The 262,778-nt window shown below is 50.0% G+C and overlaps 2 protein-coding genes across 2 annotated transcripts; one reads left to right on the top strand and one right to left on the bottom strand.

Moving 5' to 3' along the window:
* Positions 1 to 29,417: 29,417 nt before the first annotated feature.
* Positions 29,418 to 208,484, bottom strand: GALNT2 (polypeptide N-acetylgalactosaminyltransferase 2). The gene is made up of 16 exons (XM_059899691.1): positions 208,251 to 208,484; positions 112,747 to 112,840; positions 93,643 to 93,796; positions 65,598 to 65,696; positions 65,293 to 65,360; positions 64,961 to 65,026; positions 59,227 to 59,348; positions 57,062 to 57,149; positions 53,577 to 53,664; positions 52,400 to 52,503; positions 47,814 to 47,940; positions 42,913 to 43,005; positions 42,479 to 42,562; positions 40,449 to 40,575; positions 36,316 to 36,435; positions 29,418 to 31,999 (listed from the first exon to the last, which is right to left on the bottom strand). The coding sequence occupies exons 1-16, from the start codon at positions 208,374 to 208,376 to the stop codon at positions 31,844 to 31,846; spliced, it is 1,716 nt and encodes a 571-aa protein (XP_059755674.1). The 5' UTR covers positions 208,377 to 208,484; the 3' UTR covers positions 29,418 to 31,843.
* A 3,740-nt stretch (positions 208,485 to 212,224) lies between these two features.
* LOC132350574 (actin-related protein 2/3 complex subunit 1A-like) lies at positions 212,225 to 213,439 on the top strand. Its single transcript, XM_059899837.1, is given in 2 exon segments — positions 212,225 to 212,593; positions 212,595 to 213,439. Coding segments are annotated over 2 exon segments (1,071 nt in total). The 5' UTR covers positions 212,225 to 212,285; the 3' UTR covers positions 213,358 to 213,439.
* Positions 213,440 to 262,778: the final 49,339 nt, after the last annotated feature.

Genomic DNA, 262,778 nt, shown 5'->3' with positions numbered 1-262,778 from the left:
CCAGAGAACATCTGTTAGACCAAACGCAGGTTAACCTGTTTGATTCCACCGTTTGTGATGTAGTCACATGACCTCAGCTGTCTCTGGAAGTAGGTAAGGTAATTCTTAGGAGAATATAACTTGAATGAATTGCTGATTGTATCTGGTGCCTTCTTTCTCAGGGTCTATATTTCAGACGCATTGTCTTTTTCCCCCCACACTCTGCTTCCCCAAAAGTCTCAGATTTGAGTAATATCTCACTTTGGTCATGGGAACATTACATGAGTATTTCAAAACTCAGGTGAGTGACAGGAAAATCTTGGTGTCTGGATCATTCTGGGCAAAGGTATCCAGTTTATTGACTAAATTAGACAAGGCCTGGCCACCAAAATCGAAGTAACTCTGCAGCTGTGGCCGATGCGAGAAGGTCACAGAGCCCGACCGGGGCGGGGAGGTCCTGGGTCACAGTGTGTGACCGGGCACCGCTGTCACCCTCCGGAACCCCGCCCCGGCATCTGCAGCGAGGGGGGGTGAGGCAGGCTCGCCATCACCAGTGAGTGATGCCCCCTCCAGCCTGCGGTTAAGGGAGAAAGCATCCCCCCCCCATAGCAGGTCCTGGAGGTCCAGGAGAGCAACTCAGCGACAGGCTGATGGGAGAGGGAAAGGGCGTGCCATCCACCACGAGGCGACCATGGGCGACCACGGGCAGACAGCCAGGGCCACGTCCGTGCAGCACAGAGAGCTCCCTGTGCCCCAGCTCTTCTCCTTCCGGGCTCCCTGCTCCCTCCTCCCGTCACCATCCCCAGCTTGCAGGGGGTGTTGGACAGCTTTCCCAGGTGAGCCAGCAGACCTGACACCGAGGCCACGTTCTAGCCACTGCACACACTGGCTGCCCAGATCCACCATGAGGGTCGGCAGCTTTAGCCCTGGTTTACGTAATGCCTTTATAGGGCGTCCTCTCCTGTCTGGGGCTTTACAGAAAGGAGAGATGAAACCTCTCTTCTGATCTCAAATACTGCAGACAGTCGAGGTGCACAGCCTCCCTGCATCGTTCTCACTCACTTGTGTTCCCTTCTTGCCCTGGACCAGGTGGGTGTTTTCGGCTGAAGGCCTGATGCAGCCCAACTTGACCTGGTGGTGAGCTGTGGTCTGGGGGGCGTTCGGCCAGAGAAAGGCCCTAGGCTGCAGCCGGCCCTGGGCTGGGCCAGCTGGCCTCTCCTCACCAGGCAGCACGAGGGGAGGGGAGGGGAGGGCCAGCCTGGAACCTCTCCCCAGGTGGCCAGGTGCCTGCCGTCCTGTGGGTCGTGGGCTGGGGTAGGGGGGTGCGTCTCCAGAATGGTCTCGATCCCTCCTCCTCAGGTGCCGCCCACTGGCCAACTTGTGTCGTGTTGTCCCCATGGTGGGTAAAGGCTCGTCAACAGTCTTGGGTATAGAAAGCCAAGGGTACCAAAGGAAAGGGAACCCCCAGAAGATCACAGCACGGTTCCCAGGAAGTGACCCCAGCCCTGCCCCAGGGACTCCACAGCCCCTTCTGGAAAAGAGCGATGTTGAATAGCCCCTGTATTTCTGTAGCCTCCACTGTCACACCCAAACACCTTCTATCTTTTTTTTTTTTTGATAGGTCTTTATTGGAGTATAATTGCTTTACAATGTTGTGTTAGTTTCTGCTGTATAACAAAGTGAATCAGCTATACATATACATATATCCCCATATCCCCTCCCTCTTGCGTCTCCCTCCCACCTTCCCTATCCCACCCCTCTAGGTGGTCACAAAGCACAGAGCTGATCTCCCTGTGCTATGCGGCTACTTCCCACTAGCTATCTGTTTTACATTTGGTAGTGTACTTATGTCAAGGCTACTCTCTCACTTCGTCCCAGCTTACCCTTCCCCCTCCCCGTGTCCTCAAGTCCATTCTCTACGTCTGCGTCTTTATTCCTGTCCTGCCCCTGGGTTCTTCAGAACCTTTTTTTCTAGATTCCATATATATGTGTTAGCATACGGTATTTGTTTTTCTCTTTCTGACTTACTTCACTCTGTATGACAGACTCTAGGTCACACTGTTTACAATAGCCAGGACATGACACCAACCTAAACGTCCATCGACAGATGAATGGATAAAGAAGATGTAACACCTTCTATCGTGATTAGGAAGAGTGCTGAGACCTCCCACTTTGCACTCCATTGTTTAAGCTTTTATTCCATGTGGCTTCCCTGTATGTCTCATCTTTGATAGTATTTCTAAACCTCCTTTCTGAGTGTGTCATTCTCTTCCATTAAGAGATGAAAGAGGGTACCGGTACCACGCTGGCACTTGGAGCCGTTGCTCCAACATGTGAGCAGGAAGTGAGGCGGTGTCACGTGGGCTGGGCCTGTGTCCCCGCACCGCCCACCCCGTGCCTGGTCCACGCCCCTTTTCTCCACCGTCCAGACCCTCCCAGCCATGACCTCTGTTGGAGACGCTCTGGCAGCTTCCCGTGCAGGTGCAGGCTCTGCCCGGGGGTGAAGTACATTCCTGCGCCAGTGCACAGCCATGACTGGGTCTCCTTAAAGGAGAGCTGCCCGTATGATGCTTGGCTGGGCCTTCTCTTCTTCATCAGCTACTGTGCAAACAGATGAAGGGCTTTTTTTCCTAAGCTACTTGGAAGCATGACCTTTTGTGTCCATATCTGGAGATGAAGGCTGAAGAGGAGAGGGCCCCTGGCGTCTATGGAGACCTGCAAGGGGGCAGGAGGCGATGGGGGGTGGTGCTCTGCTCCCGTTCAGGTGTGAGAGCCCAGGTGTCCTTCGGGCAGGGGCATACTGTGGCCCAGGATGAAAGTGGATAGCCCAGCACATCTGAGATGCTGCTTCTCCCCACCAGGAGACCACCTGGGTAGAGCACCCCCCTTTTGGATCTCTCTCTTTAATCTTTCATTCATTCTCTTACGCATCCCTCGGACAGGTCTCTATCAAAGCCGAACTATAATCAAAAGTGAGTATGGAGTGTCCATTCCTGGCCCAGACCTGGTTGTTGGCTTGGCCTGGTGGTTTCATTTAATCCTCAGGACTGCCTGTGAGCCGGGACCATCAGTACAGTAAGTCCCTTACATACAAACGAGTTCCATGCTGAGAGCGCGTCCGTAAGTCCAATGTATTCATAAGTCCAACAGAGTTAGCCTAGGTACCCAACTAACACAGTCGGCTATATAGTGCTGTACTGTCATAGGTTTATAATACTTTTCACACAAATAATACATACCTAAAAAATAAACACAAAAAATAAAGAAAACATTTTTAATCTTACAGTGCAGTCCCTGGAAAAGTGCAGTAGTCCAGGACAACACCTGGCATCCAGGGGCTGGCATCGAGTGAACAGGCAAGAAGAGGTACTGACTGGAGTGGGGGGAGAGGAGGTGGGAGATGGTAGAGCTGAAGGATCGTTACCAATAGGAGACGGAGGGCAAGCTGCAATTTCACGCACACCTGACATTGATGGAATGCACGTTCGCATCTTTGAAAGCTTGCAACTTGAAGGTTCGTATGTAGGGGACTTCCTGTATCCCTATTTCTCGAGGGAGGAAGGTGATGCCTCACGGCCGTAGGGACTCCAGGGGGCAGAGGCGCGGGGTGGACGTCAGTCACTCCCACCAACGCCCAGGCGGCTTAGCTTTCCCGGCAGGTGCGGTACCAAGAGCCAAACTGCACGGTCTCTGCCTCGAGGGCGCTGGGATGCAAGTACGTCGGGGCTCAACGGAGGCTGAGATCTGCCCAGAGGAAAGGTTTCCATGAGGGGCGAGCCCCCCGCGTGGTAGGGGTGGCAGTCGGCGTTGCTGCTGGGTGTATGGCACAGCCCCCCTCCGAAATGTGGGGTGTTTCACCTCCGCAGGCACCAGACGCGCCTGCTTACACAGCCCCGGAAAGGTGGGACCTGAGCATCTCGGAAGGCTGGGACGAGGCTGCCTCTGACCAGGACTTGCCGGTTTATACAAAAGTGTCTTTGGAAAGCGTGGCATCCTGTGGAGCAGCAAGGCAAAAACGTGGTCTCAGCTATTCAAGAGGTCATCACCAAGCACAAAGAAAGTTTCTCATCTCATCAGTACTCATACGCAGTTACGAAACTTTTCTTCCTTTCATTCCCCCAGCAACTTGTACCCGGTTCTGTTTTCTCCCAGGAAGCGTGGCGCTCACCTCTTTCCCCACCTTCCTCCACTAAGAAAGGGCCGCAGCTTAGGCAGAAAAGTGGTGGAAAAAAATGATTAATTGGGCAAATGAGATTTTTAGCTTTTTTAATTAGCTCTTTCCCTAGACTCAGCTGTTTAAAAAGAAAAACATGCATCTAGCTTCGCAGTTGGGAGCTCCCTTCCTGTGAGTAGAACACAGAAGGAAGGAGGGGAAGGGGTTTCTATGATTTCAGTAGATTAAAAAGGTGGACTCAGAACAGTTGTATACATTTTTAGGTGTAAATTTAAGATCTGGAGTTGTGGGATCGTGGGATTCTTGATTGAGGCATTTTGGGGTAACTTTCATCCATTTCAGCATAATGGCAGAGTACGATGTGACTCAAAAGTGTTGTCCCCTTGTCACTACTCATCACTAGAAGTACAGTATCCAAAGTGGGACGGATGCTCTGCCAGCTCCTGTACCAGTCAAGCCACGTGTCCAGCCCTGGCCCCTCCCTACAGCAGGAGACATCGACCAGTCACGGGTCCAGGAGGCAAGGACAGTGGGTCCACATCAAAAGCGAATGCTACGAGGGGCAGTTGGGAAAACGGGGTGATGGGTGTGGTGCAGCACTGACTCGGGCCGGGGGTGCACAGCAGGGGTCCCTGGTCCTCCTAGTCTCTCTTGGGATACAGCGGACCTCACCAGCAGGCAGGCTTCAGCTCAGTGGGGAAGCGCTTTCCAGCACTTAGAGCTGCCCCACGTGGGCACAGGACGCCTCCGAAAGCAGGGGGACACCCTGCCTGTTGCTAAACATCCCGCACCAGAGGCAGCGTTCTTGGTGGGCAGGAGGCGGGACCGGGTGGGACACCCCTGCTGGCAGCTCTGATCTTGACTAAGGAGGGGCAGAAAGTGGCCGGGAAACAAGGCCCTGGCCCCTGCCAGAGGCTGTAGCTGGGGTGAAGGCGCCGCCCATCTCCAGGGGATGGCCTCACCCTCCCAAGCCTCTCAGCCCCCTTCCTCTTCCTCATGGAGGTTCCCACTTGGAGTTCAGGGGTAGCAACCATTAGTGACAGGAACATTTATGTCAAAGAATCTGGAAAAAGTGCTATTTCATTTGAGAATTTTTTTGCCACCATTACCTTGTTTTTCCTGTGATTTTCAGTTACGAATCTTTAGGAGAAAATTTTTAATCTTGCCGGGAACTGCACATACATAGCCCTCGGGTGACGTCACACAACTACGTCCCCAACCCCTTTGTGACAATAAAGCAGACCCTTTGGTCAAGATTTTGATTTTACACCAAGGCACACTTGCCATGCGTTTTTTACAAATTTTGTATTCCCTGAGCTAAATTCTGAGTTCTAAAATGTGAAGTATGCCCCCCCAAAATTATGATTTAATTCTGATATCTCATGTGTTTTTTATTTCTTCAATAAAGTTTGTTTACACTCAGCAACTTTGAAATACAGTCAAATATGTTGCATTTGCTTCTCTCTTGTGCTTTCTTCTGCGGGGAGGGCTGGTGCCGGGGGGAGAGGGAAAGTAGGATAAAGGAAGTCACGGACTACATCATGGGACCTGTTGCCAGAAGTAAATAATAGCAGAGGTTAGGCAAAGCCTGGGGAACACCCCAGGGACTCTCTTGAAGGTGAAGAGGGATGGCAGGCAGGTAAGGGGACCCCGGGTGCTGCAGGCACGTTCTACCACCTGAGCCTTCTCAACTGCCTCGGGTCCTGGGGGAGTCAGGGGCCCCCAGGGGTCCTCCCTCCCCTCCCATCTTCTCCATGTGGAGCGCACAGGGGCCCCCACCACCAGAGGCCAGACTGTGCACCCTTCGGGTCCCGCCACAGCTGCCATTTCCTCTGCCGTGTCCTCCTCCCACTCCTCCGAAGGGTCTGGAATCGGGTGCGCACCTGGGATGAGCAGTCACCGTCAGAAGGCAGGTCCTGTGAGCAAAGTGAGAGATGGGCGGGAAAGCGCCCACAAGTGGAGCTGGTATGCGTGGGACGTCAACAAAACTAACTTTGGCTGGGGGGGGGGGGGTAAGCTCCCAGGAGGCCACAGAGCAGGGACTGTTTTCATTAACAGAAACTCTGTATCTAATGAGGTGCTGGATGCCACTTTCCAGGGTTCTTTTTACACTTCATTACAGGCGAATCAAAAGATTTTGAGAAGTGTGTACTCTTCAACCAAAAAGAAGAATTAAAACTTTTTACAGCACATCCTGGCAATATTTTAAGTTCTTCTGTAAGCAAAAAAAATAATTTTTGAACACCCTTTTAAAGTTTTAAAGACATCAAATCTTTGCTTGCCAAACCTGTCAGTAAGTGCTGGATTTACCTTTGCTGCATTGCTTTGCTGACCTCGGCTGTGCTCGTTCCCTATAATCAGTGACTCCCTCCCCATCCGCTTTATATCTTCCTTCCAGTTTCCCTCTACACCTCTCCCTCTTGACTCCTCCCTCTGCAAGTACCCCCCCTTCTTCCCCTCCCTTTCTCCCACCCTCCCCCTTCCTGACATCCCACACTCCAGGGCTTTGGTGAGCCCTGGAGTCACCCCCTGGCTGCCCTCTGTGGATGCAGGAGGCCAGCACGGTCCCTTCCTCCTGTATCTGGCATCCAGGTCCTCGAGCCTCACCTCCCCACGGGGACCCTTACCTTTCAATGGCAGTGGGGGTGGGAGATGTGATCCTTCGTATCAAAGACATTGTGAGGGCAGAGACACCCCAGAAAGAGGTGAGACTTCAACAAGGAGGAGACAAAAGACCCTTTCTAGTTGGGAATGGATGTCAGGACTTAATGAGTAATTCTAGGGGCCCAGCCTTCCATGCCATATTTACGGAACTTTCATCACGTCTCCTGGCAGTGTGGGTTTCTTTGGGGGCTCAAAGGAATACTCAGAAAGTCAAACAGCCACTCTCTGGTTTGAGAGAGAGAGGCAAGCAGAGGGAAAGTGGACTAAAAGTCATTCATTAAATAAACTTTTATTGAGCTCTTCTGAACCACTAGACCCTGGGGATGTAAGCAAGGGCAGTCTTTTCCATCAGGAACTCTCAAGCCATGGGAGAGACACACAGATATCTCGTGTGACCAGAGTAATAATAGTATGTTAAAAAATAAGGAACAGTGACCATATTTTCTCACCCACAAATGGGGCAGAATATTTCTGAAGGAACTCTTAGCAGGGTTCACAAAACGAATTCACAAAACGAATGGGCTTGCTTCTTGGAACAGACCTATGTGACATGGGCCCATCTTGGGCCAAAGGCTCTGGGATTTGCCACTGGGAGAGTCTTGGGTCAACAGGTCAAAGTCCAACAGTTCTGCCTCAGTTTAACCACCCTGACACTATAGGGCAGGAGAAAGTGAGGTGTATCCACATTAAAGTTTGTGCTCCAAGGAGAGACAGTCCATCTGGAGGAAGGAACCTGCTCCTGAGCAAGCCAGGCAGCTGGACACAGGGTATCTGCCAGGCAGATCCTGGCTGGGGGCAGCGACTGACCCACCTTCCCTGTCGCTCTCCCCCCATGCCAGGAACTGGAAAAAGGTGGGGTGAGATCTGTCCTCTCTCGTGGCTGCCCCAGCCCTTAGCAGCAGCCTGACCTTGGCCAGCCTGCATCAAGCCAGGTGGTAGCAGTGGCTTTTTATCCACAGTCACCATCCTCCAAGGCAGAAAGTCTAGAGACCACAAGTAAGCAAAGCCCCCAAATTGAGACGGCCAGCCAGATAAGTGTATTCATGAAGATAACAGGATGGAATATTTTAAAACCTGGAAGGATTGTTGTCCTGCTGTAGACTGTACAAGCGCTGGGAAGGTGTAGGCAGCTTTGTTTGTTTTCAAGAGTGTTAGAATGAAAAACGATGTTTTCACACCTGGTCTTTGGTCCAGCCCCTGCCTTCCCAGAATCCGCCCGCCTTCCATGAGCCTCTCCACGTCCGCCCAGCAGAGGGCGGCAGAGGACAACTCGTGCGCCTCTCGCGGCTGCAGACACAGCGCGTTCCTTCCATAGCGGCGCTGAGTTAGGGTCTCGCAGGGTTCTAGGCACCGTGGATGCCAAGGTAAGAAAGACACACGCGGTCTCTATTGCTCCAGAGCGAGGAGAGAGAACCATAAGCAAGTCATAGACCTCCAACCGTGCTGTCACGGGGCAGGAGTGGGAAGGGAACTCGGTGCTGAATTCCACGTTCATTCCTCCCGCAGATGTGTGCTGGGTGCTTCCTAAGTCCAGGCCCTTGTGGGTACAAGACAAAGACCCCTGCCCTCCTGAAGGGCAGAGAGGACACAGCAAACCAAAAAGTGCCTGTATAGTATTTGTAAAGAGATCCAGTTCTGCAGAAGACGGGAAGGTTCAGGTTTGGGGAGCGCTGAGGCAGCAGGTGGTCAGGTTAGGCTGAGAGGGTCTGTTCGGGGCAAGTCCCAAGGGGAGAGTCGGTCCAGCAGCTCCAGGGACCCACGACAGCCCCGTCTTCAGCCGGGCTGTGCTGGGGCGCGAGGGCTGCTGGGCCCACCGCAGGCCGAGGTTGGGCGCTGCGGGTCTAGAGCAGCAGCGCCTGGTGCCCTTGGGGAAGAGCAGGACCTCAGGCCGGACAGGCTGCGGTGGGGGAGATGACCAGCCCAGCAGGACAGGGAAGGCTCACTCAGGGAAACCGGTGGGTGTTGGAGCAGAAACTAGCGTCATGGTTTGCATGTAGTAGGCATTCAATGAATGTTAATAAAATATAAATACACTCTTGCATTTGGGTTAGAAAAAACAACTGCACAGGATGGAGGAAACCGACTCTAACAGTTTCAGGGCTTACTTGACTGCTGATGCAATATCAAGAGGAAGTGGTTCCTGGATGTGGGGAGGGGAGGGAAGGAGGGAGCGAGAGAGGAGGAGGGTGGGGAGGGAAGGGAGGGAGGGAGGGAGAGACGAGGAGGGTGGGGAGGGGAGGGAGGGAGGGAGGGAGAGACGAGGAGGGTGGAGAGGGGAGGGAGGGAGAGAGGAGGGTGGGGAGGGGAGGGAGGGAGAGGGGAGGAGGGTGGGGAGGGAGGGAGTCGGAGGGAGGGCTGCGGGCCGGGCCCCCTCGACCAAGCTGCCGTGGTCTCACTGGTGGTCTCATCTTGCAGAACCGTCCCCTCCTCTGGGGTCCCCCTGGGCGAGCCAGGTGAGCCTTGACTTCTGACTGGAAGTCTCCCTGCTTCCATTTTGGCCACAGCCCCAAAAGGCCAAGGAGAACATAGAGTCTGACCCCGCAGAGTTGGTGGGTTCAGCATGGGGCCCCAACCCCTTTGGAAGTTTCCAGAGGGCTGCCCAGAGCTCTCTGCGTGTCCCCTGTGTGTCCCTGCTGCCTCAGAGGGGCAGCCTGGAGCATCTCAGGAAGCTTCCCCCCACCATCGTGACAGTGGCTGAGCAGGAACAGAGCACAGGATGCTGCAGGGCCTGGCTGTCCGGGGCGGAGAGAACTGGACCACAGGGAGGAGCGGGAGGGAAGGTGTCTCCTGTGAACCCCAGGTCCTGCCCGCCCGTACAGCCCGGCCCTGCCACGGGGGTCCCGGGGATCCCGTGCTGGATGGTCCCCTGCAGGGGGGATGCTCTCTGAGGCTTCGGAGCTTCCAGCCGAGCACAGGCTCCGCCCCAAACGCGCCCACTGCCTCTCTGGGCCTCGGTTTCTGGGGATAAAATACCTGCCTGGCTTCCTTCCCAAGGTCCCCCTGATGATGTGAGGGGTGTAGACACCCAAGCGCTGTTGCCCCCATTAACGACCCCGAGCTCGGCCGGCTGAGTGACAAACCCGGTGACACTGGAGGTCAGCTGTGACCCAGGCCTCCTGCTCTCAGGCCCTCCGGGGGCCTGGTGTGCAGCAACGCACAGCCCCCATTCCCCCACCTCCCCACCCCCCGGTGACGGAAGGCCAAGTAAAGGGTGGAACACGCAGGGCATGTTCCAGGAAGAGGCCGATCTTTCCAGCGTGAAAAGTTAGACCCCTTGAAAGACGAGATCCCGGCGGGGGTGTCATGGGGGCCCCATGTTCCCTTTTTCTTCCAAGCCACGCGCCACACCTCCAAGCACCAGCAGAACCCAGTGGAGACACAGTCCGGCTCAAACTGGGGTCAGGGGAGCCAAGGGACCCCACGGGTCCAAGGGATGTGGGGAGCGGGATGACGGCAATGGGCAGGGCGCCGTAGGGGGCGCTCCCTGTCTAGATCTTAGGAGCTAGGAGGCCAGAACAGATTTCGGAAGCCTCCTAGGTCCCTCCACCCCCAGCCCTGTAGGGGTTCCTTTCTTCTAAATGTGTTTCACCAGCCGCCCCTGCTTGCAGAGTGCCCACCCTTCCTTTTGGTAACAGGGGACATTTGCTACTAAAAGGTTCACTAATGTGTACACATCTCAGGGCACAAGAGATGGTGCTCAAAACATGGGGATGCATAGAGGACACCCAGGGGCCCAAAGCTGACTGTGGATGTCCAGGTGCTTTCAGAAGAGGGTCTGCCTCCAAGTCAAATCAAAAGGCTTTAATTAGGTATTAGGACTGCGCTCTCTTGACCAACTACCACCAGAGTCCAAAGTAGAAAACAGAAGAGGCTCCAGGCTGGCTTCTGCAGCCACTGCAAGGTTTCAATTTCTCCACATCCTTGACAACACTTGCTGTCTTTGTCTTTTTGATAGTAGCCAGTCTAACAGGTGTGAGGTCTCATTGTGGTTTTGCTTTGCATTTTGCTGATGACTGCAATGTTAGCTTCCTCCCCCCTCCCCCCCCACCCCCGCGTCGCCGGTGTACCTGTTGGCTATTTGTATGTCTTCTTTGGAGAAATTAAAAATAGAACTGCCACATGATCCAGCAATTCCATTTCCGGGTACTTATCCAACAGAATTGAAATCAGGGTCTTGAAAAGACATTAGCACTCCCATGATGATTGCAGCACCATCCGCAACAGCCAAGATGTGGAAACAACCTGACGTCCACTGACAGATGAATGGATAAAGAAAATGTGGAACATACATTGTTGATGAAAAGTTAATCAATGGTTGAGCTAAGAAAGAAGTGGAAAGTTTTATTCAAGCCAACATGAGGATTATAACCCAGGAGACAGTCATTCAGAAAGCTCTGAGGACAAAGCACGGTTGTATACATTTTTGAGACAAAGTATCCCACATCACGGTAACATATGGACAGAGTACCTAGTCCAGCAAGGTGAGGAGCGGGTCACTGTGACCCCTTACAGGATTGAGAAAGGAATGTTATCTCCTGAACACTTACTTTGCTGGCGCCAGGAGGAAATTGCCTGGTTTTTTTTTTGGCGAGCAGGCTTTCCTGTGTCGTCTAAGGGACGTGGTTAACATGTAATGCAGATGCACCACGCACACTAAAGAAGGGTAGGGCCCAAACGGACAGAGAGAGAGTTTTATGTTTAAAACTTCCGCTTGTCCTGCCTTCAAAATAATTTTTATTTCATCCACATAAGATGGAATGTTAGTCTTTGAAAAGAAGGATATTCTGCAAGAGTGACGATGTGGATGAACCTTGAGGACCTTAGGCTTAGTGACAGAAGCCAGACACAGCAAGACAAATATGGCAGGACTCTACTTACATAAGGTCCCTAAAATAGCCAAATTCACAGAATCAGGGAGGGGAATGGTGGCTGCTGGGGCTGGCGGGTGGGATCGAGTCGCAGTCAGTGGGCATAAAGTCCCAGGGGGGCGGTGGGGGGTGGGCACCAGGATCTGCCGTACAACGTCCTGTGTCACGTTGGCCGTGGTCAACAGCACCGTGTTGGACGCGTACAAACCCATCAGCTAGTGGGCTCGCGCTCCCGCTGTGCTCCTACCACAATAAGATAAAATGTAAAAACAGAACACGCAGCAGCCAGATGCCCAGCAGGGAGAAGCTAGGCTCCCCACCCGTCTCCACTGTGTGCTGCACTCCGGCAGCTGAACCAGCGGGGCTTCCCTACCCTCCAGGGGGGCTGCGGCCTCAGGGATGTTGCAGGAAGGGCTGGGTGCCTTTCTTTCGGGGTGTCTTTTGGGACAAGGGTAAGCACACAGCGAGAATCAACAGCGCAGACACAGGGTCCTCGAGGGTCTCTGATCGCCTGAGGATTGGCTCACTCAGCAGGAGCGCGTTACAATAAACAAGTTCTCCCTCTGCTCCTGCAGACAGCGCCTGAGGGACAGTCACAGCTGACGCCACGCTCTATGCAAGGAGCCCGGCAGTGGGCAGGGTGGGCCTCACCCCTGTGAGCTCATAGACACTGCACTGCCCCCTGCCCACCTCACTGCCCATCGTCTCTCATTTAAGATAAAAAGTCCCGGGCTTCCCTGGTGGCGCAGTGGTTAAGAATCCACCTGCCAATGCAGGGGACACGGGTTCGAGCCCTGGTCCGGGAAGATCCCACATGCCGCCGAGCAACTAAGCCCGTGCGCCACAACTACTGAGCCTGCGCTCTAGAGCCCGCGAGCCACAACTACTGAGCCCGCGTGCCACAACTACTGAAGCCCACGCACCTGGAGCCCGTGCTCCGCAACAAGAGAAGCCACCGCCATGAGAAGCCTACGCACCGCGATGAAGTGTAGCCCCCTCTCGCCGCAACTAGAGAAGCCCGTGCGCAGCAACGAAGACCCAACGCAGCCAAAAAAATAAAATAAAGAAAGAAAATTTTAAAAAAAGAACAGCATATTAAAAAAATAAAGTAAAAGAAAAATAATGTCTTCCATTAACTGTTTAATGTGAATTAGTTCATTGCTATCATTCATTCAATACATGCAACCAGTCATTCAAGGAAGAACCTTGCACAAATAAAGGATTTTAACTATTTCCTAAATGCCAGCGACAACCCTCGGTGAGACCCAGATCCTCCACAGCAGCGGTCCTGCCAGGAGGGGACCTCCTGATGCAGAAACGGTGAGCGCTCGCACACTCAGGTGAGAGTTCCGTGCAAAGTGCCTGGAAACCTGAAAGCCTGCCCCAGGGACAGCAGGTGACTGAGAGGAAGCCGGGGCTTGAGGGGAGTCCGCTGCGCCCGGGAGAGATGTTCACTGGACAGCCGTTGTGGCGTGAGGCAGCGCTGAGAAAAGGGACCTGGCGGTGACGGCAGGGGCCGGGAAGGGTTTGTTTCGCTCACCTGTAGGGCAGGAGTAGGGGCTCCAAGGGTAAAGGAAAATAGTGTTTTGTGTATGCATATGTGTGTTTTTGTTTTCTGGAAAGAAGGTTGTAGGGTCGATCAGATCTGCAAAGGAATCTGTAAGCACCTCTGCCTTGTGTGAGGGCAAGACTTTGGGAGCTTTTGAGTAGCGGTGTGTCCGTACAGAAACACACTGCGCTCTAGAAGGCTCGGCAGACAGCTGCGTGGCCGGAGCAGGACGGTGGCGGGACCACGAGTATCCCGGCACAGACAGGCCTTTCCTCCTGGACCTCGGGACCCCTGGGCCCTGTGTGAGGGGAGGGCAACACCGACCTGGGTTGTTATGAAGTTGCTGCTGCTACAGCATCAGTGGAACCAGCGCTTTTGTTTTTATTTGTTTCTTGTTGATCGATTTTATTTGTTTGTTGTTAATCGATTCTTGCTCAGAGGCCCGAACACCAATTTTTTTAAATGTAACTTTAAAAATTTTTTATACAATTTTTAAAGATTGCTTCCCACATACAGGAACCAGCTCCTTTGTAAGGAGAGGCACTCGTTCTCTCCTCGTGTCCTTGTCTGTGCGCCTTCGGTGTAGCTTACCGTACCGGGCCTGGGCTACAGGGCAAGCAGGCGTGGGCTGGGCCTGTCTGGGGCTCTCGGGTCCTGGAGGAGAGACGCGGGGCGCACACACACAAGCAGGGCCATCGTGGGAAGGGGGAGGGACCGGAGAGCCACCAGGAAGGGCTCCCCTGTGGGTGGGGGGAAGGAGGCAGGTACTAAGACCTTGGCAAAGAGCGTCCTCAGCGGAGGGAAGGCTAAGCAGGGTGACGGCAGGGAGCACGGCCAGTGGCGGGTGGTCAGGATGCGGCCAGGAGGGACCCTGAGCAGGAGGGAGGGTTGCAGACTAACAGTATTTCGAAGCCATCGGAGGGCTTTCTTTTTGTTTTTCAAAGTGTGTGATCTGGTGTCTTTTTAAAAATCATTTTTTTATTCTGAAATGGTTCAAGACTCTCAGGAAGTTGCAGGACTAGGGCCAAGATTTCCCACGTACCCTTCACTCGTGGCCCAGTGAGAAGAGCAAACACGGTCCACCGTCTAAAGCACGAAGCTGGCGTTGGTACAGGGCTGCTAACTCAGGCACAGCCCTGATTTGGATTCTCTCTCCGTGTAGAAATTGTGCGTACAGCTCTGTGACGCCACATCACGTGTGCAGCCCCCAGATGCCACCACCACTAGCAGGATAGTTCCCTCTCCACAAAGAAATTGCTCATTTTTTTCTTCTTTTTTCTCAAGATAGAAAACATGTATGGTGAGTTGTGTCAGTTGCACTAATCTTAAGCGTATAAGCTGTCAAATAAAAAAATAAATGGCTACAAAAATTCACTTTTAGTGTATAGCTGTATTAAGATGTAATTTAGATACCCCAAATTCCCCCATTTGAAGTATACAGTTCAGTGGTTTTTAGTATATTTATAGGGTTGTGCAGTCATCACTGTAATCTACTTTTAGAATGCTGTCATAATCGCCAAAAGAAACCCCCTACCCATTAGCAAGCACTCCCCTCTCCCACCCCCGTCTCACCCTCTAACCCTGGGCAACCACTAATCTATTTTCTGTCTCTATAGATTTGCTTATCTTGGACATTTCATGTGAATGGGATCAGACAATACAAGGTCTCTTGTGACTGGCTTCTTTCACACAGCATAATGTTAGCAAGGTTCATCCATGTATCCGCACTTCATTCCTTTTTATGGCTGTGTACTATTCTCATGTATGTATATACCACACTTTATTTATCTGTTCATCAGTTGATGGACATTTGGCTTATTTTCACTTTGACTATTTGAATAGTGCTGCTATGAACATCTGTGTACAAGTTTTTATGTAGGCATATATTTTCATTTCTTTTGGGAAGATGCCTTGGAGTGGAATTGTTGGGTCATACGGTAACTCTATAGCTAACATTTGAGGACCTGCCGGACTGTTTTCCAAAGCAACTTTGCCACTTTACGTTTCCACCAGCAATGTGTGAGGGTTCCAATTTCTCCACATCTTTGCCAACACTTATTATTATTGTCTTTTATATTATAGCCACCCTAGTGGGTATGAAGTGGTGTCTTCTTATGGTTTCAGTTTGTACTTCCCCAATGGTTATTGAGGTCGAGAATCTTTTCGCTTGTGATCTCTTTCTAACAAATCACTTTAGATGTTGGGGAAAGACAGTATTGAAGAAAGGCAAGCATGGATGCAAAGAGGCCCATCTCGGGGCTGCTGGCCAGCAAGAGAAGGTAGGGGCTTGGTCTGGGGTAGCTGAGGAAGATAAGCACCACCCCTGGATTGGGGTATGTTTTGGAGGAAAGAATGATGAAGGCTGACTCCCAGGCCTTGGGGAGCATGTGTGGACTGGGGGTCAGAAGCAGAGCCTCTGTTTCTGGAGGTACATGAGCCTGGCTGAGGGGCCTTGAGTATGTCGCTTAACTTCTAGCTAAACCACTCATTCTTGACTTGTGACTTGGAGCACCATTGTGGACCCTTGAAGAGTTCCTAGTTGTCAAGTATTTGAAGTGCTGTCAGATCAAGAGTAAATGGACTGATTCAGTAAGCTTAGTGGTCAGAGTTAAGGGCAAAGTTGGGCTCCGTGTAAGAGAACTTCTTCTGATAATGTGAAGATCTGCTGTGAGTTGTGCCACCCTGGCAGCTGGGAATCTGTTCACTGAATGGTGAGCTGCTGGCATGGTTCGAAAGGGCTTCTCTCAAAGAAAGTGAGGGTAGACTTGAGGGAGGGTGAGGTCCACTATGACCCCAAGCTCTGGACTCTTCCTAGACCCCAGTTTCACCATCCATAGACGGAGAATTGAGACCAGATGCTATGTAAAGTTATGCAGGTGCTTTCACACAAGTGTTCTTTCTGAATCATTAATAATTACTGAGTGGAGGCACTGGGTGCCTAGTATATTTCTGGGTGCTGCAGGGCTTATAGAAAAGTTTAATGATAACAGCTGACATTGTTTTAATACCACTTATGAAGTACCACACACTATATTAAGTGCTGTACATAAATTAGTTCTTTTTAATACTAACAACAGCCCCAGCAGCAGGCACTGTCATGATCACTAATCTATAGATGAAGACACTGAAGCACAGAGAGGTTATGTACTCGGCCAAAAATCACACAGCCAGTCAGTGATGAAGCCAGGGCGTGAACTCAGGCAGCCTGACCTCACCCTCAGCTATCACACGGCATCACTAAGATGTGTGAGTCAGTTTTAGCCAGTTTGGGAAAATCAGATTTCACCATATGAGACCATTTAGAAAACACACAAGGCAACACAAAATCCAGGTTGGTTGTTGTGGCTTCTTAAAAATGCAATTTAGAGACTTCCCTGGTGGTCTAGTGGGTAAGACTCGGTGCCCCGGGTTCCATCCCTCGTCGGGGAACTAGATCCCTCCTCATTCACGCCCCAACTAAGAAAGATCCTGACTGCGGCAACTAAGGCCCAGTGCAGCCAAAGTAAAAACAACTAAATGAAAATGCAATTCACGTTTAGAGAAGCGAATGTTCAGAGTAAGAGCCCCTGCCCCACATAGCGAGGGGTAAGGGGGCCTGGGAAGCTGCTTCCCTAAAGGAGGGGCGCTGGGGGAGCCCTGGCTCAGCTCCGGGGGGCGGGAGGGCTCCGGAAGGGCATGGAGACAGGACCCCAGCCCCACACCCCGGTCAGCTGGCTCGCGCTGGGCATCTCAGGACAGGGGCCCAGCGGGTCTGACCGCGCCACCTGACCCTGCGTCCCGAGCAGCCCGGGAGCCAAGGAACCTCCGAGAGGCGCCTGCAAGGCCTCCGCCCCGCGCGACAGCGCCCTTGGCCCCGGGGGTCGCGCCCGGGACACAGCAGCGCCCAGCACCCTTGCTCCCGCCGAGCAGTGACCTGCACACGCGATTCTGTCACCAACCGGTGATGCTAAAGGTTCGCACAGAGCAAAACCCCAGCTGTTATTTTTCTTTTCTTTTCTTTTCTTTTTCTGGTGGAAGTTCAGAGGGTGGAAGGGGGGGCTTTGACCCCTGACTCTCCTGGGAGGTCAGCCACCGGCCAGCGCCTCCCTCTCCCCAGGCTCTGCGAGGGGAGGAGGTCTGCGGGGCTTCCTGACCCCGGAGAGGGGGATGGGGGTGGGGAGATGCGAGAGGTCTGGCAACACAGCCCCAGGAGGCCGGAGCTGATGCTTTTTCTTCCACAACAACTAATTTGAGAACACCCTCACCTGCACCTTTCTCGGGGCGGCTCTAAGCAGGGGTGTCCCAGATCCTCCCCACACCACAGCTTCCCTCATGCAGGAATCCGATCTCTCCACACCCAGAGGCTTCATTTCTCTTCCTAAAGTTGCAGGGATTTGTGAGCACAAATTTCTGCGTCTGTCTTCACATTGCCTTCTCTTCCTTGGTGGCAACTCTCCCCTGCCTCTCTTTCATAAGGACATTTGTTATTGGACTTAGGGCCCTCTTGCACAATCTAGGGTCATCTCCCCGTATCAAGATCCTTAAATTAATCACAACTGCAGAGACCCTTTTTCTTTATAAGGTAACATTTACAGGCTCCAGGAATTAGGAATTAGGACCTAATATCTTTGGGTGGCCATTATTCAGACAACCTACAGCAGCCCGTCCTCTGGCCCCTAAAGTTCATGTCCATTCCAATTACAAAATATATTCACCTCCTCCCAACATCCCCCAAAGTCTCAACACATTACAGCATCAATTCAAGTTGAAAGTCTCATCTAAATGTCATCAGCTCAAAAGCCTCAAATCACAGCATCTAAATCAGGTAAGACTCTGGATGTGAACCATCTTGGGGGAAAATTCCTCTCCACCTCTGGACCTATGAAACTAGAAAATAAATTATTTATTCCCCAAATACAAATGGTGGGACAGGCCTAGAATAACAGCTATAGAAATTCTCATTCCAAAAGGGGGAAAATGAAAGGGGAAAGGGGGCCACCAGTCCCAAGCCCTTTGGAAACCCTGCAGGGCAGATTCCGTTAGGTTCAAGGTCTGGGAGTCTTCCTCTGGGGCTTGAGGCTCCATCCTCTGGTCCGGCGGCTCAGGCACCAGGGATTAGGACCTATTATCTTTGGGTGGTTATTTCTTGACTCTGCTGCTAGCACTATGCTGGTGTCAGTTGATATTATTGTGTCAAAGAGTATCTTTATTAAGAGTATGTTAGAATACATTTTAGCACAATTGTATCTTAGTTAGTAATAGACAAGCCTGACTGATGATCATCATGCAGGCCGCCCGGCCCTCAGTGAACGAAACTTTCCAGCCCCTTTTTCCTTGTGGCCTGTGGGTCAGCTCTGTGGGTAGCCGTCCACAGCTGTTTCTCTCCCTTCTGGGCAAGGCCCTTGGCAAATGTGGCCACCCCAGCCCTCCGCAGGCCCCCTTGGACGCTGAGGAGGAGGACAGGGACAGGGGCGCCCGCCTCTCCTCAAGTGGCCACCTGTTTGCTCACAACAACCTCTGAGGCAAATCACTTTGCAGAGGGACGTGACCGCTGAGCTGGGCACCCAGCCCTGCCGGGCCAAGTCTGAGCTCTTCCGTCACCCTGGCCCCCAAATTTCCCAGGAGGAGCCCCATAGATTCCTATGTGAACGACAGCCTCTTGTGAGGCCCCGTCCACAGTCTCTCCCCGCACATGGTGCCTTGGAAGGACCCAAATGTCACGTGCTCTGAGGAAGCCAGCCGAGTCCGTGCAGGGCAGGAAGGAGGCAAGCTGGGACGGGGCCTCGTGGTGTGAACATTCCTGGGAACAATGGGCCCAATCACAGATCCATCTCCTATTCAGCCACCACGAGATCAGGATGTCCCGAGTCCGTGGGGGTGACCAGGGCTCTGCCCTGCAACACTGTCCCCGTTGCCCTCTGCCTAGCGTCTCACCTCTCCCTAGATTTCTCTCCAGGTGTCTTCATGCTGCCCAGCGTCCCCGCAGCCTCTTCTGGGTGCCTCCTCAGAACTCACCTGTCTGTGTCCTCAGAGCCCACAGGCTAGTCTGGATGCCGGCATGGCATCTGGCTTAGCCTTGCGTGCAGTGAGAATCCGTGTGCCTTCTTAACAGGAAAATGCCTTAATATAAAATGTCTTAGGAAGAAGCTTTTATGAGCCTCCTGGAAGTGAGGGATCTTCATTTCCATGATGACGGGTGACTCAGAGAAAGAGCCCCGGGCCAGGCATCGGGGCACAGGCAGCGTGTCAGGACCCCCACTGCCCCATCTTGTGATTTAACGGGGGTTCTGGCTCTCCTGCAGATGTCTGCCCACTCTCGCTGCCTGTGAGGCTCTCATCTGGGTATCAGGGGAACTCGGTGTGTGAGTAGTTGATGGTCAAGTTAAAAAGCACCGTGGTCCTCCCTTCTGTAAGACTCTTATATCCATTGAGGGACAACTGATTTTAATGATAATACTGCTGGTGGTGTGACAGATTGACAGGTAATGATAGTTTGAGGTCAGGGGATCTTTTAAAATCCCATCACCCAGGCAACCTCTCCATTCAGAGCTAGCTTTAGACACTGGCCACTGGAATGCAGACACGGACCTTGCCATCTGGTCCTCCTGCAGTGGTGTGACCACGGGCATGTCGGAGACCCTCGCTGCCACAGTGGGCTCCTAACTATTGGAGACATCCCTCACAATCTGGATCCTCTGTCTCTTGGGTTGACTTGGCTAATATAAAAGGATGCAGCAGTGAAAGACTGTGTTGGGAGGGAAAGTCTGAGTTTTCATTGAGTGAGAGAGAGAGATGCAGCTAATAAAATTCAGGTCCGGTATGTGAGACTCAAGCTGATGGTCTGAGTAGCTCTTTCCCCAAAACTATCGTCATGAAAAGAGACTTGACAGACAAGAGCATTTATCACTTTGGCAGCTCTGTTCCCGGCCCTCCCTGGGTGGGAGCCATCGGCCCTCTCAGGAGCCCTGCTGTCCCAGGAAGGCAAGGACATGGTGGATGCTTCTTGGAGGGAGGAGTCGGCTCGGCCAACATGCCCAGGGCCTCAGGAATGCATCTCCTCCCCTTCCCCACGTGCTCCTTGCAGCCGAGAGCACGGGGTAAAGGCCAACCTTTATTACAGGGACAGAGGGACACGTGGTGAGTTCTGGCTGCAGGGCTTGTGAGAGGAGCCACCCAGAAAGAGGACCCGTGACCCAGTCGGATCCTCACTGCTTCCCCTAAAGAACTGGCCTGAAGTCCATATGCTTCCTTAAGGAGTTGATACCAAAAAAAAAAAAACCGATTCAGCTATCAGCATAGACCAAAGGAAGAACTTACACTAATGTGCTTCCTTTAAACACATTTCTCAGTTCCACTTCCTCCCCCTTTGAGGGAGGTGATGGAAGTGGGCCTGTCTATGTTAGTTTATTTATCACCTAAGTCCCCGATCCAGCAGGGCTGGTTAGAGGTGTCAGAGATACACACAGACCTTCTCCCAGAGTCCAGGAATGAGCCGTCGGCCTCAGGCCTGAGCCCAGGAGCCACATGGAACTGGATTCTCTGGTCCCTGCTCCGATCAAGCCGTTCTTTTCCCCTAAGAAGCTCTCACTGTCTATATTTGAATGCTTTCTGCAACCCTTATTCATTTTACTGCCTACTTTATCTTTATGATAAGTTCTGTCACTCAAAACCCTCTGGATACTGGATACTGGATACTAGCTTGCAGGATCTTAGTTCCCCAGTCAGGGATTGAACCCGCGCTCTCAGAGCTCATCATGGGCTATGAGCTTAGAGGCCCTGTCCAGTGCTGAGGGCTGTCCCTGCAGATGTGTGCACCCTGTGGACATCTGGTTTGGAGCTGGCAGGAGGCCAAGCTGAGCTGTGCATGTGGCTTTGGGGATTCATGAGGGCAACAGCCTGTATTAGCCAGTCAGGACTGCTATAACAGAGTATAGTGGTGGGGCAGGCACAGGATAGACATTCCCATTCCAAAAGGGAGAAATTGGAAGGAAGAAAGGGGTGACAGTCCAAAGGAAGTCTGAAACCTACCAGGGCAAATTCCATTAGATTTTAAGTTTTAAGAATAATCCTCTTTGATACTGCAAAGAAAGAAGATTGCAGGTCAATATCTTTGATCAATATAGATGCAAAAATCCTCAACAAAATATTAGCAAACAAATTCACCAATATATAAAAGGGATCATACAACACGATCAAGTGGGATTTATTCCAGAGATGCAAGGATGGTTCAATATCCTCAAATCAATCAACGTGATACACCACATTAACAAAAGCAAGGATAAAAATCACATGATTATCTCAATAGACACAGAAAAAACATTTGACAAAATTCAACATCCATTCATGATAAAAACTCTCATCAAAGTTGGTATAGAAGGAACCTATCTCAACATAATAAAAGTCCTCTATGAAAAACCCACAGCTAACATCATACTCAACAGTGAAAAGCTGAAAGCCTTTTCTCTCAAATCAGGAAAAGAAAAGGATGCCCACTCTCGCCACTTCTCTTGAACATAGTATTGGAAGTCCTAGCCATAGCAATGAGACCAGAAAAAGAAATAAAATGTATCCAAATTGGAAGGGAAGAAGAAAAACTGTCCCTATTTGCAGATGATATGATATTATATAGAGAAAACCCTAAAGCTTTCACAAAAAAATTTTTGAGCTAATAAGTGAATTTAGTAAAGTTGCAGGATACAAGATTAATATACAGAAATCTGTTGCTTTCCTATACATTATAATGAACTATCAGAAAGAGAATTCAAGAAAACAATCCCATTTACAATTGCAGCAAAAAGAATAAAATACCTAGGAATAAACTTAACCAAAGAGGTGAAAGATCTATACTCTAAAAACTATAAGATATTGATGAAGGAAACTGAATGATACAAAGAAATGGAAAAATATCCCATGTCCATGGATTGAAATAATTAATATGGTTAAAATGTCCATACTACCCAAAGCAATCTACAGATTTAATGCAGTCCCTGTCAAAGTACCTCTGACATTTTTCACAGAACTAGAATGAATAATCCTAAAGTATATATGGAAACTTAAAGACCCTGAATAGCCAAAGCAATCTTGAGAAAGAAAAACAGAGCTGGAGAAATCAGGCTCCCTGACTTCAGACTATACTACAAAGCTACAGTAATCAAGACAGTATGGTACTGGCACAAAAACAGAAATAGAGATCAATGCAACAGGATAGAAAGCCCAGAAATAAACCCATGCACCTATGGTCAATTAATCTATGACAAAGGAGGCAAGACTATATAATGGAGGAAAGACAGTCTCTTCAGTAAGTGGTGCTGGGAAAACTGGACAGCTACATCTAAAAGAATGAAATTAGAACATTTTTCTCACACCATATACAAAACAAAAACAAAAACAAAAAACCCTCAAAATGGGTTAAAGACCTAAATGTAAGACTGGAAACCATAAAACTCCTAGAAGAAAACATAAGCAGAACACTCTTTGAGAGATACTGTAGCAATATTTTTAAGGATCTGTCTCCTCAGGCAAAGGAGACAAAAGCAAAAATAAACAAATGTGACCTAATTAAACCTAAAAGCTTTTGCCCAGCAAAGGAAACCATGGACAAAATGAAAAGACAACCTACTGAATGGGAGAAGATATTTGCAAATGATATGATAAGGGGTTAATATCCAAAATATATAAACAGCTCATACAACTCAGTATCAGAAAAACAAACAACCTGATTAAACAAATGGGCAGAAGACCTGAATAGACATTTTTCCAGAAAAGATATACAGATGGCCAACAGGCACATGAAAAGATGCTCAACATCACTAATCATCAGAGAACTACAAATCAAAACCACCATGAGATATCACCTCATACTTGTCAGAATGGCTATTGTCAAAAAGTTAAAAAATAACACATGTTGGCGAGGATGTGGAGAAAAGGGAACCCTAGTACACTGTTGGGGGGAATGTAAATTGATGCAGCCGCTATGGAAAACAGTATGGAGGTTCCGCAAAAAACTAAAAATTGAACTACCATATAATGTAGCAATCCCATTCCTGGGTATATATCTGAAAAAAATGAAAACAGTAATTTGAAAAGATACAAGCACCCAATGTTCATAGCAGAATTATTTACAATTACCAAGATATGGAACCAACCTAACTGTCCATGAATAGATGAATGGATACATAAAATGTGGTATATATATGTATATGTGGTATATATATGGGGGTGTGTGTGTGTGTGTACAGAATAGAATACTACTCAGCCTTAAAAGAAAGAATAAAATTTTGCCATTTACAACAACATGGATGGACCTAGAGGGTATTATGTTTAGTGAAATTAAGTCAGACAAAGACAAATACTGCATGCTATCACTTATATGTAGAATCTAAAAATATAAAACAAATGAATATAACAAAACAGAAACAGACCCGCAGATGTAGAGAACAAACTAGTGGTTACCAGTGGAGAGAGGGAAGGAAGAAGGGGCAAGATAGGGGGAGGGGATTAAAAGATACAAACTGCTATGTATAAAATAAATAAGCTACAAGGAAATATTGTATAGCACAGGGAAATATAGCCATTATTTTATAATAACTTTATTTATTTATTTATTTTTAAAAATTTACTTATTTATGGCTGTGTTGGGTCTTCGTTTCTGTGCGAGGGCTTTCTCTAGTTGTGGCGAGCGAGGGCCACTCTTCATCGCGGTGCGCGGGCCTCTCACTATCGCGGCCTCTCTTGTTGCGGAGCACAGGCTCCAGACGCGCAGGCTCAGTAATTGTGTGATTCTCAACACTGCCCAGCACCACTCTTAGCGCTCTCTCCAGAGCACAAGCTTTCTCATTTTTTTATAGTGTGGATCGGTTGGGAATTTTCCAAATCTACACGTTCTGGTTCCCTCTTCAATTTACCTCCTTCCTCTTGAATTTTACCATAGGCAGCAAGGAGAAAATAGGCTGCACCTTCAACACTTTGCTTGGAAACCTCCTCAGCAGGACTTCCCTGGTGGTGCAGTGGTTAAGAATCCACCTGCCAATGCAGGGGACACTGGTTGGAGCCCTGGTCTGGGAAGATCCCACATGCCACGGAACAACTAGGCCCGTGTGCCACAACTACTGAGCCTGCGAGCCACAACTACTGAAGCCCACACGCCTAGAGCCTGTGCTCCGCAACAAGAGAAGCCACCACAATGAGAAGCCCACACACTGCAATGAAGAGTAGCCCCCGCTCGCCACAACTAGAGAAAGCCCGCGTGCAGCAACGAAGACCCAACGCAGCCAAAAATAAATAAAATTAAAAAAAAAAAAGAAAGAAAAAGAAACCTCCTCAGCTGTCCATCCACGCTGGTCACTTGCAGGTTCTGCTTCCACAAAACACTGGAACACGTGGTACAGCTGAGATCTCTGCCACTCTGACGGGGAGCGCCTTCCTCCAGCTTCCCTTCCCCTTCCCATCTCTTGCTCCTCGTCTCCTTCTAAGACCTCACGGGGGCACCTTCAACGTTCATGTTTGTACCACATCCTGTCTGTGATCATGCATGTGCCCCTCCAAGGCAAGGGAGGCAATCTCTGCAGGCCCCCTCTTCCCTCTGGATCACCTTTCACACCCCCAGTTTCTTCAAGGCGACCCAGGCTTTACCTAACACGCTCCTCGAAACTCTTCCCGTTCTGCCCACTGTTAGGTCCAAAGCCCCTTCCATACTTCTTCAGTATTTGTTACAGTAGCACCTCACTGCCTGGTACCACGGTTGGCATTAGTTTGTTAGGGCTGCCAAACCAAAGTACCACAGGCTGGGTGGCTTCGTCAACAGGAATTTATCTTCTCATGATTCTGGAGGCTAAAAGTCCGAGATCAAAGGGTTGGCAGGTTGGTCCCTTCCAAGTCCTCCCTCCTTGGCTATTAGACGACCATCTTCTCCCCGTGTCCTCCTGTTGGTCCTCCCTCTGTGCTTGTCTGCGTCCTAATCCCCTCTTCTTATAAGGACACCAGTCATATTGGATTAGGGCCACCCTGATGGCCTCATTTTAACTCCCGTCTTTCAAGACTGTCTCCAAATAGAGTCACGTTCTGAGGTCCTGGGGGTTAGGATGTTGAGGTCCTAACTTCAACATATGGATTTGGGGGAGGACACAGTTCAGTCCCTAACAAGCCTCCATACACTTTCTACCTCCGAAAAGCTGGCCCAGTAGTTTCGTGTCGTCACTCGGCAGCTGTGTCCCCCGTCCCCCCTCCCCCAGCCCTTCAGGCCCCTGTTGTCCCCGATGGGAGACACGTGGGCCACGTTCTCGCTGTGGTCGGTGGCGCGTGGCCATGGGGAGGGGAGCCCTGGAAACCCAGAGGCGCTTAGCCGCCCTGAGCCCCGGCGGCCGTCCTGTCGGAGGGGCTGGAGGGCAGTGGGGTCCATCCTCCCTCCCTCCCTTCTTCTTCTGCAAACCCCCAGGGCCTCCAGCCTGGCCCACAGACCCCAGCCTGACTGCGTGCGCGGCCTCTGTCCACCCACCCCACGCACCGTCACCAGCTGCCCGCTGGTTGTCGGCCCTAGTGGCGAACACATGCGCTTGTCCCTGTGCCCACGCTCGCTCGGCCTTCGTCGGGGTCTCTCCTTCCCTGGCCGGGACGCAGCCTCCCCATCGGGGCCCGTGCCTCCGGCCTCCTCTTCTGCGGTCGCTTGGGGGCGACGCGACAGCAGGCCAACACGTCCCCCAGCCAGGCAGTGACATGTCGCGGGCAACTCAGCACCTGTAACAAGCCTCCCCCCTGGCCCCTGTCCAGGCCCCGCCCTGTACGACCGCACGCGCCCACCGCCCGCCTGCCGTGAGGACCGCCCCGCCGGGGATGCTCTCACGTCTCACGTGCCGCATCTCACCATGACCGTGACCCTGTGAGGCGAGCAAGCTGCCCCCTCTCTCAGACCCGGTGAAGCGACTTTCCTGTGGTGACCCGGGGGCTGCGAGGAAGGAACGGTGTTGAGGGCCCCTCGGCGCTCACCCTGCACCCCAAGCCTCCCTCCCCCCGCCGCCACCCCCACCAGCTTTCCCTGGCGCCAGCCTCCCCCCACTCACCCCCGAAAGCGTCCTGCCCGGGCTCCTTGCCCTCCCGCTGGACCAGGAGGAGGACAGTCTCACTGTGGGTAACCTGGGCAACAGGCTTGTCCCACTTGGCCCTCAGAAAGAAAGCTGGAGGCAGGCCCAGGGTCAAGGTCAGCTCGGGCCCTGCGCAGCTCCCGACTGTCCTGCGGTTCTCCCCTGCTTCGCGCTGCCCCATCTCCTTCTGTCCCACAGGGAGAAGATGCCCCGCCGAGGCACAGAGCTGGTCCCAGAGCACAGCTGTGGGTCACAGGTGTCCTCTACTCCGAGATTCTTAGAGTCTAGGGGGTCCAGAAGCTTTGTTTTGTTTTACCTCCGACTGAACGTGCGTAGCCAATTAACTGGAAGCTTGGTCACACACACGCACATCACAGATATCTTCACATCACATTCATTGTAGACTTTTCAAACTACTGCTTACACTCATCACTACTTTGAAATTATGGCAGCTACCAGACATGAGGCCTCGTTATTTAAGGCATTAAGAAACACATAAACATATTTTGATAAATGTCTTAGTTATCTTTCGTCTTTGTGACCCCAAGCCATACATCTCACTCACTTGAAAAAGAAGAGGCCCCACGTGGCCAGCAGACGCCAGAGGACCAGGGTGAAGCCGCCTTCCACGGAGGACGCGGGAACCTGTGACCGCGTGGCCGCTCCGCCCGTCCGGCCGCTTCCAGCCGGCTTGCAGGGACGGCGAATGCGGCAGGTGCTGCGCCCACCCGAGCGGCTGTCCTTCCCTGTCCTCCCCGCCGGCAGACCCCACCCCATGACCCAGGACGGTGGCGATGGGAGGGGACTGCTGTCCCCTGCCCTGGCACCTGAGCGCCGGGTTCTGGGCAGTGGGGCCTGAGAGGTTCTCGGCAGGTGGGGTGATCACTGGGAAAGGGGCGTCTGCGCTGGCGGGAAGGCAGGAAAGAAGGAGAAAGACGCACAGGGCAGCAGGAAACGCTTCCTTCTCGCTGAGGGTTTTCCCCGTCTAGGGGGGACGGGGGAGGGCGCCATCGGGCAGATGAAGGCAGTTGCTCACGATGAAGTCACGTCCCAGGACCAACCCAGAACCTGTCACCTTGGGCCTTCCTGTCACATGAGATAAAAAATGTCTCTCAATTTATACTCCGTTCACTTGGATTTCTGACACTCTTCACTGAAAGTGCTTCAATAGAGAATTCTGCACACTTCAAGAGCACTGTGGACAGTTAATTTCTGGAAGTTCTTCAGCGAGCCTGCACCACCACTCTGAGTTCTCACATCTTGGCCCTCGACGGTGAACCAAACCGCTGCCCCTCAACACACCCCCTGCCCCCGGCAACCCCGAGGATTCCTTCCATGACCTTCAGGAGGCCAGCACCTTGCTGTGACTCAGTCTATCTTCCTGTGTTCAAGGTCTGGTTCAAAGTCGGACTCCCCTGGGGGTGTAACCTGTGGCGGGGACCATGACGGTCTTTTCCACAGCCCCTGCCCAGCACCCAGGGCCAGGCCCGCAGGTGCTCAGGCAGGAACTGCTGGGGGAATATTTCTCATTACTTCTTTGGGACCCCACAGATGCAAAGGCTTTTGGAAACATGATGTTTATCATGTGCAGGCACACATAATACATAAAATCAAATACATATATGTTGTATTATTAGTAAGTTGCTCAGGAATACGTAAGAACATCTAGGAAGAAGATTTTCTTTTTTCTTTTAGGTAAGTCCATGGACAGAAGAGGGCGTGCAAACATCTTATTTTTCTGGCTGAATATTTTTTAAAACGTGAAATATACTGCAGAATCGAAGAGCCGAGGTGGGTTAAGTATTTTACTCTAAATATATTTTTTAAAATATTTATTTATTTATTTCGGCCGCGCCGGGTCTTAGTTGTGGCGTGTGGGATCTTTAGTTGCAGCATGCGGGCTTCTTAGTTGCGGCATGCATGCCGGATCTTAGTTCCCCGACCAGGGATCGAAGTCAGGCCCCCTGCACTGGGAGTGTGGGGTCTTACCCACTGGACCGCCAGGGAGGTCCCTTACTCTAAATATTTTTGCAAATCTGAACCTCCCTGCTCTAGTGCAAGGCTCATATAGCTCCCCTCCCCACCAGAATCGGCCCAAAGTCTTTCCTCAGCGTGCGGGACCCCACCCCTGGCCAGACTGACCCAATCCTGTCTCCAAACGCCCCACCCTGAGCCTGCGAGACACGCTGCTCTTCCTCTTCTTCCGGCATTTAACACGTTCCCCCTGCTCTCAGGTCTCCAGGGCATCAGGGCAACATAGAGAGTTTCTCAGAAAATCCCTGTTGTCAAAGCAGGAAACACACACACACACACGTGCACAATTCCTAAAGGCCTCTGATGGGTACTGCACAATTATGCTAAGAGCTCTTCCTGTTTCTCAGATGGCAGCGGAGCAAATTTTGGTTGTCTCAAATAATGGAGAAAGAGGATGCAGAAACAGGGCCTCCAGAAGGTTCAAGACACTCATCGGGGCCATCTTTTCAGCCTCCCCAGTTGCAACCCAAACTGCTAAAGAATTGGTCGGTATTGTGTTTCCTTGACACACCTGTGGGGTTGTCCAAAGGAAGGTATTTTTAAAGGCCCAGGAAGAGGGGCAAGGACTCAAGTTTGCCTGGGATGGAACTGGAGAGCCCGGGTAACTGGTAAATAGTATAAGGATTTAAAATACTCTAAAAGCTGTGATGATATTGGCCCTTCAGCCTCTCGCCTGCCCTGGTTTGGAGGGCAGGCTTTGGCTCTCAGCGCCTGGGGCTGGCCAGGGGAGTACTTAGGAGTGGCGTGACCTTGGGCAGGCCAGCAGCTTCAAGCACCAGCTTCCCCAGCCAACTGTAAAATGCAGCCCGTTAAGCTACCTCCCAGGTTACTGTGAGAAGACAAGAAAGATGTATTTAAGCGCTTGGAGTGGGGCCTGGCACATCATAAACACTCCACAGATGATAACGGTTATTATTACAAATAAGAATAAACATCAAAAGGTGCAGCAGTAAAAGGTGAACGCATTTTAAAAGTGTGATAAGATATGGTAACTGGGCAGCACCCCTCTCCCAACACAGACCATAATCAGTCCCCAAACACCGGTCACGTCCATCCTATAAAGACCAAGAGTGACTGCAGCCGCCAGCAGAGCGTATCTATAAAGTATCTCCTCTTTATTTAAGTTAAACAATTTTCAAGGATGGTTTCCATCTATAAAATGGACGAAGTACAAGCTCTGTACAGCAGTTCTTTTTAAAAATCAACTGGAAAAAAAAAATTACCAAACTATATTTTGAATTTGCAAAACATACTCACAGATACCATCATTTTAGCTTTTATGAAGACATAAGAAAGACCAGCACAGAGAAGACAACTAACTTCGCCAGGCTTTGCTCCAAGGGCTTTTAGGAAAGAATCTTTACTTGTAAAAACAAGAGTGGGAGAGGGGGACAGTCCCGATGACTAAAAAGTAATGCAGCCACAGTTAAGTCACTTTGGCACACTGTGTCATGTAAACATAGCTCACCCAAGGGAGCACTCCCAGCCCACCTCAGCTCACAACGCCCACACCATCCAAGGCCGCCAACCCTACCACCTCAGGGATGGGGAGCTGCCCCCCAAGGGCCCAGGGGGACCCATCTCAATGGTACAAAGGTTGGTAAGACTTCTGGGTGGGGTGGAGGTGTGTGGGCAAGAAAGAATTTGTCAAGAACCTGATTAAAATTTGTGTTACTTTAAAGCCAAATTTGTTTTCCATCCATGGGATTTTCTTCCTAACAGTAGAAGTAGCCTGACACCGGAACCCAGGGGCTGGGTGACTGCTTCCTGCCCCACCTGTGTTCAGCAGCCTTGCACAGGTTCCCAGGACTCTCCCTAAGAGCTTACTGGTGGCCACGATCAGCCTCTGAAGATAGAGCTGTGCCGAGTTAATCCAGCTACGGCCTCCTGGTCCACTGAAAATACACCTGGTTGGTCGGCAGGGGGCAAAAAGATGCAGGACAAAGTCACCCAGCCACGCCTCCAGGCCCGAGCCCACTGTCATAAAGCAAACACATGGGGGGCTTCTGCAGTGGAGGAAGAAAGACCAACGTCCCCTTTCCTAGAAGAAATAGGCAGGAGAGAGCTGCACTTGGCCAAGTGTCAACCTGGCAGAACCTTCTGGGGCCACTTCTCTGTGACCTGCCAGGCCCTCCCAGAGGGGCCTGAAGGTGTGCCCGTGTGACGCCTCTTGGACACTGGGCATCTGTGTGACAAAGGGCTGGGTGAGGGGGACGCAGGAAGGCAGGAGGGCAGTGACCACGAGAGTGACCGGGGTGCCCCGTGGGGTCTTCGGCTGGGCTACCCCTGCGTGTGGGCACCTCGGAGGCAAGAAGGGCTCTGCGGGGACACGCCTGGGTGTCAGGGCAGCGCCCAGGCCACTCTTCCTGCTTTACTTTCAGTTCACGACCGTCTTGTGGTTTATACTGACATAAGCCTCCTAAGCCACAAAGCTCCTGTTTTGTGCCCTGAATCCTCAGCGTCATTGAGCAGGTGTTGTTTTTCACTTTTCCTAATTCTTGACCCAAAGCCCCTGAGGCAGGCAGGACTGGGCCCAGGTGACCTTGACAGTGGTGCTAGCACACCAGGGTCCTCACCGTGAACCCAATGCTGCCTGTGACAGCGTCCCACCATCACCGGGAGCTGGCAGATTCTTTTTTATTCATTTTATCCTTAGAGAAAAGAAATTTAATTTACAAAGACCCAAAGCAGTAATTTGTCAAATTAAGTAACCCATTCAGGGTTTATAGACACCAAGGGCACGAAAAGTGGATTCCGACACAGAGCATGACACGACTCCCAGCTGAAGCCAAACCGAGATGCCGCCGGGGTCCGGGCCTCGGGGCAGGGCTACCCTCCCGGGGTGGCGGCCACAGCAGGACCTACCCACCTATAAGGCTCCGGGGGCAAAGGAGGCGCTTCCTCCCTCCGGCCCCGAAGGGCTCGGCCCCTCCTCCTCACGCTGTGATCTGCTTTGTGGACAACTTACAGGATGAGGGTGACCTACAGAAACCATAGGAACTGACCGTACATTCTTTCTTCATATATGTCTGTGTGCAGTGTCCCACCACAGCAAAGTTCATATCCAAAGAGAGCAGGTACGCCACGTGGAAGGGGGTCTGCGCCGAGAAGACAGTTGGGAGGGTGGGGCGGGGCAGGGCAAACGCCGTGACCGTGACCGTGACCGTGACCGGGATGGAAACCGGACGTGCCGTCGGCGGATCCAAGTGGAGGCTGGAGAGCTCCGCTCGCTGTGCTGCGGCCGCCGCCCCTTCCCTCCGGATCCTGCTGCCCGCCGGCGTGGGGCTCCGCATCCATCCGCGTGGCGCTGGGCGGGCAGGGACGGCGGGGCCCGGGATCGGGGTGGGCCAGCTCCCCCTCCTCGCCGCTCCGGTGCCGCCCGCCCCGCGCCGAGGTCCTCCGACCTTCAGACCGTGATGGAATACTGAGGTATATAGTTTCTCGGAAAGTTTAAGAAACAGAATCAATAACGTCGGGCTCGTCGTGGGGCCCGACGGCGCGGGAGGACGCGGGCGGCTCCCTACTGCTGCAGGTTGAGCGAGAACTTCCACTGCTGGGACAGCGCCGGGCCGCACACCTCCACGCTCAGGCCGCCGTTCTGGGCCCCGCGGCTGTCCAGGCACAGGTTGCTGCCCACGTGCCGCAGCTTGGAATTGCCCTCGATCTGCTCCCATTTCTGCAAAAGACAGGAGAGCACCTCACAGCAGGGGCGCCGCCAGGAGAGGGCGCAGCGGGGCTGCCCGCAGGGTCTGCCGGCTGCCCTCACAACAAGGTCTCGGACCAGGACGGACGGGCATCCGCAGCAGCCCGGGTGAAACCACGCACCTCAGACCGGGACGCGAACCCACGTGGCCGGGACTCGAACCCGGCCAAGACCCTGACCGGGACCTGAACCCGTGCGGCTGGAACTCCAACCCGGCCAAAACCCACGGTCTTCCAACTGAGATCACACGCCTGGTTTCAGGACTTAAGGAAGCCCAGGTTCTTGGTGTCTCATCGCAGAAAGGATTCAGCGAGAGACAAAGTGATAGGTAAGAAGTGGATTTACTTAGAGACAAATACACTCCACAGACAGAGTGCGGGCCATCTCAGAAGGCGGAAGTGGCACCAGGGTTTGGGGTTGTCCGTTCTTACAGGGGTGGGTAATTTCACAGGCTAAGGAGTGGGAGGGATATTCCAGCTGTTTTGGGGAAGGGGCGGGGATTTCCAGGAATTGGGCCGCCGCCCTCTCTTTGACCCTTGTGGTCGCTCTTGGAACTGTCCTGGCACCTGTGGGTGTGTCATTTAGCTTGCTGATGTGTTACTGTGAGTGTATACTGGGGCTCAAGGTCTAGTGGAAGTCGACTTGTCCACCATCTTGGACCCATTTGGTTCTAATCCGTTTATGTTGTGTCCTCGGGCTGTGTCATTCTTTCAGAGGTTGTGCCCTGCCCCCTTCCCTCCTGTTTCACGGGGACAAAAGGGGACAAAACAGCGTCTGCTGAGGGCCCAGGAAGAAACCAGCACTCTCCGCTTGGTTTGCAGCCCCAGACCTCCTCTCCGGGCCCTGCTGGAGACCGCTTCCCTGCCCCATCCTTCCCCCTCTTCGGGCATCTCCTCGTCCAAGCCCCATGCTTGGGCCCCCGCCCCTCCTCAGTCTTAAGGACTCGACACATGGGGGAATTTCCTGCAGGGACTTGGCATTCTTTCACAAGAAGGCCTCATCTGAGGATACTTCCCCTCGAGGAAGCAGCCACAGGAACCAGGCCAGCTCCAGGAGGGCCCAGGCTGCCTGCCCCTGGCTGTGGAAGGCAGCCCCGCTGAGGCCGGTGCCGGGGCCAGGCCCCTCAGCGTGCCCGCTTACACGTAGGGCCTCGTGCTGCGCCGAGGGGTGGGGTGAGGCCAATGGGAGGGAAAGGGATGCTCGTGTGGACAGAATGCCCTTCTGCGGAACCCACCTCTCTCCACTGTCTGTCTCTCCACCCGCTCCACCTTGGTGGGTGTGGAAGCCCGTCTCAGCTACCCTGAGTCCCCGGGCGCTACCTGCCGAGTCCTGCGTGGGCCACCTGTACAGTCCAGGGCGTAGCGCCTTCGTACTCCCGTGGGTATGCACTTGTGCCCCACTAAACCCAAACCAGCCAGGCAAACCAGCCAACAAGCCCACAGCCCAGCCGTGGGAAACCTGAGGGCCTCTCACGCTGTTGTTTATCCCCACGTAAAAATCTCTAATGTTCGTTCTTTCCAAAAAAAAAAAAAAAAGTGACATGCTTTTTTCTTACAAAAGCTCTCCCTTCATTAATGCAGTCTGTGATTCTAGTTAATTTTTTACACTGTATGCACAGAAGCTCCTTCCCGTTGGTATTTTTGCAAATCATTTGGACATCGTGGAATTACATTTTCTTACTCTTGCTTTCCTTTCGCCCTTGACTCTGCAAACGCACACCTAACACAAACACACAGACGTGCTTGGAAACCCAGTGTTCCAACTGGCAAGAGGAGTGCAGCTTCGAGGCAGAACTAGCTGAGGAGCCCCCTCTCAAAGGGCAAGTGAATGGGGTGGGAAGGAGGCAGAGCAAGGCAGGGCGGGGCGCTGCAAGGATGCTCCCGTGGGAACCCGGGGACGCTTGCTAAGCCAGCCTGCCGGCCGGCCTGGAGCTTTCGCCAACAGTGAAACGCAGTGCAATCTGATGGGCACGGGGAGAGGGACCGCCCATCACCTCCTCCTTCATTCCTGTGCCGTCTTTGCTGTCATTCCTCCTGCTCTGTCATGTGAAGTGTGTCTGTGCTGCCGACATCCGCGTGTCACTGAGTGGCCAGGGCTTGTTTGACAAAGAATCTGGAATGGGTGGACTTTGACTCCGTTCCCTGGGGAGCTCTGCCTGTGTCACAGCATCAGCCAGATGGAGGGCCTCAGAAACGCCCAAACCCCAGCTCCGTCCGTGGGAGGCGGCCTCGGCAGCCTGGAGCCCAGGGCCCAGAGGGCTGTGGTGGGGTGGGCGGATTCCCAAATGCAGAGGCTCTACTGAAAGGGCCACACCTTCTCTACCAGGCAAGGAAGGGCTCGGGGTTGACAGTTTAAGAGATCCCCACTTATGTACGCCACACATCCAGAAGAGCTCGTTGTTTGCAGGCCTTTCTCCCTCTTATGACGTGAGCCTTTCAGGGTGAGAACTGGACGGCGGCAGGAACATGTCAGCCCTTGACGTACAGCAAGCTGTCACTAAAGGAGACCACTCCAGAGATGCAGCGTCTGTCTGTTCTTAACAAAGGTTTGGAGCCAGATAAAGTCATCACTTTATCCCTCCTTTACCCTAGATGCCCCGGCCCTTACACCCGGGGCAGGGCACCTGGCCTAGCGCCATGCTCACCCAACACGGGTCCCAGGAGGTTGGGGCCGGGGACAGTGGCCTCCGTGTTTACCAGCCCCTCCTTCTCACTTGGGTGCCACAGCTGTCAACACAGATGGGCATTTAGGGACCTGCTGGGGTTCCGCAGAACAGGGTGGGGGGCACCCGGAACCAGGCGGGGGGGACAGAGGAGAGACGGCCCTTTGCAAGTGTTTCCTGACAACTGGGCCCCAAGCAAGGGACCTCGGTGTGGGCCTCGGTGCTCCTGGGGGACCCTGGAGAGGACCCCAGGCTCTGGGCCTCAGCTTCCCTTCTGTGAAAGGAGTGGTGGGTGGGACGCCCACGTGGGCTCCTGGCTCCAGCCAGCCCCGGGCCTCAGTTTCCCCAGACGCGTGTGTCTCGTGAGGAGGGACAGAAGAGGACAAGCCCGGCTCCCGTGTGGGCACGTGGGAAGGTCCTTTGGGGGTTGCACTAGCCACTCCCCCTGGGCCCAAGAAAGGCTCTGCCCCCAAGGTACCCCCAGGGCGCAGGTCAGAGAAAAGCAGCCAAAGAGGTAAACATACGTTCTGAACCGTTTGGAAAAAAGTAACACGAGTGTGCGTGTAATGTCTCATCCAGTTGCACCTTAATCGTTTACAGTTTTGTAAACTTAAAAAGGAAAAATACTTAATGAATAAACAAAAACACGAGGAATTTCTCTTTAAAACGGCCAGTGGTGTGGGGAGGAGAATGAGAACGTAATCGGAAATAAGCCACAGCAGGCCTCTGGCTTCAGAAATAAAGGCCTCTTGATGTATATTTTTATAAATACAGGTCTTCCTTTCGGGCTTGGGGGTTCATCAGCCATGGAAGTGAACCGGGGTGAAGCACCCCCTCTGGAGACATTATCATGAACCTCAATACCTTTTCTAGGCTGGTTTGTAGGTCAGTGTTCCATTAACTTCTCGTGAGGACAGTCATACGTTTTCATCTCTAAAGCAGAGCTGAACTTTGGCTGGTTCGGGCCAGCACCGCTCCTGGCAGGGTGCATTGGCTGGGCTCCTCCAGCTACGGAGAAGCCAGGGGCCAGGGACACCGCTGGGCCCCCCCGCTCCTGGACCGGGGGTCTGTGCCTCCACGCGGGGGTCGGTGGCCTGCTGACCCACGCACACTGGCCACCAGCATCCCCGTCCCTTGGGTGCTCTCGGGCATCACCAGACAGAGCCTTTCTGGGCGCAGTACCCACGCCTGGGCACGAGGGCCGCGTCTGAGGAAGGGCCCCGCCCGGCTCAGCTGGCCGCCAGGGTGAGGGGAGCCGCCTCTGGTGTCGGGACCCCCCCCTGCCCCAGTGCCCAGCCCGGGGAGGCCCTTACAGACCCGCGCAGGAGCTGAACACGCAGCCTCAAAGCACAGCCCTGCCTCTGCAGCCTGTTAGAGGACAGACCAAACATAAACAGACGGATGCAGAGGGGGAGGAATAACCAGGACGGTGACCTCCTGGCAGAAGCACCAGCCCGTGCGCCACGCCCCTCAGGCATCCCAGCGCTCGCCAGGGGCTCCACGCGGGGACGCGGAACAGCGCGAGTCAAAAGGTGCCGCCTGTGAACACCCAGCCCCACTGCTGTGATCCAGGCCCTGGGGGCGGACAGGGGAGCTGGGCCTGGGCTGGTCCCCGGCCGGCACCTACCTGCCGGCTGTCGTTCTCCCGGCAGCCCTGCAGCTTTATGAGGGAGCCGGGCGCCCGGTCCACCACGGTCAGGCACAAGTCCATGTGCTTCACCGACTTCTCCTTTGTCAGGGCCCACTCCTGCAACACAAAGCCAAGGTCAGGGCTCGGCCCGCGGGGCTGTGGGGTGAAGGATGCAGCAAGGAAGGGCCCCAGAGGGGACGGCACGCGGGGAACAGGCTTCAGAAGCCCTGACCAGCTCAGGGCCAACAAAGGACTTTGCGCCTAAGAGCAAGTCTCCAACCGGGGTGCCGGGGAACCTCGTAACTAACTGAGCACCAGGCCAGCAGTAGTAAGAACTTCAGCCCAAACGCAGGTTAGAGCTCCACACCCCATCTTCCATCGTTAGCTGTGGGCTGTGAACGCTGCAGCTCCAGCCTGGTTACCCGCAAGGTGGACAGTTCAGGGTCAACATTTCCTTGGAATGACTCTGCCCCGACACAGGTGTGGTTTGGAAACAGCATTTGTGACTGCGGCCTGTCACGTGTGAAATTACAAACCACGTGCGGCACCTTTAGCCTCGTCACTGAGCACTAAGCTGGCCTACCGACGCTCGGGAAGCTCTGCGAGGTCCCCGGGAATGGATCCAGGTATTTGTACCCTGGGTGCCTATGATGTGCCTGGCACTGTTTTAAGCCCTTTCAATGACAGCCCTGTGAGAAGCTATTATTATTCCCATTTTACAGATGAGAAAACTGAGCCACAGAGTGCTGAAATAACTTGCCTATGATCTTAAAAAACAGACACACATCCCTTAAGAGCTGAGAGCAGAACTACTTACTCTGAACACTAAACAAGAGCATCTGAAAGGGCAGGAGGCTGGGGAGGGGACACGATGGGTGAGTGGGATCACAGGGTAGAAGGCGGGAGAGGAGGGAGGGAGCCTGCTCTGGGCAGGGCTACGGCGGAGACAGGAGGGTGAGGCTTCTGACCGTCACTCGAGGACTGAACCCTTGCAAAGGGACAAAACCCACGTGAGCCCTCAGGATCTAGAAGAAGCGAGGCCTCTTCCAACTCAGAATCCCACAGGGGGTGCCCTCCCCATGCGCCGCTTCTGCTGTACGCCCAGGAAAGCTGCTGCAAGTCATCTGTCCATCCGTCTGTCCGTTCATCCACCCAGTTGACTGTCCGCTGAGCGCCTGCAATGACTCAGACTCCTGGCAGCGAACACACAGGCCAGGCCCTGCCCTCTGGAGGCTTCCTCCCCCGTGGGAGAGCGGGTATCACACTCGTGCTTGTGTCATGTAATGTTAGGCACGATTACGTGCTAGGGAGAGGTTTTCCTTTTTTCTGTCCTCAGGGGACAGAGCTAAGGGAAGGAATACAGAACGTTCTGAGAAGCCTCACTGCTCAGCACCTGAATCACCTTGGAGCAGATGCTCTGGTATCAAGAAAGCATTAACTGCAGGTTCTTATTAGTCATCAATTTTATACACATCAGTGTATACATGTCAAAAAAACAACTAATATAAACTTTCTTTCGGTTATTTGTATGGAAATATGTTAATATAAATGTTTCAGACATTACATGAAATTTCTAAAAATCTTATATGTTCTGGTATAATGTTAGAAGTGATAATTCTAGTTATTACTTTAAAATGTATATCTCAGAAATAACTAAATTTCCTTGTCAATTGCATTATTATGAACTTTCATCAAATCTTAAAAAAAAAAAAAAAAAAAGAAAGCATTAACACCTGGAGGCCACACGCGCACCCCTCCCCCAGCCAGCGGTGAGACACAGGTCCAGCTGGGAGGTGTGGGCTCAGGCCACCGTCCAGGAGAGGAAGGGCAAGCCCCTTGGCCTGTGGGCGGGCTTCCTTGTCCCCTAACAGGGAGTCAGACTGGGCAGTCCCCTCAGCTTCAACTTTCTCACCTTTTAATTAGGGTTTCTCCAAGTGTACTCTGTGAGGAATTCTATGAAAAGCTGGTTCTAGGTCAAGTAAATTTGGGAAACACTGCATTTGGACCCCGTGTCTCTCTTGCAGATTCACTAGCAGTCTACCAAAGGCTCGGAAAGGTCCTGGAGTAGAAGAACCTGCCTGGTCTGTTTTCCACCGTTGCCCAAACTTGGAAGCCCTGTGCACACCTGTGCCCGCCTGTCCCTGGGGGGCTCTTGGCTCTGAGTCTGCAGAGCCTTCTCAGAAGGGCCACATGCCGGACCCTGAGGGTTGGTTCCAGTCTTCCACGATGTTGTCCTTCCACAGCGGGGTGGGGCGGAATGGGGTGCTTTCAAAGCACCACAGGGTACCACAGAGGTCCCAGGAAGGAGCAGACCATCTGTGTGAACCAGTGACAAAAAGACCCCGTCCCCACTTGGGTAAGACGAGTGGTGGGTGGGACTCTGTACGGAGACGGGTTTTCGGTTGTTCTTGGAAGCGGGTGTTGGAAGGCATTGGGGGCTTTGCTGATCCCCAGTGAAAGCGCACGTCTGAATGTTTCTACAACCTTCTTGCTACGGCGTGCTTCATTATTTTAAAGCAGGCTGTACACTGAATTCTAGGAAAACTAACTCAGCTCTGCAAACAGCAGAGATAGCTGTCACTTTCTTCTTCTGGCGCATTTCAGTGATCTGAATTTGCAAAATAAAGTGCATGAATATTTAAGAAACGCTTTTTTGAGCTGCCACTCTTAAATTTCTCCATTTCCTGTGTGTCTGCTGAGGCCCAGCGAGAAACCACATGACACACCTTATTCTTCCGGAGCACGGGCCCGATTTTCTGTAAGAAAATGCCGTTTACCCCTCGCTTCTCATCCCCGGGGCCCACTTGCCCTCGGTTCAGACGGGACTCGCTCTGGAAGGTTCGCGAGGGGGCCACCTGGAGCAACCGCTGCGGCCCTGGCTGGCTTCCTACCTCCACAGGATGCTTCCCCGGGGCCCCAGCCGCGCGTGGCTAAGCAAATTACAGTTAAACAAAGTGAGAACTGTACATCCTGTCACACTCACCACCCACAGGGGGCTGGTGGCCACTGTGCTGGGTGGTGCAGATCTAGAACATTCTTGTCGGCACACAAAGGACTACCGGGCGGCCTGATCTCGGAAGCGGCTCGCTGGCCCAGACCGGTCCTCGGGGGAAGGCGGGGCCGGAAGCGGCACACCACCTCGCTGTGACCTGCCCCTGCATCCTTCCGGCTGGGAAGCCCTCCCTGCCCAGCCCTCATGTGGGGTCACCCACCCTGGGGGCTTTCAAATACCCTGATGCTCTCTGACCCCAGACTCATGAAATTAGGCTTTCCGGGCAGGGGACCTGGGACTTGTGTTTCCCAGAAGAGCCGAGAGCCAGGGAGGTCATCTGCCTGGGACAGCGGCCAGAGCCGGATGGGGGCTGCCCCCTCCCCGTGCCGCGCTTGTCTAATCTACCAGGCCTGGGCCACGCCGGGCAGCTGCGAAGACAGCACCACCAAGAAGAGACAGGGGGCCAAGAGTCCGGGGCTGCCGTCTGCCCAGACGCTCCTCGGGAGGATGGGGAACAGCCAACTTCACACAAAGGCAGGCGCCCTCTTTAGAAACAGTTCTATTTACAGGAGGCTCTGGGATACACCGAGTTAAAGTGCCTTTGTGTAAAACGGCAGGCCCCCCGAGAGTAGGAGATGAGCGTACCCAGCATCGCCCGGCCATTTCTGTGTACGAGGCCCTCATTTTACCAAACACCTGTCACTGTCTCAGGGGAAAAGCGCCTTCTAGAGCCCTGTTCTTCTGGGACACGCAGGCCACGGCTGGGCCCTGTCAAGCCCTCACTTACCTCCCTCCTTTTCTACGAGGACCAAGGAGGTGGGCGTTTCAGATCTAAGCTTCTGTCATCTAACAGGCAGCCCTGGCGGCCGTGGTTAAGCGTCTGTGAGCAGGGACACGGGCAGGTGCCGACGCAGACAGGGGCCCCGGGGTGAGCACACGGCCGGGCAGGACGGCGATGGGGAGGGGAGGCCACGTGGCCCTGCAGCCGCAGCCCAGCCCGCCCAAGGCGGAAGGCAGCTCCAGGAGGATGTCCCCTCTGGCCCCGAGGCTGGCTGTGATGGGGCAGTCATCGCAGGAGGAGGGTGGCGGCGGGACACGCGGCCTCGGGCCCCCTTCCCTGGTGCCCCCGTGCACATACCTGGTTCCCCCCAGCGTTGTGACACTCATAAACTCCGACGACGCCGTCAGCAAAGTGTCCCAAAGTGTCCAGGCAGTTGGTCCCCTGCTGCAAGGCCCCAAAAGCTATATCCTGGTGGTCGGGAACCCTGGAGCCAAGGAGAGAGTCACTCGCTGGGCTCGGGGGGCCGCGGGATCCGTGCCTGCCCCCCACCCCCCGTGCTCAGAGCCCGTGTCTCACGACGGGGCCGGGCGGCAAGAAGGCTGCCACCAGGCTACGTGCCCCCAGCGCAGGCCTGGCCGTGCCCCCGAGACAGCACGGCTCTGAGCCTCTCGACTCCTAACCCTAAGTGCAGGTTTTAAGTCTAAGCATTCTTTCTATCTCGTACCAGGGACAGTTATCGGGAAAGATAAAGCCCCTTGTCTCTTCAGCGTTAGTTGTTGACAGTCATTTAGGAAAGCAGTTAACGTGGTCAGATCCTGCTGCCTGGAACTTTCCAGTAGACTTAGGATTGGCCTTTACCTAATAGAGGGGAGACCACAGGTGGGTCTGTCAGGCGGCCTGGTACAAACAGAGCAAGGCAGCACAACGGGGGGCGGGGCAGGCTTCGACCCCAAGCCCCGCCTTGGCTGCGGACCAGCCGTGCGACAGTCAGACTCGTCCTCTCCGGCCCCGTGCCCTCTTCGCACGGTCCTTCCCCGCAGGGCCGCCGCGAGAGCCGTGGAGCACCGCACCCTGGCACTCAGCCGGGCCCACAGGAAGCAGGCGGTGGACGGCAGCAAGTGTCACTGACGCACGCGAACATCAGGCTGGCGTCCCCCTTGCCCGGCCCGGACAGGGCAGCAGGTCCACCCACTGCCGTGGTGTGAACGCTTGAGATGTGGTCTCAGGTGGTGCAGGGCCCAAAGTCGCCCCAAATCACAGGGGAACCTCAGGGCCAAACTGTGCTTTAACGTCACTGCATCGGGCGTCTCGTCAGCAAGTCACAGGCCACGGTGACAGCAAAAGCGAAGTGGGCGCCATGAGGGGCTACAGCCCACTGCGGTGAAGCCTCTGGTCGACCAGGGGAGAGGCAATGACCAGGGGCGTCCCACTGGTGACGTCCTTCCCAGGGCAGGGGGGTCGCGGCTTCCCTTTAAAAGCAGAGGGAGCCGAAGAGCGATGGGCGTGAACAGCAGGGGACAGGCCGCGGGACCTGACTCTCAAACAAATCTCTGCGACAAGGGCTCTGAAGGGCCCGTCAGCGCACAAGAGGATGGTGGTGACTCCTGCAGTCACAGCCCCCGTGCTCGAGATTCGTGACCTGCTATAAAGTGCGCTGGAGTATTCGGAAAAAGGAATGTGCCACTTCGAGGCAAAACCCGTCTGGCCAGCCCCTTAAGTAGATGAAGTTCAGGTGCAGCCTGAAGCCCGCAGACCGGCAGGTCCTCTGATGGGCACCAGCGCTCCCTCAGGCCTCGAGCGGGCGGGCAGTCATTTAAAAGGACAGGCCAGGTGTAGAGGGCAGCTCAGGAGTATTGCTGTGTCATCAGTCCTCGTGGAGGGAAGCAGGGGGCCAGCGTGGTTATTCCCGTGACACATGAGGTCACAACCAGCCTGGGGGAGGGGGCACCCTGGGCAGGCCATCCTCCGGGCCTCTGCTGGGCATTGTCGCCCGCTGGCCCACAGGCGGGGAGGGGATGGAGCTGGTTTAGCCTGGGGTCTCCAGGGCAAGAGGAGCCGGGAGGGTGAGGCCCGGGCAGGGAGGGCCTGAGGGCTGGAGGCACAGGGCACCCCCTTGGGAGGCACAGGGCAACCCCCCTCTGGCCACTCACGGAGCCCCGTCATCTCACCAGGGGGACGAGCTGCAAGAGGTGACACCTGGGAGGGTTTCCAGGTCTGTGAGGAACGGGAGGGGGGGCCCCGGAGAGCGGCAGTTCAGGGAGCCCGTGCTCGGGGGGCCTGGGGACAGCGCTGGGGCCCCGCTTCCAGCCTCTCGCCCCGAGCATGGTCTGCACTCCACCTCCTCCAGGCCCCGCGCCCGCTGGCAGAGCCCGGCCCCGGGGCCTCACCTTAGCTCTGGGTAGACATTTTCCAGGTACCATTTGAAAGGCTTGCAGCTAAGTTTCTTCCTGAGCTCCAGTCGGCTCTGAATACTGCAGAAGGGAACAAGATTTCTTTATAAATGGAAAGAACAGACGGGCTCTACGTCAAAGCTGGAAATCTGCCGATGAGACAGGAGCTGGGGCAGGCGGTGGAGACCGGACCGTCCACACTTCTGTCCCCAGGACCCCGTTGTCTCCCACGCGCCTCCCGAGAGGGCCCTCGCCAGCCTTGGGCAGGGTCCCCCTTTAACAACTGGTGGCTCTTCTCAACTCCGGCCACAGAACGCTGCTTGGGGTGTGGGCTGACCACCCCGCCGACACACACACACACACACACACATGCACACACACACACACGGATCCCAGGCAAAGCAGCAAGAGAGGGCGCGAGTCACACTTACTTTCCATACGGGACGTTTCTGGCAGAAGGCACTGCTGCGTAATAGAAGTTTTTGTATTCGTCCATCCAGACCTCTGCCGCCCGGCGGGTATTACTAGAAACAAAACACATCTCCTTGAGCTGTGCGTCGCCATCTTTCCGCCAGCGGCGTCCCGTCTACACCAAGGAAGCACTGCTGAGGTGCTTCGGCGGGGAGCGGGGCCTGGTGGCCCGGCCGTGGGGCTCGCGTGGAGCAGACAGCAGGCCGCTCCCCAGCCCCCGGGCTGTATCAGTGTAGCAGGCGCTCCGCAGGCGCTCACTGAACCACAGAACCCGCGTCCTCGTCTTTCACAGAAGGCAGACTGTCACGGAGCACAGGTCCAAGTCAGAATTACAGCACAGGCAGGTATTTTAGAGCAGGGACTGCGGCTGCACCATCGAGGAGGACAAAAGTGAATCGCTCTGCAATAACTCTTACTGTGCATCCCCGGAAGGCTGGTGCCAGGGAGCACGGCCAAGAAATCCTTGGTCTTTTCTCTCCAGCCTTCCTCACGCGGCTGCGATAGAGAGCTACCACTAGACAGCTCTGGGGAGAAGCTAAGAGCACATCAGTGTTACTCCTAAGATTACTTTTGGCAGAGCTGAGCTGAGAGTGTGTCCTGTTTGGACCAGGAATAGTGGGGGACAGTAGTGTGCGCCCCACGTCTGGGGTTCTGACTGCCCTGCGCCGGAAGGGGAAAGACGGGACAGCCTCCTGTAGAAGGCCAGAAGCATCCGTGCCTACATCTCGCAACTGTGGAGAGTACCAAGACCCACGATCAATAAGGCCGCCGGGACAAGCTGCCTTCGAACGTAGGACATGTATTAAAGGCTGCCACACACACGGCATCAGTATCTTCTCCTGCCGGAGTTCTCTTTAGAGCACCTGTGAAGCAGCGTTACGACAGTGAGTCTCTGTGCTCCGCACCCCTGGACTCTGGTCCAAAGGAGACTCACACCTTAGGTTTAGAGCCAATGCTCTTTCAGAACCCGCAGAGAAGGCGCTTTGTTCTGTTCTTCCAAGATGAACACATTAGGGAGGCAACGTTCTCCTTTTACAAGAATACCTTCCCTCTATTAGAAAGGTCTCTTTTAAATGGTGAGCCTTTCGAATCATCTGAGCTACAATTACTAAAATAATTTGTTTGGGGCATATATCCTTTGTATAAAGTGACATATGTACCTAGATGGATTGCTGTTTAGAAAGCCCTGTAAGAGGCAGACAATTTGAGAGCACCTGTCCTCTGATGCAGCAGTTCCCACTTCTAGAAATGTACCTCAAGGAAATAATCAAGCAGGAATGAAAATACGCTCAATTTAGCACAGTTTATAATGGCAAAAAAAATAGAAACTATATGACCGTTAACAGTAAAGTGGTCAAACACATGGACGCCTCCGTGGCCATGAAAGATACTGGTGTACATGTTGCCTGTTGCCATGGACTGATGGCCCTGACTTGATGGGTGAAATTACAATAGATAACAGAACAGTACATAGTCGATACGCGTGTGGAGGGAAAAGAAGGGTGGGGCGGAGGGGGATGGAGGGAGAGGGAGATTGAAGGATGTTTCCACCAAATTATAAGGTTTTATGAATTGCAATCACACAGTGGTTTTAAATCACCCAAGTCATTAAGTGATTAAGTCATTTCTCAACTCCTAAATGCAAAACCACCTTTTCTCTGTCTACTTAATAAAAAAGATACGTAGGTAGCTTCAGAGAATGAGCTTCATGTGCCGCTCAGCACTAGTTTCAAGTCATTTATTCAAATGTTTCTTAGGCGCCTCCTATACGCTACGCGGTCTTCCAGGGGCTTCAGGTACTGGGCGCCTGGGCCCACTCTTGTCTATCCGGGTTCTTCCCGCCTTTGCTCCCTTCCTGCCTCCACTAGGTGCAGGTAAGGTAGCTCTAGCGGGAAGCAAGCAGGAGACAGAGAGGGTGGGACTGGCCAGTTACACTGACTGGTGGTAATAACAGAAAAAAGTCTGGTAAGAGAGTAAGTTTAAACCGCTGTTTCCTGTATTTAATTTATTCGTAGTTTGCCTCGCCATGAATTAGTCTCACCATTAACTACTCAACATGAACCCAGATATCCTTCTAAGGCACCTGCCCCACGGCTATTCTGACTGGGAGCTCCCCTGCCCTTTGGGTAAACTCTAATCCACATGCACACGCAAGCACACACGCGACCCTCTCCAAACAGTCTCTGTAAGAGGCTTGTAAGGGGCTAACTGGAAACGCAGCTGTGTAAAAAACTGAGGCAGGAACCGCCCAGTGGTTCTCTCTCAACTGGTCTCCAGGGACGTGAGGTGATGTAAGAGCCTGCAGGTGTGTCATCACCTGGGTCTCCCTAAAGCAACAGGCGCCCAGGGCACACCCAGGGTTGGGGGGGCAGACAAGGCAGGACCCCACGAGGCCACTTCTCCATTCATTCATCCTTCCCTGCTTCTTGTACACAATGACCCTACACAAATGAGATGGTCCTCTACCTGTCATGCTAGGATGCATTTTAGAACCTTTAGATCCCTGAATTCCAGCAGCCTCAGGCACTAACTGTGCTTAGGGATCCAGATAAAACCTAACATGGACTCCAGAGCCAAGGGGCCGGAGATCAATCTCACTCTCCATCTGAGTGAACTTAGACAAAGGAGCCGAACCTTCTTGTGCCTCAGTCTCCCTTGCCCCTAAAGTGCAAATTAATAATAGTACTTAATTCATAAGGTTTTATAAGGAGTACGTAAGTGAGTATTTGTAAAGCACTCAACAGCCTGGCACACATGAAACACTCTATAAATATTAGCTATTGCTATTAAGTCCCAATTTTTAGTGGCGAAATATTTATACATTGAATGCCACATATTAGAGGAAATTAAAGAGAACTGGAAAGGGACCTCAGAAATAACACATGCCACCTCTTTATCTTTTAGGTGAGTCAACCGAGATAGAGACAGAGAGACAGAGAGAGAGAGAGAGGGGCGGGGGGCCGCGATGGCCTGGCTGAAGGCCTAACAGACCCACGCTGCCCCCTAGTTCTGAACCCTGGGTCCCTTTCCTCCCCATATCTCCAGTGTATGGGACTTCCGGGCTGTAAAATACACGGAAAAGTTTTCTTTCTAAAAACGAGTGCTTCTTTTTCCCTTTAAAAAAAAAGTGCATAAAGCAATGTTTTGTGTATTTTAACGGACTGTTCTCTGAAATCCCACACTTTGCTGGTAGATATCAGTGCTTTGATTTCAAGTATTTTTGATATGTCTCTACGAGAGGTTTCTGGGAAGCATCTCATGCTGCCCCGGGGGAAAACGTACATTATCACCGTTTGTTTGATTTTGTAGAATTCATCGTATAAGAGCATATTTTTGTTTCTAACAGAGCAGAAATGATGTTTAGACAACATTCAGGAAAGGATACACTTTTGGGGAGAAGGTAATTTGGTCAGAAGCATCATTTGATATTTGGCTTCTATTAAAGTTCCCTAGAAAGTTGATACACTACACTAAGAATCCAGCTTCTGTACAAGACAGGTATACTTATAATCTGTACTTAATAGAAGTTTTCAAATGCCACATAAGAGATAAGCTGGCCATCCTCCCCCCCGTGCACGCCCACCCTGCTCTGGGGTTTCCCTGTGTCCATAGGGGCATCCCGTTAGCAAAGTGTGTGACCGGCAGCCTGGGGGTCACTCACCCTTGAGTCCCCCCTGGCACCCTCCCGTCCATTAGTAAACACGCCTGCCTGGGGCCGCAGCTGGCACGTGGCCCTGGCCACCCGGCTCTGCCCGGCCCCCGGCCCTGCAGTGGAGGGGTGGACACGTCACTCACACCATCGTTTCCTCCTGGTATCATCCGCGCGGCCCTCTGCCCAGGGGCCAGAAGGACCCCCTTAAAGTTCAAAACAGAGAAGTCGAGTATCTGCGTAAAACCCACAGGAGCTCCCCCTCCTCCTGCATCGAAACACGCCCAGTTTCCCTCAACGCACAGGGTGCGGACCCGGCTGGTCTAGTCTCCCGCGGTGCCTACTGTCCCCTCGTTGTCTGGGCTCCAGCTATACCGGTCAGCCTTCTGTTCTGCAGGTTCACCTCGGCGCTGAGGACCTGCTCCCCACGGGCTCCTTTGGCTCTGGGACAAGCGCCCGCCCACCCTGCGAACCTGTCCTCCTGCCCCAGCATGTTGACCGCGTGACCACATGCTGCCTAGTTCACAGCACCTCTCGGAGTCTGAAGCCATCTTTTCAGCTGAATGCTCCCGTCTCCCTGGGTCAGGCTGGCCGGCCTGTGCACGGTTCTGTCTTTCGCATCTGAAAGAACTCGTGAGGAAAAAACTTCGTCCCCCGCACTGGTAATTCGCTGTTTTTCTTCAGAAAACTCTTCATTTGGTGTCTTCATGTTTGCAAAAATCGACCTATTATCTATTGTGTATTATCTGCCTCTATAGCACAATGAGTCTTGGGCTTGAATTTGTGTGGCTTGCCTTTTACGTTGTTCATATATTGCACCTTGAATGATAATATGTAATTTAAAAAGTCCAAGCGCTCCTCCTTCCTATCTCCCCGTAACACGTTTTCGGCACATGGTTCGGTGACCAGTCCCGCTGGCCCTACCCCGTCCTGCTGCCCCACCCTGACCCCCGGCCACCCCTGTTTGCTCTCCATCAGGACAGCTGTGTGTCTCTGAGGCTGTCCTGCACGTGACCTCGTGCCCCATGGAACCTGCTGAGACCAGCATCTGTCACTCGGCAGAACGCCACTGTCCTCAGTCCCCACAGCTGCCCTGGTCACTGCCGAGCGGCGGCCCCTCGGAGGACACGTTTCCACACAGCCCACGGTCAGCCCTGTGTGCGGGGCCGGTCAGCGGTGCTCTGGGCCCTGCTCGGCCTCTCGGCCACTTACCGGGCAAAGACGGTGCCACTGCCGCCGGGGAAGGTGTAGGGGTGCTGCTTCCGGAACACGTGTCCCACGCGGCTGCAGGGGATGATCTCCAGGCTGCCGCCGCACTGCCACACGCGGAACGAGATCTCTGAGGTGGTGAACGACACGGGGTGACCGAGAGCCTGGGCCACCCCCAGGGGGTGCGGACGCCCACCCCACCCCCGTGGCCTGAGGCGATGACACCCGGGGGCACTCCCTCTCCAGAGGCTCCTGAACGCCCCCCGTGGGGGCCTCTGACACCACGTCTCCAGGCTCCAGGGCACAGTCAAGAAAGTATGTGCGAGGGGTGTGGGGTGGGGCGTGCCTAGGCACGTCAAACCATCCAGCTGTACACCGGAAGTATGTACGATTTTAAGTTGTCACTGAAACCTCGATAAAGGTGGAGGGGAAAAAAAAGACTGAATGAAAGATCCTACTTCAGTTCACTAAGAGGGTGTCTGCACAGCACAGTGTCGCTTTATAGACAACGTAAAGTAGTGTAGACAAAAAGAAATAATTCATGCCAAACAAACTACCCACACTGGGACATGTACTCCCTTAGACTTTAGCACTGATCAGAATTACAGATGCCAGCTCTATCTGTGTCACCAAATCCCATGTTTTCATGAAAGAATTCTATTTGAAATTGAAAAAGAGGTAAGAGTGAGCCTACGGAAACATTTTTCAAATTCGGACTAGAAGCCCTGAGACAAGAGTGATTCCCTGGTCTGCTGAGAACAGAAAGACTCCTGGCATCAGACCACGCGTCCCTGTAATGTCACAGACACCGTGCACGAGACATGGCCCGGAACTCCTCTCTGGCCGGTTCTCCGTCATGGAGCATTACATGTGTCTTCTGGGGATCAGCACTGAGTTAGAAAAGGCAACGGACAGTGCACGAATGGCCATGCGTCAAAAGGCATGAAATGCCCACAATCAGCCCTAAGGTCGATGTAACAGGCAATCATATACGCCATCTTCCTCTAAAACTTACTTTAAGGGCCCCGAGCACCAGGACGCACCTGGGCTTTCTCCATCCAGGACAAAATCCACCTCTTCCCTTAAACTGCAAAACTTACGTCATCCCTGCGCACCAGCAGGCGTCCAGCCAGCCGGCCAGGTCCAGCGACCAAGGGTACTCGAGGGACTGCCAGACCTCACAGCCACCCCGGCTCTCACCAGCTGGTAACCAGCAGGCTGGCAAAGGCTGCTCTTCACCTGCGTCAACACAGATTCTACCCGCCGAGTCGGGACACGCGCAGAGCAGGCGCTGGCCACGGCGACATGCATACACACGCGGCCCAGAGCATCCACGCTCGGGAGAAGCCTACACAGGCAGGCACCCAACCAGGCTCCTGTCCTGATTGCCAGCCATTCCGAGCCGCTGCAGCCTGAGCCAGAGGCCCGACTGAAGGCGAGAAACAGGTTAAATAGGAAAGTCAAGATAGAATATTCTGGAGGGTTAGATGTCTTTTTTTTTCTGAAAGACTTCACGAGGTTGGTATGGAAGGGCCTTTCCTCTACACCACCCTGCCTCCCTGACAACGTGCTGGGGAGTGAGACAGAACGGCAGAATCAGCAGTCACGGCAGCGAGTGTAGACGAAGCGGAATCAGGCGCGATTCGTGTGGACCACAAGGCCTCGTGTGGCGGCAGGCGCCGGGCTGCGGCAGAAGCCACGTGACACCCGCGCAGGCGTCGAACAGCATGAACTTCTACTTGCATCTGGTGAGCTAAAGCCAGGAACACCTCCCCCACTAGGAATGGGTAAGACATGCAGCAGTTCTGGGACTTCAATGGCCATTTCCCTTGTCGTATTGAAAACGCGTGGTCCTAAGCACCAAGGCTAAGCAGAGTGTCGAACAGAACTTGACTAGGAGGCTCTCTGTATCTAAGGAAATAAGATTCAAAGATACAGTGGCCTACCTGGAAAATTCAGAATCGGGGCCCACGAAGGCCCCCTGGCTTCTGTATGGGGAGCCAATTAAACCAGTAGGAAGCCATTCAGAGACTTGGTGGAAGAGTTTTAAGGCCAAGGACAACTACGGTTATATTCAACTGATTTCACTGAGCCCTACAACATGGGGATGATTACTCAGGACAACTTGGTGGCTTTTTTTTTTTTTTTAATGTATTATTTTTTAAATATTTATTTATTTTGGCTGCGCTGGGTCTTAGTTGCGGCATGTGGGATCTTCAGTTGCGGCATGCAGACTTCTTAGTTGCAGCATGCAGGTTTCTTAGTTGTGGCATGCATGCGGGATCTAGTTCCCTGACCAGGGATCAAATCCGGGCTCCCTGCATTGGGAGCGGGGAGTCTTACCCACTGGACCACCAGGGAAGTCCCCAGCTTGGTGGCTTTTTAATTAGGCCGTTTGTGTTTGCATTTGGCTCTGCTAACAACCAGCTCTGAGACCTCAGTCCTTCCAGAAAGCATGAAATGAGATGATGCAATGGGGGCAGTCAGCATCCTTCCTAACGCTGCAGGGACGTGCTGAAAAGGACAAATAATGTTCCCAAGTAGCCTAACCCCCCGCATCTCACAAGGGCCAGGGATCGGGTTCTTCGTCCTTTTAAAATTTTTATTTATTTATTTATGTATTTTATTTTCTGGCCGCGCTGCGCACCTTGCGGGCTCTTAGTTCCCCGACCAGGGATTGAACCCGGGGCCAAGGCAGTGAAAGCGCCGAGTCCTAACCGCTGGACCACCAGGGCTCTTTGTCCTTTTTAATTGCTTCTATTAGACTTACACTGTTGGTCAGGAAGTCTGGGAGCACTAGTGGGTTTGGTGGGGCACGCCTGGAGGGGGTGTTTGGATCTGACTCGGACATCCCTGTCCCCTGCCTCTCCTACCTCGGGCCCACACAAGCCCTCAGGCTGGACAGCTGCTGGGGGTGTGCATGCAGCACCCAGAACATCAAGTCTGAGCAGTACCAAGAAGAGAGAAGGACTCACATCACGGACTTTTCCTGCTGAAACCCTTGTGCCTGTTTAACCCTGATGACAGAAGACCCTCCGGAGTGGCCGCGTCAGAGCCTGTCACGGGAGGAGGTGCCAGGATGCTCAGGCCGGGTGGCCCCAGCCCTTCCTCCCCGCCCACCGTGTGTCACCCTGCCTGAGCCCCTTGAGCCCTTCCAGGGAACCTCGCACAGGGCACAGCTACGTAAAAATACAAACCAAACCAACAATAAACTAGGCAACAGAAAAGATTATTTCCCCTCCCGCTGGTCTCTGGGTGCAAGGTCTCCTTTGATATTTAAATCAACGCTCTCTCTACACCCTGACACAAAAGGCCACCTGCCCTCCAACCACGGAAGCCTAATGGCACACACTGCTGCAAACACCACCGCGCTTCGGTCCCCCCCCACCCCGAGTGGTGGTCCTGGCTGGCTGGGCTTCTCCAGCGATGTCTGCGGGGCAAGGGTGACTCAGAATTCCCTTCAGAAGGTTAACAATCCTTCTGAAGCCTTACGTGCTCCAAAGCCTTCAATCAAGCCCTGCCTAACTGTCAGTGTACTGTTAAAAAAACCAAAAGCCATCTAACTCTGATCCTTTGTCCTGGTGTAGTTACTGAGTCTAAAGAAGCTTTCAGAATCAACCAAGGCAACAACCTCTCTCCACAGATGAGATGCTACCACTAACATTAATGTCATAAAATGAGAGAAAAATAATGGGCTTGTCTAGTCTCTTAAACTTAAAAAAAAAAAAAAATCAAAGTCTCCGTTACAAGTAAAAACTACTAAAAGTGACAGTGGCATCTTTTTTACCTCCTTCCCTCGCCCCCCTCCCCTCCTCCCACGGTATGTCTACCCAGGGGAGAATGTAATTTAACAGCATCCAATAGCCAAGGAGACTCAGCTCAAAAGCTTCAAGTGAAACAAACAAAAACCCCTAAACAAACAAATAAATTAAGAGTCTTTTTATCTTTATGGAGTAAATACAATGCAGCTACCAATAAAGACCAAAGTCTATAAAATTTCAATGTCACTAAACATAGGTAAAATGATTTGTATGCATTATTACAAAAAACAAAACAAAACAACACGAAAACAAATTAGAACCATTCACAAAGTAGTCAAGAAGGGACGAAGCGCCACGGCCTCTCCACCCCATCTGATTCCCATGACTACAATTCAGCCAGTCCGACAGGCTTCCCCAGGGCTCACTTTCCACCCTATGTGGCTAAAAATGAATCCTAGAACCTGAAATACTCCCCCCATTTTTGTCAGCTTGCTTTCCAGACCTTGGATTCAGATGACATTAAAAAGTGTGCATTTTCCTTCAAAGACTTAATATGTATCTAGCATAACGCCCAACCCAAGACACTTTTAAGAATAAAAAGGGTGCTATTTATACCTTATGGGGGACTAATTATGTTCAGTAAATGGTCACTTTAATGTCTTTACAAACCCTTTCCAACTGGCACCCTGCATACCACAAACTCTTGCTTAACAGTCTTTCCAAAGCTTCCACTTTTCATTTCTACCCCTCTTGGTGGGCAGGAAAAGACCACGGTTCCAGCAGAATTGGAAATGGTTTGGTGTCCGAAGACACAAGGCTCATACATACCCAGGTTTTCTCCTCCCCACACATCCATCATCATGTCATATTTCCCCAGTTCTTCAAAATAGAACTTATCCATCACGAACAGCCCTCCAGCAATCATAGGGGTTCTAAAGAGGCAGAGAGGGTAGAAGGGAAGAGAGGGAGAGATCGAAGGTCAAGGTTAGATGGCCAGCATTCTAATGCCAAGGTCAAGCCTACAGGCCGACCTTAAAAACAATAGCACGGCTGTGGTCTTTGGCTCAGAGCTCTGGATGTCCCTCTCTGCTTGACCCCTGCTGTCTTCACGTGCCCCCCACTCGCCCTGCTCAGATGTTCCCAAGTGCGAGGGGCTGCGCGGAGCGTCCCTACGAGAGAGCAGCCGCTGGGGCTGGGACGCTCGCTGACAGCGCCCTAGGCCGGTGCTCGGCTTCTCTGTGCCGCGGTCTCCTTGGAGGATTACAGACGGTAAGGGGCTAACGCGCCCAGCGCACGTAGGGAACGCTCGATGATGCCAGCTGCCCGTGTCCTCATCCTCATCCCGGGGCAGCTTCCTCCTCTGCTGGACGGGATCGTCATCTTCTCGCGTCCCCATCAGCCTGGGGACAGGCCAGCGACAGGACCCCAGCCCTGTGCCTGCGGAGTCGCTGTGAGAAGTCAGGGCCCCGGTCCGCACGGCTGGAGCTCACTGCTGACGGGGGACAATCGCCGCAGTGCAGACGGCGCCGGCGTCCGCAGGGCTCCGCCGTAACCACGCATCCCTGGGGAGGCGCCCTCACCCCACCCGGCGCGGCTCAAAGCCAGCTGGTAGTGATGCAAGTGCTTCCTCTGGGGAAAGGAGGGCGGAGCCCACCGAGGCGGCGGAGCCCACCGGGGGCGGGCAGGAGGCTCCCACTCGCTGCCCACCGCCTCCCCAGTCCCCGAGGGCAGCCCCAGACCCCACCCTGTGCGGGAAAACGCTCTACGCCACCAAGACAAGAAGGACGTGGAACTGGCAGATTTGATACACGTACACAGAAAAAAAATCTCGAAATACTTTACCCTATAATCTGGAGGCAGAGACTCTCCCCTGAGCTAGGACGAGGGGAAATGGGGGTGTGGCTGGAAGGTGAGAGCTCAACTAGGTTCCCAGGGAACATGGGGCCTGCTGTCTCATCTTCCACCCCAGAGAAGGACACCCGAAGGACGCCTGCCTGGCACTTACTTTATGGGGGCGACCGGGTTCCCCTGCCGGGACCGTCTCTGCTCAGGTGTCATGTAATCCCATTTGAACACCAAGTTCCAGTCAAAGCCTGCTGGTCACAGAAGAGAGAAGAAACACAGGATGCTGTGAGAACAGGCTGTCTGCTCCCAGCACCGGTCCCTCACAGCTTAAAAATATTTGGTATTTGGAATGGACTCACTGTAACCCAAACAAAGGAAAAACAAACAAACAAACCAAAACGACGCAGAGGGAAGAGAGAGTGACTGGGAGGGTCAGGGAGACCAGCGGGGGGGACGCACATTGAAATCTTCTTTCCCCAAGAAGCTTACCCAAAACAGAAGATGTGGGTCAGGCTTTTCTAAAACCAAAATGCAAAAGAATAAATCTGAAATAAGACAACTGGAGTCTGTGAGGGCATATCCAAGGGCTGTAAGGAGGCGGGAAAGAAGAAGGATGGATTTAAGAAAAAATCTGCCAGGTGCTCCCAACATGGTCCCAGGGAAGGGATGGCAGGGAGGGGCAAGAGTGTGGGCAAGAGTAGGTGGAAACGAGCTGACAGAAGCAGCGAAGGGGCAAGCGAGCTTCATTTCTGATAACATGGCACCGGCCCCAGGTCACTTCTAGAATCCACAGGCCGTGCAGGGTGGCAGAGCCCGGGCCTGGCCCCTGGACATGGTTTGTGGCTTTCGCAGGCCCCTGGTCCACAGCTGTCGGGTCTTGTCCTTACTCAGAAGGTACCCGGCACACCCGACCTGCGGACGCTCTCCAGAGCATGGGCTGCGTGGCCCAGGGTCTGACAGCCAAGCCTCACTGCTCCAGGGCCATCCATCCCTTAGCCCTCTGCCATCAGGCTTTCTGTCCGCAGGGCTGGTGCAATGCCTAAGTTCAGACTTTCCGTCTGTGTGTTCCGAATCCAGCATTTATCTGCCCTGACAGCCCCGGTGCCTGCAGCCTGAACAGGGTAGGATGGCACAGGGGCTCGGGGGCTCCTGGGCCGGTGTGGCACACATTATGGCTCCATCAGAGGACAGAAAGGTGCCCCAGCTGTCCCTGTAGAGCGCAGCGGGCTGGCAAATGGGAGCGAGGGGCTGGAGGGCCAGACAACAGTAATGCACGGAGAGGAAACAGACACAGACTGATTGTCTGAGGAGCCCGGCTCTCCGCAGACACGGCCTGCTGCGCACACAAGCACCGCCAGCCAGGGAAAAGCAGACGTCCCGGCTACACTGCTGACGGAACACAAAGGCCTCGACTGGCCAGCTGATGTAACATTACCTGCATTCTGGGGGGAACGTTCATTATTATTTCGTGTATCAATCTGGTCCGAAGAGCCAAGCGATATTACATTTTAAAAAATCTGCTAAAAACATCATGCTTGATTTTTTTTTTTTCCTAAAAGGGGTTTGGTAAAATGCTCTTCGAGTGAACCCGGCCTGGCCCTGGGGCAGCGGGAGGCCGCTCCCACGCAGGGCGCCTCACCGTCTGCACCAGCTCCGCCGTAAGCGGCTGCCACGGGAGAAGGAGAGCCGTCACATCTCAGCTCCTGCAGATGCTCGGGGCGGTGGGGGGGACACACTGTGGACACTAACGCTTTCTTGACAGCCAAGGCTCCCAACTCCTTACAGCCCCAGAGTGCTCACCATCTTCTAAGACTCTCCTGACTCTTGTTTCCCAACCTAAGTGCGTCCTCCCAGCATGACAGCCGGCCAGAGGCCCCTGGGGAGCTGCCTGGTCACAGCACTGCCCTCTTCCGGCCGCCCTGTGCGGCTGCACTATTATCGACCTGTTTCCCAGACAGGGACGCCGGGCGGCGGAGGGAAAGCAGCTCCCGTGGCGACACGGCCTGAAAGAGGCACCAGAGCCCAGGCCTCCCTGGCTGGTCCCAGCGTTCTGCTTTCGGAGGTTCCGTCCAAGGTTACGGTTCTACTGTCTTTTTTTTGATGTCTGTTGACCCTCAGTCTGTGTGTCTGTCTGGAACAGTCCGTCTCCTAATCAGCTCAAAATGTTGGAGATGGGAAAAGAAGCCCCTCATTTTACAGAAAGAAACAGGGATACTAGGATGCTGGAAAAAGAGTTCACTCATCTCAGGTGTGAAAAATCAATAGTGAATAAATTACACACAGAAAGCAAAGGCTCTGACATCTCTTTTATATTTCTTTCTACAGCAGGCTTTGCTGAATTCTTGGCTCTCAGCCGAGGTCTGAGAGGCAAGGCTGCCGGCCAGCTGAGATTCAGAGCATGAAGCATTTACTGGGCTGTGTGGGAGCCCTGGGGCCACAGGTCACCCCCATACACACATAGTTCCTGGGACACGGGTCACCCCCATGTACACACAGTCCCCGGGACACAGGTCACCCCCATGTACACAAAGTCCCGGGGACACAGGTCACCCCATGTACACACAGTCCCGGGGACACAGGGGAGCCTGGGGCTACAGGTCACCCCCATACACACACAGTCCCTGGGACACAGGTCACCCCCATGTACACACAGTCCCAGGGACACAGGTCACCCCCATGTACACACGGTCCCGGGGACACAGGTCACCCCCGTGCACACACGGTCCTGGGGACACAGGGACAATAGGAGCCCGCTCCTCAGGTGGGGCTAGCGTCACTCCCGTGCACCCATCAGCTTCGTGAAGCTCCTCACGAGAACAGTTTCCCCAGGTGGGGTCCAGGAGCCCCTGGGGGTCCTCAGGCCCTTTCAGGGTGTGTGTGACGTTAAAACTGCTTTCAGATTTATGCTAAGGCCCTACAGGCCCCTTTCAATCTCATTTTTCCAAAGTGCAGGGAGTGTTCCGGAAGCTGCAGGACGGGCAGCGCCCACGTGGCTGCATCGCCTGGTGTTCTCACCGTTTCTCAGCCTTACCTTCTAACACAGCAAACGCTGATCGGTATGGCCTATGTGAACAAAGCTCTCTGGGGCCTTCACTATGAATTTTTAAGAAGGTCAAGAGAGTATCAGACAAATCACTGTGGGAGCCCGCGGAGGGAGGGTTCGAGGGGTCACACTTGAGCCGCGAGGACCCCAGGAAACCGGCGGGGTCATTCAGATAAAGGTTCCCCAGAAAGGCTCCACCACGGTGGGACATGGGCGGCCAGTGGGCAGGAGAGGCTGACAGCCAGGCGGCGGGAGGGCTGCGCTCCGCAGGCCTTGGGGTCCAGGAGTCACGGGTGAGCGGGGCGGACGGGCTTCCAGCAGGAGACGGACGCTGCGGCGAGGGGGAGGGTGAAGAGGGCGGACCCCCGTCGGCCTGGCGCCTCCACACCGGCTCCCACGGGGCCAGCTCTGTACGCCAAGCCGGTGCCAGGGACGCGAACTACGCCTACCGTCCAGGGGAGGCGAGGCCGCTTCTGTCCCCTGGTGAGCCCCGCCAGCTGAACGCAGGGGCGCCCTTGGCCGCGGCCCCGCTTGGCCGCGTGCAGGCGCCGTCGCCGTCCCCGGGCCCCGCGCGGACAGGCTGGGCCCCACGCAGCACCTACCGCCTTTTAGGTCCGCAGATGCGCCCACGTACTGAAAGTTGTCCATGTTGATGACGTCGATGATGGGGGACACGACGCGGGTCCTGTCCTGCAACGCACGAAGGCAACAGCAGGTGTCAGAGGCAGCCGGGACCCGCACAGGCGGGGGCCTGAGTGTCAGCGCTCACGGGGAGACCGCCGCGCCGGTCCCCCGCCACCCCACGCCCTGGGGCGCCCGGCTGGGCACCTGCAGCCCTGCGCTGCGCTGGGTATCGGGGGCGCAGGGGACGCTGTCCCCCCGGAGGCGCCCGGGCGCACGGGGCTGCCCCACGGGTGTTCACTGGCTGAGGGCAAGCCTCTCCCGGGACCGCTCCTGAGTTGTTTTTTTTTTCCCCTAACAGCCAGGAGCAAATGTCAATTTTTATTAATTCCAAAGAAGGAGTTCTCAGAGCGCACCAGCGTGAGACTACAGTGTTTTATTTAGTGTTTTCCCAAATGTCAAACCTCAACCGTGGAGTAACTTTCATTCTAACAGGATCTAAGCTCCGCTGTACTTAAACATCGGTAATCTGCGAGCTGCAGGAAACCTCAGGCAAGAACTCACGGCTGAGACGCCCACACAGATGCGTCCACGGGCCTGGGAGCCGAGTGTGGCGTAGAGGTTGCAACCTCATCACAGCGGATGGTGACCGAACTGACTAGAGAACCCGGAGCCCGAGTCTGTCTTACCCGCGATCCCACCAAACACAAAACATTCCCTTAGGCTGAGGCCTCTCTTTATGCCACACTGTCACTGCTCTGGTTAGAGTTTGGGAACACAAGGTCTTTGAACTCTCCTGCCCTCTTTAAACCGGGCTAGTTGGTGCTGGGGAGGAACTCTGCCCCACGCCGACAGGGAACACAAGGGTGACGCTTCCCTGAGCCATGGCAAGAACCTGAATCAGCCAGAGAAAGACTTCGAAAAACAAATTAGTAACAGGGCAAGCAGAGCTAAGCACATAACACGTCAGAGGACCACGCTCAGAGAATAGCGGGAAGTTCCACCACCACCAGGTGTACAGTGTGGAGCCCCAAGTGCAAAGGGTGACGTCCTCCATGCCTGGCTCAGCCCGGGGACGGCGCCACAGATCGTAAGCTGCCCCACGTCCAAGTCCACTCCCTTTATTTTGATTTCTTTTGATAGGACTAGAGTGAGGGAGAATGACCATTCTCAACTCTTCCCATTCTTTCTTCAGGAGGTGGGGGGCTGTTTAAATAACCCTGACAGTCTGACCACGAAGCACACGGCCTCCATGTGCCCGGGTATCGTGTGCAGCTTTCATTTTGCCTCTGCGTCCCTGGGACACACAGCCTGGTGGAGTGAGCAGCCGGGGACGGGGCCCCCAGGATGGGCATGCGTGTGTGTGTGAGAGGACTCAGGGAGGGACTCAGTGAAACCCGCTTTGCAGCCTGGGCTCTGCCCCCTGTATGAGTTTTGGTTAAGTGATTAAAGTTCCCTGAACCCCAGTGCCCTCAACTGTCAAATGGGGGTGAAACCCTGGATTAAGGTAACGTGTAAAGCATCCAACACGTAGTTAGCGCTCAGTTAACGGCAGTGAACATGAGGGTCACAGCACTAGTAGTTTGTCTTATTTCATGTCTCAGGACTCGCTGCCCATCCGCGATCCCTGCTATGGTGCAAAAAGAATGACTTTACTATTTTTCTAGTACTTTCATTACATCTACTTTACTGTCTCAAGGAAGTGCTTTCTTAGCAGGGAGGAAAGAAAGTCAATAAAACAGGCTGAAGGCGAGAGAGATATCACAAGAGGCCAAAGGTAATACTAGTGATGTTTCTAGAAGGCGAAGGTGCACGATCCCGGGTCAACTGACAGCCTCACGCGTCCCTGTGTGGTTGGGACTGCGCCCCTCCCCACGAGCCGCAGCCTGGGTCTCAGGGCAGCACGGCCGGGCCGGGGACCCTGCGGCCTCTGTCCTCAGCTCTCTGCCCCCTCTGAGCTCAGAGAGTCACTGCAAAGCTTCAGGCAGGGAAGGAAGACCCCCCCCAGGGGAAGGGCGGTCTTAGCCTCTGCTGACCCTGGCCTCCTACCTGACAAATGAATTTCCCCTATTGATAGATTCCTGCGGTGGATAAAATCCTCGTAGGACAGTGTCGCAGAGGCCCTTCCCCCGGCCCGCACCCTCACCTCGGCCACCCTCTCCAGGAGGGGCTCCAGCCAGTGGTCGTTGCACTCGCAGTGGCTGTCCAGGAACGTCAGGACCTTGGCCTGGGCCGCGTCGGCCCCCCGCACCCGCGAGCGCATCAGGCCTGTGGAGTGAGTCCAAAAACACGTCAGGGGAGAACGCCCAGGGAACGCGAGAAAAAAGAAACAAGAACTGTACCCCCAGCACCTGCACCGACACTGACACCTCCCCACGCAGTCCTCTTGCTGGGCACGGAGTTTATCACCAACACGCGTGGAGGGATCAATACCGCCTTGCGGTTACCCAGGTAAGAGTTCTGTCAGGACCTTTTTTTTTAAGTTAATTGTGTGACTGAGAAAACAACTTGGAACTAGTGCCTTATGAGGAAGGCTTTTACATAACTGAAGTCTCCTTTATCAAGCCATTGAGATGTGGAACTTCTAAAACTAATCTCCTTTGACACAGCAACAGAGTTTTCTAATTAACTGGGCTAAGGCACGTGTCACCCAGACACTTCAAGTGCTAATGGGGCCAAATTTAATGGTGATAATTTAATGATAACAGTGTTGTGAATATCTGTGTGTTCTAAGACTCATCACGAGCCAAATTTACATAAATGATAAAGCCCAGTTGTTTGGCTTTTACACAAAATTAGTTACACTGTTGGTCAAATTACACAATTTATATAGCTGTGATCTGTTAGTAATATCGTTTTTTATTATCATACATAGTAATATTCATCACTAGATGGTGTGGTCATAAGTGGCTTCCGCTATGTACACTGGGCTTTATCTATCCATGGAGATGTGAGATTATTCACAACCGGTAAGGTCAGTGGTGTGAGTTCTTTATGCAGCACAGTGGTCAGAAAGGATTTTCCATGATTCTTAAAGAGCTGCATGCTAGAGTAGGAAAAAGGCCAATGATTTCTAGTTCTGGTATTATGGAGCAGCTTGTAATAGGCAAACCCTCTCTCAGAGAACAAGTATAAACTGAGCAAAATAGAAAATGCAACTATAGGAAAGGGCTAGAGTAGCCAAGGGCAGGCAGAAACTAGAGGGCATTCAACCCTTAAAAGAAGAAAATCACACAGAGTGAAATCCCTGTAAACATGGTATTTGCCCCCGATGTTACTCTCCAATCCACTGCAGTGCAGCCTTTTTTGGCTTGAGGTGTCAGAGGGTAGAGTTTGGGGTTGGAGAGTGGCTGGAAACAGAAGGAGGAGATCCTGGGAAGGAGCTAAGTCCCAAATCTGGTGATAACTGCCCTTAAATCCTTGGCGGACACCTGAACCTGCAGGCACAGGGGAGACCCCAAGGAGTCCATGAAGAGAAACAATTAGAAGACAGAAAGAACTAAGATTTCAGCTGGAATCAGGGACACAATTTTTGGCAATTGAGTTGTGCCTAGAAGGACTTGGCAAACACCTCATTTCTACAGAAACTCCAGAGGGAACACATTTAGGAATACGGACTATGTCTCAGGAATAAGGGATTCATCCAAGACACACTTATGCTAGCAAAGTACAAAGACAAGCCTACACAAGTTCAAAGTCATGAGCTAGTAATTTAATTGCCCAGTATAAGAAAGATCAACACCCTAGAGAAAGATAACGGAATCCAGTGTCTCTACAACATACCATTCATAATATCCAATATAAAATTTAAAAAATTAGTAGACAAGAGAAGAGAAAAATGTGATCCATATCCAAGAGAAAAAAAGTCAATAGAAACCCACTCTGAGATGACTCAGATGTTGAAATTAACAGATGAGGATTTTAAAGCAGCTATTATGATAACTACACCCAAGAACTCCAAGGAAATGATCATTGGAATGAGCAAACATGGGCAATTCTCAGCAGAGAAATGAAAACCACAAGAATGAAATGGATATTCCAAAACTGAAAACTGCAATTTTCTGAAATGAAAGAATTCACTGACTGCGCGTAACAGCAGATTAGGGATGTCAGAAGGACCAGTGAACTTGAAGATGGATCAATAGAGATTGATCTATCTGGTGAACAGAGAAAAAATACTGAAAGAGAAAAAAAGCCTGAGTAACCTATGGACAATATCAAGTGGTGTATCATAGGTGTGCCTAGAGTCCAAGAATGAGGCATAAAAAAATATATGAAGAAATAAAAGGCCAAAAATTTCCCAAATTTGGTGAAAACTTCAACTTACATATTCAAAGGGATCAGCAAACCTGGAGCAGGATAAATAAAAAGCAAATCAAATCTAGGCAAGTCACAGTCAAACTGCTAAAAACCAAAGATAAAGAGACAATCTGGAAATCAGCGAGAGGAAACAACCCATAACATACAAGGAATCAACAATAAGCTGACAGCTACATTCTAAACAGAAAAACAGAGGCCAGAAGACACTGGAATGACATTTTCAGAGTGCTGAAAGAAAAACTAATGGTCAACTCAGAATTCTATTCAGAGAAAATACTCTTCAGCAATAAAGGAGAAAGAAAGATTTTTCAGATAAACAGAAATTGAGAGATTTTATTGCCTACAAGAAAAAATAAAGTTCTAAAGGTTCTCTGGGCTGAAGGGAAATGACACTAGATGGAAACCTGAAGCTGTGGAAAAAAATGAAGATACTAGAAACGAAAAATACGAGGATAAATTTTAGAGTCCATTTATACATTTGAATTTCTTTATAACTGATTATTTAAAGCAAACATTTTAACACTGCACTGTGGGGTTTAAAACATCATAACAACATATGAAGGAAACCACATGACAACAGCAGTACACAGGACAGGGAACAGAAATGGAATTAAACTGTTGCAAGGTTCTTACATTTAATGTAAAATTGTATGGACTCTAAATAGACTGTTATAAGTTAAAGATGCATGTTGTAATCCTCATAGAAACCACTAAAAGAAATGTATAGCTAAAAAGCTATGAGAAAAATTAAAATGGAACACTTAAAAAAAAAAGACCAAAAAAACACAAAACATCACTTCAAACTACATTACAAAGCTATAGTAATCAAAACAGTATGGCCTTGGCATAAAAACAGGCACATAGATCAATGGGATAAATGGAGAGCCCAGAAATAAACACACACACATATGGCCATTAATTTACAACAAAGGAACCAAGAATACACAATGGGGAAAGGATAGTCTCTTCAATAAATGGTGATGGGAAACTGGACACATGCAAAAAAATGAAACTGGACCCCTATCTTACAACACACACAAAAATCAACTCAAAATGGATTAGAGACTTGAACATTAAGACCTGAAACCATAAAACTCCTAGAAGAAAATATAGGTAAGCTCCTTGACATCAGTGGTGGCAATAATTTTTTTAATTTGACACCAAAGCAAAGGCAGCAAAAGCAAAAGTAAACAAACGGGATTACATCAAACTAAAAAGCTTCTGCAGAGCAAAAAAAAGTATTCACAATATGAAAAGGCAACCTATGGAACGGGAGAAAGTATTTGCAAATCATATAACTGATAAGGGATTAATATCCAAAATATATAAAGAACTCATACAACTCAACAGCAAAAACAAAAGCAAAAGCAAAATAATCGGTTTAAAAATGGGCAGAGGAATTTAAAGACTTTTTTTCCAAAGAAGACATATAAATGGACAACAGGTCCATGAAAAGGTGCTCAACATCACTAATCATCAGGGGCTTCAAACCAAAACTACAATAAGGTATCACCTCACACTTGTCAGAATGGCTGTCATCAAAAAGACAAGCGATATCCAGTGTTGGTGAGGATGTGGAGAAAGGGGAACCCTTGTGCACTGTTGGTGGGAATGTAAATTGGTGCAGCCACTGTGGAGAACAGTATGGAGGGTCTTCAAAAATTAAAAGTAAAACTACCATATGATCCAGCAATTCCAAGGAAATAAAACCACTATCTTGAAGAGATGTCTGCACACCCCTGTTCACTGCAGCATTATTTACAATAGCCAAAACACAGAAGTGTATTCAAAAGCTGCTAAGAGAGTAGATCTTAAAAAGTTCTCATCACAAGAAAAAATATTTGTCACTGTGTGAGGTGATGGGCGTTAACTAAACTTAGTGTGGTGATCACTTCACAATATATACATCTAGCAAATCATTATGTTGTAGATCTCACACAGTGTTATATGTCAATTATATCTCAATAAACTGGAAAAAAATAAATTAATCAGGCAGGACAGTGGGAACGGAGGAATAAAAAGCACACAGGACAAATAGAGAACTTGGCCTATGAACACGGTTTTGGCTCCGCTACCATTATTAAATAGCTGGATGACCTTGAAAAAGACACTTAACCTCTTTCAACTTTAATATTTCCATCTGCACAATGAGAAGGACTAGGTTTTCAGCCTTCAAAGTACATCAGTATTATTGAAATGCAGATGTCCAGGCCCCACCCCTAGAAAAACAAAAATCTTTATTCAGTTGTGGGTCGGGTCAAGGCATGGTCTTCTTTTAAATTCCCCAAGTGATTGTAATGAATAGCCAGATTAAGAATCGCTGGCACAATTAAATCCCCAGCACTAAATGAACCCAAGGCCATGATTTTATGCAACTGATTTTCTCTGTCACCTAGTAGCATTGCTATGAGCATTTGTGTATATGTTTAACTGTTTGGGATACACACACACAAGCACACATATATTTGAGTGGGTGCATTTTCTACTCGACTGTCACATTCCTCACTTGTTCCATATAGTTCTACCATAATCTGGCTTCCCGCAGCTGCCCCTCTTCATTCCTTCCCAAAACAATGCCTCAGTGTGGGTTCTTACCCACGTGAACAGCCTAATGTAAAGCAAATGCATAGTGTATATTTAGAAGGACTGCTTTTGATTTCTAAGCAGGTTAAAGGCTCTCTCTGATAAAGCTAGCCCGTGGTTTGTCAGTTATAAAATGCCCACATGAAAGCTAATTTCTTTCTTTTATTCCCTCCTCCCGCCTCATCTTCTTTTTTCCCCTGTGCCAGCAGACACTTTGGGTTTGAATTCAACAAGTTATCATGTAGTTTCTTTAGGGGCAAATACAATGCAAGATTCTGGTTTAATCTCAGCTTGGGGGGCAGATGTAAGTCCAGCAAACAGCTTGCTTAGGGGCAAGGGTGACCCCATTGTTTATGCATCTTGAACATCTGGATTGATGACCTTAGTTGGTTAAAATATGGTGTTGATGACATCGCCCTAACAGGCTCACCCACTGCCAATAAAGTGGACTCGATCAGCCCAGCTCCAGCAAAGACAGGACTGACAGCAGGTTTCGAGGCTGGCATTTGCAAAATCCAATAAGCACGTAACGCCGGTGCTCTTTCCCTTGTTTTGGATGGTTCACCTTGGGCAGGCTGTCAAACTGGAACCCCAGTTATTTTACCAGATGCCTGCAGCGTGGAGTCATTAAAGTTCTCATTGCTAAATCTCTGTTTTTCTTCTAAATTCTAGTACTCAAGGGACTGATAAGACTTCCTAGGTTGTGAAAGAAAAGAGAGAAGCCAGTTTTCTAAATACGTAAATAAAAGCGTAAGTTGAACTCTTGCCCTGGTGCACAAACAATTTCAATTAGTTAAGCTTTCGATATTCTTCCTAGGTTTGCTGGGAGAGGCTCCCAAGAGGCTCTATTGGAGGAAGGCAGACAAAACACGAGACAGTTCATTGTTCTTGGAGCTGAAACGCTTCTTCACATTATTACTGGGCTCAGGAAAAGTCAGAATTCAACTGTCTTGGTACTGAATTGAGAAAAGTCTTACCTTCTCGCCGATCATTTCTGAGAACCCGCACTTTCTCAATTTTCCCCAAGAGTGCCCCGTCTTCCGCTAGGAAAAGAAAAGAAGCAAAGCTTTTGAACCTCAAGTTAACTAACGGAGGGCTCGGTGGGCAGGGACGGTGATTCTCCATCACCTTCGGGCTGGTGAGCCCCTCGGGGCATCAGAGAGGCACCCTCTTTCTGTGGCCCCTACTTCCGACCTTTTCTCGAAACTCGTGCTTAGCACCCACAGCCCAGGAAGGCTGGCACCCAGGAGAAGGGCCAGACGGAGGGGGATGCTGGCGGGGAGGGGGGAGGAAATCCGTCTCTACTTACGGTCATTGCTGTAGTCATCCACCAAAATGATTTCTTTTATCAGGCGGGGTGGGCTTTTCTTAAGCACGCTGAGGAAAGGCAGAAAGATAAAGCTGCAGGCCTTTCAGGCTACGACTGGGCTGTGCAATTCTCATCCCTCGGCCCCTCTGGGGCTGCACAGTCAGGTGACCTGTCTGCACCCCCAAAGACAGCCCCGGCCCGGCTGCGCTGGGGACCCGGCCCTTGTTCAGCATCCCTGCTGGGGGACGTCCCCTGCCCGCAGAAGCGGCAACGGGTGGGCAACGGATGGCAGCTGCTGGCCTCACCTGACCACCGTCCTCAGCAAGGCCGACCTGGCTTCGTTGTGAAACGTGATCACCACGCTGGTGGCCGGCAGATCTACCCGCCACTGCTTCCGCTGACACCTGAAGGAGGAGGAAGAGCGACCTGAAAGACGAGCCCGGACCAGCCCCGGCCAGGCGCGCCCCAGACAGTGCGGGCAGGTGGCCCTGCAGGACGGGCGCTCGGGGTGGACCTGTCGTCTGCAGGGGGCCCTGGCCTATTCCGAGATACAGCGACAACGGGACATAAGGACACAGAAAAACACAACCAGAGCAACATTTTAAAAGATGAGAGATTTCAGTGAAAAGTAACATATTGAGAACATCTTTCTAACATGTTGAAAAAAAAAAGGGTGTTTCAAAACAGTGAAATCCCATTTAGTCTCACATGCAGATACACCTCTATAGACGTGCTTTTCACGGTTCACAGTGGTTATTTCTGAGGGGCGGAACCAACTGTGCATTGCTGCTCTTTTCCCGTTTCCTACTTTGCCTGCGGCAAGCACGTGAACTGCTGGGATTCTTCCCAAAGTTGGGTGTGGCACCTGGCACTACCCCACTGATGGCTCCGCCGATCCCGGAATGCAGGACACACGCCCCTCACCTCGCCAGACCGCGTCCACACGACGTAGGTGACAGCGGTGCAGGCTGCTGCGAGCGAGGGAAGGATGGGTGGGCACCTGAGCCCGTCGGCTCCCCCTTCCACTTGCAGCAGTACTGAAAGAACCCAGGACCGCTCTGAAGAAAGTCGATTCAGGCCTGCAAAACTACGGGCAGGTTACAACAGGCACTTGTCACGGCTGGTCCCTGCAGACAGACACAAGGCTGCCAGGGCCCTGAATGGCTGCTTGAAAACACAGGACGCTATAGCCCTAGGCTGAAGATAATGAGGCATCACCCACTAGGCGACAGAAAGGACCAGTAAAGGGAGACTGGGCTCTGCAGAACCCATCATTAAGGGACCCTTCAATCCCTTGAAGGCTCCATGAACTTGAAGAACATGCCAGTGTAGAGGTGACACTCCAGAGAACCATGAGAGAACAAGACCCCTGGGCGGGCTTACAGCTCGCGAGGACGTCTGTGAACAGTCAAATCGTGGCGTGAGTGCATTCAGGGAGTTACCAGGCTGGTGGTACTACTGAAGCCGGGAGGGGGAAGGGGTGGGACAGACAGCTAAAGTATCTTTGGCCTCTGGAAGCAGTTCTCAACCAGTCATTTTGTACCCAAGGTGGAGAGGGTGACGGCCTTGCCTGCAGTAGGGTAGGGACCACCAGCCGGCGCCCAGGACGTGGTCCCTCCAGGCTGCGCTCACCATCTGGGGGTCCCTGCACTGGTATCACTTCAGTGGTTTCCACTGGAGAAGCTGGAAAACCTTCCATGGGGCCAATACATTTTCAAGAACTTGTTTTACTGCTTAGCTCTTAATGGAATTGACCACAGCTGTAAGTGATCTGCTCCCAGAATGAAAGGTATCTATCTTAAATGGGAAATCAGTAGGAAAAGGAGAAAGATTAAAAAAAAAAATCTTTGATGCTCAGCTGCGCCTCAGAGGAAAACAGTCAACAGACACTGATTTTCCCTCGTGACTGGTAAAACTACTTCAGAGAGCAAATTTTGAAAATGAGCCAGAAAAGCAGCAAAATTAAAAAGCAATGAGGTCAGATCACAAAATGGGCTTCTTTTGTTTATGTTAGTCATATGGATAGCTGGATTTTAATTAACCATGAGAAAACAACATAATATACCAGTCGCTGTTGTTTGGGAAAAGAACGCATTCGGGAATTACTGTTGTTGATCATTATAGCTCCTGATGGCTAAGTATTTAATCACAAGTAGATGGATAAGGCTGGGGTTTTTTTTTGTTGTTGTTGTTGTTTTTTAATTTCAAGAATTCGCCAATTGTTAGATTAAGGAAGTAATAAGGAAGACTCTGCAAGGTTCAACTGTAAACAAACTACCAACGAATGTCATTCCCAAGAACCCAATCTGTAATGCTAATGAAATAAGAACCCCAGGATAGGACGCCCTCTGCAATCAGGCCCCAACCCACCCAGTGGCGAGGGCTGAGCTGAGCAGACAGCGCTGAAATGACTTGCTGAGCTCGGGCTGGAGCAGCCACGTGAGAATCAAAAGGAGACAAGGAAGCATTTTTCAGGCTCAAATCATAGTAAACTCAGCCGATCCAATCAGGTCCTATTCTCTCATTTTCTGTTTCTCTGCAGGAAGCCTCGTCTCCCACGAGCACTTGGAATTCTCAAGGGGCTCTGGAAACATTTTTCAGAACACACAGGGCTGCTGCATTCACATCGTTTTATTAAAATTCCGTAACATAGCGCATCAGGCACCTAGTTTTGCTAGGAACTGGCAATCAGGAAATTTCAGAGGTATATCCCATTTCTAAGGTAAAGACGGATGACAAGTAAAGACTGAAGAGTATCTTATACCCCGTGGGTCTGAGTGCTATAGGTTAGTATATGAATTCAGATCCTAAGTCCATACACTGTGCCAAGATAAAAGGGGGGGGGGGTGGTATTTGAAGAATTTCTTTAAAAAGAAACAGAATAAATCTTGCATGTAAAGAGCGCTGTCCCTGCCAAGCAGAATTCTCTGCTCCGGAGCTGGGGGAAGAACACCCGCCTGATACAGAAACCTGCCAGGGGAGCTGGCTGCCGGGGGCGCCTTCATCCTTGAACTTCTTTGGGAACTGATAGAAGCTGGGGTTTATTTGGAGTCAGCGTCAAGGAGAGTCTGCAGTCAGTTCTGTTCTCCCTCCCGGACGATGCAGCTGAAGCAGCGTGATGCTGAAGATGGGCTTTGGGTCAAGTTCACTTGGGTTTCCAAGGGTCATTCTGGTAACTCCCTGTCCAGTAAAATGGGGACTTGAAAAAACTGGACACAGTGATTTTTAAAAAAATCTCTAATTTAGCTTTAAATTTCTCTGAGACTAGATGGCCATCAAATCTGAATTCTGCATCAGCTGACGTCAAGTGCAGGGAGCTCCTGAGCCCTCGGGGTGCAGAACGAACCCGGGGAGGCTTGTCTCTGACGCAGATGCTACACTTGCGGTTGGTCAAGACACTGGTGACACAATCAAACACACGTCCTCAGACTGGGAAGCTAGAGGCTCTGTTTAATACGGTGGAAGGCTGCTCCGTGGTGTGGAGAGGGGCACAGAAACACACCCTCTACCCCACGCCCCCAGGGTGCCTCCCAACCCCACCCCAGCTCGTCTGGCCTGTGGTAACCTTGGTAACTGAGTGATCTGAGGCACTTCATCCCTGTAAATCTTTTCGTCTTAATATGTTATTATTCTTTTTTTTTTTAATTAAAAAAAATTTTTTTTTTGACCTCACTGTGTGGCATGTGGAATCTTAGTTCCCCGACCAGGGATCGAACCCACGCCCCCTGCAGTGGAAGCGCGGAGTCTTAACCACTGGACCACCGGGGAAGCCTGGCCCTTCCAATCTTGCCTGGTTGTTGGGACAATCAAATAGCGAAGAAGGACTCTGAATACTGGAAAGGTCCCTGTCATCCTCATGAGGGTTACCATATGCATGTGGCAGCTGTGTGCCGACGGTGCCTGTGGGGATTACCTAGGCATCTTTCCCACCCCTCTGAAGCCAGCAGGGTCCCCAGAGAGGGATGTGCAGACCCCACGACCCTAAGCATTCAATACCCAGCCCGTGTTCTGAACATGCTCTGGAGTCCCCCGTAGGAGGAAACCTCTGGCAAATGGGGACCCCGAGTGTCAGTCTCCACGGCAGCGACTGATTACTGTGCACCCACAGCAGGTCTTCCCACCTTGTCTCAGCTCCCCCGGGAGACACCTCAAGGGGAGACACCAGGATCAGTCACGGTGTTTCAAGGTTCCGGTTGCTGTCATATGCATTTCTCTTTACCAATTATTAAACAGGCATGCTGGATTCATTCAGCCTGATTTTAGTTTGAGTCTGCCCCTGAGAGAAAATTTACCTTTGATTTGCTGACAACAAAACAAAGCAAAGCAAAGCGTGGGGAAAAAAAATAAATAAGCAAAAAAAAAAAAAAAAAATGTATTTCCCTGGGTTCACAAAGCTAAGGATCAAGTCTTGGATCGTGGTCAACTCAGTGTGGTAACGAATGTCCTGTGGCCTGTTGGGGAGAGAGGTAGCTGGCCTGTTTTTCTCAGGTCATCACCCCCATCATCGTGGTTACGTGTGCAAGATATTTCAAACATAAAACCTAGAAGCTGTTATACAAGGGCCCATGCACCCTCCACTCAGCTTTTTCAAATCTTAATATTTTGCAACCTTGGCATTTGATGCAGATTTTTTTTTTTAGCATGTTTCAAAGTTTTATTTTACTGTTATTGAGAGTGCCACAAAGAACTGTGTTTTTTTTTGGCTGCGCTGGGTCTTCGTTGCGGCACGTGGAGCTCTTCATTGCGGTCTTCTCTGTAGTTGAGGCACGTGGGCTCAGTAGTCGTGGCACGTGGGCTCAGTTGCCCTGCGGCATGGGGGATCTTAGTTCCCTGACTAGGGATCGAACCCGCGCCCCCTGCATTGGAAGGCAGATTCTTAACCACTGGACCACCAGGGAAGTCCCTGATTCAGATTTTAAAATGAAACAAAACCTGACGTGTAATAGCTGTAGTCCTGGTATGTCCTTCCCACCTCAAATCCCATCTTCACCAGCGGTAACCACTACCCTAAATTTGGTACATCAGTATTCCTATGTATGTCTTCAACGAACTACATGTGTACATCTTCACAAATAACGTAGAGTGGTGTTCTGCGTATATTCAAAACGTGTATGGGTGACACTGCACTGTGGTTTGCCTTCTCCGCCTTTGGGAACGTACCTGTTCTGACACGCACGGCTCTATTTCATTCACACCCACTGCTGCACAGCCGTCCCTTGTAGGAACACACCACATCCAATCCCTTTCTGCGGATGGCCAATTTCTCTCTGTTAGGAGCAATGCAGCCATGGACACTGTCTTTTTACGTATGTGAGAAAGTTTCTCTGCGTCACTTGCCCACAGGTAGGACTACTAGAATTTACTTGATTCAGCAAGCTGATCTCCGAAGGCTCTTCCCAGCTTCCTCTCATCCACAGGGGTTCACACTGTTCCATACTCTCAGCATCTCCTGACAGCATCAGATTTTTACATTTTGCCCACCAGGTTGGTATGAAATAGCCTCTTATTGTTCTAATTTTCATTTCCCTGATTACTAGCGAGGGCACACATCTTTTCATGTGTTTACGAGCTGATTAGATAGTTTCTTCTGTTAATTGCCTGCTCATATTCTTGTCTACTTTCTGTTAGGTTTTTACCTCGTTATTATTTGATGATACGAATTTATATATTCTGGATAGTATCCTTTGTCAGCCATATGCACTGCAAAAATCTTCAAGTCTGTGGCAGATCCTGTAATTCTGTTTAAGATGTCTTCCATCAAACATATTTTTAAATTTTGATTTCTCAAACTGTGGCCCTGGGGTAATGTTCAGAAAAAGGGTTTCTAACCTAAGGTCTCTAATATAATTTAGTAGATTTTCTTCCAAATACTTTCACTTTTACAAATGCTTTTAACATTTAGGTTACCCATCTACCTGCCTAGACATATTTGTATGAATGGTATGACTAAGTGATCTCATTTTTCCCTGTACGGTTAGTCTGTGGTCCCAGCGTCATTTAACGGTTTACTACGTCATTGCCGACGTGTGCTGTCACTGCTGTCACACCACATTTTATGTGTGTACACTGACCCCTGGTCCACTTCCGCTCTGTGCATCTCTCTGTACTCATCCCCCAGTGCTCTGGCTGTGGCTCTGAAGAACGCCTTCACATCTGACAGGCAAGCTGCTTCACTGGCTATTTGTGGCCATCTGCTTTTCCTTATGAATTTAAGGATCAGGTCTTTAAGCACTGCATGATACTGCACTGAATTGACAGATTAATTTGAAGGGAATTATTATAATAATTTCTCTATACTATTGAGTGTTTTTTTTTAACGTCCTTCAGTTATGTTTTGTAATTATCTCATTTTCTCCATAAAAGCCTTACACATCTTGTGTTGCATTTGCTCTTAAGAACCTCACAGTTCTGTTGCTACGGGGCACGGGGTCTCTCCTCTTACATTTGCTCACAGGCCACTGCTGGCCCTGGCTTGCGTCTGTGGACCCTGCACTCAGCAACCTCACTGAGCTCTCTTAGTTCTGAGAATTTGTACGTTCTCTTGGATTTTTCCACTCATCAATTCATCCACATTTTGTCCTTTTCTTTACACTTCTTCTACATCTGCGGTTCTTGTCTTCATAAGGCACTGCTCATGGCCTGCAACACACCATGCAATAAAAAAGGTGGTAGAGAACACCCTTGCCCTGGTCCCATCTTCAAGGTGAATGCAATTAGATTTTCATGAAGTGTAATGTTTGCCATAGATGTTTTACAGACACCTTTAATCAGGTTAAGGAAATTCCCTTACAAGTGCTAAATTTTATGATTTTTTTTCCCCTTGCATCTATGAGGGGGATCATATAGCTTTTCTCCTTTAATCCGTTGAGAAAGAGTAGTGTTTTAATATATCTCCTGCTGTTCTATCATTCTTGCATTCCTAAAATAAACTCTACTTGGCTATGTTTTTTTTTTAAAAAATAGAGCTATGTTAGACATGCTAGTATTTGGCTTCGAATTTTTTCAATCTATAACCATAACAGTAATCGATCTACAATTTTCTGTTCTTCTACTTTCTTTTTCCAGTTTCACAGCAAGGTACTCCTGCTCTCAAGAAGCAAACAGGGCAGCTTTCCCTCTTTTTCTAGAAATTCTCTAAAATAGTCTGTGCTCTATGCAAACCCACTTGAGCCTTGTGAATCCGGGGAAGGCAAACTTTTTATTGCTGAAAAGGTCTTTCATGGCTTGTATGTATTCATATTTTTCTATTTCTTGAATGACTCTGGTAATTTTCATGTTCCTAGAAAATTAAGCATTCCATATAAGTTTTTAAATGTATTATATTTGCATAAAAGTGTGCTTACAATTTTCTTACGATCTTTACAAACTCAATCTATAGTTGTATTTGCTCTTTTATTCCTGATATTATTTATAATTGATTAATTAATTAATTTTTGGCTGCGTTGGGTCTTTGTTGCTGCGCGCGGGCTTTCTCTAGTTGCGGCGAGTGGGGCTGCTCTTCGTTGCGGTGAGTGGGCTTCTCATTGTGGTGGCTTCTCTTGCTGCAGAGCATGGGCTCTAGGCGAGTGGGCTTCAGTAGTTGTGGCACGTGGGCTCAGTAGTTGTGGCTCACGGGCTCTAGAGCGCAGGCTCAGTAGTTATGGTGCACGGGCTCAGTTGCTCTGCGGCATGTGGGATCTTCCCGGACAAGGGCTCGAACCTATGTCCCCTGCATTGGCAGGTGGATTCTTAACCACTGAGCCACCAGGGAAGCCTTCCTGATATTTTTCAATTGTAGTTTTTATTTTTATCAGTATTCTTAGAGATTTCTAATTTTTGAAAATCAAGCTTTATATTATCCTCTTATTGTTTCTTATTTTTCTAGTTCATTAATCTTTTCTTTTTCCTTCATTATTTCCTTCCTTCTATTTTGAGGTTTACCCTGGTTTTTTGTTTTTTTTTGTAACTTCTTGATTCACAGAGCTGCCCTACGGCTTTAAATCCAACTGAATTCGATCACTGGAGAAACAAAGGCAGTTCTGTGCTCAGCAGAGAGGAGGGTAGGGTGAACCGGGGAGAGGTGCCAGTAGGTGTAATGAGTAGCTTTAACTCTGGGAAGGAGCCACGTGGCACCTGCCTCTGCCCTGCACCAAGGTACACACGTAGGGCGGTGCCCGGGCAGATGGACGGCAAACAGAGCTCTGGGCTGCTCTGCCCTCGGTCTCCCCAGCAGACCCAGCACCTGAGAAGGTGCCAGTCTCCACGTGCACCCTCAGTCCAGGGGAGACAAACCAAAAGGGCTCGTGTGGGGGTCAAGCTCACACGGCAGGGCCAGGAGCGTTCAAAAGCCAGAAGAGGGCTTCCCGGGTGGTGCAGTGGTTAGGAATCCGCCTGCCAGTGCAGGGGACACGGGTTTGAGCCCTGGTCCGGGAAGATCCCACATGCCGTGGAGCAACTAAGCCCGTGCACCACAACTACTGAGCCTGCGCTCTAGAGCCCGCGAGCCACAACTACTGAGCCCGTGTGCCACAACTACTGAGCCCGCATGCCACAACTACTGATCCTGCATGCCACAACTACTGAGCCCGTGTGCCACAACTGAGCCCGCATGCCGCAACTACTGAGCCCTCACGCCTGGAGCCCGTGCTCCGCAACAAGAGAAACCACCGCAATGAGAAGCCCGCGCACCACAACGAAGAGTAGCCCCCGCTCGCCGCAACTAGAGAAAGCCCGCATGCAGCAACAAAGACCCAATGCAGCCAAAAATAAATAAATAAAATAAATTAAAATTAAAAAAAAGAACCGACCAAAGTAGACTGTGACTTCTCAGGCCCTCTGCCCCCTGATTGTGCATGGAGGTGTGTGTGTAGGGGTGCTACCAAACAGGGACCCTGGGATGCAGGCTCTGAACAGCAGGTGACCCAGATGAGGCCTTGAATGTATCTTCTGCTCCCTTGTCCTCACCCCCGGGGAGTGCTGCCATGAGTTCCTTTTCAGAGGAAGAAAGGGGCAGGTCTGCTGTCTGAGTGACCATGTCCTGGTAGCCGGACACAGCTGTCCCCACAGGAGGTGGAACTTCCCGTACAAGCTGCGCAGCCGGGGCACCCCCCGTCTGGAGCCAATCGTGGGCTGGGCACACTCCTCACCAGGGAACGCCCTGCTGTGGCAGCTGCCCTGGCATAGACTCACGGTCACCACAAAGCTCGGACAGTTAGTGAGTGCCAGGCTCTCCCAAGAGCATACTATTAACATGCAGACGCCTGGGCTCTGCCCACGTAAGCAGGTCTGGGTGATGCCTGGGGATCTGAGTTTTAGAAGCTCCCTCCCTGTGCTGCACCCCTCAAGCCCTCCCCCCTAGAGAGTCGGGCCTAAGGCCTTTGAATAAGGCCCCAGCACTCAGGGCCCTTTGGAAGAAGATCAAGCCATAGCTGGAGGCTGGATTCACAGCAAAGGGGAGCCGTGCACCTGAAACGGGGCATCCCTCCCTGCTCTTCCGAGCAGGAAGAATCCTCAGAGCCTCAATCTCAGGTACCTCTGCTCCGACACAAGGAAAACAAGGGGTCAGTTTCACACCGCCATCTCCACGGGGCGTTTGCTCTGGAGGGTCTGGGGAGGATGGGCGGGCCGGGGGATAAAATGGGGGTTGGAAATGGAATTAAAATTTTAAAAAAGCAGGAAGGAAAAAAAAGAAGGCTAACAGCTGTTGTATAATGTTCATTTAATTAAAATACACTCTTAATAATCCTTCAAACAGTGATAATGACATAATATTCCACCTAATCAACTAATTTCTGATCAGTCCTAAATAGCTAAAGAGCTTATTCTACAGAGGTCTTTTAAAATGGAAGAGAACCAAATCCTAAGAGATTTTAAAACCTCTGCGGGACCCATCTGCAATTAAGCTTCTTAAAAATCCAGTTGGCAGGAGATTTGAGTAAGCCCCAGGAATCGCGGCAGGTCTGTCTCACTCTGAGATTCTCGGTCTGAAGCCGCGTTCTGGTGCCCTGCGCTGTGTCTGACACAGGAGTGTCTTCTTAAACCAAGGACCTACCCTTCGCGAGACACCAGAAACGGGAGCCTGTCGTATTTTCTGCTCTCCCTTTGAAGTCCTCCGATCCCCTGGAAAAGCCAAGGGCTCCAGAGGCGAAAAGGGCAGCGGACAGTCACTGCAGCACCAACCACGGAAAACACACACCGCCCTGAACACACAGGGTCCTCCCCCCGCCCCGAGGGGGCGGATGGCAGGTTTCCACTTGCTGCTTTCAGCCAGCACCTTCTGGTGAAAGAGAGCTGTTTTCTCCTTCAACAAGCATCACCTGCCCTTTTGCCTCCAGTTTTGCAGACACTAAATTTTAACTGAAAACTTTTTCAAGAGTCAGGGGCTGTTGAAAGTTGTGAAAATAACAGCCGTGGATGAGGCCATCTGAACTTCCTAATCCCTCCAAGCTCACTTCAGGCAGGACCTCTGGCTCATGGCCGGGGGTGGGGTCAGTACAGAGAGAGGCCACCTGGTGCTTGAGCCTCTCATCCCGCCTGATGCCGGGAGCCGCCCTCTCGGGACGGTGAGAGCCGCGGGTCCCTGCCCCCGCCCACAGACCCGGGGCATCTCCCGGAGTCTCAGTCTCCCTTCTGGGCCGCGCACTCGGGTTTCCAAGCTGCTCTCTGCACTGCTCTGTGAAGAGACATGCTCCCTGCTGTCTCAACAGAGCCCCTCTCGGGCTTAGTCTCAGGGGCTTTCTTCTCTGCCCTGTGTCCTTCTCTTTCAGTCCTCCCTGCAAATTCGAGTCAAATAACTGACTTTGGCCACTTAGCAGTGGTTCTGACTTTTAAGGACATGATGTACTGCCAAGGATGATGCTTTCGGGTACTTTTCAAAGACAGTTAACTGCACTATGTTGTTTTTTTTTTTAATAAATTTATTTTATTTTTATTTATTTTTGGCTGTGTTGGGTCTTTGTTGGTACGCCCGCGCTTTCTCTAGTTGTGGCGAGCGGGGGCTCAGTAGTTGTGGCTCACGGGCCTAGTTGCTCCGCGGCATGTGGGATCTTCCCGGACCAGGGCTCGAACCCGTGTCCCCTGCATTGGCAGGCAGATTCTCAACCACTGCGCCACCAGGGAAGCCCCTGCTCTATGTTTTTGCTTGTTGTACAAAGATCAACTTTTCACTCAATGACATTGTTATTAGTAATCAAAGGTTGCATTGGACCCATTTCCTCACAAGGATGAAAGGCAAACAGATTGTCCTGTCACTGGATAAGTATTGATACAAGGATGTAAACTGGAAGCAAAAGAGTCACTACTTTAACCCCCCTCCTTGGCCCCAGCCTATCGGTTCCATAGAAAGAAACGAACAAACACCCAGCACTTGGCTTGGCATGGCATGATCCCATCCACTCCAACAAAAGCCAGGATGATGTTTGGTTCCTTTAGACTTTGCCCATGTCAAGTGTAACTGCATCCTTCTGGACTCTCGGGAAAAAAGAAATTAACTTCTAGTTAATGACAGAATGATAAAGTTATTTGATATATGCTCCCTGACACTGACAGTTACCGATTTATGTTCGGTGCTTCTGACTCTATAACATCGTGGAATTTCTTCTGTACACACCTGAAGAAGAGTACACCTATCTTGGTAACACAAAAATCATTCCCCTCTTGCTCCTTTCTTACAGACGTTGTTTTGGGTGAATTGCAGAGCCCCAGAGGTGAGTCCTGCTTGGCCAAAGACAAACTCCTTTCCCTAGCCCCTGTCATGGTCACAAATAACCACGACTTAGTTCTGGCCAATGAACAGTAACAGAAAGACTGCAGGGGACGTCCAGAAAAGATGGATTTTGCTGATAAAAGCAGAGAGTCACTAAAGAAAAGGCCATTTCTGACCCCTTTGCTTCCTGCCTTGAAAGTGATCATGATGCACGGAGCTATGGCAGCCTTCTTGCAACCATACGAGGCAAAAAGGATGAGGCAGAGAACCCCAAATGCGGAAGAGGGTGGTAAGGGAACCAGAAAGAGCTCCCAGTCCAGTTGCAGCAGCCTTAGAGGACGACCTCCAGACTTCATGTTAAACAATTTAATAAAATGTCTTTTTTGCTTTAAGTATCCTAACTGATAGAATAAAATAAACAAACAAAATCAGAATGGCTTCAGGCTTCTCAGTGACAACACTTAAACAGAAAACAGTGGAACAACGAATACAGAGTTTCAAAGGAAAAACAGACCCGCCGCAACAATTCTATGCGCTGTGAATTTACCATTCTTGTATGAAGGGAATGGAAAGTAGTTCTCAGGTAAGCAAGCCAGGAAAGTATTTCAATTATCTGAGCCATCTGAAAAACCACGTGAAGATCTACTCTCAAAATAAATAACTAAATAAACAAACCCAAGAACTCAACTTATGACATAAAATGTTAGGATGCATTAAAACTATTTCAGCAGTATAGTCTAGTAGACTTGTGTAAATATGGTTATACCAATGAAAAATTTATTAAAAGAAGATACTTATATAAAATATAATTTTGTTAAATAATTACATAAAATATAATTTTAACAATAAACGGTATCTAAGTCCAGATAAATCAACAAAACCAAAAAGTGGGTGGGAGAAAGTATAAACATATTCATTCTTTATCTTAAAATATATATTGTTTTATTCTTGGTATTTATCCTTAGCATTAAACCAACATTTCTCTAATTTTCAATGTTTTTGTTGAATTTCTGTAAACATGAAAAATAGCAACTGGTTGAATTAAATGTAGGAAACAAACTTTCTTTAACCCCTGGAGAAAAAAAAAACTAACAAAACTAAGGACCAACAAAGTAGAGCACATTTTCCATGTAAGAGAAGAATGAAAATGGTAGAAAAAGCAAGGAAGCAGGAAAAAGTAGAATGACATAAAAAAATAGATAAAAGACCAAACACGAAAATGGTTTTGTCCTATTAAACTTCAGACTGTCATGTTGGTCTAAAAATAAAAATACAACACTAGGTTGCTTACAAGAGGCAAACCTAAATCAAAATGACACCCAAAAAATGAAAACTCATAGAAGACAAAAACGGGACTTCCCTGGTGGTCCAGCGAGTAAGACTCTGTGCTCCCAATGCAGGGGGCGCGGGTTTGATCCCTGGTCAGGGAACTAAGATCCCACATGCTGTGTGGTGTGGAAAAAAAAATTTTTTTTTTTTAAAGTAAAACATATAGAGAAAAGGAAAACACTAGATGCAATGCCAGAGAGTCATTCTATGCTAATAAAGGTACACAATATAATTTCTATTCCCCAAATCACTGTATTCAAACATATCCAGCAAACACTCAGAAATAAGCAGAACAAGCAGAAATAAGCAGAAGTCACTTCAAACTCTCCTATCGGGCTTCCCTGGTGGCGCAGTGGTTGAGAATCTGCCTGCCAATGCAGGGGACACGGGTTCGAGCCCTGGTCTGGGAAGATCCCACATGCCGCGGAGCAACTGGGCCCGTGAGCCACAATTACTGAGCCTGCGCGTCTGGAGCCTGTGCTCCACAACAAGAGAGGCCGCGATAGTGAGAGGCCTGTGCACCGCGATGAAGAGTAGCCCCCGCTTGCCACAACTGGAGAAAGCCCTCGCACAGAAACGAAGACCCAACACAGCTATAAATTAAATAAATAAATAAATAAATAAATAAATAAATTACTTTAAAAAAAAAAAAACAAAACTCTCCTATCAAGTGGACAGTAATAAGAATCAAGAGGTTTTGAAGGCAGTTAATCAGGTTGGTTTAATGTGTAAATTCTGAATTTTTGAAACAATGACAGACACTACTAGCCTTTAAAAAAATCACCCATGAAATATCGATTGACCCACGGACAACAAGAGAAGCCACCGCAATGAGAAGCCCACGCACCACAACAAAGAGTAGCCCCCGCTCGCCGCAACTAGAGAAAGCCAGTGTGCAGCAACGAAAGACCCAACACAGCCAAAAATAAATAATAAATAAATAAATTAAAAAAAAAATGAAAGCTAGATTTAAAATGTTTCCTATGTAGTACTGAGTGAAAAAAGTAGGCTGCCCAACAGCAACTGCAGTATCGTGTTGTTTATATAAAACGACATGCATCTAACTACTGGAGGATATAGGAGACAGTTCAGGAAGGATCTACTCTCTTAGCAATTTTCAAATATACCACATGGCAGTGTTAACTACATCACATCCCCAGAACTTGTTTATCTTATAACTGGAAGTTTGTACCTTGTGATTACCTTTATCCAATTCCTCTGCCTTCTACCCCTGCCTCTGGTAACCAAATCTCATCTTTCTCTGTGAGTTTTTTTTTTTTAAGAGTCCACATATAAGTGAGATCATACAATATTTGTTTTTCTCTGTCTGAATTATGTCACTTAGCATAATGCCCTCAAGGTCCATCCATGCAGTCACGAATAGCAGGATTTCCTTCTTTTTATGGCTGAATAACATCCCATATTGTGTGTGTGTGTGTGTGTATGTGTGTGTGTGTGTGTGTGTGTGTGATGCTTTCTTTATCATTTCATCCATCAATGGACATTTAGGTTGCGTCCATGTCTTGGCTATTATAAATAATGCTGCAATGAACACGGGGGTTCAGATTATCTCTTTTGAGACAGTGATTTCGTTTCCTTTGGATGTATACCCAGGAGTGGAATTGCTGGGTTCTACGGTAGTTCCATTTTTAATTTTTAGAGGGAACTCCATACGTTTTTCAGAGTGGCTGCACCAGTCTACATTCCCACCAACAGTGCACAAGGGTTCCCTTTTCTCCGCATCCTCACCAACACTTGTTATCTCTTGTCTTTTCGATGAAAGCCAGTCTGAGGTGTGAGGTGTCTCACTGTGGTTTTGATTTGGATTTCCCTGATGATTAGTGATGTTGAGCATCCTTTCATGTACCTGTTGGTCATTTGTATGTCTTCCTTGGAAAGATGTCTATTCAGGTCCTTTGCCCATTTTTTAATAGGATTATTATTATTATTATTTTTGCTATTGAGTTACATGAGCTCTTCATATATTTTGGGTATTAACCCCTTATCAGATATATGATTTGCAATTATTTCCCGTCGGTTGTTCTTTCATTTTGCTGGTTGTTCCTTTTGCTGTGCTAACCACCTGTTTATTATTGGACCCTCGACCTTGACCCACACACTCCCTGACCTCCATCCTTATTTTCTCTCTATTGCATTTAACATTGTCTTATTCCATATAATTTGATCATTTATTTTATTCTCTTCTACTTTCACTCCCTCACTGTAAGCTCTATAAAGGCAGAGTTTTTTTTATCAGTTTTGTTCACTGCTGTTTCCCCAGTGACCAGAAAAATACCGGTCACATGGCAAGCACTCAAATCCTTGGCTGAATGAATAAAGGAATGCCAAGAATCAAAAGAAATCAACACTGAATAATATAAAATTTTGAATCCAAGTGCAATATTCCTATTGGGATATTTCCTTTTTTAATAGACTTGAATTTCCAAAGACATGAATTTTCTGTCTTCTTCTCTCATCATCGTCAGATGGAGGAAATCATGGTTGATCCAATATAGTTAAGATGAATGTTGATGGTGGTGGGATTGGCATATATATACTAATATGTATAAAATAGATAACTAATAAGAACCTGCTGTATAAAAAATAAAAAAAAAGATGAGTGTTATTTAAAGTCTGTACTTTTAATTTTACAGATTGAAATGGGGATTTGGGTTCTTGCAGATTCCATCACTGGCACTTAACACCTCAGAGTACGTGTGGACGGGTCAGTTCCACGAGTGCGCAGGCAGATGTTCCGGGGTAAGACTGTGGGTACGTCCACTGACAACACTGCTGCTTTCAAGCTCAACAGAAAAGTTAAAAGGAATCCCTGAAACCATACTGTTTCAGAAAAAGTGAAATGTGCAGCCTACATGACTGACGAAGTTGAAACACATTTTATACTGTTTTGGCTATTTCCTAAAATATACAGAAGATTTTTTTTTTAATGGTTCCATGGTTCCACAGTGATGGTGAAGCAACCCATTTAAAAGTGTGGCTGAAACAGGATGGTTTGTTCAGACCCACAGAACAAAGCAATACTCTGCTGACCCCATTTTAATTGCTTTGATTTCTTCTGAAATAGGCGGGATTGCTGTTTCAAAGTTGTTTCTCCAACTGCTTTTGGTCAATAATGAAAGCCTCCAATGTCGCACTGCAGTGAGAAGACCCAGGTGCCCCTCAGTGTAACAGGGGTCACACGGGGGAGGCTGAATGTCTGCCCTCCACGCCACATACACATCGGGAGCAAAGCTCAACAGAATAACGGTTCACTCTCTACTCAAAGCCGATTTCACACACTCACATGCCACTAGGCACATACGACAACAACAATACAATTACATCCTGTATTTGTGTCGTTATGAAGTCCTTTCATAGACATCTGAGCCCAAGGACAATGTGTAAGATGGGCAGGGCAGGCGTTATTGTTTTGTAGATCAGAAATCCAGGGTTTAGAGAGATTACTTCAACCTTCGTCTGGAAGTAAGTGGCAGAGCCATTAACAAAAGCTACACTTCCCAACTTCAAGTCCACTGCTATTTCGATGTACTCTCATTTGGGACGGACATTGCTGCTCAGGGCAAAATTTATGACCTGTGAACTTCATACTGAATTTAGTTCCAAATAAAATACTCAGGTTTTTTCTTGCTCTCAGTGATAGTCAAGTTCCTTGCTGTAGACCAAACTACCTTCTGAAAGAAACTAGAAATTTTTGATGAAACACACCAAAACATCTATTTGAAGGCACTGGAGTTGAACAAGGCAGCCAGGGGCTGTAGGGCCAGGTGCCAGGAAGGAAGAGGAGCCCTGAGAATGAGTCCAACACTCTCTGATCCTCCCCTCCCCCAAGCAGTGTGGAGCCAAGAGGCTGAACCAGCCAGGAGAAGCGATGGCTCTGCAGGTGGCGGCCACGCCGGGCTCCTGCAAGAGGCATGGGGCTGGGGGTCAGGGCGCCGAGGAAGAGGGCCTCTGATAAACAGCCCAGACTTCCAGGGAGGATCCCAAAGGGCTTCTGCCCAGCAGCACAGAGACCTGGACGCTCACCAGCTCTCTCACAAAAGACAGAACCCCAGCTCTATTCCAGCTCAATTCCAGCCTCGATCAAGGCCATCTGCCCTATCCTAACTGCTTGCCAGAGAGCAAAACTAGATCCTTTTCAGAGGATGAAAACATCAGCTACGGACTTGAAATATCTCCGTAGCTGTTCATACACAACAAAATATAATAACTGAAATTAAAATTCAATCGGTGGATTTGAAAGCAGAAGAGATTTTCAAAGCAGGGGAAAGAATTAGTGACCTGGAAGGAAGGCCAACAGAATTATGTCCAGACTGAAGCTCAGGGAATGAAAAAGGATAAAAAAATATGGGAAAGAGCATAAGAGGGACACAGGACATGTGGAAATATCCAGGAGTGGGGAGAGAAGATGGGGCACAAGAAAAACTGACACAGACATGAAGCTACAGATTCAGGAACAAGTACAAACCCCACCCAGGCTCAACACACAGACAGCATTAGGTGCATTCTAGTGAGATGCTGAAACCAAAGACAAAGATAAATATCCTCAAGGCAACTAGAGGACAAAGTCAAGATGCCTTCAAAAAGCAACAATAAGACTAACAGTTGATATTTCACCAGGGACAGTGGAGGCCAGAAGACAAGTAAATGACGATGTGCAAGCGCAGAGAGTAACCGTCAACTTGGAAGTCTCTATTCAGTGAAAACGCTCTTCAAAAATGAAAGTGAAATAAAAGATTTTTTCAGGCAAATGAAAGGATAGAATTCATTGCCAACAAATTGGCACTAAAAGAAATACTCAACAGAAGTTGGATGAGAACTGGGGAAACAGTCTCGGGGGGAAAAATGAAAAGGTAAGAAATGAGGAAAAACGGAAATAACAATGTGCAGATAAATCTAAAGGATATTTCCTGCAAAAAAACAATAAAAGATGTCCAGTAGAGTTTACACATAAAGAGGGAATTAAACCATATGACAATAAAGCATAAAAGGGAGAGGCGGGGAAGTGGTCTGTGCATTGCCCAGGAGAAAACGAGTATTCATTTATATTAGACTCTAATTAACAAGCTAACAGCTGGGGAGATACTTAATCCAAAGGAAGCATGAAAGGAGAGGAGAAGGAACACGAACAGATGGGACGAATAGAACCCAGACAGTGACACACTAGTGTTAACCCCCAATAGCCCACCAGCACTTGCACTAAAGGGGAAAGGACTAAATACTCCAATTAAAAGACAAGACTGTCAGAAGAATCAAAATCCCAAATCCAACTATCTGCTACTTATAGGAGATACACTAGAAATATAAGGACACAGAACGATTGGAAGTTGCAACAACACTGAATTAAAGCAAGGTGGTGTGTGTGCATTGATGCTGAGCTAGACAAAAGCGTTCCTAGTGAAAAAGAGGGCACTTCATGACGACAAAGGGTCAGTCCCCACCAACACAACAGAAACTCACCAACAGGTCTAAATACAAAGGCTAGAGAGAGCTCCATGACGCCCAATGCAGAGCGGGGTGTCACCCCTCCTGCTTCTCCCCCCCCCGAATGGCCAGCTCCTGGAGGACACAGGTGATGCGCCTGTCATCGCTGGGTTCCCAGGGTGACGGTGGGGAGGGGCACCAAAGATAAAGACATAAGATTATATCGCTCATTTAGAATGATCTGACCATTTCTGCCCCAGGGCTAACCCAGAGGCACAGCTGGGAAACTGGGCCACAAGTGTGGACAGGCACTCAGGGATGAAGCTTTGCAAATGTTTGCTCACGGTCTTTCCAGAGGCCTATGCTGGGCCCTTCAGAGATGCTAACACAGACACAAGCTGGATCGCTATTGTGTAAGCCTTAGACTCTCGCCCAGGCCCAGAGCATTCTTTTTTTAAATTTTTTTTTAAATGAAGTATAGCTGATTTACAATGTTGTGTCAGTTTCTGCTGTACAGCAAAGTGATTCAGTTATACACACATATACATCCTTTTTCATATTCTTTTCCATTATGGTTTATCAAAGGATATTGAATATAGTTCCCTGTGCTCTACAGTAGGACCTTGTTGTTTATCCATCTTATATGTAATAGTTTGCATCTGCTAACCCCAAACTCCCACTCCATCCCTCCCTCACGCCCCCTCCCCCCTGGCAACAACAGCTCTGTTCTCTGTGTCTGTGAGTCTGTTTCTGTTTCATAAATAAGTTCATTTGTATCATATTTTAGATTCCACATATAAGTGATATCATATGGTATTTGTCTTTCTCTTTCTTACTTATTTCACTTAATATGATCATCTCTAGGTCCATCCATGTTGCTGCAAATGGCATTATTTCATTCTTTTTTATGGCTGAGTAATATTCTATTGTGTGTGTGTGTGTGTGTGTGTGTGTGTGTATACACATCTTCTTTATCCATTGATCTGTCGATGGACATTTAGGTTGTTTCCATGTCTTGGCTATTGTGAACGATGCTGCTATGAAATAGGGGTGCATGTATTTTTTTGAATTATAGTTTTGTCCAGATCTATGCCCAGGAGTGGGATTGCTGAATCATATGGCAACTCTATTTTTAGTTTTCTGAGGAACCTCCATACTGTTTTTCCATAGTGTCTGTACCAACTTACATTCCCACCAACAGTGCAGGAGGGTTCCCTTTTCTCCACACCCTCTCCAGCATTTGTTATTTGTAGACTTTTTAATGATGACCATTCTGACCAGTGTGAGGTGGAACCTCATTGTAGTTTTCATTTGCATTCCTCTAATAATTAGCGATGTTGAGCATCTTTTCATATGCCTGTTGGCCATCTGTATGTCTTCTTTGAGGAATGTCTATTTAGGTCTTCTGCCCATTTTTCAATTGGTTCTTTTATTTTTCTGTTGAGTTGCATAAGCTGTTTGTATATTTTGGGTATATTTTGGAAATTAAGCCCTTGTCGGCCGCATCATTTGCAAATATTTTCTCCTAGTCTTTAGGTTGTCTTTTCATTTTGCTTATGGTTTTCTTTGCTGTAGAGAAGCTTGTAAGTTTGATTAGGTCCCATTTGTTTATTTTTGCTTTTGTTTCTATTGCCTTGGGAGACTGACCTAAGAAAACATTGGTGTGATTTATGTCAGAGAATGTTTTGCTTATGTTTTCTTCTAGGAGTTTTATGGTGTCATGTCTTACATTTAAGTCTTTAAGCCATTTTCAGTTTATTCTGTGTATGGTGTGAGGGTGTGTTCTAGCTTCATTGATTTACATGCAGCTGTCCAGCTTTCCCACCACAACTTGCTGAAGAGACTGTATTTTTCCCATTGTATATTCTTACCTTGTTTGCTGAAAATTGACCATAGGTGTGTGGGTTTATTTCTGGGCTCTCTATTCTGTTCCATTGAGTCATATGTCTGTTTTTGTGCCAGTACCACATCATTGTTTTCTTTTATAATTTATTTATTTTTGGCTGTGTTGGGTCTTCATTGCTGCGCACGGGCTTTCTCTAGTTGCAGCGAGCAGGGGCTACTCTTCGTTGCAGTGCGTGGGCTTCTCATTGCGGTGGCTTCTCTTGTTGCGGAACACAGGCTCTAGGCGCATGGGCTTCAGTAGTTGTGGCTCGTGGGCTCTAGAGTGCAGGCTCAGTAGTTGTGGTGCACGGGCTTAGTTGCTCCACAGCATGTGGGATCTTCCCGGACCAGGGCTCGAACCCGTGTTCCCTGCATTGGCAGGTGGATTCTTAACCACTGTGCCAGCAAGGAAGCCCCACATTGTTTTGATTACTGTAGCTTTGTAGTACTGACTGAAGTCTGGGAGGGTTATGCCTCCTGCTTTGCTCTTTTTCCTCAGGATTGCTTTGGCAATTCTGGGCCTTTTATGGTTCCATATAAATTTTAGGATTATTTGTTATAGTTTTGTAAAAAATGTCATGGGTAATTTGATAGGGATTGCATTAAACCTGCAGATTGCCTTGGGCAGTATGGCCATTTTAACAATATTAATTTTTCCAATCCAAGAGCATGGGATATCTTTCCATTTCTTTGAATCATCTTCAGTTTCCTTTATTAAATGTTTTGTAGTACTCAGCATATAAGTCTTTCATCTACTTGGTCAGGTTTATTCCTAGGTATTTTATTTTTCTAGATGTGACTTTAAAAGGGATTGTTTTTTTACTTTCCCTTTCTGATATTTTAGTGTTAGTGTAAGGAAATGCAACCACCTTCTGTATGTTAATTCTTGTATCCTGCTACTTTGCTGACTTCTTTTATCAGTTCTAATAGTTTTTGTGTGGAGTCTTTAGGGTTTTCTATATATAGTATCATGTCATCTGCATATAATGACAATTTTACCTCTTCCCTTCCAATTTGGATACCTTTTATTTCTTTTTTCTTATCAGACTGCTGTGGCCAGAACTTCCAATACTATGTTGAATAGAAGTGGTGAGAGTGGACATCCTTGTCTTGTTCCAGATTTTAGCGAGAAGGCTTTCAGCTTTTCACTGTTGAGTATATTATGTTGGCTGTGGGTTTGTCATAAATAGCTTTTATTACATTGAGATATGTTCCTTCAATGCCCAGAGTATTCTTTGATCGAGATGCAGACAAGGCCTGAAATGGTCCCAAAAGAAGAACATATAAAGGGAAAAAAAGAGTGGTCTGGTGCTAAAAACTTGGAGTTGGTTTTATAAAAACACTAAAAATAATAAAAACAATTGAACAAACAGAAAGCCAAGCGGCAGATGACGAATAATGGCATGGCTTTGGTCTGAATTTTGCACATAAGGTGCACGTTAGTCCCTGCACTGAGTTGGGGGGAGGTGTGAAGCAAAGAGCCTTGCACTTGGCCCCCTCCCACCGTCTGGACACACCGGCTCCTGCACCTGCCCGCCTCTCACGCCGGGACAGGGAAGTCACACTGATGGCGCTCAAGCAGCAGCCTCACCTCCCTCAGGGCGCGAGAATGTTCCAGGGGAATGGAAACAGCGCATTCTGCCATTACACTGCCCTGGAGAACCTGAGGCTGGACAAAGAGGAACAAAAGCCTCGGTTCTTCTCAATTTCTCGGGATTCTGTCAGCATGTGGTCAGCTGGGAACACAATGTCTCAGGATTCTGGCTACAAGCTACCAACACTCAGGCCTTCTTGCTTTTTGGGTGCCTTTGGGCCTCATGCCAAAGACTCTTGCCTGAAAACTGGGAGCAGACAAGACACTTGTGCAGAGCGCATGGCGAGGCACCGCGTCTAGAACGTAGAACTGGGAGCAGGAACCTGGCCACCGAGAGCTCCATCCCTCCTTCCCTCCCCTCCCTGTGCGACCTCAGGCAGGTGGTCCCACTCTGCAGCGGCGGCCCGGCTCTCCCACCTGCCGTACGGACCGGGATAATGACACAATGACAGTAACGTCCAGGACGCCTGGGGAAGGGCTCCAGACACAGAGGGGTGCCTGGGCAGGGGCCTCGGGCCATCTCACCTGCCCCTGCCCAGGAGGCCACGGCCACCCTGAGCTGCCCTCCCGGACGTGGGCTCCGCAGTCGGGGGCCTCTGGGGACTGGCGTGCGATGTCACCCAGAGAAGAATCTCCCTGCTGACTCCGAAGGAGCCTCCGCTGACTGAATAAAGTGAAAGCACACAAAAGCTGAGTGCAGGCCGGGACATCACCCGGTGTCCGACAGTGTGTGGTTGTGGTCATTGTGGAACAGGTGTTTAAGGCTCGCTGTCACGCCACAGCCAACCCACCGCCCCGCCGGCCACAGACGCCTCCGAGGCCAGCGAAGCCCAGAGCAAGCAGCGGGCCCCGCTCCGAGGAGCGCCAGCCCCGCTGGCCAGGACCCTGCCCGCGGGGCCCCATGGGGTCGGAGCGGGTCCGCCAGGCCTCCGGCCGGCCCTTCGAATGGGGAGCTGCTGGGGCAGCGGCGACGCCGGAGGCTTGTTTGTGCGTGCTGATGAAACACGACTTTCGTAAGAAAAATGTAACGAGCGATCAAGGCTCTTGGCCCCCGAAATGAGAGCCCCTCCGGCACCCACTGACAAGACACGGAGACGCCCTTCGGAGCTGGGCTTCCTCTTGTTCCCCCGGATCTCCTAAAAATACAATGGAATCTCACGATAACGGCCTTCAAAGCTTCACGCCAAGCTGCTGAGTTTACATTGTGAACTTTCCCTTGGCTTCAACAATGTTTACTCTTCCCAAGTAACAGTCAGGGGCCTGGACGGCATCCCTCTCAACAGCCCTTCATCCTGGTGAGCCGCTCTCCTAAGACATCCGACATCCATGCGGACGCTCCACCAGAGCCACCAGCACGGCCCATTACTGAAGTGCCTGCCCGCTGGATGAAATTTCTAAAACACAAAAGAAAAGGAGAAAAAAAAAAACGGCCCCTCACGAGTTCTGATCTCCGCTTGGGCGGCATTAAAGCCAGACATTTAAAAAACTGGTCGAAACAGAGTCCTTTAGTGATCCTTTTCAAGGAAACAAAACAAAACCTTACGACTGTAATTTATAAATTGAGTCAACACAGTATGTCCTGGATGGAAAGGCTGCCAGATAAACCCACCAGGTGTGGGACTTGGACAAAGTTCTCTCCCAGAGAAGGACCCTCGTGGGGTCGTGGTTGATTGAGGCAGCTCTGGTCTCAGGAGCAATACTTCAGTTTTAGACACAAAGATGTTTCAAAACCCTTCATTTTTTAATTTCGTGAGAAAAGGGAAAGATGGAACTCTCTAACGATTTAACTTTTGAAACCCGAAGGAAATCTGTTCCTTGACCAAGTGGTTCTCATTTTTAAGGGACTCAATACATAAGTAAATGAAAAGCAACAGTGCTGGCTGACGGGGGAGAGAAGAAAACAAGATAATGGTTTCTCCCCCAAGGGTTTATTCGATTTTACTTACATAAACAATTTTAAAGTAAACCAGCTCGAGCTCTCCCCGGCAGACAGAATGATGTTCCATAAACTTCCCGGGCTCCACCCCACTTCTACCCTTCACTTCCCCATCAGACGCAACTCTGGACAAACCAACAGAACACCAGAAAACAGAAGACGACACAAAACCCTTCTGAGCCAGATTCTGGAAAGGCTTTAGCAGGGAGACGACCCTCCCCTCACGACAGCTCTGCTCTAAAAAGGCAGCAGAGCGTCTCTGCCGGGGCCTCGGCACCGCGTGAGGTCTGAGCCCCTGCAATGTCGGACTGGACTCCAAGTCAGCCTGGGCTTTAAATTCACTCTCAGTGTTGGATCATCCAGAGCCGGTCCTGGGCTGCTCTCCTCCCGGCCATCCCCCTGGGGGTTGATGCCCCACATCATGGCTTTAAATACCACCTGTGCACTGAGCATTCCCAAACTCACATCCCCACTAAGGCCTTTCTCCTGACACATTTCCAAACACCTACACAGCAGGTCTTCCTACCTGAGATGCTTAATGCACCTTGGACTTAACGTGTCTGAATTTCACCCTCTGACGTGTCCCCTAGACCTGCTCACCCACAGCTCCTCCGTCTCACGAGGGGCCTCGCCCTGAGCCACCTTCCTTGTCCACCCATCAGCCCATCCTGTGGGCCCTGCCTTCAGGATACGCCCAGGTGTGACCGAGTCCCACCTTCGATGCTGAGTCCCGTTACCTTTTGCCAGGACAGTAACAGCAGCTTCCAAAGGTGAGGGGGGGAGAAACAAGCCATCTGAAAAGGCACCTTCGAAATTCCCATTGGTTTCATTTGCTTTTAAGTCTTGATAATTTATTTGAAATTTCAAATAACATTAAATGAGGTAGAACATCTTTTCTTTTTTTTTTTTTGACTTCTCAACTGTACTTTCAAGACTAGGATGGGCTACCATCTTTCTAATTTCTAAGAGACTCTAAGAGTTCCTGTATGTCATATCAAGTATTTCACTCACAGCAGGTTTTTCTATGCTTCCTCCTTCACGTAAATATCTTTTCTTGGCACATTATTTGTTATATACTTAAAAAAAGGTAAATACAGCATAACCCCAAAGTATGGGTTTTTTGTTTGTTTGTTTGCAAGGCTCTGAACCTGATTCCTTGGATCTACCCCAGAAGACACTGAAGAAGGGTTAGATTGTAACCATGTCACTTTCCAGTCCTGGGAGAACCCGAAACAGAAGACTCATCTTGGGGGTTCATCTGATCTCCCTTACTGCTTAAAAATCTCCTTTTCATCCGCCTTTGTTCTTTTATGACTCTTCATATTATTAATGATTTACAGGGCACTCACCATATGCTGGCCACTGGGCTAGGCAATTCACTCACTCAACAAATACTGAGTTTACCAAGTGCTGGGAGGGGGCCGAATAACACGCCCAGGTGTAGCCCACCGCTCTAATGAGTACATTCAAATGATCATGCAAATAGGTAAGACACATGCTGTGTAGGCGGTGATAAGGGTCGTGGAGAAGCATCAGGTAGGGAGGGGGTGGGGATGCTGGGGGCCGGGGTCTCACTCCTAGGGCAGGAGATCAAGGGAGGGCCTGGAACAAAATCTCAGGGGAGGAGGAGCCAGCCCTTGGGAACACTTCTTTAACCCTCATGGTAGCCAGACGTCATCATGTTACAGCGTCGCATGAAAGACAAAGGCCGCAAGATCAGGAACTGGAGAGTCCCGGGTCGCGACCAAGGTCTGTATGACTCCAAATCCCTTGTTCTTAATTAACCTCCACCTGCACTGCTGTCAGATTTATCACAAGTGAAGACTGAACTCTACAGGGCAAGCATTTCCATCGGTCTATACAAAGAGAGATACTGCAGAGCCAAAAAATATTGTATTTATATATGGAGGTCAAACACTTTAACAGCCCTCTATTAGATATGGAGGGGGGTGGGATGATGCAGAGCAGGAACTTGACCTCCTTAACCTGACGGTCAATAATATTGGTTGCTCTAAAGCTGATACTTTGAAGGCAGGACATGGCCTCAGTTCCAGGCATCAAATTGACTTTGGGGAGATTTTAATTTAGCCCAAATCCAAAAAACGTGGAAGGCAGCCCAGCTGCTACTTTCACACATGCAAATGAACATGACACAGTAGCTGGAACTAAAATTAAAGCCACCTAAAACACAGCCCACTGCGGGATGAATATTCAAACATCTGTTTGGACAAACTCGTATTTCAAAAACTGAAAAAAAAAAAAAAAAAATATATATATATATATATAGTTTTGAGGACATTTAAGGGACTTGCAGTGGAGACAGAACCCCGGCCCACGCGTTGATGAGCCATCAGAAAGGGCACCCTTTTCTCTCAGCTCTGAGGAAAGGTCACAGCAGGAAAGCAGCCCTTAAACCAGTGAGGTGAAACCCAAACCATCTCATGGAGATGAAATTCAAAGCGGTCAATTCCAGTCTCCAGGTACGATTTTTGAGCTAGATTCCGCTAGAACCTGAACCCGCTCCTGAGTTTAGGCCAGGCCCCTCCGAAAAGCCGCACTGGCCCTTTCTGGCCTTCAGTCACTGCTCCTCTTCACCGGGCAAGTTGGGAACATTGCTCTCTGTGCAGCAAGGACAACCTTCGTGTCCCGCCCCTGAGTTGTGGAGAGCGGCTGGCACAGGCTGGGTGCGGTGGGCCCACGAGCCTGGGGATGAGGGTGGCGGGTACGCGTGCGTCTGGGACCCTCCCCTGACGTGCAGGCGGGCACCGCCCTGCGGCCGTGCACCCAGCTTCAGGACTCTTCCGGAGCCCGCGCGGTCCCTGGACCCCTGTGAAGCAACCCCTATTCCAGATGGGTGTTTACCAGTTACCCGTGCTGACTTGAAGCAGCAGCCCGGCACAGGGGCTGAGTAAAGCTGCCTTAAATATAAATTAATGGATTACAGGGAATATTAAGCAAAGACAATCTTCTGGGCTGGATTCAGAAAAATGATGAGATTCTTAGTATCATGTGCAGTATATATGTTTATATATCAATCATATGTTTCACATATTATATCACACACACACACACACATCCGGAGTCTGAAAGAACTGTAATTTTACACACTTGTGAGCTGTTCTGGGTACACAGAACTGACTACAACGCCAAAAAAGCTAGGTAAGAGCAGGGAGAGAGCACCTGTGTGGTTAAGTGGCGCTTACACGGTTGCGAAGTCCCCCTGAAAGCACGAGAGGAGAGGAAAATCCTCTTTCAAGGTGCGCTATTTAACTCAGAAAACAAAGCCCAGCGTTAACACGTGTTCACGTGGAGCTTGGTCCCTCTTGTCTCTCTTCAGCTCACCTGCCCCTCAGTCCCGGGAACTCACACCCAGGGAAATGGGACCCGGCTGGCCCTGCGGGGGACCTGCCTGGCACAGCCCGGTCACCGGCCTCCTGCCCAGATGCCTCCCGCTCAGGACTCACCTGGGCGCCCGCCACCCGGGTGCCCTGAACGCGCTGGACTGGAGCAGACTGTCCGAGGGCAGTGGTGCCCCCTCGCCTCCTGCCACCCCGCCCCCTCCCCATCCGCCAGAGCAGGAGCGGCTTGTCTGGCTGGAATCCCGGGACCTGAGTGCAGCGGACGTGGCATCCACGTACCTTTACGTGACGGATGAAGGACTCTAAAAGTAACCAGGTGAGCAGGAAGGCCTCGCGGCACCCAGGGCAACAGCTGCCCTCCAAACGCGGCTCCTTATTTTTTAGTACAACAAGACTAACCGTCTAAGGACCCCACTGCGAACAGCCTCCCAATGAAAGATCGTTACCAGCAAGGTTCAGAGGTACAGAGTGGCAGTGAGGGTCATGGTATCACTTTCCTAGTCAGTGGTGACAAATGCACATTTGAGCGTCTGGAGGCCTGAGAACCCCCAGGTCCCCGAGGAATCTAGGGAAGGACGTAGAGCAGAGCCTCCCACCAGCCCCAGCACTCGAAGTGGGGAGATGGTCCCAGGCCCTCCGCCTCCGAGTTCTGCTCAGTTTAACATCGACCCTGCGGGGCTGTTTCTTTCCCCTTTCTGCTCTCTAGAACATTCCCAACTAAAGCTTCCCAGTAAGCAAGACTTTAGCGCTTCCTCCCATTGAGCTTGTGAACGATGGAAAGCAATTTTGTGAATGGATTTTAAAAACCACAAGTGACCAGTATAGACGAGGGCGGTCACGCCACTTTCTCTCAGTGACTCTCACGCTCTGACCAGCAGCCTGCAGCCTCTGGACACACCAGGGGCGTCGGGAAGATTGGAACCCAGGCCCAAGCAGCCCTTTCACATCCTGCGGGTGAAGTCCCATTGCCACGTGCCTCGGAATTCTCCTAGTTTTCCGGCCCCGTAAAGACACGGCACACGCTGTCTTGCAGAGCAACAGAAACAAGGAGCATCCTGGGGGAAAGTACTCACTGTGAGGCAGGAAGTGGCCAGGGCGGCGCCCGCCGCGGGCTGACACTTACTGGTCGTGCCTGGTGTCGGGGACGGCTCTGTCCATCTGCAGCTTATCGCTCTCCACTTGGTTGAACTTGTTGCGGGCGTAGGGGTCCTGCCCGGAGCGGACCATCGTCCCGCCAACGTAAGCCTCCTGGTTAAAGTCCCGCCATCGCACTTTCCCTGCAAGGAGCAGAGCAGAGGGTGTGGGACGAGGGCACGAGGGAACAGAGAGCTCGGCCCCAAGGCCACGCGTCAGTGCGACTTCCACGAACAGCGCCAGGGCTGCCGCTGCCGGCAGTTCTAACCAGCGAACCACCTGAGAACAGGCGGCACCATGCCTGTAAACCGGCAACCTGAACTGTTACCGTTCGTAGCGTGAAAGTTAAAGCCAAGACTTTGAGTATCTGTCCCATGAACAGAATTCTACGCCAGTCAAAGTATCCCGGAGAATGGCACCATTGACACTCCGTACAAAAGGAGATATGCTCTGCTTGTCCCACCTTTCCAGGGATTACAGTAATGCCAAAAAGCACCTCAGACACGGTGACAAAGATCCTGAACAAATGAAAGTAAGGCATCCCATCGTGTCACATCAGGCGGCACAAAATAAGTGTTTACACAAAAATAACACTCCCAAAGAACAGGACACCAAAACAGCCCCGGAGAGACCTCCTCAGAGATACTTCCTGCAGCCACTGCCACATCGACCCCATGACATGGTACGTGAAGCCTTTTCTGGCACACTCACACCCTGGCACACTGATGTCCTAGGACACACACGCCCTGGCAGCCTCACATCTTAGCACATTCACACCCTGGCACACTCACGTCCTGGCACACACCCCCTGCACTGTCACATCCTTGTACACTCCTGTCCTGGGACACACATGCCCTGGAATGCTCACACCCTGGCACACACCCTGGCACATTCACCCTGATCACATTCACCCCTGGCACACATATCCTGCATGGTCACATCCTTGCACACTCAGTGTCCTAGGACACACGTGGCCTGGAATGCTCACACCCTGGCACACACCCTGGCATATTCACCCTGATCACATTCACACCCTGGCACACATATCCTGCATGGTCACATCCTTGCACACTCAACATCCTAGGACACACATGGTGTGGAATGCTCACACCCTGGCACGCTCACCCTGATCACACTCATGTTCTCAGCAGGAGGGGACGGACACCAAGGTAGTCTGGCCTGTCCACACATACGTTCGCCTTGATTCCACTGCCTGGATTAGCTGTTGCGGCTCCAGGACCCAGCACAGGGTTCTCCAAGGACACGTGCTGGCCTGGAAGTTTGTGCCAGGGTGGGGTAGGGGCAGTGCTGGTGCAGCCTGGGATCTGGAGGGAAGGGCACTGCCGGGTGGGGCGAGCCCGGACAAGCTCGGGTGCGAGAAGGCAGAGAGATGAGCAAAGGCACCGATGCGTACAGGGAGAACAGTGGGAGGAAAGATCGACTCGGGACCAAACAGAGGTGGGACTTGCTGTCCACCCGCCCCGCCCCGGGCTGCAATCTCTGTTTACCACCTGCTACCTCTATGATCTTGGGCAAGTTATTCATTCTTTGAAACTAAGTTTCCTAAAAATAAATAAATACATAAAATGACAAAAGATTTTTCAGGAGGATTTAATGTGCCAATTCAGTAGATGTGCAAACTCAAACCAAATTAAAAAATAAAAAAAAAAAAAAAGGGAAAGAAAAACAGTAACAACAACCCCTGTCCCCTTGAAGTGGTAAAGCTCTAGTGGTCACAGTGCCGTGACGAAACAGAGAAACAGGAGGCCAAGGGGCGGGCAGCTTGGGGCTGCTCTTCTACAAGGTCTGGTCTGACTGAGAGATGCCCTCACGAGGCAGCGTGGCCCTGTAGCCGCCCTGGGGAAGAGCATAGGGAACAGCAGCACCGAGGCCCCGGGGCGGGGGGCAGGGCCCCTTCTGCAGCGCGTCAAATGCTGGGCATTTGGTTAAGATCAACAGTGAGTTATGACACTAGCGTGTGTACCTACATGCGTGCTTGCCCAACACAGGCCCCTCCGCACACCATCAAAAGAATGCCATGTTCCTTTCTCTATTTCAGAGATGAGGAAACTGAGATCCAGTCACCTGCGATTTGTTCCAGGTCGTAAGTAAACTTTCTATCTAAAAGCCCATCCGCTTTCTTGTTACAACTGTCCTGCGAGGTCAAAACCCCCATCTCATCACAGCTGGTTGCCATGGAAATGATGCTCGGGGTCACAGAGGTCCAGCCTCTCAAATAGGAAAGCAATTCCAAAACCCATGAGCTCCCAGGCTACGGGGTGATCCCGTGCCCCTGGTAAATGTCTGGCTACGGGAGCTGGCCCGCGTGCCCGCATTCTCTTCCATCCAAGATGAAATGTTTCCAGCACACGTTTTCCACGCTGACAGCCCTAGAGATACCTGTGGATCATCCACTCTCCCCACCTTTCTGCCTTCACCCTGTGCTCCAGCACACCAGCCCCTCCTCCTCACCGCATGACCTCACCCCTCACAGGCTACGCGAAGCAGGAGCCTCGGCCAAAATCTACCCCAGCTGCGCCGACCACAGAATCCAAATGAGCTGGCTCCCACTGATTTGTTTAATGGCCTGAAAACTCTTCACTGCCACAAACAACTTGGAACTACGTCACCCCATCCAAGGCCAGAGGAAGGACCATCACCCAAGAGATGCTTGTCTCCAGTTCTGCTTCTTGCATGGAGAACTGGGGTCAGCAGGAAGAGGGCTGGTCGTCGGGGGTCTGTGTGTTGGGGTGGGGGGTAAGGCCTCTGCTGAGCTCCTGGACCTTCAATCTCTTTGTGCCATCAGACCCCCAACCCCTTTCTGCAATAAGGCAGCACAAGGTTTCATGGATGCCTCATGTCAATCAGCTCTGGGGCTGGGGTTTTCCCTGCCTCGGCCCCAAGCCATTGCTGTGTACTAAGTGTCGACTACATGCTAGGTATCTCATTGGTTCCTGCGGGTACAACAGCGAACACAGAGCTGATGCCCACCTGTGGAGGTCACGCTCTGGGAGACTGCGGGGGGCTGCAACAGACAAGAAGATAATGACCATGGTAACAACTGCAGCACTGAAGCCTGAGCTAAGTGCTCAGATGGTGAGGACTGCAGTTCTATGGAAACACCTAACAGAGGAGCCCGGTCTGGACCGAAAGGGGGTGCCGGGAGGTGAGGGGCTCCTGGGGAAGGAGCATCTGAGCTGAGAGCTCAGCAGCCAGCAAAGCAGTGGAGAAGAAGCCCTCTGTGACTTCACAGAAACACATCTTTCTTCAACCTCCAAAGAGGGTGTCACCCCCCCGCCCCCCGCAGAGGCACCCCACAGTGACCCCTGCCCCTATAGACATGACATTCTCTATAGCACTCCTGGGGGCCCTGCCTGGCCCGGTGACAGTTAATTTCCCAAGGCACACACCATTTTACTGGAGACAGATTATAAATGGCTTTATAGCGTAGTGATATGTTAGAGCGCAGCAGGGACTTTCAAAAATGTTTGACTATGACATACATCTCACATCGTGGCCCGAACGTCATGCTGTAAACACACACACACAGCTGAAACGAAGGTTTTCCCTTTGCTATGTGTGAACACATAATATTCTATTGTTTTATGTGGGTGTGACTCATAAAACTGGCTCCACACTCTAATAATGGGTCAGACCCACTGGGCTACAGAACCATTATAGAACTCAGTTATTTCTGTATTACACAGAATTGCTAGGGTTGGAGCAGAGTCAGGAAAAAGCAGCGAGAGCAGGCTTCTCAGAGGGAATATATGCCTGGGTCCAACCCCAGGCAGAAAGGGAAGCAGCAAGTCAGAGGCTGGAGAGAAACCATCAAAACCGTAAATATCGTGTCTGAATATACGGACTTTTTAAAAACGACACTCATAAATCATCTTGTATTTTTATCACCTCTTTAAAATCTTAGAAAGAGCATTAGAATAAGAGTTTCCAAAAAATACACGAAAATCTAGTGAAAACGGACTTGGCGAAGCAGAAGCAGTGGATGGAAAACACCCCCCAGATATGAAACTTCTCATGAGAAGACAGAAGCCAGCTTCAGCACCGAGATGACAGGAAAACAGAACAGGTGCTGAAACAACAGGAGGGGAGAAAGGGACCTTCACCCCGAGGAGGGCTGTGGAAACCGCTCGCTTATTACACGAGGTTCTGAAGGTCTTTACGAGGAGATTCATTTCCAGAAGACAGGCCTTCCTAGACGTGGTCTTTTAAGCTGAAGGAGGGACTGTGCGACCCTGAGTGTTGACACCTCTGGTTCTGTACGAAGGTGAGGCTTCCTGATGGCTCCGTCAGGCTGACACCCCCCGCCCCACTGACAGCCCTCAGGCAGCCTCCCAGCCCCTTCCACAGACACCCGTGGCCGCACAAGTCCCCCCCCCTCCACCACCCTTCGAGGCCAAGATCGTCCCCCGATGTCCCTGTGGTACCATTTCTCCCAGGGTCAGGAAGGGGCTCCTGGCGGGCAAGGACCAGCCTCCTGCTTTGCCCGCGGCCAGGGCTGATCATGGGGAAGCGCATCTCTCGGAAGAAGGCCCGGCTCCCCCAGGTGGTCTCCCGCTGCTGACACCCACACCTGAGGACTGCTCTCGAACGCGCCGGACATGGGCCCTAGACCTCCTTGCACTGGTTTACAGGCTTTTTCTAAATGGCGCCCTCTCAAGCCGGCCTCCCGTCCCCTCAGCCAGGAGCCACGGCAGAACCCGGGCCCCAGGGACAGGACCTCTGGCCCTGTGAACGTTAATGACAGAGATCTGATCACCATTCTGGCCAGCCTCGCCCCATGGCCCTCCACGGGGCAAGGCCTGTGAGCTCTTACTAAACCCACCATCCACGCAGAGCCCAGGTGAAACTACGACACTAGAAGGCAGGACTGTTTGGTTTTAATGCACTTACTCCGCCCTGCCAGCTGCCAGCAGCCTCCCAGGGCGGCCACCTCCTCCAGGAAGCCTCCCTGGCGTCCCCAGCTGCAGCCCCTCCCCAGGGCCTTCCTCACACGCTGCTCCATCCCGACAACGGCTTTCTCACACACCTACTGTCGCAGGGCCTCACAGGGTTTACCACCCCTCCATCTAATAACTAACTCAAAATCCTGCCGAGGCTCACCTCTAACTGCTGTTTGCCCTGCTCTGCCGGCACCTCGCCCGCCCAGCTGTCCCCAGGAACCACGTGCCCTGTCTGTATACGGTCTGGACTCAGAGACGCATTCATTTAAAGCATCTGAGGTCTCTTCAGCCGCTCATCCTCCAATATTCTCCTAACAGCATCGCTGTAGGCTTTCCAGTCTGGGCATCAAGGTCTAGATGGAGAAGCCGGAGATCAGCTCGGCTTCCTCTGCCTCCTGCCGGGGGGGGGGGGGGGGCCTGGATGACGACTCAGCCTGTCGTCCCACCCCCTGCCCCCGCTGCTGGCCCCAAGCACCTCCCTCTCACGGTCAACTGCTCGGGGACCAGCCGCCCCCAGTTCTCCGCCTCCCCGGAGCCGACAGGGCTGGAACCCGCGGCACAGCACACGTTTAATGACTGTTTAAAACCACACCCTGCAAAGCCCACGTCCGACCTTGGCATCCCTTCCAGCCTCCGATAGTTCTGTGGACGCTCCCAGAGACCCAGGGCCCCGCAGTCACTCTGGCCTCCTCTTCTGCTCCTCTGGTCTCTGATGGGAGCTCCTCACCCAGCGGCCCCGAGCCGTCCAGGTGGGCAGCAGGAAAGGGCGCGGTGCCGCCGCTCCGGCCCTCCAGCCAAGACACACAACGTCCAGAGGTAGGGAGAAGCCGGGGCCCGGGGTAGCCGCCTCTGGGAGAAAAGCGCCAGGACCTGGAGAAAGGTGGGGACTGGGAAGACGGCTTCCTGCCCCTCCTGCCACTGGTCCCCTCCGCAGGACACACGTCTGTCCACTGGCCGCCCCGCCGTCACCACCCGCGGCTCCCTGGCCCAGCAATTTCTTCTTTTCTTCCTTTCCCATGTCCGACTTACTTGGCCACTAACATTCTTCCTCTCTCACCCCTGCTGCCCCTCACAAGCCTTTGCCCTTACTTTCTGGAACCCAGAGTCTCTTCGCTCTCCCCTTATCCACCCACCAGGCCTTGAGTTACATCTGTCTTTCCAGAATCTTTTTCTTCCTAGTGGAGTTTTGGAATTTCCCCTTCTGCCCATCTTAACCAGATTGTGAACAGCACAGCATCCCTGGAGCAGAGGCCAGACGGGAATCACAGCCATGCGTGGTCCACAGAGCCTGCCCGGGGCGCGGAGGTCGTGGGGGCCCCAGCTCTGTGCCCTGTGGGGTCAGGGCAAGGCCGGCTCACGCAGGGTCCTAAGTGCCACTCAGGACGTCACTGCCAAGGGAAAGCTCGTTCTAGGCTCCTAATAACCAATCCTCCAATTACCTTTTAGGAAAGACGCTTTTATATTCAAGAAACTGCTTGCCTTTGGATGACTTGTTCAATTAACTTTAAAATAAGTTTAAACATTTCCAAACACCATCATCTCTTCCTTAAAATGTTCATTTTTACTGAACCTCGTATTTAAAGAAACAATGATGTAAATCTATGAAAACGAACGTTCAAAGGATTAACCCCATGAAACATATGGAAACACCAAGACACACGTGGTCTTCAGATTAGAGACGGCTCAGGTGGGACAGTCCTTTGGGGGGTCAGGACCCTGCTGACACCCCCCCCGAGGGCAGCCTCGTTGTACACACCCACGGGTGCACGAGGGGAAGGGAGGGCCCTGCTGTTGGGGTCCCTCCAGCCAGGGGACGGGGGCGTCTGGATGCTGTGCTGGGAGCACGGCCACGCTGCACATCTTCACTCAAGTCCTCCCCGGGAAGGACGGCTTAAACAAACCGAAAGCTAGCCTGTGTGAAACAGCGAGTCTCTTCTGGGAAAGGGGCTGAGGAGGGAAATAGAATGAATTCTAAATCAAAGGACGAAGCTCTCCGATTCAGTTTAGACTCTCAGTTGACCTCAGATGGAATGTAATTTTACTATGCTTGAAAGGAAAAAAATTCCTCATATTCTTCCTCTAGAAGGTCATAACGCTACACCACAAAAGAGAAGACCAGGGCCAGGCCGGGATTACAGACAAATATATCCATTTCAATAACAAAGACATGTAAATACTACTTTATTATTTGTCACTGGAGAGCTGGTATGACAGGCTTGTTCACCTGTGAGAAACTGTCTCCTGAAACAAGGGATCCTACACGATTCATTTTTAAGGATGAAAAAATAGAAAATTCAAAGGAGTGATTAAAAGCTAGTTAGAAGAAAATAAAAGAAAAAAATCAGACGCTATAGGGTAAATACTCAATTTATTTAAAATTCTTTGTGCTGTCAAAATAACTAAAACCCACCATGAAAGAGTCTGATTTGCATTATGAGATCTACACCTGCCTTGAAATCAAGGAATCTTCCTATACATATTTCTTTTCCAAATTTTAAATAGAAACTCCTCCTTCTCCCTCTATGTGTGATAGTGTCTAAACACAATAAAGTTAGTTTGTTGTACATGGTTTTTCATCCCAAATATTAGTAAAAATATCAAAGTGAACCTACTACGCAGAATTGGGGCCGATACGTGAAAGGCAGGAGGACAGAAAGAGGGTGTCGCTCACCAACGCCCACAGGACAGGTGCTCCGTACAGACCCAATGCAGCACACCATCACCCTGCAAAGTACGTGTGACCACTACTGTTTCCACTGTACTAACTGGGCAAGTGAGACTTGGATGTTAAACTAAAATGATGGAACCATGGGACTTCCCTTGTGGTCCAGTGGTTAAGACTCTGCACTCCCAACGCAGGCGACCTGGGTTCGATCCCTGGTCAGGGAACTAGATCCCACATGCCGCAGCTGAGAGCCTCAACTAAAAAGATCCCTCACATGGCGACGAAGATCCCACGTGCCACAACTAAGACCTGGTACAGCCAAATAAATAAATAAATATTCAAAAAAAAAAAAAAAAAAAAGATGGAACCACAAGTCAAACCCAGGTCTCTCTCTTCCCAAAGCCGTGTTCCTTCCACTGTGGATGCCAGCTCACTCTGAAGTGGGTGGGACTGCAGCCAAGCACCAAAAAGCAGCCTCAAAGCGCAGTTCCCATTCCTTCCCCAGGGCACCCGCGCCCCCCCCCCACCCCGCCCCGGCCCAGTGCAGTCTGGGTGGAGGGCGTGGGGTCTCTCTCTTGAAGGCGGACATCACGTGCTGCTGGAGGCAGAAGGCCCCAGGGATGCACGTGTGAAAATCTCCCCACTAAACCCCTAACGTGAAGCCAGCTGGAGCTGCCGGCCCTGGTTCCTTTCTAACAGCAACGCTGCTTCCTTGTAACTTCCACTCTCCGGAGTCTCCAATAAAAGGAAAACAACGAGCCTCTCTTCTGTGGCACCTTTTCAAATACTTGGGCATCGTGATCCCACCGCGCCCTTCTCGGCCCTCCGTAAAAACACCCATTTATTTTAAGTGTTCCTCATGGGATGCTGTTTCCAGCCTCCTCCCCGTCTGAGTCACCATCATCTGGACCGACTCGAACTTAATGAGCATCCCTGAACAGCCTGTGCCCAGAACAGAACGAAATACTGGAGGGGTGGGTGACAGCACGGAGGGCACTGGACGCTACCGGAATTGTTTTGGGCGCTATATTTCTACTAACCCAGCTCAAAATCTTTTAAGAGCTCCACCCCTTTTCCGGCTACCGACCTAAGTCCTCGGTTTTGCTTTCTTACTCATTGGAATGGGGGAAGGACAACAGAAGATTTGATTTTTGGATTTTTAAAAAATTAATTAATTAATTAATGGCTGCATCGTGTCTTCGTTGCTGCGCGGGCTTTCTCTAGTTGAGGCGAGCGGGGGCTACTCTTTGTTGTGGTCTGTGGGCTTCTCATGGCGGTGGCTTCTTGTTGCGGAGCACGGGCTTAGTTGCTCCACGGCATGTGGGATCTTCCCGGACCAGGGATCGAACCCGTGTCCCCAGCATTGGCAGGCGGATTCTTAACCACTGTGCCACCAGGGAAGTCCACTGCTTGCTTTTGCGATGCGTCTCTCGGGATACTGAGAGGTACTTCTTTTCCTGACAAGGACACTGTGCAGATCCCGGGGCCTCAGGTGAGGTGGAAGAGTGTTCAACCTTGAGAAGGAAGGAGACACTGACACACGCTACCTACCACACGGAGGAACCCTGAGGACACTGCACCAGTGGAAACAAGCCAGTCACAGGAGAACAAATACTGTGTGACTCTCCTGTATGCGAGGTGCCTGGAGGACAGTGGGGAAGTAGATGGTGGGCCAGGGGCTGGGGAGGGGAACGGGGAGTCAGTGTTTAATGGGGACAGAGTCTCAGTTTGGGAAGATGAGAAAGTTCTGGAGACGGATGACAGCGATGGTTGCAGGACAAGGTGAATGTACTTAATGCCACTGAACTGTGCACTGGAAAATGGTTAAAATGGTAAATTTTATGTTATATATATTTTACCATAATTTTAAAAAAGCACAATGCTGCAACCCACAAAACCCCTCAGAATGTAACAGGGAAGAGCTAAATGGGACTCCACGCTAGATCTGTTTCTTTGACTTTAACCTTTGCTTTTCGTTGCTTTTGTCATTATAATTGTACATAACGGCCTGCCTCGGGGAACCCTGCCCACCTGTGGATGGCTGCAAGAAAAGAGAAACTAACACATCCCCTCTCCAAGGCTGGCCATTCCAGGAGATGTTTTGCAAGACTGATGGCCCTTTTACTTTACTTCCTCATCCCCTCCCCCCGCTTCTCTGTTCTGTAAAAGAAACTGGCATCCAGACCCCGATAAGATGGTTTTTCAGAGACACTAGTCTACCGGTCTTTTCGGTCTGGTCTGCGAATAAAGTCGTATTCCTTGCCTCAATACCTTGTCTCTGATTCACTGGCGAGAAGAGGGAGGCTGCACTCGGTAACAAGAAGGGGGAGAGGTCAGGAGAGCACGCCGCCCCAACCCTGCAGCGTTAGTACTGGAAAACCTGTTGGAGATAATGGACGGTGGAAATTCTGGCCAATTCTATTCAAGGTCTTCTAGCTAACCTGAAACATCACTGGTTCAAGTCAAGTTTATCATATGGGCTGAATACACACACAGGTGGCTCACGTCACCTCTCTGCCAACAGCTGGGAAGCAGAAGAGCTAAACGTGGTGAGCTTCAGAGGCAACTCACAGCCGGGATTTAAGACCTGTTCCACACTTCGCCATTCCCATTGCATTCATCTTTACGTGAACGTGAGCAATTTCTGTTTTGAGACATCAACTGTCTTGGGTGATGAAGCAGCAGCGGGTGGGAGAGGGGCGGGGTGAAGACCCAGCCAAGGATGGGAGGGACCTCCCGGAGACCCAAAACCCAATCAGGACTCTCCTTCCTCAACGCTCTCCCTACCTGCTCTCTGAGGCTCACCCCCTCACACGAGGTTCCCAATGAACATGACGAGAATGACCCTGAGGTTTCATAGAGGCCAGAAGAAAATCTGCTCTCAAAGGCCACGTCTTCTAAGGATGGGAGCTCCCTGGCTTCCTCCACCCACAGCCGTCCTCAAAGCCAGACCTCGGCCCTTCAACCCCTGGCTGGCCTGTTCCTTCACCGGTCCTTCTGCGTCACCGCGACCCTGCCAACTGGTCTCACCAGTCAGATCAGAGATGCTGCAGAGACAAGAGGAGACGATACAGGAGGGAGAATTACGAGGAGAAACTGATTTTCAGACCCGAGAGCTTTTTTCTGCACCCAGGAAAAAAAAAGATAAAACTCATCTCCATCTGATAGATTTTCAAAAATAAAAAAACTGACAAATAAATACTCTATTTGAAACAACACTTTAAAAATCAGCGTTAAAAAAAAAAAATTCAGTGGTTCAAGTTCAAGCTGGAAAACATGATGCTGAATTAGAAACAATAATCACGGAATATAAGGGCAAACATCTTCCACCCTGGACCTGCAATGTGGAGCAGATGCTTTTGCTCCTAGGGTGAGTGGTGAAAAAAGGTTGGAGGCCATTGCCTGGGGGCGTCACTGCTCTCTTATATCAGGCTCTCCATCTGCCAGTGGATTTCCTGGCCACGCTGGACTGCGTGCTACCTCCTCCCATCCATCCATCTACACATACCAGATACCCAACACCTAGAACACAGGAAGCCGCTGAGTTCCCCAACAGCCTACTCACAGAGTGGAAAGTGCTGTGACCATGGTTCCTTGCAGACCACAGAATTCTGGCTGTGCCCATGATGCTTGGGGAAAATGTATTTCTTAACCACAACAAAATAGTTTCTAAAGGAAAAAAAATCATGTGTATGATAGCTGAGTAAGAAAAAAGGTTTCAACAAAAAAAAGAAGATAAAGTCCTTTAAAGGCAAAATAAAAGGACATGGTGCATTCATCAAAGGTTATTAGTCATAACTTAAAAAAGAGGAAAACCAGTACATTCCTATCTCTTTGACGATAGGGAAATCAACTGTATAACAGTTAAGGACATGAAAGCCCAGGTCAATGCCACATTGATTTTAACTATGGCATCTGACTCTTAAGTGGTCACGTCTAGGACATGCCCTGAACATGACTTCTCCCCACCTCCCCACATATGCCTTAAAATTCAAGAACACTTGGTTTTGCTAATAGGAGACAACCCACAGGAAATCTCTCATTAATCCACACAGCAGAAGTACATCCTATTATTATAACAAAGAAACGCTTAAGAGCTAACTCTTCCATTCAGATACGCTCCCCACTGCGCGGGTAATGCCTATCACATAGGAAGGAACTGGCTCGGGGCTTCGGAGTCGGGGGGAGGGAGGGGGCAGACCTAATGGAGACGTCTAATGCACACACACGCTCCCAAGTCTAGTGCGGGGGGGACATGTGGAGGGTGTGACACAGGAGGGTCTGGACTCCCTGGGCTGACGCCGTCCCTCCCCAAAAAGAACCGCTAACAATCAAACTCTCTGTCACCATCAAAGCAAAATTTCATGAACTAACTTCCTGGTCCCAATCCTGCACGTAAAGAGTCTGGAAGTCATCCCTCCATCCCGACAAGTGAAAAGCTGAACAAGCTGAAAAGTCAAGTCCTCTTAGATCCCTCAGAGAAGTGAGCTCACAGGGCAAACTGCTGCTCCCAGAACTGGGGAGACCAGCAGGTGAATACAGAGGGTCAAAATTTCCAGGGCAGCAAGTTCTGCAGGAGGTAGAGCCGGGGAGGGACCCGAGCTGCAGAATGAACCGCTGGAGGCTCACTGTGGGCGAGCCTGACGGGTAAGAACTCCGGGAGGGGGGAGGCCCAGGGACTCCACAGGTCCGTGACTTTTACCCCTTCTGGCCTCCAGTGGCGGGGGGAAGGAGCCGTTCTGAAACAGCAGAAGCACTCCGTCATTAACAAGGCCAGCCCTCAAGAGAGCTGATCAACCCGGAGGAAGGGGAATGCCCATCTCCAGGGGGCTCTAACCATCCTGTCTCACCTGAGTGGCAGGACAGCTGAGAAGCAGTTGTGAAGCTGACACCCGGGGTGCAGGCTCACTAGGAGACTGACACCTGCCACATAAGGACAGCATGCCTCCCCTCCCCCACACCTTATCAGCACATCACCAAAGGCCTGGTTACTGGGGTTCCTTTTACCCAGGACATCGCACCTGGGTTTCTAAGAAAAAATTACAAGGCACACTAAAAGGCAAAAAGCATAGTGTGAAGAGACAAAGCAAACATCAAAACCAGACTCAGATATGGCAGGATGTTGGAATGATCAGACCAGGAATTTAAAGCAACTATGATTACTACGTTAAGAGCTCTAATGAAAAAAGTAGACAATATGGAAGGACAAATGAATACTGTAAGCAAAGAGATGAAAATTCTAAGGAAGGATTATAAAAGAATGCTAGAGGTTAAAAACACTAACAGAAATGAAGAATGAGTTTGAGGGGCTCATTGGGAGACTGGCCATGGCTGATGTGAGAACCTCATGGCTTGAGGCTATGACAATAGAAACTTCCCAAATACAAAGCAAAGATTAAAGAAAAAAGATTGAAAAAAAAAAAACAAGGCCAAAACAAAACAAAACAGAATACTTAAGAACTGTGGGACAACTACAAAAGGTGAAACATGTGTAATGGGAATACCAGGAGAAGAGAGAAAGGAATAGAAATATTTGCAGTGATAATAACTGAGAATTTCCTCAAGTTAACGTCAGACACGAAACCACAGATCAAGGAAGCTCAGAGAACACCATGCAGGATAAATACCAAAAAAACTACCCCCGGGCACAGCATATTCAAACTGTAGAAAATTAATGATAAAGAAAAAAAATCTTGAAAGAAGACAGAGGGGAAAAATACCGCGTTAGAGAAACAAAGGTATGAATTACATCCAACTCCTCAGAAACAACGCAAACAAGAAGAGAATGCAATGAAATAACTCAAGGGTTGAGAAAAAAATTCATCAACCTAGAATTCTGGACCCTGTGAAATTAATCTCTAAGAGTGAAGGAGAAATAAGGACTTTCTCAGAATTGAGGGAATCTGTTGCCAGTAGATCTGCCTTACAAGAAATGTTAAAAGAGGCTCTTCAGAGAGAAGGAAAATGATTTAGGTCAGAAATGCAGCTCTCCATAAAGAAAGGAAGAGAATCAGAGAAGGAATAAGTGAAAGTAAAATTACACTTGTAATTTTTCTTATTCTTTTTTTTTTTATAAATTTATTTTATTTATTTATCTTTGCGTTGGGTCTTTGTTGCTGCACACTGGCTTTCTCTAGTTGTGGCGAGCGGGGGCTACTCTTCATTGCGGTGCACGGGCTTCTCATCGTGGTGGCTTCTCTTGTTGCACAGCACGGACTCTAGGCACGCAGGCTTCAGCAGTTGTGGTGCACAGGCTCAGTTGCTCCGCGGCATGTGGGATCTTCCTGGACCAGGGCTCGAACCCGTGTTCCCTGCATTGGCAGGCGGATTCTTAACCATTGCGCCACCAGGGAAGTCCCATTTTTCTTATTCTTAATTGATCTAACAGATAACAGTTTGCACAAAATAATCATAGCAACTGTGTATTTGATTCTGTATGCTTATATGTTTACATATATGAATGGCATACGAAATGAATGACAGCAATGATACAAAGAATGGGAGGGAGAGATTCATAATATTTTGCTGTAAGACACTTGTGCTAACTGTAAAGCAGGACAGTGTTGTCTGAAGTTAGACTTGGATTAGCTGTAAAAAAAAAAAATGTAAAAAAGGGAGAAAATGGAATCATATAAAATGTTCAATTAAAACTACCAAAGGCAGGGACTTCCCTGGTGGCGCAGTGGTTAAGAATCCGCCTGCCAATGCAGGGGACACGGGTTCGATCCCTGGTCCGGGAAGATCCCACATGCCGCGGAACAACTAAGCCCAGCGCCACAATGACTGAGCGTGCGCACTAGAGCCCACAAGCCACAACTACTGAGGCCCACAAGCCCGTGCTCCTCAACAAGAGAAGCCACCGCAATGAGAAGCCCATGCACTGCAATGAAGAGTAGCCCCCACTCGCCGCAACTAGAGAAAGCCCGCGCAGCAACAAAGACCCAACACAGCCATAAATAAATAAATAAATAAAATTTATATTAAAAAAAACTATAAAAGGCAGAAAAAGAGTGGAAGACAAAAGAACATAGAACAAGGGCACGGAATAGAAAAGAATAACAAATATGGTAGACATTAATACAACTATATTAATCATCACTTTACATTGTCAGTGGTCTAAATACACCAATTAAAAGACAGAGATTGTCAGAATGGATCAAAAAACAAGACCCAACTGACTACATGCTGTCTATAAGAAATCCACTTTAAATATAAAGACACACATAGATGAAAAGTAAAGGGATAGCGAAAGAGATACCATTCTAATACTAATCAAAAGATGGCAGAAGGAGCTATATTAGCTTCAGACAGAACAAACTTCACAACAAGGAAAGTTACCAGGAATAAAGGAGGGCAATACATAATGACAAAGAGGTCAATTTGCCAAGATGACATAACAATCCTTAATGTGTTTGTGCCTAACAAGAGCATTAAAACACATGAGATAAAAACTTAGAAACCTGCAAGGAGGAACAGATGAAGCCACTATCATAGCTGGAGGCTTCTCTCTCAGGAATGGACAGATCCAGCAGGCAGAAAATCAGTAAGGACACAAGTGAACTCAACAACACCATCAACCAACTGGTGATATAACTGACATCTACAGACTACTTCATCCAACAGGAGAATACACATTCTTCCAAGCTCACATGGAACAGTCACCAAGACAGACCACATCCTGGGCCATAAAACACACCTGAACACATTTAAAAGAACACAAATGATATAATATCTGCTTTAAGACCACAGTGGAACTAAAAATCAATATTGGAAAACCTCAAATTACTTAGACATTCAACAACATACTTATAAATAATGCACAGGTTAAGAACAAATCTTAAAGAAATTAAAAAATATTTTGAACCAAATAAGAATGAAAATACAACTTATCAAAATTTGTGTAATGCAGTGAAATCAGTGCTTGGCAGGAAACTGACAGCATTGAATACAATATGGAAAAGAAGAAAGATCTGAAATCAATCATCTAAGCTTCTACCTCAGAAAACTAGAAAAAGAAGAGCAGAATAAATCCTAAGTAAACAAAAGAAAATAAATAATAAAAATTATAAATCTAAGAAATGGGAAAAAACCCTGAAAACTGGTTCTTTGAAAAGATTAAAAAAATCAGTAAGCCTCTAGCCAGGCTAACTATGAAAAAAAGATAGAAGACAGAAGTTAGAATATCAGAAATGAAAGAGGGGACATCAGTACAGACACAATGGACATTAAAAGGAGAACAAAGGAATACTATGAACACCTCTATGCCTGCAAATTTGATAACCTAGATGAATGGACCAATTTCTTGAAAGACAAAATCTCCATAACTAGGACAGGAAAAAATAGACAATTTCAACAGGTCTATATTTATTTTAAAAATTGAATCAACAATTATTAACCTCCAAAAACAAACAGCACCGGGCCCAGCTGAGTTCATTGGTGAATTCTACCACACATTTAAGGAAGAAATTATACTAATTCTCTACAATCTCTTCCAGAAGACAGAAGCAGAGGGAACACTTCCTAACTTATCCTATTAGGCCAGCATCACCCTAATAACAAAACCAGACAAGAAAAGAAAACTATAAACCAACACCTCTTGTGAATATAGATGCAAAAATCCTCAACAAAATATTGGTAAATGGAATCCAACAATGTATAAAAAAGGACTGTACACTATGACCAAGTAGGATTTATCCCAGGTATGCAAGTCTGGTTCAATATGAAAATTAATTAATGTAATCTACCACATTAAGAAGTTAAAGAAGGAAAGTCACATTATCATATTAATAGATGCAGAAAAAGCATCTGACAAAATTCAACACTCATTCATGATAAAAACTCTCAGAAAACTAGGAATAGAGGGGAAACGTCCTCAACTTGATAAAGAGCATCTAAAAAACCCCTTCAGCTAACACATTTAATGGTGAGAAACTAAAAGCTTTCCTGCTAAGATCAGGAACAAGGCAAGGATGTCCTCCCTCATCTCTCCTTTTCAACATCATACTAGAAGTCCTAGCTAATGCAGTAAGACAAGAAAACGGAACGAAAGGTATAATATAGATTGGGAAGGAAGAAACAAAACTGTCTTTGTTTGCAGGTGACATGACTGTCTTGGTAGAAAATCTGAAAGAATCAACAAACAAAAAAATTCCTGGAACTGATAAGTAATTATAGCAATCCTTGTTATAATTGGAGGATACAAGTTAAATATACAAAAGTCAACTGCTTTCCTATATATGAAGAATGAACAAGTGGAATTTAAAATTAAAAGCACAATACCATTTACATTAGCATCCCCCAAATCAAAATACTTTGGTACAAGTCTAATAGGCACAAAATGTATATGACCAAAACTATAAAACTCTGATGAAACAATTTAAAAAGAACTAAATAAATGGAGAGATATTCCATGTTCATGGATAGGAAGACTCAATATTGTCAAGATGTCAGTTCTTACTAACTTGATCTGTAGATTCAACACAATCCAAATCAAAATCCCAGCAAGCTATATTCTGTGGGTATCAACAAACTAATTCTAAAGTTTACATGAAAAGGCAAAACAAAGAGCCTAACAAAAAAAACAGAAAAGCCAACACAATACTGAAGGGAAAGAACAAGGTTGGAGGACTGACATTACTCAACTTCAAGACCAAATATAAATCTAAACTAATCAAGACAACGTAGTACTGGGGAAAGAACAGACAAATAGGTCTATGGAAGAGAAAACAGAGCCCAGAAATAGACCCACATAAACATAGTCAACTGACTTTTGACAAAGGAGCAAAGGCAACACAATGAAACAACCATGGCCTTTTCAACAAATAATACTGGAACAACTGGATATCCACATGCAAGAAAAAAAAAAAAATCTAGATACAGACTTTACAACCAAATGGATCACAGACATAAATATGAAACACAAAATGATAAAACTCCTAGAAGACAACATAGGAAAAAAATCTAGGTAACCTTGGGTATAGCGATGACTTTTTAGATACATCGAAGGTATAATCTACGAAAGAACTCATAAAGCTAAACTTCATTAAATTAAAACTTTCTGCTCTGGGAAGGACACTGTCAAGAGAATAAGAAGACAAGCCACAGACTGAGGGAAAATATTTGCAATCATACATCTGATGAAGGACTATTATCCAAAATACTCAAAGAACTCTTAAAAGTCAACAATAAGAAAAGGAGCAACCCGATTAAAACGTGGGCAAAAGACCTGAACAGACACTTCCACAAAGTTTTACAGATTAGGGAATTGCAAATTAAAACATCAATAAGCTACCACTTCCAAACTATTAGAAGGGCCACAATAAAAAAAAAAAACTGTGACAATATCAATCGCTGGTGAGGATGTGGCGCAAAATGAACTCTAATTCATTGCTGGTGGGAGTGCAAAATGGTGCAGCCACTTTGGAAGATAGTTTGGCAGTTTCTTATAAATATAAATGTATTCCTACCATATGATCCAGCAGTGGCACTCCTTGTATTTACCCAAATGAATTGAAAACTTATGTCCCCACAAAAAAACTGCACACAGATGTTTACAGCAGCTTTATTCATAACTGCCAAAACTTGGAAGCAACCAAGATGTCCTCCGTAGGTGAATGGATAAATAAATTGTGATATATCCAGACAACAGAATACAATTCAGCGATAAAAACAAAAGTGCTACCAAGCCATGAAAAGACATAGATGAACGCTCAATGCATGTTACTAAGTGGAAGAAGCCAGTCTGAAAAGGCTACATCTGATCTGATTCCAACTATGTGACATTTTGGAAAAGGCAAAAACCAGGGAGACAGTAAAAGGATCTGTGGTTGCCAGGGACTGGGGGAAGAAGGGATGAAGAGGCAGAGCACAAAGGATTTTTAGGTCAGTGAAACTACTCTGTAGGATACCATGGTGGTGAATTCATTTCACTGAATATACAACACCATGAGTGAGTCCTAATGTAAACTATGGACGCTAGGTGATGAGGATGCATCAGTGTTGGTTCACTGATTATAACAAATGTCCCATCTTGTGGGGGATGTTGATAGTGGCAGAGTCTGTGCACAGGGGGGCGGGGGGGTCTACGGAAACCTCTGTACTTTCTGCTCAATTTTGCTGCGAACCTAAAACTGCTCTAAAAAAATAGTCTGTTAAAAAAACAAAAATCTGTGAACCGATACATCCCATCCTGTATTTTTGAGTTTATTCTACTGATATTTTTTTCTTCCAAGAAATTTTTGTCACCTCCCAGTAAACTCATTTCACCACCCACTAAGGGCTTGAAGGAAGACAGCAAAACACTGCTCTAGGGCAGTGTCTCCAGCTGCCCTAGGAAGTGCATTCCCTACCCCACAGGTGATACACTCCAGATGCCACATTCAGCTCATTCACAGTTAGTGGGCAAGACAGGTCCCCACCACCCACCAGCAGCCCAAGGCTGGCCTGGCCCTGGGAGCTGCAGCAGTACCTGGAGGGAGGGTCTCCATGCTTTGTGCTTTCTCATCCCCGTTGCTGTGATGAAGGTCTTTCTTTTTAATTGGGTCAATGTCATTCCAGTCCTCCTGGGGGAGCAAAGACACCAAATGAGTCGACAGGTTCCTGGAGCCCACCTTCATTCATCAGGTCAATAAACAATGCGTCCTCCCATCCGGAGGACTGCACCCCAGACCTGCTCAGTGGTGGAGACCCAAGGACAGAAGTGACTCTGTCCAAGTTCTTGGCGTGAACTTTCCAAGGAAGGACCTGCGTTTCTCTCTCCATTTTCTATGTGTATCACTTATCTATGGAAAGAAATACTCTGGAAACTCCCTGGGCTTTGAGGATGTGGGAGGGTGGGGAAGGGAGATAGGGAAACTGGATCAAATAAGAGAATTCAATAGTGGTTAAATCAAAGCCATTAAAATAAGGGTAGCTCTCCAGACGCCTTCTATGGCTTAAGGGCACCCTAGGACCAAAGTCTCCCTCAGGGCCATTGAGCCCTGCTCAGAGGTTGTTAAATGATTCCTTTCATCCCACTGAATAACAGCGGAGGAAGGGCAAAGGACCGCGGAGCTTTTCCTCCTCTCCTCTAGAAGGGCTGCCAGTGGAAAAGAGCTGCAAACTAAGGGCTTAATGTAAAACCAGAAGAGAGACGCTCTGGCAGAATTTATTCAACTCATCTGCACGAACAATTTAATCTATCAACATTAATCAAACAACCCCATGACCACAGAGCTAAATATATTTTTCAACCACTTGGGATCTGATTTCTGTGAATACAATAAGAAAGGTTTCTGTATATAACCCAAATCAGAAATACCCCACAGCTAGTAATTTTCCCACACAGACTTTGGTGGGCCAAGCACTGTCGACTGGCCATTTCCCCAGCAGATGCTATTAGGATGTTGGCAGCCTTAGGTCCCCTCCCTCAGGGGAGACCCAACCAGTTCTGCTCAGGTTTGTTCCACTAGCATTCCTCCAACCAGCATGGGCTGCGTGACCGCTGGGGACATTTTGGCTCTTAACGATGTGAAGTGAGATTTGCAGGAAGCGTTAATTTTCAGGGGCTAGGCCAAATCAGACATCTTTTCCCCAAAGGCAACTTGCTCTGCCAATAATCTGCATTTTTACTCAAAAAGTAGAGTAATTAAAGAGAAACGGCCTGAGTCTCCTCCTCTGGAGGCCAGCTTTTCCTTCAGTTGCTTCCGAGGTGAAGTGAAGCTGGTTTATCCCCTCAAGGCCACCACTGGGATGATGGGCGGGGTGGGGTGGGGGCGGTGGGGGGGCACTCCCATGGGAGTGATGTGAGGATGACCCCCTGTAGACACAGTGCGCAGGTCAAGAACGCCCTGCACCTGGGTGGTCCTAGCCCACCCCACCAACCTGTCCCAAGGCCTTCTCAGGCTTTCAAGGGCCCCACGTGCTCTGACTTCTGAAGATCCTAGCCCACATTGTAACAAATGTATTAAAATGCACCTGTATCCCAATTTAAATACATTTTGCTGCGAAAAAAACTTTTTGAATTGTAATTTGGCTTTTGAGAGGACTTGGTTATAAATAAACTTTCAATTTACTATTGGCAAAGATTTCCAGGCAATCCTGGCACCTGCAATGGAGTGAGAGAATCTGACCTACTCTCTGCCTTCACGACATAAAGAAACGTGCGAACACTAAATCCAGCAAGTAATGACGTTAGCTGAGTCACACTGGGTAGACTTGTAATTAAGCTTATTAATTTTTATTTTGCAGCTTGCTTGTAACATTTTGTGGCTAACAGCTTCTTCCCTCAGGCATCTGGCCGACTACACACACTGGCTAATGGATCACACCATTTAACCTTGTACAAAATCGAAAGTGAATGAAAACAAAAAAGTGAACATTGCTGGTGTGGCCACCGCACTGTAATATTCACCAAATCAACATCCGTAAGTCAACCATCAATGTTTTCTTAGAAAATAAATGTCTCCTTCTTCGCACAAACAAGACTGACTGATCCATATGTAACACTCCCTAACCTGTCTCCCCTCCCCACCCCCACTCCCCGGGACAATGAACCGAGCCCACCACAAAACTAAGGCCGAGGATGAGGACCTGCTATATAACGAGGGCACCGCAAAGTCCCAGTAGGCAACATGATGCTAAGTGCTGTTTATGAATGCCTACTAGGCACCAGGCACTGTACAAAGATACTTGTCCATCCTGGCAGCAAGCCTGCCGTTTTATAATTCCTATCTTACAATGGGGACACAGAAGATCAGAGAGGTTACGCAAATTGTCCAGGTAACACAGCGGGCGAGCAGCTCGAGTTGGCCCTTTATGAATCAGGATGGGGATGGCAACCCAGGGCTCAGTTTGAACCAAGTTACAAGAGGCTGATTCTCACAAAGTCATAAAAATCCAAGAATACGTTTCTAGGGAGTCATCCACAAAGGACTGTTTTGTTCTTGACTCCAGGTCAAAAAGTGCAAATCACCATGTTCACTACCAATTCCCAGAGTAGGAGGGGGAGGAGGAGGAGGAGGGGGAGGAGGAGGAGGAGGAGGGGAGAGGAGGAGGAGGGGGAGAGGAGGGAAAGGGGGAGGGTGGAGGAGGAGAATGAGGGGAGAGGAAGGGAGAGGAGGGGAGGGGGAGGAGGGAAGGGGAGGGGAAGGGGAGGAGGAGGAGGGGGGAGAGGAGGGAGGGTGGAGGAGGGAGAGGGGGAAGGTGGAGGAGGGAGAGGGGGAGGGTGGAGGAGGGAGAGGAGGAGAATGAGGGGAGAGGAGGAGAAGGGGAGAGGAGGAGGAGGGGTGGGGGGGAGGAGGAGGGGGGAGGAGAGGAGGAGGAGGGGGGAGAGGAGGGAAGGGGAGGGGGAGGGGGAGGAGGGGTGGAAGAGGGGGAACACCTCTGCCACTAATACAGGGCACTTCCTAGGTGCCCAGCCCCATTCTAGACCCTGCCCGCAAGTTCATCCTCCATACGGCGCTAGTACCGCCCCCCATTCTACAGATGAGGAAGCTGGTGCACCAAACGCTGAGTCACACAGAACACACAGTGAGGTTAGAGATGAACCGCCGGAGCCTCCAGGGTCTCCATCATCGCAGTGCCCCGCCCTTGGAGAATACAGCTCCCCTCCAGCACCAAGGCAGCCCAAAGTAGAGGAAAACAGTGCATTTCCCACTCAGAACACGTCAGGTCACTATAAACTCCTCCAGTTCGGGCCCGCCCACCTGATGCGCCGGCTGAGACGGTGCCCCCACGACGGTGCCCCCACGACCGCCTGCCACCCGCCTGCCATGCCTGTCACCGCCCCGCGCCTCCGCTGGACGTTAGGGAAGGGCCGAGGGCCCAGGGGACACCCCCGTGGGACAGCATGGCCCGTGCCTGTGTCCGTGTCACCGACCCTCAGCAGAGAGTCCGGGCGGGACCCCACAAGAGAAGCAAGGAAACAGAACGACAGGGAGGAGAGGCGAGACACTCAGAGACTTGAGACTCGTGTTCTGGAAACGTCACTCTGGTCGTGGTGAGGGGGAGATGGAGGGGACAGGAGAGGGGCCAGGAGGCCCGAAGGGCGAGGCAGCCAGGGCGGGACGGCACAGCTGGCAGGGGGTGACAGTCACCCACAAGAAACGGGGGAAGTTGTTTGGGTGGGGGAGGGGTGGCGCCAGGAAGTGAAGACGGTCTGTTCTGGAAATGCTGGGGTTACCGCGACATACCAGGAGGCGGAAAAGAGATTGGGGACCGGTGACTGGAGCTCGGGAATGGCCCGGGGGGGTGGGGGGGTGACCCGAGTGAGGACAGGGTCCAGGGTGGCAGGAGAGGCCAGCATTTCAGGGACAAGTAGGACCCACGGCACGCTGGGACGAGCCCTGGCCTGGGAGCCGGAGCCTCGGGTTCTGGCCACGGCTCTGCAGGTGACCCTGGGGGACTGAGCAAGTGGCCTGCCTTCTCGAAGGCAGGGATGGGGGCTAAGTGCCTGGAGGTCCCCTCGGAGTCCCGGGGAGCAGCCCCTCGCGGGAGCACTTGATCACTCGTCCTACTTGTAATCCGCTAACGGTCGGTATCTAGAAGCACTGCAGGTGTCCTTTCAAGGTAGGGGCTTGGGCACATTTCTTTTGTACCCACAAAAGCGTGGCGGTGGTCTTAGGGTAACTGCTCAATAATAAATGCAGCTGAAAAAACACCCTCATCCTATTTACTCAGATTGATTTTACCGGCTTTGCTCACTTTGCAGTGGAAGCTTTTCATTACAACCATCCCCCTCCCATACATTTGCATACGTTATAAGACTAATTTACACCAGTGGAGGCTCCGTTTAAAAATGGAAATGCACCGAATACAAACATATGGAGAGGCTCCCTCGCCCAGTACCTGCTGGTATCCAGGACGCGCCACAACTGAGCTGCTGGTTTTCTCCGTGTTCAGAGACACAGGGACAGACAGGTCTTCTTTTTAGTGACAAGCATAAACTGCCAGGATTAGAGGAGTAATGATGTGGTTTGATGCTGGGTCAAAAGTTGCAGAGAATTCAAAGCCTGTGATCTGATCCGTAAGTCTGCTTTTATTTCCCAGGATGCAGACCCATCTCTGCTTTGCTTCTCCTGCCCTCAGAGGGATGTTGACACTATGAATACGTAATGACTCACCCACACACAGAAGACGCTGCAGACAAATACAGACCAGGGAAGGCTCGCTGGTTCTCACTGAAAACTGAACTCTGTCAGGAAATGTAACCCGAGAACTAGGATTCTCTACCGACCAGACTGAGAAGATGCCGCTGCCCCCCTGCTTGACTTTACCGTTTGGACCACAGCCTTGGCTGCTACATCCTCATGCAGCCTCCAGAAAGACTCAGAGAGCCTCGACTAGGGCACTGAGACCCTCTCTTCCTTGTTAGATGGCATTTGGGCCAGATACTGCAAACGCTAATTCCTCCTACTCACTAACTTACCTAGCTGGTAGTTATTATTATTAGATATTTGAATTTGGTTAGTTTTCAGTCCAAGAGCCCAAGACATGCATTATTCTTACAGACGCATACAAGAGAAGCAGTCTATTACGTGAAGCACGAGAGGAATTAAATCAGGCCATGAGTGAGACCAAATGAAAATAAACGACTGAGGAACGTCTATCTATCTACCATATTTGAAGAGTTCGGCCGCCAAAATCCATCCTATTTCTAAGTAGGTAAAGCAGCAATGACTTTTAACAAAATGACGTTATTTTCAGAAACAGTAAATCTGATAGGTTGGTTTCTTGAACAGTTATGAAAATTAAGTGTAAATATAGGTTTAGTTATTAAAATAGTTTTTTCCACTCTATTCCCAATGTGATCTGTCTCTGTTTCAGAATAAGAGGAAACAGGGACTTCCCTGGTGGTGCAGTGGTTAAGAATCCACCTGCCAATGCAGGGGACACAGGTTCGAGCCCTGGTCTGGGAAGATCCCACATGCCGCGGAGCAACTAAGCCCATGCGCCACTACTGAGTCTGTGCTCTAGAGCCCGCGAGCCACAACTACTGAGCCCACGTGCCACAACTACTGAGCCCGCATGCCACAACTACTGAAGCCCACGTGCCACAACTACTGAGCCCGTGTGCCACAGCTACTGAAGCCCGCGTGCCACAGCTACTGAGCCCGCGTGCCACAGCTACTGAAGCCCGCGTGCAACAGCTACTGAGCCCGCGTGCCACAGCTACTGAAGCCCGCGTGCAACAGCTACTGAGCCCGCGTGCCACAACTACTGAGCCCGTGCACCACCAACGAAGAGTAGCCCCCACTCGCCGAAACTAGAGAAAGCCCGCGCGCAGCAACAAAGACCCAACGCAGCCAAAAGAAAAAGAGGAAATAAATAAAACGTGCGCTTGGTTTTTGCCAGAGACAAAGTGTCAGTCCCGGCGGTGGGTGGGCCAGGGCCAAGAGGGAAGGGGGTGGGACAAGGGCGGGAGGCCACCGTGGGAGGGGCGGGCACAGCCGGCTGGCAGGGCGGCCCCTGAGGCTCGGCAGACAGCCGCCAACTTGTTAAGGGCACTAGGCCAACCCTCATGTCACAGCTGAGGAGAGAACCAGAAGGGCCAGGTGACTTCTTGTGTTCCCACCTGCTGCCAAACCAACCCCCTCAAAACTCAGTAACTTAAAACAGAAAGCACTTAGTATCTTGCACAGCTTCAGAGGGTCAAGAATCTGGTTGGATCCGGCCCACGGTCTCTCGTGAGCCCACGAGTCAGCCGGGGCCGCCGCCAGCTGAAGGTGCGATGGGGCCCAGGGATGCTTCCAGGACGGGTCCCTCCAGGGCTGCTGGCTGGAGGCCCAGTTCTTCACCAAGGACTCACCCACAGCCGCTGGCCTCCCCCAGTAAGTGACCTGGGAGGGGAAGAAGGGCAGGGGAGGCGGAGTCGAGGGAGAGAGGAGGACCCCAGGTCGGGTCCTGGAAACCACACGCGGTCGCAGCTCCGTGTCATCCATGAGAGGCGCGTCACCAGTCGGGTCCAGCCCGCACCCAAGAGGAGGGGCCTAGACCCCCTCGCGAGAGGAGGTGCGCAGACTCTAAAACCACCACGTTCACCGACGCCGTAAGACTTGACAGTGGCAGCGATGAGGCCAGCGTATCCCCCAGGCAGACAGAACACCACTGTACCCCGACGGCGATTCGCGTGTGCAAGTCTGTGCAGTAAAAATGTCATTCCATCTCACGCTGCCCTCTTAACCACCGCCCGCTATAAAGACTATTCCCGCCTATGATAATGTGTTTGAATTACGAACCACCACCAAAATAAACATGCCTACACATGGAAAACTAGATAACAAAGAATAAATGTATACAGCTAAACCAACAAAGGCTGCCTTCATAAAGTTTAAATGCCTAACGCTTTATTTTTTAGCAAAGGTAAAAACATCGCTGGGGAGGAAAAAAAAATAAACAGGTTGCTTTCACTCTCCGCTTATGGAAATACATTTTGTCACCGTCAAATTCCTTCAGCTTACTAGACCTATGCTCAGAGGCAGATCAAGTTATCAAGAATACCATCTGAATGACTACTTCATTCCTTTCTCATCAGTTGTCTACTTTTCACTGTTATTTAATGACTGTTCAGTGATTACCACCACCATGACCAATCTGTACAGCAACATTCCAGTTCGGGGAAAGAAAGCCAGGTTGCCAGATGTGTTAAAAAGATGCGATAATTTCTATTTCCACAGCCCACTTCTTAAGAGCGCACTGCCAAGCTAAGACACTGAAAACTAGTTAAGTGGTTTGCTTGAAAGCACATTTTCAAGAGTGGATTTAGTTTCCTGCTGAAGACCTAGACCCTCCCTGCCCAGCATTCTCCCTCTGAAGTGCCCACAGGGGAACCACAGAGGCTCGTCCTTGTTTCTAACTGGTCAGGGTGGGGAACAATCCCAAGGTCTTCTCCAGAGGGTGAGGAAGCCTCTGATAAAAGGTGACACCATCTAAACCTCTGCTTTCTACCTAGGGCATGTAACCCACTGACAAAGTGACAAAGGTAGTTTTAACCCACTGGGAAAGGGTCCTGAGGAAAGAAGGCCGGAACGCCTGGGGAGGCCCCCTCAGCTAGGCTAGGCGTCTCCTAAAACCGGGAGCCTGTAGTCTGCAAACACCCACGTCTCTGCATTTATGAAGTCAGAGCGTGGTTTCTGCTTCTAAATAAGAGACCCGCTGGAACAGTGACTTGGTGTAAGAGGAAGAATGCCCTCTTCGCTGCTGGTCGTCACTGGAAGAGGAAGGGGTAGTGCTGGGCCCAGGCTTCTGAACACTGTGTGGGGCGGCAGTGAGTCCTGGCCCAGCCCATCCCGTCTCATCACTTCGGGCAGAGCTGGTAGAACAGGCTGCAGGAGGAGGAACAGCTCAGGTGAGCTTCCAACAGCAAGCTCCCGCCAGAGCCCCAACCCTTACTCAGGTGACGGTCACTGGCCTGGGGGTTAAAGAATCAGGGCCTGCGTGGCGAGCGAGCCGGGCAGCGAGAGGGCAAAGCCAGTCTCCCCGAGGCCTGGTCCTGCCCCCGCCCGCTTCATCCCAGCCTCCGGGCAGGGGGTCCAGCCGTGGGTGTTTTCTGGAAGCTTCCCAGGCAGCTCTAACGTGCAGAGTTGAGAACCACTGGCTTCTCTGATGTACTTACACGTTTCCCACTCCTCATTCCAACTTGGCCCATGAAACTCAACATTGCTAAAATGGGAGGGGGCGAGTTTCTCCTGTGGGTTCAGAGCCGCAGACGGCTTCATACAGATTCACTTGCTCACAAATAAGACGTGTGTTACGATGAAGGTCATCGCCTCGTTTATTTTTACTGGGAACCTTCAGAGAAAAGCAGGCTGTGAGGGACACGGTGGGACCGCTCCATACTGGGGAGCTGTAACAATCACTCTTACTGCAGTCACGAGCTGCAACAACACCGCTACTGACCCCCTATTTAACTATTAAACTATTTCTAATTATTTAACTTTTCTAACAAGCAGAGGGCCTAGTGCATCACCCTGCACACTCACACCACACATGGTCTGCCAACTGCCTTAATTTAGTGGAAATCTTCCCATTTGAATCCCTGAGGCCATACAGATAAATGTCCATTGGTGATGCACTCCTCAACCTAGAAGCCTGACACCTGAAGCACGGGAGGTGAGGGCTGGAAATGTCAGTCCCGGCCCATCTCTATCACCTGAGCCTGCCCAGGGTGGCTCTCTGGGACTCAGTTTCCCAATGCGTAAAATGAAAACTTAAAGACACCTCTATCCCACCCCCTGAAATGATGTAACTGGCAGGGCCCCGGTGAACTGCAAGGCCTTATATTAATTAGACACTGAGTCCCATCACTGAGAACATGTGACCTGCCTTCTTCCATTTTGAAGGCCCAGTCTTTACCCCCGCTTTTAATTTCCTGCTCCGACTTCTAAACTTCCTCCTTTCTGCCCCATAATTAGCTCATTCTTGGACTTGTTAAAATGGATGCATTTGTTATCTCTGTGGTCTATCCTCCCCAAACCCACAACTCCAGTCTAATCATGAGAAAAACATCAGACAAACCCCAGATGAGGGATATTCTACAAAATCCCTGACCAGGCCTCCTCAGAACTGTCAAGGTCATCAAAACAAGGAAGGCGGGAAACTGTCACAGCCCAGAGGAGCCTAAAGAGATACGATAGCTAAATGAAATGTGGTACCTGGACAGGCTGTTGGAACAGAAAAAGGACATCAGGGAGAAACTCAGGAAATCAGAATAAAGTAGGAACTGTAGTTAATGATAACATTATCAACACTGGTTCTTTAATAATAAGCGAAGCTGGTTACGGGGTGCATAGGAACGCTGCACTATGTTCCCATCTTTTCTGTAAATCTAAAACAGCTCTAAAAATAAAGTGTGCCCATAGATCTTATTTACGTAAAAGGAAAATAATCATATTAAACACTCCTGAGCCAACACCTATCAACCACGTATTCCCAGGGTGTCTCCATTTTTAATGGCAATTTTAAGCCCTCTCCCTTCAGGGAACTAAGGTGTGAGTCAGCATTTCCTGATTTTAAAGCCAATTTTGCAAGGAGACACACACCCAGGGGCAATCTATTTCACGCCACAATCCCCTTTCAAGAGCAATCCATCCATCCTAACCCCTGTGCTCAGGGTAGAGCAGCAGGGGGCCCTGTGGTGTGGGCAGGTGAGGGGCACAAGGAGGGCTATGAACATTCCTTACTCCTCGCAAGAGTTTACGATGCAAGACCGCTCCGGGTCCCAAAGCAGATGACGAACGAGAGCCCACAGCTGAGCTAAGCGCCTGACATTTATGGCCTCCTCCTTTATCACGCGCTCTCATTCCACCTTTTTCTTCCTGTAAACAGAGAAACGGCTTCTCCTGTTAGGAGTCTTGGACAAAGCCCCTTCTTAACTGCTGGTCCTCTTGTTCTGGGATTCTCAACATTAGCTGAAGCAGGTTCTCTTACTTCAGGCAAATGATGAATTTCAGCAAACTTGACTAGAAAATGTCTTTTTACAAAAACAAAAAACAAAAAAACCCCAGTGTATTTTAGAAAATTCTTTCCTCCATGACTTATGTAAAAGTCAATTGTTTTTTAATATTGAAAAACAGTAATTCCCAATAGATGAGGAAAAAAGCGGCAGGAGAGAGGTTAGCGTGCAGCCGCCTGGCCAGGCGCTGAGCAGAGCTGCAGGGACAGGCCAGCGCATCCTCGGCGGCCCTGCACCACCACGCCCTCCCTTCCACCTCCAGATGCCACGCCCACGCCACCCCCCTCCCCGCATTCTCATCTCCTCCAGGACCCCCTCCACGCCTGGCCTGGCGGCATCGATGCTCTGGCAAAGCTGCTTCCCCACTACTTGCTTCGGCTCCCAGGTGTCTGCGGGCTCGCAGAACCGGCTGCAACGCCACCCTGTCACCAGTAGGTGCCGCCAGCTCGCACTACGTCCCCTCCACTGGAGCCTCGGGTCCTCACCCCACAGGTCCCTGCCCTGCTCAGCTCGGTAAACACCTGAGTCAGAACTGGCTGCGGGGAGGGATGGGTGAGACGAGACCCTCCATGGGCACCAGATCTTGAGTCTTTTGAAGAGAGTCTCCAGGGGGAAAAGTGGGTCCTAGAATGAGATTGGAAGGCTCCAAGGGGGCCCAAGGTTACAAATGAAATGGAAAATTTGTAACTGTTTTTCCCCTTCTCTAATCGCAAATCCTCAGAGAGTCATAAATTCCTAGCAGTGCGGCCCAGGAACAGCTGACCCAGCATGAGCGGGAGGGCCTATCACCCACTGACACCCTCCGCACGGGAGCACGTAACCGCCCACCACGGTGCACGCAGCGGCTCTCCCACCCTCGCAGGAGGCGCCTCCCGGTCGTCGGGGGAAGAGTCTCAGCTCAGGGAGACCGTGGATGTCGATCCACCTCTCTTCTGAGAAAAGTAGAATCAGAGAGACCTGGCCGCGGCAAAAGGGAAGACGTGGGGCAGCAGCGGAGGGAGGCAGCTTTCCCAGAGCCGCCCTGGGAGAGGGGAGGGCAGAGGGCCCGGCCCACGCCCACGGCCAAGGCCAAGGCCAGGCAAGGCCGGGCAGCCTGAAGGCGGAAGGAGGAGGTGTTTGAAGAATACGGGATAATTCACGTCAAGGTCAGCAGGTAAAATGAAGGTGACCACATGGATTTTTTTAAAGGGAACTAGTGATTGTGCCTAGAGTACCAGAAACACCACGTAGGAGGTACATCTCGAAAGATGCACGTCACCGCAACCAAGGAAATAAACTCGTGAGCATCTCAGTGAGATGGTAGGGAGAGATTTTCTGAAGTTTCTAGCACATGAGCGACGGTAAATGGGAACTGTTCAGCATTCTTATTAATTTAAAATTTACACGTTCTCATCAACATTCTCCTGATTTAGAGTTCAACGGCTACTTGCCAGGTGAATATTACCCACACACTCCAGAAGGGTTGTCCTAAATCTATTTTTCTCATAAGGTCTTTATTTTATTAATTACAAATTCCTCTTTCAGGATGGATTTGTGCAAACGGAACACTCATGCATCATTAGCCCATTTCACAGAGAAGTGACACCTAGGAAAGGGGGTTGATGCGGTACCACCGGAGCCTGGATTTCACTTGAGCCTGTTCCAGAATGTTGGTTTTTCCACAGTGCCAAGCTCTTTTCCCCCAAGGTTTGTTTAGATCAGATTACAGAAGCCAGGTGGACCATTCACATCCAGCCCCTAACGTGAGTGACCAGCCCCTGACGTGAGTAGGACTCTGTGTGGAGAGACCTGCCCCCATGAGCAGGAAAGCCAGCCCCGCTGGGCACTGGCCTCCAGCAGGTTCCAGGGGTGCTGTTTGCACGGAAGCCCCTCCCTCTTGTGTTCTGCCCTGGGACAAGGTGCACGGTCCCAGTCAGGGACAGGCTGCTTGATTCTTTACCTCTGGCACACTTATTTACATGTCCATTCTCTGCCTGGGGCATTTTCCACACGATGCCAGTATGTGCTATTACAACATGGGCTACAGATGTCTCACTATCTTACTTAAAAACAAAAGGATATGAAGGGTAAGCTGGGACGAAGTGAGAGAGTGGCATGGACATATATACACTACAAAACGTAAAACAGATAGCTAGTGGGAAGCAGCTGCATGGCACAGGGAGATCAGCTCGGTGCTTTGTGACCACCTAGAGGGGTGAGATAGGGAGGGTGGGAGGGAGACGCAAGAGGGAGAAGAAATGGGGATAAATGTATATGTAGAGGTGATTCACTTTGTTATACAGCAGAAACTAACACACCAATTGTAAAGCAATTATACTCCAATAAAGATGTTTTAAAAAAAAAAAAAAGGGCTTCCCTGGTGGCGCAGTGGTTGAGAATCTGCCTGCTAATGCGGGGGACGCGGGTTCGAGCCCTGGTCTGGGAAGATCCCACATGCCACGGAGCAGCTGGGCCCGTGAGCCACAACTACTGAGCCTGCGCGTCTGGAGCCTGTGCCCCGCAACGGGAGGGGCCGCGATAGTGAAAGGCCCGCGCACCACGATGAAGAGCGGTCCCCGCACCGCGATGAAGAGTGGCCCCCGCTTGCCGCAACTGGAGAAAGCCCTCGCACGAACCGAAGACCCAACACAGCCAAAAATAAATAAATAAATAAATAAAAGTAGCTATAGAATGGAGGTGCCAAATAGTTAGTTAAAAAAAAAAGCAAAAGGATAGAGTGTAAATTAGTTGAACTTGACTGGAAAGCAATCTGACACCACATACCAAGAACCAGAAAGACACGTAACCTTTAAACTGAGAAATCTCATTTCTGTGAATTTATCCTCATGAACTAACCCAAAATAAGAAACAAATTTTATGCATGGATGTTGCAGCACTGTTTATAAAAGAAAAAAAGAAGAAACTTAAAACATTCACCAATAAGAGGTGAGTTAAATTATGGTACAGCCCCTCAAAAGAATATTATGCAACATTAAGAATTATAGGGCTTCCCTGGTGGTGCAGTGGTTGAGAATCTGCCTGCCAATGCGGGGGACATGGGTTCGAGCCCTGGTCTGGGAAGATCCCACATGCCGTGGAGCAACTAGGCCCGTGAGCCACAACTACTGAGCCTGCGCGATTGGAACCTGTGCTCCGCAACAAGAGAGGCCGCGATAGTGAGAGGCCCGCGCACCGCGATGAAGAGTGGTCCCCACTCGCCGCAACTAGAGAAAGCCCTCGCACAGAAACGAAGACCCAATACAGCCAAAAATAAATAAATAAATAAATAAAAATTAAAAAAAAAAAAGAAAACCAGAATTTTAAAGACCACACAGCCATATGCAAAATGCATATAATACATTAAATGAAAAAGCAGGAGACAAAATTTTATGTACACAATGAAACAAACTATTAAAAAAAAAGGTTATCCATATAGATTAGCCTGGAATGAAATGCACTAAAATAAAAATGGTTGTGTTGAGAGTGGAGAATGATGAGTGTTGTCTCCCACTCTTCAAACTTTCCGCCATATTTTAAAATTACCTTCATGAATAATAAATTTTAACACAGGCGTGTTTAGGTTGGAATTTCAAACCTACACACTATTTCATATCATTAAGGCATCAGGCTCACGTCTGGCCTGACGTTACAAAAGCTGCCCAAGGTCTAGAAACAGGTGTGAGCCTGGCCCTGCTTTTAAGGTGTGAGGTCGAGGCACTGTTTTAGAACCCGCGGAGGTCTCCCCTGCCCTGGAATTGGAGACGGGCCCAGAGAGGGCTGCTGTCCTGGCAGGGACTGCTGGACTCTGCCCCGACAGGCCTGTTGAGGGGCCCAGCTCTCTGTGTCCAGCCCTTTCCCCACTGAGCATTTTTTTCCAAGAAACTGGCCAACAAAAGACCGAACTGATCTTGTGTGCTTGTGGCAACGGCTGGCACTGACCTATTAAACTAAAGGGCAGCTAGACCTTCCCACAAGTTCCCTGGTGACTACGTGCAGAGACCAAAGCCCATTGTTCTACCAGGCCCGTCCCTAACTCGACAGAGAACGCGGGGGTGTGGAAATCACAATGACAGTGATGCCGTCTCCACAGAACTGACGTTCACTGAGCGCTCCCTGTGAGCGGGGGCCCTAGAGCAGCTGCGTGCACATATTTCAGTCACTCTTCATGGCATCCTTGAGGGGCAGCATTAATGTCTCCATTTAAAAGACGAGAAAATTGAAAACCAAAGAGACTGAATCAAAAGCACATAACAGGGACTTCCCTGGCGGTCCAGTGGTTAGGACTCCCCTCTTCCAATGCAGGGGGTGTGGGTTCGAACCCTGGTTGGGGAAGTAAGATCCCACATGCCACGCAGTGTGGCCAAAAATAATAATAAAAAAAAAAAGCACATAACAAATGGGTAGTGAGGGCAACAGGGTCACACCCCAGTCTGACCGGCCCAGGATCCATGCTCTGTCCACAAGGCCAGGCCAGCTCTGGGCGGACTGATGGCCCCCCAGAAGTTAGAATAACTAAGCCCAGCTCCGCTGCCTGACGTGCCCGGCTGGTCAGACGGTAAATGGGGGCAGCCTACCCTCCCTCTTCCCTTATTCAACTTCAGAAAATTATCATCTTATACTAATATTTGTCTTCCAAGGTTGCTTTTCCTGCCCACACACTTTACCTTGTTTAATCACAAGGAGAAATGGGGTGAAGGTGATTTGCTGCATGGAACTCAGGGTTCACAGACCAATTCCGATTCCTGCGCTGGAGTTCAGGGCAGTAGGAATCATGACTGCTACCCACGGTGACACTGCAAGAATTAAGTGAGACAGGGTGCGAGGAGGATGCTAGCCGAGTCTGACACATAGTAGGTTCTCAATAAAAAGTAAGCCCTGTCTCACACCACGGCCTTGGAAGGTTAAGGCACTCCATTTTAGGGCAGAGCAAAGTAAACCACAAAAAAATCACCCAAATTACTCAAGATCCCACAGTTACAAAGAGCAGTCATGAGACTTCTATCCACTGCAGACCCAGAGTCTGTAGAATTCAGGAATCACCACCAAGATATGCCAACCCCAGGGAGTTTGTTCTAAGTGGTGCTTGCCTCTCACCGCTAATGCACGTTAAAGTCTGAGAATTGAACAACCTCTTCTGACATAGGTATTTTTATTTATTTATTTATTTTTAAACTTTGGGTTTATTTATTTATTCATTTATTTATGGCTGTGTTGGGTCTTCGTTTCTGTGCGAGGGCTTTCTCTAGTTGCGGCAAGTGGGGGCCACTCTTCATCGCGGTGCGTGGGCCTCTCATTATCGTGGCCTCTCTTGTTGCGGAGCACAGGCTCCAGACGTGCAGGCTCAGTAATTGTGGCTCACGGGCCTAGTCGCTCCATGGCATGTGGGATCTTCCCTGACCAGGGCTCGAACCCGTGTCCCCCGCATTGGCAGGCAGATTCTCAACCACTGCGCCACCAGGGAAGCCCTGACATAGGTATTTTTAAATGTTGAGTTTCAAAGAGCCAGTTTACCTGTTAATTTACTCTCTGCAGCCCGAAGATTGACGTGTCCATTGGCTTTGAAACTAGAAAGAACGAGATTCAAATCTGGGCTCCGGAAATTTATAAATTATCAATCTTTCCAATTCACAGTAGCATTATCCAGAATGCTAGATTTTGAGAGGATTCAAGAAAGTAAATGTGAAATACTTTGAACACAGTAGATGTTAACACCTTGAGGATGTGTTGGACCAGATGAATTAAGCGCCGGAAAGAACTCAGTGGAAAGCTGGTGGGCCTTACATAGGTGTGAAACCGCAGAGTTTACTTGAGTCAAATCAAGCAGAACATGCAAACTCACTCTCATTCATGTGCACCCAGGCCTAGGCAACAGCATATAATCCTGAGTCCCACCAGCAAAACCCATGAGCTGGGAGTGCCAGGATTTGTTTTTAAAGAAATTCTCCTAGTGAGCTTCACCAAAAGGCTCATATTCTTCCAAAAGGGACTGCGTAGCTTAAACCAGAAGATCTAAGTAGAAACACAAAAGAAACGGAACATCAAGATTGACGGAATGAGGAAGCAAATCTGAATTCTCACTCTGAGCTTCCCAGAGACAGAAGTAAAAGAAGTAACAGGAACAGGAATTAAGATGTAATGAGAACCAGTCAAGGGCAAGGAATCTGCCCAAGGGGAACAGGACATGATCAGGCAAGAACCCAATTCAGACCAGACATTCTCATCACATGTGAAGTGCTAAGTACCTTAACACAGACTGGATTTCTGGTGGAAAATCCTAAAATCTGTCATGAACGAAATGGATTTGGAATCACGGGTGGTGGTGGATGAAAGAGGCCGCATTTCTTTTCTTTTTTTATATAAATGTATTTATTTATTTTTGGCTCTATTAGTTCTTCGTTGCTACGTGCGGGCTTTCTCTAGTTGTGGCGAGCGGGGGCTACTCTTCGTTGCGGTGCGCAGGCTTCTCATTGCGGTGGCTTCTCTTGTTGCGGAGCACGGGCTCTAGGTGCGTGGGCTTCAGTAGTTGTGGCTCGCGGGCTCTAGAGCACAGGCTCAGGAGTTCTGGCGCACAGGCTTAGTTGCTCTGCGGCATGTGGGATCTTCCCGGACCAGGGCTCGAACCCGTGTCCCCTGCATTGGCAGGCGATTCTTATCCACTGCGCCACCAGGGGAGTCCTGAGGCCTCATTTCTTCGTTGCTCCCCCCACCCAAGGAGCTGTAGTGCACGGGCCCCAAGCCACCTGGACCCCAGGCTGGGCCCTGTGACTTGCTGTAGCCGACTGTGTGTCAGCAGCCAGGAAGCAAGGAGGGGCTCGTCAGCCCCTCAGAACACGGCCCTGTGGTCCTCACACGTTAAGAAAGCCGGCTGAGGACCCTGGAGAGCCGTGGCGCCCCAGACAACAGCCAGCAAGGACACGCGGGTGAGGCAGTCTTGGACCAGCCAGACAACTCAGCTGTCACTTGACTGCAGGGACGCACGTGAGCCTCGGGGAGCCCAGCAAAGAACTGTCCGGCGACCTACAGGATTGTGGGAAGCCATACATCAGCCCTGCTTCAGGAGGGTGGGCTGGGCAGCCGCAGGTAAGGGTGACAAGGATGCAGGACGAGCCCAAGCAGGAAATCCCCAACAACGGCCCCACGGCATCAGGAAGCCACTTTTGTATGGCTGCTGCCCACAGACACCCTGGGTGTAGACATGCCAGGGCAGTTCAGGCAAAGGATTCTGCGCGGAGCAAAACCAGTGCCCAACACACAGCTTGAGCGACAGCGTGCATTCTGAATATTATACCCGCCTTGGAAAATACAAAAAAGCATCTGAGGGAGCCAGTGCATCAGCAGGGCTAAAAAAAAAAAGAGAGAGAGAGAGAGAGAGCTTTTGAGTTTTAGAAGCCATCTCTGATATAACCAATTCATTCATTTAACAGATATTTTCATGAATGTTTACCATAGGCCAGGTCCTTTCCTAGGAGGCAGAGATGAAGAGATAATTGTACATGGTCAGGCCCTGCCCTCAAGAGCATCAGTCACCTGCTGTGTGATCCTGGGCACATCTGTGCCCTCCCTGGGGACAGCAGTTAATGGTCACTGCACAGGATCTCTGCAGGCTCTCGGTATAGTGTCTGGCACATACTACAACACGTTCAGTAACACTAGTATTGATACTAATGTTACCAATGACACGTGCTACGTGTTCAGTAACACTAGCATTGATACTAATGATATCACCATTAGCATCAAGTAAAATCTTGATACTAATGGTGGTATCATTGCGCTGTGACACGGAGATGGGCTGGAGAAATTGTAGGAGGGAGGACATGAGGAGGGGCTGTTAGCAGATGGCAGTGGTCCTCCTGGGGAGAAAGAGAGGAAGGTCTGCTGAGGGCGCAAAGACTTAGGACGCTGGCCCAGGAGTCAGAGAGGGAGCAGCTGTGGCCAGAGGTGGCCAGCCTGGAGCAAGGAGGTCTCCCTCTGTGCTGACCAGCACTCAGCCGGCCCTGCTCCACGACAGGCAGACTTCCCCCTGCACAGGCCTCACCTCGGGTCAGTGGTGCCGCCTGCCTGGGCAGAACCAAGAGGGCCCTGAGCGACCTGGCACCAAGGCCATAGCACACCCCAGGGTCCCCGAAGACTCCGTGTGTGGTCCTTGTGCAGCACGCAGCCCTAGGGCCAAACACGAGCAAAGAACCCTCCCTCCCCGCCGAAGAGAAAAGTCGGGCACATCTGGTCCCAAACTAGACTAGTTTTCAGTGTCTTCTTCAGACTGGGCCAAAATGCAAAGCAGGGATCCAGATAAAGGAGTGGAGTTGGGTGAAATTCTCTGGCTGACCCCGGCCTCACACTCAGGGTCCGGAGACCCTGCTAATAAACTGAAGGGAGCACTAAACACATTGGGAGAAAAGCAGTAGAGGGACTTGGTGTCATGGGCAAGTTCAAGACGTCATGTGACAGTACACGTTTCTGTGGAGGAAGGAGTAGCTAGTGAGAGAGAAGAAAGTTCCCGAGGTAAACAAAACAGCACGTCCACAGCGGCCAAGTGCAGGATGGAGGGTGCCCTTTCCAGGGCCGGGCGACCGCAAAGCAGAGCTGACAGACTGTGGGTCAGAGGGTGTCTTGTGCAAAGCTCTGTCACCCGCTGCTCCTCGTCGCCACCTCTGAAAGCGGTGTCGGCGGCCTCGCCAGACACGTGGACGCTGCCCCTTCACCCACTTCAAACAGCCTTTGTCAGTTAACAAATCCCCAGACGGACGGCGAGGGGCTGGGGCGCTGCTCTCTGGCGCCAGAGGCTCACAGACAGCTCTCTGCGGACGGACAAGCCCTCCAGGCAGCATTCATCCGACTAACTCGGAGGCTAAGGGTCCAGAATCTGCATCCGTGACTGGGACAGAAAACGCGAGAGCTCCTGAAGAAGAGAAAAGGACAGGCCCCGCAAGTCTGTCGGTTTGCGACCTGATGGGATTTTCACGGAGGGAGGAGTGACAGGAACCCCTACAGGAGGCCCGGCTGCCCGTCCAGTGAGGAGCTCGGGCTCTGCGGCCCCGGCCGACCACTTCTGCTCTTAGGCCAAGGGGGGGGGGGTCCTTAGGCCAAGAGTGGGGGGGTCCCTGGCACACATCATCCTGCACACCATCCACTGGCCCAGAGTCCAGCAGAGCGTCCTGGGAGGCCTGGCTTTCACTCCTGTTTCTGGCAGTTTTTCCAAAACGAAAGTTGGTGACCTCACGGCTTAGTTTTCCCGTCTAAGGAAGGGAGTCCACGTTAGCGACAGCCTCAAGCCTCCCTACGGTCCCCTGCTAGACGCGCTGTGTTCAGGCCTCACCCACGTGCTGGAGAAACACACTGGCCCCCTGACTGGGCCCTTATCCGTCCTTGCACAGCACAAAGTGCCACCCTCACCCTGCCGCCCACTGCCCGGGCAGCGCCGAGGGCTCGCCCACTGCCCGGGCAGCGCCGAGGGCTCGCCGCGTTACGTCCCATCAGGCAGAGCTGCTCCTTCGATGCCCCTGCAGCCAGGCCCCAACTCCACCCCACCCACCTGAGCTTATTTCTCACGGACCCCTCAGTAAGAGGGGCCAGTTCCCGCAGGTCCCCCGGACACACCGAGATCGTTCTCACTTCCTTGCCTAGGCTCGAGATTTTCTTTTCCATTTTTACAGTAAGGTATAAAACACAGTGAAATTCACTCTCGTGTACAACTCTTGAGTTCTGACAATTGTTCACAAGCACCACCACGAGCAAGATACAGAGCCGTTCGCCACCCAGAAAAAGTCCCCGTGCACCTTCACCCCACCCCAGGCAAGCCCGATCTGTGTCGACTCTAGAACACTGCCTTTTCTAGAATGTCATATAGACGGAATCAGGCCGCATGTGACCTTTGACCCCGGCTTCCTCGGCTCGCATGACGCCCCGGGATCCACCGCATGCGCTGCTCCCCCGTGCTGTGGGGCCGTCTCCACCGCCAGCCGCCGCGTCCCAGGTACAGGCGCCCACGGCTGGGGCATCCACTCCCCGGAGGAGGGCCAGTTAAGGAGTTTCCAGTTTGGGGCAAGTGCAAATAAAGTCTTGTGGATTCTGGGAGCACATGCATTTCCATTTCCCTCAGATAAATATCTAAGTGGGGTTGCTGCGTGGCCTGGGAGCGTGTGTTGAACTTTGTAAGCACTGCCAAACTGTCCTCCAAACCGCCTATGGTGTCTTGCACTCCCACAGCAGGGTGTGACGGCTCTACTGCTCTATCCTCACCACACGTGCCGTTACCATTTTGGTTTTTTATTAAGTCATCCTAACAGGTGTATGTCACATAACGCAGTTTTCTTATTTGCTGCAATTACGCTCAGTACACATCAAGTACCATGTTACTGGCTCACACACATCTCAATTAATGCTCATTTTAACTCTATACAGTTAAGTGCTTTCAAATGAGGACGCTGAGGTGACCCTGATCCAGGGTCAAATGAGTGCAAAATCCATGGCCTCCAGTGAGATCTCTCCCAGGACGACCTTATTTATTCCTTCAGGGAGTAGCCGCGCTCTTTCGTGCTCTGGCTAATACTCTACCTCCTGTGTGATAGTTTCTCCAAATCATAACGTAATACAGCCCAGTCTGCCGTTTATTGCACTTAAGCAATTCCCTAATTTGCTTCACTGATCTCTAGATAGAGAACCAAAGTATTCTCAGAATAACTCATGCTTCTGGTCTCCCAAGCAAGATGCTTCCTCTTGGGGCCAGAGCACCTGTCTCCCCACCACTAACGTTCCATCTTGTGCATTTCAGGGACCGACAGAAATGCATCAGAATACGTAGAAGGTGTGTGGAGACCAAGGGCAGAGGTGTGCTCTAAAAAGCAGGCGCTACCCACCTGTGTGCCACGGCCCCAGGGTCCCACAACTTGCGGGTCGCATCTGCCCTGCCAGGGGCGTCAGACGGTTAGGGCAGGTGAATTGCAGAAAATGTGGTAGGTTTGGGGTCAAGGTAAAGCCCCCCCCACCCCCCCAGAAACGCCATAAACTGATCCATGACAAATGGTAATAAAATGCCCAGTGTCTACGGTGCAGGGTAAAAACAGCTGTTGACATCATGAGGGAAGAATCACAGTTTTAGAAACAAACATTGAAGGCAAAAGAAACACAAGACGGAGCCTCTTAGAGTTAATTAACCAATTAACACCCTCCCACGGACAAGCAGACACCCCAGGGTGATGATGGAAACCAGGGCTAAAGCCAGAAACGGTCCTGACAACACAGCCGGCCTCGGCCCTGTCCCTGGAAGGTGATGGAAAGCAGCCCCACGGGAAGCCCCATGGCGCACGCAGCGATCCCTCACGTGCTGTCCCCACGAGGTCACTCGTCCCCTCGGGATGCAGGAGCCAGGGCTTTGCTCCACGCCCACCTCTCTAGACTCTGCCCCTCCCCCTCTCCCAAGCCCGCCCCAGGGCGTCACCTCCCCAAGGCCAGGCCTACTTGCTGTTCAAAGCAGTGACCCCAAACACATGCCCTCACAGCTGAAAGAAACAAGAGCCTTACCCTCTCTATCATCGCCCACAGAAGCCCGGGCACCCTTCCCTCCACCCTCCCCTCCTGCCCCATCAGGGACCCACGTTCCACAGGGGCCATGGCGGTCTCCCTCTCACCACCCCACGGGCCAGCGCGCCCCAGTCCCCGGCGTGGACTCGGTGCTTTTCCCCCGCCTGACTCAATGGTTCCCTCCTCTCTTGTCTAGCGAGCCACCACGGAACGAGGCCCCTGGAAGAAACACTCTGAGCCCTGCTCGGGATCCCACAGGCGACTGTCCGCACGCTGAGGCCTCCTTTCTCTGCAGCCCCCGCGGCCTTCCCTGGACCTGGCCGCTCATCTCATCGCTCTCCTCTGGTCAGTCTTGAGCTCCTTTACCTGGCTGTTCACTTGGGAATACCGCTCTGGGCTTACGAGCACGCGAGCTCAGGAACGGTCTTCGGATTACACGTGCTGCAGCCCCGCAGCCTGGCTCTGCCTGCGGGGCTGTGTTGAGGGTCCTGCACCGCCGCCACCGGCCCCTGGGACGAGACCCTGTTTGGCCGTCAACCCCTCCACCCGTACTCCCCGTCCTAACGTTCGGGGGGAAGGGGACTGAATGATCTCTCCCAAGGCATCCCAACTCCTGACCTGTTTCTGAAGGTCCTGGAATAAGCTAAAATTTTATCTCAGATTTCTGAGTTGACGGCTGTTCTAAAAAAGCTCCTGCCCAGCTGCAGCACTGCCCGGGAGTCAGAGGGGAGGTGTGATTGGGACGGCGGGCGGAGGAGGCCGCTCTCTGGAGGCCAGAGGCGGCAGGAGAGGCCAGGAGAGCCCGGGCTGGGGGCCTGGGGACGGGGGACACTGCCCTCTGCTGCCGTGCGGTGATGCTCTCAGACAGGAGGGAACCCGCGGATCTGGGGAGATACCTCTAGAGAAAACCGTACGGAGGATGGCCGGAGGCGGTACACTTAAGCTGAAGTACGTACTGAGGACCAAGCAGAGGGCCAGCCCTGTCTGGGAGGGCCCTGACGTGGAAAGCAAAGCCCCAAACCAAGGCCCCACCTGGCAAAGACCCTGCGAGGTCACAGAAATCTTTTAAGTACTAGTGGTTAAATACCGTAACTGCAAGAGGTCTTGGACCGGCATGCCGCATGGTAAAACCTTCCATAAAGCTGATTTATAATAAACTGACAAACACTACCTGAATGCGTTTGCTGGGGCCGCCAAAACGAGTACCACACCACAGACTGGGGCTTAAAAACAGAAGTTTACTGTCTCGATTCTGGAGGCGAGAAGTCCAAAGTCAAGGTGTGGGCGGCGCCCGCTCCCCCTGCAGGCACGAGGAGAGGGTCTGCTCTGGGCCTCGCTCCCTGACTTGCCGATGACCGTCTTCTCCCAGCGTCTTCATATCGACTTCCCTCTGTGTGTCTGTATCTGTGTCTCAATGTCCCCTTTTTATAAGGACACCAGTCCTAATGGAGCAGGGCCCTCCCTAATGACCTCACTGTAACTTGATTATCTCTGTAAAGACCTTTCCTCCAAATAAGGTCACATTCTGAGGTCCTGGGGCTAGGACTCCATATCTTTGTTTTTTGGGGGAACACACAGATAATACTCTCTCTCACTGACCTGGGCTATTTGTTCAGGGACCATCTGACTCAAGACTGTTCCTTAGGACATTCCTGGTGGCGCAGTGGTTAAGAATTCGCCTGCCAGTGCAGGGGACACGGGTTCGAGCCCTGGTCTGGGAGGATCCCACATGCTGCAGAGCACCTAAGCCCACGTGCCACAACTACTGAAGCCCGCACGTCTAGAGCCCGTGCTCCGCAGCAAGAGAAGCCACCGCAATGAGAAGCCCGCGCACTGCAACGAAGACCCAATGTAGCCAAAAATAAATAAATAAATAAACACTGTTCCTTAAAAAGGTGGGTGACTCGGGCTCTGAATCTCCTAGGGAAGCTGGAGCGGCCAGTGTGCTAACGGGCCGAGGTCCTGCTCTATTAAGAAAGTGTCCCACCTGAAAAAAAAGTCATCACCCGCCATGCGACCCGGGCCGCAGCTTGCCTTCAAGCACAGGGTGTGCGGCTGCGTGAATTCTGACGAGACTGGACATTCAAAAATTTAAAACATACAAAATACACATTCTCGTTGCACAACAGGGATAAATTCTCGGGAAGCAGCTCAACAGGCACTCTGATTATGCAAGCTCTTTTCAGAAAGCTGCGAGCCTCCAAGAAGCTAATCTGACAGAGACTTATTATTCTCTCCAAATAATGGGTGAAAAAAGAAACCATTTCTGAGTCTTTGTAAGACAGACACCCAGGCAGACAGGCCCACACAATCAATCTGCATAAAAGTTGGTAAGAGGGCCGGGGCACCAGTAGCTTTTATTAACGTATCAATTCCACCAGCCCCCTCCATGAAGGGAAGCGACTGAATGATAATGAATGGAATGATAAGGGGTCCCGGCTGGAGCCCCCAGGCCCTCTGGCCCCCTGCTGCTGCTAGCCTGCCAGGAGGGCTGGGCTGCAGGACAAAGGCTGTAATCCATCTCACCAGAGTGGGGAGCAGGCCGCCGGGGAGACGGCTGAGCTCACTGTGTCTGACAAAAGAAAGTTCACAACCGAGACCTTGGGGCTGGAATTATGAAAAGACAGCAGGGCTGGGGGCTGGGAGGGCGCCATGGGGGGCTGATGATTGGTGAATTAGAAGGCGTCCTCAGACAAAACTGGACGTTCTCTACAAATTATTTTTTGAAAGGACTGGGTAAATTAACGCCAAGGTCATTGTAATGCTTGTTTCTATGTAGAAAGTATTACGGGTATTTTTTCCCTCTCTTTCCCTAACAAAGAGAATTAAAGTGTACTGGCCGTGATTTAAAAAAAGACAGACAGAAAAATCTCCAAAATGTTTAAGGGTGAGCCCTCATAAATGACTGTTTCAGAGTGTCTGTCAAATCTGACTACAGAAATACTCCTGTATGTAAGAAAAACAGAATGGACCACCAGTGAATTATCTGCAGTCCCAGGCATGGCACCAGGCATATTTGGTTTCATTAGCTCATTTAATTTTATCTCATTTAAATATATTTAAAAGGACTGAATGCATTTAGCCAAGTATTAAGCTTTATTCACAGCGGTGGACAAAAGACCCTAAGGCACAGGAAGATGGGAGTGATTTTCCAGAAGCCAGAGCCAGGAAGAAGGCAACAGAACAGGTAACAGGGAAGGAAGCCGGAGCCTGAGAACGTAAGGAAGGTGGCAAGTCCCCTCCTGCCAATGCTGGGGACCAGGAGACGTGGGGGACAGGTGGGCAGGAGACAGACCCTGCCCCGTGAAGACAGGTGGATCTTGGGGGGGTGGACCGAGGCTGGGGAGGAATATGACACTCCTCTTGCACAAAAACAAGAGGATGCGCTAGCTCCCTCACGGTCTCTCCTGGCTACGCACCAGCAGCCGAGCAGCTGCCAAACTTTTTTGTCAAAACGCGCAGTAAGGGATAAATCTGATGTAGAGAAACAGCACACAGTTCATATAATAAATATACGTTATAGATACATACATATATACCCACACATATGCACCCACATACATAAATATGCGACAAGCTTCATAAAATACTACCTACGTTTCCACTGTGCAACGTGCTGGTATTTTCTCTCTTCTCTATTTATTTTTTTCTTTTAAATACTCCTAAGTCAGTTTCATGATCTACTTAGTGGGTTGAGACTTAACAATTTGAGGCTTGCCCTCGTCTTTGGAAAAGTCATGTTCAAGATTCTAGCCTGTCCACTTACACCACGAGTCCACGCCCGAGGCAAAGAGGTGGAAGAAGCCATTGGTCTGAGCCCTTGTAGAGCCTTCTTTTTGTTCGCCCGTAGCTGAGATCACGGATGAGCTCCAGGGGCCGTTCGGCCCGTCCTCAGGCCTGCCCGCTAGAAGCCTTGCCAAGCAGGGAGGATGCCCCAGGGAGGATAAGTCTGAGCTAATTAGAGAACAGGAAGTCCTCCCACCCGGGGGCCATGGTGGGGAAGACAGGGGTCAGGACCTTAGAGCTTTATTAAGGAAACACGGACTTCGCGTTATCTCCGCTGTGGCACCCTGTGCTCTGAAGGCAGTGTACGTTTCTGGCAGGGCCATCACCCCTGGCTTCCTGCAGGCACCTAGATAGAGGATCAGACCCTTTATCACCTTTATTCTCGCCCCGGTCTGGATCTAAACGTGCAGCCCTGTGTTTGAATGGAAACGGCAGTCAGAGCAAGAGACGCAAGACTGAGGTTCTACTGGGACACCCCCAGTGCTCGTCCCCGCAGGGGGCCATCCTGGAGGCCCTGTGAGTTGCAGGGGACGGGAGGAGCAGAGAGAGAAGACAGAGGGGGCCGTGGTGATCACCACCTGTAACAGGGAAGAGCTAAACGGGACTCCACGTTGGATCTGTTTCTTTGACTTTAACCTTTGCTTTTCGTTGTTTTGTTACTATAATCATACAGAATGGCCTGCCTCGGGGAACCCTGCCCCTCTGCTGTTCAGCTCACAGGGGGGATCATCTGACCCTGTCCACCTGTGGATGGCTGCAAGAAAGAAGAAGCTAACACATCCCCTCACCGAGGCTGGTCGTTCCAGGAGATGTTTTGCAAGACTGATGGCTCTTTTACTTTACTCCCTCACCGCCTCTCCCTCTCTGATTCTATTCAGGAAACTGGCATCCAGACCCCAATAAGATGGTTTTCCGGAGACACCAGTCTGCCATCTTCTCGGTCTGCCTGCTGTCCGAATAAAGTCGTATTCCCTGCCTCAGCACCTCATCTCCCAATTCACTGGCTTGTCCTGCAGTGAGGAGAGGGAGCTTGGACTCGGTAACACAACCGCCCTGTAATCATTATGCTGACAAAGAACAAAGTCCAGTCCACGAGGCCACACAAAATCCTGCATATATTTCCGCAAGAGAAAGAATACACCGCTCCAGGGAGCAACTCGGGTAGTGTAGCTTCAGTGGAGAAAAGCTGAGTGGACACACACAGAAGCACACCTGCACTCCTGCTGCATCCAGCCTGGTCCTCAGAGTCGCAATCAGCGGCCCTACCTGGGGGTTCTGTGAGTTGCTTTGAGGCCACGAGGACAGATTCCCCAGGGAAGGAAGAGCGAAGGTGGATTCCTCTGTGCTCAGAGGACAGCAGGCTTCCATCCAGAGCCACACAGTCAGGAGTGAGCTGCAGAGCCCCAGCTCAGAAGGCTGACTGCCTGGACGGCTGCTCCTGTGCCCCGTGCCACCTCGAAAGGGTGAGGGGAGGGCTCGATGTCCCCAAACCTCCTCTGGTGGACGGCCAGACTCCGCAGCCCCTCTACAGAGGCGCCCTGAACGGAACGGTAAGTGGAGCGTAAAGTCTCAAAACAACTGGAGGCGGTGTCCTGGGGGCTCCATCCCACTGCGCTGTTCTGAGCGTGAAGCGTGCTTGGCTGCAATTTCCCACCCTGGACATGGAATTATTCAATGAATCTGTTTATATTTACATGGCGGAGACATAAAACAACAAAACCAAAACAAAGCCGGCCACCTGCCTCATTAAGCCGACCTAGGCAGCACATTGTGCAGGATACACACACACACACGAGTGGTTTTCTCACTCCTCTAAATACAAACAAGGGTCCTCGAACCTTCTGCTGATTCCTGTACACCAAAGGAGTCCAGTCCAGCATGGCCCACCCAGGACCACTGGGAGGAGGGGGACCTCCCTCCCCCAGACCCAGACCCAAGCGTCACCCCAGTAACACAAAGCTCAAACCCCTAACTACACACACTGCAGACAGCGGATGGAATAGCACCTTGTGAGCTGGTGACCAGGCAGCCACCATGACCAAGGATCCTGCACCCTAGGTGGTCTGCACTGCCCCTCCCAGGAGAGACGAGGTCCAGTCAGAGAGCAGCAGCAGGGGCTTCCCTGGTAGCGCAGTGGTTAGGAATCTGCCTGCCAATGCAGGGGACACGGGTTCGATCCCTGGTCCGGGAAGATCCCACATGCCGCGGAGCAACTAAGCCCACGAGCCACAACTACTGGGCCCACATGCCACAACTACCGAGCCCGCGTGCCTAGAGCCCGTGCTCTGCAAAGGAGAAGCCACCGCAGTGAGAAGCCCACACATTGCCACGAAGAGTAGCCCCTGCTCGCCGCAACTAGAGAAAGCCCGTGCACAGCAACAAAGACCCAACACAGCCAAAAACAAATTATTTAAAAAAAAAAAGAGCCGCAGCAGCGTTTGTAGGCAGGCGGCTGAGAATCAGACAGGAGACCCTGTGAGAGGCTGAGCACCGAGCGCTGGCTTGGAGGGAGGGGGGCATCTCCAGGACGAGGCCTCCGGCTGCCTCTGCAGCAAGGAGGGTGGGGATGGAGGCAGCACAGGCCTGCTAGACAAGGGCTGGTCCAGTCCTGTGGGGGCGGAGGACCCACTACCCCGCTCATAGACTCCGAGGAGGACTCCGCAGTCACAGAGACTGTGCTGAAACGTCCGGAGCTGAAGAAGGCCCCTGCAGCGTCCAGGAGAAAGGCCCCCGCCAGCATTTGGCCCCCGCGGGGCACACGGCACATCAGCTTCCCGGGTGACCTCGCTCCTCGTGGGCGGCCTTCACGCTGTCCATCGCCCACCTCTTGGCCAGACAGCGTCTCTGTCTTTTAAGACTTGAAGCCGAAAAATGGGGAAGGAGGCCTGTGTCCGCTGGGCAGGGCACACCAGCCAGGTGTGCAAGAGGTCGCACCTGTATTTATTACTGTCAGCACCTGTCCTGGGGTCAGCAAGTGGGGACAGTTTCAGGAACAAAGAGGGATGACGCGGTGGGGGGGGGGGCGGTGTCTGCCATGAAGACCTGGGCTGCAAGCTCGCTCCTGAGTACTTGCAGGGCAGCCTCGGTGAGGAGAAAGGCACCTCGGAACCCAGCTCACTGCCAGCCCCCGATGGCACGCCCACCCACCAGGTGAGGCTGAGGCATCTCCCGTGAGACAGAAGCCCGCCACGGAAGGGAGGAACGTGGCAGGGCAGGGGGGATGGCAGCCTCAACCCCCAAAAAGGAGTGGGCGAGGTCACCAGCCAGCAAGCTCCGCCTGAGATTGTAAAAGGGAAGGGTAAGGGGGAGGGGAGGAGGGGGGAGGGGAGGGAAGTGGTTAGGCGAGGGAAGTGGTTAGGCGAGGGAAGTGGTTAGGGGAGGCGAAGAGGTCTGGCAGGGCCAGGGAAGGAGATGCACACAGCAGGATAAGTCCTGGGGCTCCTCTCCTCCCTCCCAAGGAGAGGCACTCACCAGCTCAGATCACAGGGCTGTCCCTGCATGACGAGCTCTCCAGTAATTTCCACCAGGAGTCAAGGACCCGCAAAGTGAGCACACAGGCAAAACCACACCTTCACCTTGAAGTAGGTAGTGTGCTGTGAAATATTTTCATCACAATGAATGTTTTTAACAAAATGAGATCGTTACAACTCATGGTCAGTTAAACTAGGAAACGAGACGCCAGAGGAAAGGGTTTTGGGGGTGTTCGTTTTAACTGCTGTATTTATCATCCAGTGGCGACATCCAGGAAGGAGCACAAAAGCAATTCCTCCAAGTTTCCCCGCCCCGGCTCTGTGATGCCCCTACCCAGCCCCAGTCCCAGACCCCATGCCACACCACCCGTCCGGCCCTGCCCTACGACTCGGCCTCCTATTTCTCCAGCTCTGGCCCCTCCCTCCCGATTCTCACGGCCACACTGAAGGCCCATCTGCTCTCTCACCTGGACACGGCGAGACCCTCCCAATGGCTCACCTGCCCCCCAGCCAGCTTCCCTGATGCCCTCCTTCCAGCGCTGCCAGGGGGAAGATTGCAGAGCGGCATCCACACCCAGGGCCCGGCACAGGATTCTCACCTCCACCTTCTCACCGGTCCCGTTTCCAAGGACCCCGCTCCGCAGCATATGAGCGACGTGCCAACAGACCACTGCCTTTCTCAGGCACGACCCCCTCCCCTCCGGCCCCTGCCCCTCTCCCGGCAGGGACCAGCCCTCTGGCTTAGCCCTGATCCCACTGCACTGTAATCCCTTGTTTTCTTGCCTTTCCTTCCGAGAACGTCAGCCCCCCGACAGCAGGGGGGGCTCCCTGTGGCAGTGTGCAGGGCACGTGCTGCAGAGCTACCACGGCAAAGGTGCGCACAGGTACCTCCAGAGCGGCCTTCCTCTTCCCAGGATCCGCCCGCTTCCCTCCAGCCTGGTGGGAAGGGAGGGGCCGTGGCCTCAACTCACACTGAAAACGAAACGTTTTCTCAAAGAAAGTAAAGAGTCAGAAATATGATTTAGTTACTACCAAAAAGTACTGGAGAAGGAGGGGTGGTGCACAAGACCCTGGGCTGGCAGGAGCCGGTGCTCAGGCTGGGGGTGGGGACTTGGGACCCCCAGTCCTGCCCCATGGACGGGGGCTCCCCACAAGGTGCACGGCAGGGGAGTCACCGGTCGGCCTTCAGTTTTCCGGCGTCTCACGTCCCAGTCCAGACAGCGGAAGCATAACCACGGTCTTTCTCCTTCCCAACCCAGGAGGAGGAAGGGGAAAAGTGCTTATTTTAGCCAGGCCAAACCCACAGGCCTCCACAGCTCAGCGAGGACCAAAGGAGGAGAAAGGACCCACCAGAGGTCAGGCCGGCAACAAAGCCGCCCAGGCCGCTCGGGCACCGGGAACGCGGCCTGAGGCAGCGGGAGAGGAGGCGGGCGCTGTCTCTCTTCTCAGCTCATCCCCAGACCCTGTGAGCCAAAGGAGCCACAGCTGAGCTTCTGGGAAACACACCCTGCCCAGAGGGGTGGGCGGTACGGGCCGCTTTCTCTGTGATTAAGTTCCTTACATAGACCTTGTTTCAAACGTGACCTTTCCACGTCCAGATGGAATCACCGCCACCTGGACGACAGCTGATGCTCTGTGGGACTTCCTGCCTGGACCTGGAGACACTACCCCCCCACCCCCCCCACAGCACCACGCAGCAAAGTCCCGCTAGCTGTGGATCAGAATCCACTGGCCAATGCCCCAGCCCTAACCCTGCAATGGAACAGCTGGGTCTGAGGACCCCCAGGGGATTCTGACAGGCTGAGGACCATCAGCTTGGCTGCATCTTCTCACCCAGCACCAGAGCGTTCTAAGCACAAAATAAAACAGGAGCTGGAGACTGGCTTCGAACACCAGACATGCGGGGAACCACAGGGTGCAGAAGAAAAGACCAGATTTCCAGGACAGAGCACCCTGGCAGGCCTGGGCTAGACCCAGACTCCAAGCTTTGGGTGCCCAGGGGGAGCTTCAGATGCAGATTCCTGGGCCCACTCCGAGGAACTGTGATCCCCAGGGCCTGGACCGGAATCCACCTGTTCTCAGGCAACACGGGTGAGGGGCGGGCACACTCTGAGAAGCGGTGGTCCCAGGACAATCCTGGTACCAAGGGGAAGAAAGAGGATGGTGAGCGAGAGTCTGGCCATCACACAGAAGCCGCCCGGGCCCTGGGGTGCCACCAGGGCTGCTGCTGGGACCTCGGCCCCTCCTCTCCTTGGTTCCATAGGTTACTAGCAAGAAGAGCCCGACTGTCACTCTGAGATCTCTCCCAAAGGCCCGAGGGCAGGTGCCTGGAGGTTGCAGAAGATTAACTCAGAGTCACATCATCCCCACAATAAGTTTGGAAGCCACCATTTCAGAAAGGCTCACCGTACCCCCTGCACCAAACCAGCCACCTCCTCTCGTAAGTTTCTTGTGCCTCATAAATAGAGCTTCTGGCCTCTCGCTAATCCTCCTGTACTTCTGGCCCCATATGAGAATTCAGACACAGGTTAATGATGCAGTAAGCATCACAAGAAGAAAAACAATGCCTGGGACTTGCTTGAAGGTACAGTGGCCGAAGGGGAAAGAAAAGCATACACATGAAAAGACAAACCTGGCACAGCAAAATCCTGATGGCTGCCGAAGGGGGCTGGTGGCTACACAGGAGTTCACGGCATCAATTTCTCTGGATTTTCCATAATAAAAATATTTTAAAGAAAAAATGCTAGGAGTCTATAAAAATATTTTAAAGAAAAAATGCCAGGCGTCTGCAACCATAATTATAATGCCAGGCAGGGGATGGAGGCCAGTGGATCTGTGGTCATTTGGTTACAGACAAGTGACCCCCATCGTCCTGGCCTCCGGCCACTGTCCTCGTGTAATGAATAACCCATGGCCTCCACGCTCAGAAGCACCTGGTCGGACACTGAACATGGGGAACAACAGGGTCGTCTCTGATATGTGGCCCCAAAGCAGCACAGTAACGCCAACCCCCCCCCCCCCCCCCACATACTGTACATAGCGATGCAGGTCAAAATGCTGGCCCAGGTCTGCCCTCACGCACCTCCGCCCACCGGCGTCAGGCTGCAAAGCATTCACGGGCGGTGCTTTTGTAAGTCAAGTACATTTCAGCAGCTTTCGGAGCATTCAGACTTCTGAACGTTTTAAAAAGCACCACCTCTGTTGGAAAGGGTGCTGTTTTTAATATGATTAAGATTTAAAGATTAGCAATTAAAGCCACTAAAAATAAAACTCTTGGAATCTGACAAATGCCCAAATGACCGGAGGGACATCGCCAGGGAGAAACAAAACGAGCTGTTTACTGCCGAGCTCGGCGCCAGTCAAATGCGCCTGAAGAAACACCCGTCAACAGCTGTCGCAGCTGGAAAGTCTGGGCGTCTCACGGACGTCCCCTATGTGGTGTCACAGATAAAGGCAGGCGTGACACCCTCTGAATGACGAGAGTGCAGCAGAGGCCTGGGGGAACCAGCGCTGCAGTCACGCGAGTGGCAGGGAGGCCGGAGGAAACAGCAGGGCCCGGCTGCCGGGCGCCTTCCTTCGTGGGCCCGTCTGCCTCTGTCACACCCTTTACAGAGCGACAGTGGCACTGGCACTCACAGGACGCCAGCTGGTCCTGAGTGGTGCCTCTGGGGCAGGAGGGTCACCCGAAGGGCGGGAGCTGCCCACACCCACACATCTGGAACCCCGGTTCTGTGCATTTCACCCTCGGGCAGGGCGCCCCTCGAATCCCTCACCAGGAGGTAACTATGCATCACAGAGCCTGTCGGGTTTGTGCTTTCAGGGGCGGAAACCAAAAGCATGAAAGTGGGGACCCTGCCCAGGTCACCAGGCTCCTGGGCAACGAGGCAGAGTGGCCTGGCCCTCCGATTCCCGGCGTCCACCGCTCAGAGACCCCTGCGGGGTCCTGCCTCCAGACCGGGCTCCTGGGTACCGGGGCCACGCCGCATGGCCCCTGTCCCTGCAGCCACGGGCACACAGGCAGCCCTGCAGCCCACGCCTCCCCCGTGGCCGGGCAGCTCCCGCCAGGGTGCAGCATCTCCTCCCGGTGTGTACCCAGGCCGACCCCTGCTGTGCACGTTAAAAGGATAATTGATAAGTGAGTATTCAGGAAAACCAGCATACGCAGGCCCCCAGGTAAGGCAGGGGGAAGAAAAGTCGCAAGTTGCTGTCCTGTAAGTACCCAGAGAGCATTCAGCAAATAAGCGAATGTATTTTATTAAGGAAGTGAACAGAACAGGCAATGCTCTGCTTGTAAAGTCAAATTCCAGGCTCAGCAGAAGCCAGGCCTACCTTTACCCACAGCAGAGTCCCTACTTAAATGGTGCTCCCCCGTGTACGGTAGGTGCTTCAGCTAAACCAGCTGAGGTGGGCCTCAACAGCCCCGTGGGCAGGGACTGCTTTAGTCCCATTCACACAGGAGGAACAGAGGCAGAGAGGTTAAGCCACCTGCCCAAGGGCGGAATGTGAACTCAGCCTCTGGCTCCAGACCCCAGCCTTGACCCCTGACCACGAGGCTCCCCCCCTCCCCCAGGACTGCTGGGGTGGGTAAGTGCTGCTGTAAAAAACACCTGGAGTTTCTGCAGGTGTGGAAAGGAGACTGGCCAGGAGCGCACCATCCCACCCCCCAAAAGCAAGCCTGGCAGGTGGGGCTCCCCAGCCACAGGCCCCGCCTGTCTGCAGTCTCCCCCTCACAAAGGCCTCTGTCTCCTCCAGCTCTGGCCTCCGCTGGGCTTCCTGGTCCTGAAACACAGCCCCGTCTCTTGCTAAGCAGTGCATGGCTTTTCTGGATGGACTGACCGACACCAAGACCAAGTACGATGATTCTCCAAGTTCCAAACAACCAACTCACGGAAAAGTGAAAACCCTTTACGGACCCTTTGAAATCACTTGCCTCCACCTACCAGCAGGACGCGGCCCTGGGGTGACAGCAGTGCTGTCATGGGCCCTCAGCGGGCGGCCACAAGGGAGGGCACGTGGGGTGCAGTCAGGGTCTCTCCTTGGCGTCCCTGTCCACAAGCTGAAACTCAACCCAAACTGCTCGGCAAGGCTTTGGAGTGTTTACCAGGCTCTGAGCCCTTTACATGGGTTAACTCATTTCTTTCAACAACCCAAGGTCAACAAGCAAAGTAAGCCTACCAAAACCCCCCAGAAAATAGCAAGTGTTGGCGAAGATGTGGAGAAACTGGAACACCTGTGCACTGTTGGTGGGAATGTAACATGGTGCAGCCACTGTGGAAAACAGTACGGAGGTTCCTCAAAAAGTTAAAAGTAGAACTACCGTACGATCCAGTAATTCCACTCCTAAGTATATACCCAAAAGAAGTGAAAGCAGAGACTCGTATGCTCAAGTTCACGGCAGCATTATTCACAATACCCTAAAGGCGGAAACAACACAAGTGTCCTCTGATGGAGGAATGAACAAAATGTGATATATCCATACAATGGAATGTTATTCAGCTTTAAAAAGATAGGAAATTCTGACACCTGCTACAACACGGATGAATCTTGAGGACATTATGCTCGGTGAAACAAGCCGGTCACAAAAGGACCAATGCCGTATGATTCCATTAATATGAGGTACCGAAGTGGTCAAATTCACAGAGACAGAATGTAGAAGGGTGGTTGCCAGGACTGGGGGGAGGGTGAAATGAGGAGTTAACGTTCAATGGGGACAGAGTTGTAATTCGGGAAGATGAAAAAGTTCTGGAGGTGGGGGACTGGCCTGGCGGTCCAGTGGTTAAGACTTCGCCTTCCAATGCAGGGGGTGCAGGTTTGACCCAGAGCTGGAGGCTATCCTAAATGATGGGTAAGGTCTCTCCTTTCAGCTGTAAGGTTAAGACTCCATGACACACTGTTTCCAAAACATATCAGCTCCTACTCTTCTCCTGTACCAGGACCTAATTCACCCACCCACCACCCCCCACCTAAAAAACAGAATGTTGTTAAGAATCTTTATGTACATAGCTATGCACTCTTGCTTAGTTTGTAGTTTGTTCCAAAACGTACACGTTTGCAAGGAATGCTGAAATTTTTCCATGATGACACAAAACCAGAGAAATAAGGATACAGCTCTTTCAGACCCCAGGAAAGCAGAAGTCTTAATTTTTCTTCCCTTCAACGCCACCATTTGGTAATCAGATAGGAGAACCTCTGAATAAATTTAAATACTGTATAAGTGGGTATATAAAGGCACATACCCCTGAGAGCCACCTGATTGTACGTTACGCTAAATGACTTAGACAATTCATTTACCACTGAGGCGCACACAGCCTCTCCCCGAGGAACAGGGGAAGGCGGGGCTTAGGGGAGGTTCGTAAACAAGATGGTATCTAAACACCGATGCAGAAAGAATTAGGGTAGGAGGGGGAAGGATGAAACCATAATACATTTGCAAAAAAGCCTCCAGCGGTGGGAGGGAGCCAGCCCAGGAAATGCAGCCTGAAGAAATGACAAGTTTCCCCAGCATGGCTGCATCACTCCCAGTTACGATTCTGAATTTCTATAGCAACAGGCGGTGGGCTTCAAAGGGACGTCACAAGCCACTGTGTTTCCGCCCCCGTGGGCACCCAGAGGCCGAGGCGCGTCCACTGGGGTGCTGCCGGACACAGACCGTGGTGGAAAGAACAGGAACTTGGCCCAGGTGGCAGAGCCAGGAAGCGGCAGGGGTAGAAACCAAACACAAGTTCTCAGCCAAACCTGACTGGCAGGGACTGTGGGCTAGTACATGAATCTCCTCTGCGTGCAAAATACTGTACGCCATCCTCCCCTTGTGGGGCAGGAGGGGTGAGCACTGCTCGAGGCGGGGGGAGCGGGAACCACAGCCCAGAGCAGGCGTCTCTGTGCGGCCCATACAGCTGGGGGTGGCGACGGGGGCAGCAGACACAGATAGACGCACCCCTCATCATCAGAAAGACACACAGACAGGAAAAAGCGCTCGGGCTTCGATGCTAAATCACGATTCTTCAGATGCAGCAACGAGACCTCAATGTCCTGACCTAAATTTCCTTGTTTAAATATACAGAGATGGGGATGAGTTACCCATTTCACACAGCGAGGAAAGGGATCAGGGAAGTGAGGTGAGTGCAGTGGTCCATGGTAAAGAGCAGCTAGAAAAAGCCCGAGGCTCCTGGTTGGTCCCATCAGGCCACAGTCCCTTGGAGAGCGGGCGCCGGGGGGCCATCGCTGACAGCTGATGGCACCATGGAAGGCGGCTGCAACCAGGGGACTTGGGAAAGGTGTCAGCAGCGACAGGCAAGGACTCTCGAAGCCGTCACTGAACAAAGTCCAAGGAGAAAAAGGTAAAAGGGACGAGTGAAGGACTGGAATGAGGCAATCTGTTTGGTAAAACAAATCACAACTAAAATAACAGGGGAAAACGACGAAGATGTTGAAAGACTTGAAGAAATCTTCATTTCCATAAAGTCAATAGAAGTCAAGGGAGAAAGCGTTTCAATTTTCACTCATGAAAGAAAATAAAAGCTGAACCCTATACAACATCAGCCCTGAGGCAGTCTTATTTTATCACTAGTTTCTCCCTCCTTTCAGTGTGTTCAGTTAACTGGGTTGCAATCCAAGCTGGACACCTCGAGAAAGGCGGGAAGACACCCTCAGCTGTGTCAGGACACGGAGGCCTGCAGCAGTGGGCTCCTGGCACTCCGGCCACGGAGGGCCCCAGAGCCAGGAGAATTTAGCTAGAGAGCAATGGCCTTTCTGAAAATAATTAATTCACATCTAGCCCTCAGCCTTGGGAGAGACAGTGATTCTTTCCTGGTTGCTGGAACAGCTGCTGCGGGCTGCCCAGCTGAGGGCAGGTAGCCCCTCGGGCAGTAGCAGGTGAGGAGGTGCAAGACCCTCCTCCCCGGCCTCAGCACCTGGCCAGGTGCACCTTCCGCCTGAGCACCGTGTGACTCAGAATTGGACGAGGCTCCCAGCGAAATCCTCCTGCTGCATTGGCCACCCCTGACCAGCAGGGATACCAGCTACCCCGCTCCCGGGCGACCCATCTGCACAAGCATCCTGCCTCCCTGCTCCCACTCCTGGCCAGGAGCTCTGCCCCAGGAGAGGGGTGTGAAGCAGAAGCCCGTGGGGCAGGACCAGCCCTCTGCCTGGAGGAAAGAGTCTTCTAACGCAGGAATGAGCTGGGGGGAAGGCGGGGAGGAGCCAGCTGAGCGGTAGGAAAGGCTCTTGGCCTCAGAGTGATTTCCACATGCTCTTGCAGGATGCTGTTGGCCCGGACGCTGACATCCCGGTTTCCTGTACAGGGCACGACCAGGATCGTCCTCCCACTGGTCCGCTCCAAGTCCTGGGAGGCTCCAGACCAGCGGTGCTCTGCAGAGTCTAGGGATGGCGTCAGAGCAGACTCGGCCCATCATCTCCGTGGGGCTCTGGTGCCCAGGCCTCCAGGAGGGGCAGGACCCCCGAGTCCGCGATGTGACGCCCCCCCCTTCGGGGTGGATGCACTCTCCCAGGGAGGGGAGGCCGTGGCCCGGGCCAGGTGGCGGTCGGGAGGCCACACCGCCTGCTAGAAACCACAGCGGGCAGGGAACCCGGGACACACAGGCCTTAGGGACGCAGCATGCCTGAAACGCTCGGTTCAATGTAAAGCGTACAACCCGACACCTAATCAACAAGGTACAGACCCCACCTCCCTTGGAGCTCGATGGCAGGGTCATCTGCAGACAGTGGGCGGCCAGACATGCCTGGACACTAAGACAAGGAGCGAACGGCTCAGGCGTGTTCTGATCCGGTGTTAAAAATAAGTACGGGCTCAACAGCAGTTACGAGAGAGGGACTTACATCCCCTGCTCTCCGCTGTGTCGCCCCCAACTCCCAAGACAGGCGAGAAGGAAAGTGATGTTTATGCAGGGTCTCCTGCGTGCCCAGGGCTTTACACACTTCAGCTGACTCCATTCTCCTGACAAGGCTCCTGAGTAAATCTTTTTATCCTCGTTTTACAGAAGAGAAAACTGAGGGTCAGAAAGATGGCACTTGTCCCAGATCCCTCAAGCAACAAATGGCAGAGACAGATTTCACACATTCTCAGCCAAGCCCAGCAGGCTCAAAAGGCCCCTCTGTCCCCCACCCCCACCCCCATCCTGCAGGGGGCGGGATGAAGGGCGAGTCACCGTCACCGGGTCATTAAGAGATGTCACCTTCCCCACACCTCCCTCCACGGGGAAGGCAAGTATGATGGCGGCATCTGTGGCCTGACAACTCAAAGGAAGAAAGGGGGAAGGCACCTGGGCTAAATTCAGAGTTTCTCTGTCAGCACAATGGAAGTGAGGTGAAGAAATCTGGAGAATAGTTTCTCCTCTCAAACAAGCATCACCAAGTAGAATCACAAAGAGAAAAGATCAAGCCTCAGGAATCGGTGCAAAATGAAGATTCTGTAAGTATGGGTTTATTGGTGACTGTCTTCCTCTGCAATTCTTACATGAGCATCCAGACCAACGCCTGCGGCCAGGACAGGATCTCCACCATCGCTCACTCCTCAGGAGAGTCAGGGCCACACACCAAGTGTCACCTGTTCCTGGATGCAGGACTGTTCCCATCTCAACAGCTCTGAAATGAAGATGAGTCTGAACACTGCGAGTGGGACGTTGTGTCATGGTCTTTTTCTTAGAGATAATAAAATGAGGGTGCAGCTTGCAATCCCTCACACCTAAGATTGAATTTATGTGTTATAATGCTTTGAAATTATACAACATTTCATTATTTAACATTTAGATGATTCAAATACTCTGTCTCACTGGAGCTTCACCAGAGGTAAGTCAAATAGGTTTTCTAATTCCCACTGTTCTTAAACAAAAGTGGAGAAACGGAGGCGGACCGCTCGGGGATTTTTTTAAACAAGTAGCAGCACCAAGACTGGACTGAAATTTTCTGAGCTGGGCCCGTGGGGAGGAGCCTGGAGGTTCAGCGTAGATGCCGCAGGTAAAATGCAGGTGGACCGGTGGCTGCCTCACGCCCTCACCCCCGTGCCCTCTGTGCCATGTGCCGTCTGAAGATCAAAACCAAGAGACCTCTTGTGCGCTGACCCGGGAGGCGGGGAGGGTGTGTACAGAGCCTTGCCGGTCTCAAAAGAGACTGAGTCGAGGAAATCATCTCCCCACCGAGCCTGGGATGCCCTCCACCTGGCCCCAGCCCAGAAGGATGGGAGGACTGGGAAGGGAAGGTTGGAAATGGGCCGTGAAACAGAGTGAATGTCTGTCGTGTGTGGACAACGGGGTAGCTACTGGGTGTATGGTGGACTTAGAGCTCCCCTTCCCACAAGATCCAACAAATTCAGGTGGATGAAGAGTTAAATATGGAAAGCAAGCAAACAAACCAAACACCAGAACACTGTGTAAGTAAATATTAGATATCTGATTTCTAGATGAGAAAGGCATTTCTGAGCTTAAAAGCAATGGAAGAAACCACGAATGAAAAGAATGAGAATTTAACTACACAAAGTTAGGTCTCCTGTTTAAAAAAAAAAGAAAAAGAGAAAGAAAAAAAAGTCAAGGGAAATATTAGCCCTTAGAAATAGACAAAGGGATCTACTTTGTAATATTTATTAAATAGCGAATACAAAATAATGAGAAAAACAGTCTATGAGATCAGTTAATACGTGTGGGAAGCTGTTACATTCAACAGAATTAAAGAATTGAAAATGGCAATGTCAACTACCATGTACACGAGGAACAAAGATTTTATTTGCGAATGTTGACATTTATTGTGGCAAAGGTACAAGAGTCTTCTGGTCCAAGGATAAACTGGTACAACCTTTCTGAAAAGGAGGTGACAACATCTACCTCGGAAAAGTTCAAAGTCTCTGACCCTGTAACTCTACTCTTAGGAATTTATTCTAAGGGAACAGTGAAAAATGCAGCCAAGGTTTGTGTAAAAAAGGTGTTCATTGTAAGTTAAATGACCGACAGAGAACTAGCTAGGTAGATTGGGAGATATCCTCACATTGTTAAAGCTTTTCAGATCAAGAAAATTTACTTATGATGTACCGTTAAAATTTTCAAGGCAGGAAAAAAACTGTGCATGCTACTATCTGAAGGATATTAAGAAACAAAGAGAATAAAGCTTGGAAGGAGCCATGGCAGTGCTGCTTTTGAGGTATGGATTACGTTGTTACTTCTTGCTGCTTCCTACGATGCTCTTCCATATTTTTATAATTAAATGCATCAGTTCTAGAACGGGGGTGCGGGTAAGGGACGAACATCCTTATCTTCTCATCCAAGGCAAAGGGAGGCTGTCACAACAGACACTAGAATATTTTTAGTGGTATTCAGAAAGAAGAGAAACATCTAACATAGTAGCTCTTTATTTTGCAACAAACCACTCAAAACATTTTTAATCACTGCTTTACAATTCTTTCAACCACTGGCTCTACCTGCTTCAAGAAATGCACAGACATTCCTTTTCTTAATTTAAGTACCGCCATCCTCTCTCCTTCTTTTCCCCACGTAAGCGCCAAGACACTCTGCAAGTCACCAGGCTCACAAAGTCCCTTCCTTAAGGCTCCTTTTTTCACATTTATCAGCAAGACCCAGCCTTGCAGCAAAACTGGCGACGGGGGAAGGGCAAGCTGGCAGACAACTCTCCTGTCCCACAGCCATGCTGGGTGGGGGCCAGCTGGAGGGGCCTTCCCCGGGTTCCAGGAGCTTCGATGCCCACCAGGCAGCCTGCCCCACTGTGCGGACCCCAGCATCAGCCGGACAGACGGCCACCTAGCCCCTCCAGGGAGATGAGTCGGGATGTTCTTTCCCCAGAAGCCCCCCGGCTCTTGGGTTGGAGGTCCTGGCGTCCCTCCATCTCTGTCCCCTTTGGGGCTATGAAACCAGATCAGAAGAGGGCTGGACCCGCACCTGGCTCGGCCAAGCCCCCGCTATCTCTCCGAGACACACCCTCCAGCTGTCCGCTCCCCTGAGAAACAGAGCGCAGCCAGCTGGGGGTTGGGCATGGGGCCAGCCCCTCTGCTGCTTCTGCCCCCATCCCCCCAGCTTCCATCCTGACCCGGTTTGCTGCTCTGCTGGTGGCCCACAGACTCATCAAAGTGGGTCAGCCATCCTCAGTCAAGCTCGACTAAACACACAGAGCTCAGACCTCCAAATCTGGCTAAGCGGAAATTCCAGACCACCCGTCTGCAGAGGACCCTCGCGGCAGGCGGGCAGGAGCGCCCCACGCGGGAGGAGCGAGGCCCGTCGCGCTCCAGACACAGTGCCACGCGAGCCGGCTGCCTCCCCAGTGGACCCCGAACCTCCTGGCCTGTGTCCCCTGGGTGCTCCTTGAGGCACCCCACCCCCCAATCGTGGGCTCCACACAAGGCATCCAGACCCCTTCCAGCCGGGCTCTCAGCACAGCGTGTCCTTCTCGCGAGCCCATGCACAGTGGCAGCCAGAAATGGGCATTTAATGAGTGCTTCCCTGAGGCCACTTTATTTCCTTAACACGGAAGGCAGTCGTGGCCTGTGCTCTGCATGGATGGTCAACTCACATACAAAGGGCTCTGGCTCCAGCTCAGAAGCTGCCAGGAGCACGCAGGCGGTAGGCAGTGGAGGGGGTGTTGAAAGAACTTCTCAAACCCTAAAATGCGAAGGAATTAGAGAGGTTCAGCTTACAGAGGGAAGATCTGGGTGTCCGGAGAAGGTGGTGCTTTCCAGATATTCAGGAGATTTTCATGCGCATTTTCATGGGCATTAGGACCAGAAAGTTCCACAGTGGTAGAGGTCGGCCAGCCAGAAGCTTCGGAGACAGAGAGGACTGTCTACTGAGCCCTGCACTTTACAGGTCAGAAGACTGAGGTCACACAGACCTTTCCGCACAGCCTGGACGACACCGGACTGCGGTCCTGCCCGCTCAGAATGTTCCAGCAGGAGGGTCCTCGGGGGGCCGAGGGGGAAACGCCTGCACTGGGCCAGCGGTGGGAGCTCGCAGAGCTAATACGCTGATGCCGAATGAGCAAAGAGGGAGGAAACAGGCATGCAGCCACTGCTGAAGGACACTCGGGTGCACCGTCTCCTCTCGAAAGATTTAGGTTTGTGGATTTTGTCCCCAAATAGCATATAGGCTATAGGACAGGAAAGAAAACAAGTACTAAGAAATAGAAAAATTCACAGCATATCTGCAGTAGAATTTGGCTTTAAACCCTGGCAACATAATCTATTTTGAGCATGAGACAAACTTACTAATTCCCGATGAGCCAGATTAGAAACAGACTACAAACGAACAGCAAACTCATCACAAAACTACAAGAGTGCTCAAAATACACCCGTCACTTGACCCGTGTCCCGGGGCCCAGGAGAAAAGGTGCAGAAGTAGTGCTGGTCCCCCAGAAAGTCTCCCCCCACCCCGCTGACCCCATGGGCCCAGGACGCCTGGGCTAAGCGGCCCTGAAAGGCACAGGGGAACAGGACAGCACAGGTGCTCTGCCCTGTGGTTTGGGGCACCAGCCCAGATTTGGAAAGACGGGGGTTCGAGAAGGCTGTTCTGAGCGGGGCCCTTCAGGAGACAAGGGGAGCACGCCAGCCTAGGGAAGAGGGGGTTCCAGAGAAGGGGAGACTGGAACTTGAGCACGGAAGGGTCTGGAAGAAGAGGCTTCCTAGCCAAAGCTCAGGTACTTGGACCACGCAGGGAGACACACCCGGAAAAGAGCAAAGTCCCACATGGACGTCCTGGCAAACTCCCTTCTCTGCTCCGAGACAGTTTCCGCTTTTCCCTCCTCCCCTCCCCCCAAAAGTGGCGACTATCTGGAGACAAATTGGAGCCCAGTGGTTCCAACCCCAGGACATGAGAACCAACTGGGGGTTTTTATTCCTGAGTCGGTAACGCAGACGCCTGGGCTCCACGGCCCCAGCGGGGGGACACCCTGGGCAGCATGGCGTCGACCCCCGGCGCCCGGGCCAGCACCAAGTGCCCCCAAACCCCGTCATCGCTGGGACCACCGAGGTCCTGCAGAGGCCCCGCTCAGGTACCCGGGCACTTAGGAGTCTGGGCCCGTGATGAGTAGGGGCGACAGCCCTGCGCCCATGGCCCAGAGGACGCGGAGACGACCCCCACAAAGATGAGACACGCCAGAAAAGGGTCAGAAAAACCGCCTCTGAGGCCAACGGTGGGTCCTACTTGTTCTCGCGCCCCCGGCGCAGCCCGCAGAAGCCGTCGGGGGGCCAGGGACCCCACAGGGGCACTGAGGTCACGGCACCGCTTTCGGGGCAGGGGACACCCTGTCTTCTCCTGCGAAGACGCGCTGTGTCACACACCGCGGACGCAACGCGGTGGCCACGAGCGCGTCCAGCACGATGACCCCTTCCAGAGGCCCCGTGCCCCCCGCACCGGCTGACGAGTGGATGGGGCAGGCAGGCGGCCAACGGCAAGCATGGCACGCAGCGAGGGCGCCTATGGCCCGTTCTCTCGAAAACTTCATAATGAATCTGAAATCAAACACTAAGGCCTCCAAGGCAGGCGACCGGGAGAGCCCCCGAGGGGACCCAGGAGGGGCCAGCCTGTCACAGAGCGGGACTCAGCGGCAGCCTCTGCTCCGGGCCCTCTCCCCCAAGTGAGGTGCCGCCGGCCTGCAGGGGGAGCGTGCGTTTTCTGCATCTCGTTCAGGCTCTGCTGATGTGCAGAGATCAGCATCCTAAGGTGAGGAGACACTCCCGGGCACGCCCACGACCAGCCACCGGGAATAGGAAGCCCCAGAAGGAGCGCCGGGGCTGTGAGTTTACAGGAGCGAAGGGCTGAGGTCTGGGGACAAACTCAGCCCCGCCTCTCCTTCCTCCTGACGCCGAGGGCAGGGCCGTGCTGGGCACCGTTCACCCCGTGCTGGACGGCGTCATCCCCCCGAGTCCCTCTCCTGGCCTCAGGGGAGGGCACCACGGAGGCCAGGTGCGCCCGTGAGCTGACAGGTCAGCCCGCCCGAGGGCGTGGACCCCGGGCTGCGGTTCTCACGCCTGCTCTCTGGCCCAGGGGCACCAAGAGATTTCTTCCTGCTGTCGAGTGGGATCGGGGGTCCTCTCCTCCTCAGCCCAACCTTCTCACAGCATTGGCATCATTAGTCCTCAGCTGCAGCCCCTTTAATCCAAGAGCCACACGGTTCCCTGGGCTGCAGGCTGCATGTCCCACTCCCACTCCCCTCCTCAGAGCGCCCCAGGGAGCTCCAAAGCCCGCAGGCTGGCCCCCGTCCTGGACCACACTCTTCATCAGGCCCCTCTGTGCACCTGGCAGAGCAGGGGGCACCTGCCTCCCCCATCTCTCCCTGACCGTGCCCCCGCTCTGGGCTCTGGACCACGAGCTCCGGGCACCCACCCCTGCCCAGGCACCTCGCCCTGTGAGGTTCCCCATCCCGGGGTCTCCCTTGGACTGCTCCATGAGCCAGGACTATCTCATCCCCACCCACCGTCTGGGTAACGCCCCTCATCGGGTTCCCCTCTCCAAGAGGCTGCCCATCTCCCTCCCTATCAGTCCCTTTATTCACATGTGGCCTCCGCCAGCCTCTGGGCACTTGGAGAAGCCACCCCCTTCCCCACTGTCTGGCAAGTTTTGGCCACGGAAACACAGAATTGAGGAAAGACAGGAGGAGAAATCAGAACTCCGAAGAAAATCCTTTCTAGAAGGGCTGGGCACGTGTGTTCCAGTTCTGAAGAAGAGATGATATGAAGCATGACAAGAGAGTTTAAAACGAGCTTATGTTTTCACGGAAACGGAAGACGGGAATGTCACTGTTGGAAACTCTCAGAATTTTCAGTGCCTGAAGGCAGCGACCAGCCCCCTCTAAACGCACAGCTTTCCTGTCACCCAAATCTACGACCTCTGATGAGAAACCCCCATTCTCCTGCTATACAACTTGGGATATTTTCAAAACTACTGACGTTTCCACACGTGCGATATTACAAGATACAAAACTGGAGACACAATCTTGGCTGAAAGGCTCACAAGCCAAACGCAGTAAGTCAACCTTTCATCTTTCATTATTTGATCTGTCTTTAATTTAAAACTCGTGATGCTATCAAACTCCAGCCCGGCCTGGCGTGACACTCCTCAGGAAGAGGCTGAGGGGCACCCAGCAAACTGCAGGATCTGAAAAGCATAGGGACCTTTTACCAGATGTTCTTTCTTCCCACACCTCCTCCCCACCCTGTACAACATCCTTGGCTCCATTTCAGTTTGTTTGATTTGGGGAAAGGGAGCCAACACTGTAATTCTGCGATGGGTTATCACATCTTCAAACGTTTGGCCGTCTTCTCTTGCCGTCTATTGACTTTAAACCAGGCTTAAGACGTCTTCCCGTTTGACAAGAATAGAGAATAAGGACTTGGTGGAGATCAGGTTACATGATGAGTCAAGTTTTTCCCACTTCTTCAACAAATAAAGCAGAATCTGAAGGGAGGAGGTGGTCTGTTTTGTAAAGAAGAACCGTCCTCATGGAAACAGAGGTGGTGCAGAAAAACTGGGATCTTCCAACACTCAGACCACTGACTGGAGTGCAGTAACCTGGATTTAATAACCACACAGGTGGGTTCTGGAGGGAAAGACCATATTCCCAGACCAAATGGACCCTAACCTGCCACGGTGGAACCTAGGCGGGGCCGTGAAAGCAGGTCTCGCCCTTCCCCATGGCCCCCATTTTGGTTGCTGGATTCATGGGAAGGACTCCGACCAAAAGTAAGTAGAAGGTTCCAAGACCCTGGCCTTTATTTCTCCGAGGACCTGAAAGAAGTCAGTGTGCTCAGGAATACTGCAAGCACCTTCCAATCTAAAGAGAACTGCCACCTACCCCCGGGAAGCACCCAGAGACCTGAAATTAACTCCCTTTACGCTACGCCTCAGCTACTTCCCGACACAGTGCAAACAGGGAGATTTTTCATGCCATGGGCAGATTTGGGGAGAATTCCTAATTATACTTTCTTTGCTCTTTAATAACACTAGTGACAAGGGGACATGCCAGTTTGTCACAGCCCACCCAGTACAACCACAGCTTGGCTCAGAAGGGCTCTTCCGGTCAAGGGACAGCCCTTTCAGCAATGATCACCAACACAGCATCACACTGCATTCTTCAGAACTGACATCGTCCCCTCTCCCCACCTCCAAGTTTGCACCAAAATTAAGGAGAAGGAAATAATCAAATTGACTCCAAGAAAGTACCTATCAGTGTTTTGACTTAATTTAATTCCATCTAAATCTATGCTGGGTAATACTGTTTACACTGTACGGATCTGATGACAACATCTTCCTTTCTTTTCAGATTTGAGCTGGGCACCTGGCTCATTTAAGGGCTGCTGGAAGTCCAGAGGGCAGGGACCAGCATCTCAGCTCACCTACAAGCCGCCATCTGCATGTTTTAATTACACGGTGGGAACTGCGCTTTGGGGCCTCCGAAGTTCACCAAGCGAGCAGAAGATTAAGAAACCAGCACTAGGGTGTTCTCACATGTTCAGAGTGCTCGCACAGTGTGGTTTTGGGGTTTGGTTTCTATATCACATTTGCTAACGTCATTTTCAAAACAGCAGATGCCGAGAAACAAACAAAAGTTATGATCGTGGGGCTAAAGGAGACAAAAGAAGGCACTTAAAACATTCTGCTTCCCACAATATAGGAGAAGGGTGAAATATACTTGCTGACTTATAACTAACATATATTTTCCCCCTTTCCATATGAGCAGAAAGTGAAGAAGCAAAAAAGACCTCCAAAAAATGAAGTAAAGGTCTTTCCCAACATGGGCTCGGGCGGGACCATCCCAAATAGGTACAGAGTGAAAGACAAGATGGACAGCGGTGAGGGACCCAGCCCTCAGGGGCCGGAAAGGCTCAGGACCCTGCACTTAACTCTGAGAGTCAGTACAGGCGGGCTGCTTTCAGATCCTGGAACTCGTACGCCAGTGGTGGGCAACAAACAGTCCTGGGGTAGACCTCTGGCACGCCCGTGATGGTGCCATGACTCAAAACATTTCTGGAACTCCTCGTATAGATGGGGCCCCCAGAGCCCACAGCATAATTTTCATCCTTTAAGGCTTATTTGTTTTTCTGGAAACAGCTAATAACCGCTCAGAGCCAAGAGTCATGAATAAGGTGGGTGACTCAGCTCAGTAATTTCTTTCTTGGTCAGAAACTCACAGTGGGCTGAAAACAACCAGTGCGTGTTCTCAGACGGCTCGTAACCCAGCTGTGGTGGTGACGCCGAGAGCAGCCCTCCAACCCCGCTCTGCGCAGGGATATTGGGGGGGGGAGGGGGGCTCCTCCCCAAGCAGGACGTGGGGAGGTCGCCCCTTCTCTGCACCCACGCATTCCGATGAGTCTGAAATCCAGCCCTCCGGTTTACAGTCACCCGAGATAAATCACTACTGCACACCCTCAACTCAACGCAACCCCTAACGAGTTGTTATTAACGAGGGGACACCGAGCGCTTGAACCGCTAATCAAGGTCAGGAGCCACAACGCTGCAGAGACGCCAGCGCCCAGGAGCACGTGCAGACCCGGGGTGCATTACGCACGGGGGCAGATATATAACGCTGCACAGACTTAACAGCTAGCTCATCCCAACCATCTTTAGTGGGTTTATCCTAAATATAGATAATAAATTCAATGTTAATAATGGCTGAGACCTTTAGAATCCTCTGGAGGAAAACACACACAGCCCCACCTTTCACATCCCTCCACACTGACTGGCTGGCTGTGGTTTTCTGGTTTCTCTACACCTGGAAGAAAAAATCTGCAGTAAAAAGGTGCAACTAAGTAACATGAGATAAAGTGCAAACACAAACACTAATGCAGGACCTCCCCAGAACACCTGCTTCCCAACGTGAAACTGTGTGGGTTTCACCGAGAAGACAGGGCTGGGGGAGAGGCAGGGGCAGTGGGGGGGGGGGTCACTGATCTGGGAGCCTCAAGGCTTGGGATTCAGATTCTGTAAACCTGGATCTAATGGAGAGTGAGTGTTTTCAAGGGTAAGTTATGCCACTTTCTTTTCCAAGAAAAGACGCAGCTGGGATCCAGCCAGCCGATCTTCCTTATGATGATGTCACAAGTCCCCCCAGTGTGGCCCTCCTCCCAGGGGACACAGCACTAGTGGTTCCAAAGGTCAGACCATCCATCTCCAAGAGGCTCAACATGAAGATCTCCGCCCAGAACCTAGGCTGACGCTGGTGCTCCCTGCAACACACACACAGCCTTGCAAGCCGCCTAGCTGCGCACTTTGCCTAACCCTCTCTTCTCCGACCCCCCCCCCCAGCCCCGAGGATTCTGGGACAGCGCTAAAGCTCTCCTTGTCAGCGACGCAGCCAATCAGAAAACTGATGAACAAAAGGAAGGAGAGATCTGGAGAGTGAAACTCGGATTGCGGCAGAAGCAGAAGAAAAAGAGGGGGAATCAGGAAAATGGAGAGGAGAGGAAGCAAACAGAGTTGTCTGTTCATGGGCGAAAACCCTGCTGGTGCTTCTTCCAGCGCTGGGCACCTCCCTGGCCCGGGGCAGAGACAGCACTCCTCCAGGGGGCTCTGGGACCCCTCACGTCCTTGCACGGAGGACCACCGCCCCAGCAGACAAGAGGGATGAGCCAGAGCGGACGCCCAGGTGGACACGGAAGTGGCTCCATCCCACGGGGACGCTGGCTGCAGCTGCTGTAAGGTCGTCCCTACACAGAGACTGCGTGGCCAGCACCAGGCAGAGCCACAGAGGGGCACCTGCCGTGCACCCATCCTAAGGGGGCTTCTGATGAATGCGCAAAAAGGTGGGACACGTCGTAAACCAAGGCTAATCAACATCTAGCCTGGCGCCTACATCAAAGTGTGCTGATGAGGCACTCGGCCTGCCGAAAAGTAAGGAAATGACTGGAAACTGTATTTTAACCACAGGGCAGAAGCTGTGCTGGTACAGCCTCGCCATGCCTGGCCATGTTTGATCACCTGGGGCACGGCCACTGGGGAGCAATACACTGGAGGGGGTGTGTGTGTGTGTGTTTGAGGGAGAACCCTCTCTCCCAGGCAGCCTGGGGAGGGGAGGAAGGGTGAGTGCTGAGTCCTGTGGAGGGAAGGGCAGAGGGGAAGCTGAAGGAGCAGTTGTGTCCGGCTCTGAGCCACGAGGGCCTAAACGGTGTGTCCAGCTGGTCCGGTGACGCCAGAGGGGAGAGGCGCACAGGCTCCACTTAACACAGAACACAGTGGCTCTGCAGAGCAGAGACTCGGAGAGACACGGATGGGGCTCAGGCACCACCAGGAGGATTTGCAGCCTGGCAGCTCCAGACACACGCCCTCGGCAGGGACCACATCCTTCTCAGCAAAAGTCCTGGCCAGGCTGACACGGGCGCAGGCACTGTCCGCAAGGCGGCCCGAGACCCAACCACCTCAAAGGCTGCTCGTGAGCAGCGCCCGGCACGATGGATGGGACCGTGTGGCAGCACTGACGCGCTGAGAACCCGAAGGTGGACCAACCTGACACTGAGCCCGGACACGTACATCTCAGGAAAGGACCACGAGGATAAGAGATCATCACGTTATACGGCGGTAGTGCCCGCAGAAGTATCAGCCGGGGCACAGAGAGCACCGGGGAGGAGGGCCCAGACAGGGGCTGCAAACACCACTCCCTAAAAGAGGCCGATTCCAGGTCTGGGGCAGGAAATACACAACGTGACCCTGGAAACCCTGTCATACCAGACAGCAAGACACGAGGATCACACCAAAAGGACCCAGGAGCCACCTAAAGACGCTCCCACCGAGCAAAGCTGGGACAAGTTTAACGTGAACAAGAGTAGTAACAGCAATCAACTGAAACACAAATGTTTCAATCCACGAGTTCATAATGATACAAAACGAAACCAAACACACAGCCCTACTTGGTCACCACTGACTGGAAACTGATAAATAAGAGAGAAAGAACCCAAAAGTGTGCGGTCTTTCCCAGCCAGGCAGAACCCCAAGGTGAGCAGACAGTCGGACGAGAGAGAGCTGTCCTTTCCAGACGTCCTCTAAAGAGGAAGTAGAGTGGCTAAAGAATGAGGTGCTGTAACCCAGGGAGCGGGGATGTAGGCACGGACGCCAACAGCTGCTCGACTGGAGACTCCAGCCTGCAGAGCACGACCCTACGCACGAGGGCGGCTAGACCACTCCTCCAAAAATCAAAACAAAACCCAAACCTGAATCTCACTATACTTCAGATCCAAGCTCCAATTTGCAGGACATAAAAGAACACCGAGGATGTGGTTAAACTCCACCCTGGGAATGCACCCTGCAAAACCCAGACCACGGAAAACGGTAGGCAAAGCCCAGCCCCCTTAACAAACGCATCACAAAAACAAACCAACAAGCCCAAAACACACAAGAGAGATAAAAGAGGCAAATGTGATTTAAAAAAACGTACACACTTCAATTGTAAAGGGTGACTCTATCCGAATTTTGAATTTTATTTTACTTATTTTTTTTTATACAGCAGGTTCTTATGAGTTATCTATTTTATACATATCAGTGTATACATGTCAATCCCGAGCTCCCAATTCACCACACCACCACCAACAGGCCCCCGCTGCTTTCCCCCCCTTGGTGTCCATACGTTTGTTCTCTACATCTGTCTCTACTTCTACCTTCCAAACCGGTTCATCTGTACCATTTTTCTAGATTCCACATATATGCGTTAATACATGATACTTGTTTTTCTCTGACTTACTTCACCCTGTATGACAGTCTCTAGGTCCATCCACGTCTCTACAAATGACCCAAGTTCGTTGCTTTTTATGGCTGAGTAATCTTCCATTGTACATATGAACCACATCTTCTTTATCCATTCACCTTTCGATGGGCATTTAGGTTGCTTCCATGACCTGGCTATTGTAAATAGTGCTGCAATGAATACTGGGGTGCATGTGTCTTTTTGAATTATGGTTTTCTCTGGGTATATGCCCAGTAGTGGGATTGCTGGGTCATACTGTAATTCTATTTTTAATTGTTTTTTTTTAAAATTTTATTTATTTTATTCATATTTATTTTCCGCTGTGTTGGGTCTTTGTCACCGCGCACAGGCTTTCTCTAGTTGCGGTGAGCGGGGGCTACTCTTCATTGCCATACGCGGGCTTCTCATTGCGGTGGCTTCTGTTGTTTCGGAGCTCGGGCTCTAGGTGCGCGGGCTTTAGTAGTTGTGGCATGTGGGCTCAGTAGTTCTGGCTCACAGGCTCTACAGTGCAGGCTCAGTACTTGTGGTACACGGGCTTAGTTGCTCCACGGCATGTGGGATCTTCCAGGACCAGGGCTCGAACCCCTGTCCCCTGTGTTGGCAGGTGAATTCTTAACCACTGAGTCACGAGGGAAGCCCTATTTTTAGTTTTTTTCTTTAATATATATATATATTTATTTATTTATTTGGCTGCACCAGGTCTTGGTTGTGGCACACGGGATCTTCACTGCGGCACGCAGGATCTTTAGTTGCGGCATGCGGGATCTAGCTCCCTGACCAGGGAACGAACCTGGGCCCCCTGCATTGGGAGTGCAGAGTCTTAACCACTGGACCACCAGGGAAGTCCCTATTTTTAGTTTTTTAAGGAACCTCCATACTGTTCTCCATAGTGACTGTATCAGTTTATATTCCCACCAACAGTGCAAGAGGGTTCCCTTTTCTCCACATTCTCTCCAGCATTTGTTGTTTGTAGATTTTCTGATGATGCCCATTCTAAATGGTGTGAGGTGATACCTCATTGTAGTTTTGATTTGCATTTCTCTAATAATTAGTGATGCTGAGCAGCTTTTCAGGTGCCTCTTGGCCATCTGTATGTCTTCTTTGGAGAAATGTCTATTTAGGTGTTCTGCCCATTTTTTGACTGGATTCTTTGTTTTTTTAATATTGAGCTGCATGAGCTGTTTATGTATTTCAGAGATTAATCCTTTGTCTGTTGATTTGTTTGCAAATATTTTCTCCCATTCTGAGGGCTGTCTTTTCATCTTGTTTATAATTTCCTTTGCTGTGCAAAAGCTTTTAGGTTTCATTAGGTCCCATTTGTTTATTTTAGTTTTTATTTCCATTACTCTAGGAGGTGGGTCAAAAAAGATCTTGCAGAGATTTATGTCAAAGAGTGTTCTTCCTATGATTTTCCTCTATGAGTTTTATACTGTCCCATCTTACATTTAGGTCTTTAATCCATTTTGAGTTTATTTTTGTGTATGCTGTTAGGGAGTGTTCTAATTTCATTCTTTTACATGTAGCTGTCCAGTTTTCCCAGAACCACTTATTGAAGAGACTGTCTTTTCTCCATTGTATATACTTGCCTCCTTTGTCATAGATTAGTTGACCACAGGAGCATGGGTTTATCTCTGGGCTTTCTATCCTGTTCCATTGATCTATATTACTGTTTTTGTGCCAGTACCATATTGTCTTGATTACCGCAGCTTTGTGGTATAGTCTGAAGTCAGGGAGTCTGATTCCTCCAGCTCCGTTTTTTTTCCTCAAGAATGCTTTAGCTATTCGGGCTCTTCTGTGTCTCCGAACAAACTTTAAGATTTTTAGTTCTAGTTCTGTCAAAAATGCCATTAGTAATTTGATAGGGATTGCACTGAATCTGTAGATTGCTTTGGGTAGTAGAGTCATTTTCACAGTGTTGATTCTTCCAATCCAAGAACATGGTATATCTCTCCATCTGTTTGTGTCATCTTTGATTTCTTTCATCAGTGTCTTACAGTTTTCTGCATACAGGTCTTTTGTCTCCCCAGGTAGGTTTATTACTAGGTATTTTATTCTTTTTGTTGCAATGGTGAATGGGATTGTTCCTTTAATATCTCTTTCTGATCTTTCGTTGTTAGTGTATAGGAATGCAAGAGATTTCTGTGCATTAATTTTGTATCCTGCAACTTTACCAGATTCACTGATGAGCTCTAGTAGTTTTCTGGTGGCATCTTCAAGATTATCTACGTATAGTATCATTTCATCTGCAAACAGTGACAGTTTTACTTCTTCTTTTCCAATTTGGATTCCTTTTATTTCTTTTTCTTCTCTGATTGCCGTGGCTAGGACTTCCAAAACTATGTTGAATAACAGTGGTGAGTGGACATCCTTGTCTTGTTCCTGATCTTAGAGGAAATGCTTTCAGTTTTTCACCACTGAGAATGATGTTTGCTGTGGGTTTGTCATACATGGCCTTTATTATGCTGAGGTAGGTTCCCTCTATGCCCACTTTCTGGAGAGTTTTTGTCATAAATGGATGTTGAATTTTGTCAAAAGCTTTTTCTGCATCTACTGAGACGATCATATGGTTTTTACTCTTCAATTTGTTAATATGGTGTATCACATTGATTGATTTGCGTATATTGAAGAATCCTTGCATCCCGGGGATAAATCCCACTTGATCATGCTGGTATGATCCTTTTAATGTGTTGTTGATTCTTTTTGCTAATATTTTGTTGAGGATTTTTGCATACTCATCAGTGATACTGGTCTGTAATTTTCTTTTTTTGTAGTATCTTTGTCTCTTTTTGGTATCAGGGTGATGGTGGCCTCGTAGAATCAGTTTTGGAGTGTTCCTTCCTCTGCAATTGTTTGGAAGAGTTTGAGAAAGATGGGTGTTAGCTCTTCTCTAAATGTTTGATAGAAATCACCTGTGAAGCCATCTGGTCCTGGACTTTTGTTTGTTGGAAGAGTTTTAATTACAGTTTCAATTTCAGTACTTGTGATTGGTCTGTTCATATTTTTTATTTCTTCCTGGTTCAGTCCTGGAAGGTTATACCTTTCCAAGAATTTGTCTATTTCTTCCAAACTGTCCATTTTATTGGCATAGAGTTGCTTGTAGTAGTCTCTTAGGATGCTTTGTATTTCTGCAGTGTCCGCTGTAACTTCTCCTTTTTCATTTCTAATTTTATTGACTTGAGTCCTCTCCCTCTTTTTCTTGAGGAGTCTGGCTAAAGGTTTATCGACTTCATCTTCTCAAAGAACCAGCTTTTAGTTTTATTGATCTTTGCTATTGTTTTCTTTGTTTCTATTTCATTTATTTCTGCTCTGATCTTTATTTCTTTCCTTCTACTAACTTTAGGTTTTGTTTGTTCTTCTTTCTCTAGTTCCTTTAGGTGTAAGGTTAAATTATTTATTCGAGATTTTTCTTGTTTCTTGAGGTAAGACTGTATTGCTATAACCTTCCCTCTTAGAACTGCTTTTGCTGCATCCCATAGGTTTTGGATTGTCGTGTTTTCGTTGTCATTTGTCTCTAGGTATTTTTTGATTTCCTCTGGTTTCTTCAGTGATCTCTTGGTTATTTACTAACATACTGTTTAGCCTCCATGTGTTTGTGTTTTTTTATGGTTTTTTTCACTGTAATATATTTCTAATCTCATAGCGTTGTGGTTCGGAAAAGATGCTTGATATGATTTCAATTTGCTTAAATTTACCAAGGCTTGATTTGTGACCCAAGATGTGATCTATCCTGGAGAATGTTCCATGTGCATTTGAGAAGAAAGTGTAATCTGCTCTTTTCTGATGGAATGTCCTATAAATATCAATTAAATCTATCTGGTCTATTGTATCATTTAAAGCTGTGTTTCCTTAGTAATTTTCTGTTTGGATGATCTGTCCACTGGTGTAAGTGAGGTGTTGAAGTCCCCCACTATTATTGAGCTACTGTTGATTTCCTCTTTTATAGCTGTTAGCATTTGTCTTATGTATTGAGGTGCTCCTATGTTGGGTGATATGTATTTATAATTGTTATATCTTCTTCTTGGATTGATCCCTTGATCATTATGTAGTGTCCTTCCTTGCCTCTTGTAACATTCTTTAAAGTCTATTTTATCTGATATGAGTATTGCTACTACAGCTTTCTTTTGATTTCCATTTGCATGGAATATCTTTTTCTATCCTCTCACTTTTAGTCTGTATGTGTCCCTAGGTCTGAAGTGGGTGTCTTGTAGACAGCATATATATGGGTCTTGTTTTTGTATCCATTCAGGGAGCCTGTGTCTTTTGGTTGGAGGCATTTAATCCATTCACATTTAAGGTAATTATCGATATGTATGTTTCTATTACCATTTTCTTAATTGTTTTGGGTTTGTTTTTGTAGGTTCTTTTCTTCTCTGTGTTTCCCAGAGAAGTTCCTTTTGCATTTGTTGTAGAGCTGGTTTGGTAGTGCTGAATTCTCTTTAGCTTTTGCTTGTCTGTAAAGCTTTTGATTTCTCTGTCGAATCTGAATGAAATCCTTGCTGGGTAGGGTAATCTTGGCTGTAGGTTCTTCCCTTTCATCACTTTAAATATATCGTGCCACAGAATATATTGTGCTACAAGCAGAAACTCTGGCTTGTAGAATTTCTGCTGAGAAATCAGCTGTTAACATTATGGGAGTTCCCTTGTATGTTATTTGTCATTTTTCCCTTGTTGCTTTTAATAATTTTTCTTTGTCTTTAATTCTTGTCAATTTGGTTACTATGTGTCTCGGCGTGTTTCTCCTTGGGTTTATCCTGCCTGGGACTCTCTGCACATCCTGGACTTGGGTGGCTATTTCCTTTCCCATGTTAGGGAAGTTTTCAACTATAATCTCTTCAAATATTTTTTCGGGTCCTTTCTCTCTCTCTTCTCCTCTGGGACCCTTTTAATGTGAATGTTGGTGCATTTAATGTTGTCCCAGAGGTCTCTCAGGCTGTCTTAATTTCTTTTTTCTTTATTCTGTTTCACAGCAGTGAATTCCACATTCTGTCTTCCAGATCACTTATCCGTTCTTCTGCCTCAGTTATTTTGCTATTGATTCCTTCTAGTGTATTTTTCATTTCAGTTATTGTATTGTTCATCTCTGTTTGTTCTTTAATTCATCAAGGTGTTTGTTCTTTAAATCGTCTAGGTCTTTGTAAAATATTTCTTGCATCTTCTCTATCTTTGCCTCCGTTCTTTTTCTGAGGTCCTGGATCATCTTCACTATCATTATTCTGAATTCTTTTTCTGGAAGGTTGCCTATCTCCACTTCATTTAGTTGTTTTTCTGGGGTTTTATCTTGTTCCTTCATCTGGTACGTAGTCCTCTGCCTTTTCATTTTGTCTATCTTTCTGTAAATGTGGTTTTTGTTCCACAGGCTGCAGGATTGTAGTTCTTCTTGCTTCTGCTCTCTGCCCTCTGGTGGATGAGGCTATCTAAGAGGCTTGTGCAAGCTTCCTGATGGGAGGGACCGGTGGTGGGTAGAGCTGGGTGCTGCCCTGGTGGGCAGAGCTCAGTAAAACTTTAATCCACTTGTCTGCTGATGGGTGGGGCTGGGTTCCCTTCTTGTTGGTTGTTTGGCCTGAGGCAACCCAACACTGGAGCTTACCCGGGCTCTTTGGTGGGGCTAATGGCAGACTCTGGGAGGGCTCACGCCAAGCAGTACTTCCCAGAACTTCTGCTGCCAGTATCCTTGTCCCTGTGGTGAGCCACAGCTGCCCCCCACCTGTGCAGGAGACCCTTCAACACTAGCTGGTAGGCCTGGTTCAGTCTCCTATGGGGTCACTGCTTCTTCCCCTGGGTCCCGATGCGCACACTACTTTGTGTGTGCCCTCCAAGAGTGGAGTCTCTGTTCCCCCAGTCCTGTCGAAGTCCTGCAATCAAATCCCACTAGCCTTCAAAGTCTGATTCTCTGGGAATTCCTCCTCCCATTGCCGGATGTTGGGAAGCCTGACGTGGGGCTCAGAACCTTCACTCCAGTGGGTGGACTTCTGTGGTATAATTGTTCTCCAGTTTGTGAGTCACCCACCCAGCGGTTATGCGATTTGATTTTATTGTGATTGCGTCCCTCCTACCATCTCACTGCAGCTTCTCCTTTCTCTTTGGATGTGGGGTATCTTTTTTGGTGAGTTCCAGTGTCTTCCTGTCAATGATTGTTCAGCAGTTAACTGTGATTCCAGTGATCTCGCAAGAGGGAGTGAGCACACGTCCGTCTACTCCATCTTGAACCAATCTCCCTCTCTATCCGAATTTTGAATTAAGGAAAAACTATAAGATAAATTTATGACATTTACGAACCAACTGGAAATGTGAACAATAATTGAATATTTGATGATATTAAGGAATCTGTTCATTTTGGGGGTATGATCTACAGCATTATTAGGTTTTTTAAAGAGTCCTTATATTTGAGAGATACATACTAAAATATTTACGGATGAAAAAAATCATTTCTGGGGTCTGCCTGGAGTGGACCTGGGTGGGGGCAGGACTGACCACAGGCTGATGTGGCTGCAGCAGGGTAACAGGTGCGTGGGGTTCATAATACCATTCTGTCTACTTATGTCTATTTGAACTTCTCCATAAAACTTCTTTTTTTAAAACCAGGCTGGGCTAAGAGCAAGGTCCTCCCAGAGGAGGTGAGATCTGGACCAAGTCCTGCAAGATCAGAACTGCAGGCTGGGGTGGCATCCTCACAGAGGTGGTTTGAGTGCAGGGCAGGAGGGGCGACAAGAGAGGAGAACCACCAGCCTGCCCACCTCCGTCTGCATGTTTGTGTCCCCAGATTCACAGGTGGAAAGCCTAACAAACACCCAATGTGTTAGGAGGTGGGCCTTTGGGAGGTGATCAGGTCATGAGGGGGGAGCTGGCATGAATGGGACTAATGTCCTTATAAAGGAGAGAGTCCTGTCCCCTCCCCTGTGAGGACACAGAAGCCTGCAACCCACAAGAGGGCCCCCCACAGAACCCTCCCTGCTGGCCTGAGCTCAGCCTTCCAGCCCCCAGAACCTGAGAAAGCTATGTCTGCTGTTTACCTGGTCTGCGGTGTTGTGTCATAGCAGCCTGAACAAACTAAGACATGGTCCTCATAGGATGGAAGGGGGGCCACACTGAGGCTGGGGAGGGCAGGGAAAACCTGGTCACGCAGGGCCCTTCCTCCCAAGCCATTAAGCTGGGACTCCGCGATGGGGAGACTGGCCTTATTTACGATTCAAATACCGCAGGTCACTGTGGTGACCCTGAAGATGGTGGCACCGGTCACTACGCGTGACTAACGCCCCTTGTCAATGGCTGGCTTGCACACTGGAGATGGTGGCCCGTCCTTACCGCTATTATTAATGCCACACCACATTCACCACAGAGATCAAGAGCTCAGTCCTGTGTTCTAGACCAGACGGAAAGGTGGGCTGAGGACACGTTTCCCGGGTCAGGCACACACGCCACCCCAGCAGGCCAGCTCACTGTCAGGTCCAGGACCACCAGCTCAGTGGACTCCTGCCCATCCCCCTCCCACCCCATCACCAGTGTTGAGGTCATCATGCTGCCGCTTAAGCCCACTCACCCTCCTCTGGCTAAGAAATCCCTCCACCTCACTACCACTCAAAAATAATTCTTTCAAAGTTAAAGAGGTAATAACATGGAAAATCTCTGTCAATTTACTAACCTCACATGCCTTCCTGAATTTCAGCAAGGAAGATTCACTTGGGAAAATTCCTTCACAAGTAACAGCTTGAAGCTACCAGGTGACCGCAGAGAAAGGGCAAGAATGACTAAACCTCCCGCTGGAATGAGGTGTGAAAAGAACAGGAAACTCAACAGAAAACCGGATGTTCAATGTGGTCAAAAAGGAATCACTGTGGCCCATTTCAGAAACCTCAGATTACCAGGGGCACAGCTCAGTGCACGGGAACCTCCAACTCTACTGGAAGCCAGCTCTGAACTTAAAGGAAGCAGACGACAAAACGGGTTTCCCTTAGAATGAGACTCTTGACACCCAATGCTTGTAACACAATGGCCTTCGTGCTGTCACGTCAAGTGCTGCACAGAGAAGCACAGAGAGTAAGTCCTTAGTCCACTGACTCACCTGTGTGCCAGGTGCACAGCACGTCAACATTACTCTGCAAAAAAGAAACCAGCCCTTCGCCATGACGATGAGTCACAGCAGCAATGGGAAGAGAGGCCCCACCTCCCAAATCCGTGCCCCATCCCGCAAGCCCGGCGGCACCAGTCCCCTCCCCCCAGAATCTCCTTCTCGGAGAACATGCACTCTTACCTCATCAGGCACAAAGAAGCTGCCAGCACTCCCTGGGCTCTGAAGGCAACCGGAGGAGCATCTGAAAGCCCACTTCTGTCTGCGCTGGGCAAAGTCCCAACGGGCACCTCTAGCTCCCAAACGGCACTCGGCGATGAGCCGGCCCCGCCCCCAGCCCCTTCTTCTGCACTTTGCATGGGATGCTTCTCTACATCTTCACAAGAGCTCAGCTCTTGCCCCAAGACGGTCTCCCGCTGCTCTGCACAGGCTTCTTGTCCTTGAGAGAGGGACCCCCGCAGCCCCTCCCAAGGGCTCCCATCAAGAGTGGCTGCACCCTTTGGCTCCGAGTACAGACTGGACACAGAGGCCGGGCAGACTAGATGCCGAACGAGGGAGGAGAGAGAGGAAGAAGCTGCACACAGACAACTGAGGCCCACAGGAGAGCGAGGCCCACCCTCCCCGGCCCCCTGGCTCCAGGCTGGACTGTTGCAGCCCCCAGCGGTGGTAGTGGTGCTTCCTGCATTTGGAGAGAAGAGCGTGAATTTCCCCCCCGAGGTCCCACGGTCTCCCAGTAACCTGCTCTCCTGGCCTGTGCAGAGCGCGGCCAGGAGGGCAGGTGCTGCGCGCGTGGTCCTGTCCTGCACCTCTGCTCCCCCACCCACTGCAGCAGCCCCGCTACCCTCCAGGAGGGTCGGCTGACGCCCAAAGCCTCTCAACTCACACTCGATGCACCCGCATTCCCAGTCTCACCTCAACCAGAAAAGTCCCCAGACCAATTCGCTGGACAAAAAAATAAAACCCAGGTAAGCACAGCTGAGAGGGACCCTCAGGCCTCAGGCAAAGAAGTTAGAAACAGAGAAATAACGTGCAGGCAGCAGCAGGGAGCAGCGTACCGTGTCACTTCCGTGTACGACACACTGCCCCACGTGCTCCCATCACTCATGCACCCACCCTCTCACACGCCCCAGCATCTCCCACCGCGGGGGAGGGCACCTGGCGGCAGGGTCAGGCCCCCACCCCAAGGAGCCGCGCTCCAGCCACTCCAAGTCCTGGCCTGTGGGACACGGGGGGCGCCCCGGCCCTCAGAGTTTGTGACTCAGACAAGGACAAGCCAGAACAGTCTCCGTCCCGTCCTCAGAGACAGAGACCCTTTCTTCCTCCAAATGAGCCTCCCGCACAGGAAGACACGAGAGAGGGGGTGAAGGAGGAGGCCACAGAACCGAAAGCCCTGCAGCACCAGAACCTCGAGCTGCAAGCCAGATGCGGGGGGCACGGTGGGGGGGGCGCCCGGGGCCACCCAACTTAGACCAACACTTCCACCCTGAGTCAGGGTGTCACGATCACTGGCACGGGCGGGCACAGAGCGGGAGGGTGCTGGTCCCTGCATAGCTCCGCCCGCAAGGCCACCAGCTGGTGCCACATGCTGCACGTGGGGTCCTGTTCCACACCCGTGATGCCACTGCAGGAATCAGAAACAAGCCTGGCACGTGGACACCGTGTCCAAAGACCCAGAGGGTAGCAAACTCATGAGATGAACGTGCCGGCCTCCTGCCTTTGGGGCTCCCGGCCTGCTCGCCTAACTGCGCCCCCTTCCCCCCCCTCCCCCACGGCTGCGGGCCCTTCTTTACAGCTCGCCCGGGATGGTGTTGGGCCCGCTTCACAGACCGACCCCACCTCTGCGACTCCTCCCGGCTACCACCTCTCCATCAGCCCCGCCGGCCTCCTCTGCCTCCACAGCCTCTCCTGCTGCATCCAACGCCCCGACCTCCAAGGCCCACACACACACACCTGGCCCCTCCCTGGGAACCGCGCAGCGCGCCCACTCGAGAAGGCCCTGCCGCTCCCCCCGCCAGGGACGCTTTCTGGATCGCTCTTCCGGAGGATGATTTAACTGATCATCAAATCCTTTCTACTAGGGCCAGACCAGGCCTGGGAGCCGAGCAGCAAAGTTTCGCAGTGCAGCGGGGTTCCCAAAGACAATGTCCTTTACATCAAAGGTCATCAGTGGAAAATGGCTCGAGCAGCCTGCGGAGGCGTGGCGGGCAGAGTCTTCAAGAGCCCCCTCCCCAGGACCAGGGCTCGCAGCCCACAGAACTCTCCGCCACCACCTCTGGAACCAGCTCCCGGTCCCCAGTGAACAGGCCGCCATCCCCATGCTGTTCGTGCTGCTCGAGGCAGCACCCCACCACCCCCAGCTCCGGCCACATCCGGTGGGGGCACCCTCAGGCCACGCATCACCCTCACATGTGAAGCACTAAGACTCTCTAGCATGTTCTGCCAGCCAAAGAACACTCGCTGGCCACCACTGAGGGCCAGATGGACTGTGCTGGGACACCAGCGCGTACGGCCCGCCTGCTGACCGAGGACTTGGCACGGTGCTCGGCAAGAGTGACTGCTAAAGGGGGACCAAGGACAGAAGAAACCAGCCATAGGAGCTATCAGCAGATGCCCTCTCCCGAACGCCTGGCACACAGGAAACGCTCACCGGTCACTCACTCCTGTTACGTCATCCTGTCCCACCTCAACCCCTCAGAAGCCCTTGATGTCAAGCGAAATGAACATGCACTAAAGCCGAACACAAAACAAAAGCGCTGAAGCACCTCCAGGGGTGGTTGGGTTTCCAAGGCAGTGGCCAAATGACCAGTGGTTTCAGCAAACTGCAGGGACGCAGGGCCTCAGGTGTCCAGGGACCCACCCAGGCCCCAAGGATGCTCCAGCTCCCAGAAGCAGGCACCGTGCTGTTATCTCCAGCTGGCGCCCCTCCCCACCCACAACTCTCTGGGCGGGCGATGGAACACCCCTCCCCCACAGGCATGGCCAACCTCACACAGAGGAATAAACGCGCTGTCCAGAGGTACGTGCCTCATTCTCGGGGAGAAGCCAGAACTCTGCTGTCACTCAAGAGTCCAGGAGACAGAGGACGATGCCCAGTGACCATGCATGTGCAGCCCGGAGCAGGAGGAGCTGGCATGGAGTTGGCACGCGGTTAATATGCAACTATCGCACGAGACCAGCCTCTGAGAAGTCAGGTTCGAAGACTGACCTAAAGAAATGAATCACCTCTACTGCATCCGCTGTGACGGCCGCTGAGGCACCGACAGGGCTGAGAAGAAAGGTGAGTGGGAGAGGCTGGAAAGATACAGTGCGCGCGCTGACAGGTGACAGGCCTGGACCTGGCGTCAGACGGAGCTAGGTCTCTGTCACTTACTAGTTGTCCATCCTAAACGAGTCTGCTGCCCACACCCCAACGTGTAAAAGGGGGGAAATCTTACTTATGCGCCCCTAGGACGCTAACCCCGAAGCAGATGCAAACACAGGTCAGCGTCCTGTAAAGCCGCGCTGCAGTGGCACCCACAGAAGCCCTCACTTTTGTATGCTGCTCTCTGTGTACCTGCATCCACGCTGACCACCATGAGGGTGAGGTGGCTCAGACAGACCACGTCCCCACCAGAGCTGAGGCAACAAAAAGCTCATCGAATCCAAGACCCATCGACTGCAGGGCCATCAACTTCACCTAACACTCAAGAGGAAAAACGTTATCAACCAAACCATGAAACACCATCCAAGACAAGATGCAACCTGATTTCAGAAACGTTAAAATGTGAGCGGGAAGATGTGCATTTTCGAATCAATGAAACACGGTGTGATGAGAACCCCAGGGGGGCCCTAGAGCTCAGGGTCTGGTCCTGACGGGACAACGTCCAAGGCCAGTTGGAGCCCATGGAGAGGTGGCGTCCAGCGGGGGCCGCTCTTCAATAACCCTGGACCTTGTTTGAATTCCAGGCTCCCCGTCCCTCATGGAGGTTCTCATTCAGTGGATCTGGGCTAGGGACACGCCACGCTCTGGAAGGGGTAGACGGTAGAGGGTTCCTGCCGCCCACCAGCCAGCCCTCTCATGCCCCGCCCACTGCCATGCCCTGGGCTGAGAACGTGCAAGACGTCTGTGCCTACGGCGCCCTGTGCCCGTCAGTGCGCGGAGCCCAGCAAAGTCAACAGGAGGGATCTGCCCTCCAGAGCCCCCCTTCCCCACCGGCCTCCGGCATCAGGACACCCCTCTGGTGAAGAAAGGCCCACCAGAAGAGAGGTGTGGATCTAACCCAGCACGTTCTGTGGTCCTCCCACACCGCACTCCTGGCTCGTCTCTCCTGCACACTTTCCCCGCCTCTGATTCATCTTCTGAGTGTGCCGCTGCAGACCTCCAATTAGAACAGGGGGCTGGAGGCGTGCTAGGCGGCATTTCCCTAAGTTGGCTGTGACTCAGCCTGGCAAAAGCCCCAAGCGCCGTTACAGCGGCTGCCTTCTGCCCCTCTTATTAGCTCAGCGAGCAGCAAAGACCAGCAATCACAGGCCGATCACCACTCAAAGCACATTCGCCAGCACCTCCTGAGACCTAGAGAAAGAACAGGCGCGCAGCTCCTTCCTCCCAGCTCGGCAAAGTTCATCTACATTTTGAGCAATGGGGACACGGGTGGGACTCCGTGGCTGGTGAATTATGCACGCCAGGATTTCTGAAGCCTATTAAGAAAGGAGAGCCTCCGTGGGTAGCGAGCACGTTGCAGCTCCGGCCACCTGTTTCCCTCCTCCCGCCCTCACTCAGCACATCTCATTTATTTTATGACTCAAGGCATCCAACTAGGCAGGGGTTTTAAAGCTTCCCATTTCTGAGGCTAGAGAGCCAGGGGGCTGCATGCCTGATGACCAGCCTACAGGGACGGCCACTGCTCTCTCAGGCCCACCAGCGGCTGCTGATAACCTATTTTACCACGACAGGAAAGGATTCCAGGGCTGTCTATGCCCAGATCCCCCAGAAAATAGGATTTCAGCCTTTTTAGATAGTGGTTCCATTAAGCTCTGGAGAAAGGAGTGGAGGAGACACCGGGGGTTGGGGGGTGGGGAGAGAGGCCCCCGCCCGGCTCCGGCTGTCCCTTCCAGTTGCAGAGCCCCCAGTCTGTGCAGGTCCAACATCCTGCATCCTGAGAGAACACAAGGAGCTTAAGGATGCTCGGGTGTTAGAGGGAAAAGGCTGCTGTTACTGAGCAGGGGCAGGGTGCGTGCCCAGCACGGTGAGCACACAGAGAGCAGTGGCTGAATCAGTTAATAAATGACACCAAATCCGTGGCTTTTGGGGGGTAAGCGCCTCCACCCTGAGCAGGGAATTCTGCTGGAGGAGGGAATCATCCCTCGGGGAAGGTCAGGTCATCACTCGCCGAGTAAATGACTAGGGGAAGGGGAAGAATAAGTAACAACCCATGACCTGATAAGGGGTTTGTCTACATCGGCTGACTCGTTCCAGAATTGAGGCCAAAATCAGGGTTAACTGCAACGGGGCCGACACGATAATTACGTGTTTTCTGGTTTTTGGTGTTTTTAAAAGCCACCAACTCCCTTCCTCAGAGCCACACACAAAATCCTGCAGGGAGCTCTTTCCTGGAAGTAGAAATGCATCCTCGGAGAGCCCCACTGTTGCAGGCAACCTTGTAGCCCACCGACACCTGCCCCAAACCGAGCAGGAGAGCTGACTGGCATTTCTTCCCAGCCCCGGGGCTGAGGAGGGAAACGTGTTCGTGGCGGTGGACGTTTGTCCTGGAGGAAAGACCGCGGATGCGGGAAGGCATCTCCATGCTCACCCCTGCGCCAATTCTTGCTGAATAAAAATAGTCACCTTCGCGCAAAAGCAGCGGTCGCTCATGGATACAAAGTAAACTGCGGTGGAGACAGTAAAAGCCACACTAAGGTCTGCTGTGCAAACCGAGATTCCACGACGGTTATTAAAATCTATTAAGGGGATTTTGGCCTCCGTGAAACCTAAGGAAAGATTACTAAAGGAAAAAGGACCACAGCTCTCTCTCTACCTCTGTAAATAGCTCTTTCAAGCAACTGTTTTTCTGGACAGCCTCACCCCGGAGGAAGTTGGGGCTGTTAAAAATTCTGCAAAGCAAATGACTAGGATTATGAGAATCCCTAACGTAAAGCGTTGTGCTCTAAACACAGTCTCAGGAAGACCAACAGATGCCGGTCTCAGCCTCAGTGAGACCCATCAAAGCAAAATGTCACTTCTTCCAGCCCCAGAGGGAGTCCTCAGATGACACCTGGTCCATGCTCCTCCTGTGGCCCCCCCCCTCCCCGCCCCCCCCCCAAAGAAAGAGTCCCTTGGAGTTCCACTGTCACAGCAGCTGGATGTTTTCACTCTCCACTACCCAACACTCTCTTTGTTATTTCCCCTATGGAATCTGTTTCCATCAATGCCTAGGGAAAAAACTGGGAGTGCCTTAGTTTGCTCTGTCTCTCGTGGGGGGAAAAAAAGCCACAAGCTGTCCTGAGTTATCGCACTAAGTGCATGTCATTCTACCCAGACGCAGAGGCAATTGTCACAAAGCCTGTGCGGCCTCACGTCAGATCAATAAGCAACTTCTACCTGGCTTTTGCAAATACGAATACTTCAAAGACCCCAAATTGGAACCCCTGAGGTATAAACTTTCTCCGTAGAACCACATCTGCTGCAAACTCTTTCAGAAAATAAACTGGGAATTCTAAAACAGGAAGTCAACCGTTTAGGCTTATAATTCCAGAGAGACACAACTTCACTCTTGAGACCAAAACTGCTGCATTTGTTGTGAAGCTGCAGTTACTGTCTCAAGCAGGTGCTCCCTTCATGATGCTTCTTCGCTCCTGCGTTTACAGCATGGAAAATCCGACCTCCCACCAAGGGTTGGAGGTGTCCAGTGTGCCGGGGACCAGTCGGGCTCCGGAGACTCAACAGTAAACAAAACATACCTGTCCCCAGAGGGGCTTCAGCTCATCTCCCCTTTCCTGACTGACTTTAAAAGGAAGAGTCGAGCTTGTTTTTCAGAAGAAAAAGAGATTCTTCTAAGAGAACCAAAAAGTTTTGAGCCTTGTAAGCCCTTAAAACGTACTAGCACTTAAAATTAGCTCCTCGGACAGACAATTTGTCTTTGCACTTTCACGCAATGCAGACGGCTCAGGGGAAGGGCGAACTGTGCCTTGCCAACCAAGCAAGCGTCGGAACCACCGGGGAGAGCTCATGTCAGGAGACAGCATCTCATTCCATCCACTCTTTGCACTTCTGTTTGGCAAAGGGGCAGAACGGGAGATAAGGAAGTTGTCCCCCAAATCTCTGCTACGGACCTCGATCCTCAGCCCCAGGCCACCCTGCTCCAAAGGACCAGGAAAGGGGTCCACATTATAGAGTTTCATGTCGGAAGAGAGGAAAACATCAGGAACAGGAATCATCACACACAAAAACAGCAGGAACGATAACCCATCACAGATTTACAGAACCCACAGTTCCACTTACGACACATGTTTTTTTTTCCATCGCCCTTACATTGTTTATTAAACATTTATTCCTGGTCCTCAGTTTGGCTGACCAGGACCTGAAAACTTGTTAAAACACCATCAGGTTCATGTCAAGAATCCTTTAAGTAGTCTAAAAAGGCATGTTGTTTGTATCTGTCTTGACAGACCGGGCGTATATTCTGCAGGCTCAAGAATTTCAGTTCAATAAACACATGCTGGCACCTGACGTACTTGGGAGTGGGGAGGGCGTGGGTGAGAGCGGCCAGCCCCCTGGGAGCCCTGACGGAGCTGACCACAAGGCCTGAGGGTCCCAGCCCCTCCCAGGGAGGAAAGAACGGGCAGGGGTAGAGGGCAGGGGGAAGATGCTTATTTAACATTTACTGCAAAAGCCGGAATTACAAGGAGGCACCCCTGGCGTGTGACATGTTTAGAAAGCGGAAGGGTGGATTATATATACATACACACGTATACATATGTACATACATACACGCACACATATACACACACATACATGTATGTGTAGAACACATTTAGGAAGTGTCAGGGGAAATATACATCTACACACATCTACATACATGTGTATGGACGGATATATACACGCGTGTGTGTGTACATGCATGTGTATAAATATGTGTATATTCCCCCCCCCACACTTCCTAAGTGTGTCCTACAGCGGGGTGAGTGTGAGTGTGTGTGTGTAGGTTTGTGTGTCCATGTATATTTCCCCCAGACGCTTTCTGAGTGTGTAGACATACATACCTACGTACACGTGTATATACACATACATACACGGGCTGTGGAGCGAGGCAGCCCTGCATTTTCATCATTGTAACACTTCTCTGCCGTAAGAGCGTGTGACCTTGAGGAAGTTATTTAGCACCTGTAGCTACTCATCTGCAGAATCGGGTCCGTAATACCTACGCCTCACAGGACTGTTGATGGTGAAAAGGAGCGCTGGGCGGCCCCACTGTGCACAGCACGAGGCGCACAGTAGGTGCACAACAAGGAAGCCTCTCCCGTGCCCTGTGGAACCATTTGAGGTATATTAGCCACACCTCAGAATTTAGAAACCTGAGGCACAGAGTGATGGGGCAAGCGGCCTGGAATCGTAGCAAATTAAAACTACTTCCAGGACTCAATCCTTCATTTTTTAAATCGTGCACTGAACAAACAAGATACTGAACCCCTGATCTTCTCCACGGACCGGTTGGGCAGCTGGGACGAGCCAGCAGACAAACCACGGGCCTGGCCCTCGAGGAGCTGCGGGCCTGGTGGCGGGGGAAGACGCTACGTATTCACTTGTGCAGGACTGGTGACGCCACGGGTACGGCAGCTCCTGGGAGTCGGATGCCTCAGACCCTAGAAAGGACAGAAGCCGAGAAGAGCCGGGAACCAGACCGGCCCCTCCTACAGGCGCCAGGCCCAAGGGGAGGGCCGGGCCCTCGGGCCTGGGTGCGCAAGGCCATCTGCAGGGCCCCAAGGGCGTGGGGACTCCAGGACATGACTGGGGGCGGGGGGGGGGGGCCCTGGCAGCCATCACAACACGGGGAAGAAAAAGTCTCCTTCCAGGAACAAAGGCCAGAATGTCATTCTGCTGAGTCTGCTGAGCCTCGGGCAGCCGGCACCTCCAGCTCGCTTCCAGCCGGCACCTCCTGGGCATCAGAGCTCGGACGGCGGAGGAAAGTCCTCCCGGGCAAAGCCAGAGCTGTGTGGACTCGCTGGAGGTCCCGGAAACACACTGGGGTGGTAATGATTTTGAGAAACTCACAGCAATGAACGCACTAGCCTCTTGACGGCCCGAGACTCCCAAGGATGGCGGCCCCAACCCCGGGCCCCAGCCACGCGCCCTCCATCCCGGCTCCGGGCGCCCCGGGCTGGCTGCGAAGGATCGCAGCCGGCCTGGGTGGCCCCCCCTGATGACAGGGGTGAGGAAACGGGTGAACCAGGCGGGGGCACCGACACTGCTGCAGCCCAGGGCACCCCCTTCCCTCCCCCCGCCCCGGAAGCACACGGTGCCCCCCCCCGCCCCACCCCGTCCCGGAAGCACACGGTGGCCGCCTGCGCCCCGTGGAAACCCCCGCATCAGAGAGCACCCACCGGTGGATACAGGCAACGGGAGCGCAACTCTTCCCAGGAAGCGAGCAAGCAAGCACATGGTCAGAGGACGGCCGCGGCGAGGGCTCAGGCGCTCCTCTCCTCCCGAGTAGGTGATGCGGTGAGCCCAGGAGCATCTAAGCCAGGGCGGGGCGGGTGGACTCCTTAATGACCGGGTCTAGACACCACCTCAGCTAGAACTGCAGCCCCATGGTGGAGTGAAAGCCACCCCGCCCGCCGCCCTGCCTCATCTCGGGCTCAGTAAGTACATTCCTGGAAAGGGACCTGGCAAATCCACAAGCTACACAACTCATGGGCACAAGGTCTAAAGAGACACTGTCTCACAGCAGGGGCCGCACACTGGATAAAAGCAGACAGACCAAGTGACGGGGAAGAAAGAAGGCCGATTCGGCGGGGGAGCACTGACTCTAGAGAACCTACGTTGCCTCTAGATAGGCCTCCAAACCTCCCAATCCCACGAACTACCCCATGCAGTTCAAGTCTGTGCTAAAAAGACTGAGTGTAAGGGTTTGAAGTTTCTGGAAGAAGGAAGTTATTCCATATCTCTACTGTGAACATCTGCTCGCCAGAATACAAACAAGAAGATTCAGAATTTATTCTGGTATTTACTACTAAGAATTATATACTTCTTTCTACATGGTACACTCATACATATTAACTCATTTTTACCCCTGAAACCTTAGTAGAATTAGTATTATTATCTATTTTATCAATGCCAAACCTAACGACTCAGAAATGTAAAAGCTGCCCTAAATTGCCAGCCAGTTAAATATTAATGACACAATGTACATTTGGTAATGTTACCGCAACTTTCCACTATAAAAAGATATTTTAAAGTTTGCTGATATCACGGAGAGATTAAACTATGATGTTTCATTTTCACATTAAAATATAAGAAATAGCAATATTCACAATAGCCAGAAGGCGGAACTAACCCAACTGTCCACCAGTGGATGAATGGATACATACAATGAAATATTATTCAACCTTAAAAAGGAAATTCTAACACATGCTACATCATGGATAAACCTTGAAGACGTTATGCTAAATGAAGTAATAAACCAATCACAAAAGGACAAATATTCTATGATTCCACTCATGAGAGGTCCCTTTAATAGTCAAATTCATAGGAACAAAAAGTAGAGTGGTGGTTCCCAGGGGCCGGGGTGGAGTGTGGAGTTAGTGTTTAACGGGGACCGAGTTTCAGTTTTACAAGATGAGAAAGTTCTGGAGACGGATGGTGGTGACGGCTGCAGCAATAACGTGAACGTACTTAATGCCACTGAACTGCATGCTTAAAAATAGTTAAGAAGGAATACTTTATGTTATGTATGTTTTACCACAATTGTTTAAAATTTTTAAATATTTTTAAAAAGAAAATGAAAAAAGGTAAGGAAATCTACTTGGTTCACTGAAAACTGATAATCTCAACATGATAAAAATTGTATCTCGGAGCTTCCCTGGCAGCACAGTGGTTAAGAATCCGCCTGCCAATGCAGGGGACATGGGTTCGAGCCCTGGTCCGGGAAGATCCCACATGCCGCCGAGCAACTAAGCCTGTGCGCCACAAGTACTGAGTCTGCGCTCTACAGCCCGCGAGCCACAACTACTCAGCCCGCGTGCCACAACTACTGAAGCCCGCGCGCCTAGAGCCCGTGCTCCGCAACAAGAGAAGCCACCGCGATGAGAAGCCGGCGCACTGCAACGAAGAGTAGCCCCCGGTCGCCGCAACTAGAGAAAGCCTGCGCGCAGCAACGAAGACCCAATGCAGCCAAAAAAAAAAAAAAAGTATCTCCTGAGCAAGTACACAGTGTTTTAACAATTTGGATTAATGGTTCATTAAATTAAGAGTTTGGTGTGTAAGGTCTCCCGTGATCCTGGGTCTGAGCTATGAAATGCCAGACGAGCCCTTTCATTTTTGGTTACTTTCCTTCCCCCCTTCCCAGACGCAGCTTTGGACAGAACTCAGTATGATCCTGATGTTCTCATAACAAATTTAATGGGAAGAGGGAATCATTCTGTTTGCTTCTAAACAAACCATTCAGACAGAAATGAAAGAATTACTCATCCTACAGAATCTGTTTACCATCTGCTGCTGAAGGGAAGTCTTCACTAAACTGGAGGACCTCTGCATGAATTAGACCCAAAAAGAAAAAATGCCTTCGAGGTTTCAAATCTCTTTGATTCTGTGACTGTACATACTTCAGACCAAACCGAGTCTATCTTTGAGAAGAGAAAGGATATTAAGGAGACTCAACAGGGGCAGCAGTTCCCAGCCCGGCACCCCCAGGCTGCTAAGGATTACCGGGGAAGGCTGGAAAAATGGAATTAATTGGGAATTAAGAAGGACTTTGCCTAATAGATTAAAAAAAAAACCTTCAAATAAGATGAGGGTCAAATGCAGAAACATTTAAGAGGTCCTGGCGAGGAAGGGAGGGAGGGAGGGAGGGAGGGAGGGAGAGAGGGAGGGAAAGGACCGAGGGGGGCGGTGAGCGCCATCCCTGCCCTCAGCAATAAGCAGCCATCCCTTCTCAGTCACCTGCCGCTCGGGATTCACGTTGACTCGGGATTCACGTTGACAAGACCCTCATATTAACAAACATCACACTGAAATCACTTAAGCAAATGACTGATCTGCACTGATAAGGAGTTCTTTAGTCATAATTATCACGCACAAGTACGTTTTTAATATGTTCGGTTCAGTAATTAAAATCTTCTTAAAGGGGATAATTTTCTACCACGGCTCAACCTAAATTGGCAGGTCCTAGAATGAGAAGACGCCACAGATGTAGTTGGTGTGTAGTTCCTCTTAAAACGGAAAGCCAGCCGGGCAGGAGCTGGCACGGCTCAGTGAGAAGTCACTCCAGCAAACAGCTTCTGACACAAGGCGGAGCAGGGTCCCCGCTCTGCACGGCGCGTGCCACACTCCTGCGAGAAAACAGCCGCGGTTTCCTGCCTCTCAGGGCCCTGGGGCCTCCCTGTCCTCCTGGGGTGGCACCCGGCGGGGGCGGGGCCTCTGCTCCATCCTCCCGGGGCCCCTCTCGCCCCGGGGCAGCTCGGAGGCTCCCTTCTCTGGTGGAAGGGCCTGGACGGCGGCTGGGCTCCAGGAGAGCAAAGGGCGGCTGCCAGGCCTCTCAGGGCGGGGCCGCGCCAGCCTGGGGTCACACCACCTCCCGCCCCCCGCCAGCCACTGGGCAAGGAAGCCACCAGAAGGCCGGTGGATGGAGAAGCGGCGGGCAGAGCGCACAGGCGGGGGGGAGAGGGGGCTGCTGGGACAAGGCCGGACAGCCTCTGCCGCCACGGGCACCGGGGTGGCCGTGTCCCGCAGGCCACTTCCCCCCCAGCGCTCTCCCCGGCGGGCAGCTGGTCTGAGTGGGCGCCGGGCAGAGCGCAGCGGAGCGGGTCGGTCCGGGGCCGGCAGGGGTGGGCGCCAACCCCACCACGTCCACGCGAGCGCCAAGGCGGCCCATCAACCCCTCTCCAGCCGGCAGACACTTCATCCACAACCTGGGGATGACAGTACCACCTCGCAGGGTCTCATAAATGCGCTCACGCGCACACACACGCACACACACAAGCACACACGCGCACACACACAGCTTTAAAGAGCACGCGGGCACTGGCCCTGCTTGCAGTGAGTGCTGCCTTTTATTCGCCGCTGCAGGGGTCACACGGTAAGCCCATCCAGGGCAGGAAGGGCAGCCACAGACCCGGGGGCCACCTCCTGCAGCAGCTCCCCGCCGGCTGGGGGCCTGGGGAAGAGCCAGCCTCTACCCAACCCCTGGAACCAGAGGTGGAGGGGCGATTCAGCAGCCAGAGCAGCTTGAGCAGAGGGGCCAGCGTAGGTCACCATGAAAACCCAGGGACCACGGACTCCGCGAGGGGTTCCAGCCCGAGAGCCGTACCTGCATCTCTTTATTTAACGCTCGCCGCCACGAAGGGGGCTGCAAGCGCACCGGACGCAGGGTTAGGTTCTGCATGTCTCAGCCTGTTTCCCGTCTGAAAAGCAGGAATAACACGTACCAGACACCTAACCACACTCAGGGTCAGCCCCCGCCCGCCCCGTCCTTATCGCCCCTCCCCAAATTGTCGGGCTCTGACTGTTTATGTCTCTTCTGATAGTTTTTAGTTCTACCAGATATATTCCTTTCAACATAAGCTCTCCAGATGTTTTGGGAAAAGCACATGTATCTCGATCCAAAGAACCGTAACGCTATGATCGCCCCCATTTAATAAGTGGAGAAGCTAAGGTTAGAGAGATGAAGCACCTCACATGGCCAATAAATGGTGCAGGGCGGATTCAAACCCACTCCTCAAAAGCCTGCCCTCTTAGCAACACGCTCTGCTGCCTGTGAGGAGTGAAGTGACATGGAGGCTGAGGGACGCAGCCCACGTTGCCCTTGACCAGGTCAGAGCTGCGGGTCTGGCCACTGACAGAGGCACCGTCTCCTCTCCACAGACCTGCCTTCACACGACAATGACCCGACGCTCCCGCCTCGGCTCCAGGTATTGATTTAAATAAATGGCCACGTCCGCATCTCTGCATCTGGTGTTTGGTATTTTTTTCCCCAACGCCACTAGGATGTTCACTCATCTTAAAGTCTACGAGATTCTTATCAAGTGTGAGGGCTAAGAAAATGTTTATTGCTCACAAGAAATGCTTCATTTTATTAGAAAATGAAAGCTATGCAACCCAACACGGTTCCCATGTGCTTCGGCTACCAAGATACAGGTTTGCGTTCCACTGAAGAACCTGCCCTGGTCTCCTGGGTGCAGGCCTGCTGAGAAGCACGTGTACACAGCCCTGCTCGGCCGGCTCTCTGGGGCTTGCTTGGGCTCCTGCTCTGTCAGCGGGGACCACAATCCTACCCCGAGGGTTACACTGAGCACCAGACTCAACACAGATGGGAACAGCCCCAGGACCTGCCCAGGGAGACACTCAGTACCGGTGCCCCTTCACCCTTTCTTCTCCATCCTCTTCTTTTCTTCTTCTCCTTTTTCTCCCCGCCCTACCCCTCTCCCCCATTATATGGCCCTAGATTTTTTCTTTTTTTTTGGTATGCATTTATCCATAATTATTGAGTATTAACCTATAAATATTCTATAATCTAGTTTACAATCCTCAAATTTAAACAAATTTATACCAAGGCTTTGATTTAGCTTGTACTAAATCATTTTTAAAATTTGTAGCTTTATTTTATTGTAAAAAGCTGGTACTCATATACATAAATGAATAATAACTCAAAATTCATCATACATTTACTCCACTTTTTAGCTTGACCTTCTAGTAAATCTTCAGCGTCACTGATTTTGGCTGCTATATAAGGAGATCCTCCCTTGTCTGGGTGATTTAAAAGCCCAACTCATCGATGAGCATCTCTTATTTTTCCTTTATTAGCAGTAGGGCTTACACCTAGTATTAATGCTGCTTCCCGCTTTGTCATTTTGGGTTTGAACCCACCTCTGCAATAGCCACCACTGAAGGCAGATTTCGGGAGACTTTGAAAAACTTGTTTTACTTGAGGTTCCATATGCTTCATGGCTTGCAAAGCGTAACGGCCTACAACTCCTGCAGCAGCGACGATCAGCCCAACTGCTACCACTGCACTGGCCGCGGTTCCCGCTGGGTTCCTGGGCGCCACTTGGAGCGTGGCTCATCCCAGGCCGCCCACCAACCCTACGCCTCTGCCACAAAGCCGGCCCTAGATCTTTGAACTCCTGCTCTAATGAATCTGTGCTTACACATAATATGTTTTTTTCCCATTAAGTGCCTCAAATCTTTTTAGAAGTATACGTAGCTTAAGTACACAACAGCCGTCATCTAGAAGTGGAAGGAAATTTCAGAGCTGTTCCATAATGGACACAGAAGTGGGAGATAAGGTGGTACAACGTCACCCTCCAAAAATAAAGCCAAAGAGAACCAACAGAATGAATGACGCGAGCCATCTGTGGCCATCTTTCCAGGAAACGGCTCACTCTAATCTCACGGAAGAAGCAAAACACCCAAGGAATGTAAGGTAGGCTGTAATCTCAATTTAATACATTTGGGAAATAGTTCTGCTGACTGCTTACTGAAGAATGTTAAGAAGAATGCCAGATGCGTCCGCCAGGATCCGATTTCTAGAATTCAGACAACGGACAAGCTTTTAAACAGAGGCTTCACCGTCAATCGTTAACTCGGCATCAAGCTGTTAACTAGGTAACTGAAAGGGCACAAAGAAAACTCCAAGGTGTCAGGCAGGCAGCAAGTGCAGGAAGCAGCCACTGCCCCTGGGCTGCAGGGAACCAAGGGAAGAAGGGGGATCAGTGAGCCTTACAAACTCAGAGGAAGGGGCTGAGGCCGCCCCGAGAAGGGGGTCTGCTCAGCTGGTGCTGGGGTCTCTAGGATGGCGACCAGGCTGTTTCTGTCTGTGCTGGGAGGAGGGCACAGCGGGCTCTCCGTGGCAGCTCAGGGGGAGGCATGTCCCCAGGGGCTGCTCCAGAGCGCTAGCGGAGAGGAGGGACCAAGCCCCTTCCCTGTCTACCGCCCGTCCCGGAGGGCACAAACGTGCCGTGCAGTCCTAGCTCCGGCGGCGGCACAGAGCGGAGTCTAGAAGGATTTGGAGCTGAGACAACAGTTTAACAAGCTACGCACTGGGTTTTTGAAAAATGAATCTCCATCAGCACCCTAGGGAGAGGGTATTGATTCTATGCACGGAAACATCCCCAGAATGAAGGCCGATCCAGCTTCCACAGAGGGAGGGGAAACATGCCTAGGAGTACAGCTGCTGGCCCAGCGGGCGCTGGTTTCCTGAGCGCACGCACCCCGGAGCCCTCTCTCCCCCAGGCTCTGCTCCCATCAGCAACTCATGACCCAGCGTCCTTATTTACCAACAGTTTACAATACAGGTTCATGGCAACCCCGGGGTTTGACTGATAACCTTCTAGGTGAACTAATACCATCTAGTTTCCAAACCTATGAAACCCAGAGACCCAGGGTGATTCTCTCTCTAAGTTCTGTCTGAAACAGCTCGCTGGCCTCTCTTTACCCACTGGAAAACTGACCAGTGGGTAAAGAGAAGTCTTTCGAAGAAAATAATCACGTAAGCCTCGACTGTTTCTACATATGTGTTACACACACACAATGGTACAGAAGTAAAGAAAACAGACACAGCACTCCAACTTCCCCCTGGAAAACCTACTTCGACATTTGTAAATTCTGTGCAGTTTATTATACTCCAACAGAGGAATAAGCCCAAGTCCAGGGACGTCAGAAACCTCGGAAGCACGGGTGCTCCACACGCCCCCCTCACATCCAGCCCGCACCACCTGATCCTTGCCGAGCGAGGGTCTCGGCTACTGGGCAAAGGACCCTGCTGGACAGCCTCTACTTTCACTCAAGGGGGCACGTGCAGGGCTATGGGGGGAGCAGACGGGGTGCTGTGCGGGGCGCTGAGTGTCACCCACCAATTCCAGGTCAGACTGGAAGGGATGGCTTTGTTCATTTCCCCTGAGTGGCTCGTAGGACACTGACGATCAGCATCCTCTAATCATGAAAAAGTTCCCAATGCTTCCTTCCAATCAGCTGGTACTTGATCCAGAGTTTTCCTTGAGAATTACATCCACGTGGCCACTGACCCTCACATATGGGGTCATACCTCCCTCTGCAGACAACAACGAAAACAAAGCAACCCCAGATTAAAATAAGATAGGAAAATAAAATCCAAGATTGATCGACTACCGAACACCTCAAGCCACTCCCGATATTCATTCAGTCCAGTAAGGAAGCTGTAGTTTCTTTAAGCTCCAAACTGTCATTTTCATTATCTGTTGTTCGTTACTTTTATTGTAAACAGTAAGCTTCTCAGAGCTTCCTGAATAACAGTTTATGACAAGAGCACCACTCAGTAATCCAACCGGCACTTCATTGTATGCCCATCAATATTCGTCCCTGAATATAAAGGCAAGCACCCAAGTTTTCCAAAAGAAAGACCAAACTCAAGCTCAAAGCCTACAAGATAGACCAAACATATACGTGAGGACTCCACGAGTTTTCTTTTTCCCCCCTCTGGCTGAGTGGCATGTGGGATCTTAGTTCCCCAACCAGGGATCGAATCCATGCCCCTTGCAGTGGAAGGGCGGAGTCTTAACCACTGGATCACCAGGGAAGTCCCTGGACTCCATGAATTTTGTGGGGTTTTTTTTGTTTTTGTTTTTGTTTTTTAACATCTTTATTGGAGTATAATTGCTTTACAATGGTGTGTTAGTTTCTGCTTTATAACAAAGTGGATCAGTTATACATATACATATGTTCCCATATGTCTTCCCTCTTGCATCTCTCTCCTTCCCACCCTCCCTATCCCACCCCTCTAGGTAGTCACAAAGCACCGAGCTGATCTCCCTGTGCCATGCGACCGCTTCCCACTAGCTATCTATTTGACATTTGGTAGTGTATATATGTCCATGCCACTCTCTCACTTTGTGACAGCTTACCCTTCCCCCTCCCCATATCCTCAAGTCCATTCTCTAGTAGGTCTGTGTCTTTATTCCTGTCTTGCCACTAGCTTCTTCAGCTCAAGAGCCGACGTTCTGATTTAACTGGTCTGGGGTAGGTTCTAGGCATCTGTATTTTTTAAATCTCCCTAGGTGTTCCTAACATGTGGCCAGATTGAAAACCACTGGTCTACAGTTTGAATTGGGGGGAGTGGGGTGCAGCACCCAGGCTGGGCAGGGGACGCGGGGTAAAAGGATGAAAGACACAAGCTGCAAGGAAAACCGACGAAGACCCAGGGGAGAAGGACGAGGGCGAGAAGAGAGAAGGTGACAGCAGCCGGTCTGAGGCTACTGCAGTCCTTGAGATTTCATTCTAATGCAGCAACGTGAGTGCAATCAATAGGCAAAGTCCTTCACCCTGCAGATTTTTCATTTGTGAAATTCAGTAATTAGGGCTGCTCGTCAGATGAGACAGCTCTTAAAATATGAACCCTAAGCATGCCCTAACAGGCGGGTCCCTGCTCTCCGGGGCCATGTGTGCTGGGTTCGAAGGGGCTGTGTGTCCGGCACATGAAAGAAGAGTGCGGAAGCCAGGACCCAGTCGGGGCCCCCCACCTGCACCTCTGCCCGGCACCTTCCCAGGTGAAACACGTGGCTCCCTGGGATGGAAGAAAATGTGCTGACCCCCACAAAACAACTCTGCATTTCTAACGAAATGTGCCGTGTACGCCTTTTTTGGCCAGGAAGAAGGAAAGAGGCATGCACATGTCTGCATCAGTGTGCACACGTGTACGTGTCTCTAGTTGCAGACATAAAATGACTTTCCAGCAGCTGAGTTAAGGTGTGAGCACACAAACGCGTGCGCACACACACCCCACCCCCCTGCACACACACAATGTACGGAACACTTTCTACCGATGGGCAAAGGGTCAAGAGGCAACACCTCACCTAATCCTGGCAACAGCCCTGTGAAGTAGGCCCTGTTCCTGTCTCCACCTCGCAGACGGGGTGACAGGGCCTTGGAAGGGCACCTGTGCGAGGACACAGCAGGAAGGAGGGCTGAGACTGGATCCAGGGGACCAGGCGCCCTCTGCCCCCTCCCCCAGGGCGCACTCAGTGTCCCGCAGGCACCACAGCAGGGCAGACACACAGCTGGGAAGACAGGGCTGTGCCCTGAGCAGCCATTATTATTGACAAGTTATGACCCGCTCCAAGAGATCCCGCCCAGAGAGCCAGGCTACAACTGAATCCTTGTCGCTGCAAAAGTTCTGTGCTGTATGTGGGTGAAACGAAGGAGGAGGAACAAGGCGTGAAAAGGAAAATAAATCCCCTAAGCACACAAAGAAACCCACTCATTTTACAGCTCTTTTCCTCCTCAGCCGATAAAGAAACCCGCCCCCCCCCACCAAAAATGTAAGAGAGAGAAAGCCTGATGTCCAAAGGGTGAGTCGTCTTGCTGTAGGAAGTCCTCCCCTCCTATGCTGCCCTCCCGTCTCTCTCCCCTGGACCTATGCATTTTTCCAACCCCACGTGCCCAAGGACCGGGAGAATAACTAGGGAGGAGCCCTGCTAGTTCTTAAAGGCCGAGCCAACCACTTGCGAGCGCCGGGCAGAGATGCTGCTGCATCACTAACCGCCATCATCCCCTCGCTAAATTCCCGCTCCAATGACGCCAGATGCCATCGGCTCACAGGACTCTGTGCCTCCCTCTCCAAATAACCGAGGGCACAATTTTCTCAGTTCCTCCTCTCGCATCCTCAGAACGCCAAGTCCCGGGATAAATCCTATCACTGGTTCTCTACAATCCACGAAGGTGGACAATTCTCGCGGGTCCCTCGGCACATGTCTGGCGGCACCCGCGTTCCTCGCTCAGCTTGGGAGGCTGGCTTCAAACCCTTCACAGGTCGCTTGCAGCGTTCCAACAGATGCTACCGAAGGGCCCGCTGCCTTCCGCAAATGACTTTCGGGGCGCTGCCCCAAGTGCGGACAGACTGGGTGCCCGGGCCCATGGGTTCCAAGTGTCGCCTAGAGGTGCCCCAACGTTTCACAAACATAAGTCCACCTCCATCCCGTCTGTCCAATGTCCCTGCAGCTCCAACCCCCTACACCACCAGCCAGTAGTATATCCACAGTTTTACAAGTGCTCATCCGAGGCACAGAGCGTTAAAATGACAAGCCAGGGGTTGCTCCAGACACTCAGGAATGTAATGAATACAAGAACATCAGATGCCTAACCCCCAGTCTAGCGGTCTGTCCCCACGCAGGCAGACCCAGGCTGCTCAGAACCCACTGTAACCAGGTGTCTGTCCAGAGATGACCGTCTAAACGTAGAAGCGTTTTACGATGATGAATCGGTGGAAGGAGGGTTAACAATGGAAAACTCTTTTCTAAACACAGCCGGAAGGGACAAGGCTGCTTAAACACAGTTTAAATCCTATCACCCGCGACCTCTCTCCCGTCCCCCGAGTCCCTGCACAGCCCCCCCGTCCTCAGACAAGGTGAAGCGGCACCAACACCGATCAAGGGGCGATGATTTAAAAGCTTAACCTACAAGTAGAGCCAGGCCCACGCAGCTGCGGCATCAACGCAGCGCCTCTGGAGGGAAAGGTGGACGCTGTCCTTGACTTTGGGTCCACGATCTCGCTGCAAGTGCAGAGAAGCCAGATCCGCACCCAGAAATGACGGCGACTCCCTACGCTGAGCACTTCTGCCAGACCACGGCTGTCACGGACGGGAGGCTCAGTGTGAAAGCGGCACAATGACTCTCTAACCCTAGGCTGCGTCAGCCGGCAGGAGCAAAGCCCAGGGGAGAGGGACAGCAGGGCCAGGACGTCTCACAACAGTGCAGAAGACCCTCTGCTGAGCCCAGGCTTGCGGCCCTTCTCACCACCACGACCCCACCAGCCTGAGCCTCATCTCGCTCACGATAGTACGGAACACCAACCAGAGCACCAACGATGTGCCGGGTGCCAGGCCACACCCAGGGAATGTGGTGACGTGCACAAATAAATTCCTCAATGCACACCACGCCCTGAGCACCCTCTGACCCTGTGTGGCCCTTGCCCACCACGCTTCTATGCGCTGACCTTTGTGCTTTAGACTGTCCAAGCACACCAGGTTCATTCTGGCCCCAGGACGTTTGCACGTGACGCTCTCCATGCCTGGACAATCTTCCACCACATCCTCACGGCGGGATCCTTCTAGTCATGAGCTCTCCCCCAAAGGTGCCCTCCTCGGTCCTTTGTGATGAGTCCGTGAGCTCCCCTGGAGCTCCACGTAGAGCTACCCAGTGCTGCCTTGGTGGCCCCCAACGCTTACCCCTCCCAGAACGCACGTTCCCAGGCCCTCATCTGCCTCACTCCCCGTGACCTCCTGGGGCAGGTGCATCACGGCTGCTGTGATGAATCTCCGTGGGGAAGGAGAGCTGAAAGGGGAGGAGCTGACCAGGTGCCGGCCCTCAAGACGCTCACAGTCTAGCAGATGCAGATGTTCAGCAGGCTGCGGAGCCCTGGGGGTCAACCGCGGCGCCTGGTGAGGGACCCAGAACGGTGGGGGGCTGCGAGCCCTGCTCTCTGCTGGACCAGCAGGATCCCGGAGATGCAGACCCCCACCCATGCGCACCTGGCCCAACATCCGAGGGCTGGTGGAGCAGAGCTCAGGCCCACCCACGGCTCCAACATCCCAGGTCCCTAATTAGCACTTAAAAGTGCAAGGTCTGGGGACGTCTCTGGTGGCACAGTGGTTAAGAATCCGCTGGCCAGTGCAGGGGACACAGGTTCGATCCCTGGTCCAGGAAGATCCCACATGCCGCGGAGCAACTAAGCCGGTGCACCACAACTACTGAGCCCAAGTGCCACAACTACTGACGCCCGCACAACTAGAGCCCGTGCGCCACAACTACTGAGCCTGTGCTCTAGAGCCCGCGAGCCACAACTACTGAGCCCACGTGCCACAACTACGGAAGCCCGCACGCCTAGAGCCCGTGTTCCACAACAAGAGAAGCCACCACAATGAGAAGTCCACGCACCGCAACGAAGGGTAGACCCCGCTCACCGCAACTAGAGAAATCCCGCACACAGCAACGAAGACCCAATGCAGCCAAAAAAAAAAAAAAAAAAACTTAAAAAAAGTGCATGGTCTGTGCATATAGCCCCCGACTGTCAGCTGGGGCAACGGCTAGGTTTCTAGGCTTTGTCCACTGTTTCTACGTGTGCAGACCTCTGAAACTAGTACTGTCCTCACAGCTCCAACACTCCCTTCCTGGAATAAGTAAGTAATCAAGAAAATACGGAAGGTACCAGAGCCAGACTGTCCCCCGGCTCAGCACTAAGGGGGAGGGGCATGGAGCACGGGGATCCCATGGGGGGGCGGCTCTGAGGCCCCGGGAGGAGACTGCTCTCCGGAACACCTGCGAACTGCAAAGGCAGGACTTGAAGCCAGACGCCCATGAAACTACCATCCCGCCAGCTCGCTCCATCACGCCCATTAACCCATTAGGCCTGCTTTGCTCTCGGTGTCCCTGGGAACGTACACTGCACTCTGGCCAAGTACAGTCTCTCTCTTAAACGTGCCCCAAATGTGACATTTCTGTCATTTCCCACTCAGCACCGCAGCTCCAACTTCAACAAAAACAGGGAGCTTCCCAGGTCCACGGCGATTCCACAGGCCCAAGAGCGGGAGGGAGACCACAGAGGGCGGGAGAGCTTCCTTCCTCAGCGTTCTGCCCTGATTGACACCCTAGTCACTGATGCACACCATGAAGTCAACCTCCGCCTGGGTGCCTGCCCCCAGCCAGGCCCCTGCTCCGTCAGAGGGGCCCAGCGTCGCCCCAGAAGCATCCGTGAGAAAGAAGAGTGAGTACACGCGCCAGTGAAAATAAAAGGAGCCCTCATTAAACTGCACCGGCATCGTCTCCACCAACTCACTCATTTCCATCAACCCCCTTCTCACAGACAAAGACACGAGGGGTAACAGGCAGTAACGGCGGCATTGGCATCCGGGTCTGATGTCATAGCCAGGCTCCTTGGATTATCATAACCAAACGCCAGGTTTTCACGTGGATTTCTCTCCTTGAAATCATCACACAGTGTATCTATTAACCTGCAATCTAGTTGTAAGCTGTCTTAATCAGAGCCATCAGAGAAATCACAGGAACAGTGATTTCACTGACAGAACTAGTCCTCGGCCCTCACAGCGGTGCTTTGCGGTGTTGCCACGATTATTAATTTGTCTTCCACTTGTCACTCACCTACGGTTTCAAAAGCAAGTCAGAAACTGAATTCATGAAACTAAAAGAACGTTTACTGATTAAAACCTTGTGGGAAAGTTTCCAAATAACATGCTGTATTCAGATAATAACAGCTCAAGATATAGAAAAAAACCAATTGCCAATTAGTTTTTAAACATTAATTACACAGCCACGTAGTGAAAAACCACATCCCGGAATAATTTTCAAAGACAAGAGACTAAGGGGAAAAACCGGGAAACAATGTCCTGGGGGCGGGCGGGGGGCGTTGAGAGAGCTCTGGCCTGCAGCTTCCTGTCTCTCCCTCCAGAGACCGGGGGTCCACCTGGCGTCCAGCCACCCTCTCTGGGGCTCGGTTTCCTCACTAGAGGGGCGAGGGCTGCAGGCCCCCTGGCCTCACCCCCGTCCCAGGGCAAAAGCCCCGGGCGAGGTCCACAGAGGTGGAGGTGCTTCCTGGGAAAGGAGGCTCTTGGCTTAAACACGGCCGAGGAGGGCTGGCTCAGTGGGCACAGACGCCCTGGGCTGGTGATGCCCACCAGAGGATGGCCCAGCCAGCCGGGGGCACCAGCCCCTCCTGCCCTGACGCCAGGAGGCTTCACATCCACACTTATGCCAGGGGTACCAGGCCCTGCTCTGATTTATTCCCCGTTGAAAAATGTGAGGAGATGGGTACATGAGGAAACCGAGACGCAGAGGGCTTGAGTAACCTGCCTGAGTTTACAGAGCCAACTAGAGAAGCCAGAATTCAAACCCAGGCGGTGGTCCCCGGGCGACGCATCCTGTGGGCCCCTCCGGCCTCATCGCCTGAGCCACCAACCCACCCGGCAGCATCGCCCTGGGCTCTTCCCGGCAGACCCCTGCGCCGGAGCCAGAAGCCCGCCGGACGGTCTCCGAACGCCCAGCACGGGTGCGCCGAGCTGCCCCTCAGCACCCGGGGGGCCTAGGGCATCGGACTCACCGCGCAGGCGGCCTCCCCCTCCCGGCAGAAACCTCAGCCAAACTCTCCCGGGAGCAGGAAAGCCTGACTTTCAAACACCCCTGGTGCAGCGGGAAGGAGCGTTAGGTCATCAGGAGTCAGGAAATCCCTCTGGGACAAGATGCCACCACACCCTCTCCACCGGTGACCGAGAAAAACTCTTTAAGCTAAAAATTATACCTTAAGTACAAACACTTACATGCCACGTTGGATTCACTCCCCAGGGATGGGATACTTTACCTACATTCTTTCTCTTTTGAAAACAAAAGAGTCACATCTTCATGCAGACTGGCCTGGGGCCTTGTAACTCACCAAGGATACACGGAGAACAAGCCTCAGCTGCCCTCTGCACAGGGAGGTCCTCGTGAGGCCTCATCTGCCTCCGCGGGCCCGTCCCTGAGGCCTGGACGGCCCATCTGGGTGGCCTTTCCTGCCACCCAGCCTCAGACCCACAGCTCAGACCACCCAAGAACAGCTCGGCTGGCTCCCGCCATCAGCACTTTGCAATATAAAGGTTAAGGAGTGATCACCGGCCCAGGTAATCAGCACCTTCCAGGCTGAAGTGGCAGCTCTGCATCAGCAAGAGAGAAACCTGCCATTTGTAAGCTGATGGTGACTCAGGACTGCAGTTCTGAGACCAGGACAGCCACAGCCGACTTTCTCCAGGGCTGGAATCTTCGGCAGTTTGGGGAACGTTAACATTCCAGCCGGGTTAACTCACTTTGTTATAAAGCAGAAACTAACACAGCATTGTAAAGCAATTATACTCCAATAAAGATGTTAAAAAAAAACACATTCCAGCCCCAACCCTGCTACCACATGACCGGTGGGGCAAGCTGAGAACCTCCGGGGTCCACAGGACACTGCAGAGTGAGTGCGGCAGCTCCAAAGTGCTTCAGGTGTCTCGGCGACAGCGCCGGTATAAATTTGCAGCACCAGGAATTTATACCTTACAGAAAATATGCAGCACCATATATCTGTCAAAACCCTCTTATTTACAAACACAACGTAAAGTACGAGGCTTTCACATTAATATCCTGTTGGGGAAACACAAAGGAATAAGATATATTTATTAAAGGTCTCCCACTGTGGCTTCCCAAACCATCCACAGCTCGAATGGGTCACGTATGACAGACAGCAGGCAACCTGCCTGCGATGTGCGAATGTACAGGTGTGTGTGTTCTGCCCTCCGGATGCCTGTCACACGAGAAGGGGTAATAAAACATGCACACCAAATGCTGCTGTGCGACAGGGTCTCTGGGCCACTAAGCAGTCTGGTCAAAACTAAGCAATCTCACAAACTACCTAAATTGCTACCCTACCATCAAAAGGTTCACAAGAAGTAGCAATTTCCAAAGAATTTAGGTAATTCTTAGAGAAGAAACGGTATCAAATGTAAGAATATTTTCCTGGTGATACAGGTGACAATTCAGGATCTTAGGCCACCTCTGAAGTATCCTTTTAAAAGAATCATCGCTGGATATTCCTAAATTACAGAAGATATAGAGGCTGGTGCACGTTTTTACTGACTGTGATATTTTGATTTATGAGAAATATATATTTGGTCATTCAGATGATCAAAATATATTCCTCATATATATATTTGGTCTTTGTCCCTGATTCTGGCTCACAGCTCCCAAAACCCTTGGAATTTCCTGAACAGTAAGAGCCACAGGAGCATCTTTTGTTCTACTTGGTCTCTTGTCCTCTGAGCCACAAAGGTGACATGCGTGTCTTGTTATTCACAAGCCTCTTTCCACCACTACTGGGCTTATGTCAATGAGGTGGCTTTTGGAAGCACCTGCGGATGGGGGCTGGTTGCCAGGGGAACCAATCACAGAGGGGTGCAGCTTTCAGTCCCACCCCCTGATTTCCTGGGAGGAGAGGGGCTGGAGGTTGACTCAATCACCAATGGCCTATGACTTGATTAATCATGCCTATGGAGTGAAGCCTCTGTAAAAACTCAAAAGGACGGGTTCAGAGAGCTTCCAGGTTGGGGAACCAGAACACGTCCATGTGCCACCATGCTGGACCCCAAGCACCAGGAGGTACCTCAAGCTGCTCTGTGTCTCTTCATCTGACTGTTAATTTGTATCCCTGAATATCCTTTGTAACAATTCAGAAATCTAATAAATAAACTGGTTTCCTGAGTTCTGTGAGCCACGCTAGCAAATCAATCGAACCCAAGGAGGGGCTCATGGGAACCTCTGATTGATAGCCTGTTGGTCAGAAGTACAGATGACCACCGGCGCTTGCGAAGGGCATCTGAAGGGGCGGGGGAGGGCGGGGGGGCAGTCTTGTAGGACTGAGCCCTTAACCTGTGGGACCTGATGTATCTCCGGGTGGATAGTGTCAGAACTGGCTTGAACTGCAGGACACTCAGCTGGTGTCTGAGCACCGACTGGTTGTGTAGGGGAAGCCTCCAGGCCCCACCACACACACACACACAGACACACACACACACACACAGACACACACACCCACCCACACACACACACATAACACACAGACACACCCACACTGGAAATTGGGAGTAGAAACCTTTCACTGACCATATTACAAAGCCTTAAATTTGCTTTTTAAAAAAATTAGTAGTTTTCTGCTGCTTTGCTAATTTAAGCTACATACATCTATAAAATTTTTAAACTTTTTAAATAAAATTTTCTAAGTAGGCAAAAATAAAATAGTACGATGAACCCCAGGTGCCCATCAGTCATTCAACAACACACTCGGCCAATCTTGTTCCCTCATAATTCTCCCACAGGCTCGGCGTCACTGCGTCATCCATAAATACTGCAGTTTGTATCTATCGGGTTGGCCAAAAAGTTCATTTGGGTTTCTCCGTACCATCTTACGGAAAAGCCTGAACAAACTTTTTGGCCAACCAATACAAAAGATAAGGATTTTCAAAAACATAAGCATAAGGCCGTTACTGCCACTAAATAAAATTAATAACAATGCCTTAAATTTCATCTATTATCCAGTCCCTAGTCAACTTACCCCTAATTATTATTTTTTTAGATCTTTCTCTAGTTGGTTTGGCCAGTGATTGTGAGCTCCGTAAAGGGTGTTCACTTCTGCAGATCCCAGCACTCAACAGGGTAACTTGTAGCTAGAAAATGCTTAAAAACCTTTCGAAACGGGTTCACACTCCTCAGCCGCTAATCTCTCAAAAATAAAAACCAGGAGGTCCTTCTGTTTCCACGGATTACATGGGGACTGGGAGTGAACAGATGCGAATGTACACATTTTGATGAGGCTACCATTTCCCTTTATCGAGGCCACGGGGCCTGGAGCTGGGATCTCACAGAGGGAAGTAACTGACACTCAAGAAAAAGAAAGACCCTAACATGAATTCTAAGATGCGTTTTTTTTTTCACAGTTTGACATGCAATTGGAGTGCAGCTCATGACACCTTCTGATGCCGTGGCCAGGTCTGGGCCGTGACACACTGTCATGACCAGCACTAGCTCAAACACAAAACACGCCAGCAGCAGAGTCTGCGGATGCATGTCGGTGCCTTGGAAGAAAATCCCAGAAGCAATACTCAAGCACTAGTAATCCCCAGACAGCAAATCAAGTGGGACAGAAGTGGACGGTGAACTGGGGAGCTAGGCAAGATTCCCAGAAGAGTCAAAAGTTGGCCAACTCTATAATGCCAAGCGAAGGTGAGAGCCCAGAACCCAGGGCTCGTAGGAAATGCTGTGTCCACCGAAGAGCTTGGTGGCACAGGGGAAGGAAGACTTTGTCTCCGGAAAACAGGCACTAACATCTCTGAGGCAAAAAGCAGACACTCGAAAATTTTAAGGAACACGCTACCCCATGTATTTCATGTATATTTTCCTTTTTATCTATACTCAAGATAAATGGAAAAATCGATGTCTAATTAAGTCTAAAAGAGCTCTTTAAATAAGTAGAAAGTAAAAATATTGATAAGAAACCACCGCGTCACAGTTCAACAGTGTTTTTTCTTTCCTAGTGGTACATAAAATGATGGTTTTACAAATAATGGCATCTTAGATTTGATGAAAAAGGGTATATTCCAGACACAGGGGGACATCAGTGATCATCAAAAGTGAGATAGGAAGAAAAACAGGTGTATCACTTACTGCACAGAGGAACTGGGGCGGGGGGCAGTGGGAGGAGGGAAAGGAGGAAGGGGACAAGCCTTGAGGGTCACAGAGCAAGAGCTAAGGGTCTCGGTCACTGGGGAAGCCCTTGAGGCAGGAAGGACCAGGGCGATGACTTGGAAGGCTGCCAGGCCGGGCCAAGCGGTTCAGCATCCAGGACAGTCACACACAGCCCCCCACACGAGAATCAGTGTTAACTTACGGGCGTTGCTAAAACACAGGCCTTTACTTTGCATTAGCTCCTAAGCTCCCGCAGGGTGACTCGTGTGAAGTGTCCTCCTTCTGGAGCAGCACCCTTTCAGGAAGAGATGCGCTCCCTTTCTGGACCAGCCCCTGAAGTGGAGACGAAGAAACCTCAAAGGGCTCCCGACGAAGAAACCTCAAAGGGCTCCCAAGTCTGAGGCCTTTAAAAGGACCTTTTCTCTGCAGCCGCATCCAAGTTCTGGTTTCTTATCCAGAAACACGCTGGAGGCACGGCACACACCACACCCCAATAAGGCATCTGATGGCCCCTCACAAATGCCAGTGGCTACTACAAAAAGCAGCTGGATGTTCGCCCTTGACAACCAGGAGGACCTGTGATCTCCCATCGTCCCACTCCCTAAAGAGGCTGTGGGCAACGAAATCACATGTCCATTTTATTTCCCACAAATATCACAAATCGCAGCGCTTCACCACGACCCCATTGCCAAGAACAACCTCTCCAGAACCCAGGGACCGGGCAGGCCCCTGACCTCCGGTTTCCTGCAGATGAGAAACCCACAAGTCCCATCACCACAGCAACTTGCCGAGACGCCACCCTAGTGGGGACCAGCGGGACTTCTCATTAAATGGTGATGTGTGTGGAAAGCACTCTACAAACGAGCCACGTGATTGAACGGTGTGCCTGAGAGTGAACAGGGTACGGATGCTCAGCCAGCCCAGCCCGGCCCTGCAGAGATCAGCTCAGAAATCACCCCACGAGACTGTTCCACAAGCACATTCCACAAAGTCAAGCAGCAAATTAACCTGCGGCACCTACAGCAGTCCCGGGCCCCAGGTGGGAGCGGGCGGCCTGGGGGTGTGCATTCCGCGTTAACCCGGAGAACGGGGGTGTGCATTCCACGTTATTAACCAGGATGAGAACGCTCCTGGCCCAGGACTCCGTGCGGAGCAAGAATGTAAGACCCCACGTTGCCACGGGATGGAGGAAACTCTACCACTGGGAGACCAGAGGCAACAGACTCCCGGAAAGAAAAGGGGCTCGTTGATTTAGCAAAGGAAACCAAGGAACATAGAGAGCACCCAACAGGCTGGACGCCCTGAAGCCGGGGGCTGCACCCGGGCAACGTGAGCCGGGGACTCACGTGCTCTGGGTCTCGGCTCTCCAACCTGCTCAACCCGCACCTCCCCACGGCGCCTATGGGCCCTGCACTCACTGTAACCTTCCCCTCCCCTGTTCCTGACCCCTCCCGCCGCCCACACTCAGCCCCTTCTCACTCTACAGCATTTACTACCTATGGTGCTTAGTCCAGCTGCGCCCAGGGTGAAAGCTCCCCAGGGGCCGAGATTCTGTCTCCGTTCTACTCACTGCTGCACCCCAAACACCAAGCAGTGCCTGGCACATAGTAGGTGCTCAATAATACTCATTGAAAGAACAAATGAAAGGGACCCCAGCCTGTTTGCATGTCTGCTCCTGCCAGGGGGCGACTGAGGACTTCAGGACAGGCAGAGACCTGAGGACAAGAACACGTGAGACCTTTCACAGAGCAATGGTAAAAATGTTGAAAGGACCCTCCCATGAGAGGACGACTGCGGGCGCATCTGCTCCAGAACGCCTTCCAGGAATGTCCCGCCACCAGCAGCAGGACGCGGGCACTGCCGGCGCACAGAAGGGGCACGGGAAGCCTGGGAAGCCAGAGCGAGCCCCATCCCACCCGCTGGCCGCCCGGACCACCCTGGGTGTGCCACCCACTAGCTCTGCAACCTTGGGAAAGCGACTGAGCCTTTCTGTGCTTCAGCCTTCATCAGTAAAACGGGAGGAATGAAAGGACCGTGATGAGGAGTCGATGAACTAGTATCTGTAAAGTGTTAGGGCCGTGCCTGGCACACAGTGGAGGCTAATAGCGTGCTTATTAAGTTGAAGCCCTCTCCAAGGGGTCCACCCCAGACCACACGGAGAGGCAGACCGGCTCCGTGAGGACAGCAGAGAACAATAAGAAATCAGAGTTAACGCCGACTACGGCAGTGCTTCCTAAGTGCGGGCGGCCCTGCCCGCTGGGGGTAGCCGGCGATGCCTGCAGACGATGCCGGTGGCTGCCACTGAGGTGGGTGGCACCCCTGGCATCCAGCGGAAGCCGCTAAATGCCCACAGCGCACGGGGCAGCACCTCCGGCCCCCAAAACAAACATCACCCGGCTCGGAATGTCAACCGTGTGGAGGCTGAGAGGCCCTGAGCTAGAGTGACCGCTGCGCCCCCCCCCCAAGCACCCTCGTCCCTGCCAAAACGCTGGTCATGATTTGGGCTCTGGGAATTCAGCGACTCCGTCCCCAGCCGTCCAGGCCATTCCTCCTCCCAAAGAGTCAGCAGGCAGGACCAGGTGGCCAGCAGGAGGGGCCTGGGAGGCCAGGGCGGGCAGCCCAAGGGCAGGCTGAGCCACGGGTGACCAGGCAGCCCCCGTAAGGGCCGGAGCAAGGGGCACAGGACCCCTAAAGCCGAGGAAAGCTGTTTAAATGTAAGGCCAGGAGTGAGATTCAATGTGACCATTTTTGGTTTTTTTCAAATCCAGCCACGATGAATCACTGCCGTCTTCGTCCCAGCATGCTCAGAAATCCAATCCGTGCACAATGACACATGCTTCCCGGGCCTACGATACTGGTCATGACTAAATGCAGAAATGCCAAGTGCCTCAGCCTGCCCCGCAGGAGGCAGATGCGAGGAGGAGCCCAGACCCGCCCGCCTCGGGCAAGGGACGCAGGGGGGCGGTGCCCCCCAGGGAAGGACTTGTTGGCTCCTTGAGCCTATGGGGGAGGCTCTCCCGACTGGACAGATAAACGGGAACCTCCACACTGAGGGTTCACCCTTAAGCTCAAGCACATGGCCAAAGGTCAGAGCGTCCTCACAGCATTAGGAAAGCAAGGTCAAGTTCTACTGCGAGGGCAGGAGTGTCCACGGGAGGCTTGCACCAGTGCGCTCAGCGTAACTCTCCATGGAGAACGGCTCCTCGCCAGGCCCGGCCTGTGCCAGATCCCACCTGGGAGGTCTGCCTGTGGAAGTGCCAGGAGGTCCTCCCGTAGAAACCGCACCGTAGGGCAATGTGGGGGCAAGGGCCCAAGACCACAGCACTGGAACGAGGGTCCCCGGCGGCAACACAGAAACAAAGGTGGCCTCAAGGGGGAGGCCACCTTTCAGGTCACGGCAGTGAGACCAGGCCAACACCTGCTTTGATTCGAGCAGCATCTCTACAGCAGCCATGCTCAGCGTGTCTAAGCACCACTGTGGCACGGGCACGGAGGCCAGGTCCAGGAGGCCCTGCAGCGGGGACTGAGACCATGGAGCGGGGGTCCCAAGGGAAGAAGAGCAGGGCAGCTGGGGGCTGGGGGTCCCCAGAGAGTGGCGTTTATTTAACGTCCGTACGGAAGGATCTCATTATGGCATCTGTGCGGCGTGCCTGTGGGTGTGTTTCCACCGGGACATCCGCCCGGCTTGTGTGTCTCAGCATCACCCACGCAAGCAGAGCTTCCAGGACAGGGTCCATGAGGAGAAAAGTGGAAGAACCGAAAGGGGGAGTGGGCTTGGCCAAGTTTGGCTGTTTTCTCACCCCATGATTTCTGCTGGGCCAGCTAGGAGACTTCACAGATTTCTCCCAGGAACACCTTGCCTCTTCCCGGATCTCGGCCAGACCTCGGCAGTCAGCTCCTGTGTGTGCCTGGTCTCCGCCCCAGGCAGTCTCACCACGCCCCTCCTTCCACTAAGCCAACAGCCGCTGGATCTGCTGGAAGTTAGGCAGTGGGGCACTGCCCGCTTTGAAACTCACATCTTCCCAAAGTGAGTTCTCTCTCCCCAAAGATCTCAGAAACACGAATGGCAGGAACAAGAAATTATATACATGAAACTACATGTGTATATATCTCCCCGCTCCATTGTTTTTCTGGCCTTCTCTCAAATACCTCTTCCTCTGATCCAAACAGGGGGCCCACCACTTGCCAGGAGTTAGGGTGGGGAGAGGCACAGGGGGCCTGAAGCCTCCCCACACCACTAACAGCCCCCTGGGTGCCCCAGACTCCACCCCGAGGTCTGCCGCAGCCCAGGCAAGCTGGCCCACTCGGTGCCGGGGGCGGGAGGCGGCAGGCTCTTCTTCACTCTCACCAGAGGGCTGGGGGAAGAGCCCATCATTCCTGCGCCATCAGTCACAGCCGGCTTCCACCATGTGTGAGCCCCGGAGGCAGCACGGCATCACTCCAGAAGAGCGAAACTTTTATTTTCTTTAGAGAAAAGTTTCTCACAGAGGGCCGTTTGTCAGCTTCTCTGGCTCTACAGTGGTTTCCCCCCAATGCTGCGCTCCCGACCTCAACTTCAAACTCTCCTTTCAACTGGAATTTTTTTTAACTGACTCTAGCTGGCCGGGTGTGGCCTGGGTCCCCCTTCCCAACCGCCACCCCCAGCAGACACATTCACAGATCTGCTGACGCCCATGAAAGCACGTGGGTGATGAGAGCCACCTCCCCTCCCGCCAGGAGGGGCAAGGCTGCGGGCGGAGGGAGAGTGGGCGCCCAGAGCCTGGAGGGGGTGGGGAGCAGGCCGGCCTCCTCACCGCGGGAGCCCCACTCGGACATGACCAGCAACACTCCCACGGTTCACACCACCACCAAAGGAAGGTGTGTCCTGCACCCACTTTCCCGCTGGCTGTCCACTGATGGGAACCCCCCTCTGACACCACGGCTGGGGACAAAAGAGCCGGCAAGACGTCCGGGCCACTGCCCAAAAAGGCAGTCCTTGATGTCAGTTGGGGTCATGCTGCCAGCCCAAATGAACCAACCAAATCAATCTGGGAGGAATGGCTGAGGGATTAAAAACAAAATTCCAGAGACCAAGAAGAAGACAGTTAAAAGTCGTAGTTCACTACCTTTTCAAGTAGACATTTAGGCTTTCTTCCTTTCCCCCCAGCCCTCCAAACAGCATCTATTCTACGCCTACTATGTGCCAACACCTCCTAATGGCAGTTAGTCTTTGGCTACAAGAACTATCCCCACTATAAAGATGAGGAAACTGAGGGTCAGAGAGGTTCGGTAAATTAGCAAAGGTCACTAAGCAGGAAGGAGCAGAAAGCTAGTCTTAATGTCGATAAATGGATTCGCACCATTCCCCGTAAGTGTCCACCGCCCAGCTCAAAAAACACGAGTGCTTCCCTGTGGTCAGTCGAAGTAAGAACCAGCAAGTCAGCTTGGCATTCGAGGCCCTCTATGATTTAGTCCCAAACTCCTCCAACTGTATCCTCCACGCGTACCGGCTCCAGCCAAGCGAGGCCCTCCACCGCCCCAAGAAGAGGCCCAGCCCGCTCTCCCAGAAGACGTCCTCCGGGTCTCACCCAAAGGCCTCCAGCACCCACTCATCGAGGAAGGGCAGGGGGTGGGGAAGTAACCGGGCCCTGGCCGTGCCCCTCGGGAATGCTCTCCCTGCCTCCCAAGGGTGTGGGGTGGGAGCACAGACAAGGGGTCCTGGGCGTCACACACTCTCTCTCAGGAGAGACCATTCTTCACATACTGGAAAATCCTTCCCCCTCCAACCTAAAGAGCCACACTTCACCCAGAGGCAGGTTTATTTCGACAGAAATCTCTTCCTCTCTCCGCGGCTCCATCCACTGCCAACATACCAAGGCCCAGGGGAGACTTAACATGATTAAAATTTTAAAGCATTTAAGATGCTCAAAGGAAAGGCATCCTTGAAGTGCAAATCATCAATCTAGGGGGAAAGAGCGAAATATGGGGGAGGGAAGACTCTCTACCAACGTAAATAAAATATAATTTCAAACAATATTATGCATAAAATGACTGACCACACACCCTGAACTTCAGCGCTGAGTCCTGCGTAGGGCAGCACCTGCCCCTGTTGAGTTTATTAAATCTTCAGTGTGAGGTGAGTGGGCTCTCTCGGTTTCGCGAAATGGAGAATCACCATCCTGAGAGGAGTAATTTAACAGGCCGGGCACACAGTGATAAGCCCCGGCTGGGTGCTGAAGCAGCAGAAACTATAGTCAGGCTCCCATCAGACAAACAATCCACCAAAGCCTAATACTGAAGCCTGGTACCCTGTGAAAAACATCAGGGCGAAGAGAAATTGGCTAAATATGGAATTAGAGCCTTGACTTGAACGGTATGAAACGAGAGAAGAAATATAAGTCCTTTTACACCTAAAAAACTACAGCTAGTATTTAAATTCTGCCTTTACACGCAGGCTACATTATCATTTTTATGTCCATACTTTACAAGCTAGAAAATCTATATATTTCCTTTTATCACGAGGATGAACTAAATTTGAAGAGACTTTCTGGTCTCTGAATCCATGGAAACAACTCAAGAGGAAGAAAGACTATGCAGTTTTATACTCTAGATTAGGAAATTCAGGACAGCAGATTCTACTGACCCCTCCGGACACGGTCTCAGGGCGGTTACTTTAATACCAGGGTCAACACTATGTTAACGAGTCTCCTCCAGTTTCAAAAGCTATTGCATGCACACACCTCTTCCCCAACTAACAAATCACCCATCCACTTATAATTGTTCATTTCGCACACTGTTTTCTACAAGGTCTCTGTACCTTCCTACTGCCACCAGGCCACAAGGAGTTCTCGGATTTTTTTCTTTTTTAACTAAGGATCAAATGGAAGACCCCTCAAGAACCATCCACCAGCTGAAGCTCACCAGGGAGAAGCCAACCTCTCCAGATGCTAATGCCACCCTGTTGCTGTTTCCAATCACATGTGCTAATGAAAGCGGCAGACCAAGGAAAGGCAACACTAAGCATGGCTTATGTATTCAGTTTTCTTTCACATGAAAGGCAGGAAGCTCTGCCAGGTCTCACCAGCACACCAGGCTACGTGGACCTGCGAAGGCACAGCTTATTGGGAAGCAAAGCTTTTGAAATAATTCCAGTTTAACACGACCACGGTTTTCAAAGGGCTGCACTGCTTCCGCTGGGCGCACTGCTCTTTACCATTCAAGGATGAACGGAGACTTCATGCATGTGAACAACAGTTCCCTGGGTTAAAATAGGGGAAAAAACAGGGCTAAGAGCACATGTCAGCTCAGAAATAAGCTAGGCCAATTCTGCACGTGGAAAGACTTTTCATTTCTGCCCCTCTAGATAAAGCAAGCCTACGAAATTTACCATCAATCTAACACCTTCAGCTAAGAATGAATGAAAGGAGGAAGGAAAGAAGGAAACCTCTGAAGCAGCTGAACCTCAGCGTTGATGTTTACGGTCTGACTTTAGGGCTAAAGCCTTTTCATCCAGTTTCTCTGGCTTGCTTGTTCCAGGACACCATTCCCTGCCCAACCCACGGTCCACCTCCATTAACTCAGAATTTCCTGGGTTTGCGGTGACACCAAATGTCACAGCAGAAGGGTTACACCGTGTGGAGGCCGCTTTCAAAGCCTGGCTGCCACCAAACCCCACAAACACCGCTGGCGGCAAGTGCACAGCCCAGAGCCCCGCTCTCCCAGCGGGATCGCAGGGCCCCGGCGCCCTGGGCGCTCCATTTCCTCCCTAGGGCGCCCGGCCGTCCAAAGCGGCTCACGCGGTCCCCACGGCCCACCCCCTCGGCCGCTAGAGCCCGCCGAGAACACACACAGTAGAGGGACCACCCCGCGGAACGGGGGCGTGGGGCTAGGACAGGCGGGCGCCGGGGGCCGCGCGGGAGGGCCGGCCGAGTCGGGCGCGGGGGCCGGGAGGGGACGGTCGCGGGGTGTGGGTGGGTGGCCGGCCTCGTCCGGGGCGCAGGGGCCCGGGGGCCCTCCGCCTGCATCGCCGGGGAGGTCCGTTCCGTCGGGCGCGGGGCTGGCGGCGCCCCCGTCCCCAGAGGTACCGGGCCGAGACCCAGAACTGCCCCCTCCCCGCGGTGCGGCGACAAGGGGGAGGAGGCATTGCAGCGGCTGGTATCAAAGGGCTGAAAAGAAACTTGGACTCCTGTCTCCCCAGGTACGTGACACGTCGCAAAGGCGGCCGCCTCTCGCCCTCTCCCCCACCCGCTTTTGTGCTTCCCAACATCCCCACCCCCAAACGTCCCACCGCAGGGGACCGGGCTCCCGGCGGCCGGACGAAACTCAACTTAAATTACGTGGAACAGAGAGCCGGGGCGGGGGGCGACAAGAGGCGTCGGTGGCCCCAGTCCCGGGGGCTGCGCCGGGTCGCCCTCTCCCGAACCAGGCGAACGCAGAGGGGCCGGGGGCGCCCCCAGCCTCGGGGACACGGCCGGGAGGCCCGGGGCGGGTGGCCGGAGCGGAGGTCCGGGCGGAGAAGGGCAGGAGGGACCAGGAACCCCCCTCGGTGCCCCGCGGCGCGTCCGAGCGATGGGGGCTCGGTGGCGCGGCCGGGGCGCGTGGGCGCCGGGGGTTCCGGGGCCGGGCCGCGGGCTGGCGCCCCACTCACCTTCCTGCCGGCGCCGCCGCCCGCGCCCGCGGCCAGCGCGGAGCCGCCCCCCGAGTACATGTAGTAGGCGATGCCCAGCACCCACAGGAAGGCGAAGCAGAGCAGCATCCGCGAGCGCCGCCGCATCCTCCCGACTCGGCCGCCGGCCGCGGCCGCTGCTCGCGAGTCTGCCTGGGGCCGCGGCGGGCGCGGGCCGGGGAGGAGCGGAGGAAGGGGAAGGGCGCGGCGGCTCCTCCTCCGGCGCGGCTGGCGGCGAGGGCGGTGCGCGCCCGGCGCCCGAGCTCCGCCCCGGCCGGGAGCGCCGCGCCGCGCCCGAGCAGGAAGCGGCGGCCGCGGAGGTGGCGAGGGGGGTCAGGGAGCAAAGGGCGACCAATCGGCGGCGGCTGCGGGGGCCCGGCGCGGGCGGAGGAGGGGATTACCGCGTCTCCACGGCGGCGGCGCGCCGGCCCCGCGGGGAGGGCCTCCGCCGGCCGCCGCCCCGCCAGCCCCGTGAGTGACAGGTGGCCGCCTGGCGCCCGCGGGGCGCGCGCACATGTGCGCACACACACGGGCGCCCGCACCAGGGACCCCCGGTCGCCGCTGCCGCGCGCTGCCCGGCCGGGAGCGCCACTTCCGCGGTCCTCGGTGTTTGGGACCACCCCAGCCCCCTGGCAGGCTCGCTCTTATTGGCCCACCGACCTGAGCTTTTTGGTGCAAATCCCCCTCCGGGACCCGACTTGGCTGCTCCTCGCTGCAGTTTTCTTACTAATCTTTCAGCAAAACATCCCTGTTCCCCAGGTGTCCATTTTATTTATTTATTTAGGCAGAGGTGGCGTTCTGGAGGTAGAAACCGAGAGGTGATTTTTCAAGAGAGCATGTTTCCGGGGATGAACGGAGTGCTGAATAGCAGGGTTTTCTTTTTTGTTTTTAAGTAAACACGAAATGAGGAAGAAGGAAGGCAATATATATTTTTAAATTTTTTTCTTTGTGACTGGTTGCTGTATTAAAAGAAGAAAGATGAGGCAGCACACGAAACAGCTTTAAAGATGCAAGAAGACAGATCTGTCTTGTAACAGAATCTGTGTAACCTTGACGATGCCCTTGTAACAGCAAAGTTTCCAGTGTTCCTAGGAAGGAAAGAAATGTTACTTAGCGCTTGATATTTTAAAAGGGATTCCAGAAGCTGACCAGTCCAGAGGATAAAGGCAGCTGCCTGCATCTGAATCTCTACTCACATCCTCAATAAAACACAAACACAAACAAACAAGCCTTCAGCTCTACTAGGAGAGCGAATGCCATGAACTGAACTTCAAATTACTTCTTAAGGAGAAGAAAGAAAATACCTCAAATTCCAACAGAGCTCCCTCCACTGTTGCCAAGGACTTAAGTGAAACCCAGGCTTAAATCCTTCATGAAGAGAAAGTCCAACACCAAGAACTAAATACTGAACACAGGTTGGGTACTTGACTGGAAAAGCCAAGAGGTTTGAAAGAGAATGGGACAGGAGGTGGCAGCCTTGAAGAAGCCTTGCTTCTGGGAAAAGTCAGATAAATAGAGAAAGGACAATGCCCTTTGGAGGTCTTGTGGTGAAGGAAAAGAAGGAAGTAAAAAAAGAGAATTATAGATCCGCAGAAATAGAAGACAACCAATCCCTCCCTCAGTGTGGTTATCTATTAAAAACTGCACTTCAGTATACAGTGAGAAGAGGACATTCTTGAACTATGAACCCTGTGTCAAAATGTCTAGTAGCACTAAAACATCAAAATAGCTGCATATAAATCTACTGCAAAAAGAAAAATAATACATTTCTTATGATGAGAAGATGAATCATAACATTTCAGCTGATGAAAATCCCCCCCATCAATAAAATGACATAGCAGAGGAAAATTGTAAGACCTTATGTCAAACTCTCAAGCTGAACAAAGTATCATATATTTGGCTACACACACACACACACACACACACACACACACACAGCTAGAATCAGAAATTCAAAACCTAAGAATATATTAGGCAAAAATTAGGAAGAAATACAGCAGGAGTTGATAAGATTCAGGACAGAAATTGAAAATAAAGACAAAACTATCCCAGAAACAATAAAGAATTACAAGACGCCCAAGGGAGAATATATCAAATACAAATATGTAAAAGGACACTGAAGAATGGCAAGAAAATATTCAAGAAATTGAAAATAAGATAAAGAAAGGAGTAAAAAGCTTTCAGAGATAAGTGGTTGAAATGAAAGCCAGGAAAGAAGAACCAAAATACATGTCACTGGAGTCTCTAAAGTAGAAACGCCAAACAGTGAAGCAAAATTAATATTAACACCGTCATCCCAGATGTAACATACAGCATGAAGACGATAGTTACCACTGCTGTATGGTACTTTTGAAGGTTGTTAACAGAGTGCGTCCTAAGAGTTCTCATCACCGGGAAAAAAACATTTTTTCTTTCTTTCCTTTTTTTGTATCTAAATGAGATGATGAATATTAACTAAACATTGTGATACTCATTTCACAATATATGTTAGTCAAATCATTACGCTGTGCACAGTGCTATATGTCAATCATATCTCAATAAAACTAGGGGGGAAACTGTAATCCCAGAAAATAATCCAGAAATAAGAGAAAATTTAAATTATATATTGAAAGTACCTTCCATGTACCTTGGAAAACTGAGTGGAATAATCAACTCCAAAACATATTTTAGTAAAACTATTAGATTTTAAAGGCAAAAAGATCAAAATTACTTATAGAAATAAAAATATTTAGGCTGGCAACATACAGAGCAACGCAACAGTGGAGCAGTATTTACAAGACACTATGGAAAGAAAGTACCAGCCAAGGATTTTTGTGTCCAGCCTTTCAGGATCAAGGCTATAGACAAACAGATGAGAACTGAGTACAAAAATTTAGAGAGCATCCTATGCCTTTCCTGGAGAATGAGCTTCCCCCAAGCAAGAGATAACTGAGGAAACTGCCAAATGACGGATGGGAAGACTAGTATATACACATACTTTCTAATCAAATAGAACAGTTGCAACTGAAAAAAACTGAAGGAGAAGGGAGAAAGAAAAGGGGAAACATAATCATGTAACTGACTGTTAAATAGGTAATAGTTGCTAATCAAATGACACCATATAAAATGACACCATATAAAATGGACAGACCAGATGTTAAAGGGTTAAGAAAAAAGAAAAGAATTAATATAAAAATATAAAAACTTAACCACTAAAGCAAAACATAAATATTCCAAAATATCGGAAACCCTGTTCCAAAACCCTAAAAGAAAAAAAATTTTAAATAGCAAAGAATTCACACTAAATGGTGAAAGAAACACAATAAGTATACCGTAATACCTGCAGTAATTATAACAGAAAATAACAGGACAGAGTGGAGACCAAACCATATCAGTATATGAATTTACAAATGCACTTAATTTGCCTGTTAAAAGATTTTCAAATTTGGTCATAAAGGAAAACCCAACTCTAAAAGAGCAGAAGCTGTGATCCTGGTATCATATAAAGTAGAACAGGCTAAAGAGCATCTGAGGTGAAGAAGGACGATTTATGGCCAAAGCTTCAACTCCATTGCACATGGCAGCGGGTCTGAAGGCACTGTAGTTTGTAAATCCGAAGTCAGAAGAAAGTCTAGATGTGACATGGGGAAGCGTAAGGACAAAGAAACTGCAAGAATAAAGTAGACCTCATGACAGCAACTAAAATCCATGAGGGCAAACTGGAACCTACCTCCAACATCGATAATGCAAAAATCAAAACAAAACAAACTCTACAATGAGATATCTCCAGTAGTATGGCTATTCTTTTTTAAAAAGCAAAAACAAAAACGAAAAACCAGAATATAACAAGTATTGAAAAGGATGTGGGCCTCGGTCCCCTGCCCAAGCCCACCGGAGCCTGTTCACGTTGACTGACCAGGGTCCGCGAATTTAACACTCCGAGCCCGTCCGGATGGCCCCGACTCCCAGCTTTCTGTCCTTTGAAGACACTAAGAATAATGTCCCTGCATCAATTTTTACTAGAACCAATCACCTGTCATGCCTGGAACAGGGATCGTACCCATTGCCCTTAGCCCCAATAACCACGAAGTCCACATCTATAAGAAGAACGGGAGCCAGTGGGTGAAAGCTCATGAACTCAAGGAGCACAACGGACACATCACAGGTATCGACTGCGCTCCCAAGAGTGACCGCATCGTCACTTGCGGGGCTGACCGCAATGCCTACGTCTGGGGTCAGAAGGATGGCGTCTGGAAGCCAACCCTGGAGATTCTGAGAATTAACTGTGCAGCCACTTTCGTCAAGTGGTCCCCGCTAGAGAACAAATTTGCTGTGGGCAGCGGAGCATGACTCTGTTTGTTACTTTGAGTCCGAAAATGACTGGTGGATAAGCAAGCACATTAAAAAACCCATTCGCTCCACGGTCCTCGGCTTGGATTGGCATCCCAACAATGTCCTGCTGGCAGCAGGATCCTGTGATTTCAAATGCAGAGTGTTTTCTGCCTATATTAAAGAAGTGGATGAGAAGCCAGCCAGTATGCCCTGGGGCAGCAAGATGCCTTTTGGTCATCTGATGTCAGAGTTTGGTGGCAGTGGCACTGGTGGCTGGGTGTGCGGGGTCAGCTTCTCCGCCAGCGGGAGCCGCCCGGCCTGGGTCAGCCACGACAGCACCGTGTCCATTGCCGATGCCTCAAAAAGCGTGCAGGTCTCAACTCTGAAGACAGAGTTCCTGCCCCTCCTGAGTGTGTCCTTCATCTCGGAGAACAGCGTCCTGGCTGCTGGCCATGACTGCTGCCCCATGCTCTTTAACTACAAGGACTGTGGCTGCTTGACCTTTGTCTCCAAGCTAGACATCCCGAAACAGAGCATCCAGTGCAACGTGTCGGCCATGGAGCGCTTGCGCAACATGGCCAAGCGGGCCACGACCGAGGACCGCAACACGGCCCTGGAGACGCTGCACCAGAACAGCATCACTCAAGTGTCTATTTATGAGGTGGGCGAGCAAGATTGTTGCAAATTTTGCGCTACTGGCATCGATGGAGCCATGGCCATTTGGGATTTCAAGACCTTAGAGTCTTCTATCCAGGGCCTTCGGATAATGTGCAGCTGAGCAAGCCTCCCAGATCCAGCATGAGGATGGACAGGCTGCGCCGGGCAGCTCCGCCCTTCGCATGATGGGCAGGAGAGCCGGCCGCCAGGAGACACTGAAGACACATATGGCGCAAACCTTGCTCTGTGTTTTGTTTGAGAATAATTGGTGAAAGTATCGGTTTTTTAAAAGCAGCAGTGATTTAGGTTTTATTTTTTGTTTTGCTATTTCATTCCATTCTTGAACAAAGTTTCTCTTTAAGTAGTTTATTATGGAAAATTGTCACACTAACTTAAAGGAAGGGGTGGGGGAGGTATGTAAATTGTCTGCTAAAAAATTAAATAAAAATACTGAATGTGAAAAAAAAAAGAAGAAAAGGATGTGGAGCAATTGGAACCCTTGTGTGTTGCTGGTGGGAAGGCAAAATGGTACAGCTGCTGTGGAAAACATTTTGGCTGTCCCTTAAAAACTTAAACCTAGAATTACCATATGATTCAGCAATTCCACTTCTGGGTACATACCTAAAAGAAGCGAGAGCAAGGACTTGAACATGTGCTCCCATGTTCATGGCACCGTTATTCACAAGAGCCAAAACATGAAAGCAAGCCGGTGTCCATCAACAAATGAATGGATGAGTGAAATGTGACATACAATGGAATATTATTCAGCTTTAAAAAGAAAGGAAATTCAAAAAAAAAAAAAATGGTTCTGATGCACCTAGGGGCAGGACAGGAATACAGACGCAGACATAGAGAATGGACTTGAGGACAAGGGGAGGGGGAAGGGTAAGCTGGGACGAAGTGAGGGAGTGGCATGGACATATATACACTACCAAATGTAAAATAGATAGCTAGTGGGAAGCAGCCACATAGCACAGGGAGATCAGCTCGGTGCTTTGTGTCCACCTAGAGGGGTGGGACAGGGAGGGTGGGAGGGAGACGCAAGAGGGAGGTGATATGAGGATATATGTATACATATAGCTGATTCACTTTGTTATACAGCAGATACTAACACAACATTGTAAAGCAATTATACTCCAATAAAGATGTTAAAATAAAAAGTAATGCATGCCATTAGAAGAGCTCAATGGCCACACACCCCTTTAGAAGACAAGTTGCCTTTGTTTAAATGCTCTGATTTTTTATTAACAGCTTCATTGAGATGTAATTGATTCATTTTAAGTGTAAGGTTCAGTGATTTTTATTACGTTAACAGGATTGTGCAAACATCACCAAAATTTGTTTTTAAGCATTTCTAACATTCCAAAAAAGAAAACTTGTACCCATTTATAGTGACTCCCTCTTCCTGCCCCTAGCCCTACATAAATGAGAGACCTACTTTCTGTCTCTACAGGTTTTATGATCAATTCTTCATGAATAATTTGTGACTGGAACTATGTTTTCAGTTAAATACAAGTTTGGATTCTGTTGTTCCAAGTTTTATAATTAAATAATTTTTAATGTCTAAAAAAAAAAAAGGAAAGAAAGGAAATTCTGACGTAAGTTATAACATGATACTGAGTGAAATAAGCCAGGCACAAAAGGACAAAAACTATGAGCCCACTTACATGAAGTACCTAGAGGAGTCAAATTCACAGAGACAGAAAGTAGAAGAGTGGTTGCCAGGGGCGGGGAGGGAGGAAGGGGGAGTGATTGTTTAATTGGTACAGAGTTCCAGTTTGGGGAGATGACAAAGTTCTGGAGATAGACTCTGGTGCAGAACTATGTGAGTATGCTTATTGTCCCTGAAATGTACACTTAAAAATGATTCCGGGACTTCCTTGGTGGCGCAGTGGTTAAGAATCTGCCTGCCAATGCAGGGGACACGGGTTCGAGCCCTGGTCCGGGAAGATCCCACACGCCACGGAGCAACTAAGCCCGTGCGGCACAACTATTGATCCTGTGCTCCAGAGCCCGTGAGCCACAACTGCTGAGCCGACGTGCCACAACTACTGAAGCCCACGTGCCTAGAGCCCATGCTCCGCAACAAGAGAAGCTACCACAATGAGAAGCCAATGCACCGCAACCAAGAGTAGCCCCGGCTCGCTGCAACTAGAGAAAGCCCGCACACAGCAACAAAGACCAAGGCAGCCAAAAATAAATTAATTAATTAATTTTTAAAAAATGATTCAAATGGTAAATTTTATGTTATGTGTATTTTACCACAATAAAACGACATGACAAATTGGAAGAAATTGTTTCCACACCTATCACAGATAAAGGGGTAAGGTAATATCACTAATATATAAAGAAGTTAAACATTGAGATGGGCAAAACACATAAACAGACAATTCACAGTAAAGATCTCATGAGTTCATAAATATGTGAAAAGAGGTTAAACTTTACTCAGAAAAGAGTTACAAATTAAAACTACAGAGATACTGGATATCCCCCCAACAAACTGGCAAAAATTTGAAAGCTTGACCAGATACTGTATTGGCAGGGATATAAAAAAGACTAAGGAAGACTTTTGTGAACAGATATGGAGTGATTTCCAGGATATATTATTAAATATGAAATGAAATATTAAATGCAAAGTGCAATAGCTTATATATTGCATGCTACTTTTTGTGTAAGAAAGAAGGGAACATAAGAAAACATACAAATATCTGTTTATTTGGGCAACACACACACCAATGATAAACCAGAAAACAATGAAATGAGTTACCTGTGAGGAGTGGTAGGAAGAGGCAGAAGGGACAGGAGGACTGACACCTGTCACCTTTCTTCTAGGCTTGACTTCTGGAAACATGTTAATGTCCTACATATTCAAAAGTAAAGTAAACACAGCAAAACTATGGGGGAACGCTAAAAATTGAATCCAAACAGAAATGCCTGAACCCAACTATATTGCAAATGCATAAAAAGGGGATAAAGGGATTAATAGGAATAACTTTTAAGTAAAGTACTTGGGCTATATACCCTCAGCCTAGAGAACAAAAGAACTACAAACAATTTTTGAACTCTTCTTTATGGCTTTTTTCATAGTGTTATGGTTGTCTCAATTAAACTATTTTATGCATATTGTGCAACTGAGCAAATCAGAAAATGCCTTGTTTCAGAGATCTAGGGTTTTCATCATGGAAGAAGGGAGATACAGTATGGAATGAGAGAAGGCAAGGAAGATTCCTTTGGAGTAGATTTGGAATCAGAACAGTATGAACTCATTGTTTTATATACACATACATATACACACATATCTATGCTCATCTATGTGTCCACATGTAAACAAATATTTCTACATATACCATATGCACGTATGTACATATTTCCTAGATCTGCCCACTGAAAGAGCCCAGAGCAATGATACACTGGTAGCAATGAGCACACCTGGCAAGCAGATCTTGGTTGCTAAATACCAATCTCCACTATAAGAAGGTTTCCTTGGAGCAGCGTTTGATCCATGACTGGAGCCTAGAAGGTAATAGAGAAGCCTAGAACATCTTGTAATAGAAAGTAAGGAAGAGTTTAAAAAAGGTACAGGGGCTTCCCTGGTGGTGCAGTGGTTAAGAATCTGCCTGCCAATGCAGGGGACACAGGTTCGATCCCTGGTCCGGGAAGATCCCACATGCCGCAGAGGAACTAAGCCCGTGCGTCACAACTACTGAGCCTGCGCTCTAGGGCCCGCGAGCCACAACTACGAAAGCCCGCGAGCCTAGAGCCCATGCTCCACAACAAGAGAAGCCACTGCAATGAGAAGCCCACGCACCACAATGAAGAGTAGCCCCCGCTCGCTGCAACTAGAGAAAGGCTGCGCGCAGCCAAAAAGAAAGGGGGGGGGGGCTGGTTAAAAGGTCACAGGAACCAGCTTGAAGGGCACCCATTGGCTAAATCTAGGACATATGTGTGTCACAATAAATACTGAATAAAATAGAAATCTATGAGTACATGCTGATAATTAATAGATAAATAAATGGAGGAGATGGGAGGGCTCTTTCTTTCAGTAGATTGCCAACTGATAGAGGTGAAGGGAAGGTGAAGATGAAAATCACTGTTTTGCAACCATCATAGTAATGATTGGAGAAGACTCATCAATAGATTCTAAAGTGTGTGTGTGTGTGTGTGTGTGTGTGTGTGTGTGTGACAGGGGTTGCAGGGGAGGAACAAGGGAGTTTGATGAGAGGGAGGATATTTACAAGGTCTGCAAATGTCTTTCATCAGAATACTTATTAGTTACAGAGGGAAACCAGTAACTGTACAGTGGAGAGACTGGGCCGCACCCTGGCCAGGTGATCAAACGACTCACTCATGAGGGTCAGGTGGACATCCTGTGTCTGCAGAGATACCCTGAGAAGGACACGACACACCATTTTGGTATTCTGGCCAAGGATACATAACTTGAATCTCATAGCGAATAAATACTGGAAAAAAAAAAAACAAAATTGAAGAACAGTCTGTAAAATAATTGGCTTGTGTTCTTCAGAAATGTCACTATGATGCAAGACAAGGAAAGGGTGAGGAGCTGGTCCAGACTAGTGGACCTAAGGAGACGGGATAACTACATGAGTATGTGATCCTCTACAAGTGGCTGAAAACGTGACTAGGACAATTTACAAAAGTGGATGAGAGATGCAGAATAGGTGATAACATAGCTCAATGCTATAGCACATGCCAGCTTACGTAGAGGGTTACGTATTCTGGTTGTGATAGCTGTAACAGGATTACACAGGAGACTCTTGTTTTTAGGAAATAGGAACTGAAGTATCAAAGGTTAAAGTGACATGATAAACGCAAGCCACCCTCAGGAAAAATATAGACAGAGGATAATAAAACAGCTATGGCAAAATTTTTAAAGGCGATAAGTCTGGGCAAAGAACGTATAGGAATTGTTTTGGCAAATTTCCTGCAAGTCTGATTTATTTTCTTTAAAAAGTGATTTAACTGACAGTGTGGTTGGGCCTGATGATTCGTTGCATTTTACAAATTAGGAAAGATGCAGAACCCTGAAATCATTTGGGTAAAGCTACCCAACTCAGGCCTCTAAACTTCACTGCGTCTTGGTTCCCTAGGCAGCTCGCACACATAGATCTCTCCTTTCCGTTTCTTTTACCTGTTTACCTTCCTGACACACCTCCACACACACCTGCTTGTGCACAGGTCCTGTGTTTTTCTCGGTGATGGGCCGAGTGCAAACTCTCCTTAAGTGCTGCCTTGTCCTTTGCTCAGCCTGGGCGGCTCTGTGGCTGTCATTCTTCCGGGTCATCTTTTTCTGCTGGAAGCCCTCAGGCATTTTTCTTGAGTGTATGGTACAGCAGGAACAGTGCCTGCTCGGAGCAACACATCAGTGCGGCAGAGGTACTTCTGCAGCTGTTCATCGTCCCAGTTGCTATTGGTAGAGATGTCAGGAGCCCTGTACAGTTTGCTGGTATATTGTGTCTTTCCGCAACAAGAACCTTTTTTGTAATCTGACTGTTCAATTTTCCTTTTTCTAAAATATTTTAATAGGAGGAAAATAAGGAGAGAAATTAGGAGAGAAAGGAAAACAAAATTATAACTGCTTGAATAGGACTAAAATATTATACACTGAAATTGGATAATCAGAACTCTTTCCCCCGCAAAATTTGAAGTGTGTTTATACAGAGGCTCTTGTAAAAAGAAGATACTAAAGAGTGCTGCCTGGGTCCTACCATGAGCTGGCTTTAATGCGAGGGGACACTTTGAAGTACGACAGTCCCATCCACGGCGAGTCGAGGACTGCTGTCCCTCCCATACCCAGAGGATACATACACTGACCTTCTGCTATAATCTTCCCAGAAATTTCCTGACTTGAATTGAGACTGAGAAATAATTCATCAATGTCATTTAGGTTAAAGAATTCAATTGCCCTGAAAATGTAAACATTAACGACGTGCTTACTACACGCCAGGTGTTGTTCCAAGTGCTGTTTGTGTATTACTTTCCGTGATTATTATTAATCTTCACAACAGCCTGATGAAGTAAACACTATTATTATTCCAGTTTTATCATGCGGCCCAGCGCTGTTGTGTTACCTGCCCAAGCCAGCTCAGCGAGCAGGAGAGTCTTTGGGGAAATTGAGGACCTTTTGGGTTTGGGTCTGGGCGCTGGTTACCGGATGTGCTGAGTTTGTGAAAAAGTCCAATGGACTGGACACCTATGACAGATGCACTTGCTGTATGCAAGTTAAGCTTCAGTATCATAATCAGAAAGGGTGAGGAATCACTGCTTCCCTTTTCAGTCTCTGTAAAGACTCAGTGAAACTCAGCCCCGCTCGTCAGCCTCCGTCCGGAACCCCTGCAGCACCGCCGCCCCCGTCACCACTTCCCGTCCTCACCAGCCATCACAGCCCACCCTCTGGGAACAGAGCATCCCGGAAGCGTCCACACGGCCTCCTCGCCCCACGTTAGGGGAACATCAAGCCATGGGGAGGCTACACGCCTCATCCCTGCTCTCCATTCTGGATCGTTCTGCCGGGGGTCACCCCAGCCTCTCCTGGTCCAGACTGGAGCTGGGTAGTCAGCACAATGGTCCCTTTCGTTCCAGATGGCTCTGTCCCCACTGAGTGCCTGGGACAGCCCTGTTGTCAGCCCAGCGTGTTCTTCTCGCCCGCCTCCCGCCCATGTGAATCCTCTCACCCCGGGCTCCCAGAAAACCCGTCCCGGGGGCGGCGGTGCCACCAGCGCTCCCCGCAGTGTCACCTCTGCCGGAGCGGGCGCAGGGTGGGCTGCCCGTGGCTAGAGTGAGCCCGAGAGCTGCCGAGGAAGCACCGCGGGCCTCGCCCTGTCCACACCCCACAGAGGTGATGAGTTGTACACTCTTGTATTGCACATCCTGGCCGGGGGCTTGGGGGAGAACCTTCTGATGGCCAGCAGCTATGCTCCCCTAAGCTCAGAAGCGCTCTTCCCCCTCCTCCCCTCCGGCCCACGGTTGCTGCCCTCCTTTACGATGGGCTTCTTCCCAGCAGGGCTCTAGGTTCCTGGGGTACCTGAACACCTGGCACACTGGCCCTAGCGGTCCCCTGCATAGACCTGGGGTCTGGGTGAATAGACCTCCAACTCGACCGGACTCCTACTGCATCTTTTATAAAGTGCTTTCCCAGGCACATCTCACTGAATCCTCATGAGGTATTACTCTGCTCATCTTGGAGGACCACCTGAGAATTCAGGTAAGTTTTCCAAATCGACCATGCAACTACAACCTAGCAGGGCCAAGTGCAGACCCAGGTCTTTCACTCTAAGCTCACAGCAACGCCCCCTCCCCGCTTCAGCTGCAGAGTCCCAAGACTGGAATGTGTGCATGGTGTGCTGGGAAAGTCTCTCATTTATTTATAGTTTATACACCACTCACATCCGAAGATAATTGGAATCATCTTACAGAACCCACAAACACACACACGTAAGATGTAGAGAGAAGTGTTGTGTGGGCAGACCGTGTCATGGGGGTTTTCCATCCCCCCCTCCCCCCGCCAGATTTCTAATCCTGGAGAGCTTTGTAAAAATAAGATGTCCTGAGATTCCCACCCCACACCTACCGAATCAGAATTGGCAAGAGGGGAGCTGGCTCGTTTACAGTGCTTAAGTTCTGCAAGGCAAGTAGGTAAAGGACCCTCGTAACAGATGGAAGACAGAGCGAGGTCATACACTTACAGCTGTAGGGCTCAGAGCCTGCAACAGCCGCGTGGGGTCCAGGCAGCCCTCAGTGGCCCAAAACAACACTTCTCCTGCTTGTACTTGAGGATGGACATGGCCTGTTCCAGAAACAACCCATCCTTTGGGCTTGACTAACCCTTTCTAATCCCAGAACCAGAGACTGCAATGAACTATAGGTCTTTCCCACCCCTGTGAAATCCGGTGAATTTGTAGGGAACAGTGAGTAGAATTCAATTTTGGAAAACAAAGTCATTGTGTAATCAAAAGGCAAACATCTCCAATTGAAGAATAAATGAAGGGATATTAGATTATATTTTGAAATGGTTATAACCTGTTAGCTCTGATAATGCCGTTGTAGTTATGCAGACAAATGTTCTAATTCTTAGCAGATGCAGGCTGAAGTACTTAAGGGGTGAAGTGTCATGATGTCTGCACCTTTCTTTCTTTTTTTTAAATAAATTCATTTATGCAACTTACTTTCAAATGACCCAGCAAAGAAGTATTTATAGATAGAGTTATAAATATATATAGAGAAAACCAATATGGAAACATGTTCATTGTTGAATCCAGGTGGAGAGCATAATGGGGTTACTATCCTATTCTTTCAACGTTGTTTATTTAAAAATGTTCAAACTGAAAAATCGGGAGAAAAAAAGAATAAAGAAAAAATAAGGGAAATCTGAAGAATAATTGCAGTGAAAATAATCACAATTTTTCCTAAAAAAACAAAAAACAAAAAAACTCAGACGTTGTAGCCAGACAGAAACATCCGGCTGTCAGTCAATCAGTTACTCAACACTTGTTTATCACAGGTCTGTGCTGGGTTCAGAACTTCTCTAAAGAGTGAAAGGGAACCAAAAATGTACACCATAGGGTTCCTGTTCTCGAGCTGCTAAGGATTAAGCTCAGCTCCACAGAATTTTTTTGCTCTGGATCTAATTCCTTCGGAGGTTCACAAAAAGTACCTAAATTATCCATACCTCTGTTAGCAAAGATGTTTCATCCCCAGGAAGAATGTCTTTTTAGAAACTTCTTAACCGGGAAGAGAAATAATCCAGGATGTTCCAGAATGTCAGAAAAGAGAGGTTATACTAAGCTAATTCTCGAATCAGATCCCAAGTGAGGCCAAAGGCGCTGGACACGTGCCGTGGTGTGTCTAGAGGTCCCAGGAAGGAGATGAGGGCAGAGCTGGGTCAATGTTAAGGATGAAGGAGCAGAAGAAAGGTTTGACTTCTGTAGGGGTGAGGGACGGGGGAGTCCTGGAGAGAAGAGGGCTGGAGGGAGAGGCCTAACGAGCCTGCAGACTGGTGATTCGGCTGGTGGTGGGGACACGGCCACAGCTGGTCCTGCTCCGAGGACCGGGCAGCGAGCAGGGCAGGTGGCCGTGAGGCAGTGTCTGGGAATCAGCTCACCCCCGGCCCGGTCAGGCCTGCTACAGGATCAGGTGAACAGGCATAGGGGTCATTTCTGGGGGTATTTTTGCTTAAAAAGGTACAGGAAGGGAGAATATTTCTCCCCCATGAAGATAATTCCTGAGCATTTCATTGAGTAATGGGGGGTAAAGGGTTCAAAGTATAAACTCGCACTGAGATGAGTTACCCATTCTGCAAAGACTTTTTTGACTATGCACTTTTTGCCAAGCTCTATTCTAGGTTACTGGGAACATGGATGAAGAACACAGAGAAAAATCTCTGCCTTCAGAAAAATCTCATACCTTCTAGTGTAGTGTGTACAAGGCAGAGGAAATGGGTTTCAATTCATCACCAAACAGAAAGGGCAGTCCCCAGGGTCCCTCTGCTGCAGACTGGGCTGTGGGCTGGCGGGGTGGAGGTGGGTCCCGGAGATCAGCCCGAGAGGCCTGAAGAGGGCGCTGCTAAGGCTGCAGATGAGAACGGAGAGGCTCCAGGCGTCCAGGGTGAACCTCCCAGACTCCCACACCCCCTCAGCAGGCCCTGCTGACTCCAGGACGGGTAGAGACAAGCAGAAAGAGCACTGAAGTATCTCTGACATGCAGCTGTAAGCAGGCAGCTCTGCTTAGAATGACTTATGAGAGGTTTTTCATTTTTTTGGTTTTTTAAAAATAAATCTATTTATTTATTTATTTATTTTTGGCTGCGTTGGGTCTTCGTTGCTACGCACGGACATTCCCTAGTTGCGGCGAGCGGGGGCTACTCTTCGTTGTGGTGCGCGGGCCTCTCGTTGTGGTGGCTTCTCTTGTTGTGGAGCATGGGCTCTAGGAGTGTGGGCTTCAGTAGTTGTGGCATGCGGGTTCAGTAGTTGTGGCTCGCGGGCTCTAGAGCACAGGCTCAGTAGTTGTGGCGCACGGGCTCCGTTGCTCCACGGCATGTGGGATCCTCCCGGACCAGGGCTCCAACCCATGTCCCCTGCACTAGCAGGCAGATTCTTAACCACTGAGCCACCAGGGAAGTCCCAAGGAGGTTTTGTTTTTATTTTTGAACATAGTCGACTTTGAATAAATGAACTTTGTTCCTGAGGAATTTCTAATCAAGGTATTGCTCTATAAAACAGCCTTTACCCTTGAGGAACTTATTGCCTTGTTTGAAAGACAGAGCGCAGACACAAGGAATAGCTAGGAAGGCAATAAATAAAGTGGGTGTGGACGATTAAGAGGTCAACAGAAAATTTTAAATGCAATGTATGTGACAGAGAGCAAGGCAGGTTTCTATCAAAGCCTCTTTTGGGTTTCCAAACGAGAACAGGTTTACTGTCCTTAATCGGCCGCTGCATTGATCTGGCTTTAAATCAGAAGCCGCCCTCAATTGAGGTTATGAGAATTCAGAAAAAGGACAGGTGAGTGTGGACGGGAGTGCCCGGGAAGGGTCGTGAAGGAGAGTTTGAGTTGGGCTCTGAAGGATGGGTATAATTTAGCCCAAAGTGTGAGCATTCTGGGAGGAGGAGTGCGGGATGGGGGACGCAAAAAGTGGGGCAGGTGACAGGCGGAGAGGTGGCGGCAATGGAGGTGTGCAGACAGCTGCACTCCGGGTGGCCCCTGGATGGAGGACCTCCGCAGTTAGAGGCTGGCCCGCAGGCCTGTAGTCTGAACTTGATCCAATGCGCATGGGGGGCGGAGTGACAGACTAAAAGCAGCTCAGGGTTTTCAAAAAGATTAATAGATGACTTCAGGACGTACTGCGGTTACGCGCCTGTCAGGGTCGGCTGCGGTGGGTCCGACCTTGGGTGGGCTCCCAGGCAGGAGTGTCAAGGGCAGGCAGTGGAGAAGCGGGGGCTGGTCCCCACGGGGGAGGGTGTTTCTGCAGGGTGGGAAGACAGTGGAGGGCGGCCTGAGTGAGGAGCTCTGCTTACTTGTTCAACCAGTATTATGAGGTGCATGCCCGGTGCCGGGCGCTGTCCCGGGAACTTGGGTAACATCAGAGCACCAAGCGGCCCGGGTTCCCTCTGGGGTTTACGTTCCAGCACAGCCGTGAGATGAGCCATGACGCTGACCGGGAGATGACACGGAACAAGTAAGGCGCTTAGTGAACACTGCGCTGGAAGGTAGAAGTGGGGTGGATGGAAGGGCAAGCAGAGTGCGGGAGGGCACGGGGGCGGTCAGGCTGCAGGGTGAAGGGGTGACCCGGCGGGCCTCACCGCGCCCAGACTGGAGGGAGGTGAGAGAATTAGCCAACAAGCCCCGGGGAGGGCCTTCCAGGCAGGAAGCTGGAAGCTCCCCACGGGAGCTTGTCTGGCTTGCGGGGTGAACAGGGGAGGCCGGTGTTTCTGGAACAAAACGGGAGTGAAGGGGAGGAGGTCAGAGCCGGGTCAAAGGTCGCAGCGAGTTGAGCACGTGGCACCCCACGGGCTGCCATCGGGACTTGGCTTCTACTCTGCGTGAAATGGAAACCTCGGGGAATTTGGGGGCAGAGGGGACATGACGGACGCTGGCTGCCGTGTTGAGGTCTGATGGCGGGGCGCACGCAGGGCAGGAGGTGGCTCAGACCAGGGTGGGGATAGCAGAGGAGGTGAAAGGGGTCTGCTTCTGTGTGCTTTGAGGGTGGAACCAACAAGATTTCCTGCAGGTGGAAAGTGGGGTCTGGGAGAGAGAAAGAAGCTAAGGTTGACTCTGAGGGCTTTGCTCCGAGCTGCCCTCAGCAGAGCGGGAAGGCGGGAGGTAGGGCCGGTTCTTGGGAAACAACCAGGGGCTGCTTGCTGGATGTGTTGAGGGCACGGCGTTGCAGAGACTCTCCTGAGACGTCATGGAGCCGTGGACGTGAGTGTCTGCAGCTTGGGAGGGAGGCGAGGGCTGAGATGGACGTGTGAGTCCTGGGCACGGAGGGACGGCTGAGGACACCAAGGACACCGTGAGGCTGGGGACAGGTGGCCAAGGACTGAGATCTGGGCTCTAACACAGTAAAATACAGCTGAAAGTCTAACATCAAATAGAGAGAGAAGGAGGAGGGGAAGTGAGGGAGAGGATTTAAGGAACTCTTTGGAGCTTTGCAGTCAGGAAGAGCAAGGAAGCGGGGTGATGGGAGAGTTAGCAACCCGGACACTCATGCTGTGTTTGGTGAGGGGCATTTGTAAGGGCAGCTGGCGGGAGGCCCTCTCGGTGGGAATGTCAGTCAAGGTCAACCGTGCTGTGCTCAACTGAGGAGGGCATTGTACCGCTGAGGCCACCGGCGGGGTCTGTAGGGTGAGAGAAAATGGAAGCCACACACAGTAGCCAGCCAGCACCTCACCTGGGCAGGGAGGTAGAGGCGTGAGATGGGGCAGAGGAGCCTGGCAAGGTGATGGCTCCCAGGTACGTTGGAGGGGCAGCGACTCCTTGAAGGGCCAGGGGTCGGCCTCGTGAGGAATGATGTGAGCAAGCCCAGGCAAGGAAGACAGAGGTCTATAGTGTTGAGTCCACTGGGACCGCCATCCAAGCTACACAGACCAGGGGATTAAACAGCTGTTATCTCCCAGTTCTGGAGGCTGGAAGTCCAAGATCCAGATGTCTGCAGGGCTGGTTTCTCCTGAGGCCTCTCTCCTTGGTGTGTAGATGGCCATCTTGTCCCTGTGTCTTCACATGATCGTCCTGTGATCTTTCCTCTGTGCTTGCCTGTGTCCTAATCTCCTCTTCTTATAAGAATACCAGTCAGATTGCATTAGGACCACCCTGATGGCCTCATTTTAACATAATTACCTCTTTAAAGGCCCTGTCTCCAAAGAGAGTCACATCCTGAGGAACCAATTCAATACATGAATTTTGGGGTAACATAATTTAAGCCCATAACACATAGAGATCAGATTAGATCCGATTTCCTCCTGAGAAGGCAAAGCTAGAGTCGGAGGAAGCTGCAGTTAAGACGGGGGCAGATGCCGTCAGCTACATCTTCCCACCAAATTAAAAGTGAGGTCGACAGCAGCAATGGTTACGGGGACAAGACACAGAAATCCCCCAGCATAAGTAGACAAGGGCAAAGACAGGCAATGGGGCCAGGCTGCAAAGGGGCTGGCTCTCAGGGTGGAGATCTCCACAAGCCCGGCGTCCCACCACCTCTCAGAGCCTCCCGCATCTGCTTCACGCTTCTCTAGAGTAAAGTACCTGCTCCCTCCACCTCAGGGCTGCTGGGCCAGCCGTGGCCCTCCCAGGGCCAGTCCTGCCACCGAGCAGATTTTAGGGGTGATCTCTGAGGCTCAATTCCAGATCCCTAGGAACTGAAAATCCGATTGAGTAAAATGCATCCCCCTCCCCAAACAGTTAAGCGCATGGAATACAAGTGCGGCTGAAGGGTCCATCCTGGGATGCCCTCGGGGAGGGCCGGTGTGGGCGGGACTCTAAGGCGCCTGCCAGTGAGGGCAGGGGCGGGGGCGGACGGGGAGAAGGAGTCAGAGCTGGGCACTGGCAGGGAACCCGGAAGAGCCCCTGTGCAGAGCAGATGGGAGCTGGTGAGGGATGAGGGCAGCAAAGATGGCTCTGAATGGTATGGGAGGGTGAGGTCCAGAAACACACAAAAAGGAAAGTGAAGTTTCCTCCGGCAAGATGGTTTAGGCAGGTGATGGCGTTCTATGGAACGTGAGTGCATCAGCCTGAGGCAGAACAGCAGGGAAATGGACGGGGCCTCAGACACTCTCAAGGGGTTGAAACGGGTAAGTTGCTCTGGAATTGCTCCTTTCCTGTGTTTAGAATATGTCGGGCAACGTCAGGCCACTTAGTTCTTTCTCTGTGGAATAAAAGAAAAAAAATGCCACAGGGAATGCGTTTATCAAATATTGACAGATCGGCCCTAAAGCAGAAATCAATCCACTGCAGAGTGAAATGAATCTGCCCAAAGAAGGGGAATATTCGGAAATATTCAAACGGTTAAAAATGATGAACTTTGTTGTTGCTGATTGAACTTTAACAAATAAGACGAGTTCCGCTTCCTTTCTCTGCCTCTAACCCGTGAAAGGCAGAGAGTCACCCGTGACAAATCTTTTCTCACTGGGCCTCGTCTTACTCCCTGCAGATGATGGTGAGTCACGCTCCCTTGGAGTCTTAGTTTACTCGTCTCTAAAATGGATATCACACTACCTGTCCTGCCTGCCTTGCCAGGCTACCTGAGACTCACCTGGGCTCACCTGAGAGCGTGTAGAAGGATCTGGCAAAGAGCAGAGCTCACCCGTGCCTCAGCCCCTCTGCCCCTGAGAGTGGGTGGATGGCATTCCCTGGTGGCTTGTGCTACAACCGTTGCTGTCAGAGGTGGTGGCCGGCCGCGGGCGGGAGACTCGCTGCTGTCCCATCAGAGGAACCCCAAAGGGGCTTCATACGGGGTGTCACTGTCCTGCAGGCTGGGTGGCTGCCTGCCCAGACCTGCAGGGGACTCGTCCTGTCACGCGTATTTCAGCAGCAACTGTAAATGACGCTGACGGGCATGCGTCAGCTGCTGAAGGCCCAGCGAGACAGTTTTATAAACGATTTGTGAGACCCCGCCTCCTGTGCCCCTCCTCCACTCACACGCTGGTGCACGTAGATCTGTGCTCAGGGTCTTCTAGTTTATTGCTTTGTCGTCTGGACCTTGGCGCCAAAGTTAAAACACCATATTCACAGAAAGGTGGCCCAACTCACTCTCATCGAGGGTTCAAACTTTAAATCTTGTCTCATTTCATAATAAAATAAATTTTATTACTCTCCCTTTCTATCGACTCAACTTATTTTTCACTCCTTTGTCCCAGCGCCCCAAGGTACAGTGTGCTAGATCTGCAATCCCAGGAAGAAAGCCACGTGACCTACCCCCTTGTGAATATCACTGGGGCAACTACTCCCAATTCAGCTCAAGCTGCCGGAAAGCCTCCTGGCTCAGGTGCAACGCTCTGGCTGTGAGGCCAGTTAGAAGCGGCTAAGGCTATTGTTCACGGACCTGGGAAGTCTGGAGATGGTGGTTTACTGTACTTTTGTCATTCTCAGCTGCGCAAAAGCGCTCAAACACCCTCCACGCATTTTGATTTTTGGTCAGGCAGTGAACCCCACCTTTGCAACCCAGAGGCCCCACCTCCTTCCTGCTGGCTGGCATGGGTTCTGCCAGTCATCTGTGCTCTGCTGCAGACTCGATTGGATGGTGGGTGACCAGCTGTCCTGGTTTCCCTGGCACTGATGGTATGTGAGACTTTCAGTGCTGGAATCGGCAAAGTCCCCGGCAACCCTGGCTGATCTGATCCCTAACTGAGGCCTCCTGTGTGTGGAGTGGGCGGGGGCTGGGCACCCACTTTGCTGGCCTGGGCGGAGGTGGCCTGGGTTGACAGTTGTAGCAGCTCCCTTCACACCAGTCCCTCAGAGGAGTGAGTGCCAGGACTTGTGTCTCGAAATGCACCACAGACCCAATTTCCCAGCATTTTCTGGGCTTCTGAATATTCTCTAAGATTTCATTTCCTTCGAGAGCTGGAGGGAGCTCAGACCAGACAGAGAGGCTTCAGGTTTAGTTCGTCAGAGGCTCAGGGGTGGCACTGGAGACTGTTTCTACTTCTCCAATTAGCTGTCCAGCTTAGGGGTCTCCCCTGTGGTTGTTGGATGGCTCACGTGTGCAAGAAGACGGCAGACTTTTCTCATTGGTGTCCAGTGGGAGAAGCAGTGCTTCTGCCCCAGAATCCCAAGCAAGACTCTAGAAATTTACCCTGATTAGACCCACATGGGGCACACTTCCCACCCCAAAACGATGATATGGCCAGGGGAATGGAAGCTGCTGATTGGCTTAAGGAGAGTCAAACCTTTCCCAAAGCACACGGACTGTGTTGGCAAGAGGCAGATGCCAGAATTAAATCGGTTTTCTGTGAGGAAGTGGAAATGTGAGGGAAACGGGGGCAGGGGAGGCGACAAGAAGTGCCTTTGCTGCCCATGAAACCTGAAATTCAGCTCAGAGGTGGCCTCTGGCATACGCTCTGCTGCAGACCCAACCACGGGGCTTTCTTTTATTTTTTTATTGAAGTATAGTTGATTTACAGTGTTGTGTTAATTTCTGCTGTACAGTAAAGTGATTCAGTTATACATATATATATGTATTCTTTTTCATATTCTTTCCCATTATGGTTTATCACAGGATATTAAATAGAGTTCTCTGTGCTGTACAGTAGGGCCTTGTTGTTTATCCATTCTGTATATAATAGTTTGCATCTGCTGACCCCAACCTCCCGGTCCATCCCTCCCCAACCCTCCTCCCCCTTGGTAACCACCAGTCTGCTCTCTATGTCCCCACGGGGCTCTATCTCCTCCCAGCTCTATTCTGCCTACTCGGTACAGCATGCACGCATATAGCCCATATGTTACTCTATGGTACCTATTCCTGTACCTATTCATCTCCCCGACAGCACTGCTGGAAGAGGCCAGGGCCCTGCCTTGCACAGCTCCAAGTCCCCTTCCTGCAGACCATGGTGCACCCAACAGGAGAGAGGGGCTGCTGAATCAGTCCGTCCAAGTTCCTGATTCCAGCCCCTCCTGGGAGTCTGAAGCCTGGTCTACCAGGAACTCTGTTTTGTGAGAACTTGCACTATGGAAATACGAACATCTCCACTTTTTGTGTTTTTTTAAGTCCATTGCACAGTGCTGAACACTCAGGCCTCCAGATTTCCCTGGATGTTCTTCATCCCCTGTGACCGCTTCTCTCCTTAGAGGTCAGTCACCACGGAGCCTCTTTATCCCAGGAAGCAGAGCCCTCACCTGCTCATTACAGACGGAGTGACGCAGGGTGGGAGACCTGTCTTGTTGTGGGAAGCGGCCTCCAGTGGGATCAGCCAAGCACGCAGTCTGGGGTGGAAGTGGTGATTCCTTATTTAAAAGGTTCTCCTCCCCGACGTGTTCCTTCACTGGTGGGGTGGGGATGAGAAGACTTATTTGAAAGACAGCTTTAATCAAAGAGTTCAAGAAAAGGGCTGGAAGAGAAAACCCACCATTTTGAAATGAGCAGGCCAGTTGTTTCAAAGGCAGGTATTAGCATATTTCAAGAAAAGCGTTGTTACAGCAGGTCTGAGAAGGCAAAAGCGGGACAATCAACGCTGCATGTAAACAGAGATCACCCAGGCCTGGTGCTGAAGGGGCTGCACCCAGAGAGCAGCAGCCGGCGTCCTGTGTGATTATTTCTCAGCTTCACAAGCCGCTGACGTGATCGCAGAGAGGCCCAGCTCCGCCTCACCTGAGGGCTCCCTCGTGACAATCCCTGATAAAGCAACAACGGGAAACAGGCAAGACAAAGATCCACGCACCAACTTTCCCCAAGAGTGTTCTGCGGATGTTCTGTAATCAGGTAAGTTTGGGAACTGCTACTCTCCAATCCCCCTGCAGGCATATTGCAGGTATTAGCATAATCACAGCCCTGAGAAGTCCAGCAGCAAAGGAGTCTGTTTAGTGGCTTCTAATTTCAGATTTCTCAAATATCTTTGACCAGATGGATTCTTTTTTTTTCATCCGTAAAATGCCCTGTGGAACTAGTGTTTCACAGGACTGACAAAATAAAATCCATATTTTATGGCAAGACGAGAAAAATTTAAGCATAGAATTTTAATTTAAGCATGGAATTTTCTCTGCCCGTTTGGGCCTCCTCCCTCCCCTTTAGTTTGTATTAACCAGACCTCTTCAGGAGATATCCTTCCTTCTTAACCCTGCAAGGGCTCACGATGACCCACTCCTCGCTTTATACACACAGAGCTGGATTGTAGAAACTGTCAGTATGTCATTCGATGTATTGATATAACCCTTTGTCTCAAAAACTTATATAACTCTACTTTGACCTCTAGCGGGCAGAATAATCCTCATAGCTTTCTGAAAGACTGTCTCCCGGGTTACAATCCTCAGGTTGGCACGAATAAAATGGTCCATTTCTTTCTTAGATCTATTGTTGATTAATTTTGCGTCAAAAGGACACGATAGAGAAATATTGCCTTGGCCCATTTCCAGGCCTCGTTTTTGGCTATCAGCTTCAGACTCTTCTCCTACCAGAACTTTCTCAAAGAACTAAAGTTTGACATTGGACTTTCACATTTTCATGTGTTAACACTCCCAGGCTCTAGGGTGGAGCGGAGGAACAGGGGACCATCCCAAAGCAAACGCTGGAGTCAGGAGGATGCCCAGACCCCACATTCAATGAAGTCCTCCCCCAAAGACCCTGCGGGTCAGGCTCAGGGTGGGGGGAGGTCTGGCAGCATCCGGGGGAGGGGCCAGAACTAGGCCAGCTGATCAGTGTGGGTTTGAAGGGCATGGCCCTGGGCTCCTTTGGAAATGGGAGTGGCTAACAGGAACACGGAAGGGTGGAAGGCCTGGCCGGTCGTGTGGTGTGATAGCTGATGGTGGGGTGGGTGGGGAAGCCACAGCTCAGTTCCCATAAGGGGTCCCAGGAACTCAGGTCACCGCAAACAACCTGGACGGCAGACCCTGGCAGACACTAGATTCACACCCCCAGTAGAGAGGCGGTTTCTCCTAAGACAATCCTTGTCCTGACCATCACTGGTTCAGGGATTAGCAGTACGAAGCAGATAGGCCGCAGGTATCATTTGGAAACCTGGGTGGGATTGGGGCCACCCTGGGGTGGTCAAATGAACTGACTAACAACAACCGGCAAATTAAGAGTCCGGGGACCTGCCGGGCAGGCAAAGCCACTGTGAATTGTTAATACCAAGAAAGAAGTCAGGAAAACAAGGTAAGATGATCAAGGGCACATGGCAGCTGTGTACAGGTGTGTGGGTCATATACTGTGCCAGGGCAGCTGGCCAAGGAGGTGGGCAGGGGCTGAGATCTAACCTACATTCCACCTGTGAGGCTGGGGGCCCTCATGTGGGACTATGCACACTTATAAAAAAAGGACACATTTTACTAATTCACGCAAAGTCTGGAAGAGCCCCTGATGGGATGCCAGACCTTAGCTTGTGAAGGAAAGAATGAGAACCTGGCTGGGGACACTCAGACACTTGTCATATAAAATTTGGGCAAACCTTGGGTAATAAACTGAGAATATAGGCAAATCCAAAGCTAGAGCTGGTGAGGACTGCCAGGCAAACTAGGCCCAGAGGCAAGGCCTCGTGTGTGGTCCATACAGGTGAAGCCAACTGGCCTCTCCACACAGCACCTCTCTGAAAGCTCCAGCACCCCATCCCCACCCCCGCAGTGGCTGCTCTTTCCCAAGAGTTAAAGGCGTGTTTCTGACCTCAACGTCTGATGATGGATGAACTTTTTTCTATTTTTAGTAGAGTAACAAGAGCCAGGAATCCCAGGAAGGCTTTACAGCCAGACCTGAGAATGGGAGTGGGAATGAAGCCCCTTCCACTAGTGCTGCATCGCCCTTGCTTGGGTGTCTGGTGGCTGAGGCAGCCCTGAGAGCGACTTTCATTAGCACTCAGTGCATATGAACCTTGGGTTTATTGAGCAGTGATCTCCACAGTCAAGCACATCATTTCAAACAGGGTTTGCTCCTGCCGGTCAACTTACCTTTCTCCTTGACTGGCATCATTACAAATGTACGGTTTCCAATATGGGTCCTCTAATCTGGTCACCAGTCTGTTTTTATCTTCCCTAATTAGCTCTACTTTGCACGCCTTGCCTCCACCAGCTGCTCTTTAAACCTTACGTCTTTTACCATTTTTACTGGATTACTGTAACTCCCACATCACAGAGAAAATAAATGTCACCAGAAACGAGCATCTTGGAACTTTCTGCCCAGTATTGCTGTGATATTGTGATATAATAAGAAATGTGTATTTTGGTCTTTGTCCCTGGCTCCTGGCCAGAGCTCCTAAAACCCTGGTAATTTCCTAAGTGATAAGAGCGCTCCTAAGTGATAAGATGCTCTTGCATCTTTTGTTATAATATTTGGAGTGGAGTGATAAAGGTGAAAGGAGCCCCTTTCAACCACACCCGAGTTTATGTTAATGAGGTGACTTTTGCCTTGTCTCTGAGGATGGGGGACTATTTGCAACCACCATATGATTAGAGGGTTGGAACTTTCAGCCCCACCTCTCACTTCTAGGAAGGGAAGAGGGGCTGGAGGTTGAGTTGATGGATCACTGATAGTCAGCGATTTAATCAATTGTGTTATGTCATGAAGCTTCCATAAAAACCCTAACGGAAGGGGTTCAGGGAGCTTCCAGGTTCCTGACCACACTGAGGTGTCGGGAGAGTGGTACACCTGGAGAAGGTGTGGAAGCTCTGTGTACCTAGACCCCCAGACATGCCCTATGCATCTCATCCATTGGCTGTTCCCAAGTTGTATCCTCTATAATATATAAAATACATAAGTAAGTGTTTCCCTGAGTTCTGTGAGCTTTTCTAGTGAATTATTGAACCCAAGGAGGGAATTGTGGGACCCCTGATTTACAGCTGCTTGGCCAGAAGTGCAGTTCACAATCTGGGACTTGCAATTGGTGTCTAAAGTGGGGACAGCTTTGTGGGGCTGAGCCCTTAACCTGGGGGGTCTGTGCTAATTCCGGGTAGTTAGTGTAAGAATTGTCTAATGTAAGGAACCATCCCACCCCACCCTACACACACAGTGTCAGAAGTACTGTGAGGGTAGAGAAAAACTGTTGTTTTTTTTCTTTTACTTGCAGACTTTAGCTCTAATGGTATTTATCCTTTGTTCATTCTCTCTTGCCCACAGAAGGAAACATGTTTTCCAACAGAAAGAAAATGTTTCCCTTGCTTCTGTCTAAATTTTAAGCTACTGTTTCTCCCCCCGCCAACACAAAATTTCTTAAAAGAATACCATGGACTTCTGCTTTCTCCCATGATAGAATACAGGGACTGGATTTACTCTCATGCTTTAAGCAAAGTGTCATAGAAATTTGTACAAAATTATTTTTTAAATGTTTTTTAGATATCAGACAGCAGGCAATACATGATTGATATTGCTGAAAGAATGGAATCAAACAAGATTAGCCCTACAATTGCTCCAGCTTACTGCCTGGAGACAATTTCCAGGTGGTATTGCAGGGAAGGGGTCCCAAAAAATCTGACGATCATGCTGAGTTCAGGACAAAGAGATCAGAATTGCGGGAGGTGGGAGGCAAGGTGACTAGAATTTGTGGGACAGAATGCTGAAGGAAAAAAAAAGAGAGCTTACCAGAGAAAGAGTTCTGGATATCTGTAGAAGGAACCACTCAAGTGTCTAGATGAATGCTGATCTGCCTCTGTGTGAAAGGAAGTTACTTGAATCTGGGAAAAGAATCCTCCAAACAAAAAGCTAAACATTCTTAGAGTTCACATGTGGACAAGAATAACTTGTGTTTTCAACAGTGAGACTGGACAGACTTTGTAACATGCAGAATATCAGGTACAATCCTCAGGAAGATACACCTTAGTAGTTGGGATAAATTAGACCTAGACTAAAGACTGCTTGAGACCTGCCCTAAGAAAACTTAACAGCAAGGCATGAAAGGAACAAAGATATTCCATGGAACTTAACAGCTTTCTATAACAAAGTCCTACACTTTTTAAAGGAACAACAACAAAAAAATCTAGCACCCTCAAAATGTAAAAATCCCAGTGTCCACTATCCAAGCAAAAATTATTAGGCATGCAAAAATCAGGAAAATGTGAACTATTATTAGGAGAAAAAATAATCAGTAGAAACACACCTGGAAATGACAGATATGATAGAAATAGCAGACAAGGTTATTAAGAATTATAAATATGCTTCATTGTTCAAGAAAGTACAGGAAAAGACAAGTATGATGAGGCAAGGAATGGAAGATATAAAAATATCTGAATGGAACTTCTAAAGATGGAGAATACAATATCCAAAATTTAAAAACACACTAGAATTAACAGTAGATTAGATATATCAGGAAGAAATATTAGTGAATGTAAAGACATAGCAATGGAAACTCTTCAAAATCGAGTACAGAGAGAAAAAAAGATTGGAAAAAACCCCCAGAATATCAGTGATGTGTGAGAAAATATCTAGCATTCTGATAAACATGTAAGTAGGGTCCCAGAAATTGTGGAAAAGAGAGAGAGAAGAAGAAAAGAAATAATGGCCAAAATTTTCCAAACTTGATGAAATCTGTAAACCAGAGATTCAAGAATCTCAACAAAACCCAAACAGAAGAAACAAAGAAAACTACGTGAAGGAACATCATAATCAAATTGCTGAAACCCAGAAATAGAGGGAGATTTTTTCGAGTAGCCAAAAGAAAAAGACAGAGAGAAAGAAAAATAAGAATGTCAGAAGAATTCTTGTCAGAAACTATGTCAGCCAGATGACACTGGAATGACGTATTTTTTAAAACTTTTTTTCTTTTTTTAAAATTAATTGTTTTTTGGCTGCATTGGGTCTTCGTTGCTGTACGTGGGTGTTCTCTAGTTGTGGCAAGTGGGGGCTACTCTTTGTTGTGGTGCGCGGGCTTCTCATTGCAGTGGCTTCTCTTGTTGCGGAGCATGGGCCCTAGAGCATGCGGGCTTCAGTAGTTGTGGTGCATGGGCTCAGTAGTTCTGGCTCGGGGGCTCCAGAGTGCAGGATCGGTACTTGTGGCTCATAGGCTCCAGAGCGCAGGCTCGGTAGTTGTGGTGCATGGGCTTAGTTGCTCTGCGACATGTGGGATCTTCCCAGACCAGGGCTCAAACCCATGTCCCCTGCATTGGCAGGTGGATTCTTAACCACTGCGCCACCATGGAAGCCCCTGGAATGATGTATTTAAAGCACTGAAAAAAGAAAACTGTCAATCTAGAATTTCATTCCCAAGAAAAATAGCTTTCAGAAGTGAAATAGAAATAAAAACTTTTTCAGATAAACAAAATCTGAGCTATTTATCACTGTCAAACCTGCACCATAAGAAATATTACAGGAAGTTAATTCTTCAGGGAGAAAATGGTACCAGATGGAAATTTGACTCAATACAAAGGAATGAAGAATGCAGAAACATTTAGAAATTAGACCACATACTTCTAAATAGCCCATGGGTCAACGAAGAAATCACAAGAGAAATTAGAAGATATCTGAGAAAAAAAAGGGGAAATATAACACATCAAAATTTGTTGGTTTCAGTTAAAACAGTGCTTAGAGGAAAATTTATAGCATCATATGCTTATATGATATAGATAGCTCCAAAAAATCAATGAACTAGGCTTCCTTCTGAACATACTATAAAAAGAAGAGCAAATGAAGGCCAAGGTAATCAGAAAAAAGGAAATAAATAGTAACAAAATGAAATGAATAAAATGGAAAATATAACAATAGAGAATAATCAATGAGACCAAATGCTAATTCTGTGAGAAGATCTATAAAATTTATAACCCCCTCAGCCTGACTGATAAATAGACATTAAAAGGATAAGAAAAGAGAAAAAATTAAAAGAGAAAAGACACAAATTACTAATATTAGGAATGAGAGAGGGGCAGTATTCCGGATTCTACAAACATGAAGAGGATATGAAGGAACAGTATAAATAATTTACATCAATAAATTCAACAAATTAAATAAAATGGGCAAAGTCCTTGAAAAACACAAACCTAACTTAAGAAGAAATAAGTTATTGATAGCCCTATATCTATTAATGAAATTAAATTTATAGTTTAAAACTTCCTAAGAATAAAAAGAGTAAATTTACAGTGAAGAAACCTGAAAAACACTATCTCAGCTAGGTGATCAAAGTTAGTATCAATAGTGATAAGTTATGTTAATAGCATGTGCCCTTAGTATAATGTGATGAGAATGGTACTTTTACCTCTGTGGTCTTCCTCCCCAAAACTCATCACCCCAGTCTAATCATGAAAAAACATCAAACAAGTCCCAATTTAGGGACATTCTATAAAACACCTTGACCAGTACTCCTCAAAACCTTCAAGATCATCAAAAAGAAGGAAAGTCTGAGAAACTGTCATAGCCAACAAGATCATAAAGTGACATGATGACTAGCAGTACTGTGGTGCCCTAGATGAGATCCTGGAACAAAAAAAGGACATTAGGTAAAAAAATTTAAATATGAATAAATTATGAACCTTAGTTAATAATGGTGTATCAATATCAGCTAATAGTTATGATAAATGCACCATATTAATGCAAAATGTTAATGGTAAGATATATTTGATGTGGAGTATATGGAAACTCTCTGTATTATCTTCATAGCTTTTCTGTAAATCTAAAACCATTCTAATATAAAAAGTGTATTTTTTAAAAAAACACTTATAAAGAAAACTCCAGAGCCAGAGGGCTTCACTGGTGAATTCTGACAAACATTTAGAAAAGGAATAATACCAATTCTATACAAACTCTTCAAGAAAATAAAAGAGGGAACATTTTCCAACTCATTCTGTGAAGCCAGTGTTGTCCTGATAACAAAACCACACAAAGACATTACAAGAAAAGAAAATTTCAGGCCAGTATCCTTCAGGAACATAGGAAAATTTCTTTTCTTTCTTTCTTTCTTTCTTTCTTTCTTTCTTTCTTTCTTTCTTTCTTTCTTTCTTTCCTTCTTTCTTCCTTCCTTCCTTCCTTCCTTCCCTTCTTTCTTTCTTTCTTTCTTTCTTTCTTTCTTTCTTTCTTTCTTTCTTTCTTTCTTCTGGGTCTTAGTTGCAGCAAGTAGGCTCCTTACTTGTGGCTCCAGGGCTCCTTAGTTGCAGCTCACTGGTTCCTTGGTTGTGGCACATGGGCTCCTTAGTTGTGGCATGCATGTGGGATCTAGTTCCCTGACCAGGTATCGAAGCCTGGCCCTCTGCATTGGGAGCACAGAGTCTTATCCACTGCACCACCAGGGAAATCCCGAAAATTTCTTAACAAGTGTTTAGCAAATACAATCTAGTAATATGGTCCAGAATACATCATTACCAAGTGGAGTTTATACTAGGAATGCAAAGTTTGGTTAACATGTAAAAATCAATGGAATTCACCGTGTTAAAATATTTGAAAAGAAAAATCATTTGATCATCTCAATAGATGCTGGAAAAGCATTTGACAAAATTTAGTACCCATTTATGATTTTGAAAAATTCAGAAATAAATGGAATGGAATAAAAAGCAGGAAAGCAGGAATGGAAGAGAATTTCCTCAACCTGATACCTCTAACAATTATACTTAGTGATGAAAAACCAGATGCTTCACCCCTAAGATTTAGAGCAAGACAGGAATATCTGCTCCTGCTTTTTCCATTTCACTTCATACTGGAAGTGCTCATTGGTTCAGTAAGTCCGGAAAAAGAAGTCAAATGCATAGACATCAAAAGCAAAATATAAAACTGATTACATTCACAGATGATGTGACATGATTGTATATGTATAAAATATTAATGAATTTACAAAAATGGTAGTTAAACTATTAGGTGAATTTAGCAATATTGATGGAAAAAATCAATTGTATTTATATATACCAGCAATGAACAATTATATTTAAAATATAATGCCATCAAAAACATTCAGTGATATATTTCAGAAAATATGTGCAAGATCTGTACACTGAAGACTACAAAATAGTGTTCAGAAAAATTAGAGAAGACTTAAGTAAATGGAGAGATATATCATGTTCATGAATTGGAAGTCTTGATATTTTTCCATGTCAGTTTTCCCAAAATTGATTTATAGATTTAGAGAATCCTAATCAAAATCACAGCTGGCTCATTGGGTAAACATTGGCAGGTCGTATCTAAAATTTATGTGTAAATGCAAATGACCTAAAATAGCCAAAACAATTTTGAAAAATAAGAACCGAGTAGGAATACCCATGCTACCTGATTTTAAGATTTACTGTAAAGATACAGTATTTAAGAAAGTGTGGTACTTGTGTTTAGATAAACATATAGATCAAAGAGACAGGATGGCAGCAAGAATGGCAGAGTAAGAATCTCTGAAACGCTTCTCTTCCTTAAGGACAATGAGACCACTGGGAATATTTGTCAGATTCAATTTTTTCTTATCCCTGTAAATTAACCAAAGACTTGCAGCAAATCGGGGAGTCTTTATTAAGAAAAATAGCTGTAAGAACTGTAAGAACACAGTCTCTGTGATGTTTTAACTTACCCAATTTCCATGCCCATTTCCCCAACTCTTCAGTAGCTTTGAAAACACACAGCCCACAATCACAGTGAAAACCAGCAGCCTGACAGCCAGTTGAGGGGGCAGAATGGAGTTGGAACCCTTTTGAAGTCTCATTCTCAGAGATTATCATTACTCGACCCATTTCGTGGCTCCCTAAAAGAGACCACTCACAAACATTTTCTTCATTTGACCTGACTAGGAGCTTGCCCAGTGCAAAAAGCCTTTTCCCCAGGGATGTTTGTTGCAGACAGTCAGAAGCAATTGTTTAACATTGCAGCTGTCTGAAGGAGTGATTTAGCATTTGGGGTAAAGAATGTGTTCCCCAAAAGTTTTAAGTAAAAGCTGAGCAGTGAGGTGGCCATGGGAGGCTTTGGAAAGCTCTGACATATGCCCATGTGGGGCTGTATGCATGCTCAGAGCTATGTGTATCCTCAGGAAAAACCTGAGAAGGCTCTCTGCTCTCACCTCTGGCTGACCTTGAGGCTGTGTGCAAGCAGCAAGTGAAGGCCAAAGCAGAAATGTAGACTGTCTGGCTGAGTGTTGAATGTGTTCCCCCACATACACACAGAACCCCACAGCAAAGACCGGGAGACGTTGGTTCTAGGCATTTAAGGAAATTTCTGATGAGCTGACCTCTAAGCTGACCAAGCAGAGACTTCAGAGTGCACGCATGATCAAAAAATACAGACTCAACAGAATGAGTTCAGAAAAGTCGCTAAACAAACCATCAACCATAAACCCTAGAGAGAGAGAGATTCTGACTTCCAGAATTGCCACATTATATCACTTCAACAAAAAGCTTTGAGAGATGCAAAGAAAAAAGAAAGTATGGCCCATGCACAGGAAAGAAAAATCAGTGAAGAGAAAACTGTCTCTAATGGAGTCCAGACTTTGAACTTAGTAGACAAGACTTTAAGTCAGATATTTTGAATATGTTCAAAGAACTAAAGGAAATTGCATATAAAGAACTAAAGGAAAGTATGAGAACAGTGTTTCAACAGAGAATAGTAATAAAGAGATGCAATTATGTATGTATATATCTAGTGTAATTATATATGTATATATACACAAATAGAACTTCTAGAATCAAAGAGTATAACACTTGAAATGAAGGGCTAGATGGACTCAACAGCAAATCTGAGCAGGAAAAGAATCAGCAAACTTGAAAATACGTTCATTGAGATTATTCAGTCTGAGGAAGAGAATGAAAAATGAGCGAAGAAAAATGAACAGAGCCACAGAGATCTGTGGGATACTATCAAACATACTAACATATGCATAATGGGAGTTCTGAAAGAGAGGAGAGAGAAAGCAATAGGCAGCAAGAATATTTGAAGAAATAGTGGCTGAGAACTTCCCAAATTTGATGCAAAACATTAATCTACACACTCAATAAGCTCAACAAACTTCATGTAGGATAAATTAAAGAGATCAACACCTAGGCACCTCATAATCATACCGCTGAAAGTCAAAGACAAAGAGTGAACCACAAGAGCAGCAAAAAAATAAGCAACTCATCGGTATGGAACCGCGTGAAGATCAACAGTGTACTTCTTACTATGGCGGCCAGAAGGTGGTGGGATGGCATAGTCAAAGTCCTGAAAGAAAAAGATTGTTAATCAAAAATTCTATATGTAACAAAGTAATCCTTCAAAAATGAAGGAAAAATTAAGACATTCTCATATAGCAAAACCTGAGGGTATTTGTTTCTAGCCAACCCACCCTACAACTGCTGAAGGGAGCATTTCAGGCTGAAATAAAAGGGATTCAAATCAACATGAAGAAACAAAGAGCTCCAGTAAGGTAACTATGCAAGTAAATATAAAAGACTATATAAATGTACTTTTTTTTTTTGGCTCTAATTCTCTTTTTTCTCTTAACTGATTTAAAATACAACTGTAGAAATCAATGATAAGATGAAAGAGAAAAAATAGAGACCAGAAAGACAACCATATGTATATGTTGAATTGATTTTGGGCAAAGATATAAATTGAATGGGGAATGGATTGTCTGTTTAACAAATACTACAACATCATATAAAAATGAATCTAGGACCATATTCAAAGTTAATTCAAATAGGATAATAAACCAAAACTTAAGATGTAAAATTATAGAGGAAACTCCTAGAAGGGAAAAATAGGAAAAATCATGAACCATAGAAGAATAAATTGATATACTGAGCATAATCAACATTAAAGATTTTGCTATTTTAAAAATGCTGATAAGAAAATGAAAAGGCAAGCCACGGCCTGGGAAAGAATATTTGTAAGCATATATCTGATAAAGAATTTGAATTTAGAATATACAAAGAACTTTTACAACTCAATAATAAGAAGACAAAGAACCCAATTAAAAAGTGGGTGCAATTTTTATTGACACTTCACCAAATTAGACACATAAATAAGCCTATAAAAAGATGTTCAAATTATTTATCAATAGGGAAATGCCAATTAAAATCCCAGTAATAGTCTACTACATACCCATTAGAAAAGCTAAATTTAAAGAAGTTGTCAATATCAAGTGTTAGCAAAGATGTGTAGCTCTTTGCCAAAACTTAATATTTTTGGTGGAACGCCCACCCATTGTTGGTGGGGATGCAAAATTGTACAGTCACTTTGATGAACAGTTTGACAGTTTCTTATCAAGTTAAATGTAAACTTACCTTATTCCCAGAAATCTTTTTACTAAGTGTTTATCTAAGAGAAGTGAAAAAAATATGTCCACATGTTCTCATATTTCTAGCAGTTTTATTCATAATAGCCCCAAACTGATAACAACCAAATATCCACCAACTGGTGAATGAATCAACACCTTTTGGTATATTCATGCTAAGGAATACTATTCAGCAAGAGAAAGGAGAAAACTGCTGAAATCCACAACAACATGGACGTATCTCAACAGCATTATGCTAAGTGGAGAAAATAAAAAAACACACACACACACAAAAAACATGATTCCATTTATGCGAAATTCTAGAAAAGGCCAAACTATAATGGCAAAAAGTAGATCAGTGTTGCTAGGAAACAGAGGATTGACTGAAAAGAGCACAAGGGAACTTTTTGGAAAAATGAAATTGTTCCTTAACATGATTATGGTGTCAGTTATACAACTACAGTCGACCCTTCATATCCACGGGTTCTGCATCCTTGGATTCAACCAACTGTGGAGCCAAAATATTTGGGAAAAAAATTTCCAGAAACTTCTAGAAAGCAAAACTTGAATTTGCTACACACTGGCAGCTAATTACACATCATTTACATTGTATTAGGTATCATAAGTAATCTAGAAATGATTTAAAGGATACAGAGATTCTGTAGGTTATGTGCCAATACCATGCCATTTTATTTAAGGAACTCCAGCACGTGCGGGGTTGGGGATAGGGGCTGGACCCAATCCTCCGAGGATACTGAGGGATGACTGTATATACACATTTGTCAACAGTCATCAGCACGTACACTTAAAATTGGTGGGTTTAACTGGCTTTAAAATTATACCTCGGGCTTCCCTGATGCCACAGTGGTTAAGAATCCGCCTGCCAATGCAGGGGACACGGGTTCAAGCCCTGGTCCAGGAAGATCCCACATGCCTCCCCTCACAGGATCTCACTCACCACTTCCAAATATAACAACCCAGACCCAACCCAGTCTTGGCACCCCAGGGTGTCTTAAATTGTCAAGGGATAGAAAGAAAACCTTAAGAGAAAGGAGTTTAAACTTGCTTTAATTTAAACCCAATATAGATGGGATGTGTGAGAGATATCAATACATGATTATAGTAAAAATCAAATGAACATTAGTGTTGCAACTCCAATGAAAGTTTACACTCACTACCCTCCAGTCTAATCCAGTATAAGGTTTACAGCCACATAGAGGAGACCCCCACCCCCATAATATGACAGCATTAATGTGCCTTGCAACCCATGTCCCCATCCCCATGACAGCTCCATCCCTTCTCCAGCTCAGCGCTTGGCACGTGTGCAGGAATGATCATGAGACAGCATGCCCGCTGGGACCTTTGTCCAGACAAGCAAGCCTCCCTTTGCTATTCATTCTTCTTTTGCTTCCAGGCTGCTCTGCAAACCAGGAAAATACTTCATAAAGCAATGTGCCAGCTACCCTACATGAGTCAAAGGAGCATGTCACTGTGAATTTAAGAAAATAAAATCACAGTCCACAGTAAAATGGATTTAATGGTCACAGTGGTGTTCATAAGACACCTCTCCTCAACTTCTGAAGCACAGACTTTAATAATTTAATGTTTTTTCTGCCGTGACACTAAGATTTTCTGAAACAGAGGGAAAGCCCGCAGTAAGAAGAAGCCTACATCTCCCCCATTTTCATGGCAGCAGAAATAATGCCTCTTCTGCCACGTTTATATTGCTCCTCTGTGCAAAGTCTCTTCACACCAGGACACTGATTTGGGTTGCCCATCTCCTCCCTGGCTGATCAGGACAAAAGCTCCAGTTCTTGAAAAGTTTAGCAAAGAAAAAGGATTTCAGTATTTGCATTTGACCTAACTAATTTATTAAAAAAAAATTTCAAATTCTGAATCCTTACCCTAAAAACAAAAATAACTAACATATAACAGCAAGATAAAAGCAAAACAAAACACCTGTTATCCTGCCGTATTGATCAGATATATGTTTCAGAATCACTTTCCCTCTTATGGGTTTATTATTGTTACTAAAAATTTCCCAATTAAAGCTATATACCCAAGGTTTTAATATATTAAAAATATATAAACACTTTTTAAATATAAAAAGTAATAAATATTCCCTCTGAAAATTTGGAAAACAGAAAATATACACAGAAGAAAACTACAATACCCATAATTCCACTGGTGAAGAATTACCGTCACCATTATTTTATAGCTTTTCAGTTTTTTTAATGGACATGTACACAGATTTACCCGTTTATGAGGTCATACAATATAAGCTGTTCTATAATCTGCTTCTTTTAATAATTCACTGTGCGCATTTAGTCATCATATAGTCCTCCAAAATAGTATTTTTAATGTCTTTATAGCATTAAAGACATTATAACCCAGATCCTATTTTTTGAAAAATGTTTCAGTTGTTTCTGTTTATTTGCTCATAAATAATACATCCTCGTATATTTATCTTTAGTACATCTCTATTTCTGTAGGATGAATTCCTGGATGATATGCTATAATTTTTGACAAGATAAACGTAGGATTCTGAAATTCCCTTGAAGGTCTAGGACATCCCAATTAAGAGCCTGTGTGTCTAATAAACTTTCCAATAATTCTTCTTACGGCTCAGCTGCAATCCCGTCCTTTGCAGAAGGCCTTTAAGAGCATGTACTGAATTAGATATTTATTTCCAAACCTGGCATTCCAAGACCCTTCTTCTAGTTATGTATTGGGCTCTTTACCAGCCCTTACAGTGGGCCAAGATATTGTCTTCTTGTCAATTTATAAGTATGGAAATTGATATTGAGAGAGGTTCAATCACTTACCCAAGGTCACATCACTAATAGATGGGTCTTTGAATCCAGATCAGTAAAGCATGTGTTCTTTTCCTAAGTGACCCTCACTAACGTCCACCTACCCTCCAGAGGAGGGGCAGGCGTTGCACTACCGGAGCCAGTCTGTGTGGATTTGAACTTGCCTTATGTCTAGCCTTGTGACCTCATGCAAGTATTGTCCTTGTTGGTATTTGCTTCCTCATTTCTAAAATGTGGATAAAAACCGTACCCACCTCATAGGGGTGTGGAGAGGGTTAAATTAGTCATTATACTTGAAGTGCTTAGATTTGTGCCTGATACATTGGAAGTATTAATTGCATTTATTATCATCGTTGTTTTTACTGTTACATTCCAAGCAAACCAGCCTTACTGGCCATTTCCCAAACACAGCTTGGTTATTGATCTATGCCTTTGCTCACAGTTTTCTACTCTTGGCATGCTTGCCCCATCTCTTCGTACAACTGACTCTATGGCTAATATTTATTGATGAGGCTGGTGAAATAAATCCTCTTCATTCTCCCAAAGCCATTCTCTTCCTTATTGTTCATGATCTCTCCCTTTCTCTTACACTACCTGTAACTCTTTTATATTTTTCATCCTGTCTGGTTTTAGAGTTGTGTGTGTACCTGCTTACTTCCTTACTAAACCAAAAGCTTGCTGAGGGCAGAGACTGTCCAGTGTGGAGGACACTGCAAGGACAATGCCAGAGAGTTCATGTTTAATCTCAGGTCTGCCCCATTACTATACTGTGCATTATTTAACTTCTCTGTACCACAGTTTTCATCTATCAAATGGAAATGATAATAAGACCTACTCTGTAGGTTTGTGGGGAGGATCAAATGCATCAATGGATGTAATATGCTTGGAATTGTGTCTGGAGCATAGCAAGTGCTCAATAAATGCTAGTTGTTAAAATTTTACATAGTAGCCACTGAGTAAGTGTTAGCTGAGTGAATCCCAGCACACATGAATCACATTTGTCTGAACTGTACCCTTTTTCATATTTGCATGTAAAGCTGTGCAGACTCTCTCTAGCTATTATTTGGTAAAATCAGGAATTATTTCCTAAGATTAGTCTTCTGATTCGTGATTCCAATGGGGTGGGGGTAGTAGTCGTAATTGTTGAGCTCTAAGCTCTGGGTCAGAAAGTGAAGATATAGGTAAATTTTTAAAAAATAAACAAGAAAATAACTCCTGGCAAATGACCCTATAAGATTTTTCCAAAATCAAACTGTTTCTGAGAGCACGGTCCCACTCTGAGGCCAGCAGCAACCGTCTTGCTGAAGGCATCTTAGGACCAAAGGAATAGGCTTATTTGGCTGTTAGTGATACATCCAGAGGGACAATCGAGTATAAGTAGAGACCAGGGAAGCTGCAGCTGTCCAGTTACATTTCCTGTTTCCCTAGAACTTTTGTTCCCATCCCAAAGAGCAACATGGCTACCATCCACCTCATAGTCCTATTTATTTGCTGGTGTTCTGACCTCTGACTTCTGACCTCTTATTCAATTTGAGCTCAGTCTCCAGCTCTCAGGCTTTCACAATTTCCTTCTTTTAGTTAGGATGTTATGCAGTCTGCTTCTATTCATTCAGTGGCTACCCTTGGAATCATAATGTATGTCCTTAATTTATCATAAGCTAACATTAATCTATACTTTTACCTTCCTTCTGGATAATATACTGCCTCTTTGCAAAAAATACTCTTTTAAGGACTTCCCTTGGGGAGCAGTGGTTAAGAATCTGCCTGCCAATGCAGGGGACACGGGTTTGATCCCTGGTCTGGGAAGATCCCACATGCCGCAGAGCGACTAAGCCCGTGCGCCACAACTACTGAGCCTGTGCTCTAGAGCCCACGAGCCACAACTACTAAGCCCGTGTGCCACAACCACTGAAGCCTGCGTGCTCTAGGGCCCGCATGCTGCAACTACTGAGCCCACATGCCGCAACTACTGAAGCCCACGTGCCTAGAGCCCATGCTCTGCAACAAGAGAAGCCACCACAATGAGGAGCCCGCACACTGCAACAAGGAGTAGCCCCCGCTCGCTGCAAGTAGAGAAAGCCCTCACGTAGAAATGAAGACCCAACGCAGCCAAAAAAAAAAATTATTCTTTTATACCACATGGTACTAAAATACATTTCTCTGGCCACGGTGACTGAGTCCTTCTAGTCATTAAAGAGGTTATTTCAAAGAAGGAAAATGGGTTTCAATTTCCATGTCCACATCGGTTAGTAATAGCCAGAGTTCTGAGGCAATGTTCAGGTTCAGAGGGGAAAATAAGCCTTGAGGTCTCTAAAAGACCTGGTAAAAAGCCCAGTAGAAATCAGAGATTAGATCAGAGAGTAATCAGAGATAAGATCTGGCTAGAAACATACAACCTACCAAGATTGAATCATGAAGAAATAGAAAATCTGAACAGACTAACTGGCAAAGAGATTCAATCAGTAATCAAAAACCTCCCAACGAACAAAAGTCCAGGATGAGATGGCTTCACTGGTGAATTCTACCAAACATTTAAAAAAGAAGAATTAATACCAATCCTTCTCAAACTCTTCCAAAAAATAGAAGAGGAGGGAACCCTTCCAAACTCAATTTATGAGGCCAGCATTACCCTGATACCAAAACCAAACAAGGACACCACAAAAAAAGAAAATTTATAAGCCAATATCCCTGATGAACATAGATGCAAAAATCCTCAACAGAATATTAGCAAACTGAATTCAACAATACATTAAGAGGATCATATACCATGATCAAGTGGGGTTTATTCCAGGGATGCAAGGATGGATGGTTCAATACCTGCAAATCAATCAATGTGATACACCACATTAACAAGATGAAGGATAAAAATCATATGATCATCTCGATAGATGCAGAAAAAACATTTAACAAAATTCAGCATCCATTCATTATAAAATCTCTCAACAAAACAGTGTGGTTTTGGTGTAAAACAGACACATAGATGAATGGGTCAGAATAGAGAGCCCAGAAGTAAGGCCACACATATATGGTCAATTAATTTATAACAAAGGAGCCACAAATATACCGGGGGAAGGGATAGTCTCTTCCATAAAAGGTGTTGGGAAAACTGGACAGTTACATGCAAAAGAATGAAACTGGATCGCTATCTTACACCATATACAAAAACAACTCAAAATGGATTAAAAACTTGAACATAAAGACCTAAAACCATAACACTCCTAGAAGAAAACATAGGGGTAAGTTCCTTGACATTGGTCTTGGCAATGATTTTTTTTAAATTTGACACCAAAAGCAAAGGTAACAAAAGTAAAAATAAACAAGTGGGACTGCATCAAACTAAAATGCTTCTGCATAGCAAAGGAAACCATCAAGGAAATTAAAAGGCAACCTACTGAATGAGAGAAAATATTTGTAAATCATGTATCTGATAAGGGGTTAATATCTAAAAAAATTGAAGAACCCATACAACTCAATAGCAATAAAACAAACAATCTGATTAAAAAAATAAGCAGAGGAACTGAATAGACATTTTTCCAAAGAAGACATACAAATGACCAATAGGTACATGAAGAGATGCTCAACATCATTAAACATCAGGGAAATACAAATCAAAACCACAATGATATGTCACCTCAAAACTGTTTGAATGGCTATTGTCAAAAAGACGAGATAAGAAGTGTTGGAGAGGATGTGGGGAAAAGGGAACCCTTGTGCAATGTTGGTGGGAATGTAAATTGGTTGCAGCCACTATGGAAAACAGTATGGAGGTTCCTCAAAAAACTAAACATAGAACTACCATACTTTCCAGCAATTCCACATCTGGGTATTTAAATGAAAGAAATGAAATCATTATCTCAAAAAAGACATCTGCACCCCTATATTCTTTGCAGCATTATTTACAATAGTCAAGACAAGGAAACAGCCTAAGTGTCTATCAATGGAAGAATGGATAAAGAAAATGTGGATCTACATACAATGGAATATTATTCAGCCATAAAAAGAAGGAAATCTTGTCATCTGCAACAACATGGTTGGATCTTGAGGGCATTATGTTGAGTGAAATAAGTCAGACAGAGAAAGACAAATACTATATGATCTCATTTACATATGGAACCTTAAAAAATCAAACTCATAGCTACAGAGAACATATTGATGTTTGCCAGAATGGGTGTTTGGGTTAGGGAATAGGTGACAGTGATCAAAAAGTACAAACTTTCAGTTATAAGAGAAATAAGTTCTGAGGATGTAATATACAGCATGATGACTATAGTTAACAATACCACATTGTATATTTGAAAGTTGCTAAGAGATCTGAAAAGTTCTCATCGCAATAAAAAAGAATTTGTAACTTGGTTATAGATGTTAACTATACTTACTGTGGTAACCATTTCATGTTACATATATACGTCAAAACATTACACTGTACCCCTTGGACTAATACAATGTTTTATGTCAGTTATATCTCAATAAAACTGAGGAACAAAGATCTGGCTAATGAAAGACTTAAGCAACACGAAGTCTTCCCTGGGGGTTGTTTGAGGGTTTCCTGACTTACTGGCAACTCCTTGCAATATAAAAGCATGTGCTCTCTAGCACAGGGTGGCAGCTGTTGGAGGGTGCCCTGCACACGGGGAAATTGTAAGGATGCAACACTTGTGCTTGTACCAGGCTGGTCACCACCATATCAGGGGAATTGTGATGCAGAATAGGGCGTTAGCAAACAGAAAGTACCAGAGCAAGAAAGAAGGTAATTCATTTTGTGCAGGGCTTACTTCTAAGGTAAAATATGGGGCACAGCTTAAACTGACAGCGGTCATGGTGGGGCTCAGCCTTGAGGTGACCTTAGGAAGACTGGGTTCTGCTTCTTCCATGGGTCAATATGTCACAGTGAGTTCCTTAAATCAATGTGGTGTGAGGTTGACTGAGAGAGAACCAAGCTGTTGAGTGGCCAGATGAGAAAAAAGATCATCCCCCATGCTGGGCACAGGCTTGTGAACCCTGAGACCCAGGTTTCCAGACCCAGTGCTCGGGAGTGCCTGGGAGTTCCCAGCCCACTTGCTAACAGGGGAATCAGCCCTCCTGGGACACCCAGAACACGGAAGAACCAGGCTTTCCTCCCTGCTCCCCATCCCCATCTGGGGGCCTTTGAGACTCCAGGCAGCAGACAGTTTTAAGTAGAATGTCGTGAGTGAACGTGGAATCTCCTAGAGCAGTAGACTTTCTCCAGAGGCAGAGACGTGCACGCTGAGACTTGCAAACGAAGGTCCAGGAAGACACCAGGGACACGCAAGCCAGGAAGCCCAGCCCTTCTTTAAATCGCTTTTGGAAGAGAATTAACATGATGACACCCCCTCACCTCCACAGGCTTCATAAAATGAGAGCATTGAAGGAAAAATATTAAACTGAATTAGGGCCTAGTTCTTTTTTTTTTTTTGAGTATAATTGCTTTACAATGTTGTGTTAGTTTCTGCTGTACAACAGAGTGAGTCAGCTATATGTATACATATATCCCCTCCCTCTTTAGCTTTCCTCCCATCCACCCCCGCATCCCACCCAACTAGGACATCACAGAGCACCGAGCTGATCTCCCTATTCTATACAGCAGCTTCCCACTAGCTATCTATTTTGCACAAGGTAGTGTATATACGTCAGTGCTACTCTCTCAGTTCATCCCATTCTTCCCCCTCTGTGTACACACTTCCGTTCTCTACGTCTGTGTCTCTTTTCCTGCCCTGCAAATAGGTTCATCAGTACAATTTTTCTAGTGAATTAGGGCCTAGTTCTTAATCTTTCTAGGGTGCAGGCTGGGTACCACTGAGAAGGGGTGTACGCCGATCTGGACTGATGTGCAAAACTCGGGGGCTCCAACCCCACCTCCCACCAAGGCCAGAGGATTACTGATAATACCCTCAGGTGTTGCCACTCCTAGGAACTTGGCATTTTACTGTCCCAAACCATCAAACCCAAGTCTTGTCCGACAGGAGGCGCTCTCCCTCGGGCTCCCAGACTCTCGGGGTTCACCAGGCTTCCTCAGCTGCTGACCCACTCCCTGTGGCCCAGGATGATTCTAGATAAAAATGACTGGGAGTTCCCTTTTTTGAGTGGCTCAACTAAAGCCAATGTAAATGGATACCATTTTTGTGGCCTTTTATCCCTCCTCTCCTCCACCCGGCTGTCAAGGCTAACCCTCGTCAGCCAGTCAATTTATTACTGCCTTCCAGCTGACTAGTGCAAAACTTAATCTAATGTAAAACTTAATCAGGTGAAGCAATCAGCACAATATGGAAATCCAGGATTTCCATCCTCTGCATAATGTATCACAAATAAGAAAATATATGTTTACTGGAATAATTAGTAGTTTCAAAGTGTCCAATAATTATCCCCTGCTGGGAACAACCCTTTGGCGCAGAGGGAATAATTCAAGGGGAAGATCACGAATGTGCTGGATTACCTCGCTGCTGGGGAATAACGAGGTGTCCACTCACTGACCGGAACCCCTGGCCCAGGCAGACAGGAGAGCTGGTGAAACCCTGGCAAGGACGTTGAGAATAAGCTAAGGTGCCCATCTTGGGTCCTAACAGGCTTAATCTGACTGTCTGGTCCAGTGGAAGGGGCAGTGAATTTTGCCCCTGGAAGGTCTGTCTCATAATCTATGACTCCCTATGGGATACTCAGTTTTCTTATCTAGCCAGTGGGGACCCCGTCCCTACCCATCATGGTGGTTACAGGCACCACCTGGGTCACAAGCCCAAGCCGGTCATAAGCAATAAAGCGTTCCATAGATGTTAGTTATTCTTTATCAAAGGAGACTGGTTATACAGTAAACAGTCAGAGAAAGCAGTTGTATAAACTCATCGGCAATGTGTCAGGGGCACCTCGCGCTGGCAGATCTCAGGGAACACAGGACACCCAAGGGCATAGTCCGTGGTGCGCACGGCCCTGTTGGAAAGGGGTCACAGGATAAATTTGGGCAGTGGGTGTCGGGTGAGTTCTGAGAACGAGGTAACGTCTGGGCAGAGTGAGGAGTTTAAACCTATAAGGATGAGGAAGGAGCTCTTCAGGATTCACTCACTCGTTTAAAACATTATTTGCTCAACAAATGTCTATTGTGTGTTTGATCTGGATCAGGCAGAGGAGCAACCGCCGCGAGGCAAGAATGTGCAGTGCATGCTGGGAGCCTCCGAATAGAGCTGTGAAAGCACCAGAAGAGAGAGAGAGAGAGAGAGAGAGTGGAGGTGGCAGGTTGCGGTGGATTAAGGGGCTGGCCTGCGTGCGCGCAACTTTGATTCCGAGGCGCAGAGCCACTGCCCTTGAAGGCAGACTCAAGGAGAATGAATAAGTCTCTCCTCGGTTTCGGCGGGTGCTCATCTCGCTGACAGGGCTGATTCGGGGGTGGATTAGGAGGTGGATGGGCGGCAGAGTTCCCGGAGCAGAGGCGCTTCTGAGGGTCCTCAGATGGAGCCCAGGGGAGGCTCCGAGCTGCCCCCGGTGCAGGCAGCCAGATCTCACACGCGCGCGCGTGCACGCACACACACACACACAGAGCTGGCTCAAGCCTGGGGCCTGATTCTATGACCCTTGACCTAGTGGGAGTCCTGGTCCCAGCTCCCCGAAGCTTCTATTTGAAGCTTCTTAGGATGGAGAGGATTCCAGGGAACAAAACACACCTTTCGGGGGGTGTGGGAGGGTATTTGCTGTCAAGGCAAAACCACGGCCCTGGTGCACATCCCATCGGCCCAGGTGGGCGAGTGAGCGGCACCTACAGCCAGGGGGTGGGCAGAGACGCTCAAACCTGCTTGCTCCCCATGCGTTCTCGGTTTGGAAATAAGATGGGTACAAACCCAAGCCGTTATTGTTCCTCCATACCCCACATGCACTGGGTAGAAGCAAGGGAGGGTTCTCACTGCCGGCTGAATTGGTACATTGTGGAGATGACCAGAGGCTGGGGAGATCAGGAGGCCTGGAGTCCCTCGCGACTCCCTGATTGGCTGGTCTTACGACTTTGGGGAGTCACCTCGTCCTTCTGGGTCTCCGTTCACTCCCTTGTAAACTGGAGGTGTTGTGTTAGAACTGTGGTCCTCACGTGGAAGGTGGTGATGGAGGGATGGGCAATCAGCCTCACAGAGGAGGATGGGGGAGGTATGTGCAAATGAGGACTCCCACTCTGTGCCGCCTTGACCCCTCCCAGCAGCCCCTACCCACAGGTTCTAAGTCGCCCACCCCAGGTGGGTGTGGGCCCTGCTGGAAGTGTGCTGGTTGGATGAGGATGAGGAGGCTGGGGCCCCAGGGAGCCTGTCACCTCAACCTGCTGCCCTAAAACCCGTGCTGACTTTTTAAACTCCAGACCATTTCATATATGATCATTATCATCCCCAAGGCAAGTACAGCAGAACTGACCTTCCTGTCTCCAAAGAGGAAATCAATAAAAAAGTGGCATTTTCCAGGAAACAGCTGAAAGAATTTATTATGCAGAATAGGGTGCATAATAAATCTGCAAGAATGCTGAGGTACAAACCACTAATCCCCAAATTTCAGAACGTCACCAAGTTATAATTGAAACAATTAAATTGATTGTTAGCCCTGACACTGAACTGAAATCCCCCCCAGGGAGTGACATCTCACGAGCCTTCTTGGAGTTGCGGGGAAACTTTTCAACCCTGCCTCCTCTCCAGCTTTGGTTCCAGCTCTCAGGCCCTCGGCAGTGTGTGGTCCCCCTCCCGGCCTCTCCGCCCTCCTCCCTCCCCACCCGGCCCCCCTCTACGCCTGTCTTTCCTGCCCTCCCCCTCCCCCGAGACAGTGGGCACCTGGCCAGGTCCCAGTCCTTTCTCTCACCGCTTCCCGTCCGGATTTCCAGCTTCGCCACTTTCCTCAGACCTCCCCATGCCTTGTCTTACTCCACAGAGAAAGCGGGGCCCGTCTGGAAGCGACGTCCTCCCGTCCCCCTGCTCCCCCTGCACCGCCGGGCGCCCCTCCCTCTGGCCTCCGGGTGGAGACCCACGACCCCAGGGCGGGGCAGCCTTCCCCCGGCCCCGTCCAGTCGCCTCGGCCCCGTGGAGCCCATCTCGAGCAGATGCCCTCTGGCCCCTCCATCCCACCCCTCCCCTGGCCGTGGCCCTCCGCCCTCAGGTCCTGCAGCTCCTGGCTCCGGAGCACCGCCTGGTCTCCCTCCTGGGCTGGAGGAGGATGCAGGGCTCTGGGTCCTGAGGGTGGACGGAGGGGACGGAGGAAGATGGCTCATCGTGGTGCAGCCCCCAGATGAAACACACGTAAGGCAAACCCAGCTTTCTTTCCTTAATATTCATAGCGTAATTCTGTTCCACGAGACTTTTTCTCTCTTTTCTCAGACTTTTCTCACTATCCTTCCTTGGCATGAGGGAGGGACGACTGTGTCTCCAGGCCGCAGCGGAGGGGAAGAAAACTCCCCATCACAGAGGAATGCTCTCAGTGCCGAGGGAAAACAGTCCTCCTCCGACCTCGCTCCTGCTGCCCTCGGCCTGCCCTCTCGGCTCCCTTCACCCCATCATTCCCACCTGGAGAACCTGGAGACTCCCCACATCACACACGCGTCCTTGGTGCCTTGCTCACCCCCAGCTGCTCGCTGGCCCACAGCACCGTCCTCTGAAAGTGTCCCCCCCCTAGTCCCTCCAGTTGTTACATCCGATGCAGAGCTTTAAATTCCTTTTTATTGGACTCTTCCGGCTCCTGAGGCCGAAGCTATCCCTGCTTTCCTCTCACTTATAGGCTGCTCCTTCCCGAATTCTCTGCCTCTCAGATGTGAGTATTTCTTGTCTGCTCTCTTGACTCTAATTGTCTTCTGCTCCCTTACAATTTTCAAACCTCAGTGCATGACTCGGAACCTCCCCACGCAGCTCCAGGCCCTCAAAGCTCAGTACCTATTACATCTCTTACCAAATGTCCCCCAGGCATTTCGAACTCAATCTGTCCCAAATTGACCTTGTTGCCCTCTTTTCTAAATATCCTCCTACTATTTTTTCTCTTTTAACGAATGCCACCATCATTCACGTCATCACCCACACTCAACTCCCATTTCTACTCTGCCACCTCCTCTTCAGGCCCCGCCCCCCCGCCCCCCCACGCCCCGCCCCGCCCCGCCCCACTCCGCCCCCCAGCACCGCCTTCTCTGAGGCCTCATCACTCTCCTCCAGGACACGCTCTGAGGTGCTGCCAGGATGAGCTTCCTGAAGCCACTCCTGGGATCTAGACCCTTCCATGGCTCTCTGTTGACTCCTGTCCACTGAAACCCAAACCTCTCGTCGGGGCCAAGGGGCTCTTCTCATCTGAAGAAGACGAGAAGCCGGGAGACCCAATGGTACCCAAGCTTGACAGCGCCCTCTGATGCACCCTGTTGGAGGCAACATCCAGTGTAAAGAGTTTGGGTTTGCTTTTTACTTATTTATTTATTTTTAAATTAAAACAAACTTTTAAATTTTTTTTTAGGAACTCCTTTATTTTTATTATTTATTTATTTATTTATTTTTAGCTGTGTTGGGTCTTCGTTTCTGTGCAAGGGCTTTCTCTAGTTGCGGCAAGCAGGGGCCACTCTTCATTGCGGTGCACAGGCCTCTCACTATCGTGGCCTCTCTTGTTGAGGAGCACAGGCTCCAGACGCGCAGGCTCAGTAGTTGTGGCTCACGGGCCTAGTTGCTCCGCGGCATGTGGGATCTTCCCAGACCAGGGCTCGAACCCGTGTCCCCTGCACTGGCAGGCAGATTCTCAACCACTGCGCCACCAGGGAAGCCCTAAAAAAATTTTTTTTTATAGTTGATTTACAATGTTGTGTTAGTTTCTGCTGTACAGCAAAGTGAATCCATTGTACATATACATATAGCCACTCTTTTTTAGGTTCTTTTCCCACATAGGTCATTACAGAGTATTGAGTAGAGTTCCCTGTGCTGTACAGTAGGTCCTTATTAGTTAACTATTTTAAATATAGTAGTGTGTATATGTCAATCCCAATCTCCCAATTTATCCCTCACCCCGCTTACCCCTGGTAACCATAAGTTTGTTTCCTACATCCGTAACTCCACTTCTGTTTTGTAAATAAGTTCATTTGTACCCTTTTTTTAGATTCCACATATAAGCAATATCATATGATATTTGTCTTTTCTCTGTCTGACTTACTTCATTCAGTATGACAATCTCTGGGTCCATCCATGTTGCTGCAAATGTCATTATTTCATTCTTTTTTATGGTTAACAATTCCATTGTATATATGTACCACATCTTTATCCATTCCTCTGTTGATGGACATTTAGGTTGCTTCCATGTCCAGGATATTATAAACAGTGCTGCAGTGAACATAGGAATGCATGTATCTTTTCAAATTATGGTTTCCTCCGGATATATGCCCAGGAGTGGGATTGCTGGGTCATATGGTAGCTCTACTTTTAGTTTTTTAAGGAACCTCCATGCTGTTCTCCATAGTGGCTGTATCAGTTTACATTTCCACCAGCAGTGTAGGAGCGTTCCCTTTTCACCACACCCTCTCCAGCATGTACTGTTTGTAGACTTTTGGATGATGGTGAGTTTGCTTTTTAAATAAAGGAGACAAGTAGAGATACAGAGGATCCACAATGACCAGAGGATGGATTGGGCCTCCTGGGAACAACATAAGCTGCAGACTGTGGTAAGCAGGGCAGCCCCTTGGCGTATTTAGGTGTCTGCCCCCAAAGCTTCTGTGCTGACAGCTTCCTGTGGTGTCCTTATTCTTCTCCCATTAGGGTCACTCTTTTGAATGCAGTTGTTTTTGTTTTTATGTTTTTGGGTTTTTTTTTTTTTTCTGGAATGCCCTCTTGTAACTGTGATATAGCCCTCCCATAGTATGTGTTTAATAAATACATTACATAGTCTTTGAAAGGATGGATGGATGTGTCTCCTGGACCAGCAATGTGATAGTAACCCAGTGGTACCCAACAATAAATTAGCCTGGATGAATTCACCCTAGAAATCCATGATCAAGTGGTGGGACAAAAGTCACAGACTTTTCTGGGGGGAGGGGGAGTGGGTTCAGGGAAAGAGAGGAAGATCCATAACAGGGCGTGATTCCAGGGGCCAGGCTGGGACAGGCCCAGCGAGGTCCCATAGCGAAGGGCCTCTGGAAACACAAGGTCACCGGAGTCTGGCAAATAGTGGAATGTGGTAGCGTTGATGCAGAGAGATAACAAGAGGGTGTGAGGCCCCCGGTCTCATCTCAGCCTGGGCCTTGCCAGGTGACAGGGATGGGCCCCTGAGGCCCCCTCTCCCTGCTGCAACCACACTGGGCTTGGTAGTTTCTGGAACTCACCAGGTTCTTTGATTTTAGTGCTCTCGGTGTCAGGAGTGCTCTCCTCCCTTTGTTTTAGGCTGTAAGTTTCATCACTATTCAGTTATGGTGAGGCCAACAGATCAGGAGACGACTGCCATTGAAAAGAGTCTGCTGTTGCTGCGGACTGAAGGTTTGTATCTCTCCTTCAACTCCTATATTGAAAACCTAATGCCCAGTTTGATGGTATTAGGAGGTGGGGAGGTGATCACTGGGAGGTGATCAGGTCATGAGGGTGGAGCCCTCGTGAATGGGATTAGTGCCCTGAAAAAAGAGACCTCAGAGATCTCCCTCACCCCTTCTCCATCTGAGGACACAGTGAGAAGAACCAGGAAGTGGGTTTCACTGCACACTGGGTCTATTGGCACCTTGATCTTGGACTTCAGCCCCCAGAACTGTGAGAAGTAAATGTCCCTTGTTTATGAGCCACCCAGTCTGTGGTTTTTTGTTATAGCAGCCTTGAGGCAGATATACTCAGACAGTTGTCCTCACAGATCCCCAGAGAAGAGGGCACACCATGCCATGGGTGGGTGGGGGGCACGTGGGGGAAACACCAGGGTCGGTCAGGAGGCAGAGGGAGGGGGCAAACATGGGCAGGAGCCTTTACTGTGGTTTCTGGGGGGAGGAACAGGTGAGGCAAGGTCAGCAGGCTCAGGACGGTCTGGTTTGTGTCATTTCAGGCTCTGGGGCACAGGAGCTGCCCCTGGTTGTCTGGTACCCAGCCCTGGCGCTTAGGGCAGGAGGACAGTGGCCTGGAGAGTGAGAACCACAGAGGAGGTGGTGGGCTGGGGGCTCTGGGTGGTTGGTTTGCATTTGAAAGGTGCCCTCCAGGAGAGCTGTCCACTCTGTAGGAAATGGACAGCCCAGGGGCAGTGCCTCCAGGGTCAGCAAGGCCCAGATGTCAACACATCAGAAAACAGAAAATAAAAAACACGATTAACACACCTTTGCTTCTCTTAGCTCCATCCTTCTCCTCTTTCCAGGCTCAGCCTAAAAGTCACCTCCTTGGAGAAGGCAATGGTCGGGGAAGGCTTTTCCCTTTATTTCTTTTAGAGAACCCAGCACAAGTTAAGATTATTGCCTTAGCTTTGGTTCCCTGGAAAACAGAACGAGGCCAAGATTTAGTGGCAACGTTGTATTCGGGAGGTACAAGTTCGAGGCAGTGAGAGAGAGAAAGGAAGAGAGGTGGTGGCAGGCGTCACATGCCCGGTGATGCACTGCTCGCTGGGGCAGCTTCTGGGGACTTCAAGGGACACAGCTGGCCACTCAGCAGAAGCCCCTGCTCTGCCCCCAGTGCAGCGTTGCTGCCAGACAGGCTGCCCAGAGACAAGGGAGCGTGGAGTCTCTGCTCTGTTCTCTCTCCACTGGTCCCTGGGCTGCATGGTCCGGCCACTTGAAGCTGGACTTTCAGACCAGTGTCATGGCCTTTAACTCAAGTCTGGAAGTGGCAAGAGAAGACATCAACTCAGAACCCAGGGAGAGAGCTGGCATTCCCAGGGCAGGTCACCGTGGGTCTGTCCCTGGAAGGTTCAGGGGGTGTTGGAACCGAGAGGTCTGGACATACGCCTGACCCGGGTCCCCCACTGGACCAGAAGCATCTTCCAGAAAGATACCGGGTCTGCCTGATTTATACCTTGTTGCCAGGCCCAGTGTAGTACCTAGAGGAAAGTAGGTGCTGAACCCAGGCTTGCAATTCCAAGTTCAACTTCCCAGAGTGAGCTGCTCAGGCCGTGTGCTCCCCAAGTGATTTGATTCACTGTTGTCTCCACAATATATTCCCAGCTAGGCTGTGAGGACCCCGAGGATGCACAGCATTTTCTTTTTTCCTAGTTACTAGCTCAGAGCCTCGTATGTAGTAGGTGCTCAGTGAACATTTGCTGTCATTCACACACACCTGAATGAGCAGATGCAGCCTGCCGAGGGGAATGGCTAGACCTTCCGGATTATTTTATGGGTGGGCCCACTTGACTTGCAAGACACTTTCCTGTGTGGCTTGATCAGATACAGTGAAACCAAGATGCATTTGTTCATTACTCACTTGTGATAGCAAAGACTCTCTTTTCTGGCAATATGCTGGATTAGACAACCTGAAGACTTTCCTGCTTATAGAAAGTCCTGGAAATAATGATCAAAATATTACAACTGTAACCGAGCTGAACCCTATGGGTCCTTCCCAGGACAGAGCCCCCCATATCCTCCACATGCCTCTTGCTTGTAGAAAACCCTAGTCTCCCAGGCCTCCCCTGAGTCACAAAAGCCTGGCTCAAGAATTAATGGTCAAAAGAATGTGAACACGTGGTAACAACAAAAAAACAGCAGTTGGGCCAGGAGAAATGATAACAATTTAAACTATAGATCAGCCATATAGCAGTCACAGAATCTTTACTTCCTCCCTGAAGAACATAGATAACAGTGTCTGATGCACATTCCTGAGTTGTTTTACAGGTGCTAAAACCCCCACCAGATCGAAGAAGTTAACTGCATGATGACCATGAGCACGTAGCCGGCAGACCGGCTGGAACCTGAGGATTGATGACGTGAACCCCTGTGACACCACCCTGCTACCTCTCCATCAGCCAATCAGAGAATTGTGCATGAGCTGATCACATACCCTGCGACGCCTCTCCCTCACATGACCTTTAAAAATGCTTCCCTGAAGCCCATCAGGGAGTTCCAGTTTTTTGAGCACTAACTGCCAATACTCCTTTTTTGGCAACCGTAATAAACGCTGCACTTTCCTTCACCACAACCCAGTGTCAGTAGACTGGTTTTACTTCCTGCAGGCGAGTGGACCCAAGTTTGGTTCAGTAACACAACTGTTTATTGAAATGCATAATCAAGCTTTCAAGAACTAGGAAAACTCCCCAGAGGCAAAACCAAATAACTACAGTTGACCCTCATTATTCGTGGATTCCATACTTGCTAATTTACTTACTTGCAGAATGTATTTGTAACTCCCAAATCAATACTTGGGGAGCCCCCATGGTCATGTGCAGATGTGTACAGATCAGCAAAAAAAAAAATGTGAGTCACCCTGTGTGCACGTCCAGCTGAGGCTGATCAGGGTGATGCTCTAGTCTAGGCTCTCACACTATAGACAGGTGTCCTTTCCACAGCAGGCTGCATCTGCTCATCTGCTTAGTGCTACATTTTCACATTTAAGTGCTCTGTGTTGTCGCTTTCATTGTTTAAACTGGCTCCCAACTGTCATGCTGAAGTGCAGTCTGGTGTTCCTAAGTGTGACAGAGCTGTGACATGCCTGATGGAGAAAATACATGTGTTAGATAAGCCTCATTCAGGCATGAGCTATAGAACTGTTGGCTGTGAATTCAACTTTAGTGAATACACAAAAATATTTAGTAAACTATCCTTAAACACACACACACAGACAACAAAATTATGTGTTGGTCAGCTGACGAAAACGTTGTGACCAGAGGCTCGCAGGAACCTAATTGTATTTTCCCTGGGAGCAATGATTCAGTATTCACTAATGCAGAACGTGACTACCGCAAATAACAAGAATTAACTCTATCTAATAGGACTTTCAAGAGAGAAAAGGGGAAGATTGATGTTTGAAGAAAAGTGGCTGAGAATTTTCCAGAATTGATTTAAGACACACATCTTCAGATTCATGACGTACAGTGTGTCCCATGCAAGATCAGGAGAAGTAAATTCACGTGTTGACTCGTCATACAGAACCTACAGAATACCCAATATAAAGCTCTAAAAAACAAGAGAAAAAAGACACCTAGTATAAAAAGTAAATACTATTAGATCGACAGTACAATTCTCGATAGCAACAGCAGAAGATAGAATACATTGGAATTTCATTTCAAAGTACTAAAAGAAAATAACTGATATCCTAGAAATCTACGTCAATATAAACATTATTTAAGAATCAGGATAAACAAAGATATTTCCAGACACACAAGGACTAAAATGATTTTCTGTTAACAGAAACTCGCTGAAAGAATGACTAAATATATGTTTCAGGAGCAAGGAAACTGAACCCACAGGGAAAGAGCAAGTTGCCACAAAGGATGCGGAAGAAGGAAATTTATCCGCAAAGAAGTAAATCTACAGAAATACTCCATATAAAACAAACACAGAGAGAGCTTGAGCAATATTCTCAACATTTGTTCATTCAATAAATATTTATGGAGCGTGTAAACTGTTCCAGCAACTCTTTTAAGTGTTGGTAAGATAATGGTGAATAAAGCAGACCAAAAATGCCTGTCCTCATGAAGATTATAAATAAATACATAAAATATTCAGTATGCTCCAGGATGATACATGCAATGGAGAAAAATTAAGCAGGGGCAGGGGAGAGGGGAGGAATGTTGGAAAGGAGGACAGGGATAAACAAGGCTCCATCCTCACGCTGGAATCCAGTCAACTAAAAGGACACGTGTGCATGCAGAGCTGTAAGGAGCTACCTGAAAGTTGAGTGTAAGACACTTTGTTCCTGTCTCTGCCGTCACCATCTTAGAGGCAAGACTGCCACTTTTTTTCCTCATCCAAAGTGACTTAAAAAAAGAAAAGGACACAGTGAGCAGCCACCTTGACCTCCTCCCAAAGGGGCAATCTGTGAAGATTAGTGCAAGTGGCAAAGTCGCAGGAAGTAAAGGCAGTCACCCTCGGGCAGTTTGGGAGTGGAGGTGATCTGCAGCCAATCGCTTCTTCCCAGCTTTAGGGAAAATGCAACAACCTAACTGGGAAGAAACCCACGGGACTGAGAGGGTCCTGGTAAGTTGGAGCGTTATTAGAATTCAGCATTTGGAAGCGTTTGGGAAGAAGGGTATTTTTTTTTTTTTAACATCTTTATTGGAGTTTAATTACTTTACAATGGTGTGTTAGTTTCTGCTGTATAACAAAGTGAATCAGCTATATGTATACATATATCCCCATATGCCCTCCCTCTTGCATCTCCCTTCCACCCTCCCTATCCCACCCCTCTAGGTGGTCACATAGCACCGAGCTGATCTCCCTGTGCTATGCGGCTGCTTCCCACTAGCTAGCTATTTTACATTTGGTAGTGTATATATGTCCATGCCTCTCTCTCACTTCATCCCAGCTTCCCCTTCCCCTTCCCTCTGTCCTCAAGTCCATTCTCTACGTCTGCATCTTTATTCCTGTCCTGACCCTATGTTCTTCAGAACCATTTTTTTTTTTTTTAGATTCCATATATATGTGTTAGCATACGGTATTTGTTTTTCTCTTTTTGACTTACTTCACTCTATGACAGTCTCTAGGTCCATCCACCTCACTACAAATAACTCAATTTCCTTTCTTTTTATGGTGGAGTAATATTCCATTGTATATATGTGCCACATCTTCTTTATCCATTCATCTGTCGATGGACGCTTAGGTTGCGTCCATGTCCTGGCTATTGTAAATAGAGCTGCAGTGAACATTGTGGTACATGACTCTTTTTGAATTATGGTTTTCTCAGGGTATATGCCCAGTAGTGGGATTGCTGGGTCATATGGTAGTCTTATTTTTAGTTTTTTAAGGAACCTCCATACTGTTCTCCACAGTGGCTGTATCAATGGACAGATCATCCAAAATGAAAATAAATAAGGAAACACAAGCTTTAAATGATACATTAAACAAGATGGACTTAATTGATACT

Source organism: Balaenoptera ricei, chromosome 16 (genome assembly GCF_028023285.1).
Source record: "Balaenoptera ricei isolate mBalRic1 chromosome 16, mBalRic1.hap2, whole genome shotgun sequence".
NCBI classification, from domain to species: domain Eukaryota; kingdom Metazoa; phylum Chordata; class Mammalia; order Artiodactyla; family Balaenopteridae; genus Balaenoptera; species Balaenoptera ricei.
The sequence above is the reverse complement of the archived record's forward strand: the minus strand, read 5'-3'. Positions and strand labels throughout refer to the sequence as shown.

Excerpts from the sequence above, each read along its gene's own strand:
- GALNT2 (XM_059899691.1), bottom strand. The coding sequence starts at position 208,376 with ATGCGGCGGCGCTCGCGGATGCTGCTCTGCTTCGCCTTCCTGTGGGTG. Across the intron at positions 47,941-52,399 it reads GTGGGGAGGAGAAAACCTGG|AGATCTCGTTCCGCGTGTGG; the intron begins GTATGTATGAGC and ends TCACCACCTCAG. Across the intron at positions 32,000-36,315 it reads GGGAGAACGACAGCCGGCAG|AAATGGGAGCAGATCGAGGG; the intron begins GTAGGTGCCGGC and ends TGTCTTTTGCAG.